General features: G+C 40.7%; 3 protein-coding genes and 1 long non-coding RNA gene across 9 annotated transcripts; 2 read left to right on the top strand and 2 right to left on the bottom strand.

The window, feature by feature from the left end:
• On the top strand, positions 15,990-71,874 carry PARP14 (poly(ADP-ribose) polymerase family member 14). 2 transcript variants are annotated; one of them, XM_021070260.1, is made up of 17 exons: positions 15,990-16,471; positions 22,333-22,457; positions 23,236-23,269; positions 28,510-28,752; positions 32,236-32,472; positions 36,076-38,297; positions 40,585-40,821; positions 41,630-41,851; positions 52,179-52,257; positions 53,873-54,004; positions 54,312-54,374; positions 54,720-54,887; positions 57,686-57,892; positions 61,000-61,599; positions 63,402-63,535; positions 70,553-70,727; positions 71,361-71,874. In XM_021070260.1, the coding sequence occupies exons 1-17, from the start codon at positions 16,285-16,287 to the stop codon at positions 71,648-71,650; spliced, it is 5,355 nt and encodes a 1,784-aa protein (XP_020925919.1). In that variant the 5' UTR covers positions 15,990-16,284; the 3' UTR covers positions 71,651-71,874. The 2 variants fall into 2 exon arrangements, with proteins under 2 accessions (XP_020925919.1, XP_020925918.1); XM_021070259.1 differs by having other exon boundaries at positions 15,995-16,471; positions 28,507-28,752.
• HSPBAP1 (HSPB1 associated protein 1) lies at positions 75,383-142,229 on the bottom strand. 4 transcript variants are annotated; one of them, XM_013982382.2, is made up of 9 exons: positions 140,785-142,068; positions 127,144-127,306; positions 123,843-124,028; positions 110,291-110,472; positions 91,251-91,387; positions 84,982-85,153; positions 81,099-81,182; positions 76,504-76,614; positions 75,383-76,420 (listed from the first exon to the last, which is right to left on the bottom strand). In XM_013982382.2, the coding sequence occupies exons 3-9, from the start codon at positions 123,979-123,981 to the stop codon at positions 75,887-75,889; spliced, it is 1,359 nt and encodes a 452-aa protein (XP_013837836.1). In that variant the 5' UTR covers positions 123,982-124,028; positions 127,144-127,306; positions 140,785-142,068; the 3' UTR covers positions 75,383-75,886. The 4 variants fall into 4 exon arrangements, with proteins under 4 accessions (XP_013837836.1, XP_003132684.1, XP_005670222.1 ...); XM_003132636.4 differs by lacking the exon at positions 127,144-127,306 and having other exon boundaries at positions 140,785-142,229; XM_005670165.3 differs by lacking the exon at positions 127,144-127,306 and having other exon boundaries at positions 123,849-124,028.
• On the top strand, positions 142,259-247,902 carry DIRC2 (disrupted in renal carcinoma 2). The gene is made up of 9 exons (XM_013982378.2): positions 142,259-142,740; positions 153,148-153,241; positions 186,109-186,374; positions 192,902-193,031; positions 206,547-206,655; positions 210,991-211,058; positions 214,543-214,670; positions 231,827-232,009; positions 239,751-247,902. Exons 1-9 carry the CDS (start codon positions 142,401-142,403, stop codon positions 239,864-239,866), a joined length of 1,434 nt encoding a protein of 477 aa, XP_013837832.2. The 5' UTR covers positions 142,259-142,400; the 3' UTR covers positions 239,867-247,902.
• On the bottom strand, positions 232,484-239,836 carry LOC106505786. 2 transcript variants are annotated; one of them, XR_002337879.1, is made up of 4 exons: positions 239,749-239,836; positions 236,514-236,658; positions 236,065-236,118; positions 232,484-235,588 (listed from the first exon to the last, which is right to left on the bottom strand). It is a non-coding gene; the product is annotated as an uncharacterized LOC106505786 (long non-coding RNA). The 2 variants fall into 2 exon arrangements; XR_002337878.1 differs by lacking the exon at positions 236,065-236,118.

The following is a 262,672-nucleotide window of genomic DNA, read 5'->3' as shown; positions in this document are numbered from 1 at the left end:
AGGTTAGGGGTGGAATTGGAGCTGCAGCCGCTGGCCTATGCCAGAGCCACAGCACATGGGAATCTGAGCTGCACCTGGAACCTATACCATAGCTCACGGCAATGCCGGATCCTTAACTCATTGAGCAAGGCCAGGGATTGAACCTGTATCCTTATGGATGCTAGTTAGATTCGTTAACTGCTGAGCCATGATGGGAACCCCTAATGAGAATATTAAAAAGACCCACACTTTCTACCATGCTCTCCAAAAAATTTTAGGTGAATTGAAAGTTAAACACTTAAAAATCAAAACAAATACACTCCCATGTATATGAACAGACAAGCACTAGGGGAAATCACTTTTTGATTGTTGATGGAATAGAAATGAAAAAAAAAAGATGGACAGGTTCATTACTTAGATGGAATGCATATCAATCACCAAAGCTGAGATTTAAAAATTCAGAAGAATGGAGAAAATGTTTGCACATCAACACAAAAGTTTAATAACTGAAAAGTATAAAGAGCTCATATAAATGGGCAAAAATACCAACTCTCCATTAAACAAATGATTAAAAGACAGTTTCTAGAAGAAGAAACATGACCTTAAATCATGATTTTCAAAATATTCACTCAACTTTGTTGGTAAAATAACTGCAAATTGAACCTACTGTGAAGTTTCATTTTGTCCTTAAAAATAGAATTAGAAGAACTTTTTAAAAGCGATAAAACCCAAAGCCTGCAAGACTTCAGGAAAGTAGATCTCATGCATTAATGATAGCAATATAAATGGAGCCAGTCATTTTGAAACACAAAATGATACTTTATTGAAAGAATCATAAATATGCCTAACACCTAAGTAACAGAATTTATCCTGAGGAAATCAGGTTTAATAAGAAAAAAAGTGTACATATACAATATTTATTTATTGATAGTAAAACATTAGAAGAAAGCTAAGATCCCAACAATGCCAAAATATAGAAGCTAACTGTAGTATATCAAAATGATCTACTCAAGTAATATACTAAAAATGCGAAGATGATGCAGGAAGTAGAAGACGTTTGGTTAAATCATGTGACCTAAAAGGAAGAACAGTGAATTGTGTGTATGCACCCATTATAACTGTCAAAGAACCGTGAATAGGTGAATACGTAAAGATAAAGAAGGCAACAGGACAGGTGGAAGATGTTTCCAGCTGGGTTAAGATCAACAGACTTGGAGTGAATGATTCTGTAAGGTTGTTACAATTCCATTTTAAAAGAATTTAATATTGCCCTAGCAAGAGCAGGATTTTCTTTGCAAGAGGCTGAATTGACTTACAGAAATGTGGTGAGTTGCTGCCTTCTTGGCTGGATAGATGGAAAGATGACGATGTTCTCATTTTTGTTATGTGAACTTTACTGAAACTATATTTTCATAGAAAGAATAAAAGCCCAGAACTAAATGTTGGTCAAGTGACTTGCCTGAGTCCAGGGGAATGTTCTGGAGGGGAGGAAAAATAACGTTCCCTCTACCCTTCCGAGTTCTTGGTTAAGACCCCTGTAATAAAAGACAAACAAGAGACAAACAGAAGTTCATTATATGTATACCGCACGTACACGTGGGCAATACCCAGGGAGAATGAATAACTACCCAGGTGGCTTGGCTTAGAAACCAGACTTAAATACCATCTTATAGGGAAAGAGAAGGGGGATGTAGGTCACTGGGGGAGAGTCAATGAATTTTCGAAAAGGTGAATCTTAGAAGAATAGATGGGAAATGTGACAGTGTGTGACAAAATGTTTCTGGGTGTGGTGTCCACTTCTAGTCTCCTCTCCTGTGAAAAGAGTTGTATCTTCCCTGGCTGATGAAACCCTTGGGGAGGGGAATTTATGACCGAGTTCCTTATGGAGGAGCTGTCATTAGGCAGATAGGGGCGTACAGACAAAGCCTCGCCTGGCATTTGCCATTTTCTATGTGCCTACAGCTCAAAATAAACAATATATCAAAGCAGCATATCTGGGGGGAGGCAGGTCCTGAACTCCTACAGTCATATTTTGGGGTAGCCTGTTCTACTATCCTTTAGTTCTGAGACTGTTAGTAAAGAAGAATGTTTCCTAGTAAGTGGACAGAAAGGAACTATTAGGGCCTCGCTACATGCCAGAAAGTAATTTGAAAAGTGGGACCACAGTGGGTAGAATTGTGTCCCCAAAAGATATGTTGAGGTCCTAACCCCAAACCCATAATTGTAGCATTTGGAAAGAGGGTCTTTGCAGATGGAATCAAGCTAAAATGAATTTATACTGGATTGGAGTAAAGCCTAATCTGATGGCTGGTGTCCTTATAAGAAGATGGAAGGCAGGTACCAGAAAGATACCATGTGACAATTGTGGCAGAGACTGGAATGATGCAGCCGCAAGCCAAGGGATGCCAAGGACCGGGGGCAACCACAGAAGCTAGGAGGGAGGCATGAGTTTGCTCCATCAGAGCCCCCAGGAAGAACCAACCCTGCCAACACCTAGATTTTGAACTTCTGGCTCTAGAATTGTGAGAGAATAAACTTTTCTTTTAAGCTACCCAGTTTGTGGTACTTTGTTTATAGCAGCCCTAAGAAATCAACACAGAAACTAAATGTGTATAGTCCAGCAGAAATACTAATTAAAATAAAAAAACTGCAGCTGACTACCGGCTTCCAAGGCAATGGCAAAATCCATGGTTCATTGCTTTTAGGAAAGAACTTTATGTGGAACTCCTAGCCCTCTCATAGTCAAGGTCAGGGGTTGGTAAACTCTGATCTGCAGACCAAGTCCACTCCACTGCCTCCACGCCAAGAATGGTTTTACATTTTGCTATTTCTTAGGGCCGCTCCCGCGGCATATGGAGGTTCCCAGGCTAGGGGTCCAATCGGAGCTGTAGCCACCAGCCTACGCCAGAGCCACAGCAACGCCGGATCCGAGCCGCATCTGCAACCTACACCACAGCTCACGGCAACGCCGGATCGTTAACCCACTGAGCAAGGGCAGGGATCGAACCCGCAACCTCATGGTTCCTAGTCGGATTCGTTAACCACTGCGCCACGACGGGAACTCCTGGTTTTTACATTTTTAAATGTTGGAGGGAAAATCAAAGGAATAATTTGTAACATGTAGTTTCTGTGTCCTATAATAGTTTTATTAAAACACAGCCATACTCCTTTGTTCACATACATTCTTTGACAGCATAATGGCAAAAATGAATTTAAGAATTAAAAATTACTTTGCTTGGGTGTTACAAAGGGAAGAAATCTCCTTTCTACTTTTTTTTTTTTTTTCCTTTTTCTTTTTTTTTCCACGTCCATGGCATATGGAGGTTCCCAGGCTAGGGATCTAACCAGAGCTACAGCTGCCGGCCTATGCCAGAGTCACAGCAATGCCAGATCTGAGCCTCGTCTGTGACCTACACCACAGCTCATGGCAATGCTGATCCTTAACCCACTGAGTGAGGCCAGGGATCGAAACTGCAACCTCATTCATCCTAGTCAGATTCGTTTCCACTGAGCTGCAACGGGAACTCCTCCCCTCTACTTTCAACTTTAGAAAATTTGCAATTGTTAATTCTTTTTCTCCTCCTTTGAGATGTATATAAAACTTTGGGAAAACTGAAAAAAAGGCTCCTGGTCAGTTTTACAACTTAGTAGTGTTTTCTCAAGGATTTGAAAACCATCTCTTTGAAAGGCAATCATCAAAGAAGGTAAACCCCCATCTCCCAGTTTCCCTAGGAGGGTAGGAACCTAACTTCACCTGCAAGTAGCTCCAGGTTGTAACTACCTACCTGTCTTAGAGATAGGAGAAGTTGTATTTTTCTTTTGGATAAAGGCAATTAGCTAACACAGATGGACACCCCAATTATCAGATGAATTTAGGATGAACCATGTGTAACAAATGCTGTTGTTAAGTCCTCTTACTTGAGGACTAGTTATATTTCTTCAGAGCATGTGTGTCATGGGCTGTATCTGCCTAGCTGTATATAAAAGTGAGATTTGTCTTCACAATCTTTTTAGTGGATTGCCTGTGATGAGTGTCACATTCTAATTTCACACTTAATCAATCATAAAACTATGTTCTTTCTCTTTTTTATTTCCCCAATACATTTTTTTTTCTACTGCACAGCATGGTGGCCCAGTTACACATACATGTATACATTCTTTTTTCTCGCATTATCATGCTCCATCATAAGTGACTAGACATAGTTCCCAGTGCTATATTCTTTCTCTTCTACTTTGTGGAGAGGTTTTGTAGGTTGGCAGAAGATATGCTTTTTAATAATGTTTCCCCAACAGCTGCCTCTGGACCATGACAGCAGAACTGAGTAGTTGTAACAAAGACCATGTGGCCTGCAAAGCTTAAAATATTTACTATCTGGGTCTTAATAGAAAAAGGTTGCTGACCTCTGGTCTAGGTGACTAGGTGTGTGAGCAAGGTACAGGAAAAGTTGAAGTATTTAGTATTGTTAGGTAGGATAGGATAGGGATTTGGACCTGGGTGATTCAAAACAGGCCATTTATCATTAGCAAAAACAGGAGGCCTGTGATCAGACAATGAGGACACATGCAGGTACCAGAGGAACGCTCTTCAGAGCATCTCCCTATAACCTTTTTCCCATGCAAATAAGGCATCCTTACCTGAAACCAATCAGAGGATCAAAATTCACCCCCCCCCCCAGAGATCAAAGCCACACATAGAGTAGGCGGGTTGGGACAGGGCACTAGTGGGCCTGGGGCAAGAGAATAGGGATCCCCAAACAGGTCTGAGATATAGGGACATAAGGAAAGAACAAGCTGTAGCCAGGGCCAGTCCCTCCCCAAAGGCGGCCCGCTCTCTCGGAGGGTGTAAATAAAACTTGCTGTTCACTGCTGCCTGACTCCTGATTGGGACCTCCAAGGCACCTGGCAGGAGGGATTTTCACTTGGGACAATGGACCAGAAGGGCTCGTTAAAAGACCCCAGGTCAGAGCTGTTACACTGGGGTGTCAGTGTTGGTTTCAGGGGGAAATTTCCTTTGACCCAGAACTGCTCCCATCCTGAGCTCATCTATCCTGCCTGTAGAGACCACCTGCCTCCATCCCTGTATAGCAAGACCACTGGGTCTATCCTGGTGCCGCTGCAGCACTTCCTGGGTGAACAACCTCTTGGTGAACGTGTCCATTTTGGCACGACAAAGCCCGCTGGCTCTATCCTGGCACTGCTACGACGCTTCTCGGCTTGCACCTCCAAATCCTTGTTGTGTGTAGGGCAAGAGAGAGATAGGCAAGGACGTGGGTTTGTGAAGGGTGGGAGGAGCCTAGGAACATGAAGAAGGAGTGGAGGAGGAAGTGGATCTTAGGACAAGGGTTGCAAACTGCAACATCTAGAGGGGCTGGAGGGTCATGTAAGTGAATGATGTGGGCCAAGTGGAATTTTCAATGAGCAGAAGCCAGAAGTCAGCTGTCCTTGGCTCCACTTGATTGCTGACACATGAGGAAGTAAACCAAGTGTTGGCAAGCTGGCGGTTTCTTCCCAGGAAAAGCTGGAAATCTAAGGTGTAATACTGGAAACTCATACTGTCACAATATTAGCAGCTAACTCAAATTTCTTTTTTTGCTGTTATTATTTTTTAATAGTTATTTCCCCAATACAATTTTTTTCTACTGTACAGCATGGTGACCCAGTTACACATACATGCATACATTCTTTTTTCTCACATTATCAGGCTCCATCATAAGTGACTAGACATAGTTCCCAGTGCTACACAGCAGGATCTCATTGCTAATCCATTCCAAAGGCAAGTGTTTGTGTCTATTAACCCCAAGCTCCCAACCACCCCACTCCCTCCCCTTCCTCCTAGGGAACCACAAGTCTATTCTACAAGTCCATGATTTTCTTTTCTGTGGAAAGGTTCATTTGTGCTGTGTATTAGATTCCAGATATAAGTGATATCATATGGTATTTGTCTTTTTCTGACTTTCTTCACTCAGTATGAAAGTCTCTATTTCCATCCATATTGCTGCAAATGGCATTATTTCGTTCTTTTTTATGGCTGAGTAGTATTCCATTGTGTAAATATACCACATTTTCCTAATCCAATCATCTGTCGATGGACATTTAGGTTGGTTCCATGTCTTGGCTATTGTGAATAGTGCTGCAATGAACATGTGAGTGCATGTGTTTTTTTTTTTTAAGGAAAGTTTTGTACAGATATATGCTGAAGAGTGGGATTGCTAGGTCATATGGTAGTTCTATGTATAGATTTCTAAGGTATCTCTATACTGATCTCCATAGTGGTTGTACCAGCTTACATTCCCACCAACAGTGCAGGAGGGTTCCCTTTTCTCCACAGCCCCTCCAGCATTTGTTATTTGTGGACTTATTAATGATGGCCATTCTGACTGATGTGAGGTGGTACCTCATAGTAGTTTTGATTTGCATATCTCTAGTAATCAGTAATGTTGAGCATTTTTTCATGTGCTTGTTGGTAATTCAAATTTCTAAAGCGGGTCTCAGGGCAGACTTCAGTTGTTCAGTTTAACTGTTAATCCGGATAGTGGGGGAGGACCTCTTCCTGTTAACACTGAGTGAGGAGATGGTTTAGATAGGAAGTGACTGATAAATTCCTAGAAATACTTAGGAGTGACACTGACCTGGGAATTGATTCCTGCACTGAGATGTAACTAGTTCACACCTTCCGTGAATATGCTAATGATGACTTGGGGGAAAGAAAGGGGATGGTGTCTCTTTTTAGGGCTGCACTCAAGGTATATGGAGACTCCCAGGCTAGGGGTCTAATTGGAGCTTCTGGCCTCTGGCACAGCCATAGCAACACCAGATCCAAGCCACGTCTGTGACCTACACCACAGCTCACAGCAATGCTGGATCCTTAACCCACTGAGCGAGGTCAGGGATCGAACCTGCATCCTCATGGATCTTAGTTGGGTTCATTAACCACTGAGCCACACAGGAACTCCAAAGAAGCTGATTTCAGTGTGGACTCTGGAGAAATGTAGTCCTCTGTAAAAATCTATATTGCTGAGGGATCTTCCCACATTGCAATGGATAGGGACTTGAGATATTTTATTTGAATATTAAGTGAAGAATAATCCAAAACAGGTCAGGAACTTGGGGACTTAGAGTACCAGCACAGCGTAAACCCTAAATAAATGTTGGCTCCTGTAATTAGCTGTTGTTTTCTGTTATATATATGGAAACAGGATCTCTTGGCCAGGATGCAACATCAGCTAACAAAGAAAAAAAAGCTCAACGACTTTTCAGCTGAAAAGGAGAAGGTTTGATGTATATAGTGGCTTTAAAACATGGTGAATTCTTAGAAACATTCCTCCTGTGATGAAGTGGAGTCTGCTTCTCCTATACTTGAGTGGGAGCTGGACTGAGTGACTCCCTTCTACTGAATAGAACACTGGAGAAGTGACACTGCATAACTTTTGAGGGCTAAGTCATAAAAAATGGTACAGCATTGGTCTCGCTCCTCTCTTTGTCTCTCTCTCCCTGTCCCTTTCCACATGCCTTCGCTGCTGAGCTGCCACTTTAGAAATACAGCTACCCTGGGAGTTCCCTGGTGGCTCAGTGGGTTAAGGATCTGGCATTGACACTGCTGTGGCTTGAGATGCAGCTGTGACCTGGGTTTGATCTATAGCCCCAGAACTTTGGCTGCAGGTGTAGCCAAAAGAAAAAGAAGTCCAACTGCCATGCTGGAGAGACCACATGGTGAGCCTACATATTGATGGTGATGCCAGAGGAGCCCCAGTTATTCCAGCCCCCAGCTGTTGGAGTTGTCCTGGTCTGGGAACCAGACATGTGTGAATAAAGCAGACTTGGAGACAACTCCAGCCTCACCAATACTCTGGCTGCGAGCACATGAGAGACCATGAGGGAGAGTTCCTATATGATCCCGATATATTTTTCTTTTTCTTTTTTTTTATGGCCACACCTGCAGCGTATGGAAGTTTCTGGGCTAGGGGTCGAATCAGAGCTGCAACTGTGGTCTATACCTCAGCCAATGCAACACTGGATTCGAGCACCATATGTGGCCTTCACCACAGTTTGTGGCAACATTGGATCTTTAACCCACTGAGAGAGGCCAGGGATGACACCTGGAGCCTCACAGAGGTGATGTTGGGTCCTTAGCCCCCTGAGCCACAACCAGAATGCCTGAGCCCAGAATATTGAGAGATGATAGTAATAAGGGATTGTCATTGTTTTATATCTCCATATTTTGGGGAGGGCTGTTAAACAGCAAAAGATAACTAGAATAATGCACTCAGCTCCCACTGTGCCAAGAATTTTTAAAAGTTAGATTCGGAGGTCTCTTGTGGTACAATGGGTTAAGGATCTGGCTTGTCACTGCAGCGGCTCAGGTCACTGCTGTGGGACAGGTTCAATCCCTGGCCCAGGAACTTTCACACTCTGCGGGAGTGACTAAAATAAAATAGAACAAAATAGAAGTTAGGTCTATTGACAGATACAAAAACAGAGTAATTTATACTGAAATTTCTTTACATTCATGCTTTGATTTCACTGATAGATATGGGTATTAGGGGAAAAGTTGATATGTAGGATAGAGATTCAATTAATTTTAATTCAAGCATATGACTGACTTACAGAAACAGAAAAAATTTACCAAACCTCTTCCCCAGAGCAAAGACTTCTAGAATGTCTTGCATATGGAGTAACTCATAAAATAGTGGTTTCTGACTGATGGTAACGTAACATCCAAATATCTCGAATTTGAAACTGCAAGGAGGAAGTCCACTGCTGATTTCTTCGGAAGGGGCTCTGGTTGGGCTGTGAAAGACACATGGATTGAGCAGATGGCTCTTGTTCCCCGTTGCTGATCTGCCCTCATTCAGTGGGATGAAAAGATGTTTTAAAATGTTATACCCAGGGAGATCCCCCTGTGGCTCAGCAGAAACGAGTCTGACTAGTATCCATGAGGATGTGGATTCAATCCCTGCCCTTGCTCGGTGGGTCAGGGATCCCCTGTTGCCCTAAGATGTGGTGTAGCTCGAAGACGCAGTTTGGATCCCGTGTTGCTGTGGCTGTGGCGTAGGTCGGCAGCTGTAGTTCTCATTCAACCCCTAGCCTGGGAACTTCCATATGCTGTGAGTGTGGCTCAAAAAGCAAAACATAAAATAAAATAATGTCATACCCAGTTATGTCATGGGCTGGTTTCTCCAGAGGTCATGTGCTGACATGAAATGTAATATGCAGGTTGTTTCCTAGGGAGTGCCCTTGGGGTCAGCACCTGCAAAAGGGAGACAAAAGAAGCTGGATTGAGTGAAGAGCTCAAGCTACAAGGCTGGCTTGAAGACAGCCTCAGGGGACCCCAAGGGGTGCCTGAACACTAAAATGGCCCATCAGAGTTGTCCCATGGTTGCTGGGAAGGCTGGGCTTTTATACTCCCACCGAAATCAGTCACTGAATGGTGGCTGCCTCAGAAGGGGGATGCCCTTAGCCAAGGTGGCTCTGCCCCTGATGTAATCCCTAATGGGCCCAGTGCTGAAGGCTGTTGGCTGATATCACTTCTGGCATCTGAGTCAACAAATCCCTCCTTTAAGCAGACCCTGCGTGATGCAGTGTTATGACCACCTCAACAGAGATTAAAACTGTGGCTGAGTACATATCATCCATCCTGTTTCTAACTAATGACTTTGGATGGCAAACTTCTGGATTCCACTCAAGCCAATGAGCTTCAAGTGGAACTGACTGGGCTATAAGAAAAGGAGACTCAAGACCGTGACAGAGTCTCCCTGGAGTTTGGGGGATAATTTTATGAACCTCTGAATTATCCTGAAATTTCTGGCTATGTGGCCAAATTCTGGGCAATGTTGGGTCAGCTCAAATCTACGAATACATTTAGTTTCTGGCTGTGAACTGCATTTTTATGGATCTCTTTTTGACTGGGAGTTTGGATTTGACCCCTGCTCACTGGACTTCAGAAAAATATTTAAAGTAAAATTGGGAAGGATATAGGATTTAATAAAAACAGATTTGGATGTTACATTGTTAAAAGTTAATTTTCCTGTACCCTATGACTTATTTAGTTTTAAAAAGCTTGGCATCCCAGGTGACCATATTATATTTCAAGTTACTGCTTTGAAGAACATGGTTTAATCCAACTGATTCGACAGGAACATGCTTGTGCAGAAAAGAGAGTTAATTAACATAGCAAGTCTGAGACTATCTTTGGAAAGGCCTTGCAAGGTTGGCTCCTGGCTGGCATCTGATCTTAGATTCCGGGAGGAATCCCACAATTCCCTTACTGATAAGAAGAGTAGATTATAGAGTGTCTGTTTCTACAAACAACACGGTTTGTGCTGAACACCTGCTTTCCTTCAGGGAGTCTCCAGTGTTGGTATGTGCTCCAGAGGTTGCCTGCTCCAGCAGCCCCAAATAAAAATCTTGGGCAATGTGTAATAAGCTCCCTCATAGACAATGCCTCACATGTGTGGTCACAATTCAATGCTTGAGGAAGTCAGTGCATTCCACGTGACCCTAGTGGGAGAAACACTTGGGCTGTCTTTCCTCCAGGCTCTCCCCATGCACCTTTCCCCACTAACTTTGCCCTGTAGCCTTTCACTGTAACAAGTCACAGCTGTGAGTTTTTCTGTATTCTGAGTCTTGGGAGTGCTCCTAGAGAATGATTGAGGCTGAGGGGTGGTATGGTGACCCCCAATGCAATGTCATTACTATACATGTAATTTTTTATTCTTATTTATTTATTTTGCTTTTTTAGGGTCACACATGTGGCACATGGAGGTTCCCAGGCTAGGGGTCGAATCAGAGCTACAGCTGCTGGCCTATGCCAGATCTGAGCTGCATCTTCAACCTACACCACAGCTGATGGCAGCGCCAGATCCTTAACCCACTGAGCAAGGCCAGGGATCGAACCCACAACCTCATGTTTCCTAGTCAGATTTGTTTCTGTTGTGCCATGATAGGAACTCCCAATATACATGTACATAAGTCATATTTTTCTGTTTGATGGTCTACATCTATAAATTATAGTTCTCAATTATACTTTTTCCTTAAAGCCAGAAAAAGTCCCATTTTCTCATAAAGTTAAGTGAATGAAAGTTTTGTGCATAATACAGAAGACAAAGGATAGATTTTAAGGGTTAAAATTCACTATTAGCTATTTCCATAGAACGGATACAATCTGGGATCAAGAGCCTGTAACCATGTTTTCCAGTCTACTTTCTAAGCAGCCCCAGAAAGAACCCTTCCCCTCCTCCTCATCCCTCCCTACCTTCTGCCTCAAACAAACGGTGGGATGCCACTCAAGCAGAACTCAGTGGGAAAATTATAATATTAATACTTACATTAAAAAAGGAAAGGTCTCATAGCAGCACTATTCACAGTAGCCAAGACATTGAAACAACCTCAAGGTCCATCAACAGATGGATAGATTAAAAAGATATGGTACATATACACAATGGAATACTCTTCAGCCATAAAAAAGAACAAAATAATGCCATCTTCAGCAACATGGATACAACTAGAGATTACCATACTAAGTTAAGTCAGAAAGGGAAAGACAAATACCATATGATATTACTTATATGTGGAATCAAAAATATGGCACAAATGAACCTATCTATAAAACATAAACAGACTTGCAGACATAGGAGACACAAAACACAACCCTTTTGTGGTTTCCAAAGGGGAGAGGGAGAGAGTGGGAAGGACTAGGAGTTTGGGGTTAGTAAATACAAACTATTACATTTAGAATGGATAAACAATGAGGTCCTGCTCTATAGCACAGGGAATTATATCCAATTTCCTGAGATAGGCCGTGATGGAAAACAATATTTAAAAAAAGAATATACGTATATGTAAGACTGAGTCACTTTGTTGTACAGCAGAAATTGGCACATTGTAAATCAACTATACTTTAATAAAGAATAGTAAAAGAAAGGTCTTGGAGTTCTCTTGAGTCATTGCTGTGGCGTGGGTTTGATCCCTGGACCAGGAACTTCCACTTGCCCCCAGTGTGGCAAAAAAAAAAAAGGAAAGAAAAGAAAGGTTTCTAGTCAATGATATAAACTTCTAAAGAAACTAGAAAAATAAGAGCAAGTTAAAACCAAAACAAGCCAAAGCTGATATTAGAGATTAAAGCAGAAATCAATGTAATCAAAATAAAGCTTAGAGAAAAAATCAGTAAGTCTGACAGTTCTTTGAAAATATCAGTAAGTCTATAGACTTCTAACAGACATCTCACCAACTCACAAACTATAACAGCATAATTTAAACATGTGAGTCAGGTAGCATTTATCTTTTTACCATAAACAATCCTGAAAAAAAAAAAAAAAAAAAAAAAAACCTTTTCCTGGCAAATACTGTTATATAAGTACTTAAACGACAAGTATTAAAAAATGAGTTTTTTGGGGAGTTCCCGTCGTGGCGCAGTGGTTAACGAATCCGACTAGGAACCATGAGGTTGCGGGTTCTGTCCCTGCCCTTGCTCAGTGGGTTAAGGATCCGGTGTTGCCCTGAGCTGTGGTGTAGGTTGCAGACGCGGCTCGGATCCCGCGTTGCTGTGGCTCTGGCGTAGGCCGGCAGTTACAGCTCCAATTGGACCCCTAGCGTGGGAACCTCCACATGCCGCGGGAGCGGCCCAAAAAATAGCAAAAAGACAAAAAAAAAAAAAAAGTTTTTTTACTTAGATATATTGGCAGCGCCCACTACTGTGTTGAGAGTCAGGCCTCAAGCTCACAGCTGGGAGTTTGGGGCTTAGAGTCTATTGGCTCTGTTGTTTAATAAGTTTTGTGATTTTTTTGTATTTTTTGTCTTCATAGGGCCACACCTACTACATATAGAGATTCCCAGGCTAGGGGTCTAATTGGAGCTGTAGTCACTGGCCTACGCTGCAGCCACAGCAACGCCAGATCCGAGCCATGTCTGTGACCTACACCACAGCTCACAGCAGCTCCAGATCCTTAACCCACCGGGCAAGGCCAGGGATCCATCCGGCAACCTCATGGTTCCTAGTCAGATTTGTTAACCACTGAGCCACGGTGGAAACTACAAAAATAAGCTTTTTTTAAAGATGAGAAAACCAAGATTTATTGATTTTGGTTAATTTGCTCAAGGTCACATAGCTAGTAAAATCCAGAATATTCTCCACCATGGGGAAACCATTTGTGGGAGAATTGAGGCAAAGGCAAGGCCAGTGAGGGCTCCTGCTGTGATCTGCTCATAGTCATAGGACCTGCAACTGGGGAGTGGGTTTATTACCCGGTAGAAGGGATCTGAGAAGAACATGCCTGTGCAAAGCTTGGGTAATGCTGAGCTCTACAGCTTGACCTGTAACCAGCAGTGTGACACTGGGGTAAGATATTTTACCTTTTTGTGCCTCAGTTTCCTCTTAGTAAAATGGAGGTAATATTAAGTTTCTTATAAGTTCATTCTATTAATCATAACATTTTGTCTTGTTAAACTCCCTTTGTGCTTGTTTTTTGATTTTCATTATGTTTTTATTTCTTCCAGGGTGGGTTTCTCAAAAGTAATGAATAGATTCATGACTGTCTTGGAGACTAATCAGCTGTCGGAATGAAAGGACACAATCAGCTTTAAGGTCTCTTTGACCAGGAGAATATTAGTATAATGACTGCACTAAGTTGTGTGGGGGAGGGGTTGCGGTGGGAGGCACGGATCGACTGCTCCGTTGGAAACTGCCACCTCTGATGGCAGAAGAGGGTGGTTTTGTGCTGGAGCCCTGGCTCACCAGAACTGATTGTTGCATTTTCAGAATTTTTGTGAGCCCGTTATTAACCACCATTATTTAGAATTACTTTGCATGAACTTGGGGTGGTAAGAGAAAGGGTGGCATGCCCACTTCTGAGGTCATATCTCATCTGGGGGGACCAGGCCAGGAGTTTCAGGAGCAAAGTGGGGCAGAAGCATGAGGGGCTCACAACGTGCTGCTTCAGCACAGATGGGAAAGCCACCCTTTTCCAATATGCACACTTCAATGGGATAAATAGGGAACCTGATGCTGGCTTGCATAGAAATTGAAAGGACTCTGATACCAGGTTATAGAAGTTCATAGAGAAGCTGAAAGGGGAAGTTGGGATGAAGCAGAGAAAGAGAAGATCAGCCCCCAATGCAGATGTAGGTTGTTCTGTTAAGATGAGCGGTGACTGGAATTCCGGTCATGGCTCAGCAGAAACAAATCTGACTAATATCCACAAGGACACAGGTTCGATCACTGGCCTTGCTCAGTGGGTTAAGGATCGGGCATTGCTGTGAGCTGTGGTGTAGGCTGCAGATGGGGTTTGGATCTGGCGTTGCCATGGCTGTGGCATAGGCCAGCAGCTACAGCTCTGATTCTACCCCGAGCCTGGGGACCTCCATATGCCACAGATGCGGCCCTAAAAAGACAACAAAAACAACAAAAGAGCAGTGGTGATTATGGGGCGGAAGAGCCATGTCAACATGGCCACCTTTCCCAGGCCCGAGAGGACGCTTGCTTCTTTGGAAAGAAATGAGTCGCTGTAGGCAGATGGCCACTGGAGATAGAGAATTGAGAGTGGATAAGCACAGTGGGAGGGGGGAGGGTTCAACAAGTGAAAAGGGTCAAAACAATTAAGGAGAGAGGACAAACTACCTCAGGGGCTAACAACGGTTAAGATTTGCTCCTTCTAGAACTATTTTTCCTTGGCTTTCAAGACCTGCCATCCTGACCCTCTGAGAGTTCCTTCCCAATTGACCCAGGAATGATGAGCAGACCATGTGTGTGACAAAGCACATTGCTGATACTTAAATAAATCCTGGAGAGAAATCCAGAAATGGCTAGCTAAAACTTACACAGTTTCAGTTTCACTCTGATTGTTCTTTTTTGTAAAATGATGGTGTGAGGACGAGGATAAACTGTTTGCTCAATTCTGGACCTCCAAACTGGGGAGGGGAAGGTGCTGACTTAGTTGTGGCTTGGAGTTAAAGGGTGAGAACACCCCGATGAGAAATTCCAGGGTGTGGCTGAGAACTCTGACTGGGCTTTCTGCCTTCTCTCCACTTCCCCTTGCTGGGGTCCAGGGTGGTTTGAACTGATGATAAGCGCCACCTGCAGGAAGAAAGCTGGAGGCAGGAGAAAATACCTAGCTAGTACCCTTAAGCACTATTAGGAACCAAAATACAAGCCCAGGAAACTCTCTTTGGCCCATCTCTGGTTCTCTTCCTGAAATTTAGTTTCATTGTGACTAAGAGATAACAGGTGAGGTCCAGCCCTGCAGGGAGAAGCAGCTCTAATCTGGCAGAGACTAAGAGACTGCAGCACCTCCTTCACAGAGAAAAGACAATCCATCAGAAGAGAATTCTCACACTTACCCATCAGCAGTCATTCAAAATCACCTACTTCTATACCTCATCCCCTGTACCCAGGAGACAGTCCTTGCCAGATCCCTGGTCCTAGCTACCCTCATTTTTTGCCTGAGATGCTACAGTAGCCACCTGACTGGCCTCCTTCCTCTGCTCTGGCTACCACACAGCAGTCCAAGGGATCCTGTGCATGTCACAGGGAACTCCCTCTTCCCAACCCTCCAAGGTTATCCCCAACCACCCTTAGGCTTCAGGTTACAACTTGCCTCTCCATAAACCCTCCAAGCCCCCACACCTGGCCTAAGATCCCCTCCTAACTTGTTCCAGGAACACCTGTATATTCCTTCCAAAAGCACTTATTCCTGTGTTCTAACTCCTCTGTCCCACAGCTTCTTGAGCCCAGTGAGGGCAGAGACTGTGTCTGTCTGTTGAATCCATTCTGAAGGCATGCACCTAGCAAATATTTTATTAAAAAATCGTTGTGAATGTACTGTTTTCCCCAGCATTTCTAGGCATAGAATATTCACAGATCGGGGAACAAAATGCAAAAGGAGGAAAGGTTAAAAATATGCTAATAAATTGTTGAAAGAAGTCCCCAAATGGGCCCCAAACATTCTAAAGAATCAGTTTGTAAATTGGCCTGTGGCCAAAATGAAGCTATCTTTGTGTGTGCACAGGTCTAGTGACCCAGGGCTGCTGATTTCAGCTGTGGTGTGGGTGAATGGCAAATGGTGCGCTGAGCCTAGGGCCCTCCGTTCGGAACTAAAGGGAGGCTGCAAAGGCGATGCCAGCCTTTGGTGTGGTCCAGAGATGAAGATGAAGAATTGGGGGGGGGTCTCTAGTCCAATCTTGGGGCGGCTCTTTACAGCCAAAAGTGAAAACTTAAGGGCAGGAGGAGTTTTCCCGGAAACGAAAGCGAAAGAGGCTTAACTGCTGGGAGTTGGGGAGGGACCGGCAGTCGCAGTTGAACCTGCGAAGGTGAGAATGTCTGAGCCTGGCTCCTTCCCTCTGCTGGTTGAAGGGTCCTGGGGCCCCGACCCGCCGAAGAACTTGAGCACCAAGTTGCAGTTGTACTTCCAGAGCCCGAAGAAATCAGGAGGCGGGGAGTGTGAGGTCCTCCAGGAACCGGGGAGCCCATCCCGCTTCCTAGTGCTCTTCTATCCCAATGATGGTGAGGGGGACAAGGGTGCGGGTGAGTGGGGACAGGTGGGCTCGCCTTCTAGGGAAGACCTATGGCTGGGGCACGCTGCCTGCGGGAGAATCCAGCCGGTTCCGGCGGCAGCGTAGCGGGGGCGCGGGGGGAGCAGAATGGACAATGTGCATGCGTCGCGGGCGGTGAGCTTCCAGGCGCTCTTGGAGGCGGCGACGGACCGCGCAGGTGAGTTAAATCAACATTTAGCTCCAGGACATAAAGGAGCCTCCTGAGAGCAGGTGCACCCGCCTTATTTTACGAGGCTACCTCGTGTGTTATTGGCAGAGTTGCAATGCCATTGCAATTTTGGACTTCCTCCTATGAAAGCATCGGTTCTGGAATTCCAGAGGTTTCTGGGAACACAGTTTGAAGGGAAGAGAAAGTTTCCAGGGAGAGTCACATCTAAACTGACTCCTGAGAGTGAATTCAGGTCTTGATACGCGAGATGAGATATTGAGCCAGGCTCTTCCGATGGGAACTGCAGTGCTGGAGGCTGGAAAGCGAAGGCGTCTATGCAGGGAAGTTCAAGGCGCCCTCCAATCCCTGATATGCTGCGGGGGTGGGGTGGGGTGGGGGCAGAGAGCGCCTTGCACTGTGGTTTGAGGAGTGAGCCCCCATCTGTTCGCTGTGCACGAGTGAGGTCTGGAGACCAGCACTAAAAAAAAAAAAAAACGTGTGGGTCTGGGAAATTTTATGCGATTATAAAGGGGTCCTTGTATTTAAAAAAGTCTTCGGTCTTCTCTTATTAAACCACCTTTAAAAGAATAAAAGGAAGTGTGGTGGGTGGAGTTCTCTGGTGGCTCATCAGGTTAACTGTCTGCTGTCATTTCTATGATGTAGGTTCAGTCCCTGGTCTGGGGATTTCCACATACCACAGGCATGGCCAAAAAAAAAAAAAAAATTAAAAATTAAGTAAGTGAGGTGGGGAGTTCCCATCATGGCACAGAGGAAACGAATCCGACTAGGAACCGTGAGGTCGTGGGTTCGATCCCTGGCCTCGCTCAGTGTTAAGGATCTGGCGTTGCCATGAGCTGTGGTGTAGGTCGCAGCCACAGCTCTGATCTGGCATTGCTGCGGCTGTGGTGTAGGCTGGCAGCTACAGCTCTGATTAGACCCCTAGCCTGGGAACCTCCATATGCCGTGGGTGCAGCCTTAAAAGGACAAAACACACACAAAAAAGTGAGGTGGAAATTAAGATGAGTAAAATGTTTGGTTGAGATGAAATAGGGCCTTATATGACATGCTAAGGAGTATGAACTTTCCTGCACAGGTAGGCAGGGGAGGGCCATGTCCAAATACACGTTAGGGAGATCAATTTAGTTGGAAATAAGTACATTGATTTCTATTGGGAGAGACCATGGACATCAGACCTTTGAAAAGGGTCATGCAGTGGCCAAGTGAGGGCAAGTGAGGCTTTGAACAAAGAAAGCCAGTGTGGGGGTAGAAAATGCATAATCTGGACTTGGTACCTGATTCTACTGGAAAGGTTGATGTTCCACTTGAGGGAGAGGGAGAGCCCCTGTGCCTTCTCCTACTTTTTTTAGATGGGGAGGTAGGGGTTTCTCCATGGGTCTGGGAGAGTCCCAGTGTTCCTGGGGTCACTTGGGAGAGGCACTACCTAGAATCTCACTGGGTGTAAATACAGAGGCTTCTTGGAGAGGAAAGGCAGGTCCTGTTGATCACCACAACAGTAGCTTTGTCGAGAGTTGGCTGGAACATCTTGATTTGATTTCTGGGTGGTCCTCAGACTGGGGGCGGGGGTGACATTCTGAGTTGATGGAGAGTTAGGAGTTTTGAGCTCTGAGGGGATGTTCCCTCCCTGTAGGCAGTTGAGCAGCTGCTCTTCCTCCTGCTGCTGCTGTTAGGCAAGTGGGAGGACAAGTGCCCTCCAGTTTTCTCCTTGCTCGAGGCACCCACCAGGTCTGCACTGAGAGGCACGTACCTGCTATTCCCCAAGTACACTTTCCTTTGGAATCTGGAAGGCAAGGATGTGGACAACCTCCAATCCTGCCTTCCTGTTGCTTGGTTTAGAGAAGCACTGGGATCAGAGGGAAGACAAGGAGGCTTATGAGGCCACTGGAACTGCAGTTGGAATGCTCCAGGGCAGAGATGCCAAAAGGAGAGAGTGAAACCCAAAGGAGAGAGGGGTGCATAGATAAGTGGGCAGGAAGCACAGTGGGAAGGGGACAGGAGACCTGCCCGGCCCAAAGCCTTTGTGAAAACAAACTGCAGAAAGTTTTCTAAGGAATAATTTCACCAAAGAATGCTCAGAAGGGCTTCTGTGCAATGTAAGACATTTCCCCTGGATTTCACTTTTCCTCAAAGGGTTTTACCCCTTTGATTCTGACTGTCAACATCTCCATGGGCCTGTTCCTTAGAGACACTTTTCTTTAGAATCCCGTTATCCTCAAGAGTAGCCCTCACATTGGGGCCACAGACCCCCTGCACCTGAATCACCCCCGATTAAACAGGCGTGTTCCCAGCTCTGTCCTAGAGATTCAGGTCCCCTGAGTGCAGAGGAGTGGGAACTGCCTGTATAACCAGCATCCCAGGTGACCCGGACGAACTAAAATGTGTGACCCCCTGTTGTTTGTTGAGAACCCTAAATGGACAGAAAGGGACATAATGATGGAAAACACAAGCCTCGTAAAAATACACACTGCAAAAATATGTTTGTGTGATGATAACCCCATTCTTACCCTCAAAGCAGAAATGATTTCACTCTCCTCGCTGGTTTCTTCCCACCCATCTCCTAGCCCACTTCCTGGCCTGGACTGCTCTAATGCCACTCTTGTGGTTCCTCCAGGACAGAGGCTCAGAGCTTAGTTCAAAGCAAACCTTAGGTGGTCAGAGTTCTTAGAGAGTGGAAAGTCCCCATTCAATTTCAGTTTCCTATCAGAGGAATGGCTTTCTCTGAAACCAGTGGTCAGGAGTTTGCTAACAATAAACAACCTGTCCTGGCACTGCCCCTGGGGCATGAGTTCCATAGGGATGCCCTTTGCCCTCTACAACATGGGGTGGCCCTAGCAGGTGGTGGCCCATGGTGTAACACAACTTGATTCTTTTTTCAATTGTTGATGTACAATGTTGTGCCAATTTCTGCTGTCCAGCAAAGTGACACAGTCATACACACACATATATATACACATTCCCTTTCTTATATTATCTTCCATCATGGTCTATCCCAAGAGACTGGATATAGTCCCCTGTGCTGTATAGTAGGACCTAATTGCTTATCCATTCTCAGTGTAATAATTTGCATCTAATAACCCCAAACTCCCAGTCCATCCCAGTCCCTCCTCCTCTCTCCCCCTTGGCAACCACAAGTCTGTTCTCTATGTCTGTGAGTCTGTTTCTGTTTGTAGATAGGTTCATTTGTGCCATATTTTTTATTCCACATATAAGTGATATGCTGTGGTATTTGCCTGTCTCTTTCTGACTGACTTCACTTAGTAGGATAATCTCTGGTAGCATCCATGTTGCTGCAAATGGCATTATTTCAAATTTTTTTTTTATGGCAGGTAGCATTGTATATATGTACCATGTCCTCTTAATCCACTCATCTGTTGATGGGCATTTAGGTTGTTTCCATGTCTTGGCTCTTAGTAACACAACTTGATTATCATTCACATAGTAAGAATGAGGCCAAAAGCACACTTCTCTGTAGAAATTAGTGTACTACTTTAGTATAGCTGTACCCTTTCACATAGTTTGCTGAATTTCTGAAAAGTTAAGATAAATGTACATCCATCATCCTTCTGGTCATAATTTGGCTCTGATTACTGGCAGTTTCTTTGGGATAAGGGAACCCATCTTCTCCTTCAATAAAGTTAAATGTGGATGTCTGAGACAGGTGCAGAAGAAAGCCTGTCCATGTGGGTAAGGGTGGTTAGGCGTCAGCATTTCAGCTCTTTTTCCTCCCAGATTCAACTTCTCCTTGTTGCGGATCACTTCCTTATGTTGCTCTTGAAATAGTCGTGTCCATATATATTACACACAATCTCAGAACAGTCTGGCACATTTAGGTGCCTGGATAGGACTGTGCCAAAGTATAGGGAATAATAAAAGGAATGCAACACAGAGGCCCATGCTCTAGAGCTTGGCTTACACAACTTAGCTTGCTCTCTGGGTTCGGGGGTCTGCTGCAGCCCTCAGTCCTCACTCTAGCTTGAGACAGCCTATCAGGATTCCATGCAGAAACATCTGCCCTGCTCACAAAGAGTGGTTAGAGTCTGGCATTCCTTCTCATATTGTCTCTGAGGCATGCTTCTGAGACGACATCCGGTTAAGGCATCACTTCCCTCACCCTCGTCATGGATGGTTGAGGTGGGAAAGCTATTCAAGTCTCTCTTGCTGAAAGATTCTGCCTCTGTCTTTGGCCTCTTCAGGCCATCATATCAGAATGTAACATGGTAACCCAACATCATGGCAGAGCCACAGCCGTGAGCACAGGGCATTCTCAAAGTTCTCTGTCGCCTTTGCACGATCTGACCGTATTGACCGGGCCGCCTCCTCTAAACTCTCCCACTCCCTTTTCTCCGTGGTCTCAGATACGCTGCTTTTCATTAACTCTCTCTGGCTGCTCCTTCTTCCAATTATAACTTACATTTAAACAGCTCTTGGGAGTTCCCACTGTGGCACAGCAGAAATGAATCTGACTAGTAACCATAACGTTGCGGGTTTGATCCACCGTGGCTGTGGCTGTGGTGTAGGCTGGCAGCTGTAGCTCTGATTAGACCCCTACCCTGGGATCCTCCATATGCTGTGGGTGTGGCCCTAAAAAGCAATAAATAAATAAATAGCTCTTATGGGTGTTAGCAAAATTAATTCACGGAAACAGCTTCAAGTGAGGAAACTGAGACAAAAGAGAAGCTAAGATTATTTTCTCAGTGACTCAGCAAGTTTGTGGCAGAGTTGGAATTTGAATCCAAGTCTTTGGACTCATGTCCACTGTTCTTTTTTTTTTCTTTTTTTTCCCCCACCACAGCCCAGCTGTCTGATATGTTAATTCCTTTCTTCTTCTTCTTATTGGAAAACTCTTTCCCATCCTTTCTTTCCTACTCTGTTTAATGAGGATCCTTACTATTCTGCTCATGGTCACCCTAGTCATCTTCCTAAAATCTGGCTTTTACCATGCAAGGTCCTAGCACACTAGCTCACCGGGAGGGATGCTTTAATTATTTCCCTTCACTGTGGGATAAATATTGCTGCCTTTCTAAGTGCCTAGGGAATATCAGGTACTGTACAAAATTCGTTATAATGTTTCTTTGACCCACATAATACCCATATCAGACAGTCTTCATTAATTACTTATTAATGGACAATAATACTGACACTTTGGAAGGAAGGCTTATTAAAAAACATGTTCGAAGTAAAAAAAAAAAATGTTTAAAGAGATAACTCGGTTCATGCTTGTTTGCTAAACTTTCCCTGTTTTTACCACATGCACCCTCGCTTGAGAAACTGACAAGGCCCCTGACTGATGATGACGAAGCCTATGGAAATAATAATTTTCTTTTCTTTTCTTTTCTTTTTTTTTTTTTGCTTTTTAGGGTTGTACCCTCGGCATATGGGGGTTCCCAGGCTAGGGGTCGAATCGGAGCTGTAGCTGCCAGCCTACACAACAGCCACAGCAACACAGGATCCGAGCCACGTCTGCGACCTGCTCCTCAGCTCACGGCAACACTGGATCCTTAACCCACTGAGCAAGGCCAGGGATCAAACCTGCATTGTCAAGGATGCTAGTGAAATTCATTTACCACTGAGCCATGGTGGGAATCCTGGAAATCATAATTTTCTGTATAAAGATTGCTTAACTAATGGCTCTTTTTAAATTTCAGTTCGGAAGCAAGTTCTGGAGAGAGAGAAGCACGAGTTAGTGTGGCCAGGAGTAGGAAGATTCACATTATCTGTCCAGTTGCCCACAGCCCCAAATGAAGGCCGTGAGGGGAAAATTCCAACAAATGTAAGTAAACGAGGGAGTGCAAGGGAAGTGGGGTGTCCTCTGGAGGTGTGTGGAGTGAGAGCCACGAGGAGGAAAATATGGTGGAATGAGGAGCGTGACTCAGATCGGAGTAAGAAAAGCAACCTGCAGGCGTGCAGGGAGTGAGAGGAGTGGTGGTAGGGGAGGAATCATGGGGGGGAGGGGGTGGCGAGAACCACTTTTTGTTTGATTTTAGACATTTTTGGAAAATTCAGGACTGCGGGGTTACCATAAGGGTGGTTTGAGTTGTAAAATCTTGGGTCTCTTGGTCCTGGGTGCTTAATAATCTGGAACTTGCTATACTGGTTTCATGTTCGCATGGGTGTGTGGGGCCAGCGACCCATACTGCATGTAGTACGTATTTCTTCAATTGTACAGTGGGATAGTGAGCGTATTCACCTCTTTGGATTGTTGGATTGTTGTGAGGGTTAAATGAGACAGTAAAGCACATGGCCCACTCCATAAATGTTAAACGGGGAAAAGAACATGAACAAAACCGTCTCTCTGATTTAGGTCTTACCCCAGACACTTGGTGTTCCTTTGGGGTTTCTGTTATGTGTCACTTATTCTTACCAGTGATTTGTATGCTGAGGAAGTGGACATGTCATGACATGTGAGGTGCATTCAACAGCATCATTGCCTGAACTTTTAGTTATCATTTTTGTGGGCCCTACATCTCCAGGCTGGTCCCAGGGACACTTTCCTAATATAAAGAAATTATTAGTAGTTTATTAATGCTACTTTATTGTTTGGGTTTCAGGGATCCAAGACGAAAGAACGTGCCAAAGAATCAGGTAACTTCTCATTCACTGGATAGTTTTGCTTTTGTTAAAGGCTTTGCATTGTGGAGGTCATCCCTCTCTTCCTGAATCACAAGGCAGGGTTGGCTCCGCTGAGAGATGCTTTGGGCTGCATCATCTTCATCTTCTTGGCCATCTTTGCAAGGGCTGCCTCTGGAGCTCTAAGGTCTCAGGTCAGAAGGATGGGACCAGCTCTCTCTGTGTGTGGTACTGGGAGATACCTTGCCATTGATGGCAGGATACAGAGGTACCTGGGAAGTGGATGAACTGACCTTTGGAATCTTCCTGTGTCTAACCAAATGTTGAGAACAAAGGAAATGATGTAACAGTAGTTGCTGTGTGTGGCTAAGTCAGTTAACGCTGCTTTCTGAGCACTGGATGCAGGATGTGGGTGTAGCCCTCCAGACCAGCAGCAGTTCTCCTCCCATCTGCCGTAGGAAACAACTAGCAACCTAGAAGCTGTTATGGATTCTGCTACCTGACTCATGTCTGGGTGTTGGCCTGTCTTGCCACCTGATTTTTACCGAAGAAGCCACTAGTTTTCCTGGCTAAACATGCTATTATAAAGGGCAGGTAATGATGGACTGGGCTGAATGACCAAGCAAGAGAGAGAAAAAGTGATACATGTATCCAAATCTTAGGGAAAATGAATTCCCCCAAAATGCTGAAATATTGTCCTCTAAAATTGAAATTGTTTTCAGTACATGTGTAGGTTTTTGCAGTTTTCTCTTTATGAAAATGCTACTAGGAGGAGAATTGTCAGTACTTGGCAAAATGACTAGAGAGGGATGTATAGATTATTTTTACCTAACATGAAATGTACTGTTACACTGTAGAAACTAGGTTTTCTTAAGAAGCTCATGATTCTTTTTTTTTTTTTTTTTTTTTTGTCTTTTTGCCTTTTCTTGGGCTGCTCCTGCGGCATATGGAGGTTCCCAGGCTAGGGGTCGAATCCGAGCTGTAGCCACCAGCCTACGCCAGAGCCACAGCAACACGGGATCCGAGCCGCGTCTGCAACCTACACCACAGCTCACGGCAACAGGGGATCCTTAACCCACTGAGCCAGGCCAGGGACCAAACCCACCACCTCATGGTTTCTAGTCGGATTCGTTAACCACTGAGCCACAACAGGAACTCCAAGAAGCTCATGATTCTTACAAGATAGGAATTTTTGTCTCTCTAGACAAAAATTATGTTAGTCTCTTTCTAGAGACTTCTCTAGGAAGTTCTGCTTTCTGTTTTTCAGATATGAGACTGTCCCACCCAACTCCAGTGTTCACTGTGACCGCCTAAGCCCTTATCTATTTCTTGGAAGATGCCTTATTGTACTTGTGCTGTACCTACAGGCTCCATTTTGGACCAGGAAGTGGTTTATATTTGTAGTACATTTATATCTGCACCATTTCCCACATCTGGAACTTAAGCCAGTCTGTGTTTCTTCTAGTTTCATAGATTGCGCCCTAACTCTGTCTTAACTGATTTGTTAGCACTATTTCAGATTTGCTTGAAACCCCACGTGTAATCTCAGGGAGAGCCATCCAGCCTCACACCACCCATGAACTTTTCATTGTCCTGGAGATTTTAGGCCCAGGTGCGAACATGTTTTAACTGGAGCTCGACTCTAATGGTAGTCACCAGCCAGGAAGTTTGGTAGTCTTCAACAAGATACTTAAGTTGGCCCCTTGAAGAGATGGAAGAGGAGGTCCTTTGTTGCATGGTTGCTCCACACTGAATCATGACAAGGATCCTAAGGCTAGGACTCTTGAAATTAATTGGAATGGTGTAGAGAGTTTTCAGAACTAAGAACAATGAAGATGGGGGATAGTTCCCTAATAGGTTCCCAATTTCAGGGATGAGAGTAGAGGATGCTGCACCATGGATGCCCTAGGCATGTCTGAAAACCAGAGGTTCAAGTTGAACAAACAGTTGACAGAGCAGGGGAAGGTCAGTCAAGGCACATACCAACATCAGGGGATGTGAGCACTTAGCCAGTGGCCTGTTCTAGGCTAAGCTTAGAAGGGTAGAAAGCAGAAGTTGGAAGAAAAGAAAAAGGCAAGAGCAGAGACATACTGGTCATTTATGCAGATTCTCCCTGCACAGTCAGTCTGGCTTTTCCAAGTCTGCATGTCCAACCTGGATTCTCTTCTAAATTCCACACCTTGTGTCTGACCTTCCTGTTGGACAACGTGTTGGAGTCAACATGTCTGAAGCCACCCATGTCACGCTCCTCCCCAAACCAGATTCCTCTTCTGGCTTCCTCATTTCTCTTGAAGTACACAACCAGCCTGCCCATCCTCTGCTAGAAATTTCAGTTCGCTCTTTTCTTCCATCTTTCACATATGTTGTCCCAAAGACTTAACAATTTCTGAAAGTTTTCCTTATCCATCCCTTTCTCACCCTAGGCTCTCATTATTATCTCATTACATCCAGTGTGGCAGGAACACCCTGCTTGGGCTCTCTGCATCTTCTCCTTAAATCTGACCAGTCTGTGTACCATTGCTGACTGTCCTGTCACTCTTTGCACAGAAAACTTCTATGCCAAGTACAAGATAAGGTACAGACCACATGTTGGATGAAGCCAACGTCTCTAGCCTCGTTTCTTCCACCTCTGCACAGGTGTTCTTTGAGCTTCACCTGTCAAATCACCATTTCCTAAATAGTTTTGGTGTGGTCCTGGCACTCTGTCTGTACTTCTGTTGCTCATAACACCCTCTACCCCACTTTTCTCTACCTGAATTCTGGATATCCTTCAAGATCTACTCAGCTTCCTCCTTTTCTCTGAAGCTTTTCCAAGACAGCCCAACTTCTTTATCTCTCTTTCTTGGATTCCTGACTTGATTGTTGATGTTCTTTATTTGGCAGTTAACCAAACCTCTCTTGTGATGAAGCTTCTAATAATCATTCCTTATTGAAATTATAAAACTATATTCCTGAAAATGCTCTTTCCAGTCACTCATTCCAATACTCTAATTTTATAATTAAGAGACCTGGCAAAGGTCACATGGCTAAAGAGGGCAAAGTCAGGGCTTGAACTCATATAGCTCACCCCCAGCCTGCTGATCCTTCTGGTTTGTCATACCTATCTCACTGAATGCTAATTCATGTTGTTGTCAAAGCCTTAAGCAATTTTTTATTTGGCATGAGTGTGTGTGCAGTGCAACACCCAGCACGTAACAGGAGTATTTGTCAGGGTGCTCAAATTGCTGTAACAAACAACCCCTCCCCCCTAATCATAGTCCCATGGAGTCAGTAGCCAGGGTGGTGGAGAGAGTCTAGTCTGTTTTATAGAGTCATTCAGGAATCCAGGCTCTTTCCATCTTTTTGACACCATCATCTTTGATATGTGGCCTCCAAGGTCACTGCAAGGGAGAAGGGAGATTTGATTGGCCAGGTCTGGGAGTGGAATTCACCATTTCTACTCATGTTCACATGAGCTCTGCTATAGGAACTAAACTATAGGAAGTCTAGGAAATGTTGCCCAAGGAAGAAAACAAAATGGATTTGTTGAGCACGTAGCATTTACTCTGCCATAATGAACATTTACAAATATCAATTCCCTCTCTCATTTTTCTTGTATGCTTCTACTAGAAAATCTGTTAAGTTCCTTATGTAATGTTTTTTATATGTACCCCTCTGTACACATCCAGTGCCTTGAACATAATAAGGGCTCCAGGTGAATACTTGTTCACAGAACGTCTAAAGATTATAACGTACCCTCCGTGCTTCATTAGACAAGCCTAGAGTGAGACGGACCTTCTGGAGATAGCTGACTCGAACAACGTGGGTTTGAAATGTGTGGGTCCACTTATTTGTAGATTTTTTTCAATAAATCTACTTGAAAATTTTTAGGAGGTTTGTGACAATTTGAAAAAAAACTCACAGATGAACCGTGTAGCCTGGAAATAGTGAACAAATTAAGAAAAAGGTAGGTAAGTCATGAATGCATAAAATGCATGGTGATGTACACGTAACATACAAAATGTGGGTTAATCAACTGTTTTCAGTAAGGCTTCTGGTCAACAATAGGCTCTTAGTAGTTAGGTTTTTGAGGAGTCAAAAGTTATACTCAGATATTTGTGCAGGGAGTTGGCCCTCCTAACCCCCGTGTTGTTCAAGAGTCAGCTGTATACGTAACTCACTTATAGACAGAGATAAAGAGGAACAGTATGGCTGGAGTGGTTGCTATTCAGTGAGTCTGAGGTGTACACATAATTCTCCAGGCCATTTTATCTTCCATGTGTATTCGCTGTAAGTATCCTTTTTTCTCTTCACTGTAAGTATCCTTTGTCATTCTCTGTAAGTATCCTTTTTTGTCTTCACTGATGAGAAATTATTGCTTTTCAGAGCATAATGTGTTAGATGATGCTCATGTTTGGCCTAAGCAATAAATCTCCAATTCAGCACACATATACTTATCTACAACTATATACCATATGCCAGTAATACAAAGATGAATAAATATGCCCCTTGCTTTAGAGAAACTTGGTTCAATGTCCGTAGTATTATGCTATGATAGAAATATATGTCAAGTGCTATCAAAAATAAGGCAAATTTTTTAGAGAAACAAGGCAGAAAATAGTGTAATGAAATTGAACAAGGAGTTCCCTGTTGACCTAGTGGTTAAGGATCTGATATTGTCACTGTTGTGGCTTGGGTCACTGCTGTGGTGTAGGTTCAGTTCTTAGCCTGGGAACTTCTGCATGCCCTGGGCTTGCCCCCCCCCCAAAAAAAGGAACATAATCATTATCAGCATCATAATAATAATAATAGACAAATGCTATTTTAAAATTTTTTAATTAAATGAAGCAAAGTCTTCCAAGATATTTTTTTTTCTTTCTTTTTTCTTTTCTTTTTTGTTTTCTTTTCAGGGCCACTTCTGTGACATATGGAAGTTCCCAGGCTAGGGGTCGAAGCAGAGCTACAGCTGCTGGCCTACACCACAGCCGTGGCAACACCAGATCCGAGCCACATCTGCAAACTTCACCACAGCTCACAGCAATGCTGGATCCTTAACCCACTGAACGAGGCCAGGGATCAAACCCGCATCCTCGTGGCTACTAGTCCCGCTTGTTACCACTGAGCCACAATGGGAACTTCCAAATCTATTTTTATTTGGGTTAACCAAGAGATCAGGAAGGGAAGAGGGCGGTGTATTACCTTATGATAATTTACTTTGCTAAGACCGTGGTAGATAAATATAACATCTTGTACCCTTTTTGTCTCCCTAAAAGCAGATGTGTCAGAAGATCTTGATGAACATCTCTCTCTCAGTAAAAGATCAGAAAAAATGGAAGACAGCCCCAAAGAATGTGAAAATAGTTCCTCTTTGGTTGCATTTGAAAATCTCAAGGCAAACGTGAACGATACGATGTTCATCATGTTAGTGGAGAACGTAAGCGGCCTGACTAAGGATGACTTTCAAGTGGAATTAGTACGGGATTTTAATGTTGCCGTGGTTACCTTTCAAAAACATATCGGTAAGATCAAGTGAGCCTCCGTTTGGCAGCCTTCTTAGCACTACACTTTGGGATTTGGGATACGCAGCTATTGGAATGTCTCTGAAAGCTTGGCTCTTTCTCGTAGCTAGTAAGAGAGGACTCCAGGTTAATATAGATGCTTTCCTATTGTTTTGAAGCCAAATTCCGGTATGTTTAATAAATCAAATTTTATTGTATAAGGTGTGTGTGTGAGAGAGAGAGAGACAGAGAGGCAGAGACAGAAACAGAGAGAGAAAGACGGAGAGAGGAGTTCCCGTTGTGGTGCAGCGGAAACGAATCTGAATAGGAACCATGAGGTTGTGGGTTTGATCCCTGGCCTCGCTCAGAAGGTCAAGGATGCAGCGTTGCCGTGAGCTGTGGTGTAGGCTGCAGACACAGGGATCGATCCTGTGTGGGTATGGCTGTGGCGTAGGCTGGCAGCTACAGCTCTGATTAGACCCGTAGCCTGGGAACCTCCATATGCCACGGGTATGGCTCTAAAAAAAAAGACAAAAAGACACACACACAAAAAGTTCTATCCAGTGCAATAAGGTAAGAAAAAGGAACAAACAGATCATAAAAGAAAAATATTTTTTAAAAACAAGAAAGATGGAGAGAGACAAAAAGACAAAAATAGCACACCCATGTAGAAATCTAAAGTCTCAGGTGGTTATACTCCAAGCAGAAGAGTCAGTGTTTTTCCATGTGTTATCTCACTGGGAGGAGTAAATATTGATCTGTGCTATTAAACTGGACTTACTGGAGGGTGATAATAATAATAACAGCAAACACTCTATAGCGTTGCCATGAGCTGTGGTGTAGGTCGCAGACATGGCTCAGATCCCGTGTTACTGTGACTATGGCGTAGGCTGGCAACTGCAGCTCTGATTTGATCCCTAGTCTGGGAACTTCCATATGCCACAGGTGTAGCTGTTAAAAAAAAAAAAAAGAAAGAAAGAAAGAAAAGGAAGAAAATGAGTCCTCTTTAAGGGCTTGTGAGGAGTCTGTGAACAGTTTTTGAGATTGGAAGAGCCATCTCTGAAAGACAAGGACATTTTCCAATTCCCAGCCCTTACTGTTCCAAGGCCAAGGCAGTGAAGTGGTTGATTGAGAGCACAGGTCATAAAGTCAGATCCCAGCTCCTCCATTTAACTAAGTACCTGCGGTTGGCCAAGGTACTACCCTCTGGGTGCTTTACTTTCCTCATCTATAAAATGAGAAGACTAATACCGTTTCTGCGAGGATCAAATGAGATAGTGTTTGAAAAGCCCTTACCATAGGCCTGAGACATGGTAAGGACTCCATCAAGGGAGCTATTCTTTTTTTTTTTTTTTTTTTGCCATTTCTTGGGCCGCTCCTGCGGCATATGGAGGTTCCCAGGCTAGGGGTCTAATCAGAGCTGTAGCCACCAGCCTATGCCACAGCCACAGCAACGCGGGATCCGAGCCGCATCTGCAACCTACACCACAGCTGATGGCAACACCGGATCCTTAACCCACTGAGCAAGGCCAGGGATCGAACCCACAACCTCATGGTTCCTAGTCGGATTCGCTAACCACTGCACCACGACGGGAACTCCCAAGGGAGCTATTCTTATTTCACATTTATGATTATTTCTTATAAAGGTAAAACTAAGTCAACTCATTGATCAAAAATCTTGAATACCTGAGATGTGCTAGGCTCTTATGGAGGTACTGTAGGCACAGAGATGAATCAGTCTTGGTTCCAACTCTTGAGGAACTAATGTGGAGCAGGAAGGAGAACCATGGGCAATGAATAATGAAGATGCAAGAGGAGAAGCTGCAGAGTTCCTGTAGTGGCTCAGTGGTTAATGAATCCAACTAGGAACCATGAGGTTGTAGGTTCAATCCCTGGCCTTGCTAAGTGGGTTAAGGATCCGGCATTGCCGTGAGCTGTGGTGTAGGTCGCAGACGCAGCTCGGATCCCACATGGCTGCGGCTGTGGTGTAGGCCAGCAGCAACAACTCCAATTAGACCCCTACCTGGGAACCTCCATATGCTGTGGGAGCGGCTCAAGAAAAGGCAAAAAAAAAAAAAAAAGGAGACGCTGCTTCCTCAGCTTTGAACAGCTGGCTACGGGGCGTGGGAGGAAAGGAGACCCAAAAAAGTTGGTTTGGTTTTCTGTGAAGTGTATACTCCAGTGGTACCAGGCTATCAGGTTTCAGATAGGCTGTGTTGTTATACGCCCCTGCTGGTCCCTCTGCCTGAAATGTTTCCTCCTCTTATCTACCTGGTAAACTCTTCTTCATCGTCCGACACTCAGATCAGTGACTACGTACTCGGGAATCCTTGGCTGACTCCTAGTATTAGTCTTCCTACCTCATTTGATCCCCAAATAGACCATTTGTTTGCTCAGGACTTCTTCCCTCCTGGATGGTGAACTTTCAAGGACCCCCATTATATTCATCTCTCTCTCTCTCCAGTGCCTGGCACATCATGGGCCCACCATTAATATTTATTAACTTAAAAGCGATAGTTGGGAGTTCCCTTCGTGGCTCAGTGGTTAATGAATCCGACTAGGAACCAGGAGGTTGCGGGTTTGTTCCCTGGCCTTGCTCAGTGGGTTAAGGATCTGGTGTTGCCGTGAGCTGTGGCGTAGGTTACAGATGTGGCTCCGATCCCATGTTGCTGTGGCTCTGGCGCAGGCCCGCAGCTATGGCTCCGATTCAGCCCCTAGCCTGCCAACCTCCATATGCTGTGGAAGTGGCCTCAGAAATGACAAAGAGACGCACACACACACAAAAGCGATAGTTGGGCTGAGTCCTGAAGGAGGAATAGGAACAGGATTAAAAAATTGGAGAAGGGCACTTTAGGCACAGGAAATTGCACATACAAAGGCAAAGGAGAATGGAGTTTTCAAAATAATGACTATTTTTTATGGAAATATGGAAAATAACATGAATGGTAGGAAATAAATGAGTTTGGAGTCCAACAGCCAAGCTAAGCAGAAGTTAATAGTGAGCCTGCAGGTAGGTAATGGGGAGCTGGGGAGTGAGAGAAGTGAGAGTTGTATTGTAGAGAGCACTCAGGCAGTGATGTCTAAGAAGGGGTGGAGACGGCTGTGACTAGAGGCACGGACCCAACTCAGTGTCAGCAATCCAGAGAATTGTACATTGTACAATCCAGGAATTGTACATTCCTATGTACATTGTTGTTGGAGACTGGAGGCTTTACGTGTGTAGATTCTCATGTGGGAATTAAAATCTTGCATTTAAAAATTGAGTGGGAGTTTCCATGTGGCTTGGTGGGTTAAGGATCTGGCGTTGTCACTGCTATGGCTGGAATCACTGCTGTGGCACAAGTTTGACCAAGGAACTTCCGCATGCCAAGGGTGCAGCCAAGAAAGAGAAAGAAAGAAAGACAGGCAGAAAGAGCTTAGCCTCCCCTCATCTCAATTAATATTCAGTTTCTTCTGTATAGTATAAAGAGAGAATCATAATTTTTTATTGATTATGGTTTGTAGATGCCAGGAAATTTGTTGATGATTGTGCCAAGCACCATTCAGTGAAAGGACTTCAGCTTTCTGCAAGACTTCTGGAAGTGACAAAAACAGTCCTAGTTGAAAACCTGCCACCTGGTGTTGATCACGATGACTTGAAACGTTTGTTTGAAAATCCTCTGAATGGAGGGGGAAGAGTTGCCAGTATCAAATGTTTTCCTGAAGAGAGTTCAGCTCTGATTGAATATTTCGACAGAGAAGGTAAAGTCTGTTAGCCTGATTTTGGAAAACTTACCTGGTGTAATCTCAAGCATTTTAGCAGATCTCAACAATGAAGATGACTTCAAACACATCAGCTGAATTCCGATATATTTTGTTTTTATTCATGTATTTTATTTGAAATCCAATAAGTGATTCTTTATAATTGATGTTTGATGTTGAATGGATGATGCACACTTTAGGGAAGCAATATCAAGTTTTTGAAAGATGCCATATTTAAAAAGGGGTGATCTGTGTTTTTAGTTATGCCCTTGGTAGAGATTCACACGTTAATTTCAACAGGGTTCGGTAAGGAAATACTCAGAAACACGCACAGTTCCTATCTTTACCTCCCTTTTCGCCTGTCAGTGTCATCATTCAGAAATTAATAGGGATGGTTTCACACGATCAGTGAATGCCTGCTGGATTGTTCTTTGCAGTGACCCTGTGAAAAACCACATCCAGCTGAATTGCAGGGAAACACTTCTGAGGGTTCCATCTGCATAGATTGCCAGCTCGCTGAGGCATGTGCGAGGTCAGCTAGGAGATTCCACTGATGCTCAGGGGTCAAGGCTGAGGAGGAGTTAGGGAGCCAGACTTCTTAAGGAGGGAAGGAACATTGTGCTTGGGATTAACTGAAGGTGCATGAGACAGGATCATGTGGTCTGTTGCCCACTTAAGATAAACTCTTTCATGTGGGTACTTGGAGGAAGCACCCTTCATCTTTATAAGTTGGGGATATTGCAATGAAGGTACAGTTGGATTAAAATAGAAAGACCTAGCGTTCCTTGGGCAAAGGGACAAAAGAGGAGCTTCTGTTATATATGCTTTAAATCTCTCTCAGTCTGGCCTTGGGCCCAGGGAGAGAGCAACATAAGGCTGACTGCTGGAGGAGTTAGCCTCCCAGCTCATGGCAGGAGTTGACAGCTACGGGGCTTTCGCACATCTTGAGGGCATCAGCCAGTTGGGTGTGTCCTCAGAATGTCTGTGTTGCGTGTGTACAAATAATAACAGGAAGATTTGATTCAGGCTTATTTTATGCTAGAGCCACACCTGTGAACATGTGGCACTCACAAAGGTTGCTCTTTGTCCTGACCTCTTGGCACCACGTGACTGTGTGGACCACACCTCCTCCTCTAAACAGACTCATTCCCTGTTCCCCATGGTCTGAGATACACTGATTTTCCCTTTGTCCCTGGCTGTGCCTTCTAATGATTATGACTTAAATTTGCATTCTAGCAGAGCGCCACCAAGTACATTCACAGACACTGTTTTACGGGCCTTGCTATTATTGTAATCTCTATTTACAAATGAAGAAACAGAGGCACAGAGAGGTCAAATAAGTTGACCAGAGTTACACAGTTAGTCAGTGACAGAGCCAGGATTTCAACCTCGGTCGTCTGGCCCCATAATCTATGTTCTTCATTTCTCCACTTTTCCCATCTCCTGTACATCTATAACATTAATTTTTCTTGTAGGATATTTTACCACTTAAAGTGAGTCATGAATAATGAGGCAAATGGTTGCTAAAACTGGATTAAAAACAATTTACTTAGCATTACCATATTTTTATAGAGATCATTTGAGAGGAACAAGTTAGATCCTTTACTCTGAAATTATTTGATTCAACTTCACACAATCTGAGTCACACAATCTGAAGGAAGGGAACTCTGAATGCCTGTTGTACATGAGGTCTTTTGTTGTGTTTTCTGCCACAGTATCTCACTGAATCCTCATAAGACCCTGCATGATTATACAGCTACTTTTTTTAACTGAGGAGGAAACAGGATGGAGGACTTAAGCCCCGTTAAAGTGACTGTGTGATGGTTCTTGGGTCAGACAGACCTGAGTTCAAATCCTGGCTTTGATGCTTGCTAGCTTTGTGATCTTGGGGAAGTGACTTTAACCCACCAGGGCCTCTGTTTTCTATCTGTACAATGGGGCTCATATTACCACTTCCCTCAGAGGAATGTTCTGAGGATCAAGTGAAATTGTACCTGCAGAGTGCTTGGCATATGGTTGTACTCAGTGGGACTGCCCAGGCTCAGAGCCTGTTCCAGGCCATGGTGGGAAGTTGAAGTCTGGGCTTCTGAAGGCCAAGTTCTTTTTGTCAGGACTGGTTCCAGGCCTAGAAGCAATCATGTACAAGGTAAAGTTATTTTTAGCATCTTTTTGCAAGACACTATTTTAATCTGATTTATTATATAGTTTATTCTAATTCCCTTCCTGCTTAGACCCCTTGTATCTGTCTAATAACTAACACAAAGTGATGAAGGGCTTTGGGGAGGACAATAGGTCCCGCCCCCCACCCCAGACTGTCCCAGTAAAAGTGGCAGGATAAGGATTAGATCAGCTATGAGGGAGGTACAAGACTTAATGAATCAGAGTCTCTGGGGTTGGGTCTCTGATGACGGTGAGGTCTTGGTTTGGAAGCCCTGGTAGAGGGGCTAGACCATGGGCTTTGGGGTTAGACAGACACTGGCTTGACTCTTAGCTCAGAAGACATTTACAGTTTTGGGGACCCTATTTGAGTTATCTAACCTTTCCTAGCTTCAGTTTTCTCATTTGTAAATCGGGATGAAAATAATAGTGCTTCTACCGCAAAGCATTGTTGTAAGGGCTACACATATGTAAACCGCTTAGAATCTTGTCTGACACGTGGTAAACTATGATCATTATTATTATGTTCTTCCCCTGAGACGTATTCATGGAATCTAAGTCATCTGTGAAATCTAAAATTGTGTGACTGTACAAGATGAAACAAATAGCATGATTTCCTAGATGAGCTTTGGCTCTGAGCACAAAAATATTCTTCACACTGGAGCAAAATCATCCCTGTGCTTGTGACCAAATGCCTCGCTATTTCTTAACCTGGTGGTGATTATATCAGTGTTATCAGAAAAACAGCAAATAGAGTTTACTTAACGGAATTTCAGCGTAAAGTGTTCTCGGCTGGAAACCAATTATGCCATGAAACAAGAGATACCTATGCAGTGCTAATACATTTCAATTTATATTCAAACTTTCTGGGAGTAGCATGCTTTTTAATAGCATGTTGTAACATCGAAGTTCTGCAAACATTTTTTTCTCTAAAATAGGGAAGTTTTCTTTTTTTTTTAAATTGGAGTATAGTTGATTTACAATGTTGTGTTGGTTTCAGGTGTGCAGCAAAGTGATTCAGTTATACATGCCTATGTATCAACTTTTTTCAGATTATTTTCCCTCATAGATTATTACAAAATAATATAGTTATTACTAATAACAATATAATTATTATAAATAATGTAATATAATAATAAAATAATATATAATCTTATGTTATAAATATAATAAATATAATATTAATATAATATTATATTATTATAAGTAACATAATATAGAGTATAGTTCCCTATGCTGTCCAGTAGATCCATGTTGGTTATCTATTTTCAATGTAGTGATGTGTATCTCTTAACCCAAACTCCTAATTTATCCTCCTTTTCCCCCTTTGGTAACCATAAATTTGTTTTCTCTATGCGGGGGGGGGTCTATTTCTGTATGTTTGCCTATTTTTTCATCTCAAACATATTCCACGGGGGTTACTTTATTTTATTTCTTTCTTTGAAGTGTTAGACACCATCGTGACCAAGAAACTTGACTTCAATAATATGCCACTCTCTGTGTTCCCGTATTACACCTCTTTGGGCACAGCCTTGTATGGCCAGGAGAAGCCTCTGATCAAGCTTCCAGCACCATTCAGAGAAGTATTGGATCTTTCCTTATGGAAGTTCTTGCAGAAAGAGAGTCACCTGATTGAGGAGATAAATGATGAAGCGAGACGCTGTCACTGTGAACTAACATGGTGTCAGCCCAGTGGTGAAGTGATCATCAGACCTGCAGCCACCTTAGTCGATCAAGGAAGACTGAAAATCAAGTCCTGGCAGGAAGATGCTTCTGCAGTATTCTCTGCCATTAGGTCTAAATATACAGTGACCCCATTGAAAGTGGACCCAGTAGTGTGGGACACCATAAAAGACAATGTAGGAAATGATAGGATTTTGATTGAGTTCGATGAACTCACAAGGATTTTAACTTTATCGGGGAAATCAGAGGATGTACAGAACATTGAGCCACAGATCAAGAATTTAATAGAAAGCACCATTCAAAAAATTAAGAAAGAAGAACAAAGTCTGAAGCAAAAATTGACCATTTCTCCAGCAAGGTACTCACTTCTCTTGCACAGCGGCATACAGAAGCATCTCCTGTGCCCGGAGGTGGAGATGTTTTATGATGAAGCCTCTCAGCACATGTGCTTCAAAGGACTCCGTGCAGATGTGTACAAGGCAAAGTGTGAAGTCCAGGAAAAAGTGTACACCATGGCTCAGAAAAACATTCAGTTTCCCCCTGAGATTTTCCAGTTTCTGCAACAGGTTGACTGTGCAGAATTCTCTAAGTCTCTTTTTATAGCACAGAACATTCTTGCAGTTTATGAGCTGGAGGGCACAACTGTTCTCATAACTGGCTCCTCTTCTCAAGTCCTCTTAGAAGCCGAAAAGCAAATGGTCAGTGCCTTACATTATAGGTGCATCGATGTGGAGGACAGAGAAGTTCTTAACAGCAAGAAATGGAAAGGACTAACTCGAAATTTGCAGAAGAAGCACAATTCCTCCTCAAAGACTGTAGTAATCCATGAGGTAACTTCAGAAACCACAACCCAGGTCATCATCGCAGGCTGTGTGAACGAAGTAAAAGAGATCTATGACTTGCTTTTTGCCTTTGTGGAAAAACACACAAAAATAGAGAAACTGATTGAAGTAAAGCCTTCCTTGGTTATTGATTTTTTAAGGACAGAAAAGTCATTCTTGCAAAAGATCAAGAAGATGAATGTGCAGGTAGTTTTCAATCCCGAGGACAAGCAAAAAGGCATCTTACTAACTGGCCCAAAGACCGAAGTCCTGGAGGCAAAGAACATTGTCATGCAAGCCTGGAATTCAGTCTGTGTTAAGAGTCTCCAGATTGATAAGCCAGGAGCCCGCCAGTTCTTCCAGGATAAATCACGGTATTATAAAAGTGAGGTCAAAAGGTTATTTGGTTGTGTTATTGAGCTACAGAAGGATGAAGAAAAGGAGGGAGGCAGCAGGGGTGAGCAGAGGTGCTTCTTTCGGACAAATTTGGCCCCTGGAGTCTCGCTGATTGTGCAACAAGGTGACTTGAGCCGGTTTCCAGTTGAAGTGGTGGTGAATGTGACCAGTGAAGACCTCAAGTTCAGTGAGGGCCTGAATGATGCTCTTTTAAAAGCTGCCGGCCTGGAGTACCAAGAAGAATTTTACCAGATAATGAAGAGAGAAAGGGGCAAGGTCTCACCTGGCTGTGCCGTCATCTCGAAAGCAGGAAAGCCCCGTGTGATCCACGCAGAAGTGCCTCCATGGAAGAGAAATGAGGCTCAGAAAAGCACGTGTCAGTTAAAGATCGCTGTGAAAGAAAGTCTCCAGTTGGCTGTGAAACATAAGTACCAATCTATAGCCTTCCCTTCCAGAGCCCTTGGCTTCCCCTCTCCCCAGTATGTGGAGTCCATTGTTCTGGCAGCCAAGGAAAGGTTCCAAAATAACCGGGATGGATGCACCTTGAAAGAGATTTACATTGTGGATGGAGATGAGAGGACCATGAAGAGTGTTGCTGAAAGTGCAAAAACTATACTTAGAGACACCCTACCTGATACCGTTTCCCAGCTCAGTTTACCAACAGTGGTCCAGTCTGATTTGAGAAAAGATCATGAAAACGAACCAAGCCTGCTGTCCCCGGAGGGGCTGAGGATCCTGTTGGTGAAAGGAGATGTGCAGAATGCTGCGGTGAGTGCCCTTGTTCCTGCAACACCCGCCAAGGTGTTGGGACTTCAGTTAGGCTGTTGCCAAAGGGAGATTAGGATCAAGGGGAGAGTCCCACACTCTCCCTTCCTGCCTCAAAACAGGTTTCCTTAGAAAACTGGGCTGCTTCACCAGGGCATCATTAACAGAGACTGGCCAGTGATCGGTGCGAGCTGCTCATGTTTCCAGGAAATATGAAAGTCCATAGTAATACCTTCCATTTGCAAGGCTCTCTATGCTTCTTCAGTGCCTTCATGCCTGTCATATGTTGGCAAATCTAAGATTAATTTTCTGTCACGTGTACTGATAGCAGATGCAGAAAAATTAGAGCACAAGCTCGGGACAGAGGACTGGAATTATATCAGTGGACTTGGACCAGGGGGTGCTGAGTCGGAGGCACCATCAACACCCAACATCAGTAGGAAAATGCGGGTAGAGGAGTTCCCGTCATGGCGCAGTGGTTGAAGAATCCGACTAGGAACCATGAGGTTGTGGGTTCAGTCCCTGCCCTTGCTCAGTGGGTTAAGGATCCGGCGTTGCCGTGAGCTGTGGTGCAGATTGCAGACGCGGCTCGGATCCTGCGTTGCTGTGGCTCTGGCGTAGGCCGGTGGCTACAGCTCCGATTCGACCCCTAGCCTGGGAACCTCCATATGCCGCAGGAGCGGCCCAAAGAAATAGCAAAAAGACAAAAAAAAAAAAAAAGAAAATGCGGGTAGGAAGGTAGAAAGTGGGCCTGGCAAAAGGTCTGGGTGATATGTAGGGACAACGCTTGCAAGGCTACCAGGGGGTGACATGATTTTTAAAAATGTATCTAGCTACCTTGCCCACATGGGCTCCAACTAATCAGAACAGCCCTGGAAGCCCCCTGCTGTGCCAGCTGTTGCTTCCTCAGTTGGGGGATTGTGGGCAGTGCTGGGGCAGGTGTTCCTAGGAAAGGCCTCTGCCGTATCTTCTTCGGAGAAACGTTTTTTTCACATCTTTTGCCCACTTTTAAATTGAGTTATCTTTTTATTACTGAGCTGTTAAGAGTTCTTTATATATTCTACATGCAGGTCCCTTAGCATATGTATGATTTGCAGTATTTTCTCCCATCCTGTGAGTCATTCTCCTTATTGTTCATGTCGTTACTTTGTTTAAAAGAGTTTTTGTTTTAGTTTAAAATGTGGAAAGAGATTATAAAAAAAAACACACCTAGATTCCTACTTACTGTAAGCTTAAATAATAATTACAAGAATAATAGCAAACACTGGCTATTTACTATGTGCCAGGCACTGTACCAAGTGCTTGGCATGTGTTTTCTCATTTAATGCCGAGAGGCAGGTTCCAGGATCATTATTTTTCTCATTTCACAGATGAAGGGATGAGGTTTAGAGGGGTTAAGTTATTTGCCCAAGTCCTGTAGCTAACAAATGATAGAGCCAGGATTGGAATGTGCATTGCTCTCTTCCAAAATACTAAAAATAATTGTGTTGCTCATTTAAAAAACCAAACAAATAAACAGAAACCTCTTTTGGCAAAGGCTCAGTAATTGGAATGAGTTCCCACCCTCATCCACTTCGAACACTGAACAGTAAGACTCCTTCCATGCCCTTCACTCCCATAGGTGTTTGGCTTCTGAAGCCACAGTACCTGCTTGTCATTACTCCTCTGTGACCCACGCAGGGCAGCTGTGATGATCACTTGGTCACATTCCCCATGCTGTCTTCTCTTGGTGTCTTAGTCAAGCCTGATTCCTCTGCTCACATTACCTGTCCTGCTGAAAGAGCTTCCATGGTTCTCCACTGCTGTAGGAAGTCCAGCTGGCTTGGCCTTTGAGGCTCTCTGCCATCTACCCCCATTGTAACATTTCTAGCTGCCTGGCACCACTTTGCTGCAGAAGCTGTCTATCAGGCCAAACTCATCTGCTTGCTGCTCACAACCTCCCATGCTGTTGCCCCTCCTGCGTGACTTCCTCGTCTCTCTCTGCAACTATCCCCATTTCTCAGATTCCACATCTCTCATGGTGTCTTCACCAGCTGCTGAAGGCACTTCCTCTGGGCTCCTTAAGGGATCCCATACCATTTATGTATTGCTCTTCGACAGTTCTCTTTTGTCCTTGAGTGTTACTTAAATAAGTATCTAATAACGTTTTGTTTGGGGGTATTTCCGTCTCTGAAAACTTTTATCATCTTTGTTGTCTCCCATTGTGCCAAGCCCAGTGGCTTGAATATAGTAATCCTTGATGAATGCTTTTTCTTAGAATTTGAAACCAATTGTTGATTTTGTCTTTAAGACCGATGTGGTTGTCAACTCCATTCCCTTGGATCTTGAGCTCAACAGAGGGCCCCTCTCCAAGGCCCTCTTGGAAAAAGCTGGACCAAAACTCCAGGAGGAACTGAAGATAGTCGGACAAGGGGTGGCTGTTGAAATGGGAACAGTTCTCCAAACCAGTGGTTGCAATCTGCCTTGCCAATGCGTGCTTCATGTGGTGGCTCCAGACTGGGGAAATGGCAATGCATCATCACACAAGGTGGGGCCTGCTTTTAAATTCTCTAGGAAGTTTGGTAGCTCTTTGGACTCTCCTCTCAGTATAATGTAGATTGGCCCCTGTCTGATTCTGTTCTGAATAATGTCACATTCTTGGCAGGTTCCATCATTTTGGCCATTTCTTTTAGCCGTAGCTGACTTTTCCTGAGAACTAGTAAATAATAGAAATTGATTTTAGTGCTCAAGCATTATTGGGGCTCGGGGGAAAAATTGTTGAAGATAGCACTCCTTAGTGAGGAAGGCAAGGTGAGGGCATGAAGAATGGAAGAGAATGAGAGATTATACCAGTAATTGTTTGCAGAATGAGTCTGGGGGGTCCCACACATTCTTCTATCCTATTCCCTGTCTACTCCTCTGATTTTCCTTCCCCTTGTGACTGCCTTTTACCTGACTTTTGTTGAAAACAAAAAGGAGTAGGCAGAGGTCACAAAGTTGCTAAATTCTTGAGAGTTCCTTTCGTGGCACAGCAGAAATGAATCTGACTAGAATCCATGAGGATGGGGGTTTGATCCCTGGCCTTGTTCAGTGGGTTAAGGATCCAACGTTTCTGTGAGCTGTGGTGTGCGTCACAGACATGGCTCAAATCCCACATTGCTATGGCTCTGGCATAGGCTGGCAGCTGTAGCTCCTATTCGACCCCTAGCCTGGGAACTTCTATGTGCCGTGAGTGGGGCCCTAAAAAGCAAAAGCAAAAAAAAAAAAAAAAAAGCAAAGTTGCTAAATTCTTGTTCTTTTTGTTCAAACTCCCATTTCTAGGCAAAATGTGTAAGAATGTGTTTTGTGCTTTTCAGATCATGGAAAACATAATCAGAGACTGTTTGGAGATCACGGAGAGTCTGTCCTTAAAATCAATTGCATTTCCAGCAATAGGAACAGGAAATTTGGGGTTTCCTAAAAACATTTTTGCTGAATTAATCACTTCACAAGTGTTCAAATTCAGTAGCAAGAATCAACCGAAAAGTTTACAAGAGGTTTGCTTTCTGTTGTACCCAAGTGACCATGGAACTATTCAGGTACAGTCTTATTCATTTCTGGTTATTTTGGCAACTGAGCCCTAATATTTTCAAGTGTCTGCTTGGTCTACAGGAAAATAAAAGAATAGTGTGGACTAGTTGTAGCATGGCAAATTTCAAGCAAATTTGTGGATATGGAAAAAAATTTTTGACTTCTTAAGAACAATTTCAAACATATACAAAAGTAGACAAAATAGTATATAATGAAGTCCCTTGTACCCATCATTCATCTTCACAATTATCAACGTATGTCTAACATGTTTCATCTTTGTCTCCTTTTATTTCCATTCTTCCCCTATTTTTTTATGATGATTTTTACTTTTTCCATTATAGCTGGTTTACAGTGTTTTGTCAATTTTCTACTGTACAGCAAGGTGACCCAGTCACACATGCATGTATACATTCTTTTTTCTCACATTATCATGTTCCATCATAAGTGACTAGACATACTTCCCAGTGCTATACAGCAGGACCTATTGCTTATCCATTCCAAAGGCAATAGTTTGCATCTATTAACCCCAAATTCCCAGTCCATCCCACACCCTTCCCTTCCCGCTTGGCAACCACAAGTCTGTTCTCCAAGTCCATGAGTTTCTTTTCTGTGGAAAGGTTCGTCTGTGCCGTATATTAGATTCCAGATATAAGTGATATCATATGGTTTTTGTCTTTCTCTTCTGACTAACTTCACTCAGTATGAGAGTCTCTAGTTCCATCCATGTTGCTGCAAATGGCATTATTTTGTTCTTTTTTATGGCTGAGTAGTATTTCATTGTGTATATATACCACATCTTCCTAATCCAATCATCTGTCGATGGCCATTTGGGTTTTTTCCATGTCTAGGCTATTGTGAATAGAGCTGCAATGAACATGCGGGTGCATGTGTCTTTTTCAAAGAAGGTTTTGTCCAGATATATGCCCAAGAGTGGGATTTCTGGGTCATATGGTAATTCTATGTCTAGTTTTCTAAGGTACCTCCGTGCTGTTTTCCATAGTGGTTTACCAACTTACATTCCCACCAACAGTGCAAGAGGGTTCCCTTATCTACACACCCTCTCCAAGATCCGTTGTTTGTGGACTTATTAATGATGGCCATTCTGACTGGTATGAGGTGGTACCTCATAGTAGTTTTGATTTGCATTTCTCTAATGATCAGTGATGTTGAACATTTTTTCATGTGATTATTGGCCATCTGTATATCTTCTTTGGAGAAATGTCTATTCAGGTCAATTGCCAATTTTTTTTTTTTTTTTTTTTTTTTGCTTTTTAGGGCCTCACCCATGGCATATGGAGGTTCCAAGGCTAGGGGTTGAATCAGAGCTACAGCTGCCAGCCTATGCCCACAGCCACAGCAATGCAGAATCTGAGCCATGTCTGTGACCTACACCTCAGCTCATGGCAACGCCAGATCCTTAACCCACTGAGCGAGGGCAGGGATCAAACCCACAACCTCATGATTCCTAGTCAGATTCATTTCTACTGCACCATGACGGGAACTCCTTATTGCCCATTTTTCAATTGGGTTGTTAGCTTTTTTGCTGTTGAGTTGTATAAGTTGTTTGTATATTTTAGAGATTAAGCCCTTGTCAGTTGCATTGTTTGAAACTATTTTCTCCCATTCTGTAAGTTGTCTTTTTAAAAATTACTCAATGAATTTATTACATTTATAGTCATACAATGATCATCACAATCCAATTTTATAGGATTTCCATCCCACAACCCCAGCGCATCCCCCACCCCCCAAACTGTCTCCTTTGGAGACCATAAGTTTTTCAAAGTCTGAGAGTCAGTATATGTTCTGCAAAGAAGTTCAGTCTGTCCTTTTTTCAGATTCCACATGTCAGTGAAAGCATTTGATGTTTGTGTCTCATTGTATGGCTGACTTCACTTAGTATGATAATTTCTAGGTCCATCCATGTTGCTAAAAATGCCAGTATTTCGTTCCTTTTAATGGCTGAGTCATATTCCATTGTGCATATGTACCACATCTTCTTGATCCACTCCTCTGTCGATGGGCATTGAGGTTGTTTCCATGTCTTGACTATTGAACATAGTGCTACAGTGAACATCGGAGTACTTGTGTCTTTGCGAGTCATGGTTTTCTCTGGATAGATGCCCAGGAGTGGGATTGCTGGACCAAATAATGGTACTTCTATTTTTAGTTTTCTGGGGAATCTCCATACTGTTTTCCACAGTGGTTGCACCAATTTGCAATCCCACCAACAGTCTACTAGGGTTCCTTTTTCTCCACACCCTCTCCAGCATTTATTGTTTATAGACTTTTAGATGTTTGCCATTGTGGCTGCTGTAAGGTGGTACCTCATCGTGGTTTTGATTTGCATTTCTGTAGTAATGAGTGATGTTGAACATCTTTTCCTGTGTTTTTTGGCCATCTGTGTGTCTTCTTTGGAGAACTGTCTGTTTAGATCTGCCCATTTTTTGATGGTTTTTTTTGTTTGTTTGTTTGTTTGTTTGGTATGGAGCTGCGAAGGTGTTTATAAGTTTTGGAGGTTAATCCCTTGTCAGTCGCTTCATTTGCAGAGATTTTCTCCTATTCTGTGGGTTGTCTTTTCGTTTTGTTTAGGGTTTTCTTTGCTGTGCAGAAACTTTTAAGTTTAATTAGGTCCCCTTTGTTTATTTTTGTTTTCACTGTCATTACTCTAAGAAGTGGATCTGAGAAGATGTTGCTGTCATTTATGTCAGTGTTTGGCCTATGTTTTCCTCTAAGAGTTTTATAGTGTCTGGTCTTATATCTAGGTCTTTCATCCATTTTGAGTTTATTTTTGTGTATGGTGTTAGGGAGTGTTCTAATTCCATTCTTTTCCATGTGGTCGTCCAGTTTTCCCAGCACCACTTATGGAAGAGGCTGTCTTTTCTCCCTTGTATATTCTTGTCTCCTTTGTCATAGATTAGTTGGTGGAGGTGCGTGGGTTTAATTCTGGGCTTTCTATCCTGTTCCACTGATCTCTATGTCTGTCTTTGTGCCAGTACCATACGGTTTTGGTGATTGTAGTTGTCTTTTTTTTTTTTATTTTTTCCTTTGCTATTTGAAAGCTTGTCAGTTTGATTAGGTCCCATTGGTTTATTTTTGCTTTTATTTCTGTTGCTTTCCTCCCATATTATTTTGAAGCAAAGACCATATATACATTTTGCCCATAAACAATTCAGTATTTGTTTTAGATGTTAGGATTCTTTTTATAAAGCAACCAAACTATAATACTGTTTCACATCTAAAAGAAATTCACAATCATTCCTTTATTTCATCAGTTATCATGTTGATGTTAATATTTCCAACTATTTCATACTTTGTTTTTATAGTTTGTATAAGAATTCCAGTTAGGCCCAAGTATTTCAACGGCATAGACATGCCCCTTAACAGTATCTTTTTTTTTTTTTTTTTTGTCTTTTTGTCTTTTTGCCTTTTCTAGGGCTGCTCCTGTGGCATATGGAGGTTCCCAGGCTAGGGGTCTAATCGGAGCTGTAGCCACTGGCCTACACCACAGCCATAGCAATGCGGGATCCGAGCTGCATCTACGACCTACACCACAGCTCAGGGCAACACCAGATCCTTAACCCACTAAGCAAGGGCAAGGATCGAACCTATAACCTCATGGTTCCTAGTCGGATTCGTTAACCACTGCGCCATGACTGGAACTCCAACACTCTTAAATCTATAGAATTTCCTTCCATATGAACACAGAAATTTCCCCCCCCCCCCCGCCCCAGGGCTGCATCTGCTGCATATGGAAGTTCCCAGGATAGGAGGTTGAATCGGAGCTACAGCTGCTGGCCTACACCGCAGCCACAGCAATGCAGGATCTGAGCCATGTCTGTGACCCACACCCCAGCTCATTGCAATGCCAGATCCTCAGCCCACTGAGCAAAGTCAGGGATTGAACCCATATCCCCATGGATACTAGTCGCATTTGTGTCCACTGCACCACAACAGAAACTCCAGAAATTTTAATACATAATATAAAAGTACAGCCATGGTCCTATAAATTGGAGGATGTCAGGATGAGATACAACTGAAGGTTTTGTTAGAATGAACTCAGCACATCCCGTAAGAGTAGGAAAGTTGGGATCAGGAATACCAGAGCTATCTTTGGTCATAGAGAGTCCATCAACCAGCTCTCATTTGCTGAGCATCAGCTGTGGGTGAGCTGCTAAACTTGGCATTGTGGGAGAACCTGAGGCATTTAGTAAGAGGCCGTTACTCCTGCCCTCCGGGTCCTTAGAAGTCTGGCCCCTGGAGGTCTTTAAGCCTGAGACCCTTTGTCTATAATCTCGCCTGGTCCCGCTCTCATTTTTCTATCGCCTTTTAGCCAAGATGTTACTTTTTTTTTTCTCCCCCAATTCCCTATTTCTCAGGGAAGAAGAAAGTGATGATTTGGGAGTGTCACTACCAGACAAAGAAATAGAATCCTAGCCTCTTGTTCCAGAAATGCTATTCCCCCAGCCATTCCTCTTCTGCTACAAATAAGTTAAAAGCGGAAGTGTTTGGATCTTTATGATTATCTTTCTTTTAACACTGTATTTTTAACAACATCAAGCTCTTTGCTCTTACTTACTACGAAAGTAATACATGTTCATTGTAGAAATTTTGAACAATACAAAATGCATACATTCTTTTAGTTGTATTTCATCCCAGGCTTCTTCTAAATATGTCGACTTTTTAAAGTGGGACTATATAAAGTAATTTAGCATCATTCTTTGTTTCATTTAATAGTGTAAAATAATCTTTCCATATTTCATTAACTATTTTTGAAAACGTAATTTTTAATGGCTGCTAAATGCTTCAATATACTAAATTTTATTTGTTTTTATTTTTAAAATTTTTAAGTTATAGTTGATTTACAATGTTCTGTCAATTTGTTCTGTACAGCAAAGTGACCCAGTCATACAAATATATATTCTTTTTCTCACATTATCCTCCATCATGTTTCATCACAAGTGACTTGATATAGTTTCCTGTGCTATACAGCAGGATCTCATTGCTTATCCACTCCAAACACAATAGTTTGCATCTATTAACCCCAAACTCCCAGTCCATCCTATTCCCTTCCCCTCCCTCTTGGCAACCACAGGTCTATTCTCCAAGTCCATGAGTTTCTTTTCTGTGGAAAAGTTCATCTGTACCATTATTAGATTCCAGATATAAGTGATATCATATGGTTTTTGTCTTTCTCTTCTGACTTCACTTAGTATGAGAGTATCTAGTTCCATCCATGTTGCTGCAGAGAGCACTATTTTGTTCTTTTTTTATGGCTGAGTAGTATTCCATTGTGTATATATACCACATCTTTTTAATCCATTCATCTGTCCATGGAAATTTAGGTTGTTTCCATGTCTTGGTTATTGTGAATAGTGCTGCAACGAACATGCAGGTACATGTGTCTTTTTTAAGGACCATTTTGTCCAGATATATGCCCAAGAGTGGGATTTCTGGGTCATATGGTAATTCTATGTATAGTTTTCTAAGGTACCTCCATACTGTTTTCCATAGTGGTTTGAATTTACATTCCCACCCACAGCGAAGGAGGGTATCCTTTTCTTCACAACCTCTCCAGCATTTGTTATTTGTTGATTTGTTAATGAAGGCCATTCTGACCAGTCTGAGGTGGTACCTCATAGTAGTTTTGACTTGCATTTCTCTAATAGTGATGTTGAGCATTTTTTCATGTGCCTTTTAGCCATCTGTATGTCTTCATTGGAGAAATGTCTATTCGGATCTTATGCCCATTTTTTTCTTTTTCTTTTTTTTTGGTTTTTAGGGCCGCACCTATGGCATATGGAAGTTCCCAGGCTAGGGGTCAAATCAAAGCTACAGCTGTTGGCCTAGACCACAGCCACAGCAATGCAGGATCCCAGCCACATCTGCAACTTATGCAACAGCTCATGGCAGCACCGGATCCCCCTCACTGAACGAGGCCAGGGATCAAACCCGAATCCTCATGGATACTAGTTGGATTCTTTCCACTGTGATATGATGGGAACTCCTTCTCATTTTTCAATTGGGTTGCCAGTTTTTTTGCTGTTGAGTTGTTTGTAAATTTTGGAGATTAAGCCCTTGTTGGTTGCATCAGTTGAAACCATTTTCTCCCATTCCATAGGTTGTGTTTTTGTCTTTTTTTTTTTTATGGTTTCCTTTGCTGTGAAAAAGCTTGTAAGTTTGATTAGGTCCCATTGGTTTATTTTTGTTTTTGTTTCTGTTGCCTTGGGAAACTGACCCAAGAGAACATTTGTGTGGTTGATATCAGAGAATGTTTTACCCATGTTCTCTTCTAGGAGTTTCATAGTGTCTTATCTTATGTTTAAGTCTTTAAGCCATCTTGAGTTTATTTTTATGCATGGTGTGAGTGTGTGTTCTTGTTTTGTTGACTTACATGCAGCTGTCCAGTTTTCCCAGCACCACTTGCTGAAGACACTTTTTCTCATTTTATATTTTTGCTTCCTTTGTCAAAGATTAATTGACCATAGGTGTCTGGGTTTATTTCTGGGTTCTCTATTGTGTTCCATTGGTTTCTATGCCTGTTTTTGTACCAGTACCACACTGCCTTGATTACTGTAGCTTTGTAATATTATCTGAAGCCTGGGAGAGTTATGCCTCCTGCTTGTTTTGTTTTGTTTGTTTGTTTTCCTTCAGAATTGCTTTGGCAATTCTGAATCTTTTATGGTTCCATATAAATTTTTGGATTGTTTGTTCTAGTTCTGTGAAAAATGTCATGAGTAATTTGGTAGGGATCTCACTGAATCTGTAGATTGCTTTGAGTAGTATGGCCATTTTAACAATATTAATTCTTCCAATCCAGGAACATGGAATATCTTTCCATTTCTTTGAATCCTCTTAAATTTCCTTGGCTAATGTTTTATAGTTCTCAGCATATAAGTCTTTCACCTCCTTGGTCAGGTTTATTCCTAGGTATTTAACTTTGGGGGGTACAATTTTAGAAGGTATTGTATTTTTATATTCCTTTTCTAATATTTCATTGTTAGTATACAGAAATGCAACCAATTGCTGAATGTTAATCTTGTATACTGTTACTTTGCTGAATTCATTGATCAGTTTGAGTAGTTTTTGTGTGGAGTCCTTAGGGTTTTCTGTATATAGTACATGTCATCTGCATAGAGTGACAATTTTACCTCTTCTCTTCCAGTTTGGGTAAATTTATTTCTTTTGCTTGTCTGATTGCTGTGGTTAGGATTTCCAATACTATGCTGAATAAAAGTGGTGAGAGCGGGCAGCCTTGTCTTGTTCCAGATTTTAGTGGGAAAGCTTTCAGTTGAGTTTTACATTGGCTATGGGTTTATCACAAATGGCTTTTATTATGCTAAGGTATGTTCCTTCTGTACTCACTTTGGTAAGAGTTTTGATCATGAATGGATGTTGGATTTTTTCAAATGCTTTTTCTGCATCTATTGATATGATCATGTGGTTTTTGACTTTTCTTTTGTTAATGTGGTATATGACGTTAATTGATCTGCATATGTTGTACCATCCTTGTGAACCTGGGACAAATCCCACTTGGAGGTGGTGTATGATCTTTTTTATATGTTCTTAGATTCAGTTGGCTAAAATTTTGAGAATTTTTTATCTATATTCATCAAAGATACTGACCTGTAATTTTCTTTTTTGGTAGTATCTTTGTCTGGTTTTGGTATTAGGGTGATGATGGCTTCATAGAATATCTTTGGGATTATTCCTTCTTCCTCAACCTTTTGGAAAACTTTAAGAAGGATAGGTATAAATTCTTCTTTGTATGTTTAATAGAATTCACCTGTGATGCTATCTGGTCCTGGACTTTTTTGTTGTTGTTGTTCATTTGTTTGTTTTTGTTTTTATTTTTTTCCTTTGAGGGCCACACTCATGGCATATGGAAGTTCCCAGGCTAGGGGTTGAATCAGAGCTGCAGCTGCTGGCCTACACCACAGCTGCAGTATCGCAGGATCCAGGCTGTGCCTGAAACCTACAACACAGCTCACAGAAATGCTGGATCCTTGACCCACTGAGCAAGGCCAAGGATTGAACCCACATCCTCATGGATATTAGTCAGGTTCATTATCACTGAGCCACAGTGGGAAATCCTGTTCTTGGACTTCTATTTGTAGGGAATGTTTTTTATTACATATTCAATTTCATTTCTAGCAATTGGTCTGTTCAATTGATCTATTTCTTGATTCAGTTTTGGCGAGCTGTATGTCTCTAGAAAGTTGTCCATTTCTTCTAGGTTGTCAAATTTGTTGGCATGTAATTGTTCATAGTATTCTCTTATTTTTTTTTGTATTTCTGCAGTATCCATTGAGATTTATCCTTTTTCCTTTCTTATTTTGTTTATTTTACCTCTTCCTCTCCTCTTCTTGGTAAGTCTGGCCAGAGGTTTGTCAATTTGTTTACCCTTTCAAAGACCAGCTCTTGGTTTTATTTTTTCTATTGTTTTTTGAATCTCTACTTTATTGATTTCCTCTCTGATCTTTATGCATTCCTTCCTTCTGATGACTTTAGGTTTTTGTTCTTCTTTTCCTCATTCTTTTAGGTAGGTTAAGTTGCTGATTTGATATTTTTCTTCTTTTCTGGGGAAGGCCTGTGTCACTATGAACTTCCCTCTGAGAACTGCTTTTGTGGCATCCCATAGATTTTGAATGGTTGTGTTTTCATTATCATTTGTCCTGAGGTATTTTTTAATTTACCTTTTGATTTCCTCATTGAGCCATTGGTTTTTTAGTAGCATGTTGTTTAGTCTCCATGTAATCAGTTTTTCCTCATTTCTTTTCCTGTGGTTGATTTCTGGTTTCATGCCATTGTGGTCAGGAAGATACTTGAAATAATTTCTATCCTCTTAAATTTGTGGAGGTTAGTTTTGTGCCTTGGTGTGTGGTTAGTCCTTGAGAATGTTCCATTTGCACTTGAAAATAATGTATATTCTGATTTTTTTTGGATGTAATGTCCTGAAAATATCAATTACATCTAACTTTTCTATTGTGTCATTTAGGATCTCTGTTGCCTTATTGATTTTCTGTCTAGAGGACCTGTCCATTGATGTGAGTGGGGTGTTAAAGTCTCCTACTATGATTTTATTCCCATCAATTTCTCCTTTTATATCTGTTAGTATTTGTTGTATATATTTGGGGACTCCTATATTATGGACATATATATTGACGATTGTGATATCCTCTTCTTGAATGGATCCTTTTATCATTAAATAGTGTCCTTCTTTGTCTTTCTTTATGGCCTTTATTTTAAAGTCTATTTTGTCTGCTCTGACTATTGCAACTCTTGATTTCCTGTCTTTTCCATTTGCATGAAATATCTTTTTCCATCCCCTTACTTTCAATTTATATGTGTCCTATAGGCACATATAGGTGAGTCTCCTATAGGCAACGTATTGCAGGCTCTTGTTTTTTCAATCCAGTCTGCCACTCTGCCACTCAAAAAAATCAATTTGTGATAAAGAAGTTCTTTTGATAGGAACATTCAATCCATTGGCATTTAAGGTAATTATTGATAAATATGTATTTATTGACATTTTAAACCTAGGAGGTCACTTCTCCCTGGAACTGACCTCTGGAGCCTGAGTCTCAGCACCAAGCCCCCACCCGAGCGTCTCAGGCTGTGGTGTCCAGAAGTGGTGGTACCAATGGTCTGTGTGGCTCTCCCTCTGCTTTGCCCTCCTCAGCTCAACTGCTGCACTTTTCTCTGAGTTTTGAGGTCCCTCTGTCTCAGCTGATCTCCCTGTTTGTTAGGTGGCTTCCCAGGATGTGAGTTCCTTTTCTCTTTCACAGCTCCCTCTCAGGAGTGCTAGTCCTGTCTTAATTTTTCTTTCTCTTTCTTTTTCCTCCTTTTGTTCTACCCAGTTATGTGGAGGGTTTCTTGCCCATTTTGGAGGTTTAAGGTGTTCTGCCAGCATTCAGTAGATGTTCTGTGCAAATCGTTCTACATGTAGTTTTTTTTTTTTTTTATGTGTTTGTGGGAGAAGGTGAGCACCACATCTTACTCCTCTGCCATCTTGATCCCTTCCAACATACTAAATTTTATTTAATCATTTTCCTGTTGGATTTTTAAAATGTTATAATTTTTATCAATTATAAATAGTATTATAATGAACATCCTTGTATTTATGTTTTTTAAATTTGATAATTTTTAGTATATATATTTATAGAAATAGAATTTTATGTATTTTTTATAACTCAAAAATTATATAATGAAAATAAATAATACTTTCAGAATTGTTCTCCCCTAAATATTTGTGCATGCATGATCAAAACACCTGATGAATTGAATTAATTCATCTACTAAGGATTATAGTGGTCAAAACTGTTTTTGTATTTCTAGGCATTTTCAGATGAATTTGCCAGAAGGGCTAATGGAAATCTCATCAGTGACAAAATTCCCAAGGCTGGAGATACACAAGGTTTAGTAAAGCTTTTAAATTGAGAAATTTTTTCCAGTTGCTAAATAACTCTTCAGCGATAAGGGGAAAATGACAAGATAATTTTTATGAAAAAAATCAGTTTGTGATAAAGAAGATATTAAATTATATTCGATACACCTGAACATGCAAGACACTGGCCATGTTTATTGATCTAAAGTGAAAGAGGAGGCAAGTTCTGCTTCCCCTTCTGTGTGGGCAGCAGTTCCACAATCAATTCCATTCCCAAGGGCTTTGTTGCATAGCTTGGTTCTGCTCCATGTGCACAGGTCCAGTGTGAGCTCAGGGTTGACCCCAGTCATACACACAACAGGGGATCACCCTCTCACGCTCACCACTCTAGTATTCCCCTTACACTCTCTGACTTGCAGGAGCCCATTTTCCAGTCTTCTCGTCAGAAAGACAAGGTCCTCTCAGTGTTGAATCTGCCTGTTCTGTTGCCTCATACTTTTTTGTGATCAGAGAGAAAAGAAATGGTGGTGGGGTGGTGGGGGAAGCAAATAAACAAAAACTCCGAGATTTCCCATACAACGCAGATACAGTTTTCAGACCACAAGTCCTTTTGTCCTGATTCTTCTGGACCAAAACACAGCATGTCTCTCAGAGTTTTAGTTCCCTGTGGTGCCGTCATGGAGTTCTGCAACAGGGGCACCTTGGGAGGGGGCCTGAATGTTAAAAGAAAAAATGCAGAAAATAGTGAGGCTTCTCTAGTGAGTTCCTGTCATGGCTCAGCAGAAACTAATCTGACTAGCATCTGTGAAGACACAGGTTCGATCCCTGGCCTTGCTCAGTGGGTTAAGGATCCGGTATTGCCATGAGCTGTGGTGTAGGTCGCAGACGCAGCTTGGCTCCTGCATTGCTGTGGCTGTGGTGTAGGCCGGCAGCTATAGCTCTGGTTATACCCGTCCTGGGAACCTCTGTGTGCCATGGGTGTGGCCCTAAAAAGACAACATAATAAGAATAAAAATAATAACAATGAGGCTTCTCTGCCCTACTCTTCAGCTCACAGGGACCCATTTTCTCCGTCCTCTGACCACAGAGACAGGAATTCTCTAAGGGTTTTGCTGCCTCTTCTCATTGTGTAGTTCTGCAGCCAGGGCCATGCTTGGGTCAAAAATGGGTGAGAAAAAGAGGTGAAATTTCTAAACAAAATGAGAAACTCCCCTCATACAAGCTGTGTCTTCAAGTTTTGACTCCCTTCCCCAATCTGCCTGCTGTTTGTATACTTCTCGGTTTTCAAGGAGTGGCTTTTTGTATTTATACCACATTTTAAGTTATAGTTAGTGGGAGAGAGGGGCTTGAGTGGGCTAATTCACCTCCGCCAGCAGCGGAACTCCACTTTTGATATATATTACATTTTATAATCCTTTCTCAGAAACAGACCATCACTGGGGCTCGGGGCCAGAGCCCTGGCATTAAATGTCGGAGATCACACACACACACACACACACACACACAGACATACACACACACACAGTGGGAGGGTGAGAGGTGGTGGTGTATGAGAGCGGTACAGGCAAAGACGAGGAGAGTTAAATCATTCTTGCTGTTGGCGATTTGTGACTGACTCCATTTTTTTTTTTCTTTCTCACATCAGGTTTCCCCAATTTAGGACTGCATGAAATGAAGATTGGCCCTATCATTTTCCAGGTAGCCTCTGGAAATATCGCCGCAGAGAAAGCGGATGTGATCGTAAATTCAACATCAAAGTCATTTACTCTCAAAGCAGGTACTTGACATGTAGAATTATGACAAGTGTGATATTCCCAGGAAAGCCCGTGAAGGAGGGTTTCTAGAGCCAAACTGGTTTCTACAACTTGGCTTATTAATGTTAATTAGTAATTTTAAAATGGTTTCTCATAATTGGTAACAATTCTTTTATGAATTTTTCTTCTTGGTTATCAGAATTACACAAGTTATAGGACTCCTTTGATGATGGGGAAAGTGTGTAGATAATGGGCCAATCATCTTGATTCAATTGTCCTGCAATGACCTTTTTTATTCACGTGTGTAACCATCTTGATTTTCTCACGTAGGGGTCTCCAAAGCAATTTTAAAATGTGCTGGGGAAAGTGTAGAAATGGAATGCTCTCAACAAGGTAAGGCACAAGGCTGTTTTTTGGCCCTACATTTTAAATGGAAGATTGAATGCAAGAGGCTATGGAAGATGGGGAAAATCTTGGGATTGAGGAGACAATCTATTGATCTCAAAATCATGCTTTAAAACCACACTTTTACTAAAGAATTCCAGTTGAAGAGAATTAGACGTGAGAAGTCATCTCACGGTTAAAAAGAGAAACAAGAAAAATTCATCAAAGATAGTATTTCAGGAGTTTCTTAATCAGATAAAACACTTTGTTTGCCAATTCAGACATGTTGCTTTTTTAAGCAATCAGAGTGGGTTCAGCATCCAATCTTGCATCTTTTTGTCTTGTGTTTCCCAGCTCAACAGGGCCACCATGAATATATAGTTACCAAAGGTGGATTATTGAAGTGCAAGAATATTATTCATGTCATTGGTGGAAATGATGTCAGGAGATCTGTTTCTTGTGTTCTGCAAGAGTGTGAAAAACGGAATTACTCCTCAGTTTGCCTCCCAGCAATTGGGACAGGTTTGTAGCCTCTGGCTGTCAAGGCTAAATCCCAAGGTGGCCTCTTTCCTTTGGGTTTGGCACTGATGGTTAGTGTACTTACTGCTGAGTCTGATGCAGGGAGGCTTCCTCAACCCAGGGCAGCCCCTCAGGGAAGAAGGTAAGGCTATGGGTAGTTTAAGTAAAAGAGGGAGAAACAAAGAAGACTGAGGAGGGTGTTGGGATAGTAGAAATTTTCTTTCTTTCTTTTTGTCTTTTTAGGGCTGCATCCGCACAGCATATGGAGGTTCCCAGGATAGGGGTCTAATCAGAGCTGTAGCTGCTGGCCTACACCACAGCCACAGCAATGCCAGATCTGAGCCGCATCTGTGACCTACACCACAGCTCACAGCAACACCGGATCCTTAACCCACTGAGCGAGGCCAGGGATCGAACCCTCGACCTCATAGTTCCTAGTCAGATTCGCTAACCACTGAGCCATGAGGGGAACTGACGTTTGCTTTCCAATATGAAAGGGAAAGGAGGGGAAGAGAAAGCCCATCTCTCATCACTTTTATCAGCTCCCTTCTCTTTTTCTTCCCCCATAATTTAGTCTTTAAGTTCCCCTCTATCCCCTCTCCAAAGAGACATCAGTGCAGAAAACCCACCTCCCTGTGGCTGACTCCCAGTCAGCATGGCCTTCCCTCTTCAATCACCTCCTCAACAGGAAGCTGGTCCTAGGGCATCTCAGCCTCTCTGTCACCAGAACCCAGTGGGTTCTAATGGGTCAGAAATGCAGCTCTGCACTTTCCTCCTTTCAGGCTGCCCACCTCTTTGGAGTTTCTTGTTTTCCTCAAACTACTTACGGATTGTATGATTCGTCATTTATAAGGATGGTGCTTTGGGTTTATCCTTTGTACAGTGATGCTCTTTGAGCTCTTTCCACAGAAATCTGAGTCATGTGCATTGATCAGGAATTCCTGCTTGGTCTCCCTTAAGAGAGCTACCTGCTCAAGGGAGACAAACCCTCTCAGGCTTGAAGTGGAATGAGGCTGACTGGACGCCGAGCCCTGGATTGATCATTCTGTGCTTTGTCTTGCTGTCTTTTCTTCCTAAACATGTCCTCAGCGCCTACACCCAATTCTTCATTCTGGCCTCCTCTCTTCGTTCAGCTCTTATCTTTTGCCGAAATGTTTATAGTCTCCTATTTAGATCTGGACTTCCTGCTCCAGTGCCTTTCCCACTCCCCCGCATAGCCCTTGGTTTTTCTTTCTCAAAAAAAGATCTGTGCCCCTGAACACACCAGGTTCAATATATTCCACCTGTTACACGGTCCTTTGGGGCATAGCCTTTCCCTCAATTTTCCATACTTCTCCTGTCGAATACCTGTTCATCCCCACATGGCACATTCTCTGTGTCCTGAGTGCCTAGATAATTGAGAGTGATGAATGTATCTGAACACCCATTTAAATTCTACAGTCTTGCAGTGGAGAATTTCTCTCTTTCCCTGATCATCTAATCAAAGAAACTGCATAAATGCTCTAGGTTACTTTTATGTGGGTATTGTCTACATTCCTACTGTTGTCTCCATAGCCAAGTGAAAGAGGTCTGCTCTCATTTCTGCAGTAAGAGTGGGTACCATCAACAGGCACAATCCAAGTGGCCTCTCATGTCTCATGCCAGGTTGGCCGGGGGACTTTCACATTGCCCCCTTCCCGCATTGTGACTGCTATTCATTTGGGACTGCTTCCATGGCTTTTCATGAGCCTTTTCAAGGAACTTTTCATCATCTTACCTAGGTGGTAGGCTTGAAAAACAAGATATGGAGCATGCTTAATAGGAAAAAACCTGCTCAGGTGGCAACCTTGAACCCTGCAAGTCAACTAAAATAACACTGCCTATGGGAGGAAAAACTTCTTGGAGGCTCATGGATAACTTGCATGCAAAGAATTATAGATTGTGGCAACTAGTTTATAGCTCCAAGTGTCTCAGAAAATTAGCTCAGATCCCCAAAGACATCTGAGAGAATAAGGATATATGCATCATCAAGAAATGACTGAACAACAACAAAAAATTGTTGTTCTCTTTAAAGAGCATGATATATATATATAAATATATATATTCTCTATAAAGAGCATGATATATATATATATATTGTCTTTTTGCCATTTTCTTGGGCCACTCCTGCGGCACATGGAGGTTCCCAGGCTAGGGGTTGAATCAGAGCTGTAGCCACCGGCCTACGCCAGAGCCACAGCAACGTGGGATCCAAGCCGTGTCTGCGACCTACACCACAGCTCACGGCAATGCTGGATCCTTAACCCACTGAGCAAGGTCAGGAATCGAACCCGCAACCTCATAGTTCCTAGTCGGATTCGTTAACCACGGAGCCAAGACAGTAACTTCCTTTTTAAATTTAATTTATTTTATTTTTTTATCCTCTGCTTTTTAATGGATCTTTTGAGGACACTAGTGAGCCAAGAAAGGTTAATTGTGCTTTGTAACATAGAGAAACAAAGTGAGCTGGGATTAGCTGAGCAGATAACATCAGACACCAAGTTACGCTTTTGGGTCCTTTATTCTTTGTTGAGCTGTTGGCTTTCTGACATTCCGGAACAAAAATTCTCCATTACATGCAAGGACTTCAAAAGTGTTTGCTGATGCATTGTTAGAAAAGTCTATGGTGACAGAGTTGGGGAGTGGAAATTTATTCTGAGAATTGGAATCCCTAATTTATCCCTCAGCCTTTTCCAATTGGGTCTTTTAAAAAAAAATAAAATCCAGCTGGGTCTTTTTTTTTTTTTTTTTTTCCCAGTCATTTTTATTATTTACCTTTCCAGGAAATGCCAGACAAGACCCAGATAATGTTGCTACAGCCATAATTGATGCCATTGAAGACTTTGTGCAGAAAGGATCAGTTAAGTCTATGAAAAAAGTTAAAGTTGTTATACTTCTGCCTGAAATACTGGACGTGTTTTATGCCAACCTGAAAAAAAGAAAAGAATCTCAGCCTCCTCCCCAACAGTCCATGATGTCTAAGATTGCATGTGAGTTGTTCATTTGCATGAAAAGCATGTTCTTAAGATTGATGTCACATAAGAAATAGCAACCCTTTTTCCTAACTTCTTTTTGGGATAGTTTACTACCTTTTTTCCAGGTTTATGGAGATATGATTGACATACATCACTGCATAAGTTTGAGGTGTACAGCATAATGGTTTGACTTATATGGTGAGATGAATGCCACCATAAGTTTAGTTAGCATCCATCATCTCATATAAATATAATAAAAAAGAGAAAACAAACAAAAAAGGATCATTTTCCTTGTGACCAGAACTCTTGGGATTTACTCTCTTTACAACTTTCATATACATCATACAGGAGTGTTAACTACAGTCATTAAAGGGTTCTGGACCCAATTCCAATGTGTGTTTAGAGGCCTCCCCATACCTACAATTTTCAGACTGTAGCAGGGTGTCTGAGGATTCAACCCAATACTGACACCATCCACCCAGAGATGGAATCAGATTCTACAGGTCAAGGACTCAGTGCCGCAAGACTGCTCTCCACTTCAGACACCAGTATTTGGTCATCTGAATGACCAAATATATTTTTTTTCTTGTAAGTCACAGTATTAGAATCATCATTTTGTACATGTCATCCCTAGTACTTATTTATCTTGTAACTAGAAGTTTGTACCTTTTGACCACCTTTCTCCAATCTTCTCCTACCCTTACCCCCCTTTGTGCTATATATTAGATTCCAGTTATAAGTGATATCATATGGTATTTGTCTTTCTCTTTCTGACTGACTTCACTTAGTATGAGAGTATCTAGTTCCATCCACGTTGCTGCAGATAGCGCTATTTTGTTCTTTTTCATGGCTGAGTAGTATTCCATTGTGTATATATACCACTTCTTCTTAATCCATTCATCTGTCAATGGACATTTAGGTTGTTTCCATGTCTTGGCTATTGTGAATATTGCTGCAATGAACATACGGGTGCATGTATCTTTTTCAAGGAACGTTTTGTCTGGATATATGCCCAGGAGTGGGATTGCTGGATCATGTGGTAGTTCTATATTTAGTTTCCTGAAGTACCTCCATACTGTTTTCCATAGTGGTTGTACCAACTTACATTCCCACCAACAGTGCAGGAGGGTTCCCTTTTCTCCACACCCCCTCCAGCATTTGTTATTTGTCGACTTGTTAATGATGGCCATTCTGCCAGGTGTGAGGTAGTATCTCATAGTAGTTTTGGTTTGCATTTCTCTAATAATTAGTGATGTTGAGCATTTTTTTTTTTTTTCGTGTGCCTGTTGGCCATCTGAATATCTTCTTTGGAGAAATGTCTATTCAAGTCTTTTGCCCATTGACAACTATAAAACATTGATGAAAGAAATTGAAGAAAACACAAATAAATGGAAAGATAGTTCATGATGATATACTGGATTAATATTGTCAAAATATCCATACTCCTTAAAGCAATCTACAGATTCAATGCAATATTTATTAAAATTCCAATTCATTTATCACAGAAATGAAACAATCCTCAAATATGTATGGAACCACAAAAGACTTTGAATAGCTAAAACAATCTTGAGAAAGACAAACAAAGCTGGAGGCATTGCACTTCCAGCTTTCAAACTATATTACAAAGCTGTAGTAATCTAAACAGTATGATATTGACATAAAACCAGATATACAGATCAATGGAACACCACAGAGAGCCCAGAAATAAATCCATGCGCATATTTCAATTAATTTACAACAAAGGAGCCAAGAACATACAATGGGGAAAGTATAGTCTCTTCAATAATCAGTGTTAGGTACTTGCTTCAGAAGCACATAAATTGGACATCTATATGCAAAAGAATAAAAACTGGACCACTATCTTAAACCATGCACAAAAATTAACTCATAATGGATTAAAGACTTGAGTGTAAGACCTGAAGCCACAAAACTTCTAGAAGAAAACATAAGGGTAAACTCCTTGCCGTTGGCATTGGGAATGATTTTTTTGGATTTGACCCCAAAAGCACAAACAGCAAAAGAAAAAATAAGTAAGTGGAACTACATCAAACTAAAAAGCTTCTGCATAGTAAAAGAAATCACCAACAAAATGAAAAAACAACCCACTGAATAGGAGAAAACATTTGCAAATCATATATCTGTTGAGGTTAAATTCAAAATATGTAAAGAACCCATACAATTCAACAGGCAAAAACTCGAACAATCTGATCTGAATAGATATTTGTTCCAAAAAAGATATACAAACAGCCAAGAAGCACATGAAAATGTATTCAACATCATTCATCATTAGGGAAATGCTAATCAAAACCGTAACGAGTGATCACCTCACAGCTATCATCAAAAAGATAAGTAATAACAAGGGTTGATGAGGATGTGGAGAAAAGGAACTTGTGCACTAGTTTGGGGAATGTAAATTGGTGCAGCCACTATGAAAAACAGCCTGGAAATTCCTCAAAAGACTAAAATATATAACTCCCATACAATCCAGCAGTTCTACTTTTGGGTATACAACTGAAGTAAATGAAATCACTCTCTTTAATTCACGTTCATTGTAGCATTATTTGCAATAGCCACAACATGGAAGTGTTGAAAGGTGAATTGTAAAGAGAATGTGGCGCATACACACACACACACACACACACACACATGTATATATGTGTATATGTATAAAATGGAATTATATACATAATGGAATATTACCCAGCCATAAAAGAAGGAAATTCTGCCACTTGCCACAACACAGCTGGACCCTGAGTTCATTACGCTAAGTGAAATAAGACAAAGACCAAATAGTGTATGATAGTACTTGTGTGTGGAATCTTAAAAAAAAAACAAAAAAATGAACTCATACAGAGGACAGATTGGTGATTGCTAAAGGTGGGGTGGGGAGTAGTGGTGGCTGGAGGGGAATGGGATGAAGGTAGACAAAAGGATAAACACATCCAGTTATAAGACAAACAAGTCCTGGTGATGTATAGTATGGTGAGAAAGAAAGAGGTGTGGGGGGGGGGCGGAGGGGAGAAAGGGAGAGAGGGAGAGAGACAGGAAGAAAGAGGAATGGAGCGGGGTGGGAGGAAAGATGAAGGAAAGAAAGAAATAGCTAATCTTCCTTTCTTTTTTAGCATTTTTGGGCTTCTCAAGTAAATCTCCCCCAAAACAGAATCTTTTGGTTTTGGAAAAGAAAACAGAATCAGCCGTTTTTCAGGTGTGTGGGGAAAATGTAAAATGCGTGGACCACGCCCTCTCCTGGATACAAGATCTCATTAAAAAGGAACAGTGGCCCTACTGCAATGAAGATGAATATATCAGATACTTTGACGTAAAGGAATATCAGGAATTGAATGAGCTTCAAAAGAAGTTAAATATCTCCATTTTCCTGGAGCGTGAAAGACCTTTGATTGAGGTTTTTGGAATTACCACCGATGTGATACAGGCCAGAAATGCAATTGAAGACATGATCAAGAGAGTTAGATCATCCAAAGAACAAGAATACCTGGCAGATCGTACCTATGATTATGTGGAATGGCAATATCAAGACAGTAACACTTTTCAGAGTTTTGACAAGATAACCAACATGCAACTGGAGGATGCAAAGAAACAAAAGAAAAAGACAATTGATGTCAAAATTAATCATCAGAGCTACACAGTGGACTTGAACACATGCATTGCAACAGATGCAAAGGGAAAGACCTTACTCGTTCAGCGCTATGCAAAGAGTGAAGGTAAATCAAACTTTCATGCTCTTTGTCCATTACTTTTTGCCTGCGTTGTATGTTTTACATACATCAAAATGTTGTCCAAGTGGATAAAATTCAAGTAACCCTTACTGAACAAAATAGACAACTTGGTCTCTATGCTTAAGGAGCTTACATTTTGGCCAGGAAAATAAAGCCTGGGTGCCCCCAACAGCTGATGGTGATTATCTTAAAGGTCATAATAGTCAAATATCGCGCTCCCCCCCCCATCTCTACAGTTTACAAGCTTCCCAGAGCAGGTTTTGTTGGGGGAGGTAAAGACTTTCAGTCAGGAAGGACCATGGGCTTTAAAGAAAAGTAGCCCAAGACTTTCTAGAACAAAAGGCTGAAGACAGCCATCAGAGAGTGGGCAGACTCGCTGTCTGTAACTGATGACCCAGAGTGGATGGGGAGCCTATAGGATCTTCTCCCAGAAGTGACTTCCTCCTCTGCCCTGAGGATAAAATGCCTTGACACACATGTCAGGAAGCAGCCTTCAAGATTCCCAGGAAGGGAATGCTTGCCTTATGTAGACAGCCATTCCTGCTTTTGGACCACATCAGCACCCCATTCAAAACTACTAAATTGGCTCTCAGTGTATGGAAAGATCAGAATGAATGACTTCCTCAGACTCTGAGCAACCCTGGGGCAATGACCAGTCAAGTATAGTATTCTGTCTAGCCAGAGGGGAGACAGAACTGCCACCACAACCTGCCTCACAGCGAAACCTCCCACCCAACTCTTAAGGATGCTGTGAAGAATAATGAAAGAATAGATGTGGAGGGCCTTGTGGTGGTGGTAAGTTCTGGGGAAAAGTCATGAACACTTGTAAATAAAACAGTAGTGACTATTTATGAAAAAATGGTAGGGAAATCATTTTCTGTTAAATTATTACGACAAAGATTGAACAGAATATGCAGCTGAGTTATACGACACGAACAGTTCTCAAACCTGGGTGTGCTTCAAACATAAGATGCAGGTACCCAGATTTTATTCTCCAGAGATTTTTTTTTTTTTTGTCCTTTTAGGGCAGCACCCACGGCATATGGAGGGTCCTGGGCTAGCGGTCGAATCGGAGCTGTAGCCGCCGGCCTACACCAGAGCCACAGCAACGTGGGATCTGAGCCAGGTCTGCGACCTACACCACAGTTCACGGCAATGCCGGATCCTTAACCCACTGAGCAAGGCCAGGGATCGAACCCATATCCTCACGGTTCCTAGTTGGGTTCACTTCTGCTTCGCCATGACAAGAACTCCCCCATTCTCCAGAGATTTTGATTCAATAGATCTGAGAGATGATGATGATGATTTGTCTTTCAAGGGCTGCACCCATGGCATATGGAAGTTCCCAGGCCAGGGGTCTAATTGGAGCTGTAGCCGCCGGCCTACACCACAGTCACAGCAACATGGGATCTGAGCCACGTCTGCGACCTACACCACAGCTCACAGCAACGCCGGATCCTTAACCCACTGAGCGAGGCCAGGGATTGAACCCACAACCTCATGGTTCGTAGTCGGATTTGTTAACCACTGAGCCACGACGGGAACTCCTTTTTTTTTTTTTTTCTTTTTAAATAAGCGTTACGGTTGGTTCTGATGTCGGTTATCTGTGGTCCACGTTTTGAAAAACATTCTTCTAGAAAGATAAGGGGCTTCTTGAACACCTTGAATTCGGAGATTGTAAAGCAAGAGCACAGATGATATTCAGTTTTTCAAAGCATACCAGGAATGTGAACGACATAGATGAGCCTTCCCAGGTGTGAGGGTATTTTCAAACGTCTGCTTTGCAGTTGGGATCCCCCCAAACTGGAGTGATATGAAGCAGCAGAATGTCTGTGTGGTTGAACTACAGCCTGACCATCCAGAATACAAAATGGTGGCAAGCAAGTTTAATGAGACCTGCTCAAACTTCACCATAGAGAAGGTAAGCCTTCCACTGACATGGAGCTTCGTACATGGTAGAAATAAGGGGTATCATAGTCTTGGATAAGTAAGTTTCTTTTCACTCACTTTCTATCACATTTTTTACACAGAAGTAACTATTTTATGGCAATTCAATTTGAAATTCTAGATTCTCCTTGTGTCACCATGATTACTGAGACATTGATATTGTGTCAGTTATTACAATATCATATTAGATGACCATATGGTATTAGAATACTGAAGATATACATTTACTTTGTGAAGGAGGCTAATAGAAATTCCAAGATGTGACTCCCAAGCTCGAGGTGATAACTAGCAAGCATGGCAAAGAGATACGCTGAGGTCCCTCCGATCAGGACTACGTGCTTCTGCCCCACCATTCACAGATCAGCAGTGCTCCCTTCCTGATAATCCAGTGGGCCCTTTCTTTTCTTGTTCATCTCCGTTATTTTGGCATCTTCTGCTTTTAAACATTACTATCGCTTTTTGAAATTGTTTTCCCTTGACTTCTGGGCAATATTATTTTGATGCTTTTTTCTCCCCCTTTAATTTTCATTATCCCTGGCATCTGTGTCTCCTCTAAACCCCCAATCCTAGCTTACCATAGGTTGATTTAATTTTATTATTTTTAAATTTCTTATATTTTTTATTTATTTTTTGCTTTTTAGGGCCACACCCATGGCATATGGAAGTTCCCAGGCTAGGGGTCAAATTGGAGCTGCAGTGATGGCCTACACCACAGCCACAGCAACTCGGGAGCTGAGCCAAGTCTGTGACCTATACCTCAGCTCATGGCAACGTTGGATCCCCAACCCACTGAGCAAGGCCAGGGATCGAACCCGCATCCTCATGGATACTAGCCAGATTCGTTTCTGCTGTGCCAGAATGGGAACTCCCTTATTTAATTTTATTTTTTAAGTGTGTGTCCCTAGGTGGGCTCAAGCTCACAGGATTTATATTTTGTCTCTGAACTTCACTAGGGAATGGTTTTACTCTTCTTGGCTGCAGCTCTTACTTCAATGTTGGTAGCCTCCAAGTCAACATTACCAACCTGGATCTTTGACTCAAGCTCTAGAACGTGCTCCCAGTGGCCTGTAAAAATCTCCACTCAAATATCTGCCCACTAAGTTGTGGGGAGCCGAGAAAATGCAGGGACTCAAAAAAAGGACCTTGCCTGATGGCAGAAAAACCTGAAGGCAGGTTCTTAACCAAGAAAGGGAGCTCACCCGAACGGTACAAGCCGAAGGTGGGCTTTTGGTCAGGAAAAAAGCTCACATGAACGTGCATGCTGAAGGTGGGCCTCTGGTCAGGATGAAAGCCTGCCTGCATGGTACAAGCCGAGGGCAGGCCTCAGGTACACAGCTCTCACTTTGATGTTGATGGGGAAGAATTGGGGCTTTCCTGGGAAAACAATTTCCATGTTTGCACTGGAGAATATGGATTGTTTCTCGAGTGACTTAGTCTTTTCTGCTGTTTTATTTGTTATTCAGTTTTCCTCAGTCTTTCCTGATTATTTACTTATTATTCTTATTTCCCATTCTTATTGTCCTATGGTGATTTGTGACTTAACAAAATTACAACAATAGTATAATAAAAACTTTATTCTGAAGGGCTTTTCCCCTATTTAAATCCAACTTAGTTAAAACATAGTGTTTATCTATTAACTAGTTATATAGTAACTTTAGAGTTAGGATTTTAATGAGGTCCATAGAAGTTAGCTATATCTTATCCAAAAAACCTAGCTGTGAGTTTTGTCTTTGATTTTAAAAGCTTTTTAGTGATAGCTAGTTTAATTAAGTTGGTTTATATTTACTTACACTGTCTCCCTGCCATAACGCATTGAAGATAAACACCAGTCTACAAAGTTTGTAAATGCCAAATTCTTGTGTTTTATGGCCTCTTCAAAGTACTGACTAAGCTTAGTTAAGATAGAGATCTTAAAACAGGATGCATAGCTGCTATACCATGTAATAGTTAACCAATGTACTTTTAACACTGTAATGTAAGCTGCAGTGAAAAACTGTCTATATAATCAACCACTGTTGCCAATAAAGTTTGAGCAGTCCAGCGCCCTGAAAGAAGGGACAAAGAGGCTGTCTCCATAATTGTACATTCGCCGACGCTGCATCCCTCTCCAATCAGGAAGTGCACGCTCCCTGACCGCCGGAGCGGGCCTCTGGCACTAAGTCAATTTCCCTAAAACCTAACTCATCATCTCTTCATTTCCCTTTCCTTCCCGCTTTCTGTCCTTGGTTCCACTACTTTCTGAGTACAGCTAGAGATCTTTGAGTATCTTCCCTTTATCCTTAATAACAAGTATGTCAGTAAGGCCTGTGTTTTCTTTCTCTGGAAATTTTTTCTGTCTATTTGCACTGCTACCACTCTGTTTATTCATGTAGTTAAGCACCTAATAATTCAAAGAAGATCTGAAGTGTTCTACAAGGATATATATCATACCTTCAGATAACATCAATAAATGAAGAAAATGGACAAAAAGAAAAGAAAGAAAGAGGGGTAGGGAAAATAAGATAACATAGGGGTATTGTTAGTTCACAAAAATACATCGCATGAGGTCCTAGATAGTTACTAGAGGAGGCTCTCAAGTTTGTCCCTGAGATTCCTAGTAGACTAAGCAAAGAAGTAAACACTCAGCTAGAAGATTCATAATGTCCATAAATCAAAAATCAAAAAAGCATTTGATCAGAAGACTCACAGTTTTTCATAATGCTGCAACTCACGCCTGAGGGAATTTTCCAATGAATAAGTATAGAAAGTCCCAGAGAATATTTTCAAAATCATCCTTATAATAAATTCAGTATCTTTTTTTGGGGGGGTGGGGATGTGGCATGATGTGGGATCTCAGTTCCCAAACCAGAAATTGAACCTGAGCCACAGTGGTAAATGCACCAAATCCTAACCACTAGACCACCAGGGAACTCCCTCAATATCACATTTGATACCATTTTTTTTCCATGTAAGGAGGAGAGGAACAGGTAAGAGATTAAAACTTCCATTTGTACAATAGCTGAGTCACAGGTATGAAATGTTCAGTGTGGGGTAATATAGTCAATAATCACGTCATATCTTTGTATGGTGGTTGATCATAGCTGGACTCATCGTGGTGACCATTTTGAAATATATGGAAGTGTTAAATCCCTACGTTATATAATAGGAAGTAGCACAGTGTCGTAGCTCAAGTATACTTCCAAAACAAACTAATTCATAGAAAAAGAGATCAGATCTGTGGTTATCAGAGGCAGGGGGTGCAGGGAGAGAGAAGTGGATGAAAGGTAGGCAAAAGGTACAAACCTGTGGTTATAAGATAAATGAGTACTGGGAATCCAGTGTACAAACATGATAAACATAATTAATACTGCTGTATGTTATATGTAAAAGTTGTTGGGTGAGTGGATCCTGGGAGTTCTCATCACAAGGAAAAAGGGTTTTTTTCTATTTCTTTAATTTTGTTTCTACATGAGATGATGGGTGTTCATTGGACTTGTGTTGATCATTTCATGATGTACATGTCAGATCCCTATGCTATACATCTTAAACTCTACAGTGCTGTATTATGTAAACTATATCTCAATAAAACTGGAAGAATAAGTAAACTTTGCTAAATTGATAGAGCGATCCCTCTGTATATACCAGCTGAGCAAAACAATTAGATGTGGTACCAAGAAAATGTAATTCATGTATGCAGCACTTTGGTGGACTGGTTGAGATGTTTCATTCCAAATACCAATTACAGCCCTCTGGTAGTGGCTGACTGGCACACTGGGATGAGATGCCAGGTCCAGATTGAGCAGGACTGCCCCGCTGACCCGCAATGTCTGCAGTGGGCCCTGGAGGCTTACCATGTATTGGCAGACCTTGGCCAGAGAAACGACTTCATTACCCTTTTGTAGTGGAAACCCTTTCTTCAAGTTAAATCTTATGTGAAATCCCAATCTATAGCACCAGGAAAAGCAGAGCTAGGTTGTACTTAAGGCATCTCCACAGAGATATCTAGTAGTGTGAAAATGCCAACATGAAAAATGAGTGGTCTGTCATCTCCCATGACTGTTAGGTCTTGTTGCTAAGATTTTTGACATTCATAAACTTCCACCTAGATTCAGCAGTTTTGCAATATTTGCTTTTCCCCCTCACTCTCGTTTTGCTGAAACAATTGGAAGGTGCAGATATCCTGACACTCTTATATATTTTAGCATAAAATTGACATTCTCCTAAATAACACAAATAGCATTATCCTATGTAAGATAATTAACATTAATTCAATGATATCCAGTAGAGAGTCAATATTCAAATTCCCCCAATTGCTCAAAACAGCTTTCTTATAACTTTCCCCCAATCCCTACCCCAATCTGGGATCACACATTGCATTTGGTCATTATATTTCCGTCATTTCTTCTCACCTAGAACAGTATTCTCCTGCATTTTAAAATATTATTTTTCATGATACTGAAACTGTAGAAGAGTTTAAGCTAGTCATGTTATAGAATGTTCCACCTTCTGGCTCTGCCTTGCCTAGATTTTTTTAAAAAAACCCAAGCAGTTTTCTTCTAGATTCTAGACTTGGCTGATTCCTCGTGGGATCATTTAATTTATTCCTCTATCCTCTTTATTTCTGATAAACTTAGAGTTAGGTTGGAAGGCTTGGGTAAATTCATATAAATATTTTTTGCAAGAGTATTTTGTAGGTGATGCATCAAATCAGAAGCTTTTTATTTCTAACTATAACGGATTTACAATATTGTGCTAGTTTCAGGTGTATAGCAAAGTGATTCTCATATAATTTTTCTATACATATTTACCCTTTCACCCCACTGCTTTTCAGTCCTTCTTGTACTTCCATGCCTCCATCTGGGGTCATTTTCCTCTAGATGTAGTATTTCTTTAGGGCAGGTCTGGTAGTGATGAATTCTCTCAGTTTTTGTCTAAAAATGTATTTCAACTTCATTCTTTGAACAATATTTTTGATGAGTACAGATTTCTGAATTAGCTGTTATTTATTTTCAAGCACTTTGAATAAGTTATTCTATTATCTTCTGATTTGTTTCACTCTGCACTTCCCTTCTCTCCAAGAACTTAGCCCATCAAATCCTTTCACCTTCAAACTTCTTTCTTACTAGCTCTTCTAGTGGTTGTTGGCAAGAAGATTGGTCTGATAAAAGTAGTTTATCAGGAGTTCCCGTCGTGGCTCAGTGGTTAACGAATCCGACTAGGAACCATGAGGTTGCAGGTTAGATCCCTGGTCTCGCACAGTGGGTTAAGGATCCGGTGTTGCCATGAGCTGTGGTGTAGGTCGCAGACGTGGCTTGGATCCCGTGTTGCTGTGGCTGTGGCGTAGGCTGGTGGCTACAGCTCTGATTTGACCCCTAGCCTGAGAACCTCCATGTGCTGCAGGAGCAGCCCTAGAAAAGACAAAAAGACAAAAACAAAACAAAACAACAAAGTAGTAGTTTATCATAGTCAGAAGACTGCTGCTAAAATAAACTTACTAAGTAAGGCTTAAGATTTATTTGCAGGGTTTTTTTAAACCTTAGAATTAATCCCATTAGGAATATAGAATCCGATTACCATGTTCAAAATTACTTAATATAATTGTTTTCTTTGTGTAGTTATTAAATTTAACTTAAATAGTAAATATAAAATTCTCAGCAGCATATATACTAAAAAGGGTGAGAAATAAGAATGAAGAGATTAAGAAATTAGGTTTAAGAATAGTTTCCAAACTCTATATGAAGAAAATTTTAAGGCTTGTAAAAATGAATGAGTAAAATTTAAAGTATATGGAAATTTGGAGTTCCCTTTGTGGCGCAGTGGAAACAAATCAGACTAGGAACAGTGAAGTTGCGGGTTCCATCCCTGGCCTCACTCAGCGGGTTAGGGATCCGGCCTTGCTGTGAGCTGTGGTATAGGTCTTGGACGCAGCTTGGATCTGATGTTGCTGTGGCTGTGGTGGAGGCTGGCAGCTGTAGCTCCAATTGGACCCCTAGCCTGGGAACCTCCATATGCCATGGGTGGGGCCCTAAAAAGCAAATAAATAAATAAAATAAAATAAAAATAAAGTAAATGGAAATTAAATGGAAGGAGACAGTTTAAAGATTAGAAACTTAGTTGTAGGTAAAAGGAAAAATAAAATTCAAAAGTACAAACCAGATCGACAAAATACATGGGAATGCTAAGAATTTAAACTACAGGGCAAATTATATTTTCATTAAAAATGGGAAACCCAGCCAAAGACAGGTAATATTAGGGTCAGACTCAAGAGTTCTCTTGAACTGGAAGAAGATTCTGACCATATGGAATTTTCACTTCGTGCCTCTCCATGAGAGGTCTCCCCCACCCCCTACTCCCCCCATCCACCCCTCACTCTTTCCCAAGTCAGTTTTATGAAACTGCCACTACTTGAGGATTAGGGGACTGTAGAAACTGATCTGCAGTCCAAGACCACAGGAGTTTCCACTACCATCCTGGAGGCTGCTGTCCAGAGTATAGTCTAAGCAGGGCTGTTCTGATCTAAAACCAGACCTCTCCCACCAGGATTCATGCCCCACTCTTCTAACTGGTCCAGAGATGAATTTTCACTCATTTCCTTCATGCCTAGACACTCTAGGCTTTCTCCCACTGTTAGAACACAGCTCCATCAACCAGTCTCCCAAGAATGAGGAGGAGAGAGGCAAAGTGACAAATGAGGTAGACAGCAACAGGAATAGTGAGGAGCTGGAGGGCCTTGGCCAGCCAAGTTCATATAATGAGGACTTAATCCAGATCCTAAACATGGTTTGTGCTCATGTGGTACATAGAAGATGTTTAAATTAACATTCTTGCCAAGGCCCATTTCTGTGAAACACTGGATCGAGAAAGATTTCTGAATGCAGAAAGCTGCCATTTGGCATTGAATTTGCGGCTTATTGTAATCTGTACTTGTGAAAATTAATGGTCACATTTTGTGTCCTGTATCTTGACAAAGTCTTTTTGGCCTGAAAGTGAATTTTTCCTTATGGATTTGCAGATTGAGAGGATCCAGAATCCAGATCTCTGGAGACACTACCAGACAAAGAAAAGCAACATGGATGCCAAGAATAGCCAAATAATAAATGAGAAGCTGCTCTTCCATGGGACGGATGTTGACTCAGTGCCATTTGTCAATGGAAATGGCTTTAACCGAAGTTACGCTGGCAAGAATGGTAAGGAAGCAAGTAAATCATCTGGTTGCTCCAAGTGAGCTGTCAGCCACGAGAACCCAAGCTGGCTGGGGACTGTGTGGACGGCATGTTCTCTTATGGTCAGGGGCCATGTTCAGTCAAAGTTTTAGGCTGGACTCACCATGTTTCATCCCAAAGGAACTGACTGGACCTTCAGGATTGAGGAATGACTTTTTTTTTTTTTTTTTTTCAAATTAAACACACAAATGGAGACTTCCTATAGTGGCTCAGTAGAAATGAATCTGACTAGCATCCATGAAGACACAGGTTTGATCCCTGGCCTCCCTCAGTGGGTTAAGGATCCAGCATTGCTATGAGCTGTGGTGTGGGTCACAGGCGTGACTTGGGTCCTGTGTTGCTGTGGTTGTGGCGTAGGCTGGTGGCTATAGCTCCAATTCGACCCCTAGCCTGGAAACCTCCATGTGCCATGGGTGTGGCCCTAAAAAGACCAAAAGGAAAAAAAAAAAAAAAAAAAAGAACAACACACACAATTTTTAAAAGAGGCTCTAGAGCGAACTAAACATTATTTTAGCATTGTTTGACATACTGGGTCAACATATCAAATTATAGACTTCATCGCAATCCATGATAAATGTTTTGTTTTCTTCTTCACAGCGACTTCATTTGGAAAAGGAACCTATTTTGCTGTCAATTCCAATTATTCTGCCAGTGATACATACTCTAAACCGGATGTGAATGGGAAGAAGTATATGTATTATGTGCGAGTACTTACTGGAACCTACACGCTTGGAAACAAGTCATTAATTGTGCCTCCTCTAAAGGACCCTAAAAATCCTACTGACTTATATGACACTGTCACAGATAATATACAATGCCCAAACTTGTTTGTGGTATTTTATGACTACCAGGCTTACCCAGAGTATCTCATTACTTTTAAAAAGTAACATTTTGGTATCCTTTGCAAAAGATATTATTCATCTATGCATATCTAGCTGTTAAACAGGTTGGAGCTTTTTAAAAAACCACTTTTGCTAAGGTCAAAGACCCTTACCACTGACATCAGACTTTGTCTAGCTTCTCTTCTGTAACTGTAATGCCCCTATCTTGAGAGTAATCAATTTGAGGATTTTTTTAAACAGTTTTTTATTAAAGTATAGTTGATTTACAATGTTGTGTCAATTTCTGCAATACAGCAAAGTGACCCAGTGGTACATATATACGCTCTTTTTCTCATATTATCTTCCATCACATTCCATCACAAGAGTTTGGATAGAGTTCCCTGAGCTATACAGTAGGACCTCATTGCTTATCCATTCCAAATGTAACAGTTTGCATCCACTAAGCAATTTGAGAATTTAAACCCAATAACTTAGTTACAACGGTGTGCTCACAACCACGGATATTGAAGCTGTAGAAGTGCAGGTGTGTATGTCTAGAAAGGAGAGAATGACCTCAATCTTAAAGGCAGAGGACACAGTGATGCAAATTCAGCTGCTATGGGGTATCTGTTATCATGTCAGGACTCCACACTGCGGTGGGGAGCACAGTATTACTAAGTGTGCGGGGCTGCTGCCTTCCCGGGCTGTGGGGATGGTGTCTGATTTTTCACCCCTGGGCTGAGGGCTGTGTGTGATATGCAACGAATGCTCCCTAAGTGTTCCATAAACCAATTAAGAATGAAAAAACCCGGTCAGATTCCTACCCAAAGCAGGGGCCAACTCTTCAACATCCTTGACGTCCTGTCACTTTGCCTCACATTGAAGAGACTCCATGGCAGGGAACTTTGTTCTTTACGAACCAGCCTCTGACATGTGGGACAGCTCCAGTCAGGGCTTTGGGACTGCAGTGATCTAGTTTGGGGGCCAGGTGAATTGTGCAGTGAAGCAGCCCTGTCTTCAGCTGGTCTCTTTTTAATGTTCCATTCATGGTTTTCTCATAAGTTCTTACAACTTCTGTTCATGGTCTTAGTTTTACCGAGTGGCAGGGTCGGGGCATGGGCTAATGGCTGCTACATCTTCAGTGTGAAATCCTTCTACTCTTGTTGAGATTAAAGGACTCTAAGGATATTCGTGTATTTTCCCTGGCAGCCTAGCTTTTGATGATTTTAAAGCTTTGCGCATAAGTGAATCAAAGGAATTAAGGAGTCATATTAGCTAGTTTGCTAACTCAGCATCTATTGGATGGTAGTGGAAAAGTTTCTTTTGTAATTTCCCCAGGTAAATGTCAAACTATTTATTGAGGGCCTAGCTTATACCAGCTAGTGAAATAGGTGCTTTCACATACAGTATTTATTTGCCCAAACATTCTTGTGAGGTAAGAATTACATCCCCATTTTAAAGTTAAGGAAACTAATGCTCTGAATATGAGAAGCTTCCCTGCCTGAGATCACCTGGGTAACAGCCCTCAGAGGCAGCAACTGAAGCTGGGTCTCTGTGTCATCAAGCCCCTTGCTCTTCCCACTACAGAACATGGCCTCTAGATTCATGTTACTGACTCAGGAACATCTCAGACACACTGTGAATTACCCTCATATTTTCTTGGCCTTGTCCCTTCTGGCTTGTGGTTTTCACGGTAGAGTTTATTTGAAGCTCTGTAGGCCAAGAGGCCAGAGGTATGGTTCTAGAGTGGTGCCCAGATATCTGACTTTTCGGCAAGCACCTCGGATGATTCTGATATCCCTAATATCCAGAGCTGCTTAGGACTTTCCTGGGTCTCTGGAGTTTTGCCTTTGTGGGCCCCTTAACTCTGTGAAAAGTATTAAAAATAGTACTTTGTTACTGCATTGGTATAAACATGAATGTAATCAAAGCTGGATTATACACCTTTTTAAAAATTTTTTAAGAAACTAAAACATTTTTTGCAGACCCTAAAATCTCAGGGACCCTAGCCACTGTGTAAGATATAGGTCGCCAAGCTAATACCTGTATACTGTAACTTTAGGCATAATGCTTCAATTCCTCTGGCCTCTGGAGAGTTAAAGTATTTGCTTAATAATCAATTTCACTACTCAGGCATGCTCATTGGAGACATACAAGATGAAATGGGATCCATCTTGGTAGCCGACAACCTCACTGTCTTTTCTCCCTCTCACACTCTGCTTGGCAGAGAGCCAGGATCTCTTGCTGCATCATAATCTCTAGCTCTATAAATATAGGAAATTATCTCCCAACATTTAGTATGCATTCATACCAATGGCTTACTCTCTCCCCAGGTCTCTGATGACAAAGGCTATTACTTCTAACTGAATTCAATACTCGGCCTCAGAACCGCATTCAAACTTTTATGACCCCATCTATCCTAAGACACATTTTATATCAGCTGCCCAATACTCATAGATATAACGGGGGAGCTTTATGAAATAGACTTACCCTGAAAAAATGTTATTCCTGGACAGGTTCACAAAATGCTGCTTACATTTACTCTCGAATTCACTGAAATTACCAATTCTAACATTTTTAAAAAATGCAGCTATCAAACAAACCTGATTTGATACCTTGCCCAAAGGGTCACAATCTACAATGTGAAAAGCAATGGTCAAGGGAGTAGGAAAGATTAAAAGAAAATGTCTGGGAGGGAGGGAGAGGGAGCTCTGGGTGAGGGAGGGCATAAACAATATCTGAAGAGAATGGTCTACTTCTGCAAAAGGGATTTGTCTACTACAGGTAAAGGGCATCTTACCTGAGTCACAACATCCTCTGCCTCAATAGTTTTGATAGCGTAGTGCCCAAGGTCTCCTTTCAAAAATGATCCGCTCATACAGTTAACGGCACTTACCATTTGCTTGACGATGGTCAAGGCTCTGCAAATACAGCAATAATCAAAACAAAGTCCAAACCCTCACGCATTGACATTCTCATTGGGAGATAATGATCACATAAATAAGTAGATAAATAGTGCTCAAATGCTGGTTAAGTGTTAACAGGGATTTTTTCCAGAACTTTCTTTTCCTGGTTACGTTCACCTCCCTCCTTTTCTCCCAGAAAGCACATACATTTTTTTGTGGCATATGGAAGTTCCCAGGCTAGGGGTCGAATCAGAGCTTCAGCTGCTGGCCTACACCACAGCCACAGCCATGCCAGATCTGAGCTGCGTCTGTAACCGATACCACAGCTCACAGCAACACCAGATCCCTAACCCGCTGAGCAAGGCCAGGGATCAAACCCGCAACCTCATGGTTACTAGTCAGATTCGTTTCTCCTGCGCCACGACAGGAACCCCCTAGAAAGCACATACTTCCTTTGGATTTTTTGATACCCTCAGTGAAGACTGAGAATCAGTCAATTCTTCTTAAAAGGTGACTTTGTGTATCTTTTCTGTCATGTTTGTTTCAATCAATAGTTACTGAGATCAATGTTTTCCTAATTTTAAAATTCTTACTCAGACAGTAATAATAATTATCCCCACAGCCTGCAAATGTAATGAGAGTGGGATCAATTTCACCAAAACGTGCTTTTAGTTAGTTTCAGGAGTCAGTCACAGCTGGCCCTTTTCATTCCCAGGGTTGGTCTTTCTAAATCTCAGTTCCTTCCACAAGGAGACCTCATATTTAACCCCCAACTGCTTTTCTCCTGATTGGTGTTCTGCACTGGTTGATAGGGGTTAACTAGTGAGAATTCTGCAGGTTTGAGAAGCGTGATCACTTCAGATCAAGGCGACAAACTCACCCAATAGATGGATTAGATCAAGAGTTAGCAAACTTTTACTATAAGGAGACATAGTGAGTTGCTTCAGATTTACAAGCCATGTAGTCTCTGTGGATACTTAATTCTGCCCCAGTAACCCTAACGTCACCACAGACGATCTGTAAATGAATGGCATGGCTGTGTTCCAATAAAACTTTATTTACAAAAACAAGCTGACCCCTGCTGGAGGCTGATGGAGAAACTATTTCCTGTTGAGAAACTAGGGGTTTGCATTTGAGATAGGCTGAAGGGATGAGATGGGAGAGGAAAGGCAAAGGCACTGAAGAAAGAGGTATACAAAGAAAACAAAGAGCCAAGTTGGCCAAAGAGTGATGTGTATGCAAGAAGGTGCCCACAGACTAAAATGTGACTAGGTAAGAACAGTACATGTATATGCATGTGCAAATTGACCTTTTCCTGTTCTATCTTTTGTTTTAAAATCCTATTATTTAAAAAACACTCTTAAAATATTATTTAAAAAGTCATTTTCTAGTAGAGTCACAAGCTTCTTCCTTGAATCAAAAGTTGTGCCACTATCCTGGTTACTTGTGGATTCACCAAGCAGTCCAGCAAGTCATCTGTAGAAATAAGTGTTTGGGAAGGGGCCACAGTACAACCTGCAGTGATTGGTTCCACAACTGCATCCTCACGTTCATTCATCATGCGCTGCCTTTTGGTATAATGCAGTTTTCCAAAATGTTTTCCATTTTTGCCAGCAGAGTCTTCACCATCGCTTTCAAATATGCCTCCTCTTTCTGAGGTTGGTTCTTGGGAACTTGGTGTCACAGGAACCAGATCAGGGCCGAAGGGACTTGCTGTCTCCTGTCTCACTGTTCCCGAAGTTAAGTTGTGGCTACCAGTTTGTTCTGCCTGCAGGTGGCTGTGCACATTTGATGCTTCATTTATCGTGTTCTCTCCATTTGTTCTCAGGCCTTGGGTTCCTGCTACCTTTGATGTTCGGTAATGATCCAAAAAAGCAGAAACGGCTCCATTCAGGTAGCGACAGTTGACTTCATGGGATGTTGCCTCAACCTAAGGAAAAAGATAAACCCTTGAAAATGGTTATTGGCACTTACATTAATTGGAGAACATGATGAAAGCCAGAAGGGGCCTACCTCAGTTGGGTTTAACCAAGCTCTGGTATTATGTGGATTCTCTGCAGTCTTCAGGGCACACACAAGCATGCGGGTAACGGCCTCCTCCACCCGGGCTTGGTGGTCCTCTTCCTTGGTTGAGGTTAAAAAACAAAGAAGACATATTTTTCATTTGTTTCTTTGTCTCACTGCTGAAAACAAAGAGTAGAGTCTCTTAATTACAAGTTCTGTCCTCTTATTAACATAAGATTTGTTATTAAAGGAATGACTACATTGCTGGCAGAGCACAATTTTTATGTATTCACTATCCTCTGCCATCTAGAAGGGTTGCAGAATATTTCGGCAACCAAATTTAAGTATGTATCCTGTCTCTAAGACATAGGTCTGAAGTGTGAACCACCTTGTGATTTTTTTTTTCCCGTATTTGCCATCCTCTGACATGTTTAAAGTTATTTTTTTAGGAGTTCCTGTGGTGGCTCAGTGGTTAATGAATCTGACTAGGAACCGTGAGGTTTCAGGTTCGATCCCTGGCCTCGCTCAGTGGGTTAAGGATCCGGCATTGCCGTGAGCTGTGGTGTAGGTCGCAGACGTGGCTTGGATCTGGCATTGCTGTGGCTCTGGCGTAAGCAGCGGCTACAGCTCCGATTCGACCCCTAGCCTGGGAACCTCCATATGCCGCGGGAGTGGCCCTGGAAAAGGCAAAAAGACAAAAAAAATATATATATGTATATAAATAAATATAAATATAAATATACAAAAAATATGTATAACCCTAACCCTAACCCTATGTATATTTATATTTATATTTATTTATATTTATTTATATACATATTTTTTTTTTGTCTTTTTGCCTTTTCCAGGGCCACTCCCGCGGCATATGGAGGTTCCCAGGCTATATATATATATATATTTTTTAAAGTATTACATACAAAGAAATCATCCCTAGTTTGATAAGCTAATTTTTTTAGGAATGTACAAAAATTATAATAAACACACTCTGCCAACAGAATGAGATGGCCAAACATCTAAATATGTTTTTTAAAGATACAGTAAGTATAAACTATTGCATTTTATTAAAATCAATAACTTTTGTTCATCAAAAGATACCATAAAGGAAAAAAACCCAAGCTAGATGTAACATGTAATTGATGAGATGAATATGCAGAATATATAAAGAATCTATACACATCAATAAGACAAATGACCCAATAATTTTAAAACACGAAGACAAACATTTCAAAAAAAGATGGTATGGCCAATTAACACATGAAAATAAGCTTAACCTCATTAATAATCAGGGAAATGTAAATCGAGAAACCCACAAAACTGTCAAAAGAGAGTCTGATAATTCCAAATGGTGGAGAAATGTGCATTATAGTAGATGTGCAAACTGACAGAGCCATTTGGAAAACATGTTGGCATTATCCCATAAAACTGAGTATTGATACCCCATAGACCAGCAATCCCACTCCTAGATATATACATACTCTCTCGAGAAACTCCTGCACATGCATATAAGAATCTTCTAATTATAAAAGCGGAAAAAATGGAAACTTAATTATCCATCAAGAGATGAGTGAACCAATAAATTGTAGTACATCAACTCAAGAGGGTATTACCCCACAGTGATAATGACAAGCTACATGTGACAACACTGATGAATCTTAGGAACACAACATTAAATTAAAAAAAAAAAAAAAAGCATGAAGTTCCTATTGTGGCTGAACAGAAATGAATCTGACCAGGATCCACAAGGATCCCCGGCCTTGCTCAGTGGGTTAAGGATCCGGCATTGCTGTGAGCTGTGGTGTAAGCTGGCAGCTGTAGCTTCAATTAGACCCCTAGCCTGGGAACCTTCATGTGCTGTCGGTGCAGCCCTAAAAAGACAAAAATAAAATAAAATAATAAAGTAAAAAAAAAAAAATTTAAAAAGCAAATACCCAAGATGAGGCACTACTTCACACCAGGATGGCTATAATAAAAAAGGCTGATAACAATAAGTGTTGGTAAATGCAGAGAAATCAGAACTTTTGTACACTGTTGGGAATGTAAACGGAGCAGCTGCTTTGGAAAACAGCCTGGCAATTCCCTAGAAGGTGAATGTAGAATTACCAGACGGTTGATTGTATAAATCAGGTTGGTTAGGTTACAGTGACCCACTGCATAGTCAAACACTAGATGTTGCTGTGAAGACCTTTTGTAGATAGGATTAACATTTATAATCAGCTGACTTTAAGAAAAGGAGATTATCCTCAATAATGCTGACTTCAATCAGTTCAAAGGCTTTAAGAGCAAAATTTAAGGTTTCTTAAAAGAGAAGGGATTCTTTTTTTTTTTCTCTTTTTTTCTTTTTAGGGCTGTACTCGCAGCATATGGAAGTCCAAGCTAGGGGTCTAATCAGAGCTGCAGCTGCCGGTCTACACCACAGCAACGCCAGATCCAAATCGTGTCTGTGACCTACACCACAGCTCATAGTAACGCCAGACCAGGGATTGAACCTGCATCCTCACAGATACTAGTCAGATTCGTTTCCACTGTGCCACCGCGGGGACTCCTGGAGAAGGGACTCTGCCTCAAGATTTTAACAGAAAACCTAGGTGAGTTTCCAGCCTGTCATACTGTCTTATATATTTTAGACTCCAGACTGCAACTTCAACTCTGGTCTGAATTTCCATTTCTACTGGCCTGTCTAGGCTAATATACCATATATGACCCAGCAATTCCACTTTTCAGTATACAACCAAGAGAAATGAAAGCGTACGGCCACACAGAAACTTGTGCACAAATTTAACAGTCCATTATTCATAACAGCCAAACGCAGACTCAACCCAGTGTCCATCAACTGATTAGTAGAAAAACAAAACGTGGTATATCTATACAATAAAATATTTTTTAGCCATTAAAAAAGGAAAGAAGTACTAATACATACTATTATATGGATGATTCTTGAAAACATTATGCTGATTGAAAGATGCTAGCCTTAAAGGGTATCCCCTTCAAATATTTAAAAAGAAAAAAATACTCTGTATGGTGTTAGAAGCAATGGGTATGGTTACAAGAAGGCAGATGACATCTCCACAGAGGAATGAGCTACCTTGGGAAGCGAAGCACCTGTCAAGGCTATTACAGATGTGACTTTGGAAGTGGACTCCATGGACTCTATTGTGACATTTGCTTTGACTTCAGTTCAGCATGTGGCGAGCAGAAATTTCTAACTGTGAGTCTACTGATCTCCTGTCACACCTCTCACCCAAGGGTTAACACTCTTTTCTAAGGCCACACAATAGAGCTTCCTGTCACAGTATTCCTGATGCTCCCCCTGTGCCAAAGCCCTTCCCACTACCAAAGGATAAGAAAAGCCTGATTGAGGGGAGGATGCTGCAGCCAAAGAGAGGAGAGAGACGCAATCAAGACTTTGGGTACAGGAAAGGAGGGATGCATTCAAGGCCTCAGATTAATGAGGACATGGCTGCCATCAAAGCCTTTGGTTAAAGAACGCACAGATGCAATGAAGCCTTAAGTTGAAGAGACAGACTTGAGCCATAATGGTAACTTTTTTTTTTTGCTTTTTAGGGCACGTGTGGCATAGGGAAGTTCCCAGGCCAGGGGTCTAATCAGACCTCCAGCTGCCAGCCTACGCCACAACCACAGCAACATGGGATCCACGCCCCGTCTGTGACCTACACCACGGCTCTCAGCAATGCTGGATCCTTCACCCACTGAGAGAGGCCAGGGATCAAACCTGTGTCCTCATGGCTATTAGATTCATTTCCACTGCACCACAATGGGAACTCCCAATGGTAACCATTCTAATTATCAAGTAAAGCAGGCAACCAGGATTGAGCTTAGCACAATGAAGGGGAAAAGCCTTTGGCAGAAATGTAATGAGAAGAACCTAGCACTGAAAAACTGCTCTGAGAAAATGTGTAAGTCAGGTCTGAGAATTCCTCAATTAGTAGTGAGGACCCTGAACCAAGAAGATATTTCCAGCCCAGACAGTGTGAGAAGGGACTGCAATGTGGGACATATGCAACAGGTCCAGCCAGGCCTAACACAATTCTCCTAACAACACTGGTCAAGGGAAAAGAGCTGGCACACTAACATCAGGGCCTATGAAGTGCTCTTCAAAGAAAGAAAATGGTGTGTCACAAAAATCCTGTTTCCAACCTCACCATCCATCAACACAGCACAGAAGAAAGCAGCAGGGATCAGGAGTTCCCGTCGTGGTGTAGCGGAAACAAATCCGACTAGGAACCATGAGGTTGCAGGTTCGATCCCTGGCCTTGCTTGGTGGGTTAAGGATCCGGTGTGGACATGAGCTGTGGTGTAGGTTGCAGAGGCGGCTCGGATCCGGCATTGCTGTGGCTGTGGTGTAGGCCAGTAGCAACAGCTCTGATTAGACCCCTAGCTTGGGAACCTCCATATGTAGCAGGTGCGCCCCATAAAGGCAAAAAAGACACACACACACACACACACACACACGAGAGATCAAAGTAAAAACAAAAGCAAAACTAATACTGGAGTGTTGGTTAAAATTAATCATCAAGTTCTACAGACAGGTGCTATATATCTTAAAAACAGGGAGATTACATTTTTTTTAGGAAAAAAAAAAGTACCAGTTCAATCCATGAGTTTATACTGACAGTGACACGATCAATGGATTCCACATAATGCCACCAGTGTCTAGGAACAAACAGAACCTGAAACCCAAACAAAAAATGGTTAGCACAAGAACAGGATATTTTATTTTTATGTGAGAATCAGACCTTGATTGAAGCTGCTAGGAAAGAGAATGAATACAAAAGAGTTTATAGCAATATTGCAATAGGTAAGAGAAATGAAAAAAAAAAAAAAAAACAAAACCCACAATCCATTTATTTTTAATTAACAAGTTTCCATGTTCCACAAGGATATTACCAGCTTCTCTAGTCTCTACTCTCCTTAATCCTGGATGTTCTCCATCTGCATCCATATCTTAGTAAAGGATTCTGAAACTGTAATTTTTCTCCCTTTCCATCACAAAATATTTTTATGTGTTCTGAGAATGGATAGATAAAAAAATACAGGCCATAGTTTCTGCCTTCTCACAGTGTAAAATTACACCGATGAAAAAATAATATAAAGAGGAGTTCCTGCTGTGGCGCAACGGGATTGGTCGTGTCTTGGGAGCACTGGGACACAGGTTTGCTCTCCGGCCTGGCCAAGTGGGTTAAGGATCCAGTGTTGCCACAGTTGCAGCTTAGGTAGAAACCACAGCTTGGATCTGATCCCTGGCCTGGGACCTCCATATGCTGTGGGATGGCCAAAAATATAAAGAAAAAAATATATATATAGAAAGGAAGCATTATATTTAAGTATATAAGGAGTAAATCCGCAGAGTGGATACTGGTGCCAGAGAACTTCAGAGATGGGAGAAGCAGCATAGACTAGGGAGTCAGGGGCAAACTGGATGGAGGAAGTGTGATGGAACCAGGATCAGGAGAGAAGGAGGACGTGCCAGGAGGGAGAAGTGGGCAAGCGAGGTGGCACCGTGGAGGGGCAGCCAGCAGACCAGTCTTACTACTGCACAAGGAGTAATGGGAAATAAAGTGAATTCCGAATAAACTATCTAGATTTTATCCTATAGGTATTCTTAGTTGCTGAGAAGTTTTGAGTATGGGGATGGTTAAAAGAGTGACATCATAGGAAAATCTGGGAAGGACAGAGTCTTGCAATGGTCCAATCACTAAACTAAATGTTAAGATTTAAATAGGAAGGGGCTCCACTGTGGCTCAGGGGCATAAGGACCTGATGTCTCTATGACAATGCGGGTTCAATCCCTGGCCTGGCTCCGTGGGGGTAAGGATCTGCTGTTGCCACATGCTGTGTCATAGGTGTGGCCATAAAGTAAAAAAAGGGGAAAAAAAGATTTAAATAGGAACATCCAGGAAACAAAAGCAGTGGGCAGATTCAGTACGTGTTGTACTTGTCTAGACTTAGATTTCCTAGGAAGGCTGAGCAGAGGAGGTGGAGAGGACCTCAATTTTCAGATTTAGGAAAATGGCACTTGCTCTGGACAAGGAGATGGGAAGAGAGATCCTTTTAGGAGAAGGGGCACTAAAAACAGCCACTTTGGCCACTGGATTTAGTCATTAGGAGGTCACAGATGTCCTGTCACAAAGTATACTTTCAGTAAAGTGGTGAGAGAGAGAGAGCCAGGTTATCGTGAATTCAGGAATGAGCATGATGTAAGGAAAACTAATACAATGGACAGAAACAGTCACATCTAGCTATTAAAATAGAAGGAAAAAAAGACTTAGCAGAACCTTTCCCTTTACACTGAACGGCCACAGTGAAGATGATTATGATGAGGAGGATAATGGAAAATAACACACCGTGGTGAGGATGGGAAGAAACTCACACATTGCTGGTGGAAATTTAAGGTGGTACAGCTGCTGTGGAAAAGTTTGGCAATTCCCCCAAAGTTAAACGACACAGTTATCCCATGACCTAGCAATTCCACTCCTTCCTGTATGTCCTAGCAAACTGAAAACATATGCTCATACAAAAACGTGTACACAAATATCCACAGCAGCATTATTTATAATAAACAAAAAGTGGAAACAACCCAAATATCCATCAGCTATTCAATGGATAAATAAAATGCATATCCACAGAAAGGAATATACTCAGCCATAAAAAGGAATGAAGTACTGATAACATTCTATAGCATGGGGGAATCTGGAGGATATTACACTTCACGAAAGACATCAGACATGAAAGACCACAGACTGTACAATTAAATTTATGTGAGGGAGTTTTCGCTGTGGCGCAGTGGAAATGCATCCAAATAGTAACCATGAGGTTGCAAGTTCGATCCTTGGCCTCGCTCAGTGGGTTAAGGATCTGACGCTGGCATGAGCTGAGGTGTAGGTTGCAGAAGAGGCTTGGATCCCGTGTTGCTGTGGCTGTGGGGTAGGCTGGCAGCTGTAGCTCCGACTGGACCCCTAGCCCGGGAACTTCCATATGCCATTTTTTAGGGTGTGGTCCTAAAAAAAGACAAAAGAACCCCTACAACTTATGTGAAATGTCCAGAACGGATAAATCTATACAGAAAGGAAGTAAAGAAGTAGCTGTCAGGACATGGGATGGGTGAATGGGGAGTGACTGCTCATGGGTTGAGGCAATTGAGGCCAACTGTTTGAGCTAGAACGCTTGCAAATAAAGGAAGCAGGAAGAAAGCCAATAAGAAGGGAGCAAAGAGAAGAGGGATAATCGAGGGAATAAAATCTAAAGAGACTATGAAAATCTTACAAATTGTAAATAAAATATCAGACAGCAAAGGCCAGTGTTGTAAGGGTAATTTTCCCCACTGGGTTGCAGTACTTAGTACTAAATCTTTGGAAATGTTTCAGAGACAAGTCAGTTCCAAAAGTAACACACATCCTTCCTTAAAAGCAAATTATTCTCAACAAATATTATATGTTTTGGAGTTCCCGTCATGGCGCAGTGGTTAACGAATCCGACTAGGAACCATGAGGTTGAGGGGTTCGATCCCTGGCCTTGCTCAGTGGGTTAAGGATCTGGCGTTGCCATGAGCTGTGGTGTAGGCTGCAGACACGGCTCAGATCCCTTGTAGCTGTGGCTCTGGTGTAGGCCAGTGGCTACAGCTCCGATTCGACCCCTAGCCTGGGAGCCGCCACATGCCATGGGAGTGGCCCTAGAAAAGGCAAAAAGAGAAAAAACAAAACAAAACAAATGTTCTATATGTGGAATCTAAAAAAAATACGAATGAATCTATATACAAACAGAAACAGCCTCAAACACAGGAAAAAAATTATGGTTCAACAAAAGGGAAATGGAAGAGGGGGAGGAATATATTAGGAATATGGGATTAAAAGACATAAACGATTACACATAAACTAGATAAGCAGGAAGGATTTACTATTAGCACAGGGAACTATATTCAATATCTTAAACTGTAATGGAAAACAATCTGAAAAAATATATCTGTATAACTGACTCACTTTGCTATACACCTGAAACTAACATAATATTGTGAATTAACTATACTTCAATTAAAAAAAAAAACCCTCCCCAACACAAAATCATTCTCAGTTCATTCTGCTTCTGTTGGCCCACTAACTGGATGTATTTGAATCTGTATTTGTGTGTCTGGATAATAATGTTCCAGAAGTGAAAATAAATGTTCCAGAGGTGCTCAAGTACTCATGTCTTGACACTTTCTCTGAACCTGAATAAAAATAACTGAGCTTTTGGATCTTCCTCTACAGTCCATTCTCCTCTTCACCAGCAGGGGGAGCTGTGTTCCCTCTTCCCATCTCCCTTCTTGAAGTGTGCGAAGCCTCCAACTGGGGAAGCTACTTTTCAGTAGCAAAGCAGCAGGGAAGGAACCATTCTTCTTTGTAGTGGCAGGGAGGCATGTGGCCTAAGGATCTCAAAGAAGCCACGGCCGAGGTGTTCACTGACAGGTCACCAATATTTTAAAGCTCTCATTACCTGTCCTGGGCTCAGTGTAACCATATGCCTTCGAGCTTTCTGGAACTGAGGGAAACGTTTTAAATCAGGATTGACAACATTAATTTTGCTGAACACACTAGATTCTTCATAAGGGATTCTAGTCGGATAAAGAAAAGGAGTATCTTCAGGAGGAAAGAGATGCCATCTTTTCCTAAATTAAAAAAATAAGATACAAGTTGTTAGTACTCTAAACTGGAGATAAAACATGTAAGAAGGCAGCAGCTAAATGTTCATTTTCCTTCAATCCATAAAGGACCACCTCAGGGGTCACCAGGCCCATCTCGCACCCAGTATCTCCTGTGCAGACACACACCTGGTGGAGATGGGACAGCCACTAGTGCGTATCACACGATGCCCTGAGTAGTCCCTTTGCAGGGATAGGATCTTGTTTGTAAGATCATTCTTTCTCATCTCAAAGTCAGCCGCCTCATAAACTGTTTCTATCCCTGAGTCTAGATCTACCCAGAACAATCATTCTTTCAAATCTCTATATTCCTTTTTTTTTTTTTTTTTTTTTTTTTTTGCTTTTTAGGGCCGCATCCGTGGCTTACGGAAGTTCCTAGGCTAGGGATCTAATTGGAGCTGCAGCTGCCAGATTATGCCACAACAACAGCAATGCTGGATCCGAGCCATGTCTGCGATCTACACTCTAGCTCACAGCAAGGCTGGATCCCCAACCCATTGTGCAAGGCCAGGGGTCGAACCCACATCCTCTTGGATACCAGCTGGGCTTGTTATCACTGAGCCACAATGGGAACTCCCAAATCTCTGTATTCTTATTTTATCCAGAGTAACCACTCACGCTTCTATCCACTAGTTTCCAAACTTCTGCTGTTTGGGTCATAAATTACTTACGTTAAACATTTGTTAATCCATTCAGAGAGAGAAATGCACAAATGATGGATGCACATAACTAAAAAGTAGTAAAATATAGGAATTTTCAAAAACTGTAAAATGTTTCAGCAATTAAAACATTTTTTGAAAAGTGCAAGCCATAAATCTTAACTCACAAAACACTAGATACACCAATACTCTGAGCCAAGAGGGAGGATGTCTGAGGCAAAAGAGGGGAGAAGTGTAAAAAAAGAAGAGGCACACACAGACAGAAATAAATAGCTCGGGGAGGGGAGGAGAGAAGGAACCCAGATCTGAGGCAAGCTCTAAAGCCCTCTAGTGACCCCTTACAGTTACAGCAGGCCTGTCATATCCTTTCAAAAGATGTCCTTTAAAAATAGCTGACTGCTGTTCTCAAACTAGGAAGTACACACTAAAATCTTCTTTTGCCTTAGAGATGATAAAACTGCTTCATTCCACTGGACCTATGGCTCGTTTGGGAGAATTTTTAGCATTTAGTATATTTGGAATGATAGAGCTAACAGGACTCTTAAGAGGTCAACTCATCTCAACGTTTAAAGACGTGGAAGAGGGAGCCAGGGTTGGCTCGGTGTTGTTCACTGGGCTTGTGTTAGCGGTGGACCCAGTCTCAGGTCACAGATCTCCAAACCTCTACACCATAGCTGTGTTTCCCAAAGGAATAGCCATGATGATAACATCCCATACAATTTGCTTGGCTTGGCTTAAAATGTAATATATATGCATCCTTGCCTGGTTAATCAGAAAAGATAATCAATCACCATGTGCTCCAAAAACCTCTCATGGCCTGATGCTGAAAGAACAGAGAATAAGCAGTATTTGCCTGGGCATTGAGATCTTCTGGCTTAGAGTTCCCATTGTGGCTCCGTGGGTTAAGAACCCGACCTAGCGTCTGTGAGGATGCAGGTTCAATGCCTGGTCTCGCTCAGTAGGTTAAAGACCCAGTGTTGACGCGAGCTGTGGCCTAAGTCACAGATGCAGCTCGGATCCCGAGTTGCTGTGGCTGTAGTAGCATAGGCCAGCATGTGCAGATCCGATCCGGCTCCTGGCCCAGGAACTTCCATGTGCCTCAGGTGCGGCTGTAAAAATGAAAAAGAAAAGAGACCCTAAGGCTCCATCCAGCCTTTCCCCCCAGACCCTCTGTCTCCAATGCACAACTCACATGGAGGACTCCCAGGGACCTCTATACACCCTAGGCTTTCCGAGGGCTCTCACGCTAGTCCCTCTGCTCCTCCCACCCGTGTCACCTACCCCTCAAAGCCCATCTCAAAAGGCAGCTTCTCTCTGAAACCTTCCCTAATCTCTCCTAAGAACGTAAGTTCTCTCTCCTACTTTTCAGTTTTGTGGCTCTAGGAAACCCTTCTCAAGGGTGTGTTCATTCTGCCTATGTATATTTCACAGAAATCTGTGGGCTTGCCCGCACTCTAACTGTACGTCCCTCAGGGCAGAGAGGTGTCTTATTCATGTACCTCTGTTCCCACTGTAACACATGGTACCTGCAAGACAGGATACTCAGTGAGTATTTACTGAATAGTTATTTATTACTCCAGTGTTATATGAGGCCAGAAAATATGGTCTATTTCAAATTAAAATAAAGCTATATTAATTTTGCATCATAGAAAGAACCTAGGTATTTTTTGGTGATGTTTTTCCAACTGCATTTCTTCGGCTTGTTTCCCAATTCAGAACACATGGAAAGCACTATTTAAAAGGATGCCCTCTCTAATGAAGTCTAAGATTCAGACTATTAACTCCAAAAAGGCGGGACCAGGCATACTTGATCCACTGGTGCATCCATCGTCATAATAATGCACCTAGATGGTCTGGGCTGTTTATTAAAGAGCCGATGAATCAAGGAGGACCTACCTCATGCCCTTTTACAGTTTTCAAAGTATTTCACAAAGTATTTCACACAGTTCAAGACAGCAGCAGAGGAAGGGCCTGGACTTAGCTCCTCCTACAGACACAACAAATACATGCCTACATATAGATCAATTTCCTCTGAAAAGAACCTGAGATCTAGCTGAGCACCTGCTCCACAACAAAGAAGAAAAAGGACTAACTACATCAAGATGGTATGAGAGGCAGAGAGATGCTCCTGCCAAAACCCCCACCACTGGCAAGGTGGCACACAACAGCGAGGGACCTCACCACACAGGTGCTTTCTCCTAGAGTTGGCACCTCAGTTCAGGAGCCTCGGCCCCTGGGACCTACACCGCACAGATGAGCCCCCAAACACCTGGCTTAGAAAACTAACAGGGCAGGAGTTCCCGTCGTGGTGCAGCGGAAATGAATCCGACTAGGAATCATGAGGTCACGGGTTCAATCTCTGGCCTCCACCAGTGGGTTAAGGATCCGGCGTTGCCGTGAGCTGTGGTGTAGGTTGCAGATGCGGCTTGGATCCTACGTTGCTGTGGCTCTGGCATAGGCTGGCGGCTACAGCTCCGATTCGACCCCCTCCATGTGCCGCAGGTGCGGCCCAAGAAAAGACCAAAAAAAAAAAAAAAAAAAAAAAGAGAACTAACAGGGCAGATGTTAGTTCCCAAACTGCTATAGGAAATAGACTCCCCTCTCAAAGGGCTGGTATATGATCTCACTTGTCTCAAAACCCAGCAAATTAACAGCAGTTTGGAAAGTGCTGAGAGTATATGTGAAGGAACATCATTTAGAATCTGAACGTATCCACCGAAGGGGCAGGGGATGGTAGAAATGCTCCCAGGAGATGGAAGAACTGGCAGATGCCATTGCTATGCTCCCCACCTAACCTGCGTGCACAAGTGGACAAGCTTGGGCTTGAGGGTGAGCAGCTGTGGTCCTACCTTGCTTTAAGGCTGAAGCCAGAGAGCTCCAGTGACTACAGCACCTCCCCATCCCTGGTGGGGGCAGGTGGACACAAATGGTCCCAGCATTCTTCTGCTCCATGGCTAAAGTCTGTAAGGGTGGAAGGCTGCAACACACCCCTGTCCCCTGGCTGGAGCTGGCAAACATGAGCAGTCAGAATATTCTTCTGCTCCCAGACTAAATAAAGTCAACATGCATGCACACAGAAGGCACTCTCTTGCTGCACTGCTGAGCCTATGGGCACGAGCAGTCATTTTCCTGCTGCCCTCCTGAAACAAGAGAGCAAGCCCCACTCTACAGCTACCTAGCTAAAGCAAGCAGGTGTGTGCAATATACACAGGGGACACCTCTTGACTGTATGATTCTGGTGGCCAAGGGGGCTGGTGATTCTGAGCTCCATAGGACTATAATGATTGGAAAAGACAGTTCTTGGCAGGTCATCTCAGTGGGTTAAGGATCCAGTGTTGCCGTGAGCTATGGTATAGGTCACAGACATGGCTCGGATCCCACATGGCTGTGGTTGTGGCATAGGCCAGCAGCTGCAACTCCGATTTGACCCCTAGCCTGGGAAGTTCCATATGCCATAGGTGCAGCCCTAAAAACCAAAAAAAAAAAAAAAAGAGAGAGAGAGAGAGAGAGAGAGAGAGAGAGAGAGAGAGAGAGAGAGAGAACCATCATATGATGCATGATGCAGCAATTCTACTTCTGGGTATTTATCTGAAAAAAAAAGATAAAAACACTAATACAAAAGGATTCATGCCCCCTCCCATGTTCATTGCAGCACTATTTACAATAGCTAATATGTAGAAGCAACCTAAGTGTCCACCGACAGACAAATGGATAAAGAAGACGTGGTGTGTATACACAAACACACACGTACATACATACAATGGAACATTACTCAGCCATGAAAAAGAATGAAATTCTGTCATTTGTGATAATGTGGATGATCTAGAGGGTATTCTACTAAGTGAAATAAGTCAGACAAGAAAGACAAATACCATATGATTTCAGTTATGTGTGAAATCTAAAAAACAAACAAACAAAATGGAAACACACTCACAGAGTACAAATTGGTGATTTCTAGAGGAGAGAAGGTAGGAGGAGGAGGTCAAGGGGATTTAGAGGTACAAGCTTCCAGCTATAAAATAAATAAATCATGAGGATGTTTGTGGAGCATAGGGAATATAGGTAATAATACTATAAAACCTGTATGGTGACAAATGGTAACTAGACTTATGGTGGTCATTTCACAATGTATAAAAATATCCAATTACTATGTTGTACACTTGAAACTAATATAATTATAATCCAATTAAACAATAATCCAATTTAAAAAATCCAAAAACCCCGAAACACTTTGCATATGTAATCTATCTACCTACTTATTTACTATTTCTCTTAAGGATCCAGTCACAATCCTTTTTAAGTATCTGAGAACTTAGACATGGTCATTTCTGCTTTTCCCTCTGTGCTGTTCTGTAAATGGCCTGAAAGGCCAGAAGAGGAGACTGGGACATTGTTAACTAGGGGAAAATAAGGCTGCACATACAACATCCTAAGTACATCCTCAAGTGACAGAAACAAACTCACATAACTCCTGGAATCAAAAGTATTGGCTGCTTCAGCCCTTAGGTCCCTTAGGGCCCAGAGGCAGATGGAGATAAAAACTTACCCAAGGTAATACGATCCTGCATTATGTCAACATGGAGGCACAAATTAAATTTTAGAGTTGAAAGGAGCCATAAATACCATCTGTTCCAATAGTTCTCAAACCAGGCTCCCTGGCATCCCCTCAGGGGCTTGCAGGTAAGTAGCAAAGGCTTTTCTTTTCAACAAACTGCTCTGTTCTATTTTATTTAGGTATGAAGAGAGGGTGTTTCTGTTTTATCTTTTTTTTTTTTTTTTTTTTTTGCGCTATTTCTTGGGCCGCTCCCGCGGCATATGGAGGTTCCCAGGCTAGGGGTTGAATCGGAGCTGTAGCCACCGGCCTACGCCAGAGCCACAGCAACGCGGGATCCGAGCCGCGTCTGCAACCTACACCACAGCTCATGGCAACGCCGGATCGTTAACCCACTGAGCAAGGGCAGGGACCGATCCCGCAACCTCATGGTTCCTAGTTGGATTCGTTAACCACTGCGCCACGACGGGAACTCCAGGGTGTTTCTGTTTTAAAATAAAACTTTGAACACTACTCACAGACTCTTACATTACAGAGCTAGGCAGACAACAGTCTAGCTGAACTGAGAGTGGACTCCTAGCGTGTTAGGATCTGCTTTCTGAGAGTAATCCTGATCATGGCTAAGACACAGTACACAGAAACCACCATCTAAACTGTTCCCCTTACTTTCTAGAGAAGGGTCTGGGCCAGAGGTAAAGAGATCTGCCCTGTCATGAGACAGACTGACGGGATGGAGCAGGGTGCCTTGCCACCTACCAGGTACTCATTCCTCTGCCTGTGCAACACACTCACACACACACACACACACACACTCTCTCTCTCTGTCATGCATGCACACGCACATGCGCATTACCTTCCTTGTACCTGGAATACTAGGTTGCAACCATAGGTGTCCAAATGACAGGGTGTATGGGCCCCCATGGAGCCGATCCACAATGTACTTTGCTGTCCATTTCTTCCAGGAAACCCGAAGTCAGACCATTTCACGTCCTGTTTTGAAAATAAAGTCACAGCCCATCAAGAACAACCAACTCTGCAGTATAGCAGTGTTACACGGTGCACATCCGGTGTGGGGCACCTGGAACACTTTCTTACAGAAAATGCTATAGTTGGAAGAGGTTAGGTTTCCAGAGCAAATCAAGCAGTGTTTTTAGGAGTTCCTGTCATGGTTCAGCAGAAACGAAACCGACCAGTATCCATGAGGATGTGGGTTTGATCCCTGGCCTCGCTCAGTGGGTCAAGGATCCAGCATTGCTGTGAGCTGCTGTGTACGTTGCAGACACAGCTCGGATCTGGCATGGCTGTGGCTGTGGCAGAGGCCGGCAGCTGTAGCTCTGATTCGTTCCCTAGCCTGGGAACTTCCATATGCCACACCTGCAGCCCTAAAAAAAAAAAAAATTATAAAGTCTTTTTAACCAATAACCTATCAGCATCACCTCATTAATAGTAGTTATTTACTGCCTGCCTACAACAGGCCTGGCACTGCTCTAGAAGCATGGGATGAATCAATGAACAAGATGGACAAAAATGCCCATCCAAATGAAGCTTACGTTTTAGAGGTTGGAGACGGACAATAAACACTGACAAAGTTATGCATATACCTAGGGGAAATGGCTCAGGCAGCAGGAATGGTGACTGCAACGGAAATGGAAGTATTTTTTAAAAATCTCTGAAGTTCAACTCAGGAAGCCAAAAAGCCCTATTTAAGCAGTGCAGGCCTTCGGAGGCATAAGTAATGTACTAACTTTTTGCACTTCAAAGACCACATGAAAGAAGGCTTCTCCTAGGTTAGTGGAGTTATTTAAAACTACAGAGGCTGGAGCCTTAGTTCACACCTACTAAATCAGAGTCTCCAGGTGGGGGAGGCAGAACCTATTTTTTGAAATACTTTTGCTATGCTCCTCAAAATCATGAACTCCTTAAGTGTAAAGAACTTTAAAACAAAGACAACACAGTGCTTTGAACTTGGTATTCCTTATGTCTAATTCTGTGGATATATCATGGCCAAGTATGACACATAAATACCATTTGATCTAGCGGTTGTCAAACCAGACTCCCTGGCACCTCCTTAGGGCCCTGGGAGGAGCAGCAGAGGCTCTTCCTTTCAACAAACAACTCTGCTTGATTTAACTTAAGTTTTACGAAAGGGTGTTCCTGCTTTTAAATAAAATTTGGAAAACTACAATATGTAGTTGGGCATAGGCTGAAATCCATGGAATTTAAAATAGGTATAAGCTAGAAAAGAAAAAGAACACATACCAGGGAACCAGACAAGAAGGTATGGCTTTGCTCTTTTTTTTTTAAATCATGAATTTTTCCTATTGAGTTTTTAAACAAAAATCACTTCTATGTGCAGAATATCAGTATCTTCAATCTGTACTTTCTATTTTTAGAGGAAAAAACAGTAACAAGTATTCAAAGAGAAGATTCTGGAGAGACATTTTAATGGATGGTTTTGAGGAAAACCAGAAAAAGCATTTTCATTTTTGTTTTGAGTGGATGAAAATAGCGGAGTATGTGCATATAACTAACATCTGTTATAAAAGGAAGAGTTTTTGCAAGGTCAGCACTACTTTCAGTGCATATGGCTCATGTGCAGCAGCTCCAGGGGTGGCAAAAGTCATTTCTCCTTTGGATATGGCCACAAGCTCCATGCAGGGAGCTTACCTCTGTTCTCCCGATGCCTAATGCCTAACAAGATACCCGCTCTGGGTAAGTGCTTAAAACACTGGCTACTTGGGAAGGAAAGAAGAATCCATTTGTTTATTATGGGTAAATGGTTCAGGTTGAGAATATTTCTATCACATACCTGGTATGATGCTGAGTGTTTGGAATATGAAAATTAATATAACACAGGCCCTTCCTTCAAATGTAATGATGTGTGGTGCAGTGGGTTAAGAATCCGACTGCAGCGGCTCGGGTTGCTGGGAGGGCACAGGTTCAATCCCCAGCCCAGGACAGTGGGTTAAAGGATCTGGTGTTGTTGCAGCTGTGGCTCGTTGCAGATGTGGCTTGGATTCACTACCTGGCTGGGGAACTTCCATATGCCATGGGTACAGCCATTAAAAAAAAAAAAATCTAATAATGGAAAACAGTCCCATAAATGGACGCTTCCAATACACTGCAGCAAGTGGTCTGACACCAGTGAGCAGAGGGCTCTAAGATCACAGAAGAGGGGCTCCTGGTCCAAGCAGGGAGCTTTGGGAGGCTTCCACTTAACCTGGTCCTTGTTGAACAATTCACCACAAATTTAACTAAAGGCAGTTGAAAGACATGCAGTATTAAAAACAAAAAATCAGGGACCTGCCTTACCTAAGAAGAGACTGGTTTAAGTGACCCTTAGTCTTCTCACATATACCCTTTTCAGGAATTTAGTGAATGACAACACTTGTTTCCTCGGAGACATACACATATGCACCTTGAGGGAGTCAGGGGAATGACCCCAGGAGAGGAACTGTTCTAGAGCAAGTCTTCAGAAAGAATCACAGAAGGAAAGGCTTTCTACTGGGCAGTGGGTGACTATATGAAAAACTTAGGAGTTCCCGTCGTGGCACAGTGGTTAAGAATCCGACCAGGAACCATGAGGGTGTGGGTTCGGTCCCTGACCTTGCTCAGTGGGTTAAGGATCTGGTGTTGCTGTGAGCTGTGGTGTAGGTTGCGGACGTGGCTCGGATCCCGTGTTGCTGTGGCTGTGGCATAAGCTGGAGGCTACAGCTCCAATTCAACCCCTAGCCTGGGAACCTCCATATGCTGTGGGAAGTGGCCCCAGAAAAGGCAAAAAGACAAAAAAAAAAAAAAAAAGAAAGAAAGAAAAAAGAAAAGAAAAAAAGAGAAAAACTTAAATGAGGCTTCCCTGACCTTTTATCTAACACAGTAATGACTAAAGAAGGAAACAAAAAAATATTTTGGAATGATGAGATCAGCATGATTTAAACTACCTGAAATTCAGCTGCAACCTAGCCAGGAAAACCAGAGGGGGAAGTGTTTGGGGGAAAGAGGCAGAGAGAAAGTCAAAGTAAATTGGTGGGAAAATAGACAGCCCTGAGTGCACCTATTAGTTTTCTTTCCCCACAGGCTCTTGAGAGTTGGGACTTTCTGGCCAAGTGAGTTCACCTACTCACAGGTAGTCAAATGCCTGAAATCAATGCAGACCCAGAAAGAATCTGCCTTGGGTCTTGCTAGAAAAAAGTGATCCCGTTAGGTTAACAGGTGACCAGTGGGGGTGATCCATCCTGGAGTCTATTCCCACGTTTGCCTCAAGAGTTGGAAAGTCTTTCAAAATCACCTCTGTCCATGAAATTCTATCCTATGTGATCCCTGGAAAGAACAAGCAAGTGTCTGGTTGACTACTTACTACAAAATCAATATTTGCTTTCTTGTAACTTGCAGAACAAAGTCCTAGATTTCTATAAACAACAGGTTTGTTTTCTCTTCTGCCAAAAACCGCTGTCTTTAAATAATTTGAAAAATGGTCATGTCTTCTCCTTGATCATTTTTTTTCCCCAAATACCTAGACTCAGTAGCATTAACTTTTCCTGCCAGTTTCCTCTCCTCTTGACTACCTTTGTCAACAGCCCTCTTAAAGCCTGGCTCCCAGGAGTTCTCAGCGGAAATGAATCTGACTAGCATGCATGAGGACGCAGGTTCAATCCCTGGCCTCACTCAGTGGGTTAAGGATCCAGCATTGCCATGAGCTGTGGTGCAGGTTGCAGACGTGGCTGGGATCTGGCGTTGCTGTGGCTGTGGTGGGCAGCTACAGCTCCGATTCAACCCCTAGGCTGGGAACTTCCATATGCCACGGCTGTGGCCCTAAAAGACAAAAAATAAAATAAATAAATAATTTTAAAATAAAAAAATTATTAACAAAAAAAAAATCTAAGCCAGGCCCCCCAAAAAAACCCCGGACACAGCCTATGTAGCACCTTGCTATGGGTCTCAACATTTGGTGATCTTGACATTATACTAATAATGTACCATCAGATAATGGTTTTTTTTTTTTTTTTTTCTTTTGTTTTTCAGGGCTGCACTACAGCATATGGAAACTCCTGGGGTAGGGGTCAAATAGGAGCTGCAGCTGCTGGCCTACACCACAGCAAGAGCAATGCAGGATCTGAGCTGCATCTATGACCTATACCACAGCTCATGGCAATGCTGGATCCTTAACCCTCTGAGTGAGGCCAGGGGTCACACCCGCATCCTCATGGATACCAGTCAGGTTTATAAGCCTGGGCTACAATGGGACCTCCTTGACTATCTTTCTCTTATGAGCCTAGCCATAACTCTTCATCCCTTTCTGAATTGATTTTAGGAAAAGGCCATGGGACCCTACTTTTACCCCTCTTAAACTGAATCTTAAGTTTCCGCCTGATGTTTTATAATATTTAAATCAACCTATGTACATGACTCCTAAAGCTTCATCGCCAGTCCTAACTTCTATTTATGACTAAAACTTTATTTTTGACTACTAACAAATTATCACTGTTGGGTTACTGAATCCTTACAGTGGGATAGGCCCTGATATTAACATTTTATGCATCATCTCATTTAATCTTAAAGTGATGGAAGGTAGTTCTATCCACTTCACGCATGCAGAAACTAAGGGCAGTACTGTCGTTTTTAGTACTGTTAAAAAATGTGGAGACATTTTCAGTTGTCATAATGAACACCAGGGGAGTGACCTGGTGTTTAGTGGTTGGGGATCAGCGATGCAGATCAAGACAACAAACAATTCTGTATCTTGTACAATTTTCAGAATGCTAAAATAGCTGATCTTAGTTATCTGAGACTAGAGCTCCAACTCTAATTTCACATACCATCAAAGGATTTTTGCCTGGTTTTAACATATACTGAATTTTCCAGAAACACAATTACTACATAAGTTGAGAGAGGAATGTCCTTTGGGATTCTGCAGCTTTTATCAAGTTATTCACCATTCTGAAAAATTAAAATCACCAAACTCATGACATATGGATCAGCAATATTCACACCAATGGCAGTCTGTGTTCATACTGTCTTATCATGATGACTCTATATGGATAGATACAGAGATACTTAGTCTCATTTCAAAATGGTAAATATGTTACCATATTCTATAGAATTTTATCTTAGTTCTTCGAAACTGAACCTTTTGCTTATAGGTAGGGACCAGCATCTTATTATGACATCTCATAATGTCTTTCAGGGCAGTTGCAAGTGAATATTTACACATATTTCTGCTTAAATTCTCCTGTATATTGGTTGCTTGGTTGTTGTTGCTGTTGTTTTTGTTGTTTGGCCACCCCTGCAGCATGCAGAAGTTCCTATGCAGGGACTGAACCCGAGCCACAGGTGTAACCAGAGCCACATAGTGACAACATCAGATCCTTAACCTGCTGAGCCACGAAGGAACTCCTAGATCTCTCCTGTGTTCTATAGCTGGGGTATTTTAATAGCTTTAAAAAACTATGCATGGAGGTGATTACATCACCTGCAAACTGCATTTTTGAACAGAAAAGGCGATGCAGGTTCTGATACGAGACCACTCCTGCACCATCTCTACTGCTCTCCTAGTATGGACCACACCTCCCTGCCTTTGCTCCTGCTGCTCCCTCTGCCTGGCTGGTCCTCACTGCTGTTCCCACACCCCATTTCACATTTCTCTTTCAAGAATCTTGTAATGTCACTTCTTTGAACCCTTCCACCTCTCTATGGAACCTGGTCACTCTGTCTTGGTCTTGCTCTCAAAGAACTTTGATTCTCTGTTGTCTGACCCATCCTCCTCCAAGCAGCAAGAGTGATCTTAAAATATTAAGTCCTGTCCACCCCTTGCTCTGCACTCAGAATTAGAGCAAATCCCCTCTACTGGAGCCTGTACAACCAGGCCCCTCTTGCCTCTCCCACACCTCTAATCCTCTGCATCTCATTGGCCAAGCTTTAGTCACAACGGACTTTTTTTCCCCCCAAAAGGCAAACTTCTCTCTTCTTCAAGGGCTCTGGACATGCTATTCACTATGCTTAGAAAGCTCCTGACCCCTTCACCTGGCTAGCTTCTCATTCTTTAGGAATCAACTTAACTACTATCTCCTCAGAGAAAGCTTCCCAACATACTCTATCTACAAGAGTCCTTCTGTTACCACTGACTTTGGCCCATTTTTGTTTACTTCATAAAACTTTTTTTTTTTTTTTTTTGGTCTTTTGTCTTTTTAGGGCTGCACCCGCAGCATACGGAGGTTCCCAGGCTAGGGGTCGAATCGGAGCTACAGCTGCCCAGCTTACACCACAGCGACAGCAACGCCAGATCCTTAACCTACTGAGAGAGGCCAAGGATGGAACCCGCGACCTCATGGTTCCTAATCGGACTGGTTTCCCCTGCGCCACAATGGGAACTCCTACTTCATAATACTTACAATTGGCCATTACTTGTTAGACTCACTTGTCTGACTTCTCCACTAGAATATGAGCTCCCCGAGGAGAGGGGACAAAGGCTCTGTTTTGACTCTCCAGCCCTAGCACAGTACCTGAAAAACAGGTGTCTGTGGAATGAATAAATAACTACTTACATTTGACAGTTATTATCTGTCCCTTAAACATGTATTCACCTCACAACGTAGCAGAGGTTTCAGCACACAGCAGAGTTTGAATCTAGTTTCTGCATTTATCTACCCTCAGCTTCGGCACTTTTGCTGCCTCTGTAATTTTCTTCTTGGGCAAATTTAGGTCTGATGGGGATGGCCCTGGGATTCCTGGGTCATCCTAGGCCAACACCCAAGTCTAAACAGTTCTCCTAACACAGCAGCAGCTGACCACGGCCATCTGGGACAGTCTCACAGAGAACTCGGCGAGCTCCCTTGGGGTCTGCAACATCGGAGGGGCAGCACCTCAGGCCACAGGGTGCATCAGGGTTGCGTCTGGTTTCTGGATTAGATGGAAGAGCCGTTCAAAACGATGTTATGTTGGTTGGGGGTCTACTTAATTACAAACCTGGACCTGACGACTTCGTTATGTTTCTAATGCAGTCACTGAGCATTAATACATCAAAATATATGCCGTTTATTATAAATCACTTCCTTTAAAATTCTCCTTTACATTATGGGGAATGCATTTTAACAATTTTGAAAAATGACATGTGTAGGTAATTAGATCACCTACAAACTATTTCAGGACCATTAAGGGAATGCAACATCTGGGGGAGTTGGGAATCATGCTTATACCACATCTACTTGAACCAACAAACACTGGCTGATAATATATGGGATATGCTCATACGGATAGAGACACACAAAAAATGTGAGACATAAACATCTCTATTATCAAGAATTTACAATCCAGCTGCAAAACAACCCATCTGCGATAACGACATAAATTATTCCCCGCAAATCCACCAGAAGGCAATTTCTATCATGATTACACAACTGTACAATAAATTAAGAAAGAGGTCAAGAATGGTTGATATTTGGAAACTCTCGTGTGGTGCAACAGGTTAAGGATCCAGCGTTGCTGCAGCAGTGGCCCACACTGCAACCGTGGCACAGGTTCAATCCCTGGCCCAGGAACTTCCACATGGGAGTGGTGCAAAAAAAAAAAAAGTTGATATTTGGCTTTTGCCCTTCTCTGTTGGATCCCTCAACAAGGAACCAATGAACTTAATTAGAGATGTGAACTGGGTTCTTTTCTCTTCCACTGCTTCAGTGAGAAGTATAGCAGGTTGCTAACCTATCAACTTGTCCATTAAATAAAAACACCATCAATCATCCTGCCCCAGGCATTTGGCCATAGGGCCTCCCCTTGAAACTGTTAGCCCTATTGGTGCCTAAGAACTCCTGCTTCAGAAGCCCCTCTTCCCTGTCAGCAAGGACATTTCTGGCTATGCACTACAGATGGCAGTACAGACTCATTCTTGGACTCCTCCCTCTAATGCTGTAATTCTAGTTCCTACACTGGCTGCCTGTAGACACCCTGGAATAATGGTATTTTCCTTTCACTTTGGCAATCTTGCTTCATTTTCCATGTCTTTCCACGAATGGAGTGTGGCTGAAATTGCTCATCTTTCTTAATATCTCATCCCCAATTTTATTCAGAGCGATAACAGGGGCAACCAAAAGACATCCTATTTTCCAGCCTCCCTTGCAGTTAAGTGGGGCCCTGAGACTAAGTTCTAACCATTAAATAGAAGTTTCTGGGTGGGACTTCTGGGAGAGTTCCTTAGAAGAGAGGCAGCAAGCTGAGAGTACACTTTTGCCCTTCCTTCCTCCTTTCTGAAATGCAGTGCGATAGCTCGCTGGAATACAAGGTGGCTTTGAGGATGGAAGCCATATGCTAAAGACAGAGCAGAAAGACAGGAAGAGGTTGGGTTGTTTGGGAGGATAAAGCCTCCATTCCGGCCCTGGCTAGGATACTTCCAAACTTTCCTTACGTGAGGAAAAAAATTACCATTATGCATTTATTAGGCAGCTTCTATTCTGGGGTTTCTGCTGTAAGCAATTAAGCCTGAGCCAAACTGATTCAGGAGGTTAACCCATGGAACCCTGTCTGTCCCCAACAATCCCATTCTGTCAGAGCCTTTATCTCAGGTATGCACTTTATGCTAGTGCTAAACTCTATATCAGAGAAACACATCCTTGAAGAAATACTCCTGCAGACACTTTGGGGCATAAGTAGGGAGAGTTCCATGGTACAATTCTTCAAGCGTATTATAAATATTGCAGGCTTCCCTAGGATGGCCTGCAGAACTAACCACCAACCACCAAGATGTGAATTGTCCCTCCAGGAAAAAAAAGTTCTGAGTCCAAACAACTGATACACAAATAAAATGTGCAGAACACAAACAATGAAAAATGACAAAAGACAACAAAAGAGTAAAAGAGCCAAAATGTCTAGATAATCAACCCTTTAATTAAAGAGTAAGACCATGGTTATTATGGAAGTGCTAATGCAGGGCTGCAGCATTGTAATTTAGGAGTCCATTAGACACTCTAGTGGTTAGGGGTAATTCTAGAAGAAAATAACATCATATGTTACACCAGTACTTAAAGGAATTAATGAGGAATTCAGTCCAGCTTTTTCATCCTTCCCTCCATCTAAACCCAAAGGTTTCCTATCAGCCCCAACCTGGCCTCCTCCTAGATTCTGGGAAATTCATCTGCAGTTTAAAGTCACCTAAGAGAAATGGGATGGAGATAACACATTACAGTGTTTCAGACTGGAAAGAATACAAATATCACACAGTTTCTGTAAAGAATGAGCATTATAAGCAAAATTCATCATTTACTCATAGTTGAAAACTGGCTGGCTAATGAAAATGAACTTGGTTCACAACACAAAAACAGGACAGACACTTTCTTTGTTCTCCTCTTTCCTTTGGATGATCCTGTCTTGTCATGGTGTCCTGAACATATATATAATTTATAAATAATAATGATTTCATTTCTTGTATACACGGCATAGTTCCAAAATAAAAAAACAGGACACAAAGGATGACAAGACAGTTTTGGGGTACTTTTGAAAATAAGAGTTAGTCTGGGGAGTTCCCGTCGTGGCAAAGCAGAAACGAACCTGACTAGGAACCATGAGGTTGCAGGTTCGACCCCTGGCCTTGCTCAGTGGGTTAAGGATCCGGCGTTGCTGGGAACTGTGGTGTAGGTCGAAGAAGCAGCTCGGATCCTGCGTTGCTGTGGCTCTGGCGTAGGCCGACGGCTACAGCTCTGATTGGACCCCTTAGCCTGGGAACCTCCATATGCTGCAGGAGCGACCCTAGAAAAGGCAAAAAGACAAAAAAAAAAAAAAAAAAAAGAGTTAGTTTGGGAGATACTGCTTAAATACCAACCTAGGGAAATATTTAGAAACAACATTTTCCACTGATTTCCTATTTTCTGCCTAGTTTTCTTTTTAAATCAATTCTAATGAGGAAAAATTTATATACAATAAAGTGCATCCACTTTTAGACTATAATTCAACAAGTTTTGACAAATGAATATACCGGTGTAGCCACCATCATGATCAAGTTAAGGAATAGTTCTACCACCCCAAAACGTTCCCTCTTTACTCCCGTGCTTTCAATCTGCCGGCCTCCACCCTTAGCCCCAAGCAACCACTTATTTAACTTCCATTATTCCCAATATTTTGAAACTGGATTCCTGAAGGCACATGAAACAGCAATGAGGATCAGTTTAGAAAACTATTTTATGAAACTGTCTCCAACATTTTAAATAAGAGAGTCTAAAAATCTGGTTGTAATTTAAAAAGCTCAAGAAAATGTATATGCTTCAATGTTCTTGATTATGTATGATATTCCAAAACTATTACAATAATTTAAATGATAAAGTAATGTTAGAAAAAGTACTAAATTCTAATAGCACATTTTATACTTTTCTGCCTTAAGGCTTGGTTCCACATTCAACTTTAAAGTCCCACGGGTACTAAGTCTTTTATTCAAGTTGGCCTTCCTGGTACCTAACAGAGCACAACAAATGTCCAAAAACTGCTGAGTTGCTGATCTAGGTAACTGGATGTACTATGATGCTGAAACTGAGTAGCTCCTAAACCTGTTCCAATTAACAAGTTAAATAATTGCTGCAGACGCAAACACCATTGTAAAGATGCTCTACAAGTAACCAAATCGCCCACAATTTTACAGTTTTAACCAAATAATTTAAGAAAAACTGGTAAGGTAATATGGGAGAGTGGCTTTTAAAAGCCTACTATTACCAAAAAATAATTCACTCCTAAGTTGTTTAATTCTAAAAGATAGTGTATTTTGAATTAGAGTGTTCTCAGAGCCTAGATTCAGTATAAGCCAGTGTAAGCTCTAAGCTCTAAGAACACCCCAACTCAAAACTATTTGTTCTTGGAGTTCCTGTTGTGGCTCAGTGGGCTGCAAACTCAACTAGTATCCATGAGGAGGTGGGTTCAATCCCTGGGCCTCGCTCAGTGGGATGGGGATCTGGAATTGCCATGAGCTGCTGTGTAGATCTCAGACACGGCTTGGATCCTGCATTTGCTGTGGCTGTGGTGTAGGTTGGCAGCTGCAGCCCTGATTCAACCCCTAGCCTGGGACCTTCCATATGCCACAGGTGCAGCCCTGAAAAGCAAAACAAACAAAAAAGCCTATTTGTTCTTTTACCTATACATGTTGTTTGGGTGACTTGTGGTCATGGTTAATTTGAGTCTGTCATATTAAAATCACCTCATTCTGGGAGTTTCCTTGTGATGCATCGGGTTAAGGACCTGGCGTTGTCAGTGCAGCAGTTCAAGTTGTAGCTGTGGCATGGGTTCGATCCCTGGCACGGCCAAAAAAATAAAAGTCATCTCATTCTATTTACACTCCATGCCCAGATCATAAATTTAGGAAAACTGAGTCGAACTTACATCTGAGTAAAAAAAGAAAAAAAGGTAAAAATGGAACTTTAAAACAATTAACTATAATTGCTATGTACAACTTATAACAGGATAAATATTTCAAACAGCCTTTTAAATGAACATTATAAATTATTGGGTACTTAAGGTGTTTTTCCGCTTGAGAAAATTATCTTCAATAACATAAACAGAAAAGATGTAGTTAACTCTAGCCACAGACAGGCTTGGATAAATATCCAAATTCTTAGATTCCAATTTGCCTCATCAGAAAGTATCACTGGCCATCAAACTCCTTTAAACATTACCAAACCACTTGGCTCAATTTCAACATATTCTCATGACTATGTTATAAAGCCCCAAACAAGCTGAACTAATCTTCCATGTGTTGCATTTTGAGATTCTGTGCCCTGGTGACTTAACTAGGCTCCTAACCCCTCAGCAGTCAATCTGAATCACAATAGAAAATGGATACTACCTGGGGAAACATTCTTGGGGCACATCCCTTTTGCTGTATGTTGATATTTAAACCATCTTCAAGTAAGATGATACTTGTTAATGATTATAGAATGTGACACCTGTCATTATTACCTAAAGAGTCAGAAATAAAGAAATTTTATGGTATGGTCACAAATTCCCTACCTTCCTTTTAAAGTAGAGAATAAACACCCTCACACCATGCACAAAAACAAACTCAAAATGGCTTAAAGACTTTAACATAAAACAAGACACAGTAAAACTCCTAGGAGAACATAGGCAAAACATTCTCTGCCACCAACCATACAAATGTTTTCTTAAGTCAGTCTCCCAAAGCAACAGAAATAAAAGTAAAAATAAACCAATGGGACCTAAACAAACTTCTAAGCTTTTGCACAGCAAAGGAAACCATTAAAAAAAAAAAAAAAAAAAAAAAAGGACAACATACGGAATGGGAGAAAATACTTTCAAATGATGCAACTGACAAGGGCTTAATCACCAAAATATACAAACAACTCATACAACTCAACAGCATAAAAACAAACAACCCAATTGAAAAATGGGCAGAAGACCTGAATAGACATTTCTCCAAAGACATACAGATGGCCAACAGACACATGAAAAAATGCTCAACATCACTAATTATAGAGAAATGCAAATCAAAACATACACACCTGGCAGAATGGTCATCATTAACAATTCAACAAATAACAAATGCTGGAGAGGGTGTGGAGAAAAGGGAACCCTCCAACACTGTTGGTGGGAATGTAAACTGGTACAACCACTATGGAAAACAGTATGGAGGTACCTCAGAAAACTAAATATAGAACTACCATATGACCTAGCAATCCCATTCCAGGGGATGTATCTGGACAAAACTTTCATTGAAAAAGATACACATACCCCTATGTTCACTGCAGCACTATTCACAATAGCCAAGACATGGAAACAACCTAAATGTCCATTGACAGATGAATGCATTAAGAAGATGTGGTATATATACACAATGGAATACTACTCAGCTATAAAAAAGAACAAAATAATGTCATTTGAAGCAACATGGGTGGAACTAGAGACTCTTAAATTAAGTGAAATCAGAAAGATAAATACCATTACGATATCATTTATATCTGGAATCTAATTCATGGCACAAATGAACCTATCTACAAAAAAGAAACAAACTCCTGGACATGGAGAACACACTTGCAGTTGCCAAGGGGGAAGAAGCAGGGGAGGGAGTGGGATGGACTGGGAGTTTGGGGTTAGTAGATGCAAACTATTGCATTTGGAGTGGATAAGCAATGAGATCCCACCGTATAGAAGAGGGAACTATATCTAATCACTTGTGATGGAACATGATGGAAGACAGTGTGAGAAAAATAATGTATATATATGTATAACTGGGTCACTTTGCTGTACAACAGAAATTGACAGAACATTGTAAATCAACTATAATAAAAATTTTTTTTAAAGTAAATAATAAAATGTTCCAAATAAATACTCTACTAAACCCTAAAAAACAATGAGACATTTCATTTGCCAAACATGAAAGTCAACAATCATGATTTTTGGCTACCTTTAAGGCTAAAGGATATTTTCCAATAATTCCAATATATTTACCAGTGTATTTATCATTACATATTTATCACTGAGTGCATTTAACTTGTGGAAAAAAGTATTGATAGAAACTTTAAGTAAAGACTATAAGTAAAAACCTATAAAACTAGTAGAACCTCAAACAGAGCTAAGAATTTCTTATTAACAAATGCTACAATGATTACTTAGAAGCCACAGAAAACTGGACAAAGGTGAAGCTGGAGTTTAAGCTAAAACACTCTCTGAAGGGCCCTGAAGACCAAACAAAGAGCAAAACAAGAAATGCTAAGGCTAGGGGAAAAAAATACACTTACGTAATCATTCAAATAGTCATTATGTATTCAGCACTCTATTAGCAGTTGGGGATAATAAAAAATTATAAAACACAGTCCCTATTTCCAAGGAGCTTACAATGTTGTTAGAGGAACAAGACACAGGCAATTCTACGTCATGCATCATTTAAATAACAATCCAAATAAAACATATGGGAATGAAGGCAAGGGATGGATGGATGGGAGTATAAGTGGTTGAGAAGGCTTCACCTTCTGAACTGGTGAAGGTGAGCTGGGCTTAAGAGCAGGGGCAAAGGACAGAAGACGAGAGCGTGCCCAGTGGTCCAGCTCTCTGCAAGGAGACGAGACAGGGACTTAGGCAGAGGAGATGAATTGTGTTAGTCACACTGGGGAAAGTCTTCAATGTTATTATCCTTATACAATTTAAAGTCATGGAACGTGGGTAGAATGAACGTATTTCAGTATTTAATCTGGAGCATGCCTTCAAATGTATTTTCTTAAGAAACTGTTTTAGAATTAATTAGTGGAGGAGTCAGAACTAGAACAATAGAGATTCAATTTCAGAAGTAAATATGTAGATCAGAGGGTCTCAAAGTGGCTAACATAGAGCTGCAGAGATCCTTGGGGATCTCTGAGACCCTTTCAGAGAATATGTGAGGTGGAAATTACTTTATATAACTACTAGGATGCTATTTTCCTATCACCGGGTTGACATTGCATTGACGGCACAAAAACAATGGTGAATAAAACTGCTGCTGTTAAGCTGTGCAACCAAAGTGTACTAGTAGTATTTTATCTATATCTATATATATATATTTCTCTTTTGTCTTTTTAGGGCAGCACCGGCTAGGAGGTTCCCAGGCTAGGGGTCTAGTCGGAGCTACAGCTGCCAACCTACACCAGAGCCACAGCAACGCCAGATCCGAGCAGCATCTGCAACCTACACCAGAGATCACGGCAACACCAGATCCTTACCCCACTGAGAGAGGCCAGGGATCGAACCTGAAACCTCATGGTTCCTAGTCAGATTTGTTTCCGCTGTGCCACGCTGGGAGCTCCAGTATTATATTTTTTAAATAGCTTTATTGATGTATAACTGATGTACCATAAACAGCATATATTTAAAATGTAGAATCTGGTGAGTTTTTACATATGTATATTAACTCCAAAACCACTAGAACCAAGATGACAACTTGATCATGTCTAAAAGCCTCCCCGCGACCCTCTGTAACCTCTATCCACTTCCCCATTCTCGGACAGCTACTGATCTATTTTCTGTCACTACATATTTGTTTGCAAATTCTGCAATTTCCCATAAGTAGAATCATAGAGCAAGCACTCCTTTTTCATGCTAGCACTAGCCAAGGGCAAACTAAACAAAGCAGACTTCAAAGTGGACCTCAGAAGAAGGAAGAGCTCAGCAAAGAGAGGATCATCACATTTTGATAAAAGATCAATCATAATAATCCTAAATGTGTATGAACCTAAACAGTTACTAGTTTCAAAACAACAAAACAAAAGCTGACCAACCTTAACTGAAAAAGAAGCAAATCCACAATTATAGTTGAGAAATTTCAATACCTGTCTCTATACAGCAGGTAGAACAAGGGTACAGAAAATCAGGAAGGAGATAGGAAGGAGACTTGAACAATCAACTTGACTTATTTGACATTTATCAAACGCAACAACAGCAGAAAACACATTATTTTCAAGTGCACCTGACATTTATCAAAACTGACTATATCTGGACCATAAAACAATACATTTAAAAGGACCGAAATCAGAAGTTCCCGTTGTAGCTCAGTGGAAACCAACCCAACTAGTATCCAAGAGGACATGGGTTTGAGCCCTGGCCTCGTTCAGTGGGTTAGGGATCTGGCGTTGCAGGTTGTAGACATGGCGTTGCAGGTTGTAGACATGGCGTTGCAGGTTGTAGACATGGCTCAGCTCCTGCATTGCTGTGGCTGTGGCCAGCAGCTGTAGGCCAGCAGCTGTAACACTGTTTTGACCCCTAGCCAGTGAATTTCCATATGCTGCAGGTGTGGCCCTAAAAAGAAAAGAAAAAAAAAAAAAAGAAAGAAAAAGAAAAGGACTAAAGTATATTCTCTGACCACAATGAAATTAAACTGGAAATCAATAACAGAAAGATAGCTGGAAAATCTCCCAATATTTGCAAACTAATTATTATACTTCTAAATAATCAACAAGTCAAAGAATAAATCATAAGGGCAGTTAGAAAATATTTTGAATAGAATAAAAATGAACTTGGAAACTTATAACTTGAAACACATGAGCTCAGAAGCTTCCTAAAACTCAAAAAAAAATTTTTTTTGGCTCATCCATACCACACGGAAGTTCTAGAGCCAAGGATGGAACCTGCGCCACAGCAGCAACCCGAGCCACAGAAGTGACAACACTGACTCCTTAATCTGCTGAGCCACCAGGAAACTCCTCAAGAGACTTGATGAGAATGGTGATATAAAGAAATGTCATTTTTTTCTAATAATGAAGTATACAAAAACACATCCATGGACTTCCCATGTGGATCACAACAAAAACATCCACATTTGGAAAATCTACATAACTTAGTAAACCAATGTGCAAGGGTGACCAATGGATTTTACTATAAGAGTACAAAGGGTTCGTTGATTATGGCTTCATATTCTGTATTACAACAAACGAACCTTTAAGAGACTACCCTAGTGGTAGAAACGGCTCAAATTTGGCAGACTATAAAAAAAAAACCCTCAATTATCTAGAAAGGCTGTCAAAACGCTCTTTTTCAGCTGCACATGCGTGTGAAGCAAGGTATTCTTAATACGCTTCAAATCAAACAACAAATCGCAACAGACTGAAGCAGCAGCTAGAAGAAACCAGCTGTCTTCTATTAAGTCAGACATTAAAGAGATTACAAGAATGTAAAACAATGCCCCTACTCTCTTAACATTTAAAACATCGAATACAATCATTTTTGTTAAAATGTCATTTATGTTCACATACAGTGAGTTAATTTTATTTTAAATAAATGAAATATTTTAAAATTTTATCAGGTTTAACATTTACCCACCATTTTAAGATATATGGAAGAAAGTTTGAAACAATAAGCAAGCAGTAAGACTTAGTGACTGAATGAATTACAGTGGTTGAAGTAAAACAACTTGGGTAACTTTGATGTAAGAAGACTTGGAGCTCAGAAAACTTTGAGATAAAAAATGACATAATCTTAATGGACTCAGCTGTTCATCGCAGATTTGCCTGTTCTAATCCAGAGAACTGATCACCATAATGTGAGCTGACAGAAACCTCGTTCCATGAAAAATATCCGATTTTATAAGGGCTCAATCAGAATTCCAGCACATCACCAAAAGGCTGCCTTTTATGTCCCCACTTAATGAATAGGTTACATGTCTGCACAGTGCTGTCAGGCCTGGGCTGAGTCACAACAACAGATGGGGTGAGATGAGAGACTCACCCAAGGCAGAGTGAGCCTGGATTCCACACAGACGGAAGTCCTTCATGCCATGAGCTGCCGCGTCCCCAGAGAACTCAATGCATGGGGACCCTCTGCAGGCGCACAGGGCAGCAGGTAAGGCTTGGGGGGCAGACTGCGTACGTCACTCTTTTCTCAGTTGTGTAATTGCAGAAAATATTTACCTAACTTTTCTGTGCCTCTTTTTTTCTTAAAATAGGGAGCATTATTCAATCATAGATGATTGTGAGGATTATAAAGCTAAAGCATTTAGAAGAACACCAAGTATAAGCACTTGATAAATATTACCATTATAATGTTTTTACCTAAAATATGGAGTAATACAGTACTAGTCTACAGAGTGAGTTCGGGTATGAGAAATATAATAAAATACTCTAAAAGTAAACTATAATAGCTAAAAAGTCCAGGGTTAAGGATCCATAAAATAATCACAATTAAGGTTATTTAAAAATTACCTCAAAATTATCATTTAAAAATGAGTAAACAGTAAGTTTGGTACAGACTCTGGATTCAGAAAGCATCTACTGAATGTTTTCAAAACCCACACAGTACTTTCATCATTGTGAGGGTGAAGAAAAGTATCCTCAACTAACAATTATGGGGCAAGTGATATGTTTCTCCTTTTTTTTTTTTTTTTTTTTTACAAAAAGCAAAATGTAAGTAAACATTAAAAAAATTAATAAGGAAAATTATAGTCTTGATAGCTATATTACAATAACTATGAAAACACCAGCCTCTAAACCTCGACTCAAAGTAAAAAAGAAAAATATACGCAGAATGGAAAATGACCCAAGACTATCAGCCTGTATGGGAGGAAAGTCCAGAGTCGGGGCTGGTGGGTGGGGGTGAAGAGTCTGCTGTGATGGCAAAATACTTCTCTCCTCAACAGATTAGGGGCGGGAAGAAGGACTCTGGAACTCTGACCTGAATATGTGCAAGGCAGGGCCATTTAAAGTTTCCTGGAACTACTCCCATTCCTGGTCCACGCTTAAGATACACAAAAAAAAAACCAGAACAGGGAGTGAGCAAAATCACCCCACAAAATGAACGGGTAGTTTTGAGGTAGCAAACACTTTGAAAAGAGGATATGGTAGTCTGCAAACTGTTGTCAGTTATGTCAACACATGGCAAAGAACTTCCACATTCTTACTGCAAGCACCCCTGTACTTCTGCAGAATCAGTACCATCAAATACTGGGAGCCCAGCACTCTCTGCCTCAGACCATAAACCTGTACTGAACACGCCCCCACCCCCCCACTCCCCAGAGCTGGGAGAGATGCCAGCAGCGGTGGGAAGGCTTCGAGGAGTCTAGGAATGCTTCTGCGCGTAAACTAGCTTTGCACCTCCATCTGTCTCACGGATAGAACTCCAACTTAGGCGTAGGTCAGGAGGAAATGAAGTTGTAATACAATCTACATATCTGATGTCCTCCAAAGCAGCTTAGATACTTTAAAGGCAAAGGAGAGAGTGTGCAGGAAGTTTGGTGAGTAGGAAAGCAATGAGAAGGCTACTCATCTGTGCAGGCTGAACATTACATTTCTTTGGAATAAATCTGTGGGCTTGAGTGGAGAGGATTCTCAGGACTCACAGAGACTACTTTTGAGGAAAAAGGTACCAAGGAGATCCTAATTTGTGATCTTTTCTCAATAACAAAATATTACCCTGATTAAAAGGAATATATTTTAAAAAAATAGGAATGTATTGACTTACCTGGAAAATATCTGTCTTGTCTTCAAACAGACTGACAAAATATTTATAGTCAGCATAAGCCCAGAATTTGGAATGATCATAGTCTCTAAATGGTTCAGAGGTAGTAGACTGGTCACAGTTCCAGGTCAGAAACTCTTCAAGTGTCGCTTCTATGTAACTACACGTGGTTTCAAACTGAGGCGCTGCAATGTAAGAGAACCCAAATTTAAACGTATCCTGAACAGTGTCCAATTATTGTTGGTTTTTAAAATGAAGATCATTTCAACTAAGAAATGTTAACTATTATTTAACATTAATTAGAAATTATTTATGTACTTGCTAAATAATTCGACCCATTTACAACACTTACAATATTTATGATTAAATGAAATAGTTTAAACCTATAAAGACGACCTTGACTATAACCTGCTGCAGTAATCCAGTGGCATACTTCATCAATTCTCCAAGACCTTTTCAAGGGTCTGTGAGGTCTAGGGTATTTCCATAATAATACTATGACAGTATTTGCCCTTTTCATGCTTATTCTCTCACAAGAGTGCAGTGGAGTATTCCAGGGGCTAAACGATAGCCAGTGGAGGATGTGCATATCTTCTTATATTTTATAAGAGCATGCTTTTCATGTCTATTCTCTCAAAAGAGTACAGTGGAGTTTTCCAGGGACTACAGGACATGTGTTGATATCACCGCTCTGATAGCTAGCGGAGTGTGTGCTTATGTTCTCACATTTTATGATATCTGTAAACAAAGAAGACCAAGGCACACTGCTCACCAACAGGTTCTACAAGGATGAAGCTCTAACCCGCTGCAGTCACTAACAGTGCACTGAGAGGAAACTCAGGCCATAACAGAATGAAGCACTGTGTGCTTCATATAGAAAACTAAGACCATAAAAGGATGTTCTGTGCTTTGGACAAGCAGGCCTCTTAGAGAGTTAGATGACTATCTCAGGAAGAATTTCAATGACCCCAGATTCTTGCATCTTCCTAGAGAAAAGCATTCAAACCATAACTTGAGATATTTGTTATTTGTGACAAGCAGTAATCTTTTACCAAGATATCTGCTTGACTGCATGTGTTCCTGAGCCAAAAATCATATATAAACTGGCTTCTCCCCTATCCCTTCAGAGCAGCTTTCTCAGAGCACTTGAGAGGCTGTCCCCCAGGCTAGAGTCCTCATTAAGACCCTGAATAAAAGTTAATCTCACAGCTCTCCTGTTGAGTTTTTCCTTTAAGTAGACGTCTCAGTTTTAATTTCAAATAATGGTAAGTATCACTAAATATAACTCATATCGACAAAAGCTCACCAGGGCACTCAATGGTGTTTGCTTGTTCGTTTCCTTTTTAGGGCCACATCTGCAGCATAGGTAAGCTCCCAGGCTAGGGGTTGAATTGGAGCTGCAGCTGCCAGCCTATGCCACAGCCGCAGCAATGCAGGATCTGAGCCAAGTCTGTGACCTACACCACAGCTCACCAAGGATCCTTAAACCACTGAGCAAGGCCTGGGATTGAACCTGCAACTTCGTGGATGCTAGTCAGGTTCTTAACCTGCTGAGCCATGACGGGAACTCCACGCTCAATGGTTTCTAAGTGTAAAGGAATCCTAAGAACAAAAAGTTGGAGAACTATTTCTTTAACTTGAAAAAAAAAAGAGGGGTGGGGGCGCAAAGCCAAAAACTGTCTTTTGAAAATTTTTGACTTCATGATGCACATTTACCATACAGAGCCCCTCAGAATCACTAAGTGGACAATGGCAATTTAAAGTCTGTTCATTTATTCATAACATTTATTTCAGAATCATTTATTAAGTACCTGATTTGTAACTAGCATTGTGCTCAGACTTGTGGGAACATAAAAGAAATAGAAAATACTCTTGAGTTTAGACTATATTTAGAGAAAGATAAGGCTTTAACTAGAATAATAGGGAATTTGGTGAATCATATAATTAGATACAAAATTTTGTGTCATAGACACAGGAAAAGGTAAAGACCACCAGAGATGAGGACAGATCAGGAAAGCTTGGAGAAAAGTCTATTGTCTGTCCACAGTGGTTTGTCCATGGGTATGACTCATTTATACAAGAACTATTCTTCTAAATAGTGATGTCATGATTTTTTTGCAATTAGCGGAATAGTTTAAATACACATTGGGATGTTGATATTCAAGAAATTTGATTACAGTCTCCACTGCAAAGCATGAAATCCTTTAAGAGGGAATGTAGACCTTACACATGTCATCAGTTAGCACAATGCCTGACACCTAGCAAACGCTCAGTTAAAGTACTTATTATTATTCATTCATAATACTTACTTGGGGCACGTTGAAAGAATTAGTAGTAGAAGGAGAAGGGTATTCAAATTCTTCTTTCAACAGCTTTTATCTTTTCCTTCCATTTCTGCCTAAACTGTTTAGGATTGCCCCAATCACTTTCTCCCGCCTCTCTTTATCCTAAAACCTGAGAATGGCAGGAATTCCCATGGTGGCTCAGTGGTTAACGAATCCGACCAGGAACCATGAGGTTTAGGGTTGGATCTCTGACCTTGCTCAGTGGGTTAGGAATCCAGCGTTGCCGTTGCCCTGAGCTGTGGGGTAGATTGCAGATGCAGCTCGGATCCCTCATTGCTATGGCTGTGGTGTAGGCCAGCAGCTACGCCTCTGATTCGACCCCTAGCCTGAGAACCTCCATGTGCTGCGGGAGCGGCCCAAGAAATGGCAAAAAAAACAAAACAAAAACAAAACAAAAAACCAAAACCTGAGAACGGCAGAGAAGTAACAGGGGATGGTGTGTGTCATTCTTAATTCACCTCTTTCATCAACTTGTCACCTGATTTTGAGAAGGAAAAATGTTAGACATTTATCTAAAATATAAAAACCTGCATATTTAAGAACTCTTTAAATTTGATAACTTGGGGGGTGGGCTTGCCTGCAGCATATGGAAGTTTGGGGGCCAGGGATCGAACCCATGCCACAGCAGTGACAACTGGATTGTTAATCTGCTGCACCACCAGGGAACTCCAAATTTGATATTTTTTGATTTTTTATTATTAAGAACATAATATTACATTCTTAATAATATAAACATTATCATCAAGAATTTACCACAACAGCATAGAAATACACAGTTTTTTAACAAATAAAAATCTATGTAGCAAGAAAGCTGCACGGTGCTGGGATCATTCCTAAATCAATTCAGTAAGCTCCCATGTAGGTCTGAAGACCTTCCACTGTCTTGTGAGCTTTCACTTCATAGATTTTTTTTTTTTACATTTTTTATTAAAGGATAGCTTAATTTACAGTATTGTACCAATTTCTGCAAGGTGACCCAGTCAGACATATATACACATTCCCTTTCTTATATTATCTTCCATCATGGTCTAGCCCAAGAGACTGGATATAATCCCCTGTGCTGTACAGTAGGACTTCACTGCTTATCCGCAGAGAATTTAACCAACTGAGCCAAGTGAATACTAAAGCCATTGCTTGAGCCACCTGTGCCTGGGGTGGACTAGGTAGGACTGACTTTTCAGTCAAGGCTACTTTTCACAGGCAGCCCCGTCAGAAGACTTAATTCTCTGCCACAGCAAGCTCTGTGATTTAAAAATGAAAATCTGAGAAAGCAAAAAATTAACATATGAGAACTGTTACTGTCAGGAGAAAAGCACAGTGAATGGAATGAATGAAAATGATAAACTTTTTCATTTACATAGTGATTTCAAAATAGACTCTGTTCACTCCTTCCTGGTAAGAGCAGCACCAAAGGCTTGTTTTCAATCTATTATTATGACAATTTCTTTCTAAGCAGTACAGTTGTTTTTCTCGGATTATTCTATACAATAGAATCATTCCTTTCTACCTTGATTATTTTTTTTAATTTTTTTATAATCTTTTTACCTTGATTATTTTTGTTCTTTAACTTAATAGGGAAGTAGCCTATGTAGCTGTGACTTTTATGCTGCTTACTGACAAAGAGGTTAAGAAGAAGCTCAACTGAGTTTAGGATTTGGAAATAGAGTAGAAATTGAGTTTGCTTTTATCTCTTATAAAAGGGAACCCCCCCTAAAAAATAAAAAAATAAAAGGGAACCCTAAATTTTTTTTTTTGCACAGCAGACAAACAAATATTTCTCCATTTTGTCAGATTTCATCACTTCACAAGCCAGAAATACCTGGGATGTGAGTACTGAGTATGACTTTTGATTGTCACTCTACTCCCTATCCACAAATGTTTAGGGTTATTTCTACATCTGCTTGTCAAATTACTGCCACCTGAGGTGATCATGTGATCATTGAGAACACATGTTGGCAAATGAATTTGATACAAAATGGTTTCAAGGAGCCATGTGATGTCATTATCTGCTTCCTAAAATAAACTGAGATGTTACAGTCAAATATGCTTTATACAATTATTGCAAGCATTCTACAAAAATTCTAACCAAGACCTAAAATAGAAATAAGAAATATGTTCAATAGAAAGGAAACAAAATTACCACTGCTTATGTGATCATATGACTGTCCTCCTAAAAAAATCCCTAAGAATAAAAAACTACAGACATTATCAAGTGGCTGTATAAAAAATAAACATACAAAAAAAAACCTGGCTTTTATTTATGTACCTATCACAATGAGCTAGAAAAAGAAAAACATTTGCTTCAGCTGTAAAAATTTATATATATATATACACACACATATATATATATATATTTTTTTTTTTTCTTTTTTTTCCTTTTCTAGGGCCGTACCTGCGGCTTATGGAGGTTCCCAGGCTAGGGGTCTAATCCGAGCTATAGCCACTGGCCTACACCAGAGCCACAGCAACGTGGGATCTGAGCCGTGTCTGCGACCCACACCACAGCTCACAGCAATGCAGGATCCCCAACCCACTGAGTGATGCCAGGGATCGAACCCGCAACCTCATGGTTCCTAGTTGGAATCGTTAACAACTGCGCCACCAAGGGAACTCCAAAAATTTATAAAATTTTACAAAACTGTAGACTTAATGAAAATTCCAAACCCTTTTACTGAGATAAAACAAACCTGGTAAGTGAAGATTACATGCTCTTGGGTAAGAAGACAGAGTATTGTCACAAGTTAGATTCTTTCCAAATTACGTAATTTATAGCACTTAATGAATTTTCATTTAAAATCCTGAAAAGAAAAAAAACCCTAATGGTTGTGAGTTCTGTTTTTATTGGGGATCTTACTGAGAACCAGAGCCTGGGAGACAGCCTCTCAGCTACCTCTGAGGAACTGTTCTAAAAAGGAAAGGGAGGTACTGGGACAAAAAACAGAAATAGAGATCAACAGAATAGGATAGAAAGCCCAGAGGTAAACCCATGCACCTATAGTCAATTAATATATAACAGATGAGGCAAGAATATACAGTGGGAAAAAGATAGTGTCTCTTCAATAAGTGGTGTTGGGAAAACTGGACAGCTACATATAAAAGAATGAAATTAGAACATTCTCTAATATCATATACAAACATAAACTCAAAATGGATTAAAGACCTAAATGTAAGGCCAGATACTATAAAACTCTCAGGAAAGCATAGGCAGAACACTCTTTGACACAAATCGCAGCACTATCTTTTGGGATCCAACCTCCTAGAATAATGAAGATAAAAACAAAAATAAACAAATGATACCTAATTAAACCTGAAAGGTTTTGCACAGCAAAGGAACTCAGAAGCAAAATGAAAAGACAACTCACAGAATGGGACAAAAACCTTTGCAAATGAAGTGACCAACAAGGGCTTAATCTCCAAAATATACAAAAATCTCATACAGCTTTATATCAAAAAAGACAAACAACTCAAGCAAAAAATGGTCAGAAGATCTAGATAGACATTTCTCCAAAGAAGACACACAGATGGCCAAAAAAGCACATGAAAAGATGCTCTACATCACTAATTATTAGAGAAATGCAAACCAAAATTACGATGAGACATCATTCACACAGGTGAGAATGGCTATCATCAAAAAGTCTACAAACAGGGAGTTCCCATCGTGGCCCAGCAGAAACGAATCTGACTAGGAACGATGAGGTTTCAGGTTCGATCCCTGGCTTCGCCCAGTGGGTTAAGGATCCAGCGTTGCCATGAGCTGTGGTGTAGGTCACAGACACAGCTCGGATCCCGAGTTGCTGTGGCTGTGGTGTAGGCTGGCAGCAACAGTTCCAACTAGATCCCTAGCCTGGGAACCTCCATATGCCAAGGGTGCAGCCCTAAAAAGACAAAAAAAAAAAAAAAAAAAGTCTACAAACAATAAATGCTGGACAGGGTGTGGAGAAAAGGGAACCCTCATACACTGTTGGTGGGAATGTAAACTGGTATAACCATATGGAGAACAGTATGGAGGTTCTTTATAAAACTAAATACAAAACTACCATTTGATCCAGCAATCCCACTCCTGGGCATCTATCTGGAGAAATCCATAATTCAAAAAGATACATGTACCCCAATGTTCATTGCAGCACTATATACAATAGACAAGACAAAGAAGCAACCTAAATGGCCATTGACAGAGGGATGGATAAAGAAAATGTGGTACATATACACAATGGACTATTATTAAGCCATAAAAAAGAACAAAATAATGCCATTTGTAGCAACATGGATGGAGCCAGAGATTATCATACTAAATGAAGTCAGACAGAAAAAGAAAAATATATCACTTTCATGTAGAATCTAATTTTTAAAATGATACAAACGAAATTATTTACAAAACAGAAGCAGACTCACAGATTTCAAAATCAACTTATGGTTACCAAGGGGGAAATGTGGGGAGGAGGATAAATTAGGAGTTTGGGATTAACATATACATATCACTATATGTAAAATAGATAACTAACAAGCACCTACTCTATAGCATAGGGAACTCTACTCGATACTTTATAATGACCTATATGGGAAAAGAATCTGAAAAAGAATGGATATATGTATATGTATAATGGATTCACTTTGCTATATACCTGAAACACAGCACTGTAAATCAACTATATTCCAATAAGATTAAAAACAAAACAAAACAAACAAACAGAGGTAAGGGAGGAATCAGGATATATAGCAGTTTTTGCAGGAAAAAAATGTAGCCAAACATCAAAAAGTTATTGCTAATTACAAAAAAATGGGACATCCTCAATTAATATTTTTAGTGCTTTTCTATGTATGGGAAGATGCAATAGTCTGGGCTCACTGACGTTACTACTTCAACATGCAGCTTAACTACCTAGGGTCAGGATCCTGTTTTCTATACTCCTAATACCCCTCAGGGCTTGCCATGGGATGAGGGGGGTAAGAAGAGCTGTAGTGGCTGATGGCTTGATAGCAGGTAACCTTCACTGCGTAATGTGAGCACATCATTTCACTCTAAAATTCTTTCAGATGAATGAAATTGAATAATATCTGATAAAATACTGAGGAAGAAGAGTGTTTGAGAAGGATGAGTTGTTCTCCCAAATATTAAAATATATACCAGCTGCTAAAATAGTTTTTACAAAGTGTTTTACTAGACCCCAAACTGATAGCTCAATACATGGTTCAAAAACAGATGCTGAAATATATAAAACTATAGTAATAGAGTGGGTTTCAAAGTCAGTAGGAAAAAAAAAGGATTACTCAGTATAAATAGTAGGACAATAGAGATGTTATTTCCAGCTTAACTACTTGGGAAAAAAGTCAGTGAACACCCTATGTCAAGATAAAGTTGGAATGGATAAAGAGTAAAATGAAAAAACAAATCATTATGCAATTAGAAGAAAATATTAATTTATTGTCGATACAGAAGGAATTTCTAAAGAAAATAAACAGGTAGTTCCCATTGTGGCTCAGCGGGTTAAGAACCCGACTAGTATCCGTGAGGATGCAGGTTCGATCCCTGGCTTTGCTCAGTGGGTTAAGGACCTGGCGTTGCTGCAATCTGCAGAGCAGGTCACATAAATGACTTGAAACCAGAGTTGCTGTGGCTGTGTTGTAGCCCGGCAGCTGCAGCTCTGATTCCACCCCTGGCCTGGAACTTCCATATGCCTCAGGTATGGCCCTAAAAAGAAAATAAATTTTAAAAATAAATAAATAAAAATATTAATGAACTATTATTTGATTTTACTATAAGAAAATGTAAATATATTTATAGTATTTATGTTTATTTATTTTTAAAAACTACAGGAGTTCCCTGGTGGCCTAGTGAGTTAAGGATCCTGTGTTGTTACTGCTGTGGCTCTGGTTGCCTCTATGGCACAGGATTGATCCCTGGCTGGGGAACATCCATATGCTGTGGGCACAGCCAAAAAAAAAAAACCCAAAAACAGAAAATCAAAACACCCTGGAACTCTAATAAGGATAAGTGAAAGAACAATTGCCAGACAAAAATACAAATTATTAATAAACACGAACATGTGTTCAACATCAGCAGCAAAGCAACGTTAAAGTCATGAGACACCCATCTTTCACCATCAATAAGATTTTTTTTTTTTTTTTTTTTTTTTGTCGTTTTGCCTTTTCTAGGGCCGTTCCTGTGGCATACGGAGGTTCCCAGGCTAGGGGTCTAATCCAAGCTATAGCCACCGGCCTACGCCAGAGCCACAGCAACTTGGCATCTGACCGCATCTGCAACCTACAGCACAGCTCACGGCAATGCCGGATCCTTAACCCACTGAGCAAGGGCAGGGATCAAACCCGTAACCTCATGGTTCCTAGTTGGATTCGTTAACCACTGAGCCACCACGGGAACTCCAGTAAGATTTTTTTAAAAACAAAAATTTGAGTTTGAGCAGCAGAGTGGCAAACAGGCACCCTCACACGTCCTGAAAGAAGAGTAAAAAAAAGTAAAGCACTCCTTCTGCAAAGCCCTCTGCCTGATGGATCAAAGGTCTGTCTTTCCCTCCGCAGGTATCTGACTAACCCTGAGACGCCACCCTGGCCCTCACAAGGTAACCCTCTTGAGGGAAGAGAGACTTTAAACAGCTCATTTCTTACCCAACTAATCATGTGATTATAAATGTGCTAAGTGTTACTAAGAAATGCACGGTATTCTGAGATAACTTCACAGCTGCATCTGATTTGGGGGTGGGGTAGGGAGAAGTGGTTGGGAAAGACCTCCGTGAGAAAAGGACACTTGAGCTAAGATCTAAAGGAAGCAGTAAACCTGGGGTGAGGGGAAATGGGAAAGAGAGAAGAACAGCTAGACAGTATATGCAAAGGCCCTGAAGTAAGAAGCAAATTTCTGGAAATACAAAACCTAAAAAAAAAAAATGCTTGTTTGGCCCGAGATCAGAGAGAGAAATTAAATTGATGAGGTAAACAGAGCTTCCTATACCAGAGCAAAAATGTTGCTCTTTAGCCTAAGGGTAACAGGAAGCCATCAAAGGGTTTTAAATAGAGGAAAATGCTGAAATTTTTCTTTTTAACTGGTTTCAGTTCAAAGAAAAAGAGCAGCTGAGGAAGGAGGTCAGAGGTTGCAGAGGGATTAGGGACAAAGGAGGTGAGACAGAGAGAGAGTAGGAGCGAGCAAGCAAGTAAGCAAGAGCAGGGCAACCCCGACTGGAGGATGGCCACGGAGAGAAGCAGGTGGATGCTGCATGCTTAGGGTATAAGTCACCGAGTCACCAGACACCACTTAGTGAGGCCATCAGAATGACTCAGGTTTCTGGAGCAAGAAGCTCCATGGATAGTGCTGCTGCTGCTGATAATGTTCACAGCCTTTGACCTAGGAGTTCTCCTAGGAATCTATTCCTGGGAAAGAATCAGAAACCTGTACAAGATTTATTTTCCTTTTTTTTTTTTTTTTTTTTTTTTGTCTTTTTGCCTTTTCTTGAGCTGCTTCCGCAGCATATGGAGGTTCCCAGGCTAGGGGTCGAATCAAAGCTGTAGCCACTGGCCTATGCCAGAGCCAAAGCAACGCGCGATCTGAGCCGTGTCTGTAACCTGCACCAAAGCTCACGGCAATGCCGGATCCTTAACCCACTGAGCAAGGGCAGGGATCGAACCCGCAACCTCATAGTTCCTAGTCGGATTCATTAACCACTGAGCCACAACGGGAACTCCCAAGAGTTATTTTCAAACGTGTTCACCACAGCATTCTTTATAAATTTAAAAATTCTAAGCCATCTGAATAATCAAAATAGGAAAAATTTTAAAATAAACTATGATACTACCATGCAGTGAAATAGTAGGCAACCATTTAAAAGCCACATTTAATGTCAAGAGAAGCTGCTCAGGATGTTAAGTAAAATAAATAAGTAAATAAAGCAGGCTATTTAACACAACCTTATTTTTAAAATATAAAAAGGTAGAAAAAATAAAAATCATTATAAATAAAAGAGTGAAAAATAAAACATAAAAAGGCCTGCCTGGACATATATCAAAATGTAAATAGTGATTATCTCTTGGTAATTGGGCTGTTTCTTTAATTTCTGTGGATCTTCCAAATTTTTCAATGTTCTCTAAAATGAAGATATATATTTATTCTTAAATTATTTCTATTTTAAAATAACATTTGTTGGAGTTCCCGCTGTGGCTCAGCAGTTAACGAGCCTGACTAGTATCAGTGAAGATTTGGGTTCAACCCCTGGCCTCGCTCAGTGGGTTAAGGATCCGGCGTTGCCATGAGCTGTGGTGTGCAAATACTGCATTTATACTCAAAGAAATAACTTTAAGAAGAACAAATCATTAAGACAATTCACATAATGGTAGAAAATATTTCCATGTCATATATCTGATAAGAGTCAGTATCCAGGAGTTCCCATCGTGGCTCAGTGGTTAACGAATCCAACTAGGAACCATGAGGTTGCGGGTTCAATCCCTGACCTTGCTCAGTGGGTTAAGGATCTGGCATTGCCATGAGCTGTGGTGTAGGTTGCAGACTCAGTTCGGATCCCATGTTGCTGTGGCTCTGGCGTAGGCTGGTGGCTACAGCTCCAATTGGACTCCTAACCTGGGAACTTCCATATGTCGCGGGAGTGGCCCAAGAAATGGCAAAAAAGACAAAAAAAAAAAAAAAAAGTATCAGTATCCAGAAATATGAAGATCTTTTTTACCACTGAATAATAATAAAAAAATACATTAAAACAAAGAAAAAAACTCAATTAGAAAAAGCAAAGAATTTCAATAGACATTTCGCCAAATCAGATATACAAATGGTCTATAAGCCCATAAAAAGATGCTCGACATGATCAGTCATTAGGGAAATGCACAGCAAAACCACAATGAGATAATACTTCACACCTGCTAGGATGGCCAGAATAAAAAAATGGAATAAGTACTGGCAAGGATGTAGAGGACCTGGAACCCTCATACACTGGGGTGGGTCTGTAAAATGGTTCAGCTGTTGTGGAAAACAGTTTGGCAGTTCCTCAAAAGGTAAAACAGAGTTGCCATATGACTTAGCAGTTCTATTTCTAGGTTTAACTCAAGAGAAATGAAAAAACATGTCCAATCATGGACTTGGAGAAGAGACTTGTGGTTGCCTAATGGGAGGGGGAGGGAGTGGGAGGGATCGGGAGCTTGGGCTTATCAGACACAACTTAGAATAGATTTACAAGGAGATCCTGCTGAATAGCATTGAGAACTATGTCTAGATACTCATGTTGCAACAGAAGAAAGGGTGGGGGAAAAACTGTAATTGTAATGTATACATGTAAGGATAACCTGACCCCCTTGCTGTACAGTGGGAAAAGAAAATTAAAAAAAAAAAAAAAACATGTCCACACAAAAACCTGTACATAAATGTTCACAGTAGCATTATTCACAATAGCCCCAAAGTGGAAATGACCCAAATGCCCATCAAACAATGAATGGATATTTTGCTCATCCATCTAATGGGATAGTATTTAACAATAAAAAGAAAGTCCAGATACATGCTACAACATGGATACATCTTGAAAACACGCTATATGAAAAAAGCTAGACATAAAAGGCCACAATTCGATGCTTCCACTTACATATGTCCAGAATAGGCAAATTTATAAAACCAGAAAGTAGATTAGTGGTGGCCAGGGGCTGGAGAGAGGGGTGAATAAAGAGTGCCTGCTAATGGGAACCAGATTTCTTTTTAATATGATGAAAATGTTCTGGAAGTAGTGGTGTGGCTGCATAACATTGTAAATATGCTAAAACTACTGAATTGTATACTTGAAAATGGTGACTTTCATGTTACATGAGTTTTGTCAGAATTTCAAAAAAGGGTGAATTATCTTTAGTGAAAACTCAGAGCAGCTGCTCATAATTGCAGCGACTACTTCCTTTTTCTTTTAGGCTTGAGTATGAACTTTACAGTGTCAAAGTACTGTACCTCCTCTATAAAACAGGACAATAACAGTACCACTCTGAGCAGTTTTAAGATTAAGAGAGTTCATTTGTATAGAGCACTCAGAACAGTGCCTGACACAATAGCTCTCAATAGCTGTTAGTGGTAGTATTGCTATTTGGAGTTTCATCAGGAGGGAAAAAGATTACAGTTCCTATTTCTCTCCAAATTATTGTTTAACAGACACTGCAATGAGTGGAAGATTTATTTGGCTAAAATCAGGAAGAAAAGTGCACATGCTGATTTTTAAGTGGCTGCTACTGGCTATCATTTGATTTAAAAATACAATAAACATTTTGGTCTGTGACTAGAATGAGGTGCCAACGAGTTTCAAGTCTATTAATCCTGCTCTTCCTGCCCCTGGAGTACAAAGGAGTTCTAGACACCAAAAACCAAATAATTCTATGAGATATACTAGAAGGTCAACATGAAAGAAAGAAGCTTGGAGAAGCTGGAAGAGAAACTGGGTGATCTTCTAGTTCCTTCTGAGCTATTGATAGATAGTCAAAGAGCCACTTCATAGCAATGCTTAAAACACTATGGATTTCTAGACTAGGAAACTACCACTATTTAAATAGAACTTAAACACATTTACTGAAGCCAGTCAACAGTCCTGGACTTGTGTAGATTAGAAATAGCACCATTTATTTTCTTTAAATTAACTATTGTTAGAGTTAACAGTAATTATTTTGTCTGACTGTAAGGCAACAAGTCAAAAATGTTGCAATCCTTCAGGAAGAAGAGGGAGCTGGCAAAGTCTAACTGCTTAAGAGGATGAAAAAAACACCTTTACATATGTTTCACATTTACGAAAGGCAATAGCAGTCAGTCAGCTGATAAAGCAGACAGATAAAATTACACCAAGACTAAACACTATAAATAGTGCCTGAAGCCACAAATAAAAGGACATATTCTATATGAGTCAAAAGTGGAAGGGACTGCTGGATGGGTAGTGGTCTTCTTTCAGTCACATAGATAACAGCACATGAACAAATATTTATGAAGCGTCTACTATGACCAGTGAACTAGGATATAGGAACAGATACACTTTATAGGGGTTATAAATGACCAACTATTGAGTTCAACAACAAAAAAAAAAATCAACTATCCTTTTAAAACTTCTAATAATAAAATTCCTATCTGCAAAGGGTCACAAAGAAGATTAGAAATAAAGGATTCCCTAGACATAAAGAAACCAGGGCTGAGAACGTGGGAATTCTACTGGAGACATGATGATGACAATGACTTGCAGTCCTACCTGTACCTGTGCTTTTCATTCCCATCCTGAATCGAATCTGCTTGCCTTGCAGGACCTCTGAGAGATGTTTCGCAGTCCAGTGCTGTGCTGGCCAATCAAAAACCATGTTACAGAAGACTGCAGGCTGTTGTAAAGACATTATAAGTTCTTTTGCTTTCTCTGGTGTAAAAGGTTTGACATATTTACCTACGGAGAGAAACAGGACAACAGATAAGACAACCAAAAAGTTATTTCCTATAATACGAAAGATAAATAGCTGATATCGTTTCTATGATGGCAAATCTTTCTGTGTAATCACACTGCATTCACACGTCACTTACTACCGTTGACATAAATATTTGGCCTCGAAGAGCCCAAATTCTTCAATTTTTCTCAAATATTAAGTATTGGAAAATACAATTTTCAATGTCAAAAATCTTTTTTAAATCAGGCTTTCCAAATATTTATGTCAATTTCGAAAGATACAATTTTTGGCAAATATTACTTCCTATAGAGGAATGTGTAAGAAATGTTGATGGGAACCACTCCTGAACGACTAGGGTTGCTGGAGTCAGCAACAATTCTACTTGATACATCACGTGCTTATGCCAAAAAGACTACTGAGTCCATACAGCAGTCAATGGGGAGAGGGGATTATTTTTATTGCAAGATTTAAAAAGATAAAAGATGTGCCAGGATGGATACCAGTGTTAATCCTTGACTTCCACTGCATCTATCAATAGTATAGGGGCTATGCAGAAACTAACACTGAGACTTTCTGAGGACTTCAATAAACTTCAATCATAGAATGCTAGTCCCTGATAGAATAGTAAAGATTAATATTTGTTAAATAAAAGAACAAGTAAGTTTCTCTTTAAAGACATTTCTTTTCTTTCTTTTTTTCTTTTTTTTTTTTTTTTTTTTTTTTTTTTTTTTTTTTTTTTTTGTCTTTTTAGGGCAGCACCCACAGCATATGGAAGTTCCCTAGCTAGGGCTGAATCAGAGCTATAGCCGCCAACCTACACCACAGCTACACAGGATCTGAACCACGTCTGCGACCTACACCACAGCTCATGACAACGCAGGATCCTTAACTCAAGCAAGGCCAGGGATCAAACCCAAGTCCTCATGGATACTAGTCTGGTTTGTTAATCACTTAGCCATGACAGGAACTCCCTAAAGACATCTTAAGATGAAAATGTAGGAGGGAAGTTAAAAAGTATTTCATACTCTGACCCCCAAAACATGCATTTATGATTCGCTAGAACAATCAGCTAAACCCTCTATTTCAGTTAACTAATGTATAATTACACTCACTCAAAAAATTAAAAGCTCATAAATAATCCAAATTCCCTCATCAACCAACTTCTAAATTTTCTGATAAAAGGAAGAAGGAAGGGGAAGGCCTCACTGAGGAAACAGTAATTTGTACTTTGAATGTGAGGCTTGTTTTAAAGAAAATGAAAATGTAGGTCAGTTTGGTCTTCTTTTTCTGATAAGGGCCAAACTCAGAATCCTCTCCTAAAGCAGTGGTGAAATCAAGCAGGCTCTAAGCTCTCAGCAGTTGACATCTGAGAACAATCTGTCCCTTTCCACGTAGTCTGGGCTCCCACATGAGATCAGTGTGGTTGCTTCCAGGAAAAGGGCAGGTACAAGAGATGGGGGTCCCGTGGAGGGAGAGACAGAAGGTACTCTTAGATCTCCATGTAAAAGAGGCCCCCAAGTTTATCTTTAAGTGACCTTTAAATGCTGAAGAGCCTTGTTAAGGAAAATGGGCTATAACCAGTAATTTTTTAAAAGGTCTTAATCCATGCCAGCCTATAAATATCAACATAAGTTCACAGCTACCTAGATTGCAAGGCACAAATCTTCTTGGACTTGGGAGTGCCTGCATCCCCTGCGTATGACAATGGACAAGCCATGTTTCTTACTAATATTTTTAAAGTTCTGCTAGACCATGAAAAGTATATTACATTAATGATAATACCTACTGTCTGTGACGAACAAATTAGAACTATCCTTTGGAAAACAACTGGGAAAATGAAGAAGTCTCAAAGAACCACCCACTAACTTAGTTAACTTGTATTATAGGAATTTGTTCTTAATAAAATAAGCCATAAACATATTCACATATACTATATATATATATGTGTGCGTGTGTGTACACATATATGCACAACATAATTTTTAAAACCCTGAAAATAGGAGTTCTCATTGTGGCTCAGCTGTAACCAACCCAACTAGTATCCATGAGGATGCGGGTTTGATCCCTGGCCTCACTCAGTGGGTTAAGGATCTGGCGTTGCTGTGGTGGCTGTGGTGTAGGCCAGCAGCTGTAGCTCCAATTCCAACTCTAGCCAGGGAATTTCCATATGCTGCGGCCGCAGCCCTAAAAAGACACACGCACACACAAACACACAACCCTGAAAATATAAACAACCTAATGTCTAAAAGTAGAAGAACAACTTAGCAGCTATTTCTCCCATGGTACAGTCTCCTGGTACATTCTGTTCATTAACAATAAAAACGAGGGCTCTGTAGAAACGTGCAGAGCTGGAGGGACTGGAATTGACTCAGAGAGCTATTGCAACCACCAAGGGAGAAGTGTGGGAATAAGGCTCTGAACAAGGGGTGGCAGTGTGGAAGGCAGACCTGGTAGAAATGGAGAAATACCAGGAGAATAACATCTAGGACTACTGCCACCAAAGGGATGCGGGGTGGGAGGCAGGTACAGCTACAAGGAAGGCTGAGGTTTCCAGACTTTGTGACCTGCCATGAGAGAAAAGTTAGGAGCAAGAGCCTCTTCTCTTGGAAGGATGAGAGTTTGGTTTTGAACATCATCATCATCATATCCTAGAGTTACTTAAACAAGGCTTTACTATTTGCCATACACCTTTATAAACATCAACATAAAAGTGCTCAGCTGATCCTCTAAGATGCCTGTAAAACACAGGCAGAGAAGGTATTTTATTCCCATTGTCCAAAAGAAGAAAAGGAGGCTCAGTTGTCAAAGGTCAAAACACCAGTGAGGGACGAAACTACAGATCATGTTCCCTGATTCCCAGTCCAGTGCTCTTTCTACTGCATAATCCTGCTCCCAGAGAATTAAAACTGTGGGACTTACATGAGCACTAAAAAACTCAGACAGATGGTATAGCCTAAAAAGATAAACAGGTACAGGGAAGCTTTAGATGGATTCATGGATAATAAACCCACGTATGTATGCTGCTGGGGAGAAAGGAATGTTCTGGTTTGTGTGTATGTTTGTGTGTGTGGTGGGGGGAGCAGTTAACACCTATAGTAGAGACTACTAGTTGCCTACCTTACCCGGTTCCCGTTCTCTTTTTCCTTACTAACAGAACTCTGGGCAATGGGAGTAGCTAAAAAGCTACATTTCCTGGTCTCCTTTGTAGACAGAAGTGGTCAGAGGTACCTGGAAGTTGCTGAGTCAACCTTTCCCCATTATCTCCTCTCCTGCATTCTGCCTGGAAAACAGACGTCATGGTTAGCCACCGTGAGAGATAAGAGAAAGGCTGAGTGATACTGCAAACACAGGTTGGAAGAAGGCAAAGATGTCCATCTTTGAGTCACTGAACCCATACCAGCAAGATTCTACCTCCTGAATCCTTCCACATTAAAAAAACACAACAAAACAAACCCTTATAGTCAGGACTCTGTTATTTGTTATAACTGGTGTAAAACCTTGCCTCCTGAGGCTCTTGTTTTCAAGGACAACGATGTATTCCTGAAGAGTGCTCCGTGGCTTAGGTTGGATGAATCATGGCTGGTGTGAGCCACTGTAACTGTCTTTCAGTTCTAAGGTTGTAAAATATTCCAGCTTTGAACATTTTGCCTCTAGAACTTTAAAGGACAGAGGAAAAGAGCAGCACAGTCCTTTGGGGGGTAAGGATTTATTTATTCTGCTTATCTTAAATCAGAGCCAATAGAGGACATGGCTTTGAATGTTCCCCAAACCCCTGTCATATATGGGTAAAATAAGTCAAGCCACCCTTCCACAACTGAAGTACAGAAGCACCAGTAACACATGAGTAGTGTTTTGATAGAAGAGCTTCAAAGAAGGAAATAAATATTTTTCTCCTTTAACCTAATCTTAAACTTTTTAAAAAGTATTTAATGATCTGATCTAAAAATCCTAGACATCCCAGAAGTTATTTAATAGGAGACTCTAAAAACTAAAATTTGCTGAGAAAGCACTGGGCCCAGTGACTGGAATATATTAAATTCTTAAACATCCGTTAAATGAATGAAAAGTGCTATAAAGTGTGTGTAGAACAGATCAGTAGGAGGTTCACCATAACACGAAATTAGCATATTTACAGAACTCCAGGCCTTTCAGTGAAATAAAACCATCAGCTGGTTGTGAGATAAAACTAATTTGTTTTCAGATACTTTAATCAACAATGAACTGGGCTATTAAATTAGCAAAGTTGTGTTACAATTTCCTTTAATGAAGAATGCAATCTACACTGTATTAATTAAATAGCCTAGGGATGCACCCAGTTATTCCATGCCAGGGATATTCACAAAGAGCTATAAAAATTCTGAAGCAACCTCAAATAAACTTTAAAGGATAAGTGTATTTAGGTCTAAACTTGCAGCAAGCAGCAACTTCTAATTAAATGACTTAGAAATTGCTGAAAAATCAGATTAGTGATCTAGGTGTTGCACAGTAGTCTTTTCTCCCTCTAAATGTGGCCTGTTATTCAGACAATTTATTACAGCGTTGGTAACAGCTAATTCTCTGGAGATAGAGAAATACCATCCAAAAGCAATTTGCCTCTTTCTCAGTTATTTTTTTCTTTAATTAATGCAAAGAGCAAGATAATGTGAAACCTCATTTCTATGAATTTGCTAGCAATCTGGCTTCAGTCGGTTAATATCTGGCTTGGATTTGGATCTGAGATTTAGAATTCAAGACAAGATTAAGGAAAATTTACCAAGCTTCCAGAACACTTTCCTAACATTAATAGGATACAACGAAGATGGTAAAATTGAAATTAACTTACCTGTCATGTCAAGTCTAATTTTAATAACTATGAATTTTAAATTTGTTTGTTTTTTTTTTTACTCAGTGAATTTTATTACATCACAACTGATTTGATGGCATTTCCATCCTAAAGCCCCAACCCATCCCCCACCCCCCCAACCTGTCTCCTTTGGAAACCAAAAAAGTCTGTGAGTCAGTATCTACTCTACAAAGAAGTTCTTTGCATCCTTTTTTTAGATTCCACATGTGATAGCATTTGATGTTGGTGTCTCACTGTCTGACTGGCTTCACTTAGCATGATAATTTCTAGGTTCATCCATGTTGCTGCAAATGCCATTATTTCCTTCCTTTTAATGGCTGAGTAATATTCCATTGTGTATATGCACCACATTTGTTTGATCCACTCCTCTGTGGATGGACATTTAGATTGTTTCCATGTCTGGCTATTGTATATAGTGCTTCAATGAACACTGGAGTACCTGTGTCTTTTCAAGGCATGGTTTTCTCTGGATAGATGCCCAGGAGTGGGATTGCTGGATCAAATGGTAGTACTATTTTTAGTTTTTGAGGAATCCCCACACTGTTTTCCACAGTGGTTGCACCAATTTACATTCCCACCAATAAATTTAATAGTTTTTAATTTTATTTAAAAACTTCAGAGGGTGACAAAAGATTAAGCCACAAGTTACAAAACAGAGACTCACCATAGTGATAAACTGTGAACAAAACACTGGGTCCTAGCATGGTGAGCTAATTTACTTCTAAATATACACATGTAAGCCTATGATGCTATCATCAATCTGATGACTGTCATATGTACACACAGGAAATTTTGCGTAGATTCATCTACCATCTGGAATGTACATGTGAGGGTAAAAAATAATGAATACTTAAGCCATGTCAGAAAAAAACCAATGTATTCATTCAAGTACTATTTAACAAAATGACTATGTTTAGACTAAAGATCAAATTGTAAAACTCATAGCAAAGATGATTTTTTCACTTTATAGTCACTATTTTATTTACTTATTTATTTTTGGCCACATCCATGGCATGTGGAAGTTCCCGGGCCAGGGACTGAACCCGTGCCACAGCAGTGACCCAAGCTGCTGCACTGACTCATCGGTACCTTAATCAGCTGCACTACAAGAAACCTCTCTATAGTCACTATTTAAAAATGTCAATACAAACTAAGAAAGTTCTCCCAAAAGTTAATCTTAAACGATGAATCATCACAAACCCTTTGAATTTCAAGATCTAAAGGTGGTGCCATCTAAAGAAACCACAAAGCCTTGAGGCTGTTGTAACATAACCTTGCTTAGTGTGGTGGTGAACGCTCCAGCAGGTTCACGCTGGTGACCTGAGACAGTTACATGCTGGACATTTACAATCCTCTTCTGCCCATCTTCTCACACCTGGACCTCTGACCCAGCTAACCCAGAAAAGTGTATTCTCCTCCTCAGCACTTTAACACATTTGTGAGCCAGAAAATGACTCACATAATGCTTATAAGTTCCTAAACCTAAGGAAAAGTAAACCTATATTTCAACTGACGTTAACACTGGAAAGACTGGTGTCTTATAGAATAGAGCTCTTTAAAATGCTGCAAAGAGGAGTTCCCTTCACGGCGCAGTGGAAACAAATCCATCTGGTATCCATGAGGATGCAGCTTCAATCCCTGGCCTCACTCAGTGGGTTACGGATCTGGCATTGCCATGAGCTGTGGTATAGGTTGCAGACCTGGCTCGGATCCTGAATTGCTATGGTGTAGGCTGGTGGCTACAGCTCTGATTGGACCCTTAGCCTGGGAACCTCCATATGCCATGCGTGCAGCCCTAAAAAGCAAAAAAAAAAAAGCTACTACGAACCTTCAAAATTTTTACTAGAATGGTTCCACTTCATCAGCTGCCACTAATTACATTTTCCGTAATTCAGAATAAACTGGTTATTTCATCTCACTCTTCATCAAAAATATTCAACAGAGTGTTAAAGAGATATTTGCACACTTCTACTCATAGTAGCACTATTCACAGCTAAAAGATGGAAGCAACCCAAATGTCCACTGACAGATGAAGGTTAAGCAAAATATTTATACATGCAGTTTAATACTACTCATCCATAGAAAGAATGGAAATTCTGACACATGCTACAATATGGGTGAACCCTGAGGACATTTTGCTAAGTGTAAAAGGCCAGTCGCAGAAAGGTAAATATTATTCCACTTATATGAGGTATCTATAATAGTCAAATACAAACAGAAAGTAGAATGGCAATTACTTGGGGCTGAGAGAAGGGGAAAGGGGGAGTTGTTTCCTCGGTTCAGATTTCAGATTTGCAAGATAAAAAGGATGTGGAGATCTGTTTCGCATTAATGTGAATATCCTTACTACTGAACAGTACGCCTAAAAATGGTTAAAATGATACATTGTATGTTATTTGGTTTTTCATCTCAATTTTTACAATATTCAACAGTACTGCTTTTCTAATATTCATAATTATCAAATATGAAGTATTTTAGCTACATGTGAATTACACACATGGTCTAGCATGGGGATTTTTAACTTTTTAAGATCCCACAGGTTTTTGCCATTTTGCAAACTCCTCTGCTTCCTCCTGCTCTTTTTAAAAATGAGATCAAGGTTGGCATCTCTAGGAGTTCCTTCTGTGGCACAACGGGATTGGCAGCATCTTTGCAGCACTAGGCCGCAGGTTTGATCCCTAGCCTGGTGCAATGGGTTAAAGGATCTGGTTTGCTGCGGCAGCGTAGGTTGCAACTATGGCTCAGGTCCGATCCCTGGCCTGGGAACTCCATATGCCACGAGGCAGCCAAAAGACGAGGAAGAAGAAGAAGAATGGCATCTCTAACTGAAAAGGAGTAAATCCAGTCCTGTAGGAGTATCAGCTGTATATGAAACTCAAGTCCATACAACTCTGGAATGAGGTATTTCCTTGGGCAGAACTGGAAGAACAATTACAAAGGATGCACTCTTCTCTTCCTCAAGGCACAAACCTGGCTAAAACTAAAACTATGAGATTAGGGGTACAGGATTATGTATAAAATAAATAAGCAACAAGAATATGTTGTATAGCACAGAGAATTACAGCCATTGTCTTGTAATAACTTTTAATGGAGTATAATCTGTAGAAAGACTGAATCATGCTTTACACCTGAAATATAACATTGTAAATCAATTATCCTTCAATAAAAAAAAAAATCAGAGAAAAATTTAAAACTATGAGAGCCCAATGGAAAGAAATACAGTCTTAATCTGAAAGACAGAATCAGGTTGAAAGTACTACTACTTTTGGAGTTCCCATCGTGGCTCAGAGGAAACAAATCTGACTAGTATCCATGAGGACACAGATTTGATCCCTGGCCTCACTCAGTAGGTTAAGGATCCGACGTTGCCGTGAGCTTTGGCGTAGGTTGCAGTCACTACTTGGATCCCGCCTTGCTGTGGCTGTGGTGTAGGGCTGCAGCTGCAGCTTCGATTCGACCCCTAACCTGGGAACCTCCAGATGCCACGGGTGCAGCCCTAAAAAGACAAAAAAAAAAAAAAAAAAAAAAAAAAATTACTTCAACTTTTAATTTCACTGAAATGCTTCAACCAAAGTATGACCTGGGAAGTAACACCTCACATTTAGATTTAAGTTGATTTTTGGTAAGTAGTTTCATATTTGTTCGTCTGTTTAAGTTTACTTTATAAGAGTAGTTTTAGGTTTGCAACAAAATTAAGAGGAAGGTACGGAAAGTTCCCATATACCTCCCTCCCCTCACACATGCATGGCTTCCTCATTATCAACACTACTCACCAGAACTGTACATTTTTTAGAAAAATGAACCTAGACTGGCATCCATAATCACCCAGAGTCCACAGTTTATCTTAGGGTTCACTCGTGGTGTTGTATAGTCTATGGATTTGAACAAAAGTATAATGACATATATCCACCACTATAATATCATATGAAGTATGTTCACTGTCCCCCAAATCCTCTGTGCCCTGCTTACTCACGTTTGTTTTAAGTAATTTTTAAGCTATTACCTCAAACAAAAAATCACATCTTTATGGTACATATATATACAATGGACTACCACCCAACCATTGAAAAAAAGGAATGTTGCCATTTGCAACAACATGGATGGATCTAGTATTATGCTAAGTCAGACAGAAAAAGATAAATAACATGTGATCTCATTAATATGTGGAATCAAAAAAAAAAACAAAAACAGACTCATAGGCAGAGAGCACAAACAGGTGGTTGTCAGAGGGGAGGGAGGTGGGGGTGGGCAAAAAGGTGAAGGGGAGATTAAGAGGTACAAACCTCTAGTTATAAAATAAGCCACAAGGATATAATATACAGCACAAGGAATATACAGTCGAGTATCTCAATAGCTTTGTGTGAGGGCAGATAGTTACTAGACTTAGAGTGGTGATCATTTCAAAATGCATGCAAGTATCAAGTCACTTCATCGTATATCTGAAACTAATATGTTGGTTGTATGCTGTATGTCAATCATACTTCAATTAAAAAGAAATCACATCCTTGAAGGCAAACTTGTTATTTTGATATCCCTAGAGTTTAGCACAGTGCTTGGCATAAACTAAGACCAAACAGATGTTTTTGGAATTCACACCTCATTTTTCAGCAATGTATAAAACTTTATTAAGAGAAAAGACAGTCTCTTCAATAAGCGGTGTTGGGGAAAACTTGACAGCTACACGTAAACACTCTCTAATAACATACACAAAAATAAACTCAAAATGGATTAAAGACCTAAATATAAGACCAGATCTATAAAACTCTTAGAGGAAAACGCAGGCAGAACACTCTATGACATAAGCCACAGCAATATCTTCTCCACCTTTTAGTGAAAACAAATACAAAAATAAACAAATGGAACCTAATTAAACTTAAAGGGTTTTGCACAGCAAAGAAAACCATAAACAAAATGAAAAGACAACCCATAGAATGGGGCAAAATCTCTGGAAACGACTGACAAGGGATTAATCTCCAAAATATACAAACACCTCATACAACTCAATAGCAAAAAGACAAAACAACCCAATCAAAAAATGGGCAGGAGATCTAAATGGACATTTCTCCGAAGAAGACATATGGACAGCCAAAAAACACATGAAAAGATTCTCAACATCACTAATTATTAGACATGTGCAAATCAAAACTACTACGAGGTACCACCTTAACACCAGCCAGAATGACCATCATGAAAAAATCAACAAACAATAAATGCTGAAGAGGGTGTGAGGAAAAGGGAAGCCTCTTCTATTGTTGGCGGGAATGTACATTGGTACAAGTATTATGGAGACCAGTATAGAGGATCCTTAAAAAACTAAGAACAATCATATGATCCAGCAATCCCCAAATCTCCGGCACTTATCCAGAGCAACCCAAAATTCAAAAAGATAATGCACCCCCAATGTTCACTGCAGTACTATTCACAATAGCAAAGACATGGAAGCAGCCTAAATGTCCATCCACAGAGGAATGGATAAAGAAGATGTAGTACATATATACACTGGAATATTACTCAGCCATAAAAAAGAATGAAATAATGCCATTTGCGGCAACATGGTTGGACCTAGCGATTATCATACTAAGTTAGTGAAATTCAAAGACAAACATCATATGGTATTACTTACATTTGGAATCTAAAAATAGAATACAAATGGACTTATCTGCAGAACAGAAACAGACTTAACAGACTTTTTTTTTTTTTTTTCCTTGTCTTTTTGCCTTTTCTAGGGCCACACCCATGGCATATGGAGGTTCCCAGGCCAGGGGTCCAATTGGAGCTGTAGCCGCCAGCCTACACCATAGCAACGCCAGAGCCGCAGCAATGCGGGATCCGAGCCGCATCTGCGGACCGCACCACAGCTCACAGCAACGCCGGATCCTTGACCCAGTGAGCAAGGCCAGGGACCGAACCTGCAACCTCATGGTTCCCAGTTGGATTCCTCAGCCACTGAGCCATGACGGGAACTCCAGACTTAATAGACTTTGAAAACAAACTTACGGTTACCAAAAGGCACTGATGAGGGTAGAGATGGACTGGAGGTTTGGGATTGGCATGTGCACACTGTGGTACACAAAATGACTGGCCAGTGGGGACCTGCTGTATTGCACAGAGAACCCTACCCAATATTCTGGAATAATCTATGTGGGAAAAGAATCTGAAAGAGAATGGCTGTGTGAACACGTATAACTGAATCACTTTGCTGTACCGCAGAAATTATCACAATATTGTAAATCAATCATACCTCAATAAAACTTTAAAAATGAAAGAACTATATTAAAATTAACCTTTTTCCTCGCCATTTTTGGATAATGAACTATTGAGCAGACTCACAATCTCAAAACAGAGATCAGTTTCACAATTCCATGCGGTTCCCACTCCTGCTCCAGATCAGTTTATCACTAATTGACTCCAAACTCCCCTCACTCCTACAGCAACTTGACAAAGCACCTTCACTATGAAATCCTCAAAACCTTTCTTCACTTCCTCACGCTGCATGATGCCTTGCTCTGCTTTTCTGAGAAAATCGAAACCCACGATTTCCCTCTTCTTCCCATCAACATTGCTGGTTCCCCCTGCTTCTCCTTGGTCTCCGAGGACACAATCTTCCCCCTTTCAGTAAAGCCTGTCAGTCTCCTGTCTTTCCCACCCTCTGCCCTCTAAGTGCCTGTCTAGGATTTTTCTCCACTTACTTCCCCTCCAGACCTCTCCTCACCAGAAATTATTTCTTCCATTCATTTCCACACGCAAACTACAGCTGTCCCTCCGGATCTGGGGGGATTGGTTCCAGGTCCCCCAAGGATACCAAAATCCTTGGATGCTCGAGTCCCTTGGAGTGGGCCCACAGGACCTGCGGCTGTGTGCGGAGAGCAGACTGTATGCCAACCCTTCAAATCACTCTAAGTCCAGACCAGTCCAATTTGTATTCATTCTTTCTCCTCTCAAGCCCAAAGCACTTAATGAGGCATCCCATCTGACTGCCTCCTGCCGTGTGAATATGTATCATACTACAAGTCTTTTTGCCTGTCCTCTTCCCCTGAATTATATTTATAGGCTATTTTGGGGCAAGGATTGTCTTCAATCCCACTGTACAAAAAAGTCTCCTGTATATAGTGTACACGCAAATGTTTTTTGATAATGGAGTAGCAATAAGTTTGCTGAAAAATTAACTCTTCTATGACTTTAATATTCATTACTATACTAAAAATAGTGAACCTTTCACAGGCCTTTATTTAATGCATATATTTTTTTCTTACCCTTTCTTCACATAAGCCTTATCTAAGTTAAAGCAAAGTCTTCTCTTCCGGTAGGATTTTGCCCCATTTAACTTACTTTGTAATGATAATGAGCAGTCACCTCAAAGTGGTTTTTCTGGGGAGGATCACAGTTTAAAACAGGGTTGAGGAATTCCTGGTGACACAGAAGTTTAAGGACCTGGCATTGTCACAGCTGTGGCTCCAGTATGATCACTGGTCCTGAAATTTTCATATGCCGTGGGCACAGCCAAAATAATAATGATAATAATAGTAGTAACAAAATAAGGTTGGAAGTTCCAAAGTTAGGATTCAGAAAATCCTTTAATACAAAAATATGAGAGTTCCTGTCATGGCTCAGTGGTAACAAACGTGACTAATATCCATGAGGACACTGGTTCAATCTGTGGACCTGCTCAGTAGGTTAAGGTTCCAGTGTTGCCATGAGCTGTGGCATAGATCACAGACATGGCTCAGATCACACCTTGCTGTGGCTGTGGTGTAGGCTGGCATTTGCAGCTCCCATTCAACCCCTAGCCTGGGAATTTCCAGGCGGGTGTGACCCTAAAAAAAAAAAAAAAAAAAGCCCGAAGGGGGTAAAATTTGAAGCCACTTACAAAAAAATGTATACACTTGCTATATTTTTCCAGGGGAGCAAATCCATACTTTCATCAACTTAGGTCTTCAAGATTAAGAATCACCAGTTACCTCAAAAAGCTAAATATGGAATTAACATGTAGCCTATGTAGCCCAACAATTCCAATCTTAGATATATGGCCAAGAGAAACTGAGAACATATTTTAATAAACTTGTAAACAAATGTTCATAGCAGTATTATTCATAACAGCCCCAAAGTGGACACAACCCAATGCCTACTGATGAATGGACACACAAAATGTGGTAAATCCACACAACTGAATATTATTCAGCCACAGAGAGTAATGCAGGACTGACACATGTGAGAACATGGATGAATCTTGAAAATATTATGCTAAAGATGCCAGACACAAAAGGCCACGTATTGTATAGTTCCATTTATGGGAAATGTCCAGAATAGGCAAACCCATAGACACAGTAGATTGGTGATTTCCAGGAGATGGATAGAGAGTAAATGGGGAGTGACTGATAATGGAAACCAGGTTTCTTTTTGGTGTGATGAAAATGTTCTGTAATTAACAGTGATGGCTGCACACTTTGTGAACATACTAAAATCCACTGATTGTATACTTCTTAAAAAAAAAGGGAATTTAGAGTTTCTGCTGTGGCAAAGTGGGTTAAGAATCTGAATGCAGTGACTCGGGTTGCTGTGGACATGTGAGTTCAATCCCTGGCCAGGTGCAGTGGGTTGAAGGACACAGCATTGCCAGAGACGCAGCTCAGATTCAATCCCTGGCTCAGGAACATCTAAATGCCGCAGGTGTGGCCATTAAAAAAAAAAAAAAAAAGCAAACAGGTGAATTTATGGTATTTGAATAAAGAATAAAACCATCCTTTTCCCCAGTTACATACTTGACAGCTTCTGTTGCATCATCCTTCTAAACTCAAACATGGCACATTCACATTAAAACTCAACAGTGCTCCCTCCTTTTCCTCAGGTTCCTAATTTACATATAGTTTCTCAGGCTGGAAATTTTCAGAAATAACTCCGATTTCTTTTCTCTCAGTTGCAACCGTTACCAATGCCAGTACTTTTTATTAACAATAGAAACGGAGTTCCCGTCATGGCGCAGTGGTTAACGAATCTGACTAGGAACCATGAGGTTGCAGGTTCGATCCCTGCCCTTGCTCAGTGGGTTAACGATCCGGCATTGCCATGAGCTGTGGTGTAGGTTGCAGACGCGGCTCGGATCCCACATTGCTGTGGCTCTGGCGTAGGCCGGTGGCTGCAGCTCCGATTGGACCCCTAGCCTGGGAACCTCCATATGCCGCGGGAGCGGCCCAAGAAATAGCAAAAAGACCAAAAAAAAAAAAAGAAAAAGAAACGGTTACCATTCTTGACTATGTCAATCCTGACAGAAACTATTCTAGACGATCTACAAGTAATTGTAATTTTCACAACCGCCAGGCATTTTACAGAGGAGGAAGCTGAGGCTAAGGGGAATTAAGGACACTATGCTTCGGGTTTTTTTCCCTCCAATCTATCCTCCAGCCCTCAGCCACAGTGATCTTCCTCAAACCAGATCTTATTGTGTTAACTCCTCTACCTAAAGTTCTTCCAAGGTTCTGCAAAGCCATAATGTCCAGACTCCTTAACTTGGTAGAAGCTGCCCCTCAGTATCCCCAGCTCTTATATTCCTCATACCAGCCTCTTTCAGTTCCTGGATCCTGCCATGCTGCCTCCTCCTGCCTCTGGGCTTGGCACTGGGTTTCTTTATTCATTCACTCAACAAATATGTATTAAGTGCCCACGATGGGCCTGCTATTGTATTTGCTGCTTAGACAAATGTTGAATAAAACAGAAACACATCCTACTCTCAAGGTACTTAAAGTCTAAGGGAAGGAACAATAATAAACTAGTAATTACAGATTATGATATGTGAAATGAAGAAAGCAGAAGGCTGTATTATAGAACATCTAGGGTCAGAGGTCAGGAGAAAACCCGCAACGACTGTTTTAGATAGGTTAAGCTGGTGAGGTCTTGGATGATGACATTCTTTAAAACCTGAAGACTAAGAAGCCAGCTATATGAAAGTAGGGCAGGTAAGGGCAGAACAGGTGAAGAGGGACAGAAGATGATCCTTGAGACATGAGCAGAGTCCAGACCAAGGATTTTTGTAGCCATGGTTAGGAGTTTGAATTCTAATCTAAATTCTTCTGTCCTTCCTTCCTTCCTTTTTGTTTCATAGGGCCACACTTGCAGCATATGGAGGTTCCCAGGCTAGGGGTCTAATCAGAGCTGTAGCCGCCGGCCTACACCAGAGCCATAGTAACGCGGGATCCAAGCCCCGTCTGCAACCTACACCACAGTTCCCAGCAACGCCGGATCCTTAACCCACTGAGCAAGGCCAGGGATCGAACCTGCAACCTCATGGTTCCTAGTCGGATTCGTTAACCACTAGCCACGACGGGAACTCCTCTTTCTTTATTTTTTGAACTCGCCCACAGCATGTGGAAGTTCCAAGGCCAGGGACTGAACCTGCACCATAACAGTGACCCAAGCCACTGCAACGACAGTGCCCGATCCTTAACCCACTGCACCACCAGGGAATTCCCTAATCTAAGTTCTTACTGCAATGGATTTCACTGAAGAATTTTAAGTAAAAGAGTGTCCCTTTTTGCCACTAACTGGAGAATGGATTGGAGAGGCACAAGAGGGGAAATGGAGACATGGGGCCTGAAGATACAGTCATGGTTTAGGTGAAAAAATATGTGGATGATTTGATCAAAGGTGTCATATAAAAGGAGGGAAAAAAGGAGACAGACTAGATGCAGAGTTGACCTGACCTGCAAAGTCATCAGCTGAAAGTGAGGAAGAAATGAAGAGAAGATATACAGAGTTTAAGGAATTGTCCTTGGAGAAAGAATGTAAGCTTACTACAGAAACAGAGGATCCAAAGGATTGCAGGCCCTGCTAAGTAAGTACTCAAGAGTTTGACCATTTTCATTTTTCTAATGTCACCAATTTGCCCAGGACTTTTTCCAACAGAGTTCAGCCATACAGGTGCAGGTGCAGAGAGTGAAAAGTTGGGTTCATCTAGAGTATGGATTGTGCCCGAGAGTAAAAGGCAAGGAGGGACAAGAGAATACTGTATTTTTGAGGGAGAAATCAGAATAAACTGTATAAAGGGGTACAGATGGACAGAAAATGGATCAATGAATTGGAGGAAGGGATGAAGTTCAGAAATTGTCTCTTTGGGGTACATAAGCAAAGGAGTTCTAAAGGCAGGAGACTGTGGCCAGGTAGTAATTTGCTGCTTCTGCTTGGAAGGGTCATCTCCCCTCTAGGCAAACATGACTACTGGATCTCCAACCACATCCATCCTGTGCTTTTCTGCTCCCTGTCTTCCCACGACTCCCCCTTTCCCACCCAAGTTTGTCACTATCTCATCCAATCATAAAGGCCCACCTCCAACTGTTCTCTCCTGGAAGCATTTATGTTTTCCTCACTGGCATCTCTCCTGGGGACAGCTCTCGCTGTGTGCAGTATTGAGTGCAATACAGTGTGCAGTATTCACGCGTTACCACCTGTTCGTCATTCTTTTTCCTTTCTAGACCCCTTTGCTCAACCGGGAAAACGCAGTGTTTTATACAGTCAAAGGTGTCTGGATCCGGTGGCAGTACCCAGAATCATGCCAGGCAGGGAGCAATCATTCAAAAAATGCTAACAGGGATCCTTAGGCTCACTGGCCCTCAATTCTCATCCATTCTCTAAAGCAAGATTCTACTATAATTCTCTTCACAAAAGTCCCAGATATTTCCATTTATCTCAAGGGTGGGCTCCGACTTCACAAATTTAACATTAATCCACTGTAACATCCACAACACCCTCACAGGCGAAACAGCACGGTTAGGATGAAGCGATATTGGACCTGTATGATGATCAAAAATCTGCATGCCACGTTTGAAACAGTTTTTCTCATAGCTTACCGCAGGGCCACATGAGAGGTGCCAAGAGTCACTTGGCACAGAGTCGTACTCATGGTCTGACTTCTGTCTAGCACCCACCTTCCTCCTCTCCAGCTCCAGATACAGGGCTCGCATCAGTGATCGCTCCGGGACCTGCTGCCATGGCCAGCATTACCGGGCTCCTCCCGAACCCAAAAGTGAACTGAAGGCGGACCGGGGTCCCAGAAAGGCCAAAACCCGGGATCTGAAGCCGCAGCACAGGAAGCAGTTGTCTGGGTTGCTACCGGGCTCTTCCGGGAGCTGCACGCGCGTGAAAGTCACGTGACGGGCACTGGGCGGAGCCACGCAGGTTTGTTTTGGTTCTCAGGTGCTACAAACGCAAGCACATGGTCTCTCCTTTGTGGTGCTTTTTACCTCCCTCAGACCGCAGTCTTCTTTCAGTGTAGTCTTCCCAAGGCTGCGTTTCTCCTCGTTTTCCAGTCAAGGCCTTCCTTTTCGCCTTGAGGCTTTCCTCCTCCCAACGGTATTGGAGTTTTAGGGGATGGTGTGCTTTCTTCCTGGGGCTCGGGGCAGTGGAGTGTGGTTCTGCGCTTGCTTACTCTGCAGTCGCTCTGACTTGGATACCAGGATTGCTCAGCTTCTTTTTCCCTTCTCGTCCCACCTCTCTTGCCCTTCTGGCAATAACACGACTCCACCTGGTTTTCGTGGCTGCCGGGGAATGCGAATCTCCGGCAATTGTATTTAATTGCGTTCTCCGTGGCTCATTACCAACCCAAACAACCCAAATCGCTTGACTTCAGGTTTTCAGACACTAACCCCACAGCTGTCAGGCTTTTGTATTTAGGTATCAAAATAAACAACCAGACTCTAGAGCAGGAGATCAACAACCTCCACTCTTTTCGTTTATTCTTCACCTAGGGCGTTTGCGGGCAGAAATTTTCCCGCTTTAATCACCATATCTTTATTGCTCGCCTACTAATGCCAGCCAAAAGAGTAGAAAGAGATCTGTATCATATATATGAACGAAATTTACTAGTTTATAATGTCCTCATTGGGTATGTAAATCACAAAAAGATATCTGATCAAACTAGGCAGTATTTTTTTGTGCATAAAAAAAATGATTTTCATTGCGGCAATCCTCTGGGTCCCTACTATGCCTCAATCTTATCCTATCTCCCCCTCTAATTTTTGAAGTTATAAGCCCAACAAAAATTGGGATAAACCCAATTTAGAAGCAAACATTAGCCTAAGTGACCGGAGGTCCCTGAGTTGCTTATTAGGCACATGACGTAAACTTGGACACTTCCTCCCGCAATCCCGGCTTCCTCGCCCAACCTCAATTACAGCGTCTCCGGGGGCGCGGGGCGGGGGGGTTCTTTTTCCCCTGGCTCAGCCGCGCTCCTCCTGCCTTTCCAATCTTCCCGGTGCCTGCTCTGAGACGCCGGCTCCACTCGCTCCCTCGGCTAGATTTCCTCTCCACTACCCGGCGCGGAGACGGCCGGGGCAGCGCACCGCAGCCTTCTCCCAGCAGGTCACAGCTGCCCCGCCTCCCCGACCGGGACCGGCTTGCTCAGCGCAGGCGCACCGACGCGGCCGGGAGGCCGAGGGCGACCAAAGCAACCTCGGCCGCCGCCTCCTCCCGTAGTATCCGCGCGGGGCTGGTCGGCGGCCACCGGGACCGCGCCGGGCAGGGGCCCCGCGGGCCGCGCGTTGTAATGGGCTCGAGCTGGAGTAGCGAGGAGGAGCGGCAACCGCTTCTAGGGCCCGGCCTCGGGCCTGCGCCGGGAGCTGCTTGGAGAAGCCGGGAGGCGGCGGAGGCGCTGCCCGCGGCCGCCCCGAGTCCCGGGCGAGTGTACGGGCGCCGCTGGCTGGTGCTACTGCTCTTTTCGCTGCTGGGGTTCGCTCAGGGCCTGGTCTGGAACACCTGGGGCCCCATCCAGAACTCGGCGCGGCAGGCCTATGGTTTCTCCAGCTGGGACATCGCGCTCCTAGTGCTGTGGGGGCCCATCGGCTTCCTGCCCTGCTTCGCATTCATGTGGCTTCTGGACAAGAGAGGTGAGGGGGTTCTAGGAGTGCCGGCCAGCGCTGTCACTCCTGGGGGAGCCGCCTCCCTTGGCTTCTTCGTCGGGGTTGTGTGAGGTGATCCGGTGTTGCTGGCATCCCATTCCTGACTAAGAACCCTCTGTCCCCAAAGCGACAAATATGGGAGGGCTTCTTCTTAGGTTCTGTTTTTATCAAGGCCCATTATGCAACAGCAGGGATTAAGAGATCTCTAAATGTTCAAGTTTTTGCATATTTGAACATCACAGCATCCCGTGCACGTGCTGTGTGTGGTTTTTACATCTGACAAAAATGACCACTGCTTTGTCTTCAGAGGAATTTGAGGATGTTGAGGGCGAAAGGTCAGAAAATAGACTGATGATGCCCAGATACAAGGAAGTAATGAGTTGGCTTTGCATAGTAGATGACTCCAGCCCAGGAAGAGCTGTTGGGAAACTCAGATCTGACGCTTTGGTCTCTGGAAGATGGTGCACAGCAGCTTTAAAATGTGTATGGCTAAGCTTGCAGATTAATGAAAACTTCTTTCATAGAGAACCCTCTGGACAGACATCTCACTTAACTGCTTGCCAGTGTAATTCCGTGAGTGGAAAAAAAGGTCATAGGATTGAATGATATGAATGATATGGCACTGAATTATACCACACAGGTATGAGTAAATGATTCATGAACAGGGTGATATAGCTGCTAAAAACGGGAGGACAGTTTTAGGCGTAGAAGTATAATGTCTAAAACAAGAAGAGAAAGGAGTTCCCTTGTGGCACAGTGGGTTAAGGATCTGGTGTTGTCACTGAAGCAGCTCCGGTTGCTGCTGTGGTGAGGTTTGATCCTGGGAACTTCCATGTGCCACAGGAGTAGCCAACAAAATAAAATAAATGATAAATAAACAAAACAAGAGAAAGCTTGAAGTGCCTCAACTCTAGTGTTCCATTCTTAACATTAATTTTAAGATGGCCATTGGCAAACTGGAGTACTTTTTTACAAAAAGTTGTATGACAAGAATTTAAAGGATGTAATAATCACAATGTGTCAGATAAAAGGAATTGGGTGTGTCAGTCTTCAAAGAGTAACTTAAGGCAGAATATAAAATATGTGAAGATGAAATAAATGAGCAGTTACACTTAATGTGAGTAGTTCTAGAAGGAATAACTAAACTGAATGAAGTTATGAAGGGCTGTAACTGAAAGCGATACAAGGAAGAACCTTCTAAGAATGAAAGTGTCCAGCCCTGGAAGGTATGTCTTGATTGCTGTGGAACTTCCAGGTAGAGCAAGGACTTAGGCAGATATGTGCTAGATGCTGAGAAAGGGTTTCTTGTATCAAATTAGAGGTTTTCTTTGTTTGGATTTGTTTGTTTTTAAACTAAATTTAGACTTTATTTGGATTTCACTAGTTTTTGCACTAATGTCCTTTTTTTTTTTCTTGTTCCAACATTCAGTCTAGGATCCCTAATTGCATTTAGTTGATATTTCTCATTAATCTCCTTCAATCTGTGACAGTTCCTCCATCATTCCTTCCAGGGTTGGCTAACTTTAGAGGAAATGCTGTGCCCTTGTTTGTTTTTATTAACTTTCAATCAGGAGCACCTTGCAGCATCATTCCCTAAATATACCCAACTTTGTTTTTATGGTAGAAAAACATTAATTTTGACCATTTTACTGTAATTACATCTACTATCTATAGCCAGGTAAATTAGACACTAACAATTCTCTTTACAAAATAAGTTAGTTTATGCGTTCTTTCAGAGTTTCTATGACTATATGGTAAATTCAGTTTTATATTTTCTTTTGGTTGGAGCAACAAAAAAAAATGTTTTTTAAATCCTCTTGATTAGAAAGTGGTTTCCTTTTCAGTAGGAGAAAGCCAAGACACTTTCATGAAAGTTGGCTGTCCTGCTGCAGGTGTCCTATCTTCATACACAGAAGTAAGTTCCTGACATCCCTAGGGGACTACTTTCTCCCCAAAGCGTAGGTAGTTATCTGGTCTTCGTGCTGCCATGAGTTCCACCTAGCTTAGTAGAAGACTAGTTATCTTTCTGAGGTCAGCTTTGTATCCTCTCCCTCCTTATCATTTTCCAGCACGGAAATAAAAATGGACCACCTAGTGCATCAAATAATAGGCGAGTCAAAAGTCAGTGTGCCCTAGAAGCCAAGTAAACAAAGTTTAAAAGGATTTAGCACCTGAATGTGTGCTAAGCTCTAGGGAGAGAGCCCTCATGGAGCTTCCATTCCAATGAGGAGGTCCAGGCACCAGACAACAATACAATTAAATATTTAGAGTGTCAGATGATGATAAACGTTTTGGAGGAAAATGAAGCAGGGGAAGGGAGAAAGGACATGTAACTGGGTGATACTCTCTCTAGATTGTCAGGGAAAGCTTTGCGGATAATGTGTGTGTGAGCAGAGACCTGAGGGAAAAAGGAAACCTGACTTGTCAGTTGTGGACAAGACTGCTTTGGACATAGACGTAGGTCCTAAACTTGTTTGGCATATGTGAGAAAGCACTGAGGCATATGTGGTTGAATTGAGCCATAAGGGAAACCACAGTAGGAGATGAGAGCAGAGCGCTGGTGGGAGGCTCAATTCATGCCGGGGCCCTCATGGGCCACTGTTGGGACTGTAGCCATTAAGGAGTGAGGAGCACTCACTCCTCCGGAAGGTTTAAGCAGAAGAGTAAAATGATGACTCTGCTGTTGTCTTGAGAACAAGAGTTAAGCAAGGAGACCAGTTGGGAGGCTAGTGGATCGACTCAGATGGGCCTGATGGTGACTTCCAACTGGAGTGAGGATAGTGGAGGATTTGAGAAGTGGTTGGATTCCAGATATATGTTGAAAGTAGACTCACCGATATCTGTTGATGGATCGGCAGAGGTGGAGTGTAAGGTAATGGGAGGATTCTAAGATGTTTCTCAACTTTTTAGCATTAATAATCAGGAGAATCAAGCTGAAGTTTGCTGAGCTGTAGAAGACTGCAGAGGGAGCATTTTGGGGGTAGATGGCATGTACATCAGGAATTTGAAATGCCTGTTAAATAGAGGGCAGGCTCAACTGTCAGTTTATTGCCTAAGCAATACATTTGGGATTTGTCAACCTGTAATGGTATTTAGAGTCTTGGAGCTGAGTGAGATCACCTGTGGAGAGAGATGTAGCTTCAGAAAACTGAGCCCAGGGGCATTGCAGCATTGACAGTTTGGGAAGATAAGAACCAGCTAGTGGGGCCTGAGAACAGAACCTTAGATTTAGCAACATGGAGATCTTTGGTGTCCTTTAAAAGAATATCCCTGAAGTGGTGGGAGTGAGCTCAGGAGGGTAGACCTTTATATCAAGCACTTATACTGTAAAGGGCAGCAGAGAAACGGGGCAGTAGCCAAGGGGAATGTGGCTACTGAGAAGGTATTTTTAGAGATAAGAGATATTAAAGCCTATCTCTGGAATGCAGTATCCTAATGGGTTCAGTAGACGGGGGACATTGATAATGCTGGAGTAAGGGGGAGGAACTGCTGTGGCCATGTGTTTGAGCAAGCAAGATGGGTGCAGCCTCCAGAGCAGGTACAAGTGTTGACATCTAATTCTTCAGGAGTAGCAGAAAATAGAGTATATGGATACAGACGCAGATGGTGAGTGGTAGGCGCTTGTGGGATTTATCTTTGTTTATAGTTCTCAGAAAATAGGAAGCAAAATTATCACATGACAGTGAGAATAAGGGGACCATTTTTGGACATTTGAAGAGAAGGGATGAGTTATGGCACTATTTCCTAGGAGAGCAGAGAACACATGGACTAGGAAATTATAGTGGGATTGTTGGGCAGTCCTAAGGGTCTGCTCGAAGTGACTGGGCATTACTTTCAAGTGAGACCCATTAGTGTGGTTGTGTGTTTTCTTCCAGTCAGTTGTACTGGGCAAGCACAGACTGGGCAGAGTTGGCAGAGGGAGATATCATATACCAGAGTTGTGGATTGCCAGGTGGGTAGGACTAAGAAAGTGTAGGCCCAGGAGTTCCCGTCGTGGCGCAGTGGTTAACGAATCCGACTAGGAACCATGTGGTTGCGGGTTCGGTCCCTGCCCTTGCTCAGTGGGTTAACGATCTGGCGTTGCCGTGAGCTGTGGTGTAGGTTGCAGATGCGGCTCGGATCCCGCGTTGCTGTGGCTCTGGCGTAGGCCGGTGGCTACAGCTCCGATTAGACCCCTAGCCTGGGAACCTCCATATGCCGCGGGATCGGCCCAAGAAATGGCAAAAAGACAAAAAAAAAAAAAAAAAAAAAGAAAGTGTAGGCCCAAAGTAGAGGATTATGTAGAGAGAGATAAAACAATGGGCCATGGAGTCTAAACCAGGTGAAGGAGAAAAGGAAACCCATGAAGTGAATGAGAAAAGTAGTAGGCACTAAAATTGCTGTTCCCAATTGGATGAAGAATTTAGAGTCCTAGAAGGAATGAATGGGAAGGAGAGGGGTCATGGTTGAAGAATGGGGTGCTTAACATTGGAAATATGTCATGAATGCAATTATGGTAAAGATGAGGTCAGAAATATAACCAAGAGAGTGGATGACTTAAAGGCCATGATTGTGAAATAAGAAGTCAGGGGACTGAGAAGCCAGGCTATTGAAAGGATCATCTAGTGGATATTGAACTCACCAGATTTATGAAAGAAGCCGTGAGGGTGAATGTGATATGAGTAGAATATGAATAGATAGAGGCCATGGGCAGGTATGTGGTGGTCTGCAGACAAACCGCAGGGACTGGTAAGTATGAAAGTTGGATAGAATTGGGTCAAAGGTGGAGTTCCCCTCGTGGCTCAGTGGTTAATGAATCTGACTAAGAACCATGACATTGTGGGTTTGATCCCTGGCCTTGCTCAGTGGGTTAAGGATCTGCCATTGCCATGAGCTGTTGTAGGTCGCAGACACGGCTCGGATCCCACGTTGCCGTGGCTGTGGTGTAGGCCGGCGGCTACAGCTCCGATGAGACCCCTAGCCTGGGAACCTCCCTATGCTGCTAGAGCGGCTCTAGAAAAGGAAAAAAGACAAAAAAAAAAAAAAAAAAAAAAAGAAGAAGAATTGGATCAAAGGCTGTTCTGGTGTGATGGAGGAGCAGCTCCCGGATTTATCCTTCCCACAGTAACAACTGAAAACAAAAACAAAATCAAAGAATAAGAAACAGTGGTTTTCAGGCAATGGATAACAAATAAAGCAGAATAGTAGTCACTACAATTGCTTCAGCTTGCTCCCTGGAAAAAATTTCCAGGCAGAAACACTGAGATGGGGCATTTACACAGAGTTCTGCTGTTCTCCTACACTGAGGAAACAGTTGAAAATTCTAAGAGGCCAGCGTAGCTAGAATTCTTAGGGTAGAGTACCAGAGAGGAAACGGGCTCACAGGGAGAAGTTTCTAGATCTGCAAGGAATTCTTCTTGAGTCTTCAGCTGAGCACTGATTAGCAGTTTACACTTGAGGAAACTACCCAAGTCTGGAAAAAGGACTACCAAAAAGGAGCAGGTAGAACAATTCTCGAAGTTCACACAAGGCTGAGAATAGTTCACATTCCAAACAGCCAGAATGGGAAAACCTCATAATACATAGGAGGTTGGGTTGAATACTCAGAAAGGTATTTTCAGCAATAAACACAAACAAGTTCTAGATTAAAGGGTGCTGTGGTTCCACCTAATAAAGCTTGAAAGTACTGCTTGGAATGATCAAAAGTAACTTATTTGTATCCCAAAACATTGTTCAAAAATATTTAAAGGAGTGAAAAAAAAATCCATCATCCAAGGAAGTAAAATTCAGAATGCTTGACTTCCAGATCAGAGATTACCAAGCTTGCAAAGAAACAGGAAAATATAACACATAACTGGGAGAAAAAGCAGTCAGTAAAACAGACCAAGAAATGGCACAGACAATAGAATTAATAGACAGGGATATCAAAATAGCTACTATGAATAGTATACTACATATGTTCAAGAAAGCATGTTAGGAGTTCCCCTCGTGGCTCAGCAGAAACAAATCTGACTAGCATCCATGAGTATGCAGGTTTGATCCCCGGCTTCACTTAGTGGGTTAAGGCTCCAGAGTTGCCATGAGCTGTGGTATAGGTTGCAGTCACAGTTCCCACCTTGATGTGGCTATGATGTAGGTTGGCAGCTGCAGCTCCCATTCAACCCCTAGCCTGGTAACTTCCATATGCTGTGGGTCCGGCCCTTAAAAAAAAAAAAAGGAACGCTTGAGAATAGGACAGTTTTAAATGGCCTAATACACATACAATTAGAATTCCAGATGAGAAGAGATTGGTAAGGAGAGGGGACATAGAATGAAAAGAAATGCAAGGGGGAAATTTTTTTGAAGAAATAATGGCAGAAAAATTTCCAAATTTGACAGTATCTATAAACCCAAAAATCTAAGAAATTCAGGAATCCCCATAGTAGAAACAGCATGAAGAAAACCATACCAAGCAAATCTAAGCCTGAATAAAACTATAACAAACTGCATCATAATTATATTGTTTTAAACCAGAGAAGATCTCACAAGCGTGGAGAGAGATGAGACTGGTCGCTGTAGAGAGGAGGGAGTAATAATGATCTGGAAGTGGCTGGGGAAGCAGTGTCCTCGGGGAAGAGGTTCAGAGGAGTAAAAAAAAGTAAAGGCAATGTTTAGAAAAGAGCTTGGAAAGATAGAGATTCCACTGAACCGCTGATTGTGAGCACTCTAGAAGGCGCAGTGGAAAGATTTCGGGGCTGAGGAGGTGGCTGAGATGAGGTCAGATTATGGGATGCATGAAGCCACATTGGGATAAGGATGACTGGTGACTCTTGGGTTTCTTGTGACCAATGAAAACAGGAAAAATAGGCATGATGTGATTAGTCCTCATAGTCTCCAAGGCAGATTGGAGTGGGGAGGCTGTGGCTGTTTGGGGTGGGGACAGGTTGTCTTGTCAGGGGCAAGCAGAGCTTGTCTTCACTGCAGCTGATGGAAGTGGAGCCTGAGAAGGACAGTTTTACCACGCAAAACTGATTTCCGTGTATCCACTATGCACAGATGTGTGTGTGTGTGTGGTTGACTTCGCCCCCCCACCCCCATCAACTCTGAATCATGATTTTAATTTTTTTTAATTTTTATTTTTTGGTCTTTTTTGTCTTTTCTGGGGCCGCATCTGTGGCATATGGAGGTTCACAGGCTAGGGGTCTAATTGAATCTGTAGCCACCAGCCTACACCAGAGCCACAGCAACTCAGGATCCAAGCCACGTCTGCCACCTACGCCACCGCTCACGGCAATGCTGGATCCTTAACTCACTGAGCAAGGCCAGGGATCAAACCCACAACCTCATAGTTCCTAGTCGGATTCGTTAACCACTGAGCCACGACGAGAACTCCGAATCATGATTTTTAGGCCCCTGTTGTGGACATTCTCTTCCTGTACCCAGTAGGTTCCCAGCAAAAGGAGTTATCTCATGTGTTAGAAGGAAGCTTCCTGCAGAGTCAGGAGGCCATATTTGAATAGAAATTATTTTTATTTTCAATCACGTTTGATTTTTTTTGAAATTACTCCTGTACCATTCATCAGATGGTTTTTACACTTTCATCCTAGTACTGTAATCACTTGGAATCTATTTATATGATGATCTTAGATGTCTCATAAGCATATTTTCCCAGGGTCCTCATATCTCTCCTTCCCGAAGTTAGTTGATGTCTTTTTGATTACATGGAACTGTAGAGTCCTGCCTTGTCAAGATCTGAATGACATCAAGAAAGCATTCTATTCAAAACTGAGCATCAGCTGAGGTGGATTAAATAATACTTGCAACAATTAAAAATAAAAAAGCCACAAGTTGTACCTGCAGGGTTGCTTTATAATAACCAACTTTTCACAACTTCTTATTTTTTTATTTTTTTTAGGTAAGAGGTAGATTTCCTAACATAGGATTCTTGTAAAGGATACAAGCGAGCAGGCAGGGGCGCTCTGTCCTGAGAACTAAGTGGGCTACATTTTTGTGTTTTCTTTTTATGGCTGCTCCTGTGGCATATGGCAGATCCCAGGCTAGGGGCAGAATCAGAGCTGCAGCTGAGGCCTGCGCCTCAACCAGGGCAACCTCTGGGACCTATTCCGCAACTTGAGGCAATGACGTATCCTTAACCTGCTGAGCAAGGTCCGGGGTCGAACCCACATCCTCGCAGAGACAATGTCAGGTCCTTAACCCACAGAACCACGACAGGAACGCCTGCATTTTTATAATCAAAGGAAAAGTGGGGAGGGAGAGAAGACCACCTTCTTTCTCTTCCTTTGTAAAGATGTTACAGGAAAATGGGGCACGAGAGGATGTTCATGTCCCAGGTCTTGGGTGAGTCCCTGGGGCTGGCCGCCAAGTGAGGGTTCTTAACTTTACACGGGAAATTCAATAGTGAAAGTAAGCTTATTGAGAGAAATACACATTCTGCAGGCCGAATGCTGTCCCATATCTCAGAAGGCAAGAGGGATCCTGGGAGAGACACACTCCGCAGAGTGGAGGCTGTCTGAGAACATGAGAGTGCACGAGGTCTTTTCTTTTTTTTGGCCGCCCCTTGTCATATGGAGTTGCCAGGCTAGAGATCAGCTCTGAGCCTCAATTGCTACCCAAGCCACAGATGTGGGGATGCTGGATCCTTAATCCACTGTGTCGGGCTAGGGATCAAACCCACATCCCAGTGCTTCCACCAAGACGCCCCCAATCCCATTGTGCCTCAGCAGGAACTCCTATTCTTAAAAATTTGTGTTAGCTGTTATATTGTCATATGTTTGATAAAAGTCATAATTGAGTAGAAGAGTGTGCTGGCTTTCAGCCATAGTGATAGGAAACTAGTTATTTGGACCATTGGTCCATAAACAATGCCCCACTGCCCACTTGGTGGCTGTTTACCTTAATTACAAACCAAATATTAGGACAAAATAAACATCATGTAGAATGTAAGCCTTATAGCCCCAAATCTATAAAAATTTTATCCACTATCTCATAGGGCATCCAGTATAATCTTATAACAGCAACATTTTGCAAGTTGAGGATATTTATGACCATGAATGTACTTTTTATTAATTACACTCTATATCCTGTGGCTATAATGTGGTTTTTAAATCTGTGTTCTGTTAGTAGAAGCAGTAAATGAGCAGTATGTATGCATTACTTGTTCCCAAGAAGCACGATTTTCTACGGCATTTCTTCTGCCAAATTATATTAATCATATTCAGATCATACAAGAATATTACAAAGCTTACTCAGTTCATATCACAAATTATCCTCCATGTAGCGGGTGTGTGCCTGATCTGAATCTCAAGTTTATTTTCTTTGCTGTGTTTGATCTGCATAATTACAGTTTTGTTGATTTTCAATTTCCTTCAAGCAGTGAAGCCCTTTGAAAACCAAACATTTAACTATCTCCCCTCTGCCAAAAAAAGAAAGGTCTGGGGGAAAAAAGAAAAGAAAACATGCATTAAACAGCTTGTCTAGTCACTGTGAAGTGGTTTTAAGGAGGTGTTGAGTTTGGGAAAATTGGAAGAAATGTTGCCACGTTTGCCACATACTCTTTAGGAGCCACCTGTGTGGCGTGGCTGCAACAAAAAGTAAGGCAATATTAATTTACTAGTAGGAAAAGTGCAGCATTCCGACTGTAGGAAGATAGAGCCCCATTTATTATTCTGCCATAGGTAGACTACTGTGTCTGTCTTTATATTTTATATTTTGCTCTGTTATCCACATAGCTGATCATTGGCACACGTTTAAAAACAATTGATTATATTTGGGATACAAAGGGAAAAGTCGTCTGATCCATGTTATCCTCTAAAATCCCAAATCATGCTACTTTTTAACAGCATCATTCTGCTAAATCAAGAAAAATTAAGACTATGATTGTAATACTAATAGAAGCATTCTAATGGACCACCTCCTAAGACTCTAACAAACTTGTCCTGATTATAAGATAAAATAAGTAATCAACGACTTGTTTTTGGAGAAAACTTAAAGCAATAACCTATCATCTTAAAAAATTTTTTAGGGGCAGTTTAGAGGTTTTTCTTAATTAACAACTTGAATTTGAAAATTAGAAATTTTATATTTGAGATGTAAAAGTAAAATACCTTGTCTTTTAAAATTATTTTCTGTATTCTTCCTGTTCTTTCTGAACAAAGCATTCTAGCCATTCATTTTGAAAAATCAGAGCTAATAAAACTTTTTCCTCTATTCTTGATATAATCATTCAAGTTTTCTATTAAAGTTAGAATCATTTCATTTTCAGTGTGTAGAGTTTTTCCCCCCACGCTGGGAATTATAGAGGAAAGCTGCATTAGAATAGAATACCAGTATGGTTGAGTAAAAAACTCTTTGTTCTTATCATTGAACTTCCTTGAAGAGAAAATAGAAAGTAATCCAAATATCTTTGTTTCCTTTTAGGTCTTCGGATAACAGTGCTTCTAACATCCTTCCTTATGGTTTTGGGAACTGGTCTAAGATGCATACCTATATCAGACTTAATGCTGAAAAGAAGGTAAACACTATAAATAACTAAATTTTTCTCTATGTTTTTCTCTTTCGTTGTAAGTAAATTATATATGTTTGGCTATAAGCTTTCAGTAAACAATTCCATTTTTAAGAAGATCAGTGGAGGGTCATATTTATAGTAGCATTTTTTTCCTGACATGATGCTTAATTCAGTGAACATTTAGTAGTTGTTATGTGGAAGACACTACACTAGTTATTGTATAGATAAAAAGAGAACAAGTTAATTTTCATGTTATGCAAGAGCTATAATAACCATGGAAAAATAGTGGTGTAACATAAGGAAGAGTATTGTAATTAATGCCATAAAATATTTATAAAATTGCCCCAAAAGACTGAGAGAAATTTTGGCTGAGGGTGTCAAAAAGAAGAGTTCACGAAGAAGGTGATAACTAAATTAGGCATTGAGGGGTAAGTGGAATTTTGATGATTGTAGTTAAGGCTATTCCACGGTAGAGGAACAGCAGGAACAAAGGCATGGAGACAGGTAAGCATAGGCCTCTTCTGAAATGGGTAGGTAGTTTCATTTATGTACAGCAGCATTTCTGCACCCGGGGTCCATGGATTTATTCTTGGGGAGTGCAGGGTATATGGAGATTTTTTTAGATTTTGTTTTCCTTTTGGTTATGGTATTAAAAGATTTTTAGCCAAAAAATAATCTATAACTAAAACACATTTTTATTGCCAGAATGTCAGTTTCTTAAATTAGTGTTCATCAAACGGGGATCCTTGGATCTGACCTTAAGAGCCATTGAGAAAAAAAATTGCCTTCTTAAAAGGACCTATAAATTATTCAAGTTTGGGAGACACTGGTCTACAGAGTAAGGCCTAAGAATGGAATGTGAAGAGATGAGCTTAGAAAAGGGTATCCTGATTATGAAGGATATTGATGCCATCCTGTAGAACTGTAATTCTTTGCTGGACGGTTGGGAGCCACTTAGGTTCTTCTCTGAGCAGCAATAGGATCAGAACTGTATTAGGTAAACTATTGATTTGAGGTAAGTAGGATTGATTACAGAGGGTTGAGACTGCCAGCAGGAGACCAGGAAAGATGCAGTGAGAGCCCACGCTGGAGGCATTCTTCTGTTTTGTTTATACATTTATTAGATCATTTATTCAACAAAATTCACTGAGCTCCTTCTACATGCAAGTTTTCTTCTGTTTATGGGGACTACAGAGAACACAATAGAAAAATCCCTGCCTTGTGGAGTTTACTTTCCACTTGGGAAGATTGGCGATAAACTAGATAAGTAAATATTTGTATAGGGAAAAATATAGGGCAGAAGGATTTGAAATGTTAAGGAAAGGGTGGTGAAATTTGAGAAAGAATGGGCCAAAAAACCCTCACTGGGAAGATAACTTTTGAGGGTAAAAGCCTGAAGGAATGAATGGATGATGCATTATGTAGGGGACAAGCATTCCCAGCAGAGAGAACAGTAAGTGTGAAGGGTGGGAAGAGAAGAGCACGCCTGGCAGGGAGGCTGGTAGGGCTGGAGCCGAGCCAGAGACTTTATGAGAAGGGTGGTATTCATGAGACCAGCAAGATGGGAGGTGGCAAGAATGTGAAACCAAGTCCTTAAAGACCTTATAAGAACTCCAGCTTTTTCTGAGCTAGCAAACCACTGGCAGCTTTGAGCTGAGGAGAACGTAGTCACAGGCTCCTTTATTGAGAATAGACTAAGGCTGGAGGTCAAAGGCAGGTGTTAGGAGGAGACCAGATAGGGAACCCGTACAGTAAACCAGGTGAAAGATGATGGTGGCTTGAGCCATAGCGGTGGCAGTGTTGGTAAGAAGTGGTCAAATTCTGATTATATTGAAGGATTTGCCAATGGGTTGGATAAAGGGAATAAGAGAAAGTGAGGCGTCCAGAATGACGCCCTTGCCCTAGGATGTTGTGGGAATGGAAAGGATAGAACCGATGTGAGACAGAACATGAGAGAGGGATTGGAGGTGATATGTTTGAAGCTGCGCTCTGGAGACTCGGTGATTTCATGACACAGGTCACAGGAGGAGGAAGGAGTGATTTTTTATTTTATTTTATTTTATTTTTGTCTTTTAGGGCTGCACCAGTGGCATATGGATTTTCCCAGGCTGGGGATCAAATCGGAGCTGTAGCCACTGGCCAACGCCAGATCCAAGCCACATCTTTTTCCTGCACCACAGCTCACGGCAATGCCAGATCCTTAACCCACTGATCAAGGCCGGGAATCAAACCTGCATACTCATGGATACTAGTCAGATTCATTTCCACTGAGCCACGATGGAAACTCCAGGAGTGAATTTTAGGTACAAGATGCTCTCATTTGGAACAGAATTTTTCATTTTCAAAATACTGTTCATTTGCTGTTCATTTTCATATTTTCAAAATAGGTTCTCTCCAGAAAATTTAGAGGACAAGTGTTTTATATTTTTTAATGATTTTTATTTTTTCATTATAGTTGGTTTATGGTATGCTGTCAATTTTTACTGTACAGCAAAGTAACTCAGTCCCCCCATATAAATAAATATGTATATATGAATATATACACGAATATATATAAATATATATGAATATATATACAAATATATATATGAATATATATATATTCTTTTTCTCACATTATCCTCCATCATGTTCTGTCATAAGTGACTAGATAAATTTCCCTATGCTATACGGGAGGATCTCATTGCTTATTCACTCCAAGTGCAATAGTTTGCCTCTATTAACCCCAGACTCCCAGTCCATCCCACTCTCTCCCCCTGCCCCTCCCCTTTGGCAACCACAAGTCTGTTCTCCAAGTCTATAAGTTTCTTTTCTGCAAGAAGGTTCATTTGTGCCGTATGTGTTTCATATTTTAAAAAGCAAATAGCAAAATCATTGGGGTTCTTGTGGATCATTGGTCTTTATTTCCTTTTTTTTTTTTTTTTTTTTTTTTTTTTAATGGCCGCACCTACCTCATATGGAATTTCCCAGGCCAGGGATTGAATCTGAGCCACAGCCATGGTAACACTGGATTCTTAACCCACTGCACTGGGTCAGGGATCAAATCCCCAGTGACCTGAGCCACTGCAGCCAGGTTCTTAACCCACTACGCCATAGCAGGAACTCCATTTCCTATCCTTTTGAGTGAGGTTTTAACAGATGAGTTTCCTTGCGTTTGAGATGTTCTTAACATAGATTTTTTCAGATATCCAGTTGGGATTATTTTTTTTAAGCATCCAGTTTTTAAGTACAAATTTCAGTAGAAGTTTAAATTCAACAATGCATTCTTTTAAAATGTCCTCGAATATTGTTAGCTTTTCTTCTGTTTGGGGCCATCCATTTCTATTGCTTCTCTATTGTCTTATATCCCTTTATCCTTTCCAGATACAAAGTTATAGGAATATAAAGAATTGACTCTGTGTTGGTGGAGAAAATGGTATGAAAAAGAAATAGAGTTCATAAAGAAATGTAAACAAAGATAGGAAAGAAAAGGAGAAATAAAGAATTCTGAGAGATCGAACCTTTCATAAAAAAGGTATAAATTGAATTTTCAATCTTTGTGTGTTCATCCACAAGGAATGTGAGGATATTATCCCCTTGAAATGAGACTTCATCGTATGTCCATACAGTATTTCTTTAGAGCAGTTTTACTAGCAGTGCAGATGCAGCTATTAACATGAAAATGCTATAATTGGAGTACATACTTTTGACTAATAGGTTCAATAGATCACTGCTTTTAAGCTTCAGGCTCCATCTGACACTCAGCAGGAAGGGATAAAGACCTTTAATATGCATTTGGCCAGCATTGAAACAAATATTTGGCAACCTGTTTTTGTGCCCCTGTTTCACTTGGAGTTTTTCAGCTTCTGATCTGGCTTTCTGAATCTTGTGCCTGCACCCTTCCTGTCTTTTAGCTTCTGTAAGTCTTAAGACATGAGGATAGCAGCTTTCTGACAAGCCCAAGCCCTTTCCTCAATCACAACTATTATTATCACCTTCTTAATGATAAGGTGTCGTAACAATATTTCTTTTATCTGCATAGTACCAGTGAAAATTCAGGAAAAATTATTTCGCCCTTTTTTGTTCTTAACATTACAAATAAATAGGAACTTGGAATAATGAAATACAAAGCATTTCTTCTATGATTGGAAAGCAAATCATACCAAGAAAAATTGCAGATGACATTACCTTATAGGACAAAATACAATATGACATGCTCATTAAACAATTTGCGACCTCTAAAAATGAATTTATAATATGTTATATCTACTTTTTTAAAAAATTTTTTATTGTTGTTTCCCCAATGCAATTTTTTTTTCTACCGTACAGCAAGGTGACCCGGTCACACATACATATATACATTGTTTTTTCTCACATTATCATGCTCCACCATAAGTGACTAGACATAGTTCCCAGTGCTACACAGCAGGATCTCGTTGCTAATCCATTCCAAAGGAAATAGTTTGCAACTATTAACCGCAAGCTCCCAATCCATCCCACTCCGTCCTCCTCCCCCTTGGCAACCACAAGTCTATTCTCCAAGTCCATGATTTTCTTTTCTGTGGACAGGTTCATTTGTGCTGTATATTATATTCCAGATACAAGTGATATCATATGGTATTTGTCTTTCTCATTCTGACTTAATTCACTCAGTATGAGAGTCTCTAGTTCCATCCATGTTGCTACAAATGGCATTTTTTTTTTTTAAGGCCAAGTAGTATTGCATTGTGTATATATACGACGCCTTCCTAACCCAATCATCTGTCGATGGACATTTGAGTTGTTTCCATGTCTTGGCTATTGTGAACAGTGCTGCAATGAACATGCGAGTGCATGTGTCTTTTTTAAGGAAAGTTTTGTCCTGAGATATGCTGAAGAGTGAGATTGGTGGGTCATATGGTAGTTCTATGTATAGATTTCTAAAGTATCTCCATACTGTTCTCCATAGTGGTTGTACCAGCTTACATTCCCACCAACAGTGCCAGAAGGTTCCCTTTTCTCCACACCCCCTCCAGCATTTGTTATTTGTGGACTTATTAATGATGGCTATTCTTACTGGTGTGAGGTGGTGTCTCATGATAGTTTTGATTTGCATTTCTCTAATAATCAGTGATGTTGAGCATTTTTTCATGTATATCATGCCATTGGTATATCTTCCTTGGAGAAATGTCTATTCAGGTCTTTTGCCCATTTTTCCATTGGGTTGTTGGCTTTTTTGCTGTTGAGTTGTATAAGTTGCCTATATATTCTAGAGATTAAGCCCTTGTCAGTTGCATGTTTGAAACTATTTTATCCCATTCTGTAAGTTGTCTTTTTGTTTTCTTTTTGGTTTCCTGTGCTGTGCAAAAGCTTGTCAGTTTGATTAGGTCCCATTGGTTTATTTTTGCTTTTATTTCTGTGTCTTTGGGAGACTGCCCTGAGAAAACATTTGTAAGGTTGATGTCAGAGAATCTTTTGTCTATGTTTTCTTCCAGGAGTTTGATGGTGTCTTGTCTTATATTTAAGTCTTTAAGCCATTTTGAGTTTATTTTTGTGCATGGCATGAGGGCGTGCTCTAGTTTCATTGATTTGCATGCAGCTGTCGAGGTTTCCCAGCAGTACTTCCTGAAAAGACTGTCTTTTCCCATTTTATGCTCTTGCCTCCTTTGTCAAAGATTAATTGAGCAATGGTCTGTAAGTCTGTTTTGGTACCAGTACCACACTGTGTTGGTGACTTTGGCTTTGTAATATTGCCTGAAGTCTGGGAGAGTTATGCCTCCTGCTTGGTTTCTGTTCCTCAGAATTGCTTTGGCAATTCTGGGTCTTCTGTGGTTCCATATAAATGTTTGGATTTTTTGTCTAGTTCTGTGAAAAAATGTCATGGGTAATTTGATAGGGATTGCATTGAATCTGTAGATTGCTTTGGGTAGTCTGGCCATTTTTACAATATTAATTTTTCCAACCCAGGAGCATGGAATAGCTTTCCATTTCTTTACATCTTCTTTAATTTCCTTGATTAATGTTTTATAGTTCTCGGCATATAAGTCCTTTACCTCCTTGGTCAGGTATATTCCCAGGTATTTGATTTTTTGGGGGTGCAATTTTAAAAAGCACTGTATTTCTGTATTCCTTTTCTAATATTTCATTGTTAGTATACAGAAATGCGACTGATCTCTGAATGTTAATCTTGTATCCTGCTACTTTGCTGCATTTGTTGATCAGTTCAAGTAGTTTTGGGGTTGAGTCCTTGGAGTTTTCTATATATAGTATCATGTCATCTGCATAGAGTGACAGTTTTACCTCTTCTCTTCCTGTTTGGATGCCTTTTGTTTATTTTGTTGGTCTGATTGCTGTGGCTGGGACTTCCAGTACTATGTTGAATAACAGTGGTGAGAGTGGGTATCCTTGTCTTGTTCCATATTTTAGTGGGAAGGCTTTCAGCTTTTTTCCATTGAGTATTATATTTCCTGTGGGTTTATCATAAATGGCTTTGATTATGTTAAGGGATGTTCCCTCTATACCCACTTTGGTAAGTTTTGATCATGAATGGATGTTGGGCTTTGTCAAATGCTTTTTCTGCATCTATTGAGATGATCATGTGGTTTTTGACTTTTCTTTTGTTGATGTGGTGTATGACATTGATTGATATGCATATGTTGAACCATCCTTGTGAACTTGGGATGAATCCCACCTGGTCATGGTGTGTGATCTTTTTTATATGTTGTTGGATTTGGTTGACTAAAATTTTGTTGAGAATTTTTGCATCTATATTCATCAACGATAATGGCCTATAGTTTTCTTTTTTGTTGGTATCTTTGTCTGGTTTTGGAATTAGGGTGATGGTGGCATCATAGAATGTCTTTGGGAGTGTTCCTTCTTCAACCTTTTGAAAAGTTTGAGGAGGATGGGTTTAAGTTCCTCTTTTTATGTTTGGTAGAATTCACCTGTGAAGCCATATGATCCTGGATTTTATTTGTGGGGAGTGTTTTTATGACATATTCAATTTCATTTCTAGTGATTGCTCTGTTCAGTTTTGGCAGGCTCTAAGTCTCTAGAAAGTTGTCCGTTTCTTCTAGGTTGTCAAATTTGTGGGCGTGCAATTGTTCATAGTGTTCTCTCATGGTTTTTTGTATTTCTGTAGTATCAGTTGAGACTTCTTTTTCTTTTCTTATTTAGTTTATTTGGGTTTTTTCTCTCCTCTTCTTGGTGAGTCTAGCCAGAGGTTTGTCAATTTTGTTTACCTTTTCAAAGAACCAGCTCTTGGTTTTATTGATTTTTTTTCTATTGTTTTTTAATCTCTGTTTTATTTATTTCCTCTGTGATCTTTATGATTTCCTTCCTTCTGCTGAATTTAGGTTTTGTTTGTTGTTCTTTTTCCAATTCACTTAGATGGTGATTTAAGTTGTCAATTTGAGATTTTTCTTCTTTTTTGAGAAAGGTCTGTATTGCTGTGAACTTCCCTCTGAGCACAACTTTTGCGGCGTCCCATAGATTTGAGTGGTTGTGTCTTCGTTATCATTTGTCTCGAGGTATTTTTTTTATTTCCTTTTGATTTCCTCATTGACCCATGGGTTTAGTCTCCATGTAGTAAGTTTTTTCTCATTTCTTTTCCTGTAGTTGATTTCTAGTTTCATGCCATTATGGTCAGAGAAGATACTTGAAATAATGTCTATACTCTTAAATTTGTTGAGGTTGGCTTTGTGCCCCAGTATGTGATCAGTCCTTGAGAACGTTCCATATGCACTTGAGAAGAATGTATATTCTAATTTTTTTTAATGTGATGTCCTAAAAATGTCCATTAAGCCTAACTTTTCTATTGTGTCCTTTAGGATCTCTGTTGCCTTATTGATTTTCTGTCTAGAGGCTCTGTCCGTTGATGTGAGTGGGGTGTTAAAGTATCCTACTATGATTGTATTCCCATCAATTTCTCCTTTTATGTCTATTAGTGTTTGTTGGAGGTATCTGGGTGCTACTGCACTGGGGCATATATATTGATGATTGTAGCATCCTCTTCTTGAATGAATCTTTTAACCATTAAATAGCGTCCTTCTTAGTCTTTCTTTATGGGCTTTGTTTTAATGTCTATTTTGTCTGATGTGAGTATTGCAACTCCTGCTTTCCTGTCTTGTCCATTGGTATGAAATATCTTTTCCCATCCCTGCACTCTCAATCTATATGTGTCCTTTGCCCTAAGGTGAGTTTCTTGTAGACAACAGATTGAAGGTTTTTGCTTTTTTATCCAATCTGCCACTGTCTTTTGATTGGAGCATTCAGTCCATTGACATTTAAGGTGATTATTGATAGGTATGTATTTATTGCCATTTTAAACCTTCTTTTCCAGTTGCTTATATGTTTCTCTTCTTTTCTTTTTTTGGTTGGATGGTTTCCATTGATTTTATGCTTGAGTACTTTACTTTTCAGTTTTGTGAATGTAATGTTCAATTTTGATTTGTGGTTGCCCTGTTTTTTAAGTATGTTAACCCCTTCCTATATCTGCTTGCTTTAATTTAGTCTGATAGTTATATAGGCTCAAAACCATCATTAAAATAAAAAAGGAATCTATATTTTTCTTACTTTCCTTTCCCACCTTGTATAATTTTGATGTCTTTTTTTTTTCAATATTTTCGTGTTTAAATCTGTATGCTGGCTTATTTAAGTGACTGCTTTCCAATTGTGGTTTCCTCCATTGTAGTTCTTCCTTTTTTTTTTTTTTTTTTTTTTAATTTAGAGAACCCCTTTCAGTATTTCTTTTAGAATGGGTTTGGTATTGCTGTACTCTTTTAGCTTTTGTTTGTTCGAGAAATTCTTTATTTCCCCTTCTATTTTAAATGACATTCTTGCTGGATAGAGTATTCTAGGTTGCAGATTTTTTCCTTTCAGCACTTTAAATATATCTTGCTACTCCCTTCTGGCCTGTAGTGTTTCTGTAGAGAAATCAGCTGATAGCCTTATGAGGGTTCCCTTATAATTAATGCTTTGCTTTTCTCTTGCTGCCTTTAGAATCCTCTCTTTAACTTTTGCCGTTTTTATTATAATATGTCTTGGTGTGGGCCTGATTGGGTTCAACTTGTTTGGGGCCCTCTGTGCTTCCTATATCTTGATATCTGTATCCTTTAGATTTGGAAAGTTTTCAGCCATAATTTCTTCAAATTATTTCAATCCCCTTTTCTTTTTCTTTTCCTTCTGGAATTCCTATTATGTGTAGATTGGCCTGCTTTATATTATCCCATAGGTCTCTTATATTGCTTTCATGTTTTTTCATTCGGTTTTCTGTCTGCTGTCCTGATTGAGTGATTCTTCTATCTTCCATGTCATGAATTCATTCCTCTGCATTATTCATTCTCTTTATTGCCTTTAGCTCAGTTTGTATCTCTGCAAATGAATTTCATAGTTTTTCTTGGTTCCTCATATTTTCTAGTTCCTTGTGAAGGAATCTGCATTACTGTTCGTATCCTCTCTTAATTCCTTTAGTATTCTCACTGTCTCCCTTTGAACTCATTGTCTGTCAGACTGCAGGTATCTCTTTCATTGTTGACTGCTTTAGGTGAATTCTCTTGTTCTTTAACTGGGAATGGTTTCTGAGCTTCTTCGTCTTGCTTGTGTTTTTCTTTTTCTGTGTGTTTGGGGAAGTCAAACTGTAATCTTGTAAGGCTACTTCTATCTAAGGATACTCCTTTGTATTTTTGCGGGGTTACTATTTATTTTTGGTGTGGGAGTGAATATTTGCTGTCTCTTTCTTCAGTATGAGCAGGCTGTTATTCCCAGGATGCTCAGTGTGTTTTCAGGGAGAAGGAGGCAATGGGTAGGGCCAGCAGGCAGTGCCTGGTTGTTTGGCTCTCAATAGCAGCAAGGACCTGCAGGAAGGTGGCACAGCCTACTCCTAGTTGAAGGACCCTGGGAAGTGGTAATAAGCTCTAGGCTGATCTTCAAGGTGACCAGAGCATTTGGCAGTAGCAGCAGCAGAGTGTGTGAGTTCCCAGGAGAGTGAGAGCAACAACAGCTTATGTTCGATTGCAGTGCCCTCCTCTGAGGTGATTGGAACCACAGGTGGTACCTGTTCAGGGACCCCTAGTGGGAGTGGGCCATGACCATCTCTAGAGTCAGTGATAACTGCAGTGGTTTGCCCCTGCTACCTGTAGACCATGTATGAAGCAACCCATCTCACTTAGCCCACATAGGAGATACTGTGCAGGCTGCTCCTAGTTGCAGGATCCTGGGAATTGACAGAGATCAGGCATGTGGGTATTGCCCAGAGTGTTTGGCAGTGGCAGTAGCAGGGCGGGTATGCTCCCAGGGGTGCAAGAGCAACAACAGGTGGTGTTCGGTCACAGTGCCCTCCTCTGTGGTGCCCTTGAGGTGAATGGGGCTGCAAGTAGTGTCTGTTCACAGACCCCTAGTGGTGATGGGCCACTCCCACCTCTGGAGCCAGAGATAAGTGTGGTGGTTTGCCCTCGCCTCCTCTAGACCACGCCAGAAGCACCTTGTCCTGCATAGCCCCCACAGGAGGTACTGCACAAAGTTCCTGGGAAGGGACAGTGATCAAGCGTCTGGGCACTGCCCAGAGTGTTTGGCAGTGGCAGCAGCAGGGTGGGTGTGCTCCCAGAGGAGTGAGAGCAACAACAGGTGGTGTTCTGTCACAATGTCCTTCTCTGTGGTGCCCTTTGAGGCGGTTGAGGCTGCGCCCAGTGGTGGTGGGCCATGCCCACCTCTGGAATCAGGGATAACTGTGGTGGTTCGCCTCCACCGCCTACAGACCACGCAAGAAGCACCCTGTCCCATTTAACCCAGGCAGGAGGTGCTGCACCAGCTGCTCCTAGTTGTAGGGTCTTGGGAAGGACACAGTGACCAAGTGCCTGGGTGCTGCCCAGAGCACTTGGCAGTGGCAGCTGTAAGTCGTGTCTGTTTCTAGGGAAGTGAGAACAACAGCATATGGTGCTTGATTGCAGTGCCCTCTTTTTTCTTTTTTGCCAGTCCCTGAGGTGACTGGGGTCGCAGGTAGAACCCACTCACAGGCCCCCACTGGTGGAAAGCCACGCCTCCCTCTGGCCTCTGAGATGACTGCCGTGGTCTGTCCCTGCCACCTGTAGATCGTGCAAGAGGCATCACATTGCATTTAGCCCCCTGATGCCCTTAGCCCACACAAGAGGTGCCTGGACACTAGTAGCCTGCACTAGGAGTGCCCAATCTCCCCTAAACAAGCAAGAGGCTTCTCGCCTCCCCTAGCCTGCGCCGGAGCCGCCCTGCCCTCTTAGCCCACAGGCCTGCCTACACTCAGGTGCTGGGAGTTTCCTGTGGTGGTCCACCCCTCCTCCTTTTGCTCTCCCCAACAGTGGTGCCTTGCCTCTCCTGCAAGTCCAGACCTTATTCCGGGTTCCCTCTGTTGTGGCGTTCCCCACCTCAGCCTGTGGCATACCTCTCCCCTGCCCTTGGCACACTGCTCCTTAATCCCTCATGCCATCCCCAGTTCTCTCCCTGGGACTGACCTCTGGAGTCAGTGCCCAGCCCCCGCCCAAGCGTCTCAGGCTGTGATGTCCAGGCCGGTGGTTCAGAGGATCTGTGCGGTTCTCACTGTGCTTTGCTGTTCTCAGTCCAGCTGCTGCACTTTTTTTGGTGACTTCGCGGTCCCATCGACTCAGCTGATCTTTCTGTCAGTTAGGTGGCTTCCCAGGGTGTGGGTTCCTTTTCTCTTTCACAGCTCCCTCTCAGGAATGTTAGTCCCATCCTGATTTCCTTTTCTTTCTCCCTCCCTTTTTTTCTTTTGTTCTACCCAGTTATGTCAAGGGTTTCTTGCCCTTTTGGAGGTTTAAGTTCTTTTGCCAGCATTCAGTTGATGTTCTGTGTGAGTCATTTTACATGTAGATGTGTTCTTTTGATTTGTTTGTGGGGGAAGGTGAGGGCAACCTCTTACTCCTCTGCTATAGTGCTCTGCCCATATATACTTTTAATCATAGGTACATCCAGTGATTCCCATAACATAGCATCCTTCAATTCACTATAATTTTCATCAACATTAACAATAGATAACATTTCCTAACTTGTGTTAGATAGTTAAATAGTATGGTTCTAGTAAACATAGATTCTCTAGAAGTATACTCCATTGTGAAATGCTTTGTAGCTGGCAGTATTACATTTAAAATAACCATATCTGAAAAGATGAATTGTTTAGTAAATGGTTTTATGATAACTGCTTAGGTATCTGAAAAAAAAAAGACCCTTGAAATCTCTGCCCTACGATTTAAGTAAATTCCACTTGGGTCAAAGATTTTAAATGTAAAAAATGAACTATAGACATATTAGAAAATAAGACTAGTTTTTAATCATCTTAAAATGGATAAGGCTTTCCAAATAAGACAGATCCCAGAAGCCACAGAAAGGCTTAATAATTTTGACTACATGAAAATTTAGAATATCTGTATCTAAATTTAGTAATTTAGCCCATCACCACCTGCGCCCTTGGCCCCACCCCAGGGCTCACTTTGTTTCTGGGAAGAAGAACCCGGAGCTCCTTTCTTTAGGGGTTTGGTGTTTTCACCCTCCCCTCGGTCACCACGCCTCTCTGATTTCCTGAGCTGTGGGCTGCAAGAGAAGAGAAGCTGCATCTTGCTACCCCCTCAGATGGGACCAGGGGTAATTTTGATATGGGGCCTGGTGAGGCTCCCCACACTAGACTCAGCTGGTCTCAGCAGCCTCCACCCACCAGCCCATCCTACATTTAGTGCTTCATGGCATCATGTGATCCAGGATCAATGTGACTCTAGAAGCAAATGGATGAATGAATATCCATATGAAGAGGAAAACAATAAAGAACATCAACACCTTTGAGAACAGAATGTTAATGTTTGATTGGATGCCAGCAGTCAGAGTCAAAACAGAACTTTTGGAATCTAAACAAGCACCGTTAATGTGCCGCATGGGATGGGATTAAGATGGCAGAATAGAAGGACTGGAGCTCAACTTCTCTCCTAAAAATAACAAAATTACAACCAAATGCTGAGCAACCTTCAACGAAATGGACTGGAAACTTTCAAAAAGATATCCTACTTCAGAAGACAAAGAAGAGGCCACCTCAAGAGGTAGGATGGGCAATTATGCAATATAAGCAACCCCATACCTCCCAGGTGGGAAGCCCACGGACTGCAAAGTAACTGTATCACAGACTCACCTACAGGAGTGAGAGTTCTGAGTCCCATGACAAGTCCCCACACCTGGGGATTTGGCATTGGGAGAAAGAGCCCCCAGACTGGCTGGCATTGAAGGCCAGTGGGGCTTGTGCACAGGAGCTCCATGGGACTGGGGAAAACGGAGACCCCATTCTTGAAAGGTGCACACAGACTTTCACATGTGCTGGGCCCCAGGGCAAAGCAGAGGCTCCATAGGAATCTGGGTTGGACCCGACTGCAGTTCTTGGAGGATCTCCTGGGAAAACAGGGTGAATGTGGCTCGTCATAGGGAAAGGACATTGGAGACAAAGCTCTCTGGAATATTAATCAGCTTATTGCCATCAATAAAAATGGCAATAAACACTTCCATATCAATAACTACTTTAAATGTTAATGGACCAAACACCCCAACCAAAAGACATAGACTGGCTGAATGGATACAAAAACAAGACCCATATATATGCTGTCTTCGAGAGACCCACTTCACTTCTAGGAACACATACATATTGAAAGTGAGAGGATGGAAGAAAATATTTCATGCAAATGGGAATCAAAAGAAAGCTGAAGTAGCAATACTCATATCAAACAAAATAGACCTTAAAATGAAAAATATTTTAAGAGACAAGGAAGGACACTACGTCATGATCAAAGGATCAATCCAAGAAGAAGATGTAACAATTTTAAATATCTATGCACCCAACATAGGATCATCAATTTTAAATATCTATGCGCCCAACATATATAAGGCAACTGCCAACAACCTTAAAAGGACAAATTGACAGTAACACAATAATAGTGGGGGACTTTAAGAGTTCCCATCATGGCACAGTGGTTAATGAATCCGACTAGGAACCATGAGGTCGCGGGTTTGATCCCTGGCCTTGCTCAGTGGGTTAAAGATCCGGCATTGCTGTGTAGGTCACAGACATGGCTTAGATCCTGCATTGCTGTGGCTGTGGTGTAGGCTGGTGGCTACAGCTCCAATTCAACCCCTAGCCTGGGAACCTCCACATGCCGCGGGAGCATCCCTAGAAAAGGCAAAAAGACAAAAAAAAAATAGTGGGGACTTTAACAACCCACTTACAGCAATGGACAGATCATCTGGACAGAAAATCAGTAAGGAAACACAGGCCCTGAATGAAGCATTAGACCATTTGGACTTAATGGATATATATAGGACATTCCATCCAAAAGCAACAGAATGCACATTCTTTTCAAGTGCACACAGAACATTCTCTAAGATTGATCGCATTCTGGGCTACAAATCAAGCCTTGGTAACTTTAAGAAAATTGAAATCTTTTTTGACCACAACCCTATATGACTGGAAATCAACAACAAGGAAAAGAAAACTGCAAAAAAACACAAACACGTGGAGACAAAACAACATGCTACTAAACAACCAATGGATCACTGAAGAAATCAAAGAGAAAATTTTAAAATACCTAGAAGCAAATGACAGCAAAGATACAACACTCCAAAACCTATGGGATGCAGCAAAAGCAATTCTAAGAAGTTTATAGCAATACAAGCCTACCTCAGGAAACAAGAAAAAGCTCATATAAACAAGCTAACCGTACATCTTAAGCAGCTAGAGGGAGAAGAACAGACAAGACCTAAAGTTAGTAGAAGGAAAGAAATCATAAAGATCAGAGCAGAAATCAATGAAATAGAAACAAACAAACAAAAAAACCATAGAAAAGATCAGTGAAACGAAAAGCTGGTTCTTTGAAAAGATCAACAAAATTGATACACCCTTAGCCAGACTTACAAAGAAAAAAAGAGAGAAGACTCAAATCAATAAAATTAGAAATGAAAAAGGAGAAGTAACAATGGACATTACAGAAATACAAAGGATCATAAGAGACTACTACATGTGACTATACGCCAATAAAACAGAAAACCTAGAAGAAATGGACAAATTCTTAGGAAAGTACAATCTTCCAAGACTAAACCAAGATGAAATAGAAAAGATGAATGGACCAATCACAAGAACTGAAATTGAAACCCTGATTTAAAAACTTCCAACAAACAAAAGCCCAGGACCAGATGGCTTCACAGGCGAATTCTTTCACACATTTAGAGAAGAGCTAACACCTATCCTTCTGAAACTAGTCCAAAAAATTGCAGAGGAGGGAACACTCCCAGACTCATTCTATGAGGCCACCATCACCCTGATACCAAAACGAGACAAAGATACCACAAAAAAAGAAAATTACAGCCAATTTCACTGATGAACATAGATGCAAAAGCTTCAGAAAAATACTAGCAGACTAAAGCCAACAATACATGAAAAGGATTGTACGTCATAATAGAGTGGGATTTATCCCAGGGATGCAATGGTTCTTCAATATCTGCAAATAAATCAGTGTGATACACTACATTAACAAACTGCAGAATAAAAACCATATGATCCTCTCAATAGATGCAGAAAAAGCCTCTGACAAAATCCAGCATCCCTTTCTGATTAAAAAACCCTTCGGAAAGTGGACATAGAGAGAATCTACCTAAACATAATAAAGGCCATATATGACAAACCCAGAGCTAACATCATTCTGAAAAATGATGTTAAAAGCTGAAAGAAAAGATGAAAGAATTCCCAGATCAGACACAAGAGAACAGGAACAAGACAAGGATGTCCACTCTCACCACTACTATTCGACATAGTTTTGGAAGTCCTAGCCCTGGCAATCAGAGAAGTAAAAGAAATGAAAAGAATCCAAATTGGAAAGGAAGAAGTAAAACTATCACTATTTGCAGATGACATGATTCTATACCTAGAAATCCTAAAGACTCTACAAGAAAACTGTTAGAGCTCTTCAGTGAACTTGGCAAAGTCACAGGATATAAAATTAATACACAGAAATTGACTGCATTTCTATATACTAACAATGAAAGATCAGAAAGAGAAATTAGGGAAACAGTCCTATTTACCCTCACATCAAAAGGAATAAAATACTTAGAAGTAAACCTAACTAAAGAGACAAAAGACCTGTAGTCTGAAAACTGTAAGATGCTGATGAAAGAAATCAAAGATGACACAAATAGGTGGAATGACATACCATGCTCCTGGATTGGAAGAGTCAGTATTATCAAAATGACCATATGACCCAAGCCAATCTAAAAATTCAATGCAATCCCTATCAAATTATCAAGGACATTTTTCACAGAACTAGAACAAAATATTTTAAAGTTTGTTTGGAAGCACAAAAGACCCAGAATAGCCAAAGCCTTGCTGAGAAAGAAAAATGGAGCTGGAGGAATCAGGCTCCCTGACTTCAGACTATACTACAAAGCTACAGTCATCAAAACCATATGGTACTCACACAAAGACAGACGTATAGGTCAGTGGCTCAGGATAGAAAGCCCAGAATTAAACCCACACATCTACTGTCAACTAATCTCTGATGAAGGAGGCAGGAATATACAATGGAAAAAAGACAACCCCTTCAATAGTGGTGCTGGGAAAACTGGACAGCTGCATGCAAAAGAATGAAATTAGAACACTTCCTAACACCATACACAAAAATAAATTCAAAATGGATTAAAGACCTAAATTTAAGACTAGATATGATAGAACTCTTAGAGGAAAACATGGGTGAAACACTCTCTGACATAAACCACAGCAACATCTTAGATCAACCTCCAAGAGTAATGACAGTAAAAACAAAAATAAACAAATGGGATTTAATTAAATGTAAAAGTTTCTGCACAGCAAAGGAGACCCTAAAAAAAAAAAAAAGACAAGCCACAAAATGGGAGAAAATATTTGCAAATGAAGCAACTGATAATGGATTAATCTCTAAAATTTATAAACACCTTCTGCAGCCCATTACCAAAAAAAGCAAACCACCCCATCAAAAAATGGGCAAAAGTTCTAAACAGACAGTTCTCCAAAGAAGACATATAGATGGCCAAAAAGCACATGAAAAGATGTTCAACATCACTCATTATTAGAGAAATGCAAATCAAAACCACTATGAGGTACCACCTTACACCAGCCAGAATGGCCATCATCAAAAAGTCTATAAACACTAAGTGCTGGAGAGGGTGTGGAGAAAAGGGAACCCTATTGCTCTGTTGGTGGAATTGTAAATTGGTGCAACCACTGTGGAAAACAGTATGGAGATGCCTCAGAAAACTAAACATAGAACTACCATTTGATCCAGCAATCCCACTCCTGGGCATCTATCCAGAGAAAACCATGACTCGCAAAGACACATGTACTCCAATGTTCATTGCAGCACTCTACAATAGCTAAGACGTGGAAACAGCCTAAATGGCTATTGATGGAGGAGTGGATAAGGAAGATGTGGTACATATATACAATGGAATATTGCTCAGCCATTAATAGGAAAGAAATAACGGCATTTGCAGCAGCATGGATGGACCTAGAAATTTTCATGCTAAGTGAAGTCAGTCAGTGAGACACCAATATCAAATGCTGTCACCTACATGTGGAATCTAAAAAAAGGACACAATACAAAAGAGAAAAGAAAGGGGGGGGAGTTTCCCATCATGGTACAGCAGAAACGAATCCAACTAGGAACTAGGAGGTTGCAGGTTCGATCCCTGGCCTCGCTCAGTGGGTTAAGGATCCAGTATTGCTGTGAGCTGTGGTGTAGGTCACAGACGCAGCTCGGATCTGGCATTGCTGTGGCTCTGGTGTAGGCTGGCAGCAACCGCTCCAATTGGACCCCTAGCCTGGGAACCTTCATATACCCTGGGTGAGGCCCTAAAAAAAGACAAAAGACAAAAAAAAAAAAGTAAATAAATAAAAATTTAGAAAGGACACAAAGAACTTCTTTGCAGAACAGATGCTGACTCACAGACCTTGAAAAACTTATGGTTTCCAAAGGAGACAGGTTGGGTTTGGGGGGATGCACTGATGGTTTGGGATGGAAATGCTATAAAATTGGGTTGTGGTGATCATTGCACAATTATAAATGTAATAAAATTCATTGAGTAATAAAATAAATATATTTAGTAATTTAGCATATGCTACAAAACAAAGTCAAAAGGCAAGTTAAAAACTGAAATGGGAGTTCCTATTGTGGTTCTGGAAATGAACCTGATTAGTATCCATGAGGGTATGGGTTTGATCCCTGGCCTTGCTCAGTGGGTTAAAGATCTGGTGTTTCCGTTAGTTGTGGTATAGTTCACAAGTGCAGTTCAGATCCCATGTTGCTGAGGCTGTGGTATAGTTCAGCAGCTGCAGCTCTGATTCAACCTGTAGCCTGGGAACTTCCATATATCACCCCTACAGCCCTAAAATCAAATGAAACCACTGGATAAACAAATGGATAATTTCCTGGAGTTCCCTGGTGGCCTAGCTGTTCAGTGTTGTCACTGCTGTGGTTTGGGTTCAATCCCAGGCCCAGAAACTTCCCCATACTTCCTCATGCTGCGGTGAAGACCAAAAAAAAAAAAGATAATTTCCTTAGTTGAAAAGAACTCTTTCTGGTCCAAAAAAAATAGCAAGTCAGTAGGAAAGTGGGCGATAGAAATGAGCAAGTAATTATAGAAATTGAAATACAAATCTTAGCCAAAGATGCTTAACTTCATCACAAAGAAATGAAAATTAAAAGAGCAATTAGATGTCTGTTTAATGGCAAAGATGAAAAAGTGTAGTAATGTACTGTGTTGCCTGAGATGTAGGGAAAAATACGCACTACTGATGTGAAGGTAATTTGGAACATCCTATTCGGAGGGCATTTAGGCAGTATTTATCAGATTCAAAATGCACATGTCCTTTAAACCATTGCTTGCCCTTCTAGAAAGTTAGCCCACCTGTAAAGCTCTACCAGTTTGTAAGGCCAGTCACATTTGTGTGCTTTGCTTATAATAGCAAAAGGCTGGATGCAACCCATATGTCTTCAGCAGAGGACTAGTGATGGAGCAGTATACAGCCACGAAAAGGAAGTAAAAGGTCTATAACTGCTGATTTAGAAATATCTCTAAGCTATATTTTGTTGAGTTTTATAAAAAGACAAAGTTTATACCATTATGTTTAGTACATTCTTACTTAGAAGAAAGTGTGAGGGATTCCTCTGGCAAGGACTGTTTATGAAAGAAACCATTGCCATTATTTGGTTCTAGGGAGGAAACCTTGGAAACCAGAAGTCTGAGGTGGAAAGAGATTTACTTTCAGAGTTGCTGTCATGGCTCAGGGGTAACGAATCCAACTAGTATCAATGAGGATTTGGGTTTGATCCCTGGCCTCGCTCAGTGGGTTAAGGATCCCATAATGGGTCACAGACGTAGCTTGGATCCCAAGTTGCTATGGCTGTGGTGTAGCCTGGTGACCAGAGCTCTGATTCGACCCCTAGCCTGGTCGCAGGGGCAGCCCTAAAAAGACAAAAAAAAAAAAAAAAAAAAAAAAAAAAAAAAGAGGGAGAAATTTACTTTTTATTTTATACTCTTTCCTCTTGGGAATATTTTTACCATGTGCATATGTCACCTTTTGGACTAAAAACAGCAGTTAGGAGAAACTAAAATGACTAAACTATAATCAGATCTTCAACAATGAGAATAAGAAGAGGAAAGGCAAAGAAGGATTATATGTTAATTTCCCCAGTACAGAAATACAAACTCTTTGATATAAAAAGGAATAATTGATAGATTTAAGACTTTCTCTGTAAAATACATAGGATTCAGGTCATTGTGTTGTAAAAGTAGGGTCCACAGACTACCTGTTTAGTAAAAACACAGATCCCTGGGCCCCCATTCAGTCCTACTCATTTAGTCTTAACAAACTCCTTTAGTTAATTTTATGCTCATTTAAGTTTGACATGACTGTCCTAGGTGCATAGCATCCTCAATTAAAAGAGTAATTAAGCAAATTGTACTGAGCTAGCCCATCCTACAATATAATCACATAGTATTTTTAATTTCTTATTTTAAAGCAGATTAAGATTTGTCTTCTATTTAATAATTTTATTTGCCCCACTTTGACTCTTAAAACTACAGAGGTTAGGTTTCAGAAATGCATTTCTGCCTGATGGTTAGATGGGATAAAGATTGGTAGGAGAAGATTAACTCTTCATAATAGTAAGCATTTAACAGGGGTAAAGGGGAATAGAAAGATATGTAAAATGCTTTTTAGAGTTTTGGAAAATACTTTTTCCTTCTTCAGTTGTCTTTGAAATATAGTTATTTCTGAGACATTTCTTCTAAGGACACATAATTTCATATATGGTTTTGTTTTGTTTTCTTTTCTTTTTAGGGCCACACCTGTAGTATATGCAAGTTCCCAGGCTAGGGGGCGAATTGGAATCAGAGCTACAGCTGCCAGCCTGCGCCACAGCCGTAGCAATGCCGGATCCTTAACCCTCTAAGCAGAGCCAGGGATCGAACACACACCCTTATGGATACTAATCAGGTTTGTTTCCACTGAGCCACAGTGGGAAATCCTGAATTTTTCAATATACTTTCTTTGTTGTTCATATAGAAAAGTACATAAGATGTTTAGGTACAGTTTATTGAAGTAATCATAAAACAGATAGCCCTGTATCCATCACTGGGGTTAGAACTCCAGAAGTCCTGGAGTTTGCACTAGGGCATAGGGGGTTAAGACTCTGACTTCAGCAGCTCTGATCTCTGCAGAGGCTCAGGTTCTATCCGTAGCCTGGCACAGTGGGTGCAAGTATCCAGTGCTGCCCTCAGTTGCAGCTTGAATTCATTCCCTGGCCCAGGAACTTCAGTCCCTGGCCTGAGAACTTCCATGTGAAAAAAATAAATGAGTAAATAAATAAAATAGAACCCCAGAAGTCCCAGGTTTATAACTCTCTCTCTCTCCTTATTGTACATAATTACAATTACAAATATTGATAGGATTTTGAGAATAAACTAAGTTTAAAGTTATGAAGAATATATTCAAAGTCTGCTGCAAATGCCTGTTTATTCTTTTATTCCAAATGAAGATTTGCCAGAGTTTTTTTTTTGTTTTTTTTGTTTTTGTTTTTTTGGCCATGCCTGCGACACATGGAAGTTCCCAGGCCAGAGCTCAAACCGCTGCCACAGCAGTGACTCAGGCCGCTGCTGTGACAATGCTGGATCCTTAACCCACTGTGCCACAAGACATCTCCACTGTAGTTTTTTGGTTTTTTTTTCCCTCTTAATACCGCAAGGAACACACGAGTAAAAGGTTATTTTATCTGCAGCAAAATGATTATAGGAACAAAATAGGCCAGAAGTAGATGATAATAATTTAACACATAATAGTAAACACATAAGTCAGGATTACTAAATCATATTTTATTGAATAGATTTATCTGTTATGTGTTTGGGCAGAATGGTTACCTATTAGGAAAAAATTTGTATACTTAACCATACAGCATGCACTAAAATGTATTCTAGATGGATTGATGAGCTTCAGATTTAAAATGAAATAGTGTAAGGGAAAATGAATCTTATCCCTAAAGAGATTGCCTTTTTTTTTTTTTTTTTTTTTTTTTTTTGTCTTCTTAGGGCCACACCTGCAGCAGCATAGAGGTTCCCACGCTAGGGGTTGAATTGGAGCTGCAGCTGCCAGCCTATGCTACAGCCACAGCAACACCAGATCCAAGCCACATCCTCGACCTATGCCTCAGCTTGTGGCAACACAGGACCCTTTAACCCACTGAGGGAAGCCAGGAATCAAACCCAGGATGCTAGTCAGGTTCTTAATCCAATGAGCCACAATGGGAGCTCTGAGATTGCTTTTTTAAGTATAAAAACAAAGAAATCACAAAGGGAAAGATACATAGGCTTGACTACATAAATATTTGAACCCTTATGCTTTTAAAAGAAATTATAAAATTAAAATGCAAACTAGGGATATATGTCGTGCAAATACAATACCTAATTAATAAAATAAAAAATGTAAGCACTTTTGAAAAGAGAATGGGAAAATGGACAATGTCACAGATACACTTAACAATTACTGGTTCCCAAATTTCATTATTTAAATTTGTAATATGGTAGTTAATATTTATTGACAGCCTGTGTATTAGTAAAGGCTGAGCTGTATAAAGAGATCAAAAATACACAGGCTGGCGTTCCCGTCATGGCGCAATGGTTAACAAATCCGACTGGGAACCATGAGGTTGCGGGTTCGATCCCTGGCCTTGCTCAGTGGGTTAAGGATCCGGCTTTGCGGTGAGCTGTGGTGTAGGTTGCAGATGTGGCTTGGATCCCTCATTGCTGTGGCTCTGGCGTAGGCCGGTGACTACAGCTCCGATTTGACCCCTAGCCTGGGAACCTCCATATGCCGCAGGAAGCGGCCCTCGAAAAGACCAAAAAAAAAAAAAAAAAAAAAAAAATACACAGGCTCAATAAGTAGAAGTTTATTCTTCTCTCCCCCAAACGTTCTAAAAGTAGTGGGCTGCTCCAGGCAGGTTGCAGGTCTGTTCCAGGGACCCGAGTTACTCTTCTATTGTTCTGACACACCTTGGGGTGAGATCCTTGTCCTTTGCTCATTATCATGCTTTCATTTTAGCCTGCAGGAAGGAGAAATAGGACTACATCTTTAGGTGATGACTGGAAGTTTACATATCAATTCTACTCACATCCCATTGGTACAGACTTAGTCACATGGCTACACCTCTCTGCAAGAGAGGCTGGAAATGTAACTCGGTAGCCACTCCCCCAGTTGAAATGCAAGGATGCTATAACAAAAGAAAGGGAGAATGGATGGACGGAAACTGTAGTCTCTGTTATCAAATGCTTCCATGTATTCATGCACCCCCATCTTCCCATGCAAAGAATATATTCATCCTTCCTCAATGGAGTACGCCTACAGTCCTGTCCAGTTATTGCATCCAACTCAAGATCCAGAAGCTCTGACTTCTGTCAGATCTCTGTGGCTCTCTGGGAGTTACTCCTTTGATCATTCTTTGTGATTTTTGGCTTAATCCTCGGGAAGGCTTTTGCTGGTCCATTATTCTCAGTGGATACACCTGAAGTGAATGTTGGCTACCATGCCCTTCTAGGGGGCCACGCAGCTTTTGTGTTTCACTTTCTTGTGGTACTGATTTTGAGACATGAGGATTGCTTTAGGAGTCAAGCAGTCTTAAACTTTGGTAGAGCCATTTTGTAGTGCCTTCGGTAATCCACTTCCCTCAAATGCATAGTAAGCGTCTGCTCTTTTTATATCCAGTACCTTCATGTAAATGTAGCCAAACCCAGAGATTTTAAATGCTGACTGTGGTTCTAACAGGTGCTGAATTTCCTTTCCTTTACTAGCTTTTGTGCTCAACTCATGCCTTTCCCCTCAATTTTGTGGTGGCTACCTGGATGCCATCTGAAGAAAGTCAGGCCTGGAGTTCCCATCATGGCTCAGTGGTTAATGAACCCGACTAGTATCCATGAGGTTGAGGGTTTGATCCCTGGCTTTGCTCAGTGGGTTAAGGATCTGGCATAGCCATGAGCTGAGGTGTAGGTTGCAGAAGCAGCTCAGATCCTACATTGCTGTGGCTGTGGTGTAAGCCATTAGCTATAGCTCCAATTCAAAACCCTGGCCTAGGAACCTCCATATCCCTTGGGTGCAGCCCTAAAAAGATAAAAGATAAAAAATAAAAATTTTTTTAAATAAATAAAGTTAGGCCTGAGTAGGAAAAGAAGTTTCATTTGATCTTTTCTCCTGGATAGGCTCTGAAGAACATTTTATTTCCTGCCATTTAAGGATACAGAAGCAACCTGTGGCTTCAAATTCCTGGATTCTCCTTAAATCTGGATTGTAGGCCTTGAGCAGAGAGAATTCTCTCAACAGAGCTCTTGTCCCTTCCACTTATGCTTGCAAACCAGCTAACACTTACCTGCCTCCCTCTGTTGTGGTGCCATCCTAAAAGCTACAAGGCGCAGGAAACAGTAATGTTCTGATTTTTTCCAGCCAGTTCCAAGAAATCATAAACAGTGGTTTTGCTGCATCTCACAAGCCTGCAGCCTAACCGCTAAGTTAGTGCCTTTCTGAATGCAGAATCCAAATTCTGGAGCTAATTTCTCAATCAGGGAATGGTTGAGCTTTTATGAGGAGCCTCGAAATGTAATGGCTCAAACAAGATAGGATTTCTTTCTTATATGATAGTCCAGAATTGGCAAAGTGGGCCAGGGCATAGGCTACTCTCTTCTAGAAAGGGACCTAAGTTCCTTCTATCTTGTTACTCCCCTAGGGAGATGACTTCAGCAGGACAGTCCAAATCAGATTCATCAGTGCTTGTAGTCACATTTCATCACACAGGAAGCAAGAGGGAAACCAGGGAGAGCATTTTTGTCTTCATGGAGGTGACCTTGAAATCCTCCCGCACTCATCACATTAGCCCAAACTTGGTAACAGGGCCCTACCTTCCTGCAAGGGGAGCTTGGAAATACACACTTCAGCTTACCCCAGCAAAAACTTGGGGTGCTCTGCAACTAAAAGTGAATAGAATAGGCACTGGGGGATAGTTTATTGTCTCTACCACAGGCAAACTGGCTCTATTTTTAGGAGAAAAGGGTCATTTTAGAGCCTTATTTCATAGCATGCATCAAAATTAATTCAGATGAACTAAATGGTTAAATATTTAGTTGGAAAACAATATATAGGAATATTTATCTGTTCTCTACATAGGAAAGATTTTTTTTCTAAACCATGAATAACAGGAAAATCATAAAGAGAAAAAAATGATAGATTTGACCAATTACAAATTGTTATACTTAAAAAAAAAAATTGACCAACAGGAAAAAAATGTTTGTCAAAATAAGAGCAAGAACAAGTACATAGTACACATATTTAAAGCACTTATTCAAAGTAAGAAAAATTGTAATATACCAATAGAAAAAAAAGACCAGTTGTCAAAAAAATAAATGCAAATTAAAACAAAGAGATGCCTTTTGGCCTTACCAAGTGTGGCAGGCAGAATAACTCCCCCACTCCCCAAAGATGTCCATGTTCTAATATCCAGAACCTGTGAATATAGTGTTACATGGTAAAGGAGAGCTGTGATTGCAGGCGGAATTAAGTTTGCTAATCACTTGACCCTAAAATAGGGAGATTATCCTAGGTTATCCGAGTGGGCTCATTGTCATCGTAAAGGTCTTTAAATGAGAGAGGGAAAGAGGAGGAAGTCAGAGAGATGCAGTGTGAGAAGGACTCGCCCACTGTCGCTAGCTTTGAGGATGGAGGAGGGTGCCAGGACCCAAGGCATGCAACTGGCTGCTCGAAGCTGGAAAAGACAAGGAACAGATTATTCCCTAGAGCCAGAAGGGAATACAGACATGATACACCTTGATTTTCGCTTACTGAGACCCATGTTGGACTTGGATTTATAGAACTGAATTGATAAATAAATGGGTGCTGTCATAAAGCCTCAGCGTTTGTGGTAATTTTCAATAACAGCAGTGGAAAAATCAGCACACCTAGTTGTGTGTGTGTGTGTGTGTGTGTGTGATTTTTCAAATAGTGGTACTCAGTGCTGGTGAGGCAGGCACTGTTAACCACAATCAATAGGAATGTAAATCAGGTCAAATTCTTCTGAGATACAGCTTTGCAGTGTATTTCTTAAGGCCTGAAGTGTTCTTATCCTTTGACTTATTGACCCTAAAGAAATAATTTGAAAATGACAAATGTCTTCTTTTAAATTAAAATAATTGAATACATAAAACTGTGTATTAAGTATGCTATCTATGATCTCCTCTGCCTAAGTCTTGATTGAGAGATGCATTCAAAAAAAAAAAAAAACTGAAAGAAAAAAAGACTGAAAAGTCAAAATAGTAGTGGTCATGTGAGTTACTGGCTTATTGAATTTAGGGATTTTTTTCTTTCTCTATACACTTCTACTTCGAGTGTATATACTTTTAAATTAAGAGAACAAAATAAAGGTTATGAGATAAGAAAAATATTATGAGACAGAATGGGGGAAGGTAAATCTCTCTCAGACCAGGTCTAAATCCATTTTTCCCCTGTCTTGCTGAGAGATTATCATATTGGCCTTTATAAAAATCCTGTGAGATAAAGTACCCTTGGGAAATTGGAACAGAAAAAGTGATTCACCAAAGATTATACCATTAATAAATTCAGCTAAAACTAGCAGCCAGGTCTTGATATCTAACCCAATATTCTTTTCACTGTTTTTTTAAATGAATTTTTCTATAACTGGTACTTGATATGTTATTATTCTAAGCTTCTTTAGGGTCAAGAGTGTACTAATCTTTATATTCCCTTTAGTGTTTAGCCGCAGGTGCCTTGACCATAGTAGAAATGCAATAGATATTTTTAATTGGACCATAATTGGCCAAAATCATTGAAGGATACAAAAATGAAATAGATTTTCATAAAAGAAAACTGAAGCTATGGTAAAAGTCTTATAGAAAGCTCATTCCTTTTCGCCATTTCACTCTATTTCTCCCTTCCTAACTCCTTTTTCCAGTAATTAATTCACAACATCTGGCCCTTTTAATTGCTTTCTTTTCTTGGGCTAAACCAAAACTATTTCTAGCACTTTTGCCCATTTTCAATATCCGGGAAATCTTATAACACATGAGTTTATTCTGATATGGAATGATTAAGAATTAGGAATTGGGAGAAAGCTTGTAAACCATTGGCATATCAAGTATTAGAGGTATATATTTTTATGGGTCCTAAATCATTTCATATTAAATAAAAATACATAGACTTTAAGAATCCTAGACCTGGGAGTTCCTGTCATAGCTAGTCAGTGGTTAACAAACCCGACTAGCATCCAGGAGGACACAGGTTTGATCCCTGGCCCAGCTCAGTGGGTTAAGGATCCGGCATTGCCATGAGCTGCAGTGTAGGTTGCCCTTGCTGTGGCATATGCCAGCGGCTACAGCTCCAGTTGGACCCTTAGCTTGGGAACCCCCATATGCCCCGGGAGCAGCCCTAAATAAAAGACAAAAAAAAAAAAAAGCTAGACTTAGCACTTAATGCTCAGTCTCCAAAAAGCCTACTCTATGATGTTATCAACAATAGTATTCATTATAAAGGTTTATAAAGTACATCTCTACACAGAATAAAATATGCCATCTGGTGCATACCTTTGGATCTGAGAACCTTGGGTTATCTTAACAACCCATGATTTTTATCATTACTGTTATTAACAGAGAACCTGCAGAAGGAGGCCATGTGGAAGAGTAGAAAAATCTGTGAACTGATGAAATCAGATTTAATTTTGATTTCTAGTCCTGGATTAGCCATTAGCTAGTTATGTGATTTTGGACCCCTCCTACCCCACCAAAACTTTTTGGAGGAAGGAAAGTTATAAATAAATTATAAATGTGATTTAAAATGTATTATTAACTTTTCTGGAACCCAGTTTTTCCGTTAAATGAAGAGGCTCAATTATCTGGCGGAGGTTTGAAGTCTCTTCCAAGTATGAAACTTCTAATTCTAAACTATCATATTATATTAAGTAGAAAATAACTTAAGAACCATGGGTATTTGTTCCAGAAAGCCAGAAAGCCAAAGGTTGGGATACCAGAATATCATTACATACAAGCTGAAATGTCAAATACACGAGAATGTGCACTACAGGTTTTCAGTGTGAACTTTAGCTATTGGCATTTGTTTGAAAAGCTTTCGTATGTTGAATAATATGAAAGGGAACACAGCTTTGCGCAAATGCCACACAACATGCTCCTGAGCCTCAGCCTGTCTGTGGGCAGGAGTAGTGATCGAGGGCTGAGATGCATGGGCCAGAGCAGACGTGGCCAGGTTGTGTTCGGTGCCCCCGGGCCTAACACAGGCCAGGGAGCTTCAGCAGTACTTAGGCTGATGGGTGCATCCACTTCTCATTTCTACCACAGGGTCCGGCCGATGCTGGAGGAACTCCCGAAGCTCTGATCTACTCTCCTCATAGCTCACTAGGGAGATTCCCCTGTTTTCCACCTGGCCTATGGGGACAGCACAAACTAGGCCTCAGATGCAGGCAAGAGCTAGATGAGGAGAAAAAAAAGGGACGAAGGAAAAAGACCCAAGCGAAAGAAGATGAAAAAGAAGCTGGGTGGGGGATGGAGAGACAAGGAGAGGCAGTAAATGAAGGGACCAGTGAGACTGGGATGAAGGAGAGCAGCACCCTTGCCCCTTGGCATGGCTGGCACAGTTTGACCTGCAAAGGTCAGGACACCTGCAGTCCGCTGTGACTGTGAATATGCATGTACAGCCATCTTCATCAGGTGTGAAGTTTCAGGGGAGGAAGCAAGAATTAGACCCCTGAATTAACTAGCTTCCAGAGCACTCCCTTTATGCTACAGAGCCTCGTGCCCAGGAGATAAAACTGTATCCTCAGGCTGCTAAGTTCGGCCTGTGCTCCCCAGGTGCACTGTCCTAAAGCCTTGGCCTCACACTTACCATCCTCAGTGCCTCTTTATAAAAGCTTTGTTTCCCAAATATTTGTTAATCACTTTTTTTTTTACCATTGTATTGAATGTGAGCTTTTGAAAATTTACACAAGGAACTGATGTGATGTGTGTAGTGGAACCTTGGGGGGTTTTACAACACAGGTTAGTTTTATATTTCGGTGACCCCACTTCCGTGTGCTTGGACCCTGGAGAGCCTTCGCACTCTGGAAGGCACTCTGGGGAGTTTAGAAGTCACCGTCCTTACCAGCAAGGAACTTACCTGACCTGATACGTACAAAACAAAACTGAAACATGTAATGATGACACAGAACAGTTAACATTAGGTGAGCTACTTCACTGGACAGAATATCATGCATTACTCCCTCTTTTGTTTTTCTCTGTTGTTTTTAATAGTCAGCCCAGATCAGTAGGTATGGGTTCTGGAAGCCAGCTTCTTTCAGGAGTGCTTTGAAAGAAAGCATTAAGACAGTCACAGCAAGTTGCTTTTCTCTTTCAGCATGCGAAGGCCTAGAGACTTTTCAGTTTGGGCTGTTCCTTTAAGCTGGGTGTTTTTCCCTTTCATACTGTCCAGCTTGTATATCTAATTTTTGTCTCGGCATCTGTTTTTGAAAACTAGAAGAATAGTCTAAATCTAAACTTCCATTTTCTCGCGATTTCTCGCGAGTCTGTCTTCCATCTTCAGCAGTCTCCTGAAACTGTTTCTGCTCAGATCACCAGAGAACCTCCTTGTTGCTAAATCCAGTGGTTACATTTCAGTTAAACTCTTTTTGTTTGATTTGAAACTGTTAGAACTTCACTTTCGTCTTCTATAAAAGTTACCATGATACTAGTCCTTCCTGTTTTATTTATTTTTTTCTGCCTCTATAATCACTCCTCCTCAATCATCTTTCTAGACTCCTCTTCCTCTGACAATTTAGAAATACTGGTATTCTACAGTTTGTTCGCCGGCCTCCACATAGGTCTCTCATCTCAAACCTTTTTCTTTAACTTGTGACCACCATTGTAACACACCATTTATTGGACGTTTTTAGAGGGATGGGTTCCCCCTGCATCCAGTCATTTCACTCAGCCGTATCTATTGTATCACCTTACCGAAGCATCCACACCTTCCTCCTCTCTACCCCACTGTTTTGGCAGTACTGCCAGTGGGTCCTTGTGGTAGGCTCCATGCCTCATAATATTCCATTCTGCTTTCCTTCAGCTTTGCCATTACCTATGGGGTAAGGAGCCTCTAGGGCCAAAGAGATGTGTCCGCCCTGCCCATCAGTACTTTCTAGCTACACAAGACCCCAGGAATCCCTGCAACATGCCTTTTTCCCAGGTCTGTCCCTCCAAGAGTGAACTGTATCCCTGGGATGTGCTCCCTGGGCCCAAGCAGCACCTACAGGACAGCAGTTTGGAAGGGGATTGATGGGCCTTCAGGTCCATGTGCATATATGCAAAGCCCCTGATGTTGTAGATCAGAGCCAGAGGTCAGAAGAGAAGGAGGGCGTGCAGGGACATCCATTGGTACTCTTGTCACAGACCTCACGACCTTAGGGCTAATTATTGCCTTATTTTTCTTTAGATTCCTGGTACAGTGCTGGTAGGTGACTCTTCAACTAATCTTAGGGCTACTTAAGGGCAAGAGCTTTAGCTTTTTAATCTTATAACCCCATGTACCTATTTCTATCCCAGTGCCTACCCAATAGACAGTGAATATTCAATGCATGTTTGTTGGATGAGTTAAATAATACAGTTTGTATTGAATAATTTATTCCATCTCCTTAATTGTCATTTTAAAACATTTATGGTAATGTTTGTATGATTTTATTGTAGCTTAGGGCTAGAATTTTTCCAGAAAAACCATCCCTCTAACTTTGCATTATTATTAAATGAAAAAACTAGATTTTATACATAACTGAATTTTATTTTTAAATGTATTTTTACAAACAGTTTTATAAAATCGGGTAAGTTAATGGTGACAGAAAACAGTGTCAGGCTAACATGAAAATCTTTATATACAGATTGGTGTTTGCCGTGATTACCAGACAACAGTGCTTGTGTAACCAGTTATATTAGTAACTGCTAGCCCTGAGGGACTCTAGGATACACATGCAAGAAGGAACAGGACTAAATTGTGGGAAAACTTAAAGGTGCTTGGAAGAGCCTGGGGCTGGGTTTCCCTGCCAGGTTTCCCATGAATTCAGAGGACAACCCAATTTCCTATGGGCCCCATTTCTCCAACTCTGCTCGTTCATGAGGAATGCATTTATATAAGGTGACTTCCAATGCAAAAAACATGTCATTATTTAAATTAGAATAATTTTTAAACGCCAAATCAGCATGTTTTTCGCCATGACTTTTCACATTGATAATGCATGTTTTAGGTTGGCCCTCCAAGTTCGGTGACCCTTTAGACTTAGAGCCCATCTGAAATGTCCCAAGCACCATGTTGTACATGCTCTGGGTTCTCCTTTAGCAGGGATGTACAAGTTGCAGGTGAGAAATAGTCTGATCTGAGGTTTGAGTAAACAGGACTTGGATGATCCTTAACGTTAGCTCAAGCACACAAGTTCTGTGACTCTGTTTTCTGCTTAGAAAATAATCTATTCATGATTCCACTGAGAAGTAGCAAAGAGCTAAGCCATGGCAATAATTTGCGTCTTATGCCTTAACTTTCAGGATCCATATTGTTTTATCAAGTGTTTTTTAAAAATAGATTTTTTTTCTTCCATGTTCTCCTTCTACTCTAGTTTTTAGGCAGAATAAAACTTACTGGTTTCAATCCTTCTCCTTCTAGATGAGATGAGTCTTTCAGGAACAGCTCATTAAAGGTGTTAAATATCCAAGCAGTTACCTTTATGAGCCATCATGCACTGTCTGATTGTTGTATCATCATGAGGCGTGATTAAGGGAGTCACGATCAAAACCACTTAATGACACTGTTTTAAGAATATTTCTGTGATGAAGTTGCTGTGTGACAGCTTGGGATCCTTTGGCATTTGGAGGAGGTATCTGGTTTATAAACAGTTTAATTGTTTTTGTCATCTAGAAAATAGTTCCCCTACGCAAGAAGATTTTTAAATGTCGTTAGTTTTCTTAATTTGGGAATATTAATGATGCTTGAAGCTATTTTGCCTTGGAATAATTTTTCCCAGCATTTACAAAGATTTCAGCAAACCTGATTCACATATTTCACTTCCCACTCACTTATGCCTCTACAGTAGGGTCCTACCGCTCCCCCCCCAAGTGCCTGTTTATTATTTCCTTCTGCAGTCAAAAAACTTTTTCTAACTAGCTTAAGGTGGAACTTGTTAAAAAGAGGATTTGACACCCACATGGTGATTAAAGAGCAGAAGGAACAGAAAGAAAAATTAGTATCAGGTGTATGTCACATGCACTAGTCCTACCCTTTTCTCTACCTCCAAGACAGAAGAGGTTGACCCACCTCCCTTTCTTGTCTGTGCTTTTTGGACTCCTGACTTCTTTTTTCCTTCAAGGCCACCCTTGAATGTGAATGTCTGTGTTGGGGGGGAGGAAGAAATGTGGGAAAAGGGTTTTCAGGTTCCCTGTTCAGCAAGGAACAGGTAGAACACTGATTAGAATATAGAGGAAGGACAAGCAAGACAGCAAATGGAATGGAAGCAAGAAACTGCTCTCCACTAACCCTTAAAGTCCCAGTCAGAGTATTAGGACTGGAAGTGACCTGGTGATCCTGGGATTACCTTAACCTAATGGATGCTCAAGACATGTATATTGAACTTAAACTAAGCTACTCATCTTATAAGAGAAGACATGGAATCCCACAAAGACAAATGGGACATGAGGGACATTCAACTAGTTAGATGCAGACCACATCCCTGATCCCTCAACAAATTCCTCTTCTATTAGAAGATACTGTAATGAATATATTTTTTTATTGCCATCAAATGGCACGGAGTAGGTGTGCAATGTTGAGCTCAACTAACTATATTATATGTAGGCCAGTGGCACTTCCTAGGTCTCTTTGTGAATGGCAGCCTCATGGAGTATGGATTTGGGAGTCAGACCTGGGTCTAAATCTCAGTTTGCCTCTCAGCACTTGGGCAGATCTCTTTGTCTTACCAAGCTGAGGCTTTCGCATCTCTTTAAATGGGGATAATAACAGCTTCCGCATAGTGTTGTGGTAACAAATGAAACAGGTTTTTTGAGGTATTTAGTTTGGTACCTGGCACAAAATCAGAGGCTTCAGTAAATATTTGTGAAGTGAATAAGGGGTAACTATGTCGGTATTTGATCTCCCTCACAGAGAGTCATCGTGCTTTACCTTTCAGGTGTGTCATATTCTTCACAGATATGTTTTCTCATTGCCATAGTTAACCGCTCTTTGGATAACTTCTTTTTGTCTAGAAGATGCCTGTTGCAACTACCTCATGGCCTTTGCATGTGTTTGATTCCAGATTAATCCATGGAGGACAGCTGCTAAATGGATTGGCAGGTCCGACTGTAATGAATGCAGCTCCATTCCTCTCAACGACGTGGTTCTCTGCAGACGAGCGGGCCACTGCCACAGCTATTGCATCAATGCTCAGTTACCTTGGGGGAGCATGTGCATTTCTAGTTGGACCACTTGTTGTTCCAGCTCCCAACGGGACAGCGCCTCTTCTTGCTTCGGAGAATAGCAGGGCCCACATTAAAGATCGCATAGAGACCGTATTATATGCAGGTATCTTGAGGTTTATTTTTCTTCCTATATATTTTCTTTTATCTCCTTCATCCTCACTCTGCTTTTTGTATACCAGATCACTTCTTATGATACAGAGGACTAATACATGCATATGCATGTATGTGTTTTCCTTTCACATAATATGGAGGTGCCTATTTAAAATTTACCCTTTCTAGGAAGGTATTAAGTTTAAAATGTATTATTGCTACTCGTCCCACCCATGTACAGTTAAGTATTTTATAACATATTGTCTGGTGTCTCTTCCAGATATCTTTTCAGTGTAAAAACTTAAAAGATCATGATCCACAATAAATATTTGTGAAGCATCTGTTGGTAGGTGTTAAGCCCATCTTCTCCCTTGCAGTTCCCTCATTATTGGTCATGTTCTCTAACCTTACAAACTTATATCACACGGGGGCGCAGTGGTTAACGATTCTGACTAGGAACCATGAGGTTGCGGGTTCGGTCCCTGCCCTTGCTCAGTGGGTTAACAATCCGGCATTGCCATGAGCTGTGGTATAGGTTGCAGACGCGGCTCAGATCCAGCGTTGCTGTGGCTCTGGCGTAGGCTGGCGGCCACAGCTCCAATTAGACCCCTAGCCTAGGAACCTCCCATATGCCGCGGGAGCGGCCCAAGAAATAGCAAAAAAAAAAAAAAGACAAACTTAGATCACGCACCATTTGTCCGTTTCATTTTCTACTCTCTGTATGTTTAGTCCCTTAGTAAGGAATATTGAGCTTTTCAAAACATTTTCCTGGGTCCTTTCTCTTTATTTCTAGAGTCAGCCCTAGTCTGCTCTTCAGTATCCTTAAATATAGCCCATCTGCCCGTATTCCTGTTTATTTTCTTCTGCACTTAGAATACTTTTTATGAGTATTTGCTATATACCAAGCACCTTGCTAAGCACTAGGAATGGCTAAGATCACTGATGATATGTTTTGGTCTTTTTAGGTCGGCACCCACGGCAGATGAAGGTTCCTAGGCCAGGGGTCAAATCGGAGCTGCAGCTGCTGGCCTTCACCACAGCCACGGCAATGTCAGATCTGAGCAGTGTCTGCAACCTATACCACAGCTTACGGCAATGCCGGATCCTTAACCCACTGAGTGAAGCCAGGGATTGAACCTCATGGAGCAGATTCGTTTCTGCTGAGCCACGATGGGAACTCCAGATGAGATCACTTTAATACAAATAAGGATATTCAGAGGTTGGGAGGCATGACTGGCCTGGCTTTGGAGAGATGCTTTAGAGTCAGCGGAAGTTTCCCTAGGAATGTGATCATTAATATTAAGAATTTCATAGGATTTCACCAAATGTTCAAGAGAGTTAAGGTATTCCTTATAGAAGGGACAACAGCTGCAAAGGCAAAGAAGGTATGAGAGAGCTCATTATGTCCAGGGAACTGCACATAATTTGGTGTGGCTCAAGTAGTGTAAATATGTGTTTGGTATCAAGTGGCAGAAAATGAGACTAGAAAGATAAAGGATAGATTATGATGAATTTTGTATTAGTGCATGTATTTGCTTACTAATTTAGCAGATATATTTTGCGCTCCTGTGTGTCTGTTGGCGTGCTAGGCACTGAGGTAGACATGGTTCCTACCTGGGCAGAACTTAGTATCCCGAAGGATGCAGACAAACAGTTGTAAGACAGGGTGGGAAGGGCTGTAACCAAAGTTCTATAATTGCTGTATAAGCTTGGAAGAGAAGCCTGTAGCCCAGATTTTGGAGGTCAGGTAGAGCTTCCTAGAGATACAGCACCTAGGTTGGACCCTGAGGGATGAGAGTTAGCCAAGTATAATGGGTAGAAGGAAGAACATCCTAGAGAGAGAAAGAGAAAACAATGGAGGAGAAGCCCAGGATGAGGGGAGAGCCTGCTACGTTCAAGAGACCGAGAGCCCAGATTGGCTTAGATCTGGTGAGACTGGTGATGGCTGGAGCTGGAGAGGTAAGACTTCTCAGCAGGGTGGAAGGCTTTGAAGTCCTCTATGTTGTAGATAAAGGCCACACTCTGGAGAATTTTACACTGGAGAGGTTTAGGATGGAATTTACATTTCAGAATATGATTTGGAAGGAATAAAAGTGAAATTAAAGGGGGTGGCAGCAAATAAACCATTTAACCCCCTCTGCAGACAGCTCACTCCTTTTAGAGGAAAAAGTTGAAATGTTAAGTAGGTAAATAAAACCGAAAGTAGGTAAAACATAAATTTTAAATTTCATTCTGGTTATCTCATTCTTTTTATTGAAAGGTTAAGCAATCATTGTGACTTGTAAATGGCTGGATTTTAGACACGAGTGGCCATGTATTAATGCTTTACATCCGCTGGCTTATAGTTCCCAGGCAGTCAAGCTGAAGTCCCTCCTCAAAGCTTCTAGCTATGGCTTTGGTGCTTTCGTATTTTCCAGTTTGCCTCCCTGAAGTAATGTTCCATGATCCTTCATTCCATTAAAACTATTTTGCTTTGAGTCATGACCTTAAAAGATTAATGACTTTTAAACTAAAATTATTGCAAACATAATTGCAGACATCACATGTAAACTTAGACCAATGTATATAGACCCACAAGTTCTGAGCAGAAAACCAGCAAATCAAATCCAGTCACATAAAAAGGATTATACACCATCACCAAGTGAGCTCTATTCCTGGAGTACAAGTTGGTTTAACATTCAAACATCAACTAACGTAATAGGCCAAATCAATAGAATGAAGGGGGAAATAAAACCTATGTGATCATCTTAATAGATGAAAAAAAAGCACTTGACAAATCTAGCACCCTTCAAACATAAAAGCTCTCAACAAATTAGAGGTAGACAAGTTCTCTCAACTAATAATATTAGGGCATCGACGAAAATCCCATAGACAAGATCATATTTAATGGTCAAAGACTGAATGCTCCCCCCACCAGAGGTCAGGAACAGACAAGAATTCCACTCTTAACATGTCTACCTAACATTGTGCTGGAGGTTCTAACCAGGATCACTGGGTAAAAAGAAGAAAAGCTATGTCTGTTGAAAATAGCATGATCTTGGATATAGAAAATCCTCTGTTAGCTAGTAAAAAAACCCATTAGATCTAATAAAGCAAGTTCAGCAAAAAATGAACAAGCTTATCCTAAAGAAACAAGTCTTAGAATGCAAGATCAATATATAAAAATAAACTGTATTTCCATACATTTGCAGTCAACAATGAAAACATGTAATTAGGGGCGTTCCCTGGTGGTTAAGACTTGGCATCTTCACCACTGCAGCCCGGATTCAGTCCCTGGTCTGAGAACCGAGATCCCACACCAAGCCGCTGCGCACCCCAGCCAAAAAAGAAAGAAAAGAAAAACAAACATGTAATTAGGAAAACAACACATTTCCAATAGCTTTAAAAAGAGTAAAATATTTAGGAATAAATTTAACAAAATAAGTATAAATCTTGGTGTTCCCATCATGGCTCAGCAGTTAACAAACCTGACTAGCAACCATGAGGATGCGGGTTTGATCCCTGGCCTTGCTCAGTGGGTTAAGAATCCCATGTTGCCATGAGCTGTGGTATAAGTCACAGACTCAGCTGGGATCCTGTGTTGCTGTGGCTGTGGTGTAGGCCAGTGGCTACAGCTCCAATTGGATCCCTAGCCTGGGAACCTCCATATGCTGTGGGTGTGGCCCTAAAAAGACCAAAAAAAAGAAAAAAGTAAAAAACTTGCACACTGAAGGCTATAAAACATTATTAAAAGAAATTAAAGAAGACCTAAAGAAGTGGAAAGACATCCTGTTCATGTGTTAGAAGATTTAATATTATGAAAATGGTAATAGTCCTTAATTTTATCTACAAATTCAGTGTAATCTCAGTTAATATTCAGCTGCCTTTGTTGCAGAAATTGGCAATTTGATCCTAAAATGTATATGGAAATGCAAGGGACTCAGAATAGCCAGAACAACCTTGGAAAGGAACAAAGTTGGAGAACTCACAATTCCCAAAGCTACACTAATCAAGCCAGCATTATACCAGCTTGAGGATAAACATAAATCAATAGAACAGAAGTGAGATTCCAAAAAATAAACCGTTATATTTATTGTCAATTGACTTTTCACAACAGTGCCAAGACAATTCAGCGGGGAAAGGTAGTCTTTTCAACAATGATATTGGAATAACTGGATATCCACATGCAGAAGAATCATTTTGAATCCTTTCTTTGTACCATACATAAAAATTAACTCAAAATAGGTCCCAAACCGAAGTGTGAGAACTAAAACTATAAACTCTTAGAAGAAAACATAGGAGTAAATCTTCATGACCTTGGGTTAGACAAAGCCTTTGTATAAAGGACACCAAGAGCACAAATGGCAAGAGAAAAATAGAAAAATTGGATTTCATCAAAATTAATAATGTGTGTGCTTCAGAGAACACAATTGACAAAGTAAAAAGACTGCAAGTCATGTATGTGATAAAGAGCTTGTATCCAGAATATTAAAAAAAACTTACAGTTCAATAATAAAAAGACAATCTCATTAAAAGATGGGCAAAGGACTCAAGCAGACATTTCTCCAAAGAAGATATACAAATGGCAAATAAGCACATGAAATGATGCTCATTGTCTTCGGTCATTAGAGAAATGCAAATCAAAACCATACGGAGATAAACCTCACACCCAGTAGATGAGTATAAATAATAAAATGGAAAATAGCAAGTGTTGATGAGAAAGTGGATCCCTCATACATTGTCAGTAGTAATATAAAATGGTACAGCCACTTTGGAACCAGTTTGGCATTTTTTCAAAATGTTAAACATAGATTACCATATAATGTGCCAATTCTATTTCCAGGTATAGCCTAAGTGAGATGAAAACATACATCCGTGCAGAAATTTACACTCAAAATATTCATAGTAGCATTATTCATAATAGCCAAAAAGTAGAAACAATCCAAATGTCTATTAACCAAGGGGATTTTAAAATGCAGTGTCTATTTGAAGGACTATTTTTGGCAAAAAAAAAAAAAGTACTGATACATTCTCCAACATGGGTGAATCTTGAAACCATTAAGGTAAGTGAAAGAAAACAATTACAAAAGACTACGTATTTTATGATTCCATTTATAAGAATTGTCCATAATATTCAAATCCATAGAGATTGAAGGTAGATTGTTGGTTTCCTAGGTCTGGGAGATGGCAAAAAAGTTGTAAAATTGTGGTGATGGTTGTCAGATTCTGTGAATATACTAAAAACCATTGAATTATGCAGTATGCAGTTAAAATGAGTGAATTATATCTCAATTAAGCTGTTTACAAAAATGCCAGTAGGAAAATGAATGCATGCAAATAAGGCAATCACAGAAGAAGAAATACAAATGGCCACTGAGCATAGGGAAGATGTTCATTCATTGTTACTAATAATTAAAAGAGCTGTAAATGAAAACAATTCATTAATTTTTTTGTTGCTCCTCGGATTGACAGAGAATCAAGACATGATCTATGGTTTGGTATCTTATAGAAATATTGTACCTTTTGCTAAGAATATAGCCCTAGAATTACATTACTGAATGCAAGAACCTCTTTAGAAATCACTTAATCTATTATTCCCTTTCTTGTCCTACAAAGAGAAATGATTCAGTTTATAAATTAATGGCATAAGCAGGTCTGTACTCCAAGGGTTCCTGACTTTTCTACTAAAGTCATGCTTTTCTGCTAAATTGGGCACAGTTCAAAGCTGGGGCTTCCATGAGCCAGAACTCTGGAGGGATGATCAGGACGCCTAGGAACCTTCACTCTGTAATGATACCAAACTATGATTGTTCACATGTTCATTTTACTTCTGATTGTTCAGTCACCTATGTTAGCTAGTCTTGTGTTTATTAAATTTTCCTCTCTGTTTCTTAATTTCTTTCTTTCTTTCTTTGGATGCTTTCCTGTTTTGCTCAAATTGCCCATATGACCTATAATTGAGTCTGTCCTATATCATGCATCAGAATATCCAATTATTGATCAAACAAACATTCTCCTATCCTGTTCCTACCAATTTTCTATCACATTATTTCTGAGGACCATGCTTATTAGACAGTCATCCTAGACCTGTTTAAAGTTCACTGGTGGCTTAGTGGGTTAAGGATCCAATATTGTCAGTTCTGTGTGTGGTTTCAATCCCTGGCCCAGGAACTTCCACACATGCTGTCGGCACAGCCAAAAATAAATAAATAAATGAAGATCTCTTGTAATAGTACAGTTGGTTTTTAATGTATTTTCTCCATAGAGTAACATTTGTTGACTGCCTCAATCCTTTTTCTATGTAGTATACCATAGTACTGCTATACTCACTTGCTTACTTAGAGTTTGATTTCTTACCTGCTAACAGTTGTATCTTTATGTGACACTCTTTCTCACAAGACTGAGCTATTTTGGCTAGGCAGGTACTGTGTTTTGCTTATCTTTATATATCCTGAATTTTGTTGATGCTCAATAAATATTTGTTAGATAAATAAATACTTAAAATACTGAACTTTTTGTGTTGTCCGATTAACATTTTACTCTTTTTATTTTGTTTTTCAGAATTTGGAGTTGTCTGCTTACTATTTTCTGCAACGCTAGCTTATTTCCCACCCCGGCCTCCTCTTCCTCCCAGTGTTGCTGCAGCTAGCCAGCGGCTGAGTTATCGGCGGAGCTTTTGTAGGTTATTAAGGTAAATAGAATCATTGAGTGCCTTTGACTAGGACTTTTAAGATAATTCCACATTTGTCTAAGATAAAGTAGTAATTTTTCAACAACCTGTTAATCAGGTTGTAAATAATTGATAAAATACTGATTAAATATTTTAGGGGGCTTTTTTTTAATGATTTTTATTTTTTTCCATTATAATTGGTATACAGTGTTCTGTCAATTTCTACTGTACAGCAAAGTGACCCAGTCACACACACACACACACACACACACACACACACACACACACACATATACACACACACATTCTTTTTCTCACATTATCTTCCATCACGTTCCATCATAAGTGACTAGACATAGTTCCCTATGCTATACAGCAGGATCTCACTGCTTATCCATTCCAGATGCCATAGTTTGCATCTATTAACCCCAAACTCCCACTCCATCCCACTCCTTCCACCTTCCCCTTGACAACCACAAGTCTGTACTTCAAGTCCATAAGTTTCTTTTTGGTGGAAAGGTTTATTTGTGCTGTATATAGATTCCAGATATAAGTGATATCATATGGTATTTGTCTTTCTCTTTAGTATGAGAGTTAGAGGGACTTCTTATCACAAGTCTGTCTTTAGAAATTGACCAGGATTTCCTGCTGTAGTGCAGTGGGTTAAGGATCTGGTGCTGTCTCTGCAGTGGCTCAGGTCACTGCTGAGTCACAGGTTCAATTCCCAGCCCAATACAGTGGCTTAAGGATCCAGCGTTGCCACAGCTGTGGCATAGATTGAAGCTACAGTTCGGATTCGATCCCTGGCCTGAGAACCTCCATACGCCACAGGCGCAGCCAAAAAAAAAAAAAAAGCCCAAAGCAAAAACCTATAATTTTTGCCTTTTCTATGTACCACTTATACAATTACTTAATATTTTAAAAATCAAATTTTGTATTCAAATGATTCTTCTTTATAAGCTTCACAAACAGTATCTATGGAATCACAGGTTTTATCTGTTATGTTTTCTTAACATGCTAATTATTTTTATTCATTATGTATTTCTTAATACACATCAAAATAAACAGCACTAGTCAACACAAAGACAAAATAAATAATGTTTATTTATATATCACCTAAAATCATCTTGAACCTCCAGTGGGCCCATACTCTGAGAAACTTACCATTATATTTTACTTTATTTTATTGTTATAGCTTAAATGTAATTGGATTAAATTCTACCCTTGAATGTGCAAATGTCCTAGTAATGAATTTGATTCTTTGGCTATATTGACCATTGCTGGTGTTTATGATTTATAATTGGGCCATTAGAACTTTTGAATTTTTCCCCCAGTTGTGATGAATTTTTACTGATTCATCAACAATTCTCCCTAGTTATTTATTTTCTAATCTTCCTTTCCCACTAGATGGTACAAGAGCTATCTTTGTATCCTCTGTATTAGTAACATCCAATAGGAATATAATGTGAGCCACATGTGTAATTTTAAATTTTCCAGTAGCCTTATTTAGAAAACTAGAAACAAGAATAATTACTTTTGCTTTTTAGGGCTGTACCTGTGGCATATGGAAGTTCCCAGGCTAGGGGTCAAATCAGAGCTATAGCCGCCAGCCCATGCCACAGCCACAGCAATATATGATCTGGGATCCGAGCCACATCTCCCACCTATACCACAGTTCACAGCAATGCCCGACCCTAAACCCACTGAGTGAGGCCAGAGATCGAACCAGCATCCTCATGGATACTAGTAAGGTTTGTAACCAGCTGAGCCACAAGGGGAACTCCAAGTGTAATTAATTTTATTAGCCTATTTTATTTAACTCAGCTTATCTAAAGTATTATTTTTAATATTATCAATATTCAAAATTATTAATAAGATAATTTGCACTCTTTTATGCATATGAAATCCTTGAAATCTAGGGTGTATTTTACACTTGCAGCACATCTTAATTTAGATGTTAAATTTGCATTAGAAATACTTGGTCTGCATTTAAATTTCATTAAATTTACTATTTAAAATGTTTTTATTGAGCTATGTCTCCCATATTGCACTATTGATCTGAAGTTAAAAATAAGTACTTGCCAAGTCTTCAAATTTTGAATCAATACATCTTTGATATTATTTGAAAGGTCTTATATTCTGCAGATAATTGTTTGGACCTTAATTGAAGATCTTTCACTTCCATAGAATATGTTTTCTTTTCTCTTCAGAATTTTAAATGAAACGTCCATAGATAAGATAATTTCTTTTACTGTCTCTCCATCTAAAACCATTTCTCTTTTTGTTCAGAAATACAAACCATTTTATAGCTGACCAAAAATAGAAGCTCAGATCTGTTAAAAGTTGTTTCAAATGTTAATTAAATGAATAATTATCCAGTTATTCTAAAATTTTTTTTACATAACAGACATTAATTATACTCTGCTGCAGTGTTGCATTTACCATTCGTTGTGAAATTTGCAACATGCTTCCAGTTTTTTTTTCTGCATAAAATAGTCATAAACAAATTACAATTTTATATCGGTGTGTAAAAAAACAGATTGAACTGAGTTAAGTTCATTGACACCAAGAAAATCAGTGACACCAAGAAAATCAGTGACAGGTTGTAATACTAAAAACAATATATTCTACCATGTGCGCATTACAGTAATATGTTACCCAGTGCAGCAGTTAAAGTGAAATGTCATTCTGCCAAAAAAATAAAAGTATGTTTAATGGAAAATACTTTTCACTGTTTCTGTTTTTTAATTGGATTTAAATTATAATTTGTTTAATTTAAAGTAAGAATTTGTTTTTGGATTTCCGATTATGGCTCAGCAGGTTAAGAACCCAAAGTATCCATGAGGATACAGTTTTGATCCCTGTCCTCACTTAGTGGGTTAAGGACCCGGCGTTGCTGTGAGCTGCGGCATGGGTCATAGGTGCAGCTCAGATCTGGTGTTGCTTTGGCTGTGGTGTAGGCCTGTAGCTGCAGCCCTGATTTGACCCCCAGCCCTGGAACTTCCCTCTGCTGCAGGTGTGGCCCCAAAAAGAAAAAAAAAAAAATTTTTGTTCTTCTGTTACACTAGCCACGTTTGATTAGTGGCAACCATGTTAGCATAGCTATGTAATGCTGTTTTTCAAACTTTGATTTATAGCCAACCAATTTAGTAAGTTGACCGCCTTTTTTTTTTTCAACAAGTAGAATGGAGTAAAGTAGAATAGAAAATATTATTGTATCACATGTAGTAATGATACATATTTTTGTGAGACTTTTGGTATTTCTTAATCTGAAGTGCAAAAAAAAGTTTTTGAAAACCACATCTCTGCAGCACCCAGTAAATTTCCCTCCACGGAATAGGCCAAGAAATAATATTAGTTTAATTGAATTGTAATCAGTGGCACACATTTGTAAGATAACAGTTAAAATGATAGGGGTTTTTTGTGATGCTGTTTCAAGTTTTTCTCCATGCAGAGCTAAAGGATAGAGCAATATATAAGGCTAGAGAAGTAGCTTAGACTCAGACTATACCATACTAATAATTTTGGACTCTTCTGTGGGAAATGAGGAGTTGTTGAAGGGTTTTCAGGTAAGCAGTCATGTAAAACATAGTTCTGACAGGGGAAAAAGAACAAAATGACCACTCTGACCACAGTATACCCTGGGCTTGCTTCTAAGTACCCTAGAGTCAGGATCTTTCTTCTCTGTTTAAGCTGTAGAGTTATAGGATCTTTCTTCTTTACTAAAAACCCTTGACACCGATCCTAACATTCCACTGTCTCTTCACATATCCTTTTGTTTATTCTGCAAGATTGCCTACTTCAGCTTTGGTCTCTCCAGGGGAATTCTTTGGACCTTCCATGCCCCATTCCCCTAACCTATCATGTAATTTTCCCTGGTCCTTCAAAGAACTCTTGGCATCATTGCTTCCTGGATTAACTAGAATTCGAATTCCATTGTCTGGGCAAGAAAAAAAAATCAGTGGTTATGCTCCAAAGTTTCCACGACCATTATTTATTTACTATCTGTATGATTCCCATCTCTTACTACACATTCTACTCGTGTAACCTAATGTAAACATTCCTCTCCCTTTGTATATCAGTTTAATGTTTGATGAAGGTGGTTTTTGGTTTTGCCTTTTAGACTTAAAGACTACAGAGTTGAACTGAACGTGTTCCTTACCTCAGGACACATGAACACATTTATTTGTTTCTTTAGTCATTCTTTTATTTGTATTTCCTACTCCCATTCCCTTCCCTCTACACAGGCCACCTCTCAAATGCATTTAATGTGTATCTCTTTGTCTCTTTGCTTTTGTGACATTTGTATTGTTTCCTATGTGTGTATGTTTAATTTATCTAAGCAGTAGCACATTATGTATCACATTCTCTTTGACTTTTTTCACTAAATTCCATGTGGTTTTTTTTATTACTTTTCATTTTAGAAATAAGAAGTAGAATAGTATAATCTCCATACCCCCGTAACTCAGTATCAACAGTTACCAATTTATGGTCAATATTGTTTCATATCTACTTGACCCTCTTCCCCCGTTCCTGTATCATGAAGCAAATCCCAGATGACAAATCATTTCATCCATAAATATTTTGATAGAGACTCTTTTTAACATAAATATGGTACCATTATCACCCTAAAAACTTTTTAACAGTAGTTTGCTACTATTAAATCAATGTTTAAATTTCCCCAAAAAAAAAAAAAAAAAAAGTTCCCGTCATGGCTCAGTGATTGACAAATCTGACTAGGAACCATAAGGTTGCATATTTGATCCCTGACCTTGCTCAGTGGGTTAAGGATCCAGCATTGCCGTGAGCTGTGGTGTAGATCATAGACGTGGCTCTGATCCCGAGTTGCTGTGGCTGTGGCATAGGCCGGCAGCGGCAGCTACAGCTCCAATTAGACCCCTAGCCTGGGAACCTCCACATGCCGCAGGTGCAGCCCTAGAAAAGACAGAAAGAAAAAAAATTTCCAATTGTCTGAAATGTCATAGTTTGTTTGTTTTTTTTTTTAACAGTTTGTTTGAATCAGGATCTAGATTGGATCCATGCATTGCAAAATTGGCTCAAGTGCATTATAGTCTATAGATTTCCTTTCCATCTCTCTCTTTTTCTCTTGCAATTTATTTGCTGAGGAACCAGCTCTTTTGTCTCCAAGGCCTGGATTTTGTTGATTGCCTCTTTGTAGAGTGCCAAGTTCCTCTCTCCTTTGTATTTCCTGTAAATTGTTAATGAAAGCTATGTTCTGATTTGGGTTTTGGTTTTGATATGACTGCTTCATAGGTGATGCTACCTTCTTCCATCAGGAGGCGCAGGACATCTAGATAGCTCTCATTTTGTGATCTTAGTGCTGTTTTCAAGAAGGGTCCCTGTGTACACCTAGTTCTCTGTACTCCCTGGTATGAAACCATCACACTTTATCTCCCCACTCCTATTGTGTACCCAGATTGCCTCCAGCTCATTGTCACCACAAATACCACCGCAGTGATACCCTGCTACATATCACTGTAGACCTAAGAATCTTTGAAAAACAGACCCTATAACAGGATTGCTGGGTCATTAGATATTTTTAGGTTAATTTGCCAAGTATTACCAAGTTGCTCTCCAGAATGCCTGCACTCGTCTATACTTCTAACAGCAGTGCCCATTTCCCTGTATGCCCATCGAATTTGTCATTATCCATCTTTCCAGTTTTTACCAGTCTAATAGGTATAAACAAATACATCTTTTGCTTGATTTGCATTTTCGGGTTATTAATAAGTTTCAGACTCTCATGTGGTTGTTTGCCATTTAGGTTTCATCTGCTGTAAATTCCTCTTTATAGCTTTACATATTCTTTAATGATTTACGTATTCTCAATAAAAGTTCTCTGTTGATTTAAAAATTTTCAAAATATCTATTCCCATTCTGTCATGTGCCTACTAATTTTGTTAGTGAATTCCTTATTTATCAACTTTCTGTTTTTTTTCTTTCACATTTAGGTTTTCAGCCTACCTAGAATCCACCTTGTTGTATGATGTTAACTAGTGATGCAGGGTTTTTTTTTTCCTCTCCATGAAATGAACTAGCAGCATTCACTAAAAGATCCTTAGACTTTTGATTTTTATGATGCCACCTTTATTGTGGTTTGAGTTTCTGTCTTAGTTCGCTATTTTCCTTCATTGTTCTCTTTGTTCTTAAACCAATACCATATTTTTTATTACTCTGGACATGCAATTTATCTTAACGTCTGATAGGACAAAGGCCTCCTCTTTCACATGTTTTAAGGCTGAGTTAGCTTTCCAAAGACTTACTTTCCCATATGAACGTTAGACCAAATTGCTTGAGTTTCTAAAAAAAAAAAAAAAAAAAAAAAATTCAACTGGAATTTTAATTGTGATCACATTGAATTATAGATTAATACAGGGTAAATTGACAGCAAGGACTCTGTCTCCCTTTATTTCAGTCTGCTTTCATGCCTTTCTGTGCTTCCCCCCGCACCCCACCTTCCACCTCTAGGTCTTGGGTCTTCCTGGTTTATTCATAGATACTTTATAGTTTAAAAAGCTATTGTGAATGATATCTAATTTTTATTACCTTTTTTTTTTTAAAGGCCACAGCTGTGGCATATGGAAGCTCCTGGGCTAGGGGTCTAATCAGAGCTGCAGCCAGCCTACACTACAGCCACGGCAACACAGGAATCCAAGCCTCATTCTTGACCTGCACCCCAGCTTGCAGCAATACTGGGTCCTTAACCCACTGAGGGAGGCCAGGGGTTGAACCAGGATGTTCACAAACACTGTGTCAGATTCTTAACCCACGGAATCATGATGGGAATTCCTTATTACATTTTTCAATTAAACTTTATTTTGAGAAAATTATAAATTCACATGCAGTTGTAGGAAATAAGAAGAAATAACATGGACTCTCTACCAACGTTCCCCCAATGGTAGCATCTTTTTTTTTTTTTTAATCACATCTGTGGTTGTATAATGATCATAACAATCTTATTTCACAGGTTTTCCATCCCACAGCCCAAGCACATCCCCCACCCCCCAAACTGTCTCCTCTGGAGACCATAAGTTTTTTAATGTCTATGAGTCAGCATCTGTTCTGCAAAGAAGTTCAGTCTGTCCTTTTTTCAGATTCCACATGTCAGTGAAAGCATTTGATGTTGGTGTCTCATTGTATGTCTGACTTCACTTAGTATGATAGTTTCTAGGTCCATCCATGTTGCAAGAAATGCTGGTATTTCGTTCTTTTTAATGGCTGAGTAATATTCCATTGTGTATATGTACAACATCTTCTTGATCCACTCCTCTGTCGTTGGACATTTAGGTTGTTTCCATGTCTTGGCTATTGTAAATAGTGCTGCAATGAACATCAGAGTACATGTGTCTTTGCGAGTCATGGTTTTCTCTGGATAGATGCCCAGGAGTGGGATTGCTGGATCAAATGGTAGTTCTATGTTTAGTTTTCTGAGGAATCTCCATACTGCTCTCCACAGTGGTTGCACCAATTTACAATCCCACCAACAGTGTACTAGGGTTCCTTTTTCTCCACACCCTCTCCAGTACTTATTTTTTGTAGACTTTTGGATGATGGCCATTCTGGCTGGTGTAAAGTGGTACCTCAGAGTGGTTTTGATTTGCATCTCTCTAATAATGAGTGACATTGAACATCTTTTCCTGTGTTTCTTGGCCATCTGTATGTCTTTGGAGAATTGTCTGTTTAGATCTTCTGCCCATTTTTTGATAGGCTTGTTTGTTTTTTTGGTAATGAGCTGCAGAAGTTGTTTATAAATTTTGGAGATTAATTCCTTGTCAGTGGATTCACTTGCAACGATGTTCTCCCATTCTGTGGGTTGTCTTTTTGTGTTGTTGAGGGTTTCCTTTAATGTGCAGAGACTTTTCAGTTTGAGTAGATCCCATTTGTTTATTTTTGTTTTTATTGTCAATACTCTGATAGGTGGATCTGAGAAGATGTTGCTGTCGTTTATGTCAGAGAGTGTTTGGCCTATGTTTTCCTCTAAGAGTTTAATAGTGTCTGATCTTATACCTAGGTCTTTAATCCATTTCGAGTTTCTGTTTGTGTATAGTGTTAGGGAGTGTTCTAATTTCATTCTTTTCCCTGTGACTGTCCAGTTTTCCCAGCACCACTTATTGAACAAGCTGTCCTTTCTCCATTGTATATTCTTGCCTCCTTTGTCATAGATTAGTTGGCTGTAGGTTCGTGGGTTTAATTCTGGACTTTCTATCCTGTTCCACTGATCTATATTTCTGTGTTTGTGCCAGTACCACACTGTTTTGATGACTGTTGCTTTGTAGTATAGTCTGAAGTCCGGGCGCCTGATTCCTCCAGCTCCATTTTTCTTTTTCAGGATGTCTTTGGCTCCATTTTTCTTTTTCAGGATGTCTCGGTCTTTTGAGCTTCCAAACAAACTTTAAAATATTTTGTTCAACTTCTGTGAAAAATGTCCTTGGTAATTTGATAGGGATTCCATTGAATCTGTAGATTGCCTTAGGTAGTATAGTCATTTTGATAATATTAACTCTTCCAATCCACGAGCATGGTGTATCTTTCCATCTATTTGTGTCATCTTTGATTTCTTTCATCAGTGGCTTATAGTTTTCGGAGTACAGGTCTTTTGTCTCTTTAGGTAGGATTACTCCTAGGTATTTTATTCTTTTGGATGCGATGGTAAACGGGATTGCTTCCCTCATTTCCTTATCTGCTCTTTCATTGTTAGTATATAGAAGTGCTGTCGATTTCTGTGTATTGATTTTGTATCCTGCGACTTTGCCAAATTCGTGGATGAGCTCTAACAGTTTTCTGATAGAGTCTTTAGGATTCTCTAGGTATAGTATCATGTCATCTGCAAATAGTGATAGTTTTACTTCTTCCTTTCCAATTTGGATTCCTTTTATTTCTTTTACTTCTCTGATTGCTGTGGCTAGGACTTCCGGAACTATGTTGAAGAGTAGTGGCAAGAGCGGACATCCTTGTCTTGTTCCTGATCTCAGTGGGAATTCTTTCGGCTTTTCACCATTGAGAATGATGTTTGCTGTGGGTTTGTCGTATATGGCCTTTATCATGTTGAGGTAGGTTCCCGTTATGCCCACTTTCTGAAGGGTTTTTATCAGGAATGGGTGTTGGATTTTGTCAAAGGCTTTTTCCACGTCTTTTGAGAGGATCATATGGTTTTTATTCTTCAGTTTTTTAATGTGGTGTATCACACTGATGGATTTGTGGATATTGAAGAACCCTTGCATCCCTGGGATAAATCCCACTTAATCATGATGTACAATCCTTTTAATGTATTGTTGGATGCGGTTTGCTAGTATTTTGTTGAGGATTTTTGCATCGATGTTCATGAGTGAAATTGGCCTGTAGTTTTCTTTTTTTGTGGAATCTTTGTCTGGTTTTGGTACCAGGGTGATGGTGGCCTCATAGAATGAGTTTGGGAGTATCCCTTCCTCTGCAATTTTTTGGAATAGTTTCAGAAGGAGAGGTGTTAGCTCTTCTCTAAAAGTTTGATAGCATTCGCCTGTGAAGCCACCTGGTCCTGGGCTTTTGTTTGTTGCAAGTGTTTTAATCAGAGTTTCAATTTCAGTTCTTGTGAGGGTCCATTCATCTTTTCTATTTCATCTTGGTTTAGTCTTGGAAGATTGTACTTTTCTATGAATTTTTCCATTTCTTCTAGGTTTTCCATTTTATTGGTATATAGTTGCATATAGTAGTCTCTTACGATCCTTTGTATTTCTGTGATGTCCGTTGTTACTTCTCCTTTTTCATTTCTAATTTTATTGATTTGAGTCCTCTCTCTTTTTTGCTTGATAAGTCTGGCTAGGGGTTTATCAATTTTGTTGATCTTTTCAAAGAACCAGCTTTTCGTTTCATGGATCTTTTCTATGGTTTTCTTTGTTTCTATTTCATTGATTTCTGCTCTGATCTTTATGATTTCTTTCCTTCTACGAACTTTAGGTCTTGTCTGTTCTTCTCTCTCAAGCTGCTTTAGATGTAAAGTTAGCTTGTTTATTTGGGCTTTTTCTTGTTTCCTGAGGTGGGCTTGTATTGCTATAAACTTTCCTCCTAGAACGGCTTTTGCTGCATCCCATAGGTTTTGGAGTGTCATATCTTCATTGTCATTTGCTGCTAGGTATTTTTTAATTTCCTCTTTGATTTCTTCAGTGATCCATTGATTGTTGAGTCTCCACGTGTTTGTGTTTTTTGCAGGTTTTTTCTTGTTGTTGATTTCCAGTCGTATAGTGTTGTGGTTGGAAAAGATGCTTGATATGATTTCAGTTTTCTTAAAGTTACTGAGGTTGGATTTGTAGCCCAGGATATGATCAATCTTAGAGAATGTTCCATGTGCACTCGGGAAGACTGTGTATTCTGTTGCTTTTGGATGAAATGTCCTACAAATGTCTATGAAGTCCATCTGGTTTAATGCATCATTCAGAGCCTGTGTTTCCTTATTGATTTTCTGTCTGGTTAATCTGTCCATTGCTGTCAGTGGGGTGTTAAAGTCCGCCACTATCATTGTATTATTGTTGATTTCTCCTTTTAAGGTTGTTAGCAGTTGCCTTATCTATTGTGGTGAACCTGTGTTGGGTGCATAGATATTTAAAATTGTTATATCATCTTCTTGGATTGATCCTTTGATCATTGTGTAATGTCCTTCTTTTTCCCTTAAAATATTCTTCATTTTAAAGTCTATTTTGTCCGATATGAGTATTGCTACTCCAGCTTTCTTTTGATCCCCATTTGCATGAAATATTTTCTTCCATCCTCTCACTTTCAATTTGTATGTGTCCCTAGAAGTGAAGTGGGTCTCTTGAAGACAGCATATATATGGGTCTTGTTTTTGGACCATTCAGCCAGTCTGTCTTTTGGCTGGGGCATTTAGTTGATTCACATTTAAGGTAATTATTGATATGTAAGTTCTTATTGCCATTATATTAATTGCTTTGGATTTGTTTTTGTTGCTCTTTTTTCTTTCCTTCTTCTCTTGTTCTTTTCTGCCTATAGAAGTTCCTTTAGTATTTGTTGTAAGGCTGGTTTAGTGTTGCTGAATTCTCTCAGCTTTTGCTTATCTGTGAATGTGTTGATTTCTCCTTCAAATCTGCAAGAGAGCCTTGCTGGGTAGAGTAATCTTGGTTGGAGGTTTTTTCCTTTCATCATGTTAAGTATATCATGCCACTCCCTTCTTGCCTGCAGAGTTTCTGTTGAAAAATCTGCCAGTGGCCTTATCGGGGTTCCCTTGTATGTTGTTTCTTTTCCCTAGCTGCTTTCAAGATTTTCTCTTTGTCTTTAATTTTGGTCAGTTTGATTAATATGTGTCTCGGGTGTTCCTCCTTGGGTTTATTTTATATGGTACTCATTGTGCTTCCTGGATTTGAGTGAGTGATTCCTTTCCCATGTTAGGGAAATTTTCAGCTATTATCTCTTGGAATATTTTTTCTGTCTCCTTCTCTCTCTCTTCTCCTTCTGACACCCCTATAATACGGATGTTAGTGCATTTCATGTTGTCCCAGGGTTCTCTGAGACTCTCTTCATTTGTTTTCAATCTTTTTTCTCTTTTCTGTTCTGCATCTGTAATTTCCACTAATCTGTCCTCCACCTCACTTATTCGTTCTTCTGCCTCCTGCATTCTGCTGTTAGCTGCTTCTAGTGAATTTTTTATTTCAGTTATTGTATTTTGCATCTCTTCTTGCTTAAGTTTTATATCTTGTATCTCTCTGCTCAGTGTTTCCTGTAAGTTATCCATCTTTGCCTCCAGTTTATTCCCAATGTCTTGCATCATCTTCAGCATCAACAATCTAAAGTCTTTTTCCTGGAGGCTAAGAATCTCCTCATGGCTTATCTGTTTTTCTGGGGTTTTTCCTTTCTCCCTCATCTGAGTTATAATCCTCTGTCTTTTCATTTTTATAGGTTTTTGGTGTGGTGACCTTTTTACAGATAATAGAATTGTAGCCTCTCTTACTTCTGGTGTCTGCCCCCCTGCGGCTGACGGCTGACGTCAGTATGGGGGCTTGCTGTAGGCTTCCTGATGGGAGGGGCTGATGCCTGTCCCTAGTAGGAGGAGCCGATTCTAATGCCTCTGGTGTGTGGTGCTTAGTCTCTGGATGGGATTAGAGGCAGCTGTGTGCCTGAGGGGTCTTTAGGTAGTCTGTTTACTGAGGGATGGGGCTGTGATCCCACCTGGATTGTTGTTTGCCTTCAGGCTTCTCAGCAGCTGGCTGATGGGTGGGGCCAGATTTTCCCGAAATGGCCACCTCCAGAGAAAGGCACTGCTGCTGAATATTCCTGAGAGCTTTGCCTTCATTGTCCTTCCCTCACAACAATCCAGATTCACCCCTGCTTTCCCAGGATGTCCTCCAAGAACCACAGTCAGGCTTCAATCAGATTCCCTTGGAGACTTTGCTTTGCCCTGGGACTCAGTGCACGTGAAAGTCTGTGTGCGCCTTTTAAGAATGAGGTCTCTATTTCCCCCAGTCCTGTGGAGCTCCTGCGCACAAGCCCCACTGGCCTTCAGTGCCAGATCCCCACACGTGAGAGTTTGATGTAGGACTCAGAACTCTCACTCCTGTAGGTGAGTCCCTGTGAACCAGTTAGTTTCCAGTCTGTGGAGCTTCCCACCCAGGAGGTATGGGGTCGTTTATACCGTGAAATTGCCCCTCCTACCTCTTGATGTGGCCTCCTCTTTTTCTTCTGGAATAGGGTATCTTTTTTAAGGTTTCCGGTCCATTTTGGTGAAGTGTGCTCAGTCTTTAGTTGTGAATTTTGGTATTTTTAGGAGAGAAGTTGAGCTCCAGTCCTTCTATTCCGCCATCTTAATCCCTCCCAAGCCCCAATGGTAGCATCTTATGAAACTACAGTGCAGTATCACAACCAGAAAATTGACATTGATGTAATCAAGATAGAGAACAGTCCATGGTCACAAGGATCCTTCCTGTTGCCCTTTTATAGCCACACCTGCTTCCCTCCCACTCTATTCCTTAACCCCTGGAAAGCACTAATCTATTTCCCATTATTGTAATGTCACTTCAGGAATGTTATACAAATTGAATCAGATAGTATATACAATTTTGGAATTAGCTTTTTTCACCACTGTAATTCTCTGGAGAGCCATTGAGGTTGTTTTGTGTATTGGTAGTTATTCCTCTGTATTGCAGTAACATTCCGTGGTATGGATGTACATAGTTTGCTTAACCATTTACATTTAACTTTTTTCCCCCTCTGTCTTATTTGTCAGATGAAACAGTAATTTATCCTTTCAAATAAGAGCTTTTTTTAAAAAAAAAATTGATCCTGCCTACTCATTCTATAAAATAATGTTAATAATTCATCTATATAATAAACATTGAAAATTTCAAACAATGCAAATGAAGATTATTCTTATAAAAATTTTAAGGATCTTTGAATTTATTAACAAACTGACAAATATTTTCTGTTTTTGATTCTGGTGTTCCAATTTCCAAATGACTTACTTTTTTATAAGTAAGAGTATAAATTCTAGATTTTGAATGTGTAATGATGTCTTCTTTTACTTCTCTTTTACAGCAATTTGAGATTTTTGATGATTGCTTTAGCATATGCCATACCACTTGGTGTATTTGCTGGCTGGTCTGGAGTTCTGGACTTAATTTTAACACCAGTGCATGTCAGCCAAGTAAGCATTTTATTTCTTATATGTTGTAGGTAATTTTAGCTCACTGAAATTATACATTATTGTCTACTTGTTCTTTTAGCTTCAAGGTCTGGGTAAAACATTATCTTGTACGGTTGTTGCAAAAACAACATCCTTATGAAATAGTTATAAACAATATTGATTTTCTTCCTAGATTTTGTTATCCACCATGAATTTCACATTTATTTAGGTATTAATAATGATGCTAATAAACATAAAAAGAAAAAAGAAAAATTTTAGAGGTCCAACTGGACCAGCAAATCCAGGTCTGCCACTGCCAGCCTACCCCACAGCCACAGCAATGCAGAATCCAAGCAACTTCTGTCACCTACACACTGGTTTATGAAGGTTGAAGTCCCATCGTCACTGGAGTTCCCATCGTGGTGCAGTGGAAACAAATCCGACCAGGAACCATGAGGCTGTGGGTTTGATCCCTGGCCTTGCTCAGTGGGTTAAGGATCCGGCGTTGCTGTGAGCTGTGGTGTAGGTTGCAGACGTGGCTCAGATCTGGCATTGCTATGGCTGTGGTGTAGGCCAGCAGCAATACTCAGATTGGACCGCTAGCCTGGGAACCTCCATATGACGCAGGTACGGCCCTAAAATGACAAAAGACAAAAAAAAAAAAAAGATCCCATTATCAGCTATATGATCTTTCTTTCTCCATCTAATCCCACACTTTCTCTTTGGTCTCACTATATCATTTCCTTAAAAATAACCACTTCAGGAATGTCTGTGGTGGCTCAGTGGGTTCACAGCCTGACAAGTGTCCGTGAGGATGTGATCCCTGGCCTTTTTCAATGCATTAGGGATATGGTATTGCTGCAGGCTGTGGTGTAGGTCACAGAAGTGGCTTGGATCCTGCATTGCTGTGTCTGTGGGGTAGGCTGGCAGTGGCAGCTCCAGTTGGACTCCTAGCCTGGGAACTCCCATGTGCTGCAAGTGCAGCCCGAGGGAAAAAATAATAACAACCATTTCATCTATATGTTTGATGACATCCATTCCTTCTTACTTCCCAATACCCAGAGGGGTAGAGAAATTTATAAGGCCAAATGAAGAAATCCAGCACACTGATAGGATAATCCACTGTGTGAATAAATAACAGTTTTTCCAATTTTGCCTTTGATAAATATTTGGAATGTCTACACTGAGCGCTCATAAACAGTGCTGTATAGATATTCTCATGTTTCTGGATGCATGTCTATATGTTTCTGTTGGATGTTTATCTAGTATGGAACGGCTAGTTATAGGGTATGCCTAACTTCCCCAAAATGGTTGTATTTGTTTTTAGTTGTGTTTTTAGTCATGTTTTCTTGTCTTTTTAGGGCTGCAGCCGCAGGATATGGAGGTCTCCAGGCTAGGGGTCTAATCAGAGCTGTAGCCACTGGCCTACACCACAGCCACAGCAAATCCAGGTCTGAGCCGCGTCTGCGACCTACACCACAGCCCATGGCAACACCAGATCCTTAACCCACTAAGCAAGGCCAGGTATCAAACCTGCATCCTCATGGATGCTAGTCAGATTCATTCCCACTGAGCCACGATGGGAACTCCAGGGTTTTTTTTTTTTAATTTATGCTAAATGGATAAAGATGTGTGTATATATATTCATATACATATGTGTAAATACATATATATACACACACCTACATACATACATACACACACACACACACACAATGGGATATTACTCAGCCTTATAAAAAAAAAGAGTGTAATTCTGCCATTTGCAGCAACATGGATAGACTTAGAGAATATTATGCATAGTGAAGAAGTCAGAAGAGAAGGACACATACTTTATGGTATCACTTATATGTGGAATCTAAGAAAAGAATACAAAACGAAACAGAAACAGACTCACAGATTAAAAAAAAAACAAACTGGTGATTACCAAAAGAGAGAAGGAATGGGGGAGAGGCAAATTAGGGGTATGGGATTAAGAAATACAAACTAATGTGTATAAAATAGATAAGCAATCAGGACATATTTTATAGCACAGGGAATCATAACCATTATCTTGTAATAACTTTTATTGGGGTGTAATCTGTAAAAATACTGAGTCACTCTGCTGTGCACCTGAGACTGATATAATACTACAAATCAACTCTACTTCAATTTAACAATAAAAATAAAGTAATTCAAAATGAATAAATAAATTTATTCTTTAGGTTTATAGGACTTCTTGAATCTATGGGTTGATATCTTTCATCAGTTTGGAAAATTCTTAACCAATATCCCTTTGAAGCTCATATCCATTTCTCTATTTTTCTCTCCTTCAGGAACTCTAACCATATATATTATACTTTCAGTGTCTTTCCTATGTCTCTTACTCCCTATTCTAAATTTTCCATTCTTTTGCCTTTCTCTCTTTCAAACTGGTATTTCACCTAGCCTTTCTTCCAACTCACTATTTCAGTCTTCAGTTCTGTGTAATATGCTTTTAAACTCATCTATGAGTTATTGATTTTATGTGTTATTCTATTTTTAAATTACAGAATTTTTATTTGATGCTTTTTCATAGTTTCTAAATTTCTGTAGAAATGCTCGATCTTATCTTTTATTTTTTGAACTATTAAAAATAGTTATTTAAAGTTTGTATCTCTGAATCCTTTGTGGGTCTGTTTATATTTGTGAGTGTCATTCATATTTTCTTATCTCCTTATATCTTCAGTTATTTTTGACTGAGTGCCCAATATAGTATATGAAAAGTTGTAGAGATAAGCTTCAAATGATGTTCTTTTCCTCCAGAAAGAACTTACCTTTTTTCTTCTAGGAGTCTAGGGATCACTTAATCTAGTTTCAAGTACTGAGATTGTTAAAACTGGTTTTTAGTCACTCAGAAAAACATTCCATTTCTAATTTACACTGCTTTTAAGTATAGCTCCTCAGGTAGTAAGAGTTAAAGATAACTTAGAGTTCACATTGTGCCTCGGCGGAAACAAACCTAACCAGTATCCATGAGGATGTGGGTTCGATACCGGGCCTCTCTCAGTGGGTCAGAGATCTAGCGTTGCTGTGAGCTGTGGTGTAGGTGTCAGATGCGGCTCAGATCTGGCAGTTGCTGTGGCTAAGGTGTAGGCCAGCAGCTGCAGCTCTGTCTGATTCAGCCCCTGGCCTGGGAACTCTCATATGCTTCGGGTGTGGCCCTAAAAAGACACACAAAAAAAAGATACATGAGTAATGCAGTAATGTGGGCAGCATTTGTAGATTGCGCTAAGTTTGTCCATGAAGGTGGGAAAGCAATAAGATATTAGATGATGGAGAAACATCATCAGCTAAAAATAACAACTCTAACCTTTATTGAGTACTTCCTGTATGCCAATTGTTGATCTAAATTCTGTATGCAAAGTATCTCATTTAGTTCATTTTATAGGTAAGAGGACATAATTTGCCCAGAGTCACAAAACTAGTAAATGGCAGGACTGAAAATGTTTTCTCAAGAGTGTAGCAAGGTATACAATTGAAGTTCAGCTCAAATTCTTTCTCTATCTAGTCTCTTCAGGTGTTCAACACATACCTCTCTCTCCATCCTTCCTTCCTTCCCCCCCTCCCCTTTCTCCCCTCCACTTCTATCTTCTATTCTCTCTCTCTCTCTCTCTCTCTCTCTCTCTCTCTCTCTCTCTTTTTTTTTTTTTTTTGGCCATGCCTGCAGCATACAAAGTTCCTGGCCCAGGGACCTAACTCATGCCACAGCAGTTAACAATGCCAGATCCTTAACCCACTAGTGCAGCAGAGAACTTGTTCTTCTGTGTTCTCTCAATACATTTGTAGTTGTGCCAGATATTTTATTTGGCACTACTTAATTATCTCCTAGTAGTTTCCTGTATGTTGGCTGTATTAAACTTTTTAGGGCAGTGACCATCTTTTCTCCTTTTCCTGGTATTCTTAAGAGTTCCTAGTACATAGAGTTCCCTGGTGGCCTAGCAGTTAAGGACTCAGCACAGTTACCGCTGTGGCTCAAGTTCCATCCCTAGCCCAGGAACTCCCTCATGCTGTAGACTCGACCAGAAAAAAAAAAAAAATGGGTTCCTAATACAGTGTCCGGCATAAGGAACACATTCAAAAAATATTTGTGACAATGATTATTTTGTTGATTTAAATATTCCAATAAAAATTAATCAATGATTATTTATTTAGGTAAGTTTCTATTAATTAGTCACACATGAATCCTTTCATTTGATTCATTTTCTTAAACAGTATTTTCCCAGATTTGTTGCCATTTAGCTATTAATGTACTGATTATAGAGAATTTTTTTCCTTGTCTTCTAAACTAATAATATGGTAATCTTGTATTAAATGTGTCTACCACTTTCTTAACAGGTAGATGCTGGCTGGATTGGATTTTGGTCCATAGTTGGAGGCTGTGTTGTTGGAATAGCTATAGCAAGGTGAGAATATTTTACATTGAACACGTGAGTGGGCAGAACCATAAAAAAGCCCAAAGGGAAAATCGGCTTCCCCTTGATAAATATTAAAATTCAGGGAAAAGTAAAACCGGTCAGAGAAGGGCACTTGTTCAGGCTCCAAAAAAAATTCACATGCAGCAGATAGAATTTGCTGCTACAAGAAACCTTCTCAGGAATAGTTCATCTTAAAATGTTTTTGGAGACTGGAGATGTATTTCCACTTAATTAAGCTGCCTCTCTCCATATTATTAAAGAACAAAATCTACAGATGGAACCCAAAGAAAGGTGATACAATAATAAAGGCAAATTGATAGTTACAAGATTAGAAAAGCATTGAAAGGCGTCATTCGTAAGAGCATCTTTAGAGCTTTCCATAAAAAGTCAGTATCCTGATTAGCAGATATTTATTTCTGGCCTTTTTTGGCAGGTGTGATCCTATGGTTTTCCCATTTGATGAAAAATGTCCATAAAGACTCCCAACTCCATCAGATTCCCTTTGATCTTAACCCATTATGACAACACATTTTTAGAATGAGTCAGAAGAAAAATGCCTCATTTATTCTGAAAAAGAAAAGAATGAAAATGTCACTCATGTCGGTGACTGCCTATAAAACTACTCTTGGTGTTTCCAAGGAGGCAATATTCATTCATTTTCCAAATCATTTTACCCTGTTTAATCAAAAACAAAATTGGACAGCCAACTTTACCAGGAAGAGAAGACTCTAATTACATATTTGGGGAGATCAAATAAGATATGTAAATCACCTCAGTACCTACATACTTAAACATAATTGACAAAGGATAATGTTATATCTAGACCTTAACAGTTTGTAGTGTTTCTGGGATAATGAAAGAAAAAATTGACACTGTAGTTTCTAAATCACTTTGTCTGAGGTTTTTATAAGTTGGGAGAATATGAGAATAAAATCTAACCACTAAAGAAGAATGGGACCATAGCTGTTTGTAGGGAACCACTACACTGGCCTATCACATTTCTTAAGAATCATGCCTAATTTTTCTAATTAAATCTTTAAGCTGATTATAGTACGTCATCATTTACCAAATCCTGTTCTGAGCACCAAATAGGACACATTATGTATCAGAAATGACATGTCATATGCTCCTTTCTCTGTATTTTTTTTCCCTACAAACCCTTGATTTCAATTATATGGAAGTACAACTAGGGGAAAAATTAGAATGAGGACATTTCTGTTTTTAAATTGTTGAAGTGGCAGTTCTAATAAGTACCGCCCTTCCTCTGGGATCTGAAATCAATTGTAGGTATCTCCGAGGCCTCGAATCAATTTTAAAATTATATTCAAAACCCTTTGTGGGATCCCTAGAATGGAATCCTCTTATAGACACGAGTGCTTTGAGTGTTTGTGTGTGTGTGCACTTATGTTACTAAAGGTTACTACTAAATGTACTGCTTTGGTCCTAACAGTACACCTTGAGGGTATTAGCCCATTTGAAAGGACTGGGTCTCCAAAACTGGGAGACCAGAGTGGTCACTTTACTCTTATACGATCAGGCCCTAGAAAACTTAGACTGTTCAACTTCACTCAACTCTGATTTTACCAGAAAAGTGTTTTATTCTCTCATGCCTGGCCATCTGCCTATCTGACAAGTAAGTTCATGCAGCATAGCAAAATATAAATCAAAAAAGTAAGAGTATGGAATTAAAGCATTCGGGGAGTTCCCATCGTGGCGCAGTGGTTAATGAATCCGACTAGGAACCATGAGGTTGCGGATTCGATCCCGGGCCTCGCTCAGTGGGTTAGGGATCTGGCGTTGCCGTGAGCTGTGCTGTTGGTTGTGGACGCAGCTCGGAGCCCGCATTGCTGTGGCTGTGGCGTAGGCTGGTGGCTACAGCTCTGATTAGACCCCTAGCCTGGGAACCTCAATGTTCCATAGATGCGGCCCTAGAAAAGACAAATCAAATAAAATAAAATCGTAAAAAAACAAAGCATTTGGATTTTCTTGAGGGACATTTCCATCAATCTGTAGAACCTTTTTCAGAGGACTTAAGAATTTTCTGTTTGTGAACTTCATAGTGGAGAACAAACCTAAGTCACTGGGCAAAGGTGCATCTATTTTTCCCACCAAAAGATGGCAACAGTTCTCATAAGGAAAGTCGGTTTAGTATAGGTAACACTTTGCAAACATGATTAACCACATCATGTTAGACAAGTGCAAAACAAAAGGTAGTATTCCAAGTGATCTAATGATGATAGAAATTAAAATCAGTTTTTAAAAACTTCAAAGAGAAAACATGATAAATGTTACAGTTGAGATGGGATCAATTTTTCTACAGTAAGAACAATTCTGAAGGACAAAGTAAATTGTGTACAGGCACAGCCAGAGGATTGTGCTTATACAGTTGATAGTTAACCAGCAGATGAGGAAAAACTGTTGGCAAATGGAAAAGATTTTGATCATAACTCAATGGTAAGCATCTCAATCAGAAGTTTCATGTTAATTCAAGATAAAGCAGGTATTTTGAGAACTTAAAATGCCATGAAACATTAGGTACAAACTTTGTGGAAAAAATTCAGTCCTAAAGCTATGTTCTTTTTTTATTATTAAAGAATAGTGGACTTACAATGTTGTGCCAATTTCTGCTGTACATAGAGCTATGTTCTTGCTCTTACAAAGCTTATAGTCTGATAGGGAAGATGAAAAATAAATGCAAAAACAAGAGAAGTGTCAATAGAGATAAATGCTGTGAAGAAAATAAAGAGTGTAGAGATGACACAGAAAAAAGAGGATAGAGTCCGGATGGGGTGGGCTTCCTCTGAGAGCATGGAGAGCCTTCAGTAACTGAAGAACAAGCAGGAGTAAGTCATGTGATGATCTGAGGGTACCAGCATTCCAGGCAGACAGGACAAGGGCAAAAGCTATAGTTGCTGTAGGAAACAACCTTAGCATGTGAGAGAAGCAGCAAAAGGGCTGGCTGTCCAACTGGAGAGTCGTAAGGCAGAGGGAAGGTAGAGGCAGAGACCAGATCAGATCTTACAGGACCAAAAAAGCTCCAGTGTGAGCATTTTGTATTTGTTCTCTAAGGGAGTTTGAATTTGGGGAGAGCCATCTTTGCAAGTTTCTGTCAGCAAGTTAGCCTATTTCCTAAGACTAGAACAACATATGCTTATTATAGGATGTTTGGAAATTATTGAAAAATAGGGAAAGTGAAAGTGGCATTTAAAACTCAGAATTCTTCCTGTAACTTATAGATGCATAACAGAAGTCACATTTTATGTACGTTGTAAGAGAAGAAAAAACATTTGTCACAAAACAATATTTACCTCACACACATACAATGCAGGGGTTTAAAAAATCAAAAACCTTGCTTTTAAAAGAGTACATCAACATTTCTTCAAGAAATTATTGTTTAATAAAAGTGTGTGTCATTGATTTAAATGGTATTGAAAAATCCAGCTAGGATTAATAGAACGTTTTTTCTTTTCAGGTTTGCAGATTTTATCAGGGGTATGCTGAAACTAATTCTTCTCCTCCTGTTTTCTGGGGCTACACTGTCATCCACGTGGTTCACGCTGACCTGTTTGAACAGCATCACACACCTGCCTTTAACCACAGGTGAACACAGACTGTTTTGAACTTTATGCTAAATATTTTCAGTTTATAGAAGTATGTATGCACTAACAATAGGACTTTTCCCATATGTAATTATTAAATATACAAAAATGTCACCTTTGTCCAGCCATCAAACCATGGTCCCTTTTTTTTTTTTTGGTCTTTTGCCTTTTCTAGGGCTGCTCCTGTGGCATATGGAGGGTCCCAGGCTAGGGGTCTAATCAGAGCTGTAGCCACCGGCTTACGCCAAAGCCACAGCAACTCGGGATCTGAGCCGTGTCTGCATCTGCGACCTATACCACAGCTCACGGCAATGCTGGATCCTTAACCCACTGAGCAAGGCCAGGGATCAAACCTGCAACTTCATGGTTCCTGGTCGGCTTCATTAACCACTGTGCCACGAAGGGAACTCCCATGGTTCCATTTTAAAAGAGCTCAAAAAGTAACTAAAAATATTTCCATTGGCATTTTACATAGGGAGAAGAAGTAAAATCTTTAGCCTAACCTCATATAGCATAGAAAAGCTTATATTCTTTTAAAAATTGCCAGAGCATAATACAAAAACTTTTTATCTTTATAGTTATGTTGTAAACAGGAAGGAAAATGGACAAAGGTAAAAAGCTATGATATTTCAAGTACACACCAGTAAAATTCTTTAACCAGCACTTATAGGTTTATTTTATATTTAGTCTTTTTAAAAAAAAATTTTACTCAGGAAATTTCTGGTAGCCTAGAAGGTTAAGGATCCAGCATTGTCACTGCTGTGGTGTGGATTCAATGCCTGGCCCAGGGGCTTCCACGTGCTGCAGGTGTGACCAAAAAAAGAATTGTATTCAATTCTATTTAACTAAAAATCAAAACAGTGCACCATTTCTTCCACCCGCTATCTCTTGCAACCACCAATCTGTTCTATCAATCAGCTTGGTTTTTTTGGTTTTGATTCTGCACATAAGAGAGAGCATGTAATATTTGTCTATCTTTGACTTACTTCACTCAACATAATATCCTCAAGGGTAATATTATAATATTATATTATATTATATTTGTCACAAATGGCAAGATTTCTTCTTTTTTATGGCTGAGTAATGTTTCATTGCATATATATTCCACAATTTCTTTATCTGTTCCTCCATTGACAGATATTTAGGTTGTTTCTATATCTTGGCTATTGTAAATAATGCTGTGGTAAACATGGAGATGTAGGTATCTTTTCAAGATAGTGATCTCTTCAACTAAGAAATAGGATTGCTGGATCATACGGTAGTTCTATTTTTAATTTTTTGAAGAACCTGCATACTGTTTTCTGTAGTGGCTGCACCAATTTACATTCCCACCAACAGTGCACAAGGGTTCCCTTCTCTCCACATCCTTGCCATTTTTGCATATGGTGTAAGGTAGCAGTCTAGTTTCATCTTTGCATGTGGTTGTCTAATTGTCCCAAAACTTGTTATTTTTTTTTTTTTGTCTTTTTGATAATAGCCATTCTAACAGGAGTAAGGGGATATCTCATTGAGATTTTGATTTGCATTTCCCTGTTGATTAATGATATTGAGCTTCTTTTATCTGTCTGTTGGCCATCTGTATGTCTCATTTGGAAAAATGAGTATTCATATGTTCTCCCCATTTTTTAATATGTTGTTTACTTTTTGGAACTTAATTGTATGAATTCTTTATATTTTGGATGTTAGCCCTTTATGAGATATATGGTTTACAATTACTTTCTTCCATTCAGTATATTGCCTTTTCATTTTGTTGATGGTTTCCTTTGCTGTGCAGAAGATTTTCAGTTTGATGTACTCCCAGCTGTTCATTGTTGCTTTTGGTGTCACATTCAAGAAAGTATTGTTAAGACCTGTGTCAAGGAATTTATTGCATATATTTTATTCTAGGAGTTTTATGGTTTCAGGTCCAACATTAAAGTCTCTAATCCACTTTGAGTTAAATGTTTGCATATGGTATAAGATGGTAGTCCAGTTTCATTCTTTTGCATGTGGTTGTCCAGTTTTCCCAAAACCATTTATTAAAGAGGCTGTCCTTTCCCCAGTGTATGTTCTTGGCTCTTTTGTTGTAAATTAATTGACCGTAAGTGTGTAGGTTTATTTCTGGGTTCTATTCTATTCCATTGATCTATGTGTCTGTTATTATGCCAGTACCACACTATTTTAATTAATGTAGCTTTGTGATGTAGTTTGAAATCAGGATGAGTGATACCTCCAGCTTTGTTCTTCTTTCCAAAGATAGCCTTAGGTATCAGTGTCTTTTGTGGTTCCATACAAATTTTAGAATTGTTTGTTCTATTTCTGTGGAAAATGCCATTGGAATTTTTTTTTTTTTGAAAATGGCATTGAATTTTATTTTATTTTATTATTTTTTATTTTTTATTTATTTTTTGCTTCTTAGGGCCACACCCATGGCACATGCAAGTTCCCAAGCCGGGGTCCAATTGGAACTACAGCTGCCGGCCTACGCCGTGGCCATGGCAGTGCCAGATCCGAGCCGTGTCTGCGACCTACACCATAGCTCATGGCAAAGTTGGATCCTTAACCCACTGAACAAGGCCAGGGATCGAACCCACAACCTCATGGTTCATAGATTCGTTTCCGCTGCGCCATGACAGGAAGTCCCCCATTGGAATTTTGATAGGGATTGCATTGAATCTGTAGATTACTTTGGTAGTATGTGTAGACATTTTAACAATAGTAACTTCCAATCTACAATTACAGAACATCTTTCCATTTGTTCATATCTTTTTCAGTTTCTTTAAATAGTACGTTATAGTTTTCAATAGATGTCTTTCACCTCTTTTGGTAATTTTATTCCTAGGTATTTGATTCTTTTTGATGTAATTATAAATTATATCTTTTGATATAATTGTAAATGGGATTTCTTTTTCTGATGGTTCATTATTAGTGCAAAGAAATGCAGTGGGTTTTTGTGTTGATTTTGCAATCTACAATTTTACTGAAGTTATTAGTTCTAACAGTTTTCTGATGGAGTCATTAGGATTTTCTATGTATAATATCATAGGATTTTCTGTATATAACATCATGTCATCTGCAAATAGTGACAGTTTTGCTCCTTCTTTCCCAATTTGGATGCTTATTTTTTCCTTACCCAATTGCTGTGACTAGGACTTCCAATCACTGTGTTGCGTAAAAGTGGGGAGAGTGTCTTATTCCTGATCTTAGAAGAAAAGTCTTCAGTTTTTTTACCATTGAGTATGATGTTAGCTGTGATCTTGTCAAATATGTCCTTTATTATGTTGAGATATGTTCCTCCCTCTGTACCCACTTTGTTGAGTTTCTGTCCTAAACGGATGTTGAATTTTGTCAAATGCCTTTCCTCTATTGAGATGATCACGTGATTGTTACCCCTTCATTTTGTTGACATTAAATTTATCACATTAACTGGTTTGCAGATGTTGAACCAGCCTTGCATCCCTAAGTAAATCCCACTTGATCATGGTATATGTATTTTAATGTATTGTTGAATTCAGTTTGCTAATATTTCATTGAAGATTTTGCATCAGGGATATTGGCCTGTAGTTTTCTTTTTTTGTTGGCATCCTTGTCTGGTTTTGGTATCAGGGTAATGTTGACCTTATAAAATGTGTTTGGAAGTTTCCCCCCTTCTCTGTTTTTTTGGAAGAGTTTGAAAAGAATTGGTATTAATTCATCTCTGAATGTTTGCTAGAATTCATCAGTGAAGCCATTTGGTCATAGACTTTTGTTTAAGAGATTTTTGATTTGATCCAATCTCCTTGTTAGTAATCAATCTGCTCAGGTTTCCTATTTCGTCATAATTCAGCCTTAGTATGCTTTGTTTCCAAGAATTTATCCACTTCTTCCAGGTCTATTTTGATGACATATAATTGTGTCATACTAGTCTCTTAACCTTTGCACTTCTGTGGTATCAGTTGTAGCATCTCTTTCATTTCTGAATTACTTGAGTCCATTCCCTTTTTTCTTGGTGAGTCTAGCTAAGAAGTATATTATAGGCAGTCTGCTTATTGTCACTCATTCAATTGACCTGAAACCTTCCTAGCTATTATTGTTTTTATTGTTATTAGTATCAGTTGGGGATCCATATTAGTTTTTCTGTGGCTGTTAACAAGCTACTGCAAACAGTATCTTTAAAAACACAAATTTATTATCTTGTATTTCTGTAAGTTAGAAGTCCAACTTGAGTCTCACTAGACTTAAAATCAAAATATGGGCAGGCTCTAGGGAAGAATTCGTTTCTTTACCTTCCCTAACTTCCCTAGGCTGCCCACCTTCCTTAGCTCGTGGTTCCCTTCCTCCATCTGTAAAGCTAGCAACAGCAGGTCAAGTCGTTCTCACACTGCGTCATCTATTCCTTCCTTCCAAGGTCATACATTCCTCTAAACGTCATATTCTGCCTCCTCTTTCTCCCACTTTTAAAGGTCCTTGTAGTTACATTGGCCCTAACCAGATAATCCAAAATAACCCCCCAATTTTAAGGTCAGCTGATTAGCAACCTTAATTCCATCCACAGCCATAGTCCTTTTCACCCTGTAAGGTAGCATAGTCATAGTTTCCAGGAGTTGACATATAAATACCTTTTAGGGGAAGGAGGGGACATTATTCTGCCTACCGCAGGATCTTTTTAAAATTACTGTGGCAGATTATTTTATAAACCAAAGGGCTCTGTTGTTGCTTCTTTAACAAAAAATTGTTTAATATGCACATACTTTATTCCATTTGCAAGTTGCATTCAGCCACCTTTTGGATTATGTGTTTCATTATTATTTGCTATAAAGGTAGATTGTAAGATTGTAGGATAATCTGTTATAACAAGCACTTCTTTGAGTAGGAGTATAGACAAGAGTCTGAGAGTGACTCTCCAGGGGCCTGTTACCCAGTGACATGGGCATTCGATGGGACTCCATGAGATGAGGGTTCCTTTTGGCTGCATATGATTAAAGAAGACTCCATATCCCAAGTTGGATTTATATGCTCTGTAATAAAAGGACCAGCAGTTTGCACATCAGAGGCATCATATCTTTCAAAGACAGCCATTTATTTGAGAGTAATTACAGTGATCATACATAGGGTAGTGGGATAAGGTTGCACTATCCCCATGATTACCAAACTGCACCAAGCCAGCTGCCCTGGAGTGTCACATCAAACTCCCAGGACAACATGGGTTATTTTAAATTTCTGAAGGAAACAGGGATATGCCGCGTGAATCAGACACTGCAAACCTGTAGTTCAAGAGCGTTCCCAGTTTTATATTTAGATCCTGCTACATTCTTTTGGATGATGTCATATCTTTACAAAGTTAAGTTTTCTGCCATTGCTGTAGGAGAAAACAATACCACACAATCATCAGTGTGGAACAGGAAACGAGGGTAGTGGTGTCATTCTGATTACAAGATTTGAGAAGTTGTGCAGGGCCCATCAGATGCACACATCCCAGTAGTAATTTGTGGTTATTGAAGAATGAAATAAAAATATGTTTTTTCATTATACGGAAATTATTTTTAATGGCCACTAAATTATTAGGAGATATGTGTGTGTGTGTGTGTGTGTGTGTGTGTTAAATTTTTTGGACCTAACCATGTAGTGAACAGAATTATAAGCTATTATCTTTGACCTTGAGGCACCATGAAAGAATTACTGAGATCCTAAGAGTGCCGAGAAGGAAGATTTGGAAACCTCTATTCTAACTATCCTGCCAGGATTCCCTCTTTTTAGTTCTTATTGCTTTGCCTCTAAATCCCAGTTGTCCCAGTTGTCCACAGGAATCTTTTTTGGATACTGTGTACTTTTTTATATACTAACATTCCCTCATTAGGGTTTTGAGCGATTTTGGCAAGTATTCTGAGCCAGAATTTTTTTTTAATTATATTCTGGTATAATTTCAAATTTAGCAGTTTGTACAACGTTCTGGTGGAACAGTTTTAGTTTACAACTCTTCTTGTTCATGGCATTACACTTAGATTTTTTGTATGATACTGTATGTCAAGTATGCATCTGTTAGAATTTACAAGAACACACTTGTGAGTACATGTTGAACAGATTTTTTTCCCCTTGAATTAAGTGTAGAATGATCATTATAAGATAGTACATTCATTAGATTTCATGTATTTCTATTTAACATGATAAAGTTAAGTTTTGTCTCTGGATGGCGGCATTATGAATTTAATTTTTTACCTCCTTTTTGTCTGTATTCATAACAATGGGCATGTTTTACTTTAATAATCAGAAATATATATATATATTTGAAAAAACTATACATCTTTTTAAATCTCTAAAGAAAGTTGATGAAAGTTGATGAAACGGACACTGTATTCCTTTTTTTTTTTAATTCTTTCTTTTTAGAACTGCGCTCAAGGCATATGAAATTCCCCAGGCTAGGGTTCGAATTGGACCTACAGCTGCCAGCCAACGTCACAGCCACAGCAATGCCAGATCCGAGCCATGTCTGTGGCCTACACCACAGCTCACAGAAACGGCAGATCCTTAACCCACTGAGCGAGGCCAGGGATCAAACTCGCATCCTGTGGATACTAGTTAGATTTGTTTCTGCTGTGCCACAATGGGAACTCCTGTTTTCCCATTTTGTCCTTGAAAATAATTATGTTGGACAAAAAGGAAAGTAGAATTCTAAATTAAATCATGACTAGAATTGAAAGGTTGAGTTTGATGTGAACATCTTAACAACCACTGAGGTTATAAATGCTGCTGTTGTTTTCAAATATAAGTCAGGTTTTTAATGTCACTTAGAAACTCCTGGAAGATGCATTGCTAACTTACATATACCCTGGGTTAAGTACTATGTTTGTTCACATACTTTCTTTGAATTATCATAGTATTTTCTTTTCTCTTTTCTAATGCTTACCACTTAATAGTTACTTACGTATATGTGTTATCTCCCCTACCAGTCTGAAAATATGAAGCTTGGACTTCTGCCTTATAAATTCCAACCCCCAAACCCATCCCAGTACCTAGCACAACCCCTGAGTAATGAATGAATGAAGTGTATTTTATCTCTATTTTAAATCTCGGTAGATGTGACTTACTGACCATAATAGGAATCTCAGACACTCTTCTTTATTCAGCGCTTGCGATAGGAAGGCAAAAGGGCATATTTAATAGAACAAAGGGGAATTTGAATAAATCAGTCACAGATACTCTTACTGCTTTTGTAAAAATCGGACCTAATTCCTTTTAAGTAAAAGGAAGTGAACTTACTACAAAATCTAATTATAGACAAATCTAGACCTTGAGGCTGATGTTTAAAGTCAGTAATGGCAAATTTACGTTTCTTTTTTTTTCTCTTTTTTTTTTTTTTTTTTTTTTTTTTTACCAGAGTCATTCTTCTTTTCAATCAGGAAAATATCTAGTCTTTTTCCAGTTTCTTACAAACTTAGTATTTCTGTTATTACTTTTTATAAATCAGAAGAATATACATGAGAAGTGTTTAAAAATAAATGCATTAATTATAACTGTTACTGTAATAACTTAAAAGTTACTCATGGAGTTCCCGTCGTGGCGCAGTGGTTAACGAATCCGACTAGGAACCATGAGGTTGCGGGTTCGATCCCTGCCCTTGCTCAGTGGGTTAACGATCTGGCGTTGCCGTGAGCTGTGGTGTAGGTTGCAGACACGGCTCGGATCCCGAGTTGCTGTGGCTCTGGCGTAGGCCGGTGGCTACAGCTCCGATTCAACCCCTAGCCTGGGAACCTCCATATGCCGCGGGAGCGGCCCAAGAAATAGCAACAATAACAACAACAACAAAGACAAAAAAAGACAAAAAAAAAAAAAGTTACTCATTTTGTTCAACCCATACGTTACAAGTGCTACTACTGCTAGAACCTTGTAAGCAATCTTTTTGTAGTCCACTGATCTTGACATTATTGTTGCCGACTCTGCAGAAGAAAAACTGGATCATTCCATTATATCTGAAGGTGTACTATTTGATATATGTACTTGCTTACATACATCCTCTTGGAGCCTATCAGCTGTACGCCTTTAGTATTACATTTGGGAAATTCAATATTTAAAATTGTGTTATAGCCTCATTAATTGAATTATAGGGCAATAAACTCACACTAGATAATAGGAATTTTCAAAATCTTGAAGCTTATGCTCTAAATAAAATTATGAAAATAACACTATTCACCTTCTCTGAGAACTAGATGTCTAGCCATGCTAGTCACAATTCACATGTCATTTTTCACCAAACAGATGAATACTTTGAAAATGAACACTGTTTCACCAAACACACAGAGGAATACTTTGAATAGTTTCAAATGAATATTTGAAAAATGTTAGCAATTTGGTGTTGAGTTTGCTGAAATGATATAATTTGTTTAACAGAAGATGCTTTGGGAGAGGCTCTTCAGCTAATGCAGGTTACTAGAATGCCACAATGGTGCTTTCAGAAACATGGTGAAGGGAGTAAGGAAGGATGATTAGCTAAACATAAGCCCCTCGAGGGTGACAGCTGACCACAAGCTGACTTTAAGTGACAATTGAAGAAAGGAAGTATGTTTGGTTGTATTGAAAAGCATGTGATATGTATAGGCTAAAGAATAATCTTAATATATTCTCATGTTTTGCCTTTATTAAAGTAATTATATCCCATTTTAATAGCATGCAAAAATAAAAGCATACATTTGCCCTAAAATAGGGAGAAATGAGAGATTTCAGAAAAAGAATGTTTAAAGAAATGCACATTATTAAGAAAATGAGGGATTTTAAGCCCTGAAGAAAGAAAGCTAAGGAGTGACTTAATTATGTTTACAATTTTATGAACTAAAAATGAATTACTTATGTTCATGACTTATAAGGAGGCAAAAACAAAAAAAACAAAAAACACATGGACTAAAAGACAAGAATGGATTTGTGGAAAACCTTACATGTAAGAGTCACAAAATGCTCAGAGAAACACTTCTTATTGAGGAAGGTCCTGTAATGTTTATCCAGATTTTCAAGAAGCAAACTAAGTCTTCAAGCAGAATCTGCGTTTCTTGAAGGTAGAGGGCATGACGGGGGGATCAGTCGGTGTTGCATGATTTCATAGCATATTGCCTCTTTTAGAACCATATTGTTCTTTGGGAGCTTAAAAGTTACTGGTAACAGCCTGTACCTAGGACATCTGATTTCACAACCAATCTCTATTCTGGGCCCACTGTTTCAAAGGGTTAGTAGCTGTGCTTCATTTCTGCAAAATAATAACTTTGTCTTCCAGCCATAAGGGACTAACCATAACTGTCAACCTTTATGGGACTAAACTATGCCAACAAAGAGGCTAAACAAGGGACACCCGCAGATCAAAAACATGCAGAAAGAAAACCATCACCATTAATGAATATTTCAGCAAAACAGGCCCCTTCCTCTTTTGGAACCCCATTTTCATGTACTGCATATTTTAATTGGTGATAGATCATGAAAGCCACAGCAGTCATTTTTTGGGAATATGAGGCTGAGAAGAAAGGCACAGCTCAATGATATAGAAATCTACATTGGTATGTGTGTATATATACATACATATGTATTTTATATATTCAACATGCCCAAAACCTATGAAAAACTATGTAGTTAACAAACTTTTGAATGTTTACTATTACTCTTTACGTGTGTCTTTATTTCCAAAAGGTATATTTTTATTTGCAATATCCAATGTAATTAGATTATAGAAATATTTTTAAGAAAAGTCTAATCTAATAATTCCCAGTTAACTTTCCTAAATTTTATCATAAAAACTTAGTATGCACAATAATAAATCTTACCCAATAAAGTATATCATTATAAAGCTACTCTTTAATGAAATGTCCTGATTCCAATCTTTAAGATTATGATGAAATGCTTTTGTCTTAGTTTATAATCCTCATTTCTTTTTCTGATTTCTATTTTATATTGGAGTATAGTTGATTTACAGTGTTTTCTTTCTTATTTATAATGCTTCTTAGTAAACTATTAAAAAGTTATTTAAGGGGGAGTTCCTGTTGTGGCACAGCAGAAACAAATCCAGCTAGTATCCATGAGTATGCAAGTTCAATCCCTGGCCTCACTCACTGGGTCGGGGATCCAGTGTTGCCTTGAGCTGTGGTGTAGGTTGCAGATGCAGCTCAGATCCCACATTACTGTGGCTGTGGCATAGGCTGGCAACTGTAGCTCCCATTTGACCCCTGGCCTGGGAACTTTCATATGCCATAGGTGCAGCCCTAAATTTAAAAAGAAAAAATTACTTGATTCCGGTCCACCTAGAAGGAACTTGAAGGCTTTTGTTTCTCGTATCCTAGTTAAACTCTCTCCCTACATTATTTAAATGTGTTATTGATCTGCTTAAATGAACCTGAGTCATCTGATGTAACTTATTATTTGATAAATTCATCACTTCCATTACAACCCAGATATAATGTTCATATGATTGCAACTTGAATGGAAATCTCCCTTGTTAGTCAGCTCTGGGTCCCAGGAAATTCTTCCTCCTACGGAGCTATAACTGATTTGGAGCAGCACTGCTCCCACCAAGAAAGTCAGCGCCCTCCCTCTTCTGGTGACAGCCTTCAGAACATTTGAAGATAATAAGTCATGTGTGGACCCAGCCAGTCATCTAAATGTACCCCACAGCCTTTCCCCATCAGATGTGGATTCTACACCACTGAGCAGCACAGTCACTTTCTTCTAAACCTACCACAGGCCATCAGAGTCCTCTTTAAACAAAATTTCTAACATTTAGCACTTTCTCTGCAGCACTTGGCACCTTTTGCTACGAGGCTGTGGCTTCTTGTGACTAGACAGTTTTTCTTATTTCTTTTAAAGAATGAGGTATAATTATATTCTTAATACTCTGCATATGAATGGCTGCTAAACCAACAGAGATTCATCACATTCCTTTAGATTAGGAGTGATTAGAGGGTGGAGTGTGTCCTATTTACTGTTGCAGCATAGCTGCTTGCATGTAAGAGGCACTTAATAAAATGGTTTTGAAGAAAGACTTAAGCTACGTTTTCCCTGTTAAATACCTAAGGAAGAATTCTCATGCCCATTTCACATTTATCATAATTAAAGTTCATCTTTCTGTTTGTAAGCTTTTGGTGGTTTGTTTTGATTCTGTCTTACGTACAGTTACTTCCAACTTTTGTGTGGAATGCAGATTTGTGAAATGTACCTTTTGTGTCAATACCACTGAGTAAAAGAAAGAAATGAAGAATTTTTTTTTTCGATCTGATACAGTGGCTTGGTGGAAAATATGCTAGATTCCATAGGCCTTAATTGTATTATTATTAGCACTGCTAATTTACATTGTGTCTACATAAATCATTTTGACTTTTAGAACTTCTATCACTTCATCTCACTTTGCCTGCCTCAAAGTATTGATAGAATAGTCAAAAATGATAATATACTTCTAAAGTTTTAAAAATTGTTTTAAAAATTATATAAATATAAGTTTTGAAATTATTTTTGATATCTTGAGAATCTCACTAGACACTGAGTGAAAATAGTTCTCTGAATTTTTATGATTTGTTTTGTAACTGCTGAACCACCTAAGGTTTGAGTGTTTTGATTAATAAAAATGAGTTCATACATAATTCTACTTCCCTAAAGTTGAGTAATTTGGCTTGTCACTGAAAGCAAGGATGGAGAGAAGAGTCCTTTCAGGCTTATGAATCCAGTTCATATTCTTGAAATGCATCCACTGTAACTATATTTTGTAGTACACAGGACTTTGTTTTTTGTAATTTAAATCATGGGCCTATGAAATTTTATTAGCTGCTTTGAAAAAAAATTCTGCATCAGCATTGTGTGTGTTCTGCTAAATTACCTTGACTTTTTAATTGAAAGGCAGTTTATTTTAATTTTAGTATCAGTACTACAGAAAGTCATGGAAATATTTAATGATCATGTAGTTTGAACCCTCTCTGACGAACAGAAAATTATCTTGTCTGCCTGACTTTTGTTAGGTGACATTCATCCACTGGATCTGCCAAACCAATGTGTTAAAGATACTGTTTCAGACTCTAAACTGGAAATTCAAGTGGAAGTCAAATTCAGACTCATAATAATTAGCTTTTACTCTATGCATCTCCCAGAACACTGGGGAAAATATTAAATCAGTCCTGACACAGCTATCTTTCCCCCGTTCTGATTAGGAAGATTTTAATTTAACCCTTAACAATGTAAATTATCTGATTCTTGAGTAATTTCAGCATATCCAGCCAGTATAAAACAACCTTGTGGCTACCATTTCTATAGTAATAAAATAAGCAAACCCAAGAGCGAGAGAATGGAATGAAAATACTTGATTTTTTATTTCTGGCCTCTGAAGTTGTATCTGTAGTCTCACCCTATTTATCCTACCTATAATAGGAATTCTGTAAAGGAAGAGGGAACACTTATGTCGAGGATCCTGGACCGAGGCTGGCTTATATAGCTCCTAACCGGAGACATCAGTAGTGTGGGTCAGCTCATCCAGGGATAACCACCTCTGGGTCAGGGAGCTAACCGTCTCTGCACAAAGTGGAACTGGATCAGCTGCCAGTTCATCAGTTTAGAATGACATTTCTCTTTTTTAATTTTGTTAACTAGGTAAGATTCACAAATAGTAAAGACTAAATTCGTATAGTAGGAGAAGGGTATATAACGAAAAATGTCTACTGTCCCATGGCCCCCAGTTACCTGGAGGCTACCCCTAAATGTCACTTTCTTGGGTATTCCCCACAGAATTTTATACATTTACAAACAAGTGTGTGTGTGTGTGTGTGTGTGTGTGTGTGTATTTTTATCCCTTAACTTTTCTGTACCTTTTCCATATAGATATATATATATATATATATATATATATATATATATATATATATCTTTGATGGCATTAGTATCAGCATGTACAGAGTTCATTTTTTTTATATTTTATTGTAGTTGATTTGCAATGTTTTGTTAATTTCTGCTGTACACTAAAATGGCTCATATATATCTATCTATATATATACATACATATATATAGATATATATGTATTTCTTTTCCATATTCTTTTCCATTGTGGCTTTTTACAGAATTTGAATATCATTCCCTGTTATACAGTAGGACCTTATTGTTTATCCATTCTAAATATAATTATTTGCATCTGCTAACCCCAGACTCCCAATCCTTCCCTCCAACCCTCTTGGCAACCACAAGTCTGTTCTCTATGTCTGTGAGTCTATTTCTGTTCTGTAAATAACTTTGTGTGTGTTCAATTTTAGATTCCACATATGTGATATCATATGGTATTTGTATTTCTTTTGCTGTCTTACTTGTATGATAATCTCTGGGTCAGTCCATGTTGCTGCAAATGGCATTATTCCATTCTTTTTATGGCTAAGTAGTATTCCAGTGTATGTGTGTGTATGTGTATGTATGCATATCTTCTTTATGCATCTGTCAGTGAATACCTAGGTTATTTCCATGTCTTGGCTATTGTAAATAGCACTACTGTGAACATAGGAATGCATGTGTCTTTATAATTATAATTTTTTTGTTTTTTGTTTTTGGGTTTTTTTTTTCTTCTTGTCTTTTTAGGGCTACAGCTGCAGGATATGGAGGTCCCCAGGCTAGGGGTTAAATCAGATCTGTAGCCACTGGCCTATACCACAGCCACAGCAAATCCAGGTCTGAGCTGCGCCTGCGATCTACACCACAGCTCATGGCAACGCCAGATCCTTAACCCACTGTGCAAGGCCAAGGATCGAACCTGCATCCTCATGGATACTAGGCAGATTCATTTCCACTGAGCCACAATGAGAACTTCTCAAATTATAGTTTTGACTGGATATATGCCTAGGACTGGGATTGCTGAATCATATAGCAACGCTATTTTTAGTTTTTTGAGCAACCTCCACACTGTTTTCCATAGTGGCTGCACCAACCTAAATCCTCACCAGCAGTGTAGCAGGGTTCCCTTTTCTCCATTGTAAATTTACAAATAACAGATGCCTCTCCAGCATCTGTTATTTGTAGACTTTTTAATGATGGCCATTCTGACCAGTGTGAGGTGGTACCTCATTGTAGTTTTGATTTGCATTTCTCTAGTGATTAGCAAAGATGAGGATCTTTTCATGTCCCTGTTGGCCATCTGTACGTTTTCTTCAGAAAATTTTCTATTTAAGTATTTCTATTTTTCAATTGTGTTGTTACTGAGTTGTATATATACTTTGGAAATTAAGCCCTTGTTAGTCACATCACTTTCAGATATTTTCTTCCAGTCCATAGGTTCCCTTTTTTGCTTTGTTTTTGGTTTCCTTTTCTTCGCAAAAGCTTATAAGTTTGATTAGGTCCCATTTGTATATTTTTGCGTTTATTTCTATTACCTTGGGAGACTGGCCTAAGAAAACATTGATACGATTTATGTCAGAATATTCTGTCTATGTTCTCTTCCAGGAATTTTATGGTGTCATGTCTCATATTTAATTCTTTAGAGTTGCTTCATTTTTGATGGTTACATGTAGATGTTTGATAAATTTTTAAACAACCAACCCTCTATTGGTGGACATGTAACTCATTTTTAATCTTTTCATACTACGGACAATATTGCAGTGAGTGTTCTATATATACTTGTACCTTGTAGCTGTAGGATAAATTCCTAGAAGAGGAATCAGAGTTAAGTGCATTATTTGATAGACATTCCCGAATTACATGCCAGAAAATGAACTATTTACAGTTCTATCAACAGTGTCTAACCACAGTAGAAGTTTTATCTTTCCAATGACAAAAGATTTCCTCTTCCTTTCCCAGAATTAGGATACCTAGGAAACCAAAATTAGAAGATTTTTAAGGAGCAGGAAATGAAGCCAAGAGAGTTGTGTGGCCTTGAGGGGTTTTCAGACAGGGCCCCCTGCTTTACCAAGCTCTACTTTTTTACAACATCCCATGTCTCTCTCTTTTTTTTTTTTTCATACCGTGCCTGATAAAAATCAATAAAGTCAAATCTCTTTTCAAGACTCCATGCCAACAGTCCCCTTTCAATATGTTCTCATCCTTATTTTGTCATTCTTTCTTTTACAGCATGCAATTATTCTTTCATATACAGATTATGATTACTTTGCGGTTAATACAATTTAATTTTCCTGATTACACATTACAAGTGAGAGTATATCTCCTTCCGAAATATAAAAGTAAAAAGGATTCTTTCCAAACATATTTCCTAAAAGCAGCTGCTTTCAACAGTGGTTTGTGGATCTTACTTAAAAATAGCACTTGATTCTTAAGAGTTTGCTTTTTCCTATCATTTATTTCAGTGATTTCTTGTCTTAAACTCCTTGGGTCAGTGGCCACCTCTGCTCTGAATAATCTGACTGACCGGTAAATTAGTATCAAGTGTTGTATAGATAGACTACTCCGTAAAGCTACAGTAATATTCCATCCCTAGATTTCCTAATGGACCACAAATGAGTCGTAAGGAGAATGTGTTGATCAATTTGCATGATCTATGTCCAGCAAATATGCAGTGAGCGTGAGGTGTGTTGGGTTTTGTTTTGAAGAAACAGTTGCTTCATGCTTTAACTGCATTTATTGCATCTATCAGATGCATCCCATTCAATAATGAATAATTCGGTCACTGCTTTGGTTTGCAGTGTCCTTTATTCTCATCGTCCTTTTGTTCTCTATCTTCATATGTATCAAAGAAAGTCACAGTAACACCAGCTATTTGTGATACCAGAATGTGCTAAATGTTTGATAATCCTAAAGGCTAGTGTAATTGGAGGAGAAGGTGGGAGTTGAGATTAATTGGAGAAATTCTATTAGAAAACAATGAATACTGTTTTTTTTTTTTTAACCTCTTCAACAATGTTAGGGACTGTTAATGACTGCAGTCAGTTATGGTAAATTTTGGTAATTCGGTATGTTTTATGAATAATGCATAACAGACTTAGGATAATTGGCTCACTTTCTGCAGTTCCTATTCAGAAATTTTTTTCCTTAACAAATACTGTTTTTAAAAATATTTTCCTGGGAACTTTAAGGTTAGAATAAATGCTCCTCATTATCATCAGTGGGTATGATATTATCATCAGGGGATACGTTTTAGGTTTCCAAATAGGACATCGTTTTTCCTTATTAGTTCTGTTTTCACCTTCAAATTAAACTTATGAAAGATTTGTATAAAGACAGTAGCATTAATATATAATTATTTGGAGGGTGCATTTTTCTAAACATTCTTCTTAGAATAAGAATAGTGTCCATGGAGTTCCCGTTGTGGCTCAGTGGTTAACGAATCCGACTAGGAACCATGAGGTTGCAGGTTCGGGTTCGATCCCTGCCCTTGCTCAGTGGGTTAAGAATCCGGCATTGCCATGAGCTGTGGTGTAGGTTGCAGACGCAGCTCGGATCCCGAGTTGCTGTGGCTGTGGCGTAGGCCGGTGGCTACAGCTCCGATTTGACCCCTAGCCTGGGAACCTCCATATGCCGTGGGTGCGGCCCTAGAAAAGGCAAAAAGACTAAAAAAGTAAAATAAAAAATAATAGTGTTCTTATTCAAAGATTTCACTACAAGTTAGGTTAATAGGCTATTTATTGGCTAATCTGGGATCCTAGCCACTATTATACATTTCTAGGTGGTAACTTTTGTCTGTGTTCCAAAAGTCATATTAAAAAAAAAAAAAAAAAAAAAACACTCTTGACACGAAACTCACTTAAAATTGGGGACTTGCTATTTTAAATGTTTCTCCAGGAATTACAAAGTAGATAGCTTTTATTTTGTGTTTAAAGGCTGTTATTAACCAGTCTTAAAATATGTAATTTTTAGTAACATTAATGTCTCAACATTTTTTCTTAGATATAAATTCTCTTTAAAATTATAGAATGAGTCTAGACTTTGTATTAAGTTGCTATATTTTATCGATCCATCCCTATGCCAGGAGTGTGGCTAAAGGGAAAGAATCTTTTAAATTACAGTGCTTTGGAATAATCCACCAAAATTATAAAGCTAATAAACTGATAATCATCCAGCAACAAAAGTTTTTTCTATCTACTCCACAAAACCTGAGCGAAAAGCCAACAGATGTGTGAAGTTGTCAAACTTTATCGGCTAACATTGAGAAGAGATGAAATTTCAGAGTTCGTACTTATTAAAGAGAACACCCAGAAGGTCCATCTGCTGTGACTAACTGCTGCTTCTGTGAAACTGAAATATTTGTGTTTTTATTTTAGTGACACTGTACGCCTCCTGTATTCTCCTGGGAGTGTTCCTGAATAGCAGTATACCTATATTTTTTGAGCTTTTTGTGGAAACCGTCTACCCAGTTCCGGAAGGAATTACTTGTGGAGTTGTCACTTTTTTAAGTAATATGTTCATGGGAGTACTTTTGTTTTTTCTCACCTTTTATCACACAGGTAAGAAATCTTTTTATTTACTATCTCAATGTGTTACGAGAGAGGTTTGTAGCACTGATGTATAGGGAGTTTATGTGGAGAATTCTAAGGCAAATTGCTTTACTTGAGCTTTCACATGCCAATAAAAGAAAATATCTTCAGTTGCTTTTCTTGAAATGCAGCCTACCCCGACCTAATGCACCCTCAGCCCACCCTTAAGAGTCTCTGATTTAATTAACTTGGACTGGGGCCAGCATTTCTAGTTTTAAAAGCCACACCTCACCCCAGTTTATTCTAATATGTAGGTTCTCATTGAGAGCCACCAGTGTCTTGCTTTTTAAAAATACTTAGACTCGGAGTTCCCATCTTTGCGCAGCGGAAATGAATCCGACTAGGAACCATGAGGTTGCGGGTTCAACCCCTGGCCTCGCTCAGTGGGTTAAGGATCTGGCGTTGCCGTGAGCTCTGGTGTAGGTTGCAGACACTGCTCGGATCCCAAGTTGCTGTGGCTGTGGCGAAGGCCGGCAACTTCAGCTCCAATTAGACCCCTAGCCTGGGAACCTCCATATGCCTTGGGTGCAGCTCTAAAAAAAAAAGAAAAAAAAAATACTTAGACTCTACTGTCTTTATGTAAGGGAGAAATTAAGGTCAGGGGTATACATGTGGTTTAAAGCTTTGGGGATGAATAAGAGGTCATCCAAGGAGTGGATCACGTATAAAGGACAGGCAGTGGAGATGCACTTTGCACTGTCCGACACAGTAGCCACTTGCCCCAGGAAGCTAGTACAACTCAGGAACTGGCTTTCTAATTTTACTTCATTTTATTTAAGTTTACGTTTACACTGCTACATGTGGCTCGTGGCTACCGAATTGATCAGGGCAGGTTTAGAGTAAAGTGAAGGTTGAGGTGAGAATCCAGTTAGAACCTCTGAAGAAGAGGGAGGTCCTTACGAAAGAGAAAGGGTTAGGGTGCTGAGCTCCATTGGAGGAGTTAGCCTTGGATGAAAGGAGGTGGACAGAAGGCAGTGTCCCTGGGCACAGAAGGAGAGGCCTCCGCCACATGCATTGTTGGGGAAGTTCCTTCCTGAGGGCACCAACCTTCAGCTTAGAAGCCAGTTCATCCATGAAGAGTTGGCAGAGAGACAGTGGAGAAAGGGCTTAAGGAGGGGATGAAACTTTAAAGCAGCCTTCGAGGGTGTGGAAGAGATGCAGGGTCTGCTGCAAAGATTGCCGGGCACGGCGAAGGCCGATTCCGCTGGTATCGCGGGTCTGCGGGTTTGTAGTGGCTCTGCTGTGCCGTTGTTTGGTTTTCTCTCATAATTCTCTTTTCTGTGGTCCAAAGTCTGTTTTAGAAAATTGGGGCACAGTTATTGAGGCTTCTTTTTGTGCATTAAAATAAGGATTCATACATATTTTATATTGTATTTTTAATTTTTTATACTTGAGTCTTTATAAAGCTTTTATTAATTTCTACTAGGTTTGTATTCCATTTTATACCCTTGTCTTAAACAATTGAATATTACTACCTTTCCCTCCCCCTCTGGTTATTTTTTTCTTAACTACTCATCAAATATCAGTAAATTTGGATAATTACATGAAAGAATCTAATTCGTAAGATTCAAATATATTTAACAATGCTCTAAAATGTGACACTCCAGGAGACCTAATTGTTTTTGAGGAATTCTGACAGGCTTATAATTGAAATAATGTCCATAATAACCCTAACTGGGAAATAAATTTTAGAAACTTTCAAAGCTAATGAAACAATCTCCCCGAGTTTTGGGCAGCTCTCGGCATAGCGCTTTGGCCTAACAGCAAAGAGCATCCAAACAGTATTTTAATTTCTTAGTAATTAGAGCAACAAACTAGATTATTTCTATGGATCAGTAATGCAGGCAAAGAAGGTTTCAACTTTGCTAAACCTGATAGACGTTTGGTTTATCATATGAAAGAGGATGATATAGTCGAAGGAGAGTGATATTAATGAAGTCAGACCACTCTTCACTGTCCTTCTGGAAACATCTGTTGCCGTTAAAGAAAATGCCATCACCGGGTGTCAGAGTGAGGTCTTTGCCTCCAGTTAGTTTTCTAAACAAAGTCATCTAACAGCTATTACATTATCAGCTTGAATGCACTTCAGCTGTGTCACAGTTGAACTTCGGAGGCTCAGCACCTCTCTTTTGCCCCATAAAGTATCAGAGATGGCTGTTGCCCTTAGCGGGGGTAGAAACAGTTTTCCAGCTCATGGTCACAGCGGGGCTGAGTGGTCCTTGCAGCCTGGCTGAGCATGTTTTGCTCCCATCGAATGGAAATTGTTTTGTGTTCCCAGCATTTAAAGCCAACAGCAGTAGAGGGCAGATCATGTTATCCCCCAATACACCTTTGCACGTGGTCTCTAGACCATAACAAGCAGGTATCTGTTCATCAGTTTAAGGCAGGGACTTCTCCTGTGCCCTATGACTCTGGAGGAACCCAGTGCCCTCCAACCACTGAGCTCAGCCAGCACAGTGTTTCTGTCACACTCCTGGGTCCTGCAGCAGCTTCAGTTTGTTCAACTGTACGTCAGTGGCCACACTTCATTTTGCGGATTCAGAGTGACCAGATACAAGCAGACGTTTTTGTTTCTTTGGCACAGGCAGCAGAAGAGACGACAGACACCACTTCTATTAATTCTATCGCCCTGATACAATCGATAATTTATCTAGCTGGGAATCTTTGGGGTTTAGCTTCTGGGTTGGTTTCTAATCACATGTTCTTATACATAACTTTATAGATGTTAAAGGTTTCTGCCTAAATTCCATAAGTACTGTGAAAAATAAAAAAATAATCTTAAACAGGATGATTTTCAGGAAAAAAAAAATTGCCAGTATGTTCTGACATTTTAGAGTTAATGAGTAGATGGACGTGAAAGAGCCTAGACCAGGGCACTCACCAAATGTTTTGTTTCCTTTTGGATAATTAGCTGTTAATGTTAGAAATGCAAACACCTAGGCTTCTATTTATTTATTTGTCTTTTTAGGGTCACACCCACAGCCCATGGACGTTCCTAGGCCAGGGGTCGAATCAGACAGAGCTACAGCTGCCAACCTACACCACAGCTTGTGGTAACACCAGATTCTTAACCCACTGAGTAAGGCCAGGGTTTGAACCTGCATCTTCATGGATACCAATCGGGTTCGTTACTGCTGAGCCACAGTGGGAACTCCTCAAGAGCTCAATTTTTAATCATCTTAAAGATCTGTGGGCTTTTCTCAAGGAAGTACTAAACTTCCTGACTAGATTTCTTATTTCCCCACCATGTGCTGTCTGGGAGATGACTACATCAGATATGGTTTTTCAGGGCTGTACAGACTCACCCCAAGATGACCAGGCTCATGTGCCCTGTCTGGCAAGATAGGCTCCACTGGTGATTTGCTTGCAGATTATGGCCACTGCCATCATTGATGACAAATGTCACACAGGCTTCTATACCAGCGCCACTGGCTTATTTGGAGCCCTGAGCCGCAGAGTTTCCCGTTACCTGTTCTGATTCACCTTTGGGAATCTGGGACCCTGTCAGAGATTTCTTGGAGTTTTTCAAACTTGGGTTTTTCAAGGTCACTGTCAAAAAAAAAAAAAAAAGTTACTTGCTCCTTAATATAAGCATATTTGAAAAACTGAGTTACTTCCTATAATGTCTGCTTTGCAAATTTCAGTGAGTTATTTCAGACAGCACAGTGATGCTTTATTCTACTAACTTCACATATAAAATCAATTTGGCAATGCTCTTCTATTCTTTTTTTCGGTTTTTTTTTTTTTTTTTTTTGGTCTTTTTGTCTTTTCTAGGGCCACTCCTGCAGCATATAGAGGTTCCCAGGCTAGGGGTCTCATCAGAGCTGTAGCTGCCGGCTTACGCCAGAGGCACAGCAATGCAGGATCCAAGCCGTGTCTGCGACCTACACCTCAGCTAACAGCAACACCAGATCCTTAACCCACGAGCAAGGCCAGCAATCGAACCCGCAACCTCATGGTTCCTAGTCAGATTCGTTAACCACTGAGCCACGACGGGAACTCCTAAAAACATTAAAGATTTTTACCTCGGTCCTTTCATTTTGAAGTAGCTGACCATGAATTTGAAGCTGCATTGTGTGCTGAAGGAGGGAGGCACAGACCAGTGGTTACAAGGAGAGCACATTCAGCAGATGTGGACTCATGAAAAGTCATTTTATATCTAAGAAAATAGTGTAGTGATGGTCAGAGGTCTCGGGTAATTAACATGGAGTGAAGGGACTAGGGCATTTACACCGTGAAACCATGGCGTCAGATGACTTCGCTTGAGAGGCAGTGGAGACAGTTTTGTTAAATTACCATAATTTCAGTTAAATCCCCAAAGAAAGTAGAAGGCTGGTTCTGGAGGGTGATGCCTGGAACCAGACAAGTATTCGAAGGGCACCCAAAAGCGTGGCACCCAATTGCAGGGAAAGAGATGAGGTGAAGAGGTTAATACTGCTTTGTCCTACTTGCTTCAGTCCCACCAGAGCCTCACCTTTTGGTGCAGAGCCTGGAGTGCAGTTCAGCCCGTCTCACTGTGATTTGGCAGAGTCCTCAGGCTGTGGAACAGGAGGTGATCGAGAACCAGCAGAAACATAGAGGCGAATCGTGGCACCTTGGAGTATGGATTGATATTTTTTCTAGTGAAAGGCAAAGGGGAGGAATGTTGAAAAGCCGTGCTCATTGTGGAAGCTGCAAAGAAAATGTTGATGGATCAGGACTCTTTGGGTCATACATCATGTGACACCAGGCTCCGAAGGGACTGCAGCACCTGACTTCTCTCCCGCTGAGGCAAACTGAACTTTTCAGCAGCTATTTCCTGCACACTGGAGCCCCTTAGCTATGCTCTGTGTGAGTGGTTTTCAGTGGGAAGTGCAGAGGTTTCCGCCTCTGACCAATTTCTTAAAAAGCTAATAATTTCAAAGAACACTGGTAGTTGGTACTGAAGGGTGGATTTGACTTTTCAGAGAGAGGCACAATAATGAAAAACAACCAATGAACCATGATCCCAAAGAGCAATTTTGAGGCATTTTTTTGGAAATTCCCCAGGTAGAAGGAAGCATTTTATAACTGATAAAATAAAGGTCTGCATTGGCAACATGTGACTCGTTCTAGGTTTAAGGAGACCTAGGACAAGTTGATTGTTGTTATATGTGTGTTGCTCTAGCTAGCTCTCCATGAAAGACTTAGAAAACATCTTTTTTTTTTTTTTTTTTTGGCTATGCCCATGGCATGTGGAAGCTCCCAGGCCAGGGACTGAATCTGAGCTGCAGGTGCGGCAGTGCTGGGTCCCTAACTCTCTGTGCCGAAAGAGAACTCTACACTGTGCTTTCTTTTGAGTAAAATTCGATCTTAAAGTCAAAAATGCTCACTCTTAATATACGCATATTATATGTCTTATTAAGACATACGTTACTGGCTTTTCTATTTTTTCACTGCATCTTTTTGCCTGTTAAAATTATCAGAAATTCAGAGGCTATATGGCCAATATAAAAGCAGAACACGCCTGGTGTATCATTTCAGGGAGTATCAAAATAAAGACAGGATCCGAAAGACCACAGCCTTCCTGAGTATTTGGATTACAGTCAATCCAAGTAAAGGACAGAAAACAGCTCTGCCTGCAGATACCCCTGAAATGCACATCTTTGTTCCATGCTATAGAATAGCATGTCTGACTTTTAAAATGTAGAAATTGAAAGGTAGGGAGGCTGCTTTTGTGAACCTATTACACGGGGAAAAGGGGGAATATTTCAGCACCTTTTCTTACCAGTTGGTTTTCTGATTTCCATTCCTGCGTATAAATTGCACTTTTAGCCACATGAATTATGGATTAAACTAAAGTAGCAGCAAAGAAATCTTTAGGATGATTTTTGAAGATTAAGGCAGTATTAGCATGCTGTGGAAGCACAGAGGGAAAATATAAACCCCTAGCAGTGCCCAAAGGAAAAAACGTACCAGGGAGTGTGTTTCCCTCATTTTTTTAATTGAAATAGCCAATTGGATATTAAACCAGAGAAATTATCCCCGCACCCCACCACCACCTCGCTGCCAATAACAACCTCTTTGTGCCAAGCTGCTGCTTACTTCTGTGCTGCTACATCAGGACTGACAGAGGGGTCAGGACAGAAGGAAGATGAACAGATGTGCCACTCCAGGGCCCCAGAAGCCAAGGAAGCAGCTAGAGCAGCACAGTCAGCAGAGGGCAGCAGGTGTTTGGGTAGCAGGAGGCTTACTGGAGAGTCCTAAATTTGTGAATGGGCATTTTTGAAGAAGCACATTGATTCTTTGATTATATCAAAAACCAATGCTGTTTGGGAGTTCCCCTGTGGCTCAGCAGGTTAAGGATCCTGCGTTATCACTGCTGCAGCACAGGCCACTGCTGTGGCACAGGTTCAGTCCCTGGCCCAGGAACTTTTATGTGCCATGGGCATAGTCCAAAAAACAAAAACAAAACAAAAAAGTATTTGAAGTGCCTGTTTAGATGATTCCTATAAATTCTGCTAATTGGTATCATACATAACCATCATGGTTAGTAGGAAAAAAGCTAGAAAGAAACCAAAATATTCACAGTAGTTTCTCTGAGGGTAGAATTAGGATTCTTTTTTTATGTTTTACTTGTTTTATATTTTTGTTTCCTAATCTGTTTTACAGTGATCACTGCTTGATTTCTTTTTTTTTTTTTTTTTTTTTTTTTTTTTTTTTTTTTTTTTTGCTATTTCTTGGGCCGCTCCCTCGGCATGTGGAGGTTCCCAGGCTAGGGGTTGAATCGGAGCTGTAGCCACCGGCCTACGCCAGAGCCACAGCAACACGGGATCCGAGGCGGGTCTGCAACCTACACCACAGCTCACGGCAATGCCGGATCGTTAACCCACTGAGCAAGGGCAGGGACCGAACCCACAACCTCATGGTTCCTAGTCGGATTCGTTAACCACTGTGCCACGACGGGAACTCCACTGCTTGATTTCTTGCTGAGAATTCAAGAATTAGGGAATTTCTTCCTACCTGAGTATTAGGTATTTTCCAAAAATATATGTGTTACTTCAAAATTCAGGTGATTGTTATTTGTCTTTCTAATCCATCAGATATTTCTGAATAAGGACAGGAGTGGTGGTGATAAAGGGCACTTTAAACATAGTTACTAAACTCTGAGTTCGATTGTGGCTCAGTAGAAACAAACCTGACTAGTATCCATTAGGATGCTGGCTCGATCCCTGGTCTCCCTCAGTGGGTTAAAGGACCCAGCATTGTGGCAAGCCACAAGCTGTGGTGTAGGTTGCAGAAGGGGCTCAGATCCACCATTGCTGTGGCGGCTGTGGTGTAGGCCAGCAGCTGCAGCTCTGATTCCACCCCATCCGGAGAACTTCCATATGCCCTGGGTGCTGCTCTTAAAAAAAAAAAAAAAAAAAAAAAAAAATCACCAAAGGAACATTTAAAGGTGATTGATCTTTCCTTCTTTGAAGTAATATTTTTTTGGCCACCAAAGTCAAAGTGGATTAAATTGATGAAAAGTCATTAACAATATTGTCTAAAAATTTTCCACAGGAAGGCCCTGTAACATATTACATACATCACTCAGACTCCAGGTTGCCGCTGTTTGTTTGTTGAAAGCCGGTTTTCGGGCCTTCTAGGGCACACTTAGCTTTTGCACGCTAAGCACGTTGCACCCGGGCATACAGGTGCTTGTCTGTTAGTGACACATGAATGCTTACAACTGCATGTTTTTGTCTTACAGAGTTGTCTTGGTTCAACTGGTGCCTTCCCGGGGCGTGTTTGCTCAGTCTCCTCCTCATTCTGTGCTTCAGGGAATCCTATGACAGACTCTATCTTGATGTGGTTGTCTCAGTATAATAGCACAGACTTGAAGGAGCTTAAAAAGAGACTGGAAATCAATACTGCACACTGCACAGTCGCTTGGAATTGCACATCTAACAGGAAAAAAAGGAGAAGAGAGAAACTTCATTCAGAGGTTTTGTTAGGTTACAGATGATGACGTTAATTTCATTACTACGAGGTAATAATAATGTGGAACTTGAGTGATAATAGGGGATTTTTAAAACCGTATCAATGGCATACCTGTGCCTGAGTCTGGGGTTACAAGTGTGATGTCTTACACAGAAAGCACTGAGTAATTCCTTCTGTGTTTTGTGCCAGTGCTCAACTACTGATTAATTGTAATTATGCAAAGAAATCAAGGGTGTCTGTCATGAAGATAACTCCTTCCCTAAGTCACCTATCAGAATAGGAAGAAATGCCACTAACTTCTAAAGAAGTTTAAACCCTATATCAGATTTTAATTATAAAATAGCCAAGAAGCATATCAGTGATAGAAATTAGCCACGTGTACACTACATTTTTTTCTAATAAAGCCATTTCTTATACGACTCCTTATTTTTAATTAGGGCGGAAACCTTTGGCTATCCTACTCTATGATGATCAAGTGCTTTTTTCCAGCAACTTCAGAGCGCATACTTTGCGTCTCAGTCTTAACTTATCCTTGTTTCTGTGAAATGCAGTTTCATCTACTCGGCTCTTAAATGGTTATATTAAAGGTGACTAAATGTTTCATATAGTCGCATTAAATACTGTAGAAAAAAATGTAATTCCGTTCCGACTTAGCACTTTGTTAAAAGTGAAATGACAAGTCCCACAGAACATCCCGTGTCTTCGGGCAGATGTATATGCGGTGGCATGGGATGGAAAATCCAGCACCAGCTGTTATTTGCCAGGGTGACCTTTTATTAAATGACCCTTGTTTGAAATTAACAATTTATAGCATTGAAACTTTCCCATCTGTTGCATGATTTCTGAATTACATTCTCATATCTCTGAATTCAGGTTATAAAATAATCGGTTCTGGTATGGAGTCAGGATATTTGAAAAGGAAGTATTTTGCCAATACCTGCCTTCTTTCTGTGGATGAGAGCTTTTTCAAAAATAACACCCATTGGCTAGCTCCCAGACATGTATTTCACTTTGACATAAAATACGCTCTGCTGGGGTTATGGCATTACCACTATTCTCATTTCAGTAATTCCCCTCCCCGCAGCATCAAAACAAACACTTTCTCAAGACTATTTTACCTTCATTGTTCTCAGCTTCCTCCAACCCCCTCTCCTTTTTTCCTCACTTGAAATTATATCTTCATTGATACATATTTTTGTCTTTTCCTGGACAGGCAGAGTGTGAGCCAGCTCCTTCCATTACCCAGGGTGGTGAGGTGTGGTTAAGGAGACCTGGCCAGCACACACCATCACACAGTCCCAGATACCCCTTCTCCTTACCCCCTGGTAAGTTGAGGCTATGTGTTAACTCACCTCAGTCCTAGAGAAGGATTGTACTACTGCCAAGCCGCCTAAGATCCTAAATTGTGCCATCTGGAAAGTAAGAAACCCCCCAAATGTAACATCTGTCTTTAGTCACCTTTAGACCATCCCCCTTGAAAACCACCCTGCTAAAATAACTTAGCGGCAAGAACTGAAGGGATGAAGTCACTTGCTAAAGAGAAGAAAACCTAGGAAAGCTAGGCCTAGTTCCAGTAAACTCTGTCATTCTCCTTAAATAAAAATACGAGGAAAAGGAAAGTAGAATTCTTAAAGATGATTGAAAGCCAGCCAGTCCAGATATCAATAGTCCATGACCCAGGTGCTTAAATAACCACCACCCCTTCCCCTTCCCATTTAGAATAAAGACAGAAAGGTGAGGGAAGAATGATCATGTATTTGGTTTCAGTCAGAACTGTTATGTCTGAGGACATTGCTATATAAAATTTTGCTCTGAGCTATCTCATACAGAGCATTTTGATTATGGTTAATTCTGCTTTTAACACAAAGTAAAAAATAACAGTAAAAAATATTACCTAAATGACTCATTAGTTAAAAGACATCCCAAGTGGGTAGTGATTTAAAATGCTTGCACTGGAGAGTTCACATCGTGGCTCAGTGGTAACAAACCCGATTAGTATCCATGAGGACATGGGTTTAATCCCTGGCCTCGCTCAGTGAGTTAAGGATCCGGCGTTGCCATGAGCTTTAGTTTAGGTCGCAGATATGGCTCCGATCCCACGTGGCTGTGGTGTAGGCTGGTCGCTACAGCTCCAATTGGACCCCTAGCCTGGGAACCTCCATATGCTGCGGGTATGGCCCTAAAAAACTAAAATAAAATAAAATTCTTGCATTGTACCAGACACTAACCCCTGTTTTTAGCACATGAGATGAGACACCTCCCTCTCATTTACATTGCTTACCCCTCCGCAAATAATTTTTCTAGTCACAAACTGCAGCTCTTTTAAGTGATCAAAATTTCACATCCCAGGAGTTCCCATTGTTGCTCAGTGGGTTATGAACCTGACTAGTATCTGTAAGGACACAGGTTCGATCCTTGGTCCCAACTCAGTGGGTTAAGGATCTGGCACTACCATGAGCTGTGGTGTGGGTCACAGGCACAGCTTGAATCCCAGTATTGCTGTGGTGTAGGATGGTAGCTACAGCTCCCATTATACCCCTAGCCTGGGAACTTCCATATGCCACAGGTGTTGCCCTAAAAAGGAAAAAAAAAATTTTCACATATCAAACCTGGTAGGAAGAGAAGTAAAAGACTCCAGGGGTGGGGGGAGAGGATTCCATCATTATTTACTTATCTGTATATCTTTTTTTTCACTTTTTGTATCTCTCACATGCATCAAAAGACCAGCTGTTAACTGAAAAAAAAAAAAAAAATCTTAACCCTCCACCCATCCAAGTGCTCATTTTAGAATGTATAGATGCAGTCCCAGAGAAGTGGAAAGGATCTTGCCTAAGGTCACAATCCTGGTTAGTGACACAAGTAAAACAAACTGAAACCCACACCTTCTGACTCCCAAAGCAATGTTTTTCTCTACCTCACAGAATTGCAGCCGACTTTGGACATTTTGGGATGTTCATGAATACTCTTTCATGTCCAAAATCAGTGGGGCCTAAGAGTAAAATGCCATTAAAATGAGATGATTGTTTGGTTTCTAAGTGCAATCCATCTTTTTTCTTCATCGCTATCCTGTTGGTGCTCTAACATTTCAAAGTCTTAGCTCCCAGTGACATGCTCTGAAAAGTTTCTAATGAATAATTCCATCCTCATTAACCAAGTCAGCAGCATTATTAATTGGTAAGGACATGTTATAGTGAAAGTTCCCTGTGTCTTATCAGCGAATACTTCACAGTTTGTACAAAGAAGCATTTTTTTTTTTTAACATGGTCCATGGTGGAGGCATAGGAACAAAACAATTACATATACAAATGCATTTCACTGGAGTTCCCGTCGTGGCGCAGTGGTTAACGAATCCGACTAGGAACCATGAGGTTGCGGGTTCGGTCCCTGCCCTTGCTCAGCGGGTTAACAATCCGGCGTTGCTGTGAGCTGTGGTGTAGGTTGCAGACGGGGCTCGGATCCCGAGTTGCTGTGGCTCTGGCGTAGGCCGGTGGCTACAGTTCCAATTCAACCCCTAGCCTGGGAACCTCCATATGCTGCGGGAGCGGCCCAAGAAATAGCAACAACAACAACAACAAAAGACAAAAAAAAAAAAAAAAAAAAATGCATTTCACTGAAGGATAGAGTTAATAAAATAATTAGAGGGAATCAAGTACCATTTTGTATATTTAAGCACATATGGCCTAAGGGCCAAGTTTTAGCATAGATCGTACATTCATGTTTAATTATTGAGAATGTTTACAGCTTGTCTTTATGAAGCCTTTCTAATCAAGGATTCAGGCTAAGAGATTTTAAATTGAGGAAATTAAATTCTCATCTACTCATCTTTTAATGTTTTTATTTTTCCTACTTTTACTGAAACACAGGCATTCATCTTGCTGCTTGTATAAGTACAAGCTTCATTTTAAACTCAAATCACATGCAAATGCAGCGTAAATTTGCTTTAAATTAATGCTAATCACATTAACTCTACATTTTCCCCTAAAACAATAAGTAGGGGAATTGCTGAGATTGTATTTTCAAGCAAGTGCAAAGGCTGTGTGATATGAAGAAAGCATCATATTAAAAAATATATAAAAACTTGAGATTTCATTGGTCCTATTTCATAAATATAGGAAAAACAGAATTCCCCTTTCATTGGTATGATTGTACTTACACAGAAAAGAATGAGATAAAACATCTCAGCAATGTGCTAGTCTGTTGGGAAAAATAAGCAGTACTGAGGTGGGGGGAGCATGTGGGACCATCCTCAAGGAACAAACCTGGACAGAATTTTAGGTGCTTTTTTAGCAGCATCCACCGGGTAGTTTGTGCTCAGTGGCCGGGAGGGGTCTGCTCGGTCAGCAGACATCTTCTTGGCCACCCTGAGCCCTCATTTCCTTTCAGGCGCCCTCCCAGTTCAGGTGGAACCTCAAACTTAGGAGATGACCTCTAGGAACTGATACCAAAGCCCTCAAGAGATCCTCAGGCCAGGAGATGGGATGATAGAGGCTGTAGGCAGAGTACAGGCAATGGCATGGCCCTAAATCTCTCCCCAGACCTACCCCTCTTTCTAGGACCAGTTCTAGGTTGCTCTTGGTCAGGACTGAAACACCAGCCCCTTGTTTCCCCTACCAGTTCCCTGAGGCTCTTCGCTTGTCCTCACTGCCCGGTACCGCAGCTTTCTGAAACTTTCCGCTCCATCCTGATCTCTGCTTCCTTGAACTGACTTCCTGGGCACAGGCTTCTTTACCATCAAGTTCTCCCCAAGCTCCAGTGCTGAAAACCCACTCTCCCTCCTGAGCAGTAATAAGGCCATATGCCCAGACCTCCTCCTCCTGAATACGATGGTGGCGTGAGCAGAACATAAAAAAGCAAATCCAGGTACTCCAGAAAGGTTTAACAATTCGTCTCACAACCAATTCTTTTAAGTTAGAATATTCCCCTGAAATGGGAAGGGAATTAACAAAGGTCTCTACCAAGTTTCTGTAGCTATTATTTGTTATACCTTTAGGATATGAACTGACTGACTTGATGTATGCAGTCTTGCTGTTGTGCCTTGGAACCTAGTAGGCCTCAAACAATAGCTTTCCATCTCAGCCCACACTCAGAGCAAAAAGCCACCCCACCCCAGCTAGTCAGTTCATTTAACAAACGGAATTAATTTAAAAAAAAAAAAAAAAAGCTTAAAAGTGCAACAAGATTCCATTTCAGCAACCTTGCTAAAATGATAAAAACACACCAATCCATCTCAGCTCTACATGTGCCAGATTTGGTATCTCATGAGGCTTGATGTACCAAAGGGGATGCTGGAAGCTCAGCCCTAAGTACTTTCAGCTCTTCTGGTTTATGAGTGAGGCCTCTGCAGTCTTGATCAAAATGGCAAGAATGACTTGGAGGCACTTTTGATGGCAACTACAATTTAGATTTCCCCTGGTTCCGATTGGCTTTCTTTCCATTTACCTGAAGGGATGGTAGCATCAAATATCACACCCAAGCATCCCATTTTACAAATAAGCCAACAGAGAACCGTTTAGGTTAAAGGACACAGCTCGGATTTGCAAATCATTGACTCCTAGACCACCCTTCCTTCCATTAATGATCAATGTGTTAACCAGAAATAAATTGTTTCTTTCTTTTAAATTGTTGAAAATTAAACAGGTACATGAATGTATACTCATTATAAAATATCCAGTACAGAAATACAAAGTGAAGTCTACCTCTATACAAACGTGCCGCTTAATCCATTCTGCTTTCCAGAGGTAATCCCTGTGAGTCCTTTCAGAAATCTTTCTATGCATTTACATACATAGATAGAAAACCTTGAGAGGATTTAAAATCGGGTCATCTCAGGAACTATTCCTTAAGACTTTGTTGGCATTAACATGTTGGGCAGGGCTTTCTGAGCTCCTTTTTTTCCAAAATGAGTCTGTATCAGATGAAGCCATTGTTAAATGGAGACATTTCACAGACCTTGTTATATGCCGTCAAGCTCTATCATATTCTAAAGTGTAACGGTGAATTCCAATATGCAATGTTTTTCTTATTGGAAATAGACTTTTTATGCCACCAACTAAGGTCCATACACTGTGTGAGAAGAAAATGAATGTCTCACCCCCAAAATTCAAATAGGTTTTCTTGACAGGGTTTCCTTGGTCTCAGCAGAGGCACAGCATACTATGGAAAGCAGAAAATTAAGAGGGCAGTATATGCAATCGCATTTTTAAAAAAACAATAGTAATAGCTCATGAATATTCTGGTAATCCTATTTTTCTGGCCACCTACCATAGCTACTAGTAAAGTCGATGAACTGCAGTAGGACGAGAACTTAGCTTCACCTGGTCACTTTCTCGCCTGCCCTCCTTCCCATCCAGCTTTCCCCTTCCTACTTATTTCTGACTCTGCATGGAAGCAAACCGTGTGAAGCCCAGATTTTTTGAGTTGCTCGCATTATTAAGAGAGCTGACCAGTTGTGAACTAGACTAGAGAAGACTGAAAGAGCCCTGGCTCGCATAAGAGCTCCAGAGCCCAGCTTGGCCAGGTCTGATGCCTTCAGCTGTTTGCTCTCAGGCAAGCCCCTTCATTCCTCACTTATCTGTAACTCTGAAGTGAAAGAGTATTCCCTAAGGTCTCTTCCAGTTCAGAAATTCAGGTCCGTCCTATTTAAGTACTAGAAAATGACTGGCATGCATGCACCTATTTGTGCCGTCGTCCTCCCCCGAGAGTCCCTACCCGTGAACAGTGGGCTCTGCCACCACCACCCACACTCAACAACAGCCAGCTCTTTCATTGTCTCTGCTAGGAGATAAGCAGCAGGTGCTGTTTATTTCCCCAAAGGACTTTATATAGGAAATGCAGGGTTTATTAAATTTATCATCTGTGATAAGAGAAACTCTGTCTGCTGTGAGAAAGCATCCTGGGAGCCAGGTCAGACTGCTGCATTTGCTCACTGGAATCAGGCAGAACCAGAAACCCGTCCTCTGATTTGCTTTGATTGATAATGAGTTAGCAGTGGGTTTGCACCTGTAGAAATCAAACTGTCGGATCAGATGGTAAAGCTGATCCTTGAACTTGTGTTTCTAGAGTTATGACAGCCAAATATTTTAAGTTGCTCTGTAACAGTGTCATCTCCAATGGCCAAGTTCTGCCAGGTGAGCTGCACAGATCTTTTATCGAGTGAGAGCCTAGGTTCAGTACGTTAAGATCTGAGCTGCACACCAGTGTTAGGAAACAAGGCTTCACTGAGACTCTAATGTGGGCACAAAAGCTGTCAGAGAAATAAACCAAAAGACCAGCCAGGGAGTCAGGAAGCCTGAGTTTCAGTCTCTCTCTCCAGGCAGCTGCCGAGCACCCTTGGGGCTTTGGGAAGGTCACATTTCTGGACCCCCGACTCCTTCACCTCTAACATAGGAGGGTTGAGTAGATGTTCCTTTTTGCTGAAAAGTTTTCTTTTTAATTTTTTATTATACTTGATTTACAATGTTCTGTCACTTTCTGCTGTACAGCGAAGTGACATGTACATTCTTTTTCTCACATCATCCTCCATCAGGTTCCAACACAGGTGATTAGATAGAGTTCCCTGTTCTCCACAGCAGGACCTTGAAAAGTTTCATAGCATCTGATATACACCTATTAGGTCACAGACAGACCAAAACAAAGTAGAAAACAACATGAGGGCAATACCTTTCCACCTGTACTTCCATTTACATATTATCTTTTTAAACTAACATGGAGCTTTTAAAAGAAAGGCCCCATCAATTATGTGTTGTAGGTGCCAGGCAGTTACGGGCACTCTCGTGCCATCCGCATATTCACTGTACTTTCCTTCATTCATCCTTTTATGTATTCTGTACACAGAGTAATTATATGTGTGCAATGTGTGCCTATGAAGGAGAAAAATAAAAGATGTTTTTGCGTTTCAGGACATATTAGACAGATTGCTTTTTTAAAAAAAAAAAAAAAAAGTACTCAGGAGTTCCCCAATGGCTTACAGGTTAAGGATCTGGCATTGTCACTGCAGTGGCTCAGGTCACTGCCGAGGCATGGGTTCAGTCCCTGGCCCAGAAACTTCCACATGCCACAAACAGCCCAAAAAAAAAAAAAAAAAAAAAAACTCTCCTCAACTAACAAGACGAACAGTGAGGGGTTCCCGTCGTGGCTCAGGGGTTAAAAATCTGACTAGCATCCATGAGGATGAAGGTTCAATCCCTGGCCTTGCTCAGTGGGTTAAGGATCTGGTGTTGCCATGAGCTATGGTGTAGGTCGCAGATGTGGCTTGGATCCTGCATTGCTGTGGCTGTGGTGTGGCCCAGCATCTACAGCTCTGATTAGACCCCTAGCCTGGAAACCTCCATATGCCGCAGGTGTGGCCCTAAAAAAAGCAAAAGAAAGAAAAAAAAAAAAGAACAATGAGCAGAAACTTAAATTTTTTCTCATGCCATCATTAACCATAACTGATTTCAGGGAAGGATATTCTCCTCCATTGGAATTTCCATCATAGACAGAACCTGTATCTATCTGGGAGAATTGAATCAGCTTTGGCCTGAGGCATCCCAAACCTCAGCATCATTCAGTGACTGGGGAGTGGGTTACTACTCCTTTAGAAAGTTGGGAAGATTGTTGGCACCTCTGGTTTCCTTTGAAGACAAAACTTAACAAATACATGCATACCAGGGTACACGTTCTCATAAGGCCTTGAGAGTTTCTTTCCTAAAAGGAATTTGAATTTTAACATAGGACAATGACTAAACACCAAAAGAAAGGGTTTCTAGTGATAGAACTTGGGACATCAGCCCATCAGAGAGAAGGGCTGCTTGGGGACGTGGGAAGCCCTTCAGGTGTCTCCACTTGTGGGTATTCACCACCCCTGATGCAGCGCTAGTGCAGTCCTGGCCTTCTAAGCCTTTGCAAAAACTCAAATACACTAAAAGAGGCAGATTTTAGTTCTGCAGATCGGTGTATACACTACCTATTTCTGTTTAAGTCTGTGACTGAGGGAATGCCAGGACGAAGTCAGGAGAGGTGACTAATCCCACCCCTCCTGCCAGAACAGGGCTGCCCACTGGAATCCAGGCAAAACCCAGGCTGTGTGTTAGGGTGGCCCCTCCCCGAATTCCCTAACTCACATTGCACTGCTTCCAGATCGATAAGTTATTGCTGAGAAAATCCTTTCAGTGAGTGACATCCGTGTCTCCAGTGGAGCCGTCCTTCTCCCAACCCCACTGTCCTTTCAGCCTGTGCCCCAGAATCCTTGCTCTGTGTCCTGGAGAAATGCAGTTACCCTTGTCCTTTTCAGGGAAAAACATATTGACTGATATCTTGGCCCTGACATTTCACCCTGTTTTATCTCAGGACACAGAAGCCCCTTCATGTTTGTTGTCGTTTTCACTCAAGGTCAGTATAGATCCCCGAGCACAGGCAACCTGCTGCATTCTCTTGCCTATAATTGTCCTTCCATCTAATCGGGGAAAGGTTGCTCTAATGAACCAGCTACAGATTCCCTCACCTAGTCACTCTTTCATCACTATTCCTTTATCAGTAAATTCTTTGTTATCTAGGTCCTGAAATTTATTTCATTTTTTAAACTAATTTTTTTCTTTAAAAAATGCTTCCTTTATCTCATAGCAGACTGTGATCTTTTTCCCTCTGAGTACTGTATAATACAATTTGAACATAATAGAACATTCTAAAATAAAGCCAGGCAGGGATTTCATCATAACCAATATTAAATGCTAGGAGAGGCAGCATTTTAAAAGAGAGGTGGGATGAAGGAAGCTAGGTCTCATAATTCAACCAGTATATCTGGGGCTCTCAGTGCATGCTGAGCACTGCGCTAGGCTCTGAGGATGTACACACAAATAAGACAGCATCATGGCTCAGAGAGTTTCATATTCTGATGAGTCCATTCATAAAAACTGTAATTCAAAGCTAGGAATAAACCCTTCCCCGCCCCCCCGAGGCACACACAGCAAAAGTCTGTTGGAAATCTACAGAGCTTTCACAACTGGCTCTGGGACCTTAATCTGTTTGGAAAACTCTGTTCTAAATCCTATTTTATTGGGCCATTCAAAATCCATGCTTGTCCACAATCAATATATACAGTTATGTGTAACCTTCACAGAGTAAGAAATGCCTCGGACAGCTTTTGAAGGGTTAGGCAGAGAAATCTGTTCTGATGGCTTGAAAAGAAGTAGAAAAGTTTTCAGGAAAGCCAACAAGATTCCAGAGAGTTCAGCTCTGCTTGTGTTCACACAGGGGATTTGGCCAGGGAAGAGCCTTCTAGCAAGAGGGATACAGGGATGGGTAAGCAAAGAGACCCCACTGCAGGAGCAAGCAAGATCTAAGCCAGACTACAGGCATTTGTTAATGTGTCTGCTGGGCCAAAGCAGAGAAGGAAATTTGGAGGCAGGAGTTGTGGTGAAAGCAGATTCTGGAAAACAGAGCCCCCCAAACTGGCTCATTCTCAGAGGCATCTGGCCCAACCTCCCGCCTCCAAGCACATCCCGCCTGCAGTATGTCTGGCCAACTGCTTTTTGAGCTCTCGCGGGTTGGAGAGTCTACAACCTTCCCTGTCATCTGTTTCACTTAGAAGTTTGCGCTTAGAAGTTCCTTTAAAGAGTGGAGGCGGGAGAGAGACGGTCCAAAAATGGGGAGACAAGCAGAGCAAATCAGGGCAGGGGAACTGTAGTGGCGCTGGAGGTGGGGATTGTCTCTGCATTTCACACTCGCTCACCCTCCAGGGCGGGAGGGGGCGCTCACCGGGGGAGCCAGCCATCTGGGGACCGCCCTCCCGGAAGCCCTGTCTACCAGAGAAGAGGTTCCTATCCTGCTCCACGCAAGCAGTACGAATCCAGACATCCACGGCCTCCCAAGAGGAACTGGGTTTCATTCGAAAGTCTATGAGTTTCCTAATCCCCTCTGCCTTCCATTCTCCAGAGTAATGTTCTGTCATTGAAGGCATGCCCTTCAGTGCCCTATTGCAGGCCCCCTGCCACTGTCATTCCTTTTCATACCAATTCTCGGATGCAAAGCAATCTTGGGTAGTCCAAACATTTCTTAGATCCAAGTAACGTTTCCATTGCTTACTCCATTCAGACTCTTCCATCTGCCTCCACCCTCTCAGTCACACCCCTAGAAGCAAACCAGGAAGTCTGTCCAACCAGAAGCACTCTTTGAAAGCCCAAACACTTTCTTGTTCTCCTGTTCTCAAGCCATGGTGTATTTCATCTGACTTTACACCACCCCTAGCCCTCTGGCTTTCATGGTTCTGCACCACTTGACAGAGCAGGCAGGCAAGCAGAGGCTGGGGCAGCAGGTGGAAGGAAGTACAGGCAGGATGTCTCTAGAAACAGAAGAGAGGCAGCTGCTGGCACAGAAACCTGCAATAGTCCCATGGCCATCATGACCCACACGAGGGTCCTAGCCTGCTAAACAGGCTCTCCCTACCCCCATTCCCCGGGTTCCCTGGGGGCGCCCCTCCCTTTGGCTTTGAGCCTCATTGCGGTTCACGCCTTCCCCCATCCCAGGAGGCACTGAACTCTGACTCCTTTTCAGGCTATGGAAGAACGAAGTCCTTACCTGTTGGAATCTGGTCCACCCTGAGAATGCTGACACTAATGCAGCTGAACACTAGAAGTTCTGAGGGAGTTCCCTGGTGGTCTAGTGGGTAGGACTCTGCCCTTTCACCATGGCAGCCCAGGTTCAATCCCTGGTCTGGGAACTGAGATTCCCACATCAAGCTGCTGCATGCCACAGCCAAGAAAAAAATGAAAATTAAAAGCTAAAAAAAAAATAAAAATTTTTCTCACTGCCAGAGTAAAGAAAACTGCTCTAGCAGGCTGCAGCAGATACTCTGCCTCTGGGGCTCTTGGTCAGAAAACAGGCCCGGATGCTCCCAAAGGACTGAGGGTGGACCAGATGATCTCTCAAGATTGCTCCCGTCGTGGTGCAGTGGTCAACGAATCCGACTAGGAACCATGAGGTTGCGGGTTCGGTCCCTGCCCTTGCTCAGTGGGTTAACGATCTGGCGTTGCTGTGAGCTGTGGTGTAGGTTGCAGACGTGGCTCGGATCCCACGTTGCTGTGGCTCTGGCATAGGCCGGCTCTGATTCAACCCCTAGGCCTGGGAACCTCCATATGCCGCAGGAGCGGCCCTAGAAATGGCAAAAAGACAAAAAAAAAAAAAAAAAAAAAAAAAAAAAAAAAAAAGGTTGCTCCCAGCTCCAGAACTAAGGGGGGGGGGGTTTGTTTTTGTTTTGTTTGTTTGTTTTTTGGTCATGCCCTCAGCATGCAGAAGTTCTCAGGGCAGGAATCAAACCTGCACCTGTACCCAGAGCCACAGCAATGACAACGGCAGATCCTTAAACCACTAAGCCACTAGGGAACTCCTCCAGAACCTGACTTAAAAAAGCAACACTAAGATCCAGGTAACATACAGGCTCCGTGACAGCAGGTGCTCCTCCTCCCATGACACCCCATACACCTGGGCAGATTTTCCTCTCCCCGCACAAGACACGGCGCCAAGATGGACAGAGGCAGGGAGGGGGCTTAAAAATCTGCCCACACCGAGCCTTGTTGCCAGGGGATGTGCATATCTGCTGGCCTGGCGCTGTGGCCTGGTGGGTCTATGCAACTGTCACAACGTGAGTGTGTGTGATGACTTCTCCTCTGACACTCCTCACAACTTCTGAGTGTTCTGTGCATTTTAAAATGATTCTTACCATGTAAATATTATATTACACTTTAATAAAAAGGTTTTTTTGCATTTTACTTTTGTAATATTTGAGGGTTTATAGATTTTTATTTTATGGCTAAGTATACTTTTGTAAGGAAATATCGAAGTCTTGAGTATTTTTATTCTTTTAAAACTCTAGCTAGTGTCCACTGTAAGCACGGATAAATATTATTGTATACAGTTTTCCTTCCCTTCCATCGCGTCTTTTTAAGGAACTGTGTTTTGGCGTAGCGTTTTATTTAAAACTCTCTGCTTCATGTTACACACTGTGAATACTGAAGATTCTGAAAAATAAAGATGCATTTAAAATCTCTGTGCTGTGATGTTGTAGAAAATGGTAATGTGCATTGCTTTGCCAAAGTGGTAGTTAAATGTTTAATGGTTTAGAACGCCTCGTGGAGAACGGGGATGGGGTGGCTTCTGGTTGTTACTCACAGCGCGGGGCCTCAGCGGCAGCCCGCACATCTTTGGAGAGCGACACATGAATGGTGAGCGCCTGCTCCGTTAGGAAGTATGGTTATGTTGACATTATACGTACTGTGTTGTGGTTTTGCAATAAATGTGTATGGAAAGCACTTGCGATAATGTGGTCCGCATTTTGTTTTTAATCAAACTCCAAATGGCAGTAGAAGTGGAGCCAAAGCTCCCTGCACATTTGGGCAGTGAGATACAGTGGGGAAAAAAAAGAAAAAAGAAAAAAAGGAATGTGAGCTGGGGAGCAGGACCGGCTGGGCCAAATCCTGCTTCTCCACCAACAAGCCCTGAGACTTAGAAATTCCTTCATCTCTTTGAGAGAGCTTGTGTTCTCATCCATGGAAAAACAGAATTAAATAAAAGGGGGGCGGTACTTATGCTTAACTCACACGGGTTTTGTGACAATGGAATCAAGTGATGAACATCAAGGACCTGGCCCATTTTGCTTGGCTGGCAAGGGTTATTTGCCTTCTTCCTCTCTTTCCCTCTTGTATCCTTCCCAACGTCATTAATAAACTTTTAACTTGAATATTAAAAATTTTAAATGATGTTCTGAGTAAGATGATAGTTATTAAATCCTTACATATTTAACACTGCTTGTATGGGTTCCCATTGTGGCCCAGTGGAAACGAATCTGACCAGTATCTATGAAAACGCAAGTTCGATCCCTAGCCTCGCTCATTGGGTTAAGGATCCAGCACTGCCATGAGCTGTGGTGTAGGTCACAGACACAGCTTGGATCTGGCGTTGCTGTGGCTGTGGTGTAGGTTGGCAGCTGCAGTTCCAATTTGACCCCTAGCCTGGGAACTTCCTGATGCTGCAGGTGCGGTCCTAAAAAGCAAAAACAAACAAACAAAAACAATTTACTGCTTGTAATTTATCATGGAAGTTAATTCCCAAAAATGTTGATCACAGTTGGATTTAAAGAGTATTTGAGAGATGTGGCAATGTTTACATAAGCCTACAGCCTTACCAGTCTACTGGAGATCCAAAGGGATTTGACTTTGTGGAATTTAAAGCAAAAAAACAAGCAGCAAAAGCTATGAAGATAGGTCCAGAGCCATCACAAAAACATGAAACACATACTTTTTAAATTTAAAAACAAGCACATCCAAGGTTAAGTGGTAGGGAGCCTATTTTTGGAAAAACCTGGAAACATGAACATCCTTTAGCCCTCTGGAGGAAGGTTTTTCTCAATGTTCCTGGATTAGTTATCAAATAGTCCTGCTTGCTGCTGCTGCTGCTTCTTTTAATGGCCACGCCCATGGCATATTCAAGTTCCCAGGCCAGGGATTGAATCTGAGCCACAGCTGCTGCCATGCTGGATCCTTTAACCCACTGTCCAGGGCTGGGGATCAAATCCATGCCACTGCGGGAAGGTTCTTAACCCACTGGGCCACAGTGGGAACTCCTAGTCCTGCTCTCTTCTTGAAGGTTCCGAAGTCTTCATTTTTAGAAATACGGAAAAATATAATGCCTTATTTACTTTTTGCCATAAATGATTTTAGTATAGAATGGATCATAACTATATTTTTGTTTTATATCCTTAACATATCATGGACATTTCCCATGACAAGAAAAACTTTTATAGTATCACTTATATCTAGAATCAATATACAGACTTGGAGAACAGACTTGAGGTTGTCAAGGGGGAGGGGCAGGGAGTGGGATGGACTGGGAGTCTGGGGTTAATATATGCAAACTATTGCATTTGGAGTGGATAAGCAGTGAGATCCTCCTATATAGCATAGGGCAATTTATCTAGTCACTTATGACAGAACATGATGGAGGATAATGTGAGAAAAAGAATGTGTGTATATATATATGTGTGTATATATGTGTATGACTGGGTTGCTTTGCTGTACAATAGAAATTGACAGAACATTGTAAACCAACTATAATGGAAAAAATAAAAATTGTTATAAAAATTTTTAAATAAAAAATATAACAAAAATAATTTAAAGTATTTAAAGACATTCTATGAGGCCACCATCACCCTCATTCCAAAACCAGACAGAGATACCACCAAAAAAGAAAACTATCGGCCAATATCATTGATGAATATAGATGCAAAAATTCTCAACAAAATCTTAGCCAACCGAATCCAACAACATATCAAAAAAATTATACACCATGACCAGGTTGGGTTCATCCCAGGTTCACAAGGATGGTTCAACATATGCAAATCAATCAGCATCATACACCACATTAACAAAAAAAAAAGTCAAAAATCATATGATCATCTCAATAGATGCAGAAAAAGCATTTGACAAAGTTCAGCATCCATTCATGATCAAGACCCTCGCCAAAGTGGGTATAGAGGGAACATTCCTGAATATAATCAAAGCCATTTATGAGAAACCCACAGCAAATATAATCCTCAATGGGGAAAAACTGAAAGCCTTCTCACTCAAATCTGGAACAAGACAGGGATGCCCACTCTCACCACTGCTCTTCAACATAGTTTTGGAAGTCTTAGCCACAGCAATTAGACAAACAAAAGAAATAAAAGGCATCCATATAGGAAGAGAAGAGATCAAACTGTCACTGTATGCAGATGACATGATACTATACCTAGAAAACCCTAAGGACTCAACCCCAAAACTCCTTGAACTGATTAATAAATTCAGCAAAGTAACAGGATATAAGATTAACATTCAGAAGTCAGTTGCATTTCTGTATACTAGCAATGAAACATTAGAAAAGGAATACAAAAATACGATACCTTTTAAAATTGTACCTTACAAAATCAAATACCTCGGAATACACCTGACCAAGGAGGTAAAGGACCTATATGCCGAGAACTATAAAACTTTAATCAAAGAAATCAAAGAAGATGTAAAGAAATGGAAAGATATTCCATGTTCCTGGATTGGAAAAATCAATATTGTGAAAATGGCCATACTACCCAAAGCAATCTACAGATTCAATGCAATCCCTATCAAATTACCCATGACATTTTTCACAGAACTAGAACAAACAATCCAAACATTTATATGGAACAACAAAAGACCCAGAATCACCAAAGCAATCCTGAGAAACAAAAACCAAGCAGGAGGCATAACTCTCCCAGACTTCAAGAAATACTACAAAGCCACAGTCATCAAAACAGTGTGGTACTGGTACCAAAACAGACAGACAGACCAATGGAACAGAATAGAGAATCCAGAAATAAACCCTGACACCTATGGTCAATTAATCTTTGACAAGGGAGGCAAGAACATAAAATGGGAAAAAGAAAGTCTATTCAGCAAGCATTGCTGGGAAACCTGGACAGCTGCATGCAAAGCAATGAAACTAGAACACACCCTCACACCATGCACAAAAATAAACTCCAAATGGATGAAAGACTTAAATATATGACAGGACACCATCAAACTCCTAGAAGAGAACATAGGCAAAACACTCTCTGACATCAACCTCATGAATATTTTCTCAGGTCAGTCTCCCAAAGCAATAGAAATTAGAGCAAAAATAAACCCATGGGACCTCATCAAACTGAAAAGCTTTTGCACAGCAAAGAAAACCCAAAAGAAAACAAAAAGACAACTTTCAGAATGGGAGAAAATAGTTTCAAATGATGCAACTGACAAGGGCTTAATCTCTAGAATATATAAGCAACTTATACAACCCAACAGCAAAAAAGCCAATCAATCAATGGAAAAATGGGCAAAAGACCTGAATAGACATTTCTCCAAAGAAGATATACAGATGGCCAACAAACACATGAAAAAATGCTCAACATCGCTGATTATAAGAGAAATGCAAATCAAAACATCCATGAGATACCACCTCACACCAGTCAGAATGGCCATCATTAATAAATCCACAAATAACAAGTGCTGGAGGGGCTGTGGAGAAAAGGGAACCCTCCTGCACTGCTGATGGGAATGTAAACTGGTACAGCCACTATGGAGAACAGTTTGGAGATACCTCAGAAATCTATACATAGAACTTCCATATGACCCTGCAATCCCATTCTTGGGCATCTATCCGGACAAAGCTCTACTCAAAAGAGACACATGCACCCGCATGTTCATTGCAGCACTATTCACAATAGCCAGGACATGGAAACAATCCAAATGTCCATCGACAGATGATTGGATTCGGAAGATGAGGTATATATATACAATGGAATACTACTCAGCCATAAAAAAGAATGACATAATGCCATTTGTAGCGACATGGATGGAACTAGAGAATCTCATCCTGAGTGAAATGAGCCAGAAAGACAAAGATAAATACCACATGATATCACTTATAACTGGAATCTAATATCCAGCACAAATGAACATCTCCTCAGAAAAGAAAATCATGGACTTGGAGAAGAGACTTGTGGTTGCCTGATGGGAGGGGGAGGGAGTGGGAGGGATTCGGAGCTTGGGCTTATCAGACACAACTTAGAATAGATTTACAAGGAGATCCTGCTGAATAGCATTGAGAACTATGTCTAGATACTCATGTTGCAACAGAAGAAAGGATGGGGGAAAAACTGTAATTGTAATGTATACATGTAAGGATAACCTGACCCCCTTGCCGTACAGTGGGAAAATAAAAAAAAATAAAAAAATAAAAAAATAATAAAAAATAATAATTTAAAGTATTTAATTTTATGGTTAGAGATTAATTTTTTTCCCACAGAATACATTGTTATACATGCATCCTCCTTTTAGTTTCTGATTATTTTCTTAGTTTCTGCTTATTTTCTTAGAAAAGACACATAGAGAATTACTTGGTTCAGGTACAAAGACTATTAGCTCCTAACAAGTATCTGCATATTAATTTAACTATTCATTCAGCCCCAATGGAAAAACTATTTCTTCTCTGCAGTCAGTACTCACATCTGACACCAACTGTGTGGGTTTCTCCACACCAAGCAATTCTCCAGTTCTCAGCAGACACCAACAACTGAACTCAACTCCGATACTAACTATCTAGAATAGGATCAACCCCACCGGTTAAGGGCTCAATCCTACAGGACTGTCCCTCTCCCAAGTTCCTCTTGCAAGTCCAAGGTGTCACCTCACTTTATAACCAGTGAAAGGCTATAAATCAGGGGTTCCCCATTCAGAAAATGAGCACAGACCTAAATAGACATTTCTCCAAAAAGACAACAGACAAAGGAAAAATGCTCAACACCACTAATTAGAGAAATGCAAATCAAAACTATAATGAGGTATCACCTCAGAATGGCCATCATCCAAAAATCTACAAGTAACAAATGCTGAAGAAGATGTGGAAAAAAGCGAACCCTCCTACACTGTTGGTGGGAATGTAAATTGATGTAGCCTCTGTGGAAAACAGTAGGGAGTTTCCCTTAAAACAATGAAAATGTTATGTAATCCAGCAATCCCACTCCTGGGCGTATAACCAGAAAAGACAAAAACTCTAATTTGAAAAGACACATGACCCCAGTGTTCAGAGCAGCACTATTTACTATAGCTAAGATATGGAAGCAACGTAAATGTCCATCAATAGACGAATGGACAAAGATGTAGTGTGTGTGTGTGTGTGTGTGTGTGTGTGTGTGTGTGTGTGTGTACACACATATATACACACAACACAGTACTACTCGGCTATGAAAAAGAATAAAATATTGCCATTTGCAGCAATTTGGATGGACCTAGAGATGATCATACTACGTGGAGTCAGAGAAAGACAAATCTTGGTTGTTTCTTCTAGCAACCGACCCCTAACCAGAGGCTATCCTGGAGCCCCCAGGCCCTAGCCATCATTAGCATAAAAAAATGTGTCCTCTACTGTATAGCACAGGGAAATCTATTCAATCCTTTGTGACAGCCTGTATGGGGAAAGAATCTGGAAAAGGATGGAGGTTTTATAGACATATGGATATGGGTATATATCTGATTCACTTTGCTGTGTATCTGAAACTAATACAACATTGTAAGTCAACAATACTTCAATAAAATTTATTGTAAACAAAAAAGACAAAACAAAAGCTATGTCCTGTACTCAAATCTGAATTCCACAAGTAAGAGACCAAAAAAAAAAAAAAAAATACAACATAGGAAAGTGTTAGGCTGCGCCGCAAAGGCCTACAAGCCCTGTCCTTGTCCAACTTCAAGACCAAAGAAAGATCCTGGAGTCGGCCACAGAGACATCCATAGTTTAATGGATGGGGGGGGAATCTCACATGTCTGAAGCAAGATCGTGGAGCAACACCCCAACATGTACAAAAGACAGTCTTCACTCCTGAGGGGAATGGGAGGTTACCAGTGATAGGTGGAAATGGTGTCAGGTTGGCTCATCGGTCACCAGGAAAACTTGCAGAGGGGCATGCCCCTCACTGCCTCTTTCATAAGTTATCATGATGGAGATGTTCTGATCTAAAGATTGGAATGATCACTAGCTGGGGCCGGTGGCGAGTATGTGGGAAGGTAACGCCTGTGAGTAGGGTGTAGGTGCATGAGGCTCTGGTCCAGCAAGGGATGTACAGAGAGCAAGAGAACAGCCATCTTGGGTCGCCTGATCCTACACTCCACCCCTACATGCTGTATACAACCGTCACAATCTTGGTCCACCCCTCTCTGTGATAGCCCTGGGGCCAGGTATGTAGGGATGCAACCAGATGACAGAAATACATCACTGACAGCAGCAGCCAGAGTATCAAGAGTAAGAGACTGAGTACAACAAGAACCATCATTTGCCAAGACGTGGTCAATCCTGGCAAAATTTGGAGCCAAGTATTATCAGTTCAAAGGAGTGGGAGTCAGTGGCAGCCACATCCTGTACAGTTATAAGGAAAGTAAGGCTACCCCTGGTTTTCACAAGCCCAGAGCATCCTTCATGGGAAGGAGAAGGCCCTGGCTCTAAAGAAACATTCTGGTGGCCTAGCCAGTGATCAGCTGTCACAATCTAGGTCTGGCATCCCATGTTATGTTAGGTTCCATTAGGGTGGGAACCATGAGGTCTTTCCAAACAAAATCCCACTAGTTGGACTTGCATGCCCAGAGCTAGTCTATTCCACTCCATATAGCATAGTCCAGGGGGTCTCATGGGCAGTCACCCTGGCAAAATGTATGATGTGTTATACAGTAATATTCACCAACAGAGGGTCCTTCAGACATGTTTGTATGCAGGACAGGAAGATGGTGAGAATATCCCCGCCCCCTCTGTCAGTTGTCCCCACATGGTTGCATTAGCCATGTTGATTTTCAGTGCTGTAACAGTGCTGTAGACCTAGCACTATTTCACAGTAGGCCATTGTTACTGCCTAGTCCTCAGATAGACTTTCTCCACCCAGGCCAGGAACAAAATGTAAGGCATCTAACAGGCACAACACAGGGAGGATCATGATCATTAAGCAAAAATACAAGCAATGAAAACATCCTGAGATAACACCACTCCAGCCTGTGGTTTTTGTCCCGTCTACAATACAGTTCAGATAACTCAAGTTTTCAGTAATCCAAGAACATGTCTTAAACCACATCTGCAATGGCCATCCTGCTCTATTTTGGATGCCTGAACCGTAGCTACTACTCTAATTATGTTTTTTTTTTTTTTTCTTTTCTTTTCTTTTTTTTTTTTTTTTTGTCTTTTTGCCTTTTCTAGGGATGCTCCTGCGGCACATGGAGGTTCCCAGGCTAAGGGTCTAATTGGAGCTGTAGCCACCGGCCTACACCAGAGCCACAGCAATGCGGGATCTGAGCCGCATCTGCAACCTACACCACAGCTCACAGCAACGCTGGATCCTTAACCCACTGAGCAAGGCCAGGGATCGAACCCGCAACCTCATGGTTCCCAGTCAGATTCATTAACCACTGTGCCATGACGGGAACGCCTCTAATTTTGATTTTCAAACACATTTGTCTCCTCAATGGCCAGAGCACATGTACAATGCGTATTTGCTAGGCCACAAACTTGACTGACTGGAGTGGCCTGTTTTAAGTTAAACCATATATAAGAGTGACTTCCCCATACCTGAACATGTGAAGTTTTTCCATCATTTCCCCTTCTGATTATAAATTTTTCAACAGACGAAAACACGTCCCTTGAAGCTAGGATAGTTACTGCCTGCCTGCCCTTAGTCCAAATCATATCCTTGGTGCTAGACCTCCGTTACACGTGTTGGGGAAAAACTGATCAGATATTGTGCACAAGCTCAGAGGTATGCCAGTAGGGAAGCCTAGGGTATACATTTTATCGATTATACCAAATTGTCACACAAACATTATACATGTGCTTTTTGCAGCAGATTTAAAACAAGCACTGTTATATATCTGAAGTAGTTCTACTCTAGGACAACTTCACTGGATAATTTTCTTTTCCTCCTGAACATCAGCACAAAAGTGGCTAACATGATAACTTTCATAAATCTAGACCTCAACTAACAGGACTAGAATTTAATATCTATTGAAACAATATTTTTCTCTCTAAATTACCCTCATCATCACCAAACACTGCCAAATCAGAACTAATCTGTTTACAAAACAATCTCGTCAATTGACCACATAGGCTCCTCCTAATTGGTTGTGGTGGAATTCCTTGAAAGGGGTCTTCTAATGAATTCCCAAAAGGCCTATCAAGGCCAGGAGAGCCATGCCTACCATCAGACTCCTCTGCAGTAGATTTTTCTTTTCCAGAAGTCCCCCAAATATCAAGATTCCCGCACATGCCAGGAGACAGTTGTTCTCATTCACCTGATAAACCTGCCTGGAACACAAGCATCTCAAGTTTCTGGAGGGACCAGGCAGAGAGAAAAGAAAAATGTTTCTTTTTTTTTTTTTGTCTTTTTGCCTTTTCTGGGGCCGCTGCCATGGCATATGGAGGTTCCCAGGCTAGGGGTCGAATCAGAGCTATAGCCACAGGCCTATGCCAGAGCCACAGCGACAAGGGATCTGAGCCGCATCTGCAACCTACAGCACAGCTCACGGCAATGCTAGATCTTTAACCCACTGAGCAAAGCCAGGGATGGAATCCACAACCTCATGGTTCCTAGTCGGATTCGTTAACCACTGCGCCATGACAGGAACTCCAGAAAAATGTTTCAGTTCCACCCATAGGTATAGTTTACCAGATTGCTATAAATCATAACTTGAGGGGAAGGATTTCCCTATATCTGGAAAAGGCAGATCAAAGTCCAGTAATATTCCCAACAAAAACCATGAAAATTATAACTGTAACCATCAGTTTACTCAGTAACTAATCCTTTTGCTAACTTTTTATAAAGCCATCAGTGTTTTCATTATGATTCTCTCTTACCCAGTTCAGTGGTATGATGTAAAATTTATCAGAGACCTATAATTGTCAAAAGCTCCTTCCTAAATCTTCAAGACGAAGCACTTTTGCAACAGCACTGGAGAGTGCAAAAATAACAAAGCCTTTTTCTGTAAATGATGAAAGACTTAAAAGTCAAGATTAAATGCCTGATTACAATGTAACTGATAAAGAAACTTGGTTACAATAACTAAAATGTGACTGATTATAATCTTAAGTCTTAAAAACCTTAGTCTCTGGCAAAAACCAAGAAGCAAGTTATTGTTATCTGAT

Source organism: Sus scrofa, chromosome 13 (genome assembly GCF_000003025.6).
Source record: "Sus scrofa isolate TJ Tabasco breed Duroc chromosome 13, Sscrofa11.1, whole genome shotgun sequence".
Lineage (NCBI taxonomy): Eukaryota > Metazoa > Chordata > Mammalia > Artiodactyla > Suidae > Sus > Sus scrofa.
The sequence above is the reverse complement of the archived record's forward strand: the minus strand, read 5'-3'. Positions and strand labels throughout refer to the sequence as shown.

Bases quoted from the DNA above. Each gene is read 5' to 3' on its own strand.
- PARP14 (XM_021070259.1), top strand. From the start codon at position 16,285: ATGTCTGAGCCTGGCTCCTTCCCTCTGCTGGTTGAAGGGTCCTGGGGC. The intron at 54,375-54,719 runs GTAAGGCACAAG...TGTGTTTCCCAG, and splicing joins AATGGAATGCTCTCAACAAG to CTCAACAGGGCCACCATGAA. The intron at 61,600-63,401 runs GTAAATCAAACT...TCTGCTTTGCAG, and splicing joins GCGCTATGCAAAGAGTGAAG to TTGGGATCCCCCCAAACTGG.
- HSPBAP1 (XM_003132636.4), bottom strand. From the start codon at position 140,857: ATGCTGGCCATGGCAGCAGGTCCCGGAGCGATCACTGATGCGAGCCCT. The intron at 85,154-91,250 runs GTAATGCGCATG...TTTTTAATTTAG, and splicing joins GTATTCCAGGTACAAGGAAG to GAAAAGATGGCATCTCTTTC. The intron at 76,421-76,503 runs GTAGGCCCCTTC...CTTTTTCCTTAG, and splicing joins CTTGGTTAAACCCAACTGAG to GTTGAGGCAACATCCCATGA.
- DIRC2 (XM_013982378.2), top strand. From the start codon at position 142,401: ATGGGCTCGAGCTGGAGTAGCGAGGAGGAGCGGCAACCGCTTCTAGGG. The intron at 206,656-210,990 runs GTAAGCATTTTA...CTTTCTTAACAG, and splicing joins CACCAGTGCATGTCAGCCAA to GTAGATGCTGGCTGGATTGG. The intron at 232,010-239,750 runs GTAAGAAATCTT...TTTGTCTTACAG, and splicing joins TCTCACCTTTTATCACACAG to AGTTGTCTTGGTTCAACTGG.